General features: G+C 41.8%; 1 protein-coding gene across 2 annotated transcripts; it reads left to right on the top strand.

The window, feature by feature from the left end:
• Positions 1–45,890: 45,890 nt before the first annotated feature.
• SLC8A3 (solute carrier family 8 member A3) lies at positions 45,891–282,889 on the top strand. Of its 2 annotated transcripts, XM_075844314.1 has the most exons (8): positions 45,891–46,261; positions 143,704–145,536; positions 236,017–236,120; positions 258,840–258,857; positions 268,468–268,598; positions 268,784–268,883; positions 274,888–275,163; positions 279,470–282,889. In XM_075844314.1, the coding sequence occupies exons 2-8, from the start codon at positions 143,765–143,767 to the stop codon at positions 279,844–279,846; spliced, it is 2,778 nt and encodes a 925-aa protein (XP_075700429.1). In that variant the 5' UTR covers positions 45,891–46,261; positions 143,704–143,764; the 3' UTR covers positions 279,847–282,889. The 2 variants fall into 2 exon arrangements, with proteins under 2 accessions (XP_075700429.1, XP_075700430.1); XM_075844315.1 differs by lacking the exon at positions 258,840–258,857.
• Positions 282,890–288,358: the final 5,469 nt, after the last annotated feature.

Below are 288,358 nucleotides of genomic sequence, written 5' to 3'. Positions count from 1 at the left end.
AACAACGGTAATGTCGGGACTTTTACGAAAACCTTTCCGGACACCCGAGTACCTATGTGGCAAATTTGGTTTGAAATGGTTCATTGGTTGGGATGCCTATAGAGGACAGACAAACAGACATTCGCTTTTGCTTTTATTGTATTCGATCGTCACCCTGTGATAATGGCTGATAACAGAGAATAACGGCAAGGTTGGTTCCCTATATGAAAACCTTCCCATGTGCCAAATCTGGGGTCAATTGGTTCAGGCGTTTGGATGCCTATAAAGGACAATCAGACAGACCGTCACTTTTATTGGATAGATAATTTGCCACATGGGGCTATTGATTCTCATTATTTTTTTACATGGGGTCGTGATAGAGAAAAATTAAGATAGTTGTGATATCCCAAGTGAATCCCATCCATGGGAACATATTATTTACAGGCTACAAATCGACTAATTTCATGAAATCAATCCCAAGGGCGATAATAAGAGTTTATGGGTTTGAAATGCCGACCATAGTCACAGGCACACAGGAACATTTAACTGACAATTCCTGATACCAGACAACAAATCCACCTCGGAGTAATCCTGCGTTTATCAGATTTCTTCATTCCTCACAATTGTCACGTATCATTGGACAATGTGTTAATGTTGGCTTAGCAACCTCTACTGGGCCAAAAAAGTCAACTGACGACCGTCAGGTGATTAATTGAACTAAAATTATCGACGGCCAGTCTGTAAAATTGTGTGTGGTCCGCAGATGATACATTTATACATAGAAATGGAATTAATGTCTGACCGTTCTGTAGAAGATCAATGTACATAAACAAGACACTCTTTTATTTGTGCTGACAGTATATGGCTCGTATTCGTTTCCACACGTCCTCTACCTCTAATCTTCTCTTGGCCTGCCAGGCTTACATTTAATTCAAAGAATCACAACCAACAAATGGTACTTAACCTTGAATTAAATGCCAGGCCCCTTTATTACAAAAAGGTTAAAAGTATTAGGCTATGCATACATAATTCGAGAACTCTAACAACTAAGAACACTTAAAGGGTTTGTCCAGTTTCAGAAAATGAATGGTATTTTTTGTATAATTAAAAGTTATTACAATTTTGCAATATACTTTCTGTATTAATTCCTCACAGTTTTCAAGATCTCTGCTTGTTGTTATTTAGTAGGAACATTCATTGTTTACTTCCAGTGGAGACAATTCTGACTATGGTCATGTATTATATGAAGCTGTGTCTATGTGGCTCTACTGTACCTGAATGCCTCCGATTATACTGTATGTGGTATCAATTAGAACTGATTAAAAAAATTAGTTCGAATTTTTTTATGTTGTCTGGTTTCAGCAAATGTAAAATTATTTTAGATTATCCAATATAATTTCTGTATTAATTTCTCAAATTTTTCAAGACCACTCCTTGTTGATATTCAGTAGGAACATTCATGGTTTACTTCCGATGGATAAAATTCTGTCCATGGTCATGTGATGGACACAGAGTTGCACTGGTCGTTACTGTTGTGCCGCGACCGCAGGACACTTTCTTCATGCCGGCGTCTCTCTCCAAGAGATGCCGGCACACACAGCTGCAGCTCCCCTCTGTGTCCTGTATGGTGCGTTCACACTCACTCCCGGCCTTAAAGTGCAAGCGCGCACACCTGTGCAAAGCTCCCCAGCCAATCCCTTTACACCCTGGACTTTAAAAATACTTGCATTTGTTCCAGTGCGTTATCTGGTGTCGGAGTAGAGAGTGTCATCTGTGCCGAGTGCCATCTGTGCCACGTGTTGCTACGCCTTGTGTCTGCTACGCCTTGTGTCTGCTGCGCCTAGTGTCTGTCACGCTGAGTGTTTGCCAAATCATCTATCCAGGTACTCTTGTCCTAGAGACTGTTATTGACTTTTGTTTGGCCAGCAGAGCGGCCTAGTGGGTCCACATACCCAACAGCCGTGACCGTTACAGTCACAGTATCTGTATTAGAACTATGTCTTCTCATGATCCCAGTACCTGTGTGTCCATCACATGACCATGGACAGAATTATATCCACTGGAAGTAAACAATGAATGTTCCTACTGAATAACAAGACGAGATCCTGAAAACCGTGGGGAAATAATAAAGTATTTTGGAAAATGTTATAACTTTTAAATTAATAAAAATTAAACATACATTTGCTGAAACCGGACAACCCTTTTAACCCTTTTCCGACCACCCCAGGTAGATTAACGGGCTATAGCACTGGTCCTCGTCCCTGCAGCCCGTTAATCTACGTGTGCTCCTAAGAGAGCACACAGGCGGTCCCCGCAGCCTGGCATCTCCCAGTACAGGCTTCTACTAGCAGCCCTAGTACTGGGGGAAAACATCGGGTCGGATCACAGCGGTGATCCGAAACTATTAACCCATTAAATACGGCAGTCAATAGCGACCACCGCATTTAAGTTGTTACAACAATATCGGCAACCTGCTACGCGATTGCGGGGGCTGATTTGTTGCTATGGCAACAGGAAGCCTAACAAAGGCTTCCGGTCTGCCATCTATTGAAGGCGATTAGATCCTGCCAGAGCCAGGACCTAATATGCCCCCTGTCAGTGTGAAACTGGCAGGTATAATACCCTGCAATACTTAAGTATTGCAGGGTATTACAACAACGATCCAACAATTGGATCTTCAAGTCCCTAGTGGAACTAAAACGAAAAAAAAAAAAAAGTAAAAAAAAGGTCCAAAAATTTTTATAAAAGTAATTTTGAAAATAATAATATAAAAAAAAATCGCCCTTTTTCCCATATAAAGTCCTTTATTATTCGAAAAAAATGAAAAAAATAAACTATGCATAATTGGTATCGCCGCATTCGTAACGGCCTGAACTATAGAAATATAATGTAATTTAAATCACGCACGGTGACCGCCATAGAAAAAAAAAATTTATGGCAGAATCGCTATTTTTAGTCACTTCAGCTCCCAAAAAATTTAATAAATAGGGATCAAAAGTAGCATGTACTCTAAACCCTCACACAACATTCTTGAAAAATAAAAATGTTGTGGTTCTTCGAATATGGCGACACAAAAACTAAATATTTTTTTTAAAACCGTGATTTTATCATGCAAACACCTATATACATATGGTATCGCCGTAATCGCATCGACCCACAGAATAAATCAAATATGTCATTTATAATGCACGGTTAACGTCGTAAAAAAAAAGAATAAAAAACAATAGAAGTTTTCACGGCCTAATTACACTAAATTCAGCAAAAAACCTATGGGATCAAAATGCTCACTATACCCCTAGATCAATTCTTTTTAGGGCTGTAGTTTCCCAAATGGGGTCACTTCTGGGGGATGTCCACTGATTTGGTCCAGCAGGGGCTTTGCAAATGCGACATGACACCCAAAAACCAATCCAGCAAACGTGAGCTCCAAAAGCCAAATAGCGCTCCTTCCCTTCTGAGCCCTGCCGTGTCTCCAAGTAGCCGTTTATTACCACATATGTGGTATTGTCGTAATCAGGAGAAATTGTTTTACAAATCTTGGGGTGCTTTTCTTCTTTCCCTGTAAAAATTAATAATTTCTAAGTTTTATTGGAAAAAATTTAGATTTTCATTTTTACGGACGAATTCCACTAAATTCAGCAAAAAAATCTGTGTGGTTAAAATGCTCTATAGACCTTGATAAATTCCTTGAGGGGTGTCGTTTGCCAAATGGAGTCTTTTTGTGGGTGTTTCCACTATTTTGGCCCCACAAGACCTCTTCAAACCTGACATGGTGCTTAAAATATATTCTAATAAAAAGGAGGCCACAAAATCCTCTAGGTGCTCCTTTGCTTCTGAGGCCTGTGTTTCAGTCCATTAGCGCACTAGAGCGACATGTGGGATATTTCTAAAAACTGCAGAATCTTGGCAATAAATATTGAGTTGCGTTTCTCAGGTAAAACCTTTTGTGTTACAGAAAAAAATGGATTAAAATGGATTTTCTGACAAAAAATAAATAAATTTGTAAATTTCCCCTCTGCTTTGCTTTAATTCATGTGAAACACCTAAAGGGTTAAGAAACTTTCTAAATGCTGTTTTGAAAACTTTGAGGGGTGCAGTTTTTAAAATTGTGTAACTTATGGGGATTTCTAATATATAAGGCCCTCACAGCCACTTCAGAAGTGAACTGGTCTCTATAAAAATAGATTTTGGAAATTTTCTTGAAAATTTGAGAAATTGCTGCTAAAGTTCTAAGCCTTGTAACGTCCTAGAGAAAAAAAAAAAAGGATGTTCAAAAAGCGATGCCAACATAAAGTAGACATATGGGAAATGTTAATTAGTAACTATTTTGTGTGGTATTGCTATCTGTTTTACAAGCAGATACATTTAAATTTAGAAAAATGCAAATTTTTGCTAATTTTCTCTAAAGTTTGGTGTTTTTCACAAACAAATACTGAACTTATTGATCAATTTTTTCCACTAACATAAAGTACAATATGTCACGACAAAATAATCTCAGAATCTCTTGGATAAGTAAAAGCATTCCCAAGTTATTACCACATAAAGTGACACGTCAGATTTGAAAAAAATCAGCTGCGTCCACAAGGCCAAAACAGGCTCAGTCCTGAAGGGGTTAATTATATTTTGTGTAACCTAATTTTATTATGGGTGTTTTTCTAAAAGTTTTCTACCATTAAAACATTTACTCATGCAAACATTACATACACACATTTTTATAACTGTTAGATAATACAGAATATTTCATAATTCAGCATCAATAAAATTAGATGAATATCATTTTACTATCATAGCTGCCAACATTTGAATTTTTATTCCAGGGACACTTAGTGTGTGACTTCTTTGGTGGGTGTGTCTTTCAGAATTTCTGCATGCAAAAAATCTAACAAAAATGGCTGCAGTAGTTTGGCTGACAACTACTATAGTGTCCAGTATCTTCCTCTGGTTATCCGGTTGTTTACAGGTTACAAGCAGGTGATGTCTCATTTTATCACTAGGGCAGATGACATATGCTGACCACTACTGGTAGAATAAAAACCAGCATAATTATTGCCACACTCAGTCCCCCTCGTGGACGGTTCTCCACACTGCCCCCAGTAGATAGTGCCACACACTGCTCTGTGTATATATTGCAACAGTGCTCCCTGTAGAGAGTGCCAGACACACCCTCTTGTAGATAGTGCCACACACACCCCCTTGTAGATAGTGCCACACACTCCATTATAGATAGTTCCACACACCACCTTGTAAATATTGCCACACACACCACCTTGCAGATAGTGCCACACACACCTCCTTGCCGATAGTGGCACACACACCTCCTTGCCGATAGTGGCACACACTCCCTTGTAGATAGTGCCACACACACCCCCTTGTAGATAGCGCTACACCCCCCCCTCTCAGCCAGAGAATTGCTGATTGCCGATGCTCTGGCCGGGGATTCCTCTCCTGGAGGAGCCCCTGACGTCACTGTCCATATTTTGATAGTGACCCCAGGGGCTCCTCTAGGAGCGGAATACCTGGCCAGAGGGTCGGCAATGCTCTGGCCAGGGATTCCTCTCTAGGAGGAGCCCCTGATGTCACTGTCCATATATGGACGTCAGGGGCTCCCTCTATGAATGGAATCCATGGCCAGAGTATCGCCAACGCACTGGGCCTGGGATTCTGCTCCAGGAGGAGTGAATGGCAGAGCAGGGAGTGGATAATTCCCTTCTCTGCCATAGTATTCCATTATATCTGCAGATTCACTATGCTAGTTGCTGGGACAGTAATTTGCTGGGGCTGTCTCTGTAAATTCGGGACAGTCCTGGCAAATTTGGGACTGTTGGCAACTATGTACTATACATTCTTATTAGTACAATTCCTTCAGTTATGCTAGCAGTATAATCGGTTACATAGATATGTTTAAACTTGTTTCCATGTCACCTAGTTAGTGGTTTGGTAGGTCAAAATTGTTGACAAACTCCCTTTTAACATTGTAAGGTATCTGTCTAGGTTAAATAATACTTTATCAATCCATTCCATGATGCATTATACATAGTTAACAGTTACAAGTCTTAGAGCCCGTTTAAGCAGAATCAGGCGGTCTCCGAGTCCTATTGTAAGAATATTTCTATCACTCATATCAAATGAATCATTACATTTGTCCAGAGATGCAATGGCTACAAATCCTGCTACAGTTCTGTACTGTGCATTCATTTCTTGCTACTGCTGGGGTTTACATGCTGGTAAAAGAGAAATGTTTTAGATACAGTCTAATCCTCAGGGTGTATTTATTATATCCCCACAGCCACTCTCTCACAGTATACCTAAAATGTTCAAAGACAGATCTTTGTTAAAAAATAAAATTAAAAAAAAAGACACCAAGAAAGCTCAAGGATCAGTGTAAATTAAAAATGTACTTTTTTGACCAAAATGTGGGACATAACAAAAACAAAATGTTCAAAATATAGGTACAGTTAAAAGGGGGTTCCTATGACATACATTTCTGACTTATCATTTGGATATGGCATAAATTACTGACTGGTTGGGATCCAACCAATAAGACTCCCACTGATCACTGTCACGGCGCGGGGTGTGGATCCACTGGGCCGTACCGCGTAGCGGGATAGCAGCTGGCCAACTAGGTACAAAACAATGTCTATAGTCCAGAAAGGACTGGCCCTTTAAGGGCGTGCACGCCCTGCGGGAAACCGTCCCAGAACCCGGAAGTGAGTGTCGGCGTTTCCCTGGAGGGAGATGCCGCCGAGAATACAGATGTCCATGGCCGGGGCCGTCAGAGGGTAAGTCTGAACGACGGCCCTCAGCCATAGACGTTACAATCACTGCTGCTAAAACAAGGAGTCACCAAGTTGACACATTGGCACCTGACACGCCAGAACTGTATTCATAGAAAACGCCCTTTAAAATAGTGGACCCGTAATCACAATCCGATTAAATGGTTTGTATAAGATTAAAAAACATGACTGCTTTTTCCGAGAAACAGCGCTACTCTAAGGGCAGATTCACACGAACGTTGCGTTTTTGCGCGCGCAAACAACGCAGCGTTTTGCGAGCGCAAAAACCATTTGACAGCTGCGTGTGTCATGCGTGTCTGATGCGCGGCTGCGTGATTTTCGCGCAGCCGGCATCATAGAGATGAGGCTTGTCAACGCCCGTCACTGTCCAAGGTGCTGAAAGAGCTAAATCTTTCAGCACCCTCGACAGTGAATGCCGAACACAACAGCGAAAAACCTGTAAAAAAAAAAGATAAAGTTCCTACTTACCGAGAACTTCCCGGCCGTTGCCTTGGTGACGCGTCCTTGGTGACGCGCCTCTCTTGACATCGGGCCCCACCTCCCTGGATGACGCAGCAGTCCAAGTGACCGCTGCAGCCTGTGATTGGCTGCAGCCTGTGCTTGGCCTGTGATTGGCTGGAGCTGTCACTTGAACTGAAGTGTCATCCCGGGAGGTCGGACTGCAGGAAGGAGACAGGAGTAATCGGTAAGTTAGAACTTCGGGTTTTTTTTACAGGTTAATGTATTTTGGGATCGCAAGTCACTGTCCATGGTGCTGAAACAGTTTAACTCTTTCAGCACCATGGACAGTGACTATCTCCTGACGTCGCGTACCGATAATTTTTTTGCCGGGATCGGCCAAAACGAGTTTGGCCGAACCCGGTGAAGTTCGGTTCGCTTGTCCGGCTTCGCTCATCGCAAAGACACTCCGTTTGGATGTTCGGAAACAGAAAAGCACGTGGTGCTTTTCGGTTTTCATTCATCCTTTTCACTGCTGTTGCGCGAATCACGCTCGTCCCACGGAAGTGCTTCCGTGTGGTGCGCGTGATTTTCACGCACCCATTGACTTCAATGGGTGCGTGATGCGCGAAATACGCAGAGTTATTGAACCTGTCGCGCTTTTTGCGCAGCAGACAAACGCTGCGCAAAAAGCACGGACTGTCTGTACTGCCCCATAGACTTGTATTGGTCCATGCGTGCCGCGTGAAAACCACGCGGCCCGCACGGACCGAATACACGCTCGTGTGAATCCGCCCTTATCCACAGGCTGTGTCTATTATTGCAGCTCAGCCACATTATTTAGTTTCAGTGGAGACAGCAAACTCACATGGCATTCATGATCAGGTAACAGGTGACAACCTCTGTGTGAAGATAAAAGAGGGGCCACATCTAAATCCTGCTTCTCATACAAGTCATTTTATTGTTGGTCTGTGGAATGTATTCCTCAAAATGTTACATAGAATGAAATATGGTGGAGTGTCTCTTATGTATGCCGTGACTGTGACATCCCTTTCCTGCACGTGCATTTTTTATTGGCATGAAGTGTTATTAAATTTAACCTGTTAACCCACATCTTATTCAGAAAAAAAGAAAACTACCAGGGCTGTTTGTAGGTTTTCCAGAAAATTCCCGTAATTTCTTCACTAACATGACATCAGTTACGTAGTCAATTTCCTTAGTGTTGGATCAAGGCATTTAGAGGCTCCTAACTAAAACGTGTTCTTGGACTTCAATTTTTTAGGAGGAAATGGATAATAGCTAAGAAAAAGACTAACAGTGTCATACAGTTCTCAAAAACAGTGCTATACAATGCTCTTCAGGGAATGGTCAGGCGGCTTATTTCCAGGCATATTTTGAAGCGTAAAACACTTGTATTTCTTTTTGAAATACGCCTGTAAACATATTCCCATATTCCCATTGAGTTCAATGGGAAATACACTGTATAGTTCGAAAATTATAACGTCTTGTAAAAATACAATTCGTTAAAAAGAAGTGACTTTACTTCTCGAAACATTTTACTCGCCAATTTTCGACTACAAAAAACGCCTAAAAAATATGCCTCAAAATACGCTTTAAAATACGCTTCAAAAACACTTAAAAATATGCTTAACCCGTTAGTGACTATTGATATGCTTTTTCACGGCGGTCACTAACGAGCCTTAGGCATGGCCGACGCATTTTCACGGAGGCCTAGTCTAAATCCTGCATGGGTGTCCCGTGCAGGCTGGAGCAGGTCTTATGTCCTACTCTAACATTAAAAGTTTCCTTTGATGCCGCGGTTAATAGCGACCGCGCCATCTGAATGGTTTACAGAGGAAAGGTGCTCTCTCTGTCACCCATCGGCGCCTTGCAAATGCCATCGCAGGCCACTAATGGGTTGCATTAACAAAGACCCCGGGCCTGCCCTGGCTATATGCCCATTGGGGTATGTGCACACGTAGTGACCAAAAACGTCTGAAAATACAGAGCTGTTTTCAAGGGAAAACAGCCCCTGATTTTCAGACGTTCTTTGAGCAACTCGCATTTTCCGCGGCGTTTCTCGCGCCGTTTTCGCGGCGTTTTTTACGTCCGTTTTTGGAGCTGTTTTCATTGGAGTCTATGAGAAAACAGCTCCAAAAACGTCCAAAGAAGTGTCCTGCACTTCTTTTTACGAGGCGTAATTTTACGCGTCGTAATTGCCGTACGACGCGTAAAATTACGCGTCGTGGGAACAATACAGCGTTATACCCATAGAAAGTAATGGGCAGATGTTTGACAACGTATTTGAGACGTATTTTCAGACGTAAAACGAGGCAAAAAACGCCTCGTATACGTCTGAAAATAGGTCGTGTGAACCCAGCCTTAGGCCATGCCTACTAAGTATACCAAAGCATTATATAAGCGATCAGAAGATCGCATTGTGAAGTCCTTTAGTAGGACTGAAAAAATAAGTAATTAATGTGAAATAAAAATTATTAATAAATGTGCACAGAAAAAATAAATAAAACCATGTTTTCCATAAATAGCGGTTTTATTTAGTAAAAGTGTGAAAAAAATATTAATACACACATATGGTATCACCGCGATCATAATGGTCCAAAAAATAAAGTTAACATGTTATTTAAACCGCGGAGTGAACGACGTAAAAAAAAACACAAAAAACTTTGGCAGAATTGCTATATTTCCATTGCCCCCAAAAAATAATAATAAAAGTTAATCAATAAGTCCCATGTAGCCCAAAATAGTACTAATCAAATCTACCTCTCCCCCCGCAAAAAAACAAGCCCTCATTGGCTATGTCGACGGAAAAATAAAATAATTAAGGCTCTTGGAAAGCAGCGATTCAAGATTAAAAAACAAATAATTTTAGTTTAAAAGTGTTTTTATTGTGCAAAAGTAGTAAAACATAAAAAATCTATACATATGTGATATCGCCGTAATCGTACCGACTCATAGAATAAAGGTAACATGTTAGTTACGCCGCATGGTGAACAACAAAAATTTAAAACATAAAGAACAATGGCAGAATTGCTTTTTTTCTATTTTCCCCAAAAAAGTTAAAAAGTTAATCAAAATATGGTGCCTTTGGAAAATACAATTTACCCTACAAAAAACGTCCTCATACAGCTATGTCTACAGAAAAAAAAAGTTATAGCTCTTTGAATGCGACAATGGGAAAATGAAGAAAATCGCTTGGTCATTAACCTGTTAGCGACCGCTCATTAGTGTTTTTACGGCAGCCACTAACGAGCTCTATTCCGATGCAGTAGCCTTTTTACGGCGCTGCATTGGAAAATAAGTAAACAAAGCAGGGAGCAGTTAAATCTCCCTGCTCTCAGCTACCAGAGGTAGCAGCTGAGATCAGGGAGCAGCCCTGCTCGAATGGGTGAGATCGATATCAGTATCGATCCCGCTCGTTTAACCTCTCAGATGCAGCGCTCAATAGCGAGAGCCGCATCTGAGTGGTTTTGGAGGGAGGGAAGGGGCTCCCTCTCTCACCCCACCGACACCCTGCTATGCGAACGCAGGGTGCTGGTGTTTTCTATGGCAGCTGGGGGCCTAATAAAGGCTCCCAGGTGTGCCTCTAGTTAATGCCTGCTAGGCCATGCCAGAGGCATGGCCTAGCAGATGCCTGTCAGTTTTACACGGACAGGCAGTAATGCACTGCAATACAGAAGTATTGCAGTGTATTATAATAGCGATCAGGTGATCGCAGAGTAAAGCCCCCTAGTGGGACTAATAAAAAAGTAAAAAAAAGGTTTAATAAAATTTTATAATAAATAAATAAAAATCCAAAGTAAAAAAAAAAGGGAAAAACCCACTTTTTCCCCTTACAAAATGTTTTATTATGAAAAAAAAGTAAAAAGTTACACATATTTGGTATTACCGCGTCCGTAACAACCCCAACTATAAAGCTATTACATTATTTAACCCACTTGGCGAACGGCGTAAAAAATTAAATAAAAAAACAATGCAAGAATTGCTGTTTTCTGTTCATCCTGCCTTAAAAAAAATTTGATAAAAAGTGATAAAAAAGTCGCATGTATTCCAAAATGGTACCAATAAAAATTACAAGTCATCCCGCAAAAACAAAAGCCCTCATACAGCTGCATCGGCAGAAAAATAAAATGGCTCTTCAAATATGGAAACACAAAAACTAATAATTTTGAAAAAAGTGTTTTTACTGTGTAAAAGTAGTAAAACATAAGAAAACTATATAAATTTGGTAAAGTTGCAATCGTAATGACCCACTGAATAAAGTTATTGTGTTATTTATACCACACGGTAAATGTCGTAAATTTAGGATGCAAAAAAGAGTGGCGAAATCGCTGTTTCCCCCCCAAAAAAGTTAATAAAAGTTAATCAATAAATTATATGAGTCCCAAAATTGTGCTATTAAAAAATAAAACTTGTCCCGCAAAAAACAAGACCTTATATAGCTATGTCGACGCAAAAAGAAAAAAATTATAGCTCTTTGAATGAGACGATGGAAAAACTTTAAAAATAGCTTGGTCATTAAGGCCTAAAATAGGCTGCTCACTAAAGGGTTAAGGCCCAGAATGCATGCAAGGGGTTAAAAAGGGCTTGCAAAAATAAAAAACACTTTAATAATCAGTTAAAAAAACGCTATGATTTAGAGGCAGTTTTCTCTTAAAATCAGCCTCGTATTTTTTTTCTGCCTTACACATATGTCATGTGAACGTAAACATATTATCTCTATACAGTGCTTAAAAATACTATCATGTAGTGGCCAAAATAGCTGTGTTATACAGTGAATGCTAAGATCATACCACCATACAGTGCCTGAAACACAGATTTACCCAGATACAGGATGCGCCTTCTCCCTGCCTGGGCAAGTTGTGGTCGTGAAGGTCCAATTGTCCATTTGGTTCTGACCCTGCAATTTATGAAGTGCAACATATTGACACATGGGCCCTTCACTGTGTACCTAAAAAAACCTACAGGGGATCTGACCACTGTGTAAGGCCCCATGTACCCTGACCATAGATTTTATCCGTAATTACGGTCCGTAATTACGAACTGTAATTATGGACCCATTCATTTCTATGGCCGACGAACACCTTCCCGTATATTTATGGGAAGGTATCCGGGTCGTAGAAACCTTCCGTAAAAAATAGAACATGTACTATTTTTTTATTTTATGGACCGTGCTCCCACAATTTATAATGGCAGCCCAGCCCGCAAAGGCGGGTAACGGACCATGATTACGGGCACGGTCGTGTGCATGGGGCCTAACATGTCTTTGCGCCATGCTGGACACGTAACTCATCTGAGACCAAAACAATATAATACGATGAAAACTATATTTCCTTAGCTCTCAGCAAACTAGTAGATTTCTTGCCAGACATCAAATTAAAAGAGATTGCAGATACTCAAATAATATAAAGACAAGAAGCCGTGAACAGCAGTGGAAATACACAAGATAATTGCTTTTAATCTTACGTGTTTTATGGTCTCCTGCTGAATGGCCACGTTGATGTATTTCTTAGATTTTTATGTGTGTTTCACATTATTATATTGTATTGGGAAACATGACACAATGAATATTTATAAACCACAGAATTTTAGACTTTAAAGTAATCTTACATAGTTGGACTGATGATTGACAGTACGTTTTGTGTATTTTTTTTTATTCACGAATACATAATGAAAAATAATCCTCTATGGCGTTTCTTAATAGAAAGAAAAATTGGAGTGAAGTGTGATACATTTATTAAGTGGCGAATTGTCGCACATAAAATAAAAAAAATACATACTCACCTCACCGATCCTCTTCTCCTCCAACTCCCTTCATCATTCCAGCATGGCTTATTCAGGGTCCTGACACCAAGCAGTGTCAGGGCCTTATATGCATCGCAGCACTTTAACATCATCAGTACACCGCATGCAACGTTCTGATGCTACCCGGCATCATTAAGTTGTATGTGCCACGCTGAAGTGATGAGGGGAAAAAAGGAGCGGTAAGGTGAGTATAATTTTATTTTTTTTATTTTTCATTTAACTGTCCAATGGGTGACTTAACTGGTTGTGGGGGGGGGGGGGCTAGGTAGGGGCCCAGCATGGGCTTTTGCGACTTTTGTGCCCTTTTGCGCATTTTCTACGTGAGAAAACAGGCGTAGAAAGGTTGATAAGTTATCCCTTTATTGCTAAAAAAACAAGTCTGGATTTCTGAAATTTCCACAAAGGCTTATATTAATAGTAGCATCATTGCTTTGGAGTTAGACCCGGGGGCACATGTATTAATAATCAGTAATCTAGAGAAAAGCTAGAGAGGCAGAGCGCCACATTACGTTTCCATAAAGTGTAGGCATAGGTAAAAACAACAGGAGATACTCTCACCTATAGTGGTTGTGTGGGACGCAACAAAGACAGTTAAGGAATGATTAATCTTCAGGGGTGCAGCCACCCACAAATGTTGCCGATACATTCAGAGGACCAGAAAAACTTCAGGGTATTCAGAATAATGTAGATAAAAATGTAGAGAGTTGGTGCTACCCGTGGTGAGGTCACAGAGTAAAATAAAATAAGAGCCTGAGGACTAAATTCTCCTAAATAGGATTTATTTATTATTGATCTTAAAATATGACATATAAGAGGCATGTACAAACATTAGGGATAAACAGGTGCAGAAAAAACGCCAAGGACAATAATGGACGGGGCTTAGAAAACAAAAACATTTACAATGACCACAGATTCAAAATTTACTAGGTCCTCGTCACTGACCACTCTCAACATCTCCGATCACGCATGCGCTCCGAAAGAACACTGTTTTCGTCAGCACTGTTTTTCTTCACCTATGTGTTTTTCTCCTCATGGTCGTCTCCACACTGAATCTCACTGCGTGGCAGGTATAGATGAAGTCCAAATTCGTGGTGTTATTTCAGCCAGGTATGTGTACATTTCAACCTATAGTCTATAAAGGGACCGATGGCAATAGCCGAGTGTCGTACTCGGCTGTTTCAGTCAACCCCATAGATATTGAATAGAGAGGTAGGGCTCATACGTGACGTTCCGTTCAAACTTCTGATAGCACGACAGCAGGACCCCCTTTAAAATGATAAGTGGGGAGTTCCAGTAGTGGGGGCCTCTCAATTCAGTCTTTGAGAGACATGGCAGAATGTTTAGAATTTTTATACTCTAATCTGAACGACTATCAATCTAGAAGTAAGCAGTTGTATGGGGTTTAGCTACTTTGTCAGAAATAGGACTGTATAGAAATAGAGGCCTAACATATGCAACCTCCTATTGCCCATGCATTGTGCAGTGAGATAAAGTAGTTGTCTGTTTTGGACTCTTGTCAATAAGTTGATCACAAAGTGTCCCCGTTCTAGGACCTCCAGCTATCACCTCTAATGTGTGGGAAAACTTGGCAGCGCCACCATAGGGGTAATTAAGCATTACACAGTTCCCATTCAAATCAATAGGTTGTCTGTGTAATGCAGGACAGGTCCTCCAGAACGAGAAACACTCATTGTAACCCTTCTCCACTTTGGGCAAGAGATGAGTATCCTGATCAGAGGACCCTCCCTATTAACTCATAGTTCCCTAACAGGTTATACATGGAAATGGGTTTTCTAAACCAGACAATCCCTTTAAATGTATTGCATATTTTGTACAATAGAATTATGATGACCACTGTGTCTGGAAGAGTTGTCCCACTTAAACAACCCCTTTCCATATGCCTATATGCCTAGGGTATATAGACGTCATAGAGAGGGTGACCCCTGCTAGGGCCCCCCCTACCCTCTTTGAGCTAGAGTGGCTATTCTGGTGGATCTGGCCTGTCCACGTAGTATACTCGCAACCACAATCCAAGTTAGTAAGAGCTTTCGGAGTGCGGGGACCAAAGCAAAGTCCACATAAACATAACTTGTGTTTTTAGTTGAAATTTCTGCATTCTAAAATGTCCTTATTATTGGCCATGTTGATCCAAGTTTTGTGCATAGTGTAGATATGTTATGCTGGTACTGATGCAACAGTATAACTGGTGTAATAGGATCTCAAGTCTACACTGCAAACCAAAATCATAAAGTATGCCTCGCTTTATGTACTCCTGCAGGAAAAAAAGATCAGGAGAATTACAAGTCTATCTTCTAGGTTGTTATTCCTGGGGCAAATGTCTTCTATAATAACTATCATAGACTTGTCTATTAAACATATTCCTGCTGTCCTACATTGCTGTGAAATGACCATTTGAGGGTCAGCAGTTTCCAGTCATGCTTCACGATATCTCATAATTTACAAATCTTCATTGTTCCAGGAGTCATTTCACACATCCTCGGTGATGGAGCTGGAGAGAAGAATTATTGACATAATTTGTGATGTAATAAAGCGGAGGGAAGCTCTGTTATGGGAGTTATTGACCCATATGATACAAAACTGGTCGTTTCACTTAGAAGGAAGACTTGTACATATTATCTTATTACCTTTTTAGTACTTTTTTCTTTTATTATCTTCCAATTTTCAACTTTTATAGGGTTTGCTTTTTTAAAATATTACAGCAATCCCTAAACTATATCCATCAAAAAGTATTCTACTTGGGGCAAAGAACTACTTAATGCACAGGTGCGATTCCCCAATAGAATTCATGGTATAAAATTGGTTAAATGACGAAAATGCTTCTTATCCTAGAAGTTACCCAATAAGTAACTGCATAAACACAACTAAATAATTATCATTATATTAAAAAAAACACAAACATGAAACTAGTAGAAAACAAAAGGGAAAGGGTGTTGCCTAAAGTGTTCTGGGGTGGAAATACCACATGGGAAGCATGTCTTGTGCTGCTGCATAGGGGTCCTGTAGGTAAGGGGCGCCACTGCCATATTAATGGGAAAATAACAGAGCTTCCTATTGCCTGCTACATTACATGTAATGCACTCTACTATCTATTCCCATGGCTCACAATTATTTCCAGATTCAGATATCTTTTGCCAAAAAAATAGGATTTGATCTCTATAGGAAAGTTTAGAAAAAGTCTTCTCATTTTTTCTTCTGGGATCCTTTTGATACGTTGATGAGACTGCAAAATCCATTAAAAAAAAATGTCAACAGGTCCGTTTTCTTTTGCATTACTCTTACTAAGAGGCGTAACCAGTGGCATAGCTATAGGAGTCGCAATTGTGAACAGGCCCCGAAGCCAGGGATCTCACGACCCCCTGTACCACTTCTATCCACTGTTACTGTAGTAATAGGGGCCTATGTGGTAAACTAAATGGGCCCCTGTTACTACAGTAACATTATACTTACACACTTCGCTCCTAAGTTAGGTTTGGGCGCAGCGTGGGTCCTGAGGCTTTTCAGTATCATGACATCAGGAAATTATGTGCACCGTGCACAAGGTCATGACACTGAATGTCGTCAGGACCTGCGCTGCGCCAGGAGCTGAAGTGGGCACTGCTCAGGAGCGAGGAGGGTAAGTATAAGATTACTGTCTGCTGGGCACTGTATCTAAGCCTATCTTGTGGTAGACTTAGATACAGGCGGTTTAAATACATACACATGTGTGATACGGTCGGCTGGGCCATGTATCTAACCTACCATGTGTGATACTGTCTGCTGGCCCTGTATGTAAGCCTACCATGTGTGATACGGTCTGCTGGGCCCTGTATCTAAGCCTACCATGTGTGATACTGTCTGCTGGCCCCTGTATCTAAGCATATCTTGTGTGATATTGTCTGCTGTGCCCTTTATCCAAGCCTTTAATGTGTGTTACCGTCTGCTGAGCCGCTATATCTAATTGTATCCAGTGGCATAGCTATAAGGGTCGTAGTCCTATAGATATGCAGTCTACGATATAGATATATATATCTATAGGCTAGTGCTACATTGATGAGAAACCCAGCGATGCATCTGAAAGCTGCGGGCTGTCAGCCATGAAGAAAAGTTGGGGGGAAGCCAAGAAGAACTTTTGCACAGGGGCCCATGAGCCTTTAGCTATGCCCCTGGGGGTAACTATAGGAATTGCAGTGCTAGCAGTCGTGCCTATAGGCCTGTCTGCCACATAAGAAGACACCAGTATTATAAATGGCACAATGGCTCTAATGACTGAACGTTTATCAGCTTACCAGAAAAGATAATGTTTATATTTACAGTAGCTCTTTGATTTTAGTCAAATTATAGTCAGAATATATATTTTAGGTAGATTATGTACACTAATCCACAACCTATAGTGTCAGATCGGTGGTTTTGACGTTCCCAAGGTTTTTCACCATTGATTGTCGCCATTATAAAGAAAAATTGCTAAGTGTTTGTATTTTGTTTTGCTATTTCTCATTCAGGAGCCAAATCTAATTCCTTTTATTCCTAAAATTGCATTCTGCTGTTTCCTTTATTTGAATGCTTGGTTGACTCTGCAATCACAGAACCACAACACAAAGAGCGATCATTTTAATTTATACACAGAGTACAATCAGCCTCCTGCCCTTTATAATTTGCTCTGTCGTTGTCACAAGGTTTAATTACGATACATATACTTTAGGTCTATCATTAGCTTTGTCTGATCTCACAGAAACCCAGCTATGGCAGGGATCTAAGGCTGGTGGTAAAGTCTGAAATCTCACACATAAATGGGGCTGTGTACATCTGAATTGCAGATTCTATTTTGAACTAAGACAAATTACACACATTCAGTTTTGTGTTTTCAGTGACCTTCACAATCCGGGCATCACCCATTAAAAGATAGCTCCCAGGATTATAAATCATGCTCATATTAAAAACACATTTCCAAGGACAAAAACAACATGAATCAAGACAACATCCACAAATCATGACGATCTATGACTTTGCTTTTATAATGTGCACAGATATCGTATCTTAATATTGCCGTGCCTGTTGCAAGTTCTGTAGGACAATTTTTTTATTGAGAGATTATATAATATCCAAGTAAGGGCTTGTAATTTAGAATTGTGAAATCATGGTATACGTCAACACAGGTATTTTGTAAAGCTAGCGGCGGGTGCCGCTCCTGTCGGCGGTCCCCACCACAAGATTCCTCACCCTGGCTGCCGACGCTTCTGTCCTGCCTCCTGTGGCTGCACTACTCCTCGTCTCTCTGTACACGCATATCTCTTAGGGTGCACGCGCACTCCCTGGCCATCTCTTAAAGGGCCAGATCGCGCATTCACAATGCTCCCCAAGCAATCCATGATGCTCTGTGAATATTTAAGGCAGCCCCTCTGGTCTCCTGGTGCCTGAGCAACTTTGGTGCAACTTAGTTTGTTCCTGCAAAGTTTCCTGTCTGCATTCTGCTAACGGCTACCAGTCTATATCCTGCTACCTGATGCCAGTCTGTAACATGCTACCAGCTGCCAGTCTGTATCCTGCTACATGGTACGAACTGTTATCAGATCTCAACCTGCCTGCCACGAGATCATCTGCTAGTGCCCGTACTCACGGTGGACTTCATTGTTGTCTACTGGTCCGCTGGGCCAGCTGCTACTCACACCGGTACCACCTCAAGAGGTAGCCCTTAGAGGTGGCCCAAAGTCAAACCGGTTGAGTAGCACAGTGGGTTCACATGCAAAACACATTGAACGAGCAATGTGCAACCGGTTTGCTATCTATAAAATAACTTGCTCCACTGATTGTAGGTAATATACTGTACTTTAAAGGGTATGTACATCTTTGAAATCTTTTTTTTATTTTTTATAAAATAGTGTGTTTGGTGCAACTTTCTAAATACTTTTTATTAAAAATAATTGTTACTTTTTGAGATACAGCTGCTTTGTGTCCTCTATACAGGAGCAGCTGTATCTAGCAATGAAACCTGTATCCGTCAGGTCAGCGAGACTGACGGGTTTAGTGTCAGCGGATCTTCCGTTACCGATCACATCTAAGTTTATCATCTAAGTTCATATTTTTAAACCTCCATGTAAACAGTAAAATGTTGTGCAATAATGAGCCTATGCTCTACAGTACACATGAATTAAAATGTAAAACAGAGGTAAAATAAATACAAATCTATAGAAATTGTGTAGTAAGCAGTTTTACCGTATGTTCCTGAATAATAGAAACAATTTGTTCTTGCTAGCAATGTAGGAAGCATACTTAACATGAGAAAAGGTGGGCGAGCATGGAAGAGAGAAAATAGGTAAAACTTCAGAGTCCACAAGAGTGTATTAAAACGAAGCCTTCATAAAATATTTTGTTGAAATGGTAATGTCTCTCGTCTTGTCCCTCATTTTTATTCATGGGATTCAGAATTGGGTATGCTGAATGGGGACGACAAAGCTTTAATAAATTGTTTAGTGTTCTTAAGTTTTTTTCTTTTTGGATAATGTGACAATTGAGACTTCATATTCATTCTCGGGAGATGGCGTCTATCTCACCGCTATGACTAAATAAAAAAAAAAATTACAGCACTTTCTTCCAGTATATGGAAATGTTTAAATGTAAAATTTTTACCAGCGTTTTTACCGCAATCAATATACTTGTTTCCTACCACAAGATTTGCTGCTTTTACAAGATTCTCAAACATGAAAAATGAATAAAACATTGTTATTACTCGGTCATGCCATAAAAGTTGACTTTCTTGTAAAGTTATTTTCTGCCTTTTCAATCAATGTTGCAGAGAAATCTTCCCCTTACGCTTTAAAAAGAGATTCTGCGATATAACAGCTAGAACCATATAGAATTTCGCTAGGTAGATGGCATTTATCTGTAACTAAAACAGAGGTTCTAGATGGTAGAGATATGTCAATAACTATATAAGTTGTTATGCAGCCATTGTGAAGTGTACAGAGCAATAACCTTCGATTCCGTTCTGTCTTTCAGACAGCACAATCAAGCCCTTACCACCTCTTGCAATATCTACCTCAAAAACATTTTTGAATCTGCTCTTTCCTCCCCTTCCATGACATACAAGGTTGTCCACAACCTGTCTCCACCAAACATCTCTGGCCTGGTCTCCCTATACATCCACACGCGTAATCTTCAGCCCTCACAGGACCTTCTGCTTTTGCTCTCCTTTTATCTGCCCCTCACATTTATCGTCTCTAAGATTTCTTCCGTGCATTCCCCATACTCTGGAACTTGACCCCAATACATCAGACTCTCTCACACCCTCCAAACCTGAAAGCCTGAGTGTATGTTCACACGCATGGTTTTCAAACGTAATTCGGGCGTTTTACGCCTCGAATTACGCCTGAAAAAACGGCTCCATTACGCCTACAAACATCTGCCCATTGCTTTCAATGGGTTTTACGATGTTCTGTACCCACGAGGTGTAATTTTACGCGTCGCTGTCAAAAGACGGTGCGTAAAAAGACGCCCGCGTCAAAGAAGTGCATGTCACTTCTTGGGACGTTTTTGGAGCGGTTTTTCATTGACTCCATTGAAAAACAGCTTCAATAACGTCCGTAAAATACGCAGCGAAAAACGCGAGTTGTTAAAAAACGTCTGAAAATTAGGAGCTGTTTTCAGGTGAAAACAGCTCCGTATTTTCAGACGTATTTTGCTACTGCGTGTGAACATACCCTGACTCTTCAGAAAAGCTTAGAACCTGCAAGTTAGTTCTTCAAGGCAGTATACAGTGTATTATCGACTTTCTATATCCAGGGAAAGATGGACAGCGATATTGGGGATTTCCATGTGGAAGAAATTAGTAGTCCAGCGGCAGGCAGAAGGAATCTGAAGGTCCTTGTGTTGTTGGGACAGGCAATAAATTTAGCAAAAAGACTTCTGTATGTAAAGTGATGTTGCAGATCCGTGTTGGATCGTGTCACATATTTCCATCCAGAAACCTCATATTACTCCCCATGACCATAACATGCGAAGGTACAGTAGGTACCTGCCTTACCTTTGTCTTTCCAGTTGATATAATGCTTAGGTTGCAGTTGAATTTGTGAAATTCCTCAGGTGTAAGATGCCACCTAGAAATAAGTTGCTATATATATATATATATATATATATATACAGTGAAGGAAATAAGTATTTGATCCCTTGCTGATTTTGTAAGTTTGCCCACTGTCAAAGTCATGAACAGTCTAGAATTTTTAGGCTAGGTTAATTATACCAGTGAGAGATAGATTATATAAAAAAAAAAAAAAATGAAAATCACAGTCAAAATTATATATATTTATTTGCATTGTGCACAGAGAAATAAGTATTTGATCCCCTACCAAGCATTAAGAGTTCAGCCTCCTCCAGACCAGTTACATGCTCCAAATCAACTTGGTGCCTGCATTAAAGACAGCTGTCTTAAATGGTCACCTGTATAAAAGACTCCTGTCCACAGACTCAATTAATCAGTCTGACTCTAATCTCTACAACATGGGCAAGACCAAAGAGCTTTCTAAGGATGTCAGGGACAAGATCATAGACCTGCACAAGGCTGGAATGGGCTACAAAACCATAAGTAAGACGCTGGGTGAGAAGGAGACAACTGTTGGTGCAATAGCAAGAAAATGGAAGACATACAAAATGACATCAATCGACATCAATCTGGGGCTCCATGCAAAATCTCACCTCGTGGGGTATCCGTGATCCTGAGGAAGATGAGAGCTCAGCCGAAAACTACACGGGGGGAACTTGTTAATGATCTCAAGGCAGCTTGGACCACAGTCACCAAGAAAACCATTGGTAACACATTACGCCGTAATGGATTAAAATCCTGCAGTGCCCGCAAGGTCCCCCTGCTAAAGAAGGCACATGTACAGGCCCGTCTGAAGTTTGCAAATGAACATCTGGATGATTCTGAGAGTGATTGGGAGAAGGTGCTGTGGTCAGATGAGACTAAAATTGAGCTCTTTGGCATTAACTCAACTCGCCGTGTTTGGAGGAAGAGAAATGCTGCCTATGACCCAAAAAACACCGTCTCCACTGTCAAGCATGGGAGGTGGAAACATTATGTTTTGGGGGTGTTTCTCTGCTAAGGGCACAGGACTACTTCACCACATCAATGGAAGAATGGATGGAGCCATGTACCGTCAAATCCTGAGTGACAACCTCCTTCCCTCCACCAGGACATTAAAAATCGCTCGTGGCTGGGTCTTCCAGCACGACAATGACCCGAAACATACAGCCAAGGCAACAAAGGAGTGGCTCAAAAAGAAGCACATTAAGGTCATGGAGTGGCCTAGCCAGTCTCCAGACCTTAATCCCATCGAAAACTTATGGAGGGAACTGAAGATCTGAGTTGCCAAGCGACAGCCTCGAAATCTTAATGATTTACAGATGATCTGCAAAGAGGAGTGGGCCAAAATTCCATCTAACATGTGTGCAAACCTCATCATCAACTACAAAAAACGTCTGACTGCTGTGCTTGCCAACAAGGGTTTTGCCACCAAGTATTAAGTCTTGTTTGCCAAAGGGATCAAATACTTATTTCTCTGTGCACAATGCAAATAAATATATATAATTTTGACAATGTGATTTTCAGTTTGTTTTTTTAAATATAATCTATCTCTCACTGGTAAAAGTAACCTAGCCTAAAAATTCTAGACTGTTAATGTCTTTGACAGTGGGCAAACTTACAAAATCAGCAAGGAATCAAATACTTATTTCCTTCACTGTATATATATATATATATATATATATATATATATATACACACACACACACATACACACACATACATATACACATATATATATATACACATACATATATGTATATATATATACACACACACACATACACATATACACTACCATTCAAACGTTTAGGGTCACTTAGAAATTTCCTTATTTTGAAAGAAAAGCACAGTTTTTTTCAATGAAGATAACATTAAATTAATCAGAAATACACTCTATACATTGTTAATGTGCTAAATGACTATTCTAGCTGCAAACGTCAGGTTTTTAATGCAATATCTACATAGGTGTATAGAGGCCCATTTCCAGCAACCATCACTCCAGTGTTCTAATGGTACATTGTGTTTGCTAACTGTATTAGAAGGCTAATGGATGATTAGAAAACACTTGAAAATCCTTGTGCAATTATGTTAGCACCGCTGTAAACAGTTTTGCTGTTTAGACGAGCTATAAAACTGACCTTCCTTTGAGCTAGTTGAGAATCTGGAGCATTACATTTGTGGGGTCGATTAAACTCTCAAAATGGCTAGAAAAAGAGAGCTTTCATGTGAAACTCGACAGTCTATTCTTGTTCTTAGAAATGAAGGCTATTCAAATTCGAGAAATTGCCAAGAAACTGAAGATTTCCTACAACGGTGTGTACTACTCCCTTCAGAGGACAGCACACACAGGCTCTAACCAGAGTAGAAAGAGAAGTGGGAGGCGCCGCTGCACAACTGAGCAACAAGACAAGTACATTAGAGTCTCTAGTTTGAGAAATAGACGCCTCACAGGTCTTCAACTGGCAGCTTCATTAAATAGTACCCGCAAAATGCCAGTGTCAACGTCTACAGTGAAGAGGCGACTCCGGGATGCTGGCCTTCAGGGCAGAGTGGCAAAGAAAGAGCCATATCTGAGACTGGCTAATAAAAGGAAAAGATTAATATGGGCAAAAGCACACAGACATTGGACAGAGGAAAATTGGAAAAAAGTGTTATGGACAGACGAATCGAAGTTTCAGGTGTTTGGATCACACAGAAGAACATTTGTGAGATGCAGAACAACTGAAAAGATGCTGGAAGAGTGCCTGACGCCATCTGTCAAGCATGTTGGAGGTAATGTGATGGTCTGGGGTTGCTTTGGTGCTGGTAAAGTGGGAGATTTGTACAAGGTAAAAGGGATTTTGAATAAGGAAGGCTATCACTCCATTTTTCAACGCCATGCCATACCCTGTGGACAGCGCTTGATTGGAGCCAATTTCATCCTTCAACAGGACAATGACCCAAAGCACACCTCCAAATTATGCAAGAACTATTTAGGGAAGAAGCAGGCAGCTGGTATTCTATCTGTAATGGAGTGGCCAGCGCAGTCACCAGATCTCAACCCCATAGAGCTGTTGTGGGAGCAGCTTGACCGTATGGTACGCAAGAAGTGCCCATCAAGCCAATCCAACTTGTGGGAGGGGCTTCTGGAAGCATGGGGTGAAATTTCCTCCGATTACCTCAGCAAATTAACAGCTAGAATGCCAAAAGGTCTGCAATGCTGTAATTGCTTCAAATGGAGCATTCTTTGACAAAAGCAAAGTTTGAAGGAAAAAATTATTATTTCAAATAAAAATCATTATTTCTAACCTTGTCAATGTCTTGACTATATTTTCTAGTCATTTTGCAACTCATTTGATAAATATAAGTGTGAGTTTTCATGGAAAACACAAAATTGTCTGGGTGACCCCAAACTTTTGAACGGTAGTATATATACAGTGAAGGAAATAAGTATTTGATCCCTTGCTGATTTTGTAAGTTTGCCCACTGTCAAAGTCATGAACAGTCTAGAATTTTTAGGCTAGGTTAATTTTACCAGTGAGAGATAGATTATATAAAAAACAAAACTGAAAATCACAGTCAAAATTATATATATTTATTTGCATTGTGCACAGAGAAATAAGTATTTGATCCCCTACCAACCATTAAGAGTTCAGCCTCCTCCAGACCAGTTACACACTCCAAATCAACTTGGTGCCTGCATTAAAGACAGCTGTCTTAAATGGTCACCTGTATAAAAGACTCCTGTCCACAGACTCAATTAATCAGTCTGACTCTAACCTCTACAACATGGGCAAGACCAAAGAGCTTTCTAAGGATGTCAGGGACAAGATCATAGACCTGCACAAGGCTGGAATGGGCTACAAAACCATAAGTAAGACGCTGGGTGAGAAGGAGACAACTGTTGGTGCAATAGTAAGAAAATGGAAGACATACAAAATGACTGTCAATCGACATCGATCTGGGGCTCCATGCAAAATCTCACCTCGTGGGGTATCCTTGATCCTGAGGAAGATGAGAGCTCAGCCGAAAACTACACGGGGGTAACTTGTTAATGATCTCAAGGCAGCTGGGACCACAGTCACCAAGAAAACCATTGGTAACACATTACGCCGTAATGGATTAAAATCCTGCAGTGCCCGCAAGGTCCCCCTGCTCAAGAAGGCACATGTACAGGCCCGTCTGAAGTTTGCAAATGAACATCTGGATTATTCTGAGAGTGATTGGGAGAAGGTGCTGTGGTCAGATGAAACTAAAATTGAGCTCTTTGACATTAACTCAACTCGCCGTGTTTGGAGGAAGGGAAATGCTGCCTATGACCCAAAGAACACCGTCCCCACTGTCAAGCATGGAGGTGGAAACATTATGTTTTGGGGGTGTTTCTCTGCTAAGGGCACAGGACTACTTCACCGCATCAATGGGAGAATGGATGGAGCCATGTACCGTCAAATCCTGAGTGACAACCTCCTTCCCTCCACCAGGACATTAAAAATGGCTCGTGGCTGGGTCTTCCAGCACGACAATGACCCGAAACATATAGCCAAGGCAACAAAGGAGTGGCTCAAAAAGAAGCATATTAAGGTCATGGAGTGGCCTAGCCAGTCTCCAGACCTTAATCCCATCGAAAACTTATGGACGGAACTGAAGATCCGAGTTGCCAAGCGACAGCCTCGAAATCTTAATGATTTACAGATGATCTGCAAAGAGGAGTGGGCCAAAATTCCATCTAACATGTGTGCAAACCTCATCATCAGCTACAAAAAACGTCTGACTGCTGTGCTTGCCAACAAGGGTTTTGCCACCAAGTATTAAGTCTTGTTTGCCAAAGGGATCAAATACTTATTTCTCTGTGCACAATGCAAATAAATATATATAATTTTGACTATGTGATTTTCAGTTTTTTAAAAAAAAATATAATCTATCTCTCACTGGTAAAATTAACCTAGCCTAAAAATTCTAGACTGTTCATGTCTTTGACAGTGGGCAAATTTACAAAATCAGCAAGGAATCAAATACTTATTTCCTTCACTGTATATATATATATATATATATATATATATATATATATATATATATGGTAGGGATTACCCTTTTGGGTGGTTTAGATGTAGAATAATGGTCTCAATCCAAGATGGTTTCCTGTTCAATAAGGTATTTTCGCATGGATCTGTTAAAAACGCCTACAAACATCTACCCATTGATTTCAATGGGAAATACGGCGTCCTGTTCCGACGTGGAGTTGCTAAAAAAAAAAAGTCTGAAAATCAGGAGCAGTGGGCCGTGAGGGGGGGGGGGGTCACGAGAGGGGGGCTGTAAGAGAGAGAGAGGGACAGACAGAGACACACACAACTTACCTGCAGTGCGGCCGGTCTTGAAAACGGCGCCGGCTTCCCCCCTGCAAACCAGCTTCTATGCTGGGTCACTCTGAACTGCGCTTGCGCAGTACAGAGCCAGATGGCAGATGCAATGAACGGGAGCCGTTCATTGTGTCCTATGCACTGTGCTGCCGTATTCCATCTGTGTATGTGTCGTTAAGAGACACATACACATATGAAATAAAACATGGCAGCCCCAGTACAGTACGAATAGATAAGGAATGAATGGGAAGCAGCACTAGTACGAGCTCTACGGCCCCTTCAAAACAGCTGAGTGCCGGGAGTTGGACCCCCACGCATCACAAATTGATGGCCTATCATGAGGATAGGTCATCAATTTCTTAGGACTGGAAAACCGCTTTAATAGGAGCTAGCAACTCATAACTAATATTTTAAAAAAAAATCTTTATTTCAATATAATATTTCCAAACTGGAAAAAAAAGCTTCCACTGGTCTGATAGGTCCAATAATCCAGAGCGCTGCTGGATTATCATTTGTTTTAATTATTCATTTTCGTTCGATTTTGCTGCAACGTTAGACTGTAATAGTAATTTTTGTAATACTGAAAAAGCTTGCTAAAAACAACAGCTCCTTTTTGCTAAAAAATTAAAGACATTTAGTGATAAAAGCCACTTTGACACTAGAATGTGACCTAATTTCGCTGCGCTATATTTATATTTTATCATGAATTAATCAGATGAGGAGCAGAAAATCCTCTTAAAAACGTATAGTAAGTGGCAAGTGTGATTGGTTAAATGTTACTAAAAAGTCTTTCAACCATTGTGTAACAAGTGGAAGCTTTGGGGAGTTGTACAATCAGAATGTAATGTGAGGCGCTGATAAGACTATTTGATGGTTCTTGAAACACCAGGTAATTTGTTAGGCCGGCTCATTTCTTTGTTTGCAGTGTACATATGGTACTGTCATTAGTCAAACAGATAAACAGAAGTTCCTCTGCTCTTCAAATCTTATGTTGTGACTCAAAGAAGTTATTATTAATTATGCATAAAATTCATACCTGCAGTATTTTGTTTAATCTCTCCATTGCTGGGTGATATGTCATGCTGATAAGTTACATAGGTTGAAAAAGGACACAGATCCATCAAGTTCAACCTTTCCCCATCAATTACACGTCATTCATTGATAGATTAATTATAAGCCTCAGTGCATTTGTCAGTAAATAAATAAATAAGCATCTAGCCTTTTTTGAATGGTGACATAGTATCTGCCATCACTACCTCTTGGGGTAGGACATTCCACAGCTTGACTACTCTAACTGTAAAGAACCCTTTCCTATATTGATGTCTGAATGGTCTTTCTTCCACATGCAATCAATGTCCCCTGGTCCTTAGTAGAGTCCTTGGAAAGAACAGATTATGTGCTTTGTATTGATCACACATATATTTATACATGTTAGTAAGAAACTCACTGCATGTCCTGTATTGGTGCATTTTCATGCACCTACGCGCCTATTAAAGTCAATGGGTGCGTGAAAACCACGCACCGCACACAGATGCATATCCGTGTGCCGTGCATGATTTGCGCATCAATTCAATTGAAAAAAAGATGTGCTTTGCAAGTGTGTGAAAAACGCATTCCACTCGCAAAGCACACTGATGCATAACGCAACACACGGACCAGATTCACGCGTGTGTATCTGATGCGCTCGTGTGAATATAGCCTAAGGAGTCTTTTTTCCAAGCTGAACAATTCCAATTTCTAGTCTTTCATTCTAAGAGACACCTCCCATCCCATTTAATAATTGAGTTGCCCAATTTTGAAACCATTTCTGTTCTCCTATATCCTTTTTACAATGTGGAGCCCAAAACTGAATTCAATATTCAGGATGTGACCTTACAAGGGATTTATAGTGGGGCAATATTACATTTGAATCACAGGTTTTTATCTCTCTTTTTTTTTTTTTTTTTTTTTTTTTAAACATTTTTATTGAAGAAAAATCAAAGGTTCATACAAAGAACTAGTACAAAATACAGTTATACATAAAGAAAGAAAAAAAAACATGGTCAAAAACATTAAAGCACATATTGTCTGCCTAATACATTTTGACAGTTCCTTAGAAAGATCATGAATGAAATCACATAGATAATCACGACACTTCAGTAAAGCATGCCTGGGAAGTCCGGAATGAGCTATCCCTCCGAATAACAACAAACATCATCAATCAGTTTGCTTCAAGATTCCCAATGAGCCCTTCAAATCCTCTGTGTGATACCACCTGGAGAATCGAATTCTTGACATAGTTTCTCTGATCTCATCTGAAGTAAGGTGAGTAATAATAAATGGTTTCCATTTTGCAAAAAATTTTGTTACTTTTGTACTGCTATGTCTCTCAGTGTCAAGCCTATCCGAATATAAGTAGAGTTTCAGCTGATCTGACACATCGGTTATCGAGGGTACGTGACTGGTAATCCATGTATTCAATAGACATCGTTTCGCCACCAAGAGAATGACATGTATCAAAGAGGGCAATTTATGTTCCTTTTTAGATTGAGGTATTATAGGAGTTATATAGTGAAATAGTATCATCAGAGGTGTCATCTGAATGGGGATTCTCCACATGGTATTTATATAGCTAAGTATGCTCTTCCAGTAATCTTGGATCTGTGAGCATGTCCACATACCATGATAAAGGTCCGTACAGGGCTTGTGACATTTCGGACAGCTTGTCAATCTGTCAGGATTATGAGATGTAACAGGTAAATTAAAGGCATATATAGCTGCGTGTATTAGTTTAAAATGTGTTTGCCTCCAGGTTTCATTTATAATATGCTTTCTTAATAACAACCAACCCTCCAGAATGCATGCAGAAACTTCAGTATTACGTAATACCTTCTCCCAATAGGGAAATCTGAGTGGTAATTTATAAGTCCCACATTTATCTCTTATCGTCTGATATATGGCAGAAATCGAGTTTGCAGTTAATCTCTGATCTAATAATTTGTCAAAATCATTAACAGATATTTCCCTAGAAATGTCACCAAAGCTCTTGACACAGAATGATTTAAGTTGCATATACTGGAAGGTCTGATCACCCTGTAAGTCAAATCCTTGCATCAGCTCTGTAATAGTCTTTATACGTGGTATAGAATCATGCAATATATGTGCTATAGTAGTGATGCCGCTCTGTTTCCAACTTCTGAAGAATTTATTAAGCCTTCCAGCCAGAAAATCTTTGTGACTCCAGAGGGGCAAATGTTTAGAAAACTGGAAAGAAAGACCAAATCGCTTTCTCAATTCTTTCCAGGTTGCTATTGTGTCACGTATCGTGATTGAGTGTTTTGCAATCAGCGGGAGAGAAGCATAACTGGAATGCACTAATGACATCAGATCAGCTGGTTCCACCAATGCAGACTCCAAAGCAAAATTAGAATATGAATTAGAGGAATGAGCCCAATCCACAATGTGCCTGCTCAAACATGCCAAATTATAGGTTCTGACATTAGGGACATTTAACCCTCCCTGTGTTCTACTCAGACACATCTTAGCTAAAGATATCCGGGACCTCTGCCCTTTCCATATAAATCTGGTAAATGCCCTATTCAAATTAGTGACATCTGTATGCTTCAGGAGAAGTGGTATGGTCTGTAAGTGATACAAAATCTTAGAAAAGCTCATCATTTTAATGACATGTGCCCGTCCCATTAAGTTTATTGGAAGTGTTTCCCACCGTCTCAGTTCAGACTGTATTTTATGTATTATGGGGGGATAATTAAGACCATATATGGAAGCCGAGGTTTTACCTATTTTGATCCCCAAGTAACTTATGTGTGTATGAGCAATTTTCAATCCCACCAAGTCAATAGCCTGTCGATCTAAATGAGTAATGGGGAATAAATTAAGAAACTCACATTTTTCGGGGTTAATTTTGAATCCCGACACTAACCCAAAGTCACCAATATGTTGAAATACTGGCTGTAAATGAGTAGCAGGATCTGACATAAATAATAAGATATCATCAGCGAAGAGGGCAGTACGTACCATTTGAGATCCTATTTGAACGCCCTGAAATAAGGAAGTCCTCTCCAAATTATATGCTAACGGTTCCAAAGCCAAATTAAATAATAAAGGGGACAAGGGGCATCCCTGTCTGGTACCCTTTTGTAAAGGAAATAATGACGATCTACAACCTGGTGAATATACAGCCGCTCGTGGTTCCTTATAGAGTGCCGAAAGGAACGTTCGGAAACTACCTATTAGACCAAATTTGTCTAGTACCAAATCCAGCCATTTCCATCTAACGTTATCAAATGCCTTTTCGGCATCTAAGGCTACCAATGCATATTGCTTGGTAGATCGAGTTTGAGCATGTGTGGCATCTAGGACAGTCAGAACCCTTCTGATGTTAGTTACTGCTGCCCTGCCACGCACGAAACCCACTTGAGTCGGATATATTAGATTAGGGAGTATATAGGAAAGTCGCTCGGCAAATATTTTTGCAATGAGTTTCAGATCTTGATTAATTAAAGATATTGGGCGATAGGATGAGGGCAGTAAAAGATCCTTACCCGGTTTAGGGAGCACTCTTATATACGCCAAGTTAGCTGCTGGGGGTATATCTGCACCATGCAATATGGAATTAAAGTAGGCTACCAACGCAGGTGTAATTTGCTGCCTGAGAACCTTGTAGAACTCAGCCGAGTATCCATCAGGCCCCGGTGACTTGTTATTCTTAAGGGCTTGGATTGTCCGCAAAACCTCTTCCTCCGTTACCTCTGCATTTAGTGCATCCAACTGTGCGGAAGTCGGAGCTGGTAGATCTAATGATTGAAGGTATTGGCAACCAAGATCTTTATGAAATGGAGTGCCATCTGCATATAATTGCCTGTAAAACTGCTCAAAAGTGTGCATTATTTGTGATGGCTCAGTGTGAACGGTGCCATTGCTATCTTTAATTTTGGATATATGGGAGGAGGGTCTATGCCCCCTAGCCAGATTAGCTAATAACCTGCCAGATTTGTTACCGAATTTAAACAACTCCGCCTCCATCATTGAACGATGAATACGCTCTCTGCGGTCAAGCCATAACTCAAATTTCGTTCTGGTGAGTTTCCATTCCTGCAACGTGGTCGAGGAAGGTTGTAGAATATATTTATTGTAAGCCACCCTAAGGGCATCACTACTATCTTGATAATGTTTCTGGGTGATTTTTTTGAGTTTAGAAACGTGCGCTATCAATCTACCTCGAAGTACAGCTTTCGCTGTCTCCCAGTATAAGGAGGGATTGTCGCTATGTCCCTTATTAAAAGAGTCATATTCCAACCACCAACCACTCAAAAGCTCTGTGAAGGATTCATCTTTTATCAAAAAAGAAGGAAAACGCCAAATAAAATCGTTTCCACGTATGTGCATGTCTGCTACCTCCAAGCAGACTGGTGCATGATCCGAGATTAATAGTTGTTCTATAGTTGGATTAGTCATGCGAGGTAAAAGCGAAGTCCCTGCCAAGATGTAATCAATCCTTGACCAAGACCCATGAGCATTAGAGTAGTGTGTGTATTCCCTCCCATCTGGATTAAAAGATCGCCATACATCCACCAGTTGCAGATCTGAGAGGAAAGATTGTAAGATTTTATCAGATGCTCTCACTGTCACTGGAGATGTTCTCATGCCCTTCCTATCTTCCATGTGCGACAATACAGTATTCAAATCTCCTGCAACAATTTTGTTGCGGGCATTATCAAGTGAAATTTGGATCTGTAAGTCCGCGTAGAATTGCTTGTTATCCCCGTTCGGTCCATAAATGTTATAAATGCTAAGTTCCCCCGCTGGAGTATCTAAAAGGGTATGGAGAAGCCTGCCTTCCAAGTCTGCATGTTGGAACTTTACCTGAAAAGCTAATGATTTACTCAAAAGCGTAAGAACTCCACCTTTTCTATCAGCAGAGGCTGATCCTATTACTTCTCCCACCCAGAATTTTTTCATCCGAAAAAAATCCCTTTCACGTAAATGAGTCTCCTGGAGGAGGGCTATGTCAGCTCCCAGACGCTTCAGGTGCCGGAGTACCATAGAGCGTTTATGAGGGGACAGTAGTCCCTTGACATTCCATGTCACAATCTTCATGGGGGGAATAGAGTAATACACGATTTAATGTCTAGGAGTTCTGTCCACACCCAGCATAACATAAGATATAGGCAATAATATAAGAATTTGCAGTCCTGACCAATTTGTCTATGCACATATATAACCAATTGAACAACAAAATAACAAACATTAACCATAGCAGTAAATCTGCAAATCTCCTGTGGGAGAATAATCATCATAAATGGACTTCGCTTTTTTCCGACATGCGGAGTGCCCGTGCGGCCATTTGTAAAGATAAGGAGGTCGTACCAACCATTGGTGAACTTAACCCGACATATCGACTACATCAATTACCCTTTACACATTGAATATCGCAGAACTAAAACATAGCAATATGCATTTTGTATATCAACCATACTCACGTATCCCCATATCCTGTCATACCACAGAGTAGGAGGATGGTCATCTATTGCAAATATGAGCATAATGCATGAAAGCAATCAAATCAGTCCTTCAGATATTAAAGGAAAAAATAGTGGTTAAGACAGTGGAAGAGATCCTATAGTCCCGATGTCAGCGGTGTTTCAGAGGCGTCTTCGCCGCCCCAATGGCGGCTGTTGAGGACCGCGTTCTGCTTGCTGCAGCCGTTGCATATGTTCCAGATGATGAGGCGGCCAAAAGATCAGACAGTACTGTCTCCGCTTCTTCAGGATCCGTGTAGATCTCATTGGTGCCATCTGGCCTGGTAAGGCGTAGTGTCGCTGGATATTGAAGCTGAAATCGCCATTTATTGTGATGAAGCGCTGTACAAATCTTGCTGAACGCTCTGCGCCTGCGGGTGAGCTCAACAGAATAGTCTCCAAACAATAGCACATTTACCCCTTCAATGCGTAAGGGCTGGGCCTTTCTTTTATAAGCTCTCAAAATGGCCTCTTTTTCTGAGTAGTCGAGATACTTGGCTATAACTTGTCGAGGTCGATCAGGCTGACTCCTAGTCTGTGGCATGGTAGTGCGCTGCATATTGTCAGGGCCCAGACGGTGTGCTCGCTCAACTTTAAACGGTCCCTCCAAATCGAGAAGGAGAGGTATTTGCACCGCACATATGTGAAACAGTGCACTGGCAGGCACAGATTCCGGGAGACCCACCAACCTTAAATTACTGCGTCTGGACCGATTTTCTAGGTCATCAATTTTTTCCAAAATGCGGCCTTTTTCCCTCAGCAGATCTCTAATATGCGTGTGTGCTTTCGCCATATCATCCTCAGCAGCTGAAATGCGATGCTCCGCTTCATCTAGTCTGGCGGTATGCGCAGCAACTTCCGATTGTAGAATCTGAAGAGAGTCAGTGATAGTTTTAGCCAACGTAGATTGTAAATCCGGTGAAATCCGTTTAGCTACTTTAATAGCCAGTTTTTTATAATCAATGTGAAGAGGCTGTGCATTAGATTTGGAGTCCTCAGACTCTGCCTCAGATGAAAGATCTTCCACTTCCTCTTTGCTAGCAGACGAGCGGCTCGCCGCCATCTTATCTGTGCGAGACGTCGGAGACATGTCTCCCTCAAGATGTATAGATGCAATCACTCCTCCGGTAAGTAAAAGTGTCTTCCTCTGTAGGGTTAAGAAAACAACCCTGAAGGTTTTCTCTGCGTTGTAAATCACAGGAGCTTATGATTTAGGGAGGCCACTACGGAGCACTCGTCTCCTGCTTCTTCACATGTCGGCGCCGGAACCGGAAGTCTTTATCTCTCTTTTAATACACCCTAAAATCAAATAGGATTTTAGGGTGTATAAAAAGAGAGCTTTTGCAGCTGCTGCTTGACATAGAGTACTGTTGCTTAGCTTATTTGTAACCAGCAGTACGCATGTCCTTCTCTTGTTCCATTATCTCCAACTAAACTTTCACAAAACTTTTGATATGTCATGTCAGAGACACATATCAGAAGTTTGGTGCGAGTCAGAGTTTTAATACCACCACTATTGCTGAAACAAAGATGCGGAAGTACTCAGCTGAGTGCTCTGCACCTTCAGCTGTGACCAGCGCTCCTTGTCAAGCTGAACATAGGCTCATTGACGTTCTTTACTTCAGCCTAACAAGAAGGGCCAATCACAGCCAAAGGTGAAAAGCGCTCAGCTGAGCTCTTCTGCACTTACGTTTCAAGTGACGGTGGGGGTCTCCGTACGCGGACCACCACCAATCAAAACGTCTGATATGTCTCATTGTGATAGCAGAGTTTCTCTTTAACTGGCCAATTCACAGATTCACTAGTCCATAGAATATATTGGGTGAATAAATCTGCCTATTCTCCTAAAGGCTTTGGCAACTTGGGAAAATCTATTTTTGTTAGAAGGGTCCCCCGATGATAAATGGATCACTGGGTGTCCCACTACTAAAACCTCCAGTAATAACACCCTGTGCTACTCTGCATCCCTGCTCCTGAGCCTTCACCCAAGTTCTGGCCAATGATAGGCAGGGACTGGCATCCAGGTGCTCTCTTGGGTTTATTGTCAGTATAGAGTTTTACACTTGGTTCCAGGTCTGGACATTGCGATTTTTGTCCTACTGACTGTTACTCTGGTACGTCTGCTGTCTGGTTCCCAATCTTGAGGCCCTTTTACATGGGCCAATGATCAGGTGAACAACTGTTGGTACAATCGCTCATTCCCGGTCATTGCCCTGAAGAGCCAATCACATCTTATATGAGGCCAAAAAAATGGTGGCTAGTCAGCGGTACATCTCCCTGTATAAACGGAGATGTGCTGCCGACGTAATGCAAATGCATGGGTACACAAGATCATAGTAATGATCATTTGTCCCCATACTTAACAATTGTTGCTGCTTGTGAATAGACCAAATGAGCGCCGATCGACAGGCTGTATTGCCATATCTGCCCATGTAAAACCACTTTAAGCTGTCCTGGTTGTCCTTCCACTTTTTTTGAAGTTTCTAAGGTTTAGAACTCCTGTGGCGTTCCTCAACCACTGATTCACTGGCTTCATCAGTTTGGGCTCCATCAGTTTTGGTCTGCTTCCTTCTCACCTCAAGCTATGGTTGCATGTATTCTGGCATCTGCCACAAACTCTCTAACAACCATAATTGGAGGTTATTCTTCAGAAAATTCCTAACTTACTTAAGAGGGTTAAAGGCTAAGGCCTCGTTCACATCTGCGTGAGGGCTCCGTTCATGGGATCGTCGTACCTTTCCGTCAGGGGAACCCATGAACGGAAACCAAACTGAAACCATAGGTTTCCGTTTGCATCACCATTGATTTCAATCATGACGGATCCGGTGCAAATGGTTTCCGTTTGTCACCGTTATGTAAGGGTTCCGTTGTTTTGATGGAATCAATAGCGCAGTCGACTACGCTATTGATTTACTCAAAACAACGGAACCCTTACACAACGGTGACAAGTGGAAAACATTTGCAATGGATATGAAATCAATGGTGATGCAAACGGAAAACTTTGATTCCTTTGGTTTCAGTTTGGATTCCATTCATGGGTTCCCCTGACGGAAAGGTACGACGAACCCATGAACGGAGCCCCGACGCAGATGTGAACGAAGCCTTAGCTGTATGCATCTAACAACTGGCTTCTGTGTATGGTGAGGTAAAAAGCATACAACTGGCACAACTCCTGGCCTGACAACGTGTCAGGGAAATAGCAGCCACTTGTTGCTACAACATAAAAACATGATGTAACAGTAAATAAGTGGGAGCACAAATAATTTACAATATAAAGATAAAGAATACATATAAAACCATTTTTCGTTTTGACTGGAATGTTCCTTTAATAAACAGACAAACATTGTGGTGATAGGTCAACTGTATTAAAAGCCGATTGTCTATACATAAACTCTATAGTACAGGTCAGCTTCTTCTGACTATTACTAATATCAAACTACAATAACAGTACAGTGTTTATTACTATTATTAGTATATATTTTAGAATATCTCCATATTAATCACCAGGTCACAGAGAAAAAAGTAACAACCTCCAATTCATCACGGAGAAATATTTAAATGGAAAGTGATTGGATTTTCTCATTTGATAAAATGGTTTCTGAAGATTGGTTTCTGAAGCTCTGAATCTAGAGACCCAGATAAATTATTCCCTGAGGGGCCTTGACTATTTATTACTGTTTTCAACATTTGCACTGGGTATCTTTATGTGCCTTAGGATGCGAGCAGCGCTGTAGGCCAGGAAGCTTTAACACATTATATTTCAGTGATAATATAAACTTAGGTCGTATATGGTATAATGATATAATGACCGTGGGGGTCAGTAGGAGGTAGAATTATTATCCTGGGAATTCAAAAATCTCAACAATATCTGTATGCAGTTCCCTATGTGACAGCCAGATTTGCAATCATTACAGACTAAGGGCTCATGCACACACCTGTATTACTGCTCAATTTCATACAGAGCTGTAATAGGGCTTCCATAGAGATACATACTGTTTCTTCTTATGCCTCCAAATTCATACAGAGTTTGAACTGCAACATACTCCATCGGATGCCGCTTGTATGGGGTATTCCCTATTAGGAGCTTTGCTTCCATAAAGATCATGTAAAGTGTCCTTTAAGAGGACCTGTCACTAGGTCATATAAGTTTAACTAGTTTACTGACCTAATTAGTACTGTCTCCCTGATTCCAGCGTGGTTTTTTTTTTTTCGTCCTGGACCCCTCTGTTCCAGAGATATGGTCCACTGTTGTGTTGGCTCCCTCTATGCTAATTTGCTGTAGTTAGCCAACAGGGCGTAAAAAACCCTCAAGCTGCCTCGTGCTGATTGGTCAGCATCGGAGGCACGGAAGCTAGATCCACCCCGTTGACTAACTACAGCAAATTAGCATATGGGGAGCCAACACAACAGTGGGCCATATCTCAGGAACAGAGGGGTCCAGGACGAAAAAGAAAAACAGATCTGGAATCAGGGAGGCATCACTATTCAGGTCAGTAAACCAGTTCAACTTACATGACCTAGTGACCGGTCCACTTTAACCATTACATAATTTTTTTTTTTTTTTTGAAGCAACCAATATCATTTATATAAGAGCACCCAGAGGATAGTGACTCGGATTCACGATCTGGAAGGAAAATATGACTAGTTATTCATCCCCTATGCCCTTATCATTGCATAGCTAGACAGCTTTACCTTTCAGGAGTCTAGAAAAGTTGAGTAGCAGCCCCTTTGGAAGATGTAGTGGCAGCCATAGTGGTTGTCGACCAGATTCTTCAGACATAAATAAAGAGCTGCTGGACAAAAATGTTAAGAACCTGATAGAAGAGACAATTGAAGGACTTATATTGTTTTTTTAGGGATTTTCTATACTAATACTCACTTCTGACCTGGCTGCACAACTCATTTAAGAAGCTGTGAACTCCTATTTTATATTTTGCACTAGGAACGGCAAATTGAGCAGTAGGAATATTAATCTCCACTTTCACAGATCATTGGTGCAAAGAAGTGGAAACAGACTTGTACTGAATGAATCCATTAGTCTGTATGGGGAGATTTACCCTTTTAGCTTGGCAGTAGACACAAAAATGAGCATCTTTCTCTTAAGAATATGATGAATAGCTAAGTCTAAGCTGGTCCGGAGTCCAGCAGCAACCCCACATCATCCAGTCAGGATTCTAGAATAGAAATGAATCCGACATTAGGCATAATTTAATAGTATACAGTATTTCATGATAATACTAATTGTATAGTTGTATTACATCTCACTGCGTGTTCCCCGGCATTAGCAGATTTAGGGTCCTCATAATATTTCTGTCTTTCAAATTTGGATACATAAGTTCAGCCAAAACACACCATGACATATGCAGAGAATGTATCTTTCCTTATCTTTTTTTATACTTCACCTCCCTAATTTTTTAACCACAAAGACCCAGAACCTAAGGGACATTGTAATGGTCAGACTACTGTAGGGATACTTTAAATGGTTATAGTGTACCTAAACGTTCGACAAACTACTGACATGTCATAGAGACATGTCAGAAGTTTGGATTGGTGGGGGTCCGAGCACTGAGACCCCCACCAATCGCTAGAACGAAGCAGCTGAAGTGCTCGTGTGAGCGCTCAGCTGCTTAGTTTCTCTTTGGCTTTTTCCGGAAAGCAAATGTATTGGTGTACGGGCTCAGACTTTCTATACTCCCCTCCATCTTGGAGTTTTGTGTCTCAGCATTTAAATGCTCAGACTGTCCGTCCAGAGACACTTTTTCACCGCAGTGACCAGATATCTCTGGGTTACTTCTATCAGACCCGGTAGTGGTCGTCTCTGCAGCAGTGTTAGGACCCTCATCCTGATTAGTGGTATAGCACCGCTTGTTGCCCTTCGCAAACTGTCTTGTGTTACATGCAGCTTCCATGGCTAAAGCACACGCGGTATCAGTAACCATTGAACAAGCCTGGAAGACCATCTCTATGGCTCCCCTCATCTCCTGGGAAAGTGTGGGCGCTACATGGGTCTCAACGTCTACATGAGAAAGACCTACAGGGGGCAGAACTTCTAAGGGTGAAGCAGTAACCCTTCTCACACTATACATGGCAGTAGTGTCCTCATTGGTACCATTGACAGCCCCAACCACTAGGGAAATGTTTTCATGTACATCTGGTTCACTACCGGGCAGTTCATTAGTGACCGAGGCCACAGCCACCAGCGCACACACCTCACTGACTCCACTGTTCAGGAACTCATGTGCGTCACTTGGGGCTACATTCACACTGGTGTGGTCGCTCAAATAACAAGGTGGATCATTGCTGCTGGATTCAGCGGACTCTGAGGTGACCCCAACCACATTCTCAGACCTGTAGAGTTTATCACCACTCCACTCACACATAGCAGCAGTAAACCCATTGTCATCCATCGCAGCAGCATACAGCTGGTTGCCATTAGAAACAATGCACACATCACATGCAACAGTCTTGTTATTGTGAACCATGACCTCTAGGGGCACACTTGAGCTAATCCCCTCTTCTGCCTTGACGTTTCTTCACCCGCCCGTTCACACACTGCATTCCCCTGCTCAGGCTGTGTGACATACTCATGGATTAAAGACATGTTAGGCACAATTTTGGACATTTCACTAGTGTCATCACATAAACGCTGTGCATCAAATACATTATGTGCAGTATTTTTAGCAGGCATTTCATGAATCACATTTTCATCATTTGACATGCTTACTACTGGTGCATTTTCCCTTTTTGGCAGTGGAGCAGCACACCCTGCAGAGGACTTTTCCCTAGAATAGCTACAATGCTTATCGGAGATATTGCCTCTCTTCCACAACTGCCAAAAATAAGGGAAGTCCCTTCCCAGCACAAACTCCTCATCAAGTTCCTGACATTTTATAAGTCTGTGCTGCACAGTCCCAAGATCAGTTTCAAAGTCAATCAGAACGGTCTCACCCAACTCAGGATCCTTCTTCACTTACAGCAAAATGTCCGGATGCACCCTCGAGACCTCTTGGCGAAGATCCAGACTGACCAGTAGTGGAATCCCACCAACCAACACTACACGTTTTCTCATGCGATTTCTCTGGCCTCCTGACCAGAGAACAATCAGGTGCACATCCATCTGCTTGATGGCATCTCCAACAGCGCTCCTTCTGCTCAACAACAGCCGCCACATGCTGTCGAGGTTGGTTGCTCCTAGCAACCACATCTGGGCTATTCAGCACACTTGGGAAGAGAGAGAAAAAACACACGGCGCCACCTTGTGCAAATCAGTGGGTAAAGGATGAGACGAGAGGGCACGTATCATGCTCACCTAGGTAGGATGTAAGAAGGCATGTATGACCACAGTGCTACTGCCAGATCCGAGTCGGTATCCCGAGGGGACCGCTTTGTTGAAGGGAAAAGGGGGAGAAAAATGGATCTTTCTGAGGGCGCTGCTGCGTGGTGGAATTGATACGAACAAAGTCCAGGGTATGATAGACGAGAAGTTTTATTTCAATGAGTGGCTACGCGTTTCAACGCTGAACAAGCGTCTTCCTCAGGCCATGTGCATACTAAGTTAACAGCATTTATATAACATGTGGGTTCAAATTAGCTTGAGTGAAAAGTGGCGGTTTTTTCACTCAAGCTAATTTGAACCCACATGTTATATAAATGCTGTTAACTTAGTATGCACATGGCCTGAGGAAGACGCTTGTTCAGCGTTGAAACGCGTAGCCACTCATTGAAATAAAACTTCTCGTCTATCATACCCTGGACTTTGTTCGTATCAATTCCACCACGCAGCAGCGCCCTCAGAAAGATCCATTTTTCTCCCCCTTTTCCATTCAGCACACTTGGCTTTTTAACCGCTGCCCAACATTGCTTGGGAACACCTTTTCCATCCACACAAAAGTCCGCTTGCAAACATTCCTACCATGAGTCCGGGTGGTTGCCCTTAGCAACGGTACTCACAGTTTGTATCATAGGTATGCATGCTCCGTGCTCTTCTCTGTAAACTGTCTGCAACACCTCAGGAGTACCCGGCATCAATGCAGCTGGCATTGAAAAGCATTTACTTGGCTTGGAAGGCTGCGTATCCATGGACAGCACTTGTGCCCTTAGAGCCTCTCGATTTGCTTCCAACTGTGCTAGCAACCTTTTGGGTATGTGCACACGCTAGCTGGCTTTTACGTCTGAAATTACAGACTGTTTTCAGGAGAAGACAGCTGCGTCGTTTCAGACGTAAAAGCTCCTCCTCGCATTATGCGAGGCGTCTTTGACGGCCGAACATTTGAGCTGTTCTTCATTGAATTCAATGAAGAACGGCTCAAATTACGTTTCAAAGAATTGTCCTGCACTTCTTTGACGAGGCAGTCATTTTACGCGTCGTCGTTTGGCAGCTGTCAAACGACGACGCGTAAATGACAGGTTGTCGGCAGAGTACGTCGGCAAACCCATTCAAATGAATGGGCAGATGTTTGCCGACGTATTGTAGCCGTATTTTCAGGCGTAAATCGAGGCATAATACGCCTCGTTTATGCCTGAAAATAGGTCGTGTGAACCCAGCTTTAGTTATCCTCCCTCTGTTTGGCATATGTTTCCTGCAGCTCTGCATTTATCTGCATCATTTGTTTGAGGAGTTCCTCCATAAGACTCATTGCAACGGAAAAACAGTCTCTTTCAAATCTCAGAGAGAAGTCTCTTTAATTGGGCTTCTGACCCTTTATATTTCACTGCAGACTTCTTGTGCCATTTTATTGCCCAAAGCAATTCTCCACCATAAGTGACAACTTGGGGTAAATTAGCTCAAAGGATCGCCATCTTCAGGGTAAGATGGTTGGCACACAAGAATTTCCACTCCAACACAGGGGATTTGGTTTAAAACTGGCCACAACCAGCTTTATTATCTTCACACATGAAAGATGGTTTTACACAGCAGTTCAAAACAAACCCTAGGCCGTACAGCCTCTAACTAACACATTCAGTGTCCCTCACTACGTAACACTGAGCCTTGTGCCCAGCACCTCAAAACACAGGCAGCTTTACCTTATACGTTGGCGCTCTCACAGGCTAGCATGCCTGTCCTGCCCAGACTGAGAGCCCTGTGTGAACTGCTCACACCTGAATTAAAGAGCCGCCTCAGGTGAAGCCTAACTAGGCTCATCAGACAGCCCAAGACACGGACTGTCTGTATGGAGTGGAAGCCGGCCTTCCCCTTCACACTCCAGCAAACCAGGCCCTATTCTGGGTTTTACACCCAAGCAACAGCAGAGAAAACCCTCTCTGCTGTACATGCTCCCTGGTTGCTTAAAACCTGACAGTTTCTGCACTGTCCAGTAGCTGCACTGCTACAATTTATTATCTTAAATTGTGATGCCCATAGGAGGTCCTCTTGGTGTCAAATATCTCGCCTTCTACAATTTAGTGTTCGGATATAACTACTAAGGTAGCAGCCAAAGCAACTTTTATGGGACCAAACAACCTCAGAGGGCCCACCTTCCCTTCGACATAGCCTAAAGTATCTTATCTCTAGGATAGGCTATATAAAGTCATCTCTAGGATACGTGTGGACCAAAGATGTAACTAGCCGAGTAGCTCTAAAGGGGCTTATTGTCTTGGCGTCAAATAGCGATTTCTGTGATACGGTTGCTAGAAAAGGGGAGGTATCTGGATGATGGAGGGAGTAAAATTGAGTAAGCAGGAGAAGAAGGAGAGCCAATTATAATGTAATGCATGGCACTAAAAAGTCAAGGAAGAGAGGAAAAGAACCAAGGATGGATTTCTGATCAGTACAAAAGTCTCAACTCTACGCAGCCCTGGATGCTGTATCCCAGACTGTATTCTATCCGAGATGTTTTCACTGCTTCTAGGGGAGAATATGGTTTGAGATATTTCACCCAATATTGAATCGTTTTCAGCGCAGTTACGAATTGCATACTGCATTGTGGCCGTGCAAGCGTTAAGCTTTACATGGCCATAAGGCCTCCTTCATACACACTATTTTCCTGCCGTTTTAAACTGCATCAAAAAACGCTTCTAAAAAAGCTATTAAAAAGCGTTATTAAAATAAAACATGTATTTTTTTAAGGCGTTTTTGGTGGTGGTTTTTGTGGCATTATTCATTTGATGTTATTTTGTACATGCTTTTTTTTCTGGTGTTTCTGAAGTCCTGTAGTGAAGCCTATGGGAAAAACATCTGAATAAAAGCCATACCTAGAGCATGATGCGTTTGGAGAAAATGCCACTGACCACAAAATTGCCGCTAACTTTTGGATGAGTTCCATATAGTGTTCCGTACGAATACTGTATGAGTTCCGATGTATTCCGCTTCAAAACCATTGCCTGCAGTTTATTGGACAAAATTGTTACTCAAATGGTATCCATATGAAGGTTTTTACATGGCTAGATATGTACAGATGTGCCTTTTCAATGTCCATTGACTTCTTAAGGGAAAATGTACAACTATATCACATTAATTTTTAATATACAGTATTATATAGACTATATACAAAAAGTCCTCTGTTCAAACATACAGTGTTGCATGGAGATACGGAAACCTTCAAAACACAACTGCTGTATTACGGCTCCTTTGAATTAGTATAGAGCTGTACTACAGTCGTGTGCATGATGCCTAAGTAAACTGTGTGCATGGAGCCTGTATGGCTGCCTACTAAGGGTATATTCAGACGGTGCGGTTTATTACCCCAACGGCAAATAGAAAAGTTTTTGGTGTGACTGCAGTAATAAACCACGATTTGACCTCATCATGTGAATATATCCGTAGGAGCCTTTATTCACTGCTGTACATGTTCCGTTGAAGCAAAATACCACCACACATATGGCATTCGATGGCGCATGACACGGAAATACTTCTGTATGCCTTAATATGAAATTTAATTCATACAGAGGTAAAGTTGAAGCCTAATGCACCTCTTTGTAAGCCCTTTTACAAAACGGTGCCATAATCCGACCGTGTGCAGGAGCCCTAAAGCTAGGTTTACACTTCAGGTTTGTTGCGGAATTTCAGTTGCGAAATTGGCACCAAACTTACGCAAAAAAGTACAGTACAATGTGAGTGAATGCCTTTTTTATTTCACTTAGGCCCCCTGCACATGGCCATAGCCGTAATCCTGGTCCGTGATTGTCCGCGGCTGGCAGTAGCCGTAGTCACCCGCATTTGCGGGCTGTGCTCCCATTATAACGTATGGGAGCACGGTCCGTAGAAACAAAATATAGGACGTGTCCAATTTTTGCGGAGCCTTACTACGGGCCGGACACCTACCCGTAAATATAAGGGAAGGTGTCCATGGGCAATAGAAATGAATGGGTTCGTACTTTGATCCACAATTGCGGATCAAAATTTTGGCCGTGTGTATGGGACCTTTGGGTTTGTTCAGACATTGCAGTTGAGTTGCTGTTCTTGCAGAGAACCACAGCCAAGAACCGCACAGCAAAAACCGCACATGCTTTTACCACGAGTTTCCATGGCTTGCGAAGGTGAAGCTCTTTAAAATTGCAGCAATTAGCGTTAAAACCCGTGTGCGATATCTGCTATGCGGTTCTTAGCCGCGGGGCAAGAACTGCACCTCAACTACAACATCTGAATACACCCTTAGGCCCCCTGCATACATAGCGGATTTGTTGCGGATTTTCCAACTGGATTTGCAGGTGAAGAAAATCTGCAGCAGTAGACCGTTGCAGGCAAGTGGATGAGATCTCATCCGCACGCTGCTGAACATTTTCTGAATGGAGATCGGCGCATGCCCCAACTATTGCGCAAATTCAAGATTTTCTATATCCACAAAACGCACAACAAAACCTGCCTGTAGCACATTCGGATTTTGTTGCAGATTTGTAGGCCAGTTCAGCAGTGTAGTGACAACGACATTGTCACAGAAGACTTGTTACGGTGTGCCAATGTTTTGTTTTTGTTACGATCTTGCGCAAATCGTTGAAAAAAAAAATGCTATAAAACCAGCACATGTAAATACACCCTTTGTTTACTGACATTACTTAAATAAAATGTAATAAAGTTACAACCAAGTGCTGACAACGATCAAATGACTCAACAACAAAGTCTACCTTTTGCCTAAAAATAATAATTAGGGTATGTTCACACGTGCACGTCCGTTACGGCTGAAATTACGGAGCTGTTTCTGAATTTCAGACGTAATGGCATGTGTAGGCGTTTTTCGCAGCGTCCATTACGGACGTAATTGGAGCTGTTTTTCTATGGAATCAATGGAAAACAGCTCCAATTATGTCCCAAGAAGTGACATGCACTTCTTTGACGCGGGCATCTTTTTTACGCACCGTCTTTCGACAGCGGCGCGTAAAAAAAATGACCGTCTGCACATAACATCGTAAAACCCATTCAAATGAATGGGCAGATGTCTGCCGACGCTTTCAAGCAGTATTTTCGGCCGTAATTCGAGGCGTAAAACGCCTGAATTACGTCCGTAAATAGTGCGTGTGAACATACCCTAATAATCACGTGGAAGTAATATTGTCCTGGTGCAAAATCCACATCTACAGAGCATGTTTTATGATCCTCTTCCCAAGTGCAGGCGATTTTGATTTGACTCTGGCGCAGTTTTCACATTGCCACTAAACCCCAGATTTACAACAGTATCTGCAATTACAGCATCTAGGGAACCACCTGCAGGGACCAGAACCAAGAGGCTCCCAGCTTCACTAAAGTCCACTCTACCACCCCTCAGTGTAGCACTGCTGTTCATGTTTTTGCTACAAATGTAACAGCTTTATTTATATTATACTCTATGAATCCATAACAAATCCAAACAATGTAGCCAGTGTACAACAGATGTCCTGGAGATTTTTGGTTGCAATGGGAAAGTTGCATTGGTTCTTTAGACACAGTCCCTCAGCAATCTCTGTTATACAGAGCATGTAAAAATTGTTAGATGCTCCCCCAGTGGAAGTCTGCATAACATGGCTGCTGATATTTTGCAACAGTGATATGTCCATGTAGTTTGGAATGAAAGGATGAGAAGAGACATGCAGATCAGTGCCCCCCTACCCACCACACAGAGTGCATGGCATTGGATTGACATCAGCAGCTCCTCTTCTTCCTCCTCTTGTGTTGTATCTTCACATGCACTTCCCTGCCTGCCCTGACAGCTGCAAAAGAGAGAAGAGAGAATTTTTAGCAAGTAAGGCAATTTGGAGTGACATGCAAACGATCCCTCCCCCTACCCAGGCACAGATTAACCAGGAGATGCAATGCAAGAACCCTGAGGAGCTGGATTGGGGAGCAACACCAAAAAGAAGACCAGCCTAGCAAGGATTGCAATAGGGGTAAGTGCCAGGCTATAGCCACATCTACCCAAACACAGACCTATATAGTGCATGCATCCACTGAGCAGGGTAGGATCCCCCAGTACTGTGTCTCTATAGCCTCCCACTATATGTCATGTATACATTGCTACATCTCTATACACACTATCCTGTCTCTCAATGCTGCACATTATTCCTATCATCACCCAGCTGCTGGTTGTGAAGCAGCTGAATGACTGACAATAGGGGTTCAGTCCTGAAATGTTTTCCTATTTATTGACAGTATGGAGAGCTAGAAGCCTATGGATGTATGGGCCAGCTGCAAAGGGTTAATGAGGTCTTTCCTCTTCATATCTAGCGTTAGTTATTTAATTAGTGTGTGTGGGGGGGGGGGGGGGGGGGGTGCACAGATCTGGATTAACTCTTTATAGCTAGAGCCATCCCAGGAGAGGAGGCTTTATTGCCCAAGGGGGTGACTTAACCCTGTACATTCCTTGGAGCCTATTGCATCAAGTATTGGAGCAAGTGGTGTACATTCTGGATTGCTGTAGCTAGGCAAAATACAAGGGGAGGGTGAAGCCAATGAACTCCTGAAATAAAAACTGTTCTAAGCTGTGGAGTGATGGGGGCATTAACCCTTCATTGGGGGGAGTTATTGCTATTCAGAAATACTGCATGAACTCCTGAGTATCTGGAAATCTGTGGATATATGTATATAATACTGAGATTGGCATGTACTGTATACAGCTGATGAAGTGCAGTGTTGTGTATACATTAATCCTTTTCTATACACCTCCTACAGTTTGTGTCTGATTTTCATTTAGCGCAAGTTGTGAATAGTTTATTTATCAACAGCCCCAAACTGTTATGTCCATGAAAAATATATCTCTCTCTCTATACAAATATATATATGTGTGTGTGTGTGTGTGTGTGTGTGTGTGTGTGTGTATATATATATATATATATATATATATATATGTGTGTGTGTGTATATGTATATATATATATATATATATATATATATCATATTGCATGCAGTAGTCCTGTGTGTGCCAGTGGGATAATTAACCCTTTGTTGCTGCTGCTTTGAACTTGTACAATTGTTTTTTTGGTTTCTATATTGCCATATCAAAGTAATGTAATGAGGTCTATGTTGCAGGCCGGTGGACTGTTAACCCTTTCGACCTCATTTTTCACTATGCACCACATGGTACGGTCAGATTTTGCAATGAATCACATACTGGACTTTCTGTTTGGAATTTCCGGTGCTGTAATCCAAATAATTTACAGTCTATTCTGAAATGTATAAAAAGGACTATTCTTTATTTATACTCACAGATGATATATTTGAGTCCCCCCTCGGGTCGTATTTTGGCTAATAGGTGTGCCCCAGTTTATTTTGCAAAAAGCGGATGATCCCATTCATGCAATGGTACATCCCAGGGACCAGCAGAATAATGTTCTGAGGCCCAATAAATCTAAGGATCTGGGACGTTCCTGTAGCGTCTGGATCACCTGGCCGGACAGCACGATGGATGTTTGCCATTCTAAGTGCAGATTTAAATGAACTGGAATAAATATGTTGAATCGCATATTTCCTTTGAACACACATTAATTTTATCATACTATTTAGAAGGTGTGCTCGGCCTGCGTGCTGTTTTACCGCGTATTGGCGCCTGGTTCTCAGGTATGCGGGAACGACCGTCTGAATGTACCTTAGGCCGGGTTCCCACATAGCATAAACGTTGCAGAATATCCACAACGGAATTCTGTTTGGAAATTCCGCAGCATTCACAGAAGCAGCAAAGTGAATGAGATTTAGAAAATCTCATGCCCACGCAGTGGAAAAAAGACCTGCTGAAAAGCCATGTGGAAAGTGTTCTGCGGTGCAATTCTCAAGTCTGCAGCATGTTTATTTATGCTGCGGGTTCTTTGTGGAGATATTGCGTGTGTGGCCCATAGACTTCAATGGGGAGCATAAATTCTGCAACAGATTTGTAGAAACTCAGCAAAAAACGCTGGAAATCCGCAGGTGCACATATACTTTGCTATAATCAATATTTAAAACTAAATCCGACCTGGAACCTGCAGCACTTTTGGTCCGAAAAACCGTACCACATCATGGTGCGTTTTTTCGAACGCTCATACTTACCCCCTGGCCCTCTTCTCTGCGCGTAGTCCGGCCTCCTGGGATGACACTGCAGGCCATGTGATGCTGCAGCCTGTGATTGGCTGCAGCGGAAGGAGGACAGACTTATGGGTGTTTTCTTTTTTTTTTTCGATTTTAGTTGAGTTGCGATTTTTGCGGCATATGCGTCGCGAATCCACCCCAAAATTCGCAACACATTGCTGTTTTGCATCCCCATTAAATTCAATTGGGAAAACCCGCAGCCGAAAATTAACGTAAATGCAGCATAAATTGACATGCTGCGGATTTATATTCCGCACCGCAGGTCAATTTATTAACGTTTACGCTGCGTTTTTTTCCCGCAGCGTGGGCATGAGATTTTCTAAAGCTCATCTACTTTGCTGCTACTGAAAATGCTGCAGAATTTTCACACATAATTCCGTTGCAGAGTTTCCACAGCATCTATGCTACGTGGGATCCTGGCCTTAGGCTGGGTTTCCACAGTGCAGATTTTGCATGTATTTTTTTTAAGCCAAAACCAGGAATGGAACCTAAACAGAAGAAATATATAAAGGAAGGCCTAGTTCTGCTCCCCTGGATCCAATTCTGGGTTTGGCTTGCAAAATGCAGGCAAAATCTGCAGCAAATCTGCGCTGTGGGAACCCAGTCTTAGGCTTTCTTCATACAAAAAAACGCAATTAAAAAGTTTTTTGTAAAATAATACATACGATATTGAAGGCACTTTCTGCTAATATTGTGTTTTACTACCATAGTTTTTTTTTTTGCTTTAGGCGGCGTTTTTCACATTGCATATAATGTGATTCAAAGATGATGTGATACAAAGATTCCTCTTTGCAGCACATACTTTATTCTAAAAAAAAAAAACGCCACCGAAAATGCCATAATAAAAACATAGCACACATTGTCACTTGCATTTAAAAAAAAAAAATGTTAAATCATGTTGTGTTTTTAACCTGCCAAATCCAGGGTTAATTCGATTTTGGAAAAATGCCTCTGATCTAAAAAATGCAAGTGAAAAGAAAACCATCTAAAAAAATGCATTTCCACATTGACTTCAAGCTAATATCTGGCCGCAGAACGTGGCGGTTTTCCTAAAAACACTATATGGAAATCCACCCTTCTAGGCCCTGTTCACACAGTGGAAAATTTTGCCTCCCATTCATTTCAATGAGAGTCGTATGCTTTTTTTTTTTTACAGCTAGCTGATTCTTTTTTTTTCAGCTAGGGGGAAAAAGAAGCATCCTGCTCGATCCTTGGGCAGATTTCACCGAACCTCCCATTGAAGACAATGGGAGGATGAATCTTCCTGCGGCAGATTTTGCAGGGGGACACGCCACACAAAATCCACCCTGTGAACTGACCCTTACATGGTTGTTGTTTTTTTTGCTACGGAATACCTACAGTGTCTTACTACTAGGAAAGCGGGAATAAGGAGTGCTAATCTTATATATATTTCAAAAGTTTGTTTGAAGCCCGATTTTTCATTGGTTTAAAATGGATCATACTAACAGGATGTGCCAAGGGGGAAGTTGTCTTTATTCCTACATAATATTGATGGTTATGGATTCTTTTTATGATCTCCAACCTCTAATAACACACACTTCTTATGTACCATTTATTATTATTATAAGTGGGGCAAACATTGCGGTTATCGCACACACCACTACACACATTCACGTACCCTGGAGCTGCATCGTTTCTCTGTTATTGGACTTGAGGCGTCCGCCGTCCGTCGTAATGCGCATGCGCTGGGAGCCGCGCCGTGTTTCTCCTGGTGTCAGCCACGGCACATGCGCACTGTGTATGGGAGGTGTGGTGCTTTGTCTTGCCCCCGGCCGTCGCATTGGGCATGTGCGGAGGGCCGCGATGTGGGGCGGCCCAGGCGCGTGCGCGTTGTGCATGTGCGGGGGGTGTTCTTGTGCTGCACTGGGCGTGCGCGGAGTCCCGCGTCATGCAACATGGCGTCGGTGTCTGACGCATGCGCATGGCGCTCTGAAGGATGCCATTTAGTCAACCTCCCGAGCAACGCCGGGTATAAAAGCTAGTAATATGTATGGATCTATACCGCGTTCCAAATTATTATGCAAATGTTATTTTTCGCTGATTTTAAATAAATAGTCGATGCAAATGACAGTCAGTATAATCTTCAAGCCATCAACAGTTGGAGTATAATGCGAATTTTATTGAACAAATCTCCTAATGATAACAGATTTTTTTTTAGAAGTAAAAACTCAAAATTCACTGTTTCAAATTATTATGCACAACAGAGATCAAAACATTTTAAAGGTTGTAAAGAGAACTAAAATGGTCATTTGTTGAATTTGCAGCATCAGGAGGTCATATTTACAGAAATCAAAAGCTCTTTTAATAAAAAAAAAGTTAGCAGGCCAAGTTACATGTTAACATAGGACCCCTTCTTTGATATCACCTTTACAATTCTTGCATCCATTGAATTTGTGAGTATTTGGACAGTTTCTGCTTGAATATCTTGGCAGGATGTCAGAATAGCCTCCCAGAGCGTCTGTTTTGATGTGAACTGCCTCCCACCCTCATAGATATTTTTCTTGAGGATGCTCCAAAGGTTCTCAATAGGGTTGAGGTCAGGGGAACATGGGGGCCACACCATGAGTTTCTCTCCTTTTATGCCCATAGCAGCCAATGACACAGAGGTATTCTTTGCAGCATGAGATGGTGCATTGTCATGCATGAAGATAATTTTGCTACGGAAGGCACGGTTCTTCTTTTTGTACCACGGAAGAAAGTGGTCAGTCATAAATGCTATGTACTTTACAGAGGTCATTTTCACATCGTCAGGGACCCTAAAGGGGCCTACCAACTCTCTCCCCATGATTCCAGCCCAAAACATGACTCCGCCACCCCCTTGCTGACGTCACAGCCTTGTTGGGACATGGTGGCCATTCACCAACCATCCACTACTCCATCCATCTGGACCATCCATGGTTGCACGGCACTCATCAGTAAAAAACACGGTTTGAAAATTAGTCTTCATGTATTTCTGAGCATTGTTTAGGCGTGGCCGAATAATAGCTTTATGCACACTTGCAAACCTCTGGAGGATCCTACACCCTGAGGTTCACGGGACTCCAGAGGCACCAGCGGCTTCAAATATCTGTTTGCTGCTTTGCAATGGCATTTTAGCAGCTGCTCTCCTAATCCTATTAATTTGTCTGGCAGAAACCTTCCTCATTATGCCTTTATCTGAACGAACCCGTCTGTGCTCTGAATCAGCCACAAATCTTTTCACAGTACGATGATCATGCTTAAGTTTTCTTGAAATATCCATTGTTTTCATACCTTGTCCAAGGTATTGCACTATTTCACGCTTTTCGGCAGCAGAGAGATCCTTTTTCTTTCCCATATTGCTTGAAACTTGTGGCCTGCTTAATAATGTGGAACGTCCTTCTTAAGTAGTTTTCCTTTGATTGGGCACACCTGGCAAACTAATTATCACAGGTGTCTGAGATTGATTACAATGATCCAAAGAGCCCTAAGACACAATACCATCCATGAGTTTAATTGAAAAACGAATAATTAAATGTTTATGACGCTTAAATCCAATGTGCATAATAATTTGGAACACGGTGTAAGTTTCCTATTAGGGAATTCCATCCTGAGCAAGTTTATAATATAATGTTACCATAAGTTTACTGCTGTGATACCATTAAGCACATCACAACAGCCCCATAACCCTTTCATTGACAGAAAATAAGCTACTGTAGACAGCACCTGTATTCTGCTGACGGCATGTACAATGAAGTGGATGGTAGATTGCTTTCCCCCTTTCCTACCCTGTTCTATTTTTAGAATCGCATTGGCTCATTGCTCACATGTAATTCCCTAATTAAATAGCAAAGTTCACGTCATAGAATCATGTCAGAAGATGCCATTGTGGGGGTCCGGGTCTGAAACCCTCATTGGGGCAACAACATGACTGCTGTAGTGATCTAAATGCGGTTAATGAAGCTCATGGGTCCTGGTGTTTGCAGCCGTAATACCAACACGAATATGCGTAGGTATTATGTTTGTTTTTTTAAATAGGCCTTCCTGTGTTCAGCGTAATATTGGATGTATATTCCCTGAAAAAAATTAGGGTCTGCGTTACTCTGAAGAAATTCAGTTCTATAAATTTGCAGTAATAGAAATATCTGGCACATGGGAGTCCCATCATCCCCCCCCCCCCCACCAATGTAATTTCTGACTAGATTGTAAGCTATAGTTATCAAGTGCTTCACTAACATCAGAACCAATGTATTGAACTTCTGTGATTTAGTAAAGCGCCATAGAATATTGCCCAGGTGGGGGATTACTTAACCCTCTAAATGCCCAGGGGGCATTTAACAAGAGTAGTCAAAGGAAAAAATGGATAAAGATCTTTTAAGAGAACGCAATTGTAAATTCCAAAGAGCTGTCAGGAGGAACAAAGACCAATACTACAACATCTATAGAGATCTTTAAGATTGAAACAAGCAAGGATTGTTTTCCAGAAGATCCATGAGATTAATAAGAAAACTCAGCCTCAAATGCGTATGCTGAAAGATGAAGTACACGCTAAGGCTGGGTTCCCATGGGTCGGTTACGCTGCATAAAAACTGTGCAGTGTATCCGACCTGGAACCCACAGTACATTCCGTCTGAAAAACGTTTCTTCGGCTGTAATTTCCGCTACGGAAAGTTGTGATGGGGGAAAAAAACAAAACGTTCATACTTACCCCTCCCTTTCTTATGCGCGTAGTCCGGCTTTCTAAGATGACGTTGCAGCCCATGTGACGCTGCAGCCTGTGATTGGCTGCAGCGGTCACATGGGATATAACGTCATCCCAGGAGGCCGGACTACAGGAAGAAGGAGAGAGTTCGGGTAAGTATGTTTTTTTTTTTTTCACGAGTTGCAATTTTTGCGGCAGAACCTCTGCTATTCTGCTGCAAAAGTTGCAACACATGGCTTTCTGTTGCGGGTTTTGCATCTCCATTGATTTCAACCCGCAACAGAAAAGCAACGAAAACGCAGCATAAATTGATATGCTGCGGATTGATATTCCGCACCACAGGTAAATTTATTAACATTTACGCTGCGGTTTTTTCCGCAGCGTGGGCATGAGATTTTCTAAATCTCATCCACTTTGCTGCTACTGTAAATGCTGTGGAATTTTATCACAGAATTCTGTTGCGGAAATGCTGCAGCGTTTATGCTACGTGGGAACCTGGCCTAAGTGTGTCCATAGGCTTTTATTGACAGAAGGAAGTCCAAAAAGTGTCCTTTTGTCCTGCGTCTGGTCGGTATACTGCAGTATACCGCCAGAAAAAAAGTATGGAATAGCGTAGTTTATAGTATCCTGTAAAAAGAAGTATACGTTTAAAATGTCACAGTCCTCCAGTGACGTCACTGTTCATGTATGGACCTTTATCACTGGAACTTCCACAGGCGACCCTATGCTGCGAGAGGCAGCCGATGACTGTATCGGAAAGGAGAGGATTGACGAAATAGGGATTGGTGGGAAGAGCAGTGACATCAACAGCAGCGGGATGATGGGGAAACAGTGCCCACCTATTCTTTATCCCCCGCGCATAGCAAGCCTCCCATCGCCAGAGGGCATTCTTCTGTTGATTGTACAGCGAAAGACAGAAGGGAAAGTACCATTAGGACTGGAGTGAGTGTGTCCCTGAGCCGTGCTGCTTCTTCTGGCGCCAGTTCCAAGGAGGTGGGGCAGCTTTCAATACTGCTCCCACCGCAGTGACCCTGCCCCCTCCTTCCATGTCTCCAGACTGAGCTTTGAGATTCAGAGGGGACTCCGTCCAGTTAGGCAACAGTGAGCTGCTGGGGAAGCATATATAGTAACTGTCCATATATGGACAGTTCCATATATGCTTTCCCAGCACTTCCAGAGCCGTAACTGGCCATATATGGTAACTTTACATATACAGACGGTTATGAATGGCGTTTCCCTGAGAAGATTCCAGAGTAGAGAACTGTTTAGAAGGAGCGATTGCTGTTTCACATAATGGATGGAGTGGAGAATGGCTGGCTGTGTGGGTGATGTTTCCAAGTGTATGCTATACAGTAGGATATGTTGCAGCTTTCTGTCGGGGCTATTAGTTGGGAGTCCTCCCGACATATACTTAAGACAGAAGTTTGAAAACTAAAGAACCTTTAGTGTTGGAAGATGGATTCTGAATGACTTTGAATTCATTTCCAAAAAGAAAAGCCACTGAAAATGATGGCATTGCAGCAAAAGAACTACAAGCAACTGAAAAAGAGCCAAAGTGCTGACAAAACTATGCCAACAAATCTGGAAAACCACCCAATGGCCAACAGATTGGTAGAGGTCTTTTTATATCCCAAATCCCAAAAAGGAGACTTGAAAAGATGTGCAAACTACCGTCCAATTTACTAGAACCATACATCTAAATGGAAATACTTGATGTAAAAGCAGGATGTAGAAAAGCAGAGGAAGAGGACATCTCATTGCAGATACATGCTGGATAATCGAAACAGCCATGGAATGCAAGAAGCTAGTCAACATGTGCTTCATTGACCTCAGCAAAGTCTTTGACTGTGTTGAATATGTCAAATTATGGAATGTCTTTGGAAAATGGGACTACCTGAACATCTAATAGTTCTTATGAGCAACCTCTACACAGGTCAGAAAGCCACAGTCATGAACCTAGATTGGCAAATTAGTTAGACAAGGCTACGTACTGTCCCCATAGGTCTTAAACCTCAATGTCGAAGACATAATGAAAGAGGCAGGACTAGAGGAAGATTGGTTCAACATTCAAGATTGGTGGAAGAATCAACAACTTTCGATATGCCGATGGCACCAGACTTCTAGCTAAAAATGAGCTTTTGAAAGAGCTTAAGATCCTTATAAGGAAAGTTAAAGATAAGACTAAAAAGATGGGCCATTTGTCAAATATGAAGAAAACATAGGTTATGTCAACAGGCAGCACAGCTAACTCTATAGTTAATGGAGAAGACATAGAAGTAGTACACCGCTTTTGCTTACTTGGATAGATAATTAACAAGGGATCTAACAGCCAAGAAATAATATACAAACTGGCTAGAACGAGGTTGAAAGATCCTCAAACGTAATGATGTGTCTCTAAATACAAAGCTTAGAATGGTCGAGGCCATGGTATTCTCCGTAGCTCTCCATGGAGGTGAAATCTGGACAATGAAGAAGAGGGACAGGAAATGTTATGATGCCTTTGAAATCTTGCGTTGGTGAAGACTTCTAAGAGTGCCGAGGACAGAAAAGAAAACAGGCAGATGGATAAACCAAATCAGACCCTACCTTTCACTTGAAGAGTAATTGTCCGGCCTGAAGCTGTCTTATTTTGGACATACTATGATGAGACTAACTTAGGCTATGTTCACACCTGTGTCGGGCCTTTCCTTTGGTCTGCTATGTCAGAGGAGTAGAAGAAGGGCGTAATCGAAGTGCCGTTTTCTTTGCACCACGGACACCTCCGGCGGCCAACGGAACCCGTTGACTTTAATGGGTTCTGGCGACTTTCCGTCGGTGTGTCCGTGGTTTTACCGGAAACCGTAGTGTAGCCTCCATGCAGTTGTGAACCGGTCATTAACTCGAAATGGCATTCATGCTTGAAAAAGGGGAAGAGGAAGACCAGGTAGGAAACAATCACAGGAATTCTAAACATGCCCCTTAACAGACTGAAGACTCAAACAGTAGAAAGGACATTATGGAGAAACACTATCCACGTGGTCTCCAGGAAACGACTAGGCATTTTTTATTCTTTAATAAATAGTTCAGTCAGTGTGTTTGTTGCAACTTTATAATTAGTCTTTATTAAAAATTCATTTTACTTTTTGAGATACAGCTTCTTTGTATTCTCTATATAGAACAGCTGTATCTTTCGTTTTCACCTGAATCCATCAGTCCTGCGGACCTCACGGGAGCAGGATTTAGCGCTACATACAGGTGCTCTGTATGCAGAATACAGAGCAGCTGTATCTAAAAAAGTAAAATACATTTTTAATAAAGACTCATTATAAAGTTACACCAAACACACCCTGTTGTTTATTTTTTTTTAAAAATTGCTTGTCAAAGTTTTACACAGCGTTTAATGCAACTGAGTGATGGCTGTTAAAAAACGTCCGTCACACAGCCAATTATCCCATTCGTGTGAATAAGGCTTTACTCAGGGGATAAGGAACGGAGAACAAAAAAATTGATACTTTTGAGTATTTCATAATATTTGTTTGGCAAGTGGGCTCTTAAAGGTACGGTATGGCTGGTTTCATCCACGGTAGTTTTCTGTATTTTTTTTTGTGCCATTCTAAATAATGTTTTTGAGGTGTTTTTTTTTGCAGTCAGATGTTGCATTAAAGTCTATAGTAAATTATAAAAAGCACTACACCTACTGCGTTTTTGATTGTGGCATTTTTGTCGCATCTTTGTGGTCAGTGGCGTTTTTTCCAAACTTGCCCTGGGGGGCTTAAAACACGTTGTAATATTTTAAAACATACTGGCGTTATGAAATGCATACTGGCGTTATGAATACCCAGAAAAACCACTGTGTGAAGGAAACCCAACCTATTCTCAAATAAATTTCAGAAAGGATCCTGGTACATTTTTAGGAGGGTTTACAAAAAGCAGGACCAAGGACTGGCAGCAGAAAACTGCTGGTTTCTTAGTGCTGGGCAGGTTTGGGGAGGGGGGGTGACAAACTTGTCCATTGCACAGGACCCCACAGTCCTTTTTTAGAACATGCGAGTACTGACAATGAATTTTTTTACAGTTGCTATATGCAGACGTTGATATTATGCATAGACGTGCAACATCTCATAGAAAGTGTGGAGAATTAGGACTGCTGTGGAGACTGTTAGGGCTCATTCACACGACCAGTGTTTTATTTAGTGTCCTACTCATTTTTTTGCGAATGGCATACAGAACCATTTATTTCTATGGGGATCCGTGTGTCCGTTCTTCAAAATTATAGAACATGTCCTATTCTTGTCCATGTTTGTAATCCGACTCAACCATTCTAGTGTATGAGTCTGCACACAAAAACAAAAACGGAAAGCATGCGGAAGCCACTAGGATCCGTGTTTTGTGGTCCGCAAACAAACAGTCCTGTAAATGATGCCGAAGTGTAAGGCATGTGCAGTTAACATAACAGCGGGACGCTTTCCAGTCTCTAGGTTCGATGGCTGGACATGTGCAACAGAGAGTGTGATCACGCATGAGTGAGATTATGTATTTTGAGGGTTTTTTATGCTGTATTAATTGATTATTGCTGTAACATGGAAATGATTAGATCATATTCACTATATATATATATATATATATATTTATTTATTTTTTTTCCTGTTGCACTGATAACTTGCTTTAGAAAGGATCAGTTGTGGGCCGAAAACTCGCGTGGACATGTGCAGAATTAACCAGCTTTGCTTTTCGTAATTGAAGACTGCGTGCCGTTACCTTTTTCTATTTGCTGCCCGACAAAAGAAAGAACTGTGTGGCGGTTATTTTACAGCCGTCTTCTCTTGCTCTGTGGTTAAGCGTAGTGGTTAAGCGGGCCGCAAAACCACAGAATCGTTGCGGTCCATTTGTCCACAAAAAAAGTTTGTTGTGCATCCATCTGCCATCAGGATTCACGGATCCGACAAAAAAACAAAAACCGGATGTCACCAGTTTGTGCAGCCGGACCGTAAAATGACTTTTCCTGATATTTTTGCGGCCCCCACACCGATCCGTGTACATCTTGGTCGTGTGCATGGAGCCATAGAAATGAATGGGTCCGTGTGCTATTCATAAAATTGCGGATAGCACACAGACAAAAAACTACGGTCGTGTTCATGATGCCTTAATGGAGTGTTGTAGCAATTACTGAAGGATCCTCCTGCCCGCAGGAACAACTGAGTGATTGCTGATGCTGAGGGAAGGATTTTTGGCTGATGCCCTGCACCTGCAAATAATTCTGCATCACCACAGTGAGCTATAGCACTGGTGATAGCAAAAATATTAGTTTGTAGTTTTTCTATTTCTCAACCGTATAAGGTTGTGTACACATACAGTACTATACTTCCCTGTTTAAGATTCGTCTGTGGTTTTCATCTCTTTCTGGAATGCTGGGTGACCACCTGTATGATTCCAACACAACTCCCAGAAGGGTTATCCCAACTTTCAACCTAATGCTACATCAATACCTGCCAACTGTCCAGTTTTTTGTGGGACTGTCCCATAAACGGGCTTATGGGGAATATTAATGAAATGGATGACTGATACTTCTCCTTTGTTTTGCATCAAAAATTTCCACAAAAACGGCATGTGTGATTCAGCCTCATAGAGTATTTGAAAATGGATTTTTCTAAACCAGGCAACCCCTTTACTTCAGTGATATTTCCATGGATTTTTCCCTGACCACATCTGTTTTTTCTTTTTTCCAATATTGATTAACTACCGAGTAGAATTCAGTTAATTAAACATATAATTATCGATGTGCATGAAAGCCTACCGCTCTGTATGCACCAGGCCAGCTCAGGTGTATTCATATATGATGTTTGCTGCAACGTGATCATAACATGTCAATACACCCTAAGGCCTCATTTACACGAGCGTGTGCGTTTTGCGTGCGCAAAAAACGCTGCGTTTTGCGTGTGCGCAAAAGGCACTTGACAGCTCCGTGTGTCATCCGTGTATGATGCGCGGCTGCGTGATTTTCGCGCAGCCGCCATCATAGAGATGAGGCTAGTCGACGTCAGTCACTGTCCATGGTGCTGAAAGAGTTAACTGATCGGCAGTAACTCTTTCAGCACCCTCGACAGTGCATTCCGATCACCATATCGAGTAACCTGTTGAAAAAAAAAGAGGTTCGTACTTACCGAGAACTTCCCGGCCGTTGCCTTGGTGACGCGTCCTTGGTGACGCGCCTCTCTTGACATCTGGCCCCACCTCTCTGGATGACGCGGCAGTCCATGTGACCGCTGCAGCCTGTGCTTGGCTTGTGATTGGCTGCAGCTGTCACTTGGACTGAATTGTCATCCCGGGAGGTCAGACTGGAGGAAAAAGCCGGGAGTTATCGGTAAGTCAGAACTTTTTTTTTTTTTTTACACGTTCACGTATATTGTGATCGGAAGTCACTGTCCAGGGTGCTGAAACAGTTTAACTCTTTCAGCACCCTGCACAGTGACTGTCTCCTGCCGGGTTCGGTCAAAACTAGTTCGGCCGAACCCGGTAAAGGTCGGTTCGCTCATGTGTAAGACACTCCGTTCGGATGTTTGTAAACAGAAAAGCACGTGGTGCTTTTCTGTTTACATTCAGTTTGACAGCTCTTGCGCGAATCACGCAGTTTGCGCGGAAGTGCTTCCGTGCGACCTTCGTGGTTTTCACGCACCCATTGACTTCAATGGGTGCGTGATGCGCGAAAAACTCAGAATTTTAGAACATGTCATGAGTTTTACGCAACGCACTCGCGCTGCGCAAAATTCACGCATCGTCTGCACTGCCCCATAGAGTAATATAGGTGCGTACGACACGCGTGAAAAGCACGCGCGTCGCACACGCGTATATTACGCTCGTGTAAATGAGGCCTAAGGGTCAGTTCACACTTAGAGTAAATAATGCGGAATATCCGCAACGGGATTTGTTGCAGCAAATACAGTAGCAGCAAAGCAAAACAAATCTTATCCACATGCTGTGTAAATACTGAGCGGAAAAAATTTCCGCTCAGAAATTGACCAGTAGTGCAGAATTTTATTCCACAGCATGTCTCTTGTATTTACGTGGATGCTGCTTTATTTGTTGCATATTTTCCCTATTGAATTCAATGGGGAGGTAAAACCCACAACAAATTGCAGTTGTTTGCGTTTTGACGGAATGAATACCGTAGTCGACAGCTTCCTTCAAAACAACGGTACCCTTGCAATGGGGAGCTGTGTGGCACTATATACAAGGGGGGTTTGTGGCACTATCTACTAAGGGGGGGGGGTTGTGGGGCACTCTACTAAGGGGGGCTGTATGAAACAATCTACAGGAGGGAACTATCTGCAAGGGGGTGCTGTGTGTGGCACCGAGTGGAGGGGGGGCCCAGTCAAAAGTTTGCTATGGGGCCCAGTGTTTCCTAGTTACTCCCCTGAGAAGCGTATATGACACTAACCTGTTTCTAATGTTTATTTTCAATTTCTGCTTACTGCCTCCTTTGCAGAGAAATCTGTTTTATTATTACACTGTTACTAGTTCAATACGAACATTCTGGTATCAGACTCCCATTAAGGCCTCGTTCACATCTGCGTTGGAGACTCTGTTAGGGGCCTCTGTCACAGATCTGGCCAAGATTACGGTAGACAATAGCGCAGCATGCTTAAAGTCAATGGGTTCCGTCGGCCGGCGGCGGTGTCCGTTGTGCAATGGAACCGTTGCTTCCGTTATTCCCTTGTTCTGCTCCTCTGACAGAGCAGAACAACGGAACACACCAGTGTAAACGCAGCCTAATTCTGTAGGTTGAAGAGGACCTGTCACCTCTCCAGACATGTCTGTTTTAATGTTGTAAATACTTGTATTCCCCATGAAATAACAATTCTTGAACATATTATCTTAGAACTCTGCATTGTGCCGTTCCTTTGTTATTCCTCCTAGAAATTTATGAATAAATTGACAACTGGTTTTGACTATTCACCTTGTCAAAGGGGCGTGTCCCTACACAGTCTGAGACTGTGAGCACTGATTGGACATTGTCAGTCTGTGTGGGGACACACCCCCAACTGGTAACACCCAGTTGTCAATTTATTAAAAAATTTCTAGGAAGAATAACAGAGGAACGTTACAATGCATAATTCTAAGAAAAGATGCTCTAGAATTGTTGTTTCATGGGGCATACCAGTATTTACTAAAACAGACATGTCACAAGAGGTGACGTGTCCTCTTTAACCCCGTGTAGCCCAAAAAAAAAAACCCAGGCAGTCTAAAAGAACCTAAATAGAACGAAAGTTCTATTAGGCCTCATTCACACATGTCGGATTTCGCCGTGGATCCGCATCGAAATCTGCATCAAATCCGACAACAATCTGCATTCCATGGATGTAAATGATGTTCCCACAAACCTATTCACTTTCTGCAAAGAAAATCAGACTGCACATCCGCAGAAGTAATGCGAGATAAGCCGCAGATTTCTGCCACGGATTCTGTAATAAATATGTGTTGACCTGTGTGAACATGGCCTTGCACTGTAAAGTTGGCATTGGACTCTCTACTTACTAAGAACCTGATCAGCTGTACAAGTTGCACGTATGGTACAGTATGTCCAACCCCGTAATTCTTTCCTTTTATCAGTCTTTTCTTAGGCTGGCAAAGAATGCTAAACTCTAATGGCTTCTTAACGCCTGGGTTTTTTAGCGCTAATTTTGATGCCGAAACCACATCAAAATAAGTGTAAAAAAAAAACTGCCGAAATTGCCTCCCATTGATTTCAATGGGAGGCATAGCCTTTGTTCTTTTTTTGTGAGCGAATATATTAGCCGCTCGCGGGACAATAAAGAGGCATGTCCTTTCTTGCCGCGGTTCCGCCTCTGACCTGCTATTGAAATCAATGGGAGGCAGAAAAAGCGTTTTTGCCTGCAAAATACTCTGTGTGAACTAGGCCTAAGTCTTTCATTTGTCCATAGGTTGATAAAAATAATTTTCCACTGCTTCTTAGAAGCATCTGGGTGACAACCAGTATGATGCCAACACCACTCCCAGAAGAGTTATCCCAGCTTTCAACTTAATTTAACATCCATACCTGCCAACAGTCCAGTGTTTCGCGGGACTGTCCCATAAACGGGCTAATGGAAATTTGCATAAAATGGGCATTATGTTTTGGGGGCGTTCCTGGCAAAGAGTGGGGTGAGGCTTAAATGTCTCACGATTTGGAATTTTAAAAAAATGGAGGTGTTCTACATCCCCACTCACTTGTCATTCAGGATCTTGGTAAAGGTGAGTGATAACCTCTGTGGGGGTTTTAACAGCGGCCATACTGTTTGCCACCCTGCTATATTAACTGACTACAATAGCCAGTGATGTTTCTAATGTAAGGGGAAATTCCATATAATGTAGCAAAAATAAATAAAATACTCTGTATAGGCAAATTCATCATTTCTTACTCTACGTAAAACTTGATGAAATGACATGTTTTGTGTTTAAATCCATTCATGATTCATGTCAAACAGCTGCCATGTCCATCTACTTGTGCTCAAGTCTTGTTTACTTCGGGTTTCAAATATAGCCTCTACGCCATGCTCCCTCCTAAATAAGGCAAGACAAGTGGCTATGGAGTACGGGCAGGGTGTGAGGTTACCACGCCGAGGAAGGGTGGGGGTACTCCGCTGCCCTATACGTCTTTGCTTTCTTCTTATGTTCTGTTATTATGACAGATGTAATTGAAGGAATATTTTCTTGTCAGCTGGAAGCGTGAAGAGTTTAAATCCACGGTCAAATATTAAGTGCTGGGGCTTTTAAAGATGGCAAGTTATCACTATGCTAAGTATGCCAAGCAATTATGTAATCTAATAGCCAGTAGCCGGACTGTGCTGCTAGTAACTGGTGTTCATTGCTTCTACTTTTAAACCTTTTAGAGGCCATCTTTTGCATGCGGGTCATTGTTTTTCATGAATAGCAGCCTCGACCTGCCACCGAACCGTAAGGTATCACTCTCACATTTGTGAGTGTCAATAGTTCTATACTCCATACCAGCTCTTTATTATAGAGCGGGACTGGTGACTCAGTGTTTTCATGTACTATGTTTTTATAGCAAGTTTACATGTTCTTATTGGTGACTTCATTTAAAGTAAATCGTTGCCGTATAAGACCGGTTTTACACATCGCGTATTTGATATGGAATTTCAATTGCGGAATCCACACCGAAATTCCTCAAGAAAGTCAGTACACTGTAAGTGAATGGGGCTTTAACACATCCCGTTCACTTACAGTGAAAAATAACTAGACAAACCGCACCATGCCCTGTCTGTATCGGAAATCCCATGGATTTCAATAATTGCAATATAATGGGTAAAGTCTACAGCTATATCCGCAACAAAATATGCATGCAGTGCCACCATGAGGAATTTCTTGGCCCCATACAGCCAAGGAGTCTGGCAACCCCCCCCCCCCATTACCGAGGGTTGGGCAACGAAAAGTGGTGCACTCACATTTGTATGTTAACTGATTTTTGTACTGAAGTCAATTACAGTGAACGAAACCATCAATTATCGTATCATTTATGCAGCAATAAATATTATATTTGTCGACAGCATATCTCCCTGTGTAAACATAGAAATGATGGAAATGTATCGGGGCAAACGATCGTAGTAATGATCACTCGTTCCCATATATAACCCTTGTTAAGGGAGCAAACGAGCGCCGATCAACGAGCTGTGTCGTTAAGCGGCGCTTGTTTTCATGGCCCATATTGACCGGTGGGAAAGGACCTTAGTGCTACTTCAGCTTTAAATTAAATTTTACATATAATGTTATCTGCCTTTTACAGTCTTGCGCCAGTTTGTGGATGGCAATCACAAAACGGTGTTAAGATAACATATTGATGTGGTTAATTTTGCTATTATATTATCTCATAGAAGGAAGCATACTGTAAATTATTAAAAAGTCAATAAATGAAGATGTTTATATGGAGGGGCCAAAACCTATTCATTATATGTCACTGGATACCAGTTTAATGTGTGTGGGGCCTCCTGTCCCCTGATGGCCGGTGTCAGGGAAAATGAGGATCAAATGTTTAGGATTCCACTGTGCCCAATTATTTGCACTTGTCCCCTTTGTCCTGTTGAATAAACATGCATGCTTGAGTCAAATGTGCATGTTTATGAGAAAATCGAGGCGAAAGTGTCTGACTGACAGCTACCTTATGTGTATATATTGTAGTTTATCAGTACTTAGAATATATTAAAGTGTTTTTTCATGACCTTAATAGCCTATTCTTAGGATAGGCCCTAAATGTTTGATCGTGGGGGTTCAACAACCAGGAACGCTGCAGTTTAGCACAATGAAGGGTCCCCTTCATTGTTTACACAACGCAGTGGTTCAACCGTATGGGCGGCTGTGCCTGGTACTGCAGCTCATGCCAATCAATCATTGATGGCCCATCCTAAGTCTATCTATTCATCAATAGGCCCTACTACAAGATGTCGTCCCTTTTCTTAAGGATAGTGTTTGAGAATTGGATTGTTCTCATCTTGGGTATAAATAGAAGAGCATCTGTTTAAGAAAAAGGGTTCCTGAAAGTGGGCAACCTTATTTCATATACTCGCGTTGAGGTTCCACTTAATTTATTAAGTAAAATTGCTTCTTTTTTTAAGAACAAAATTAAAACCCAAGTGCAGGTATAGAGTACGCCGCACACCGGTGTCGGGCCTTACATAGCCTTAAATTCTGGCAACCTATTCAATATCTGCATTGTGCAGGCCTACTGTGTTATAATCTACTGGAGCAGATGGTTTATGTAAAGGCCTATGCCAGTTATTCCCAGCCTTATTACCATGGGGATACTCTGCACAATTGTTCCACTCCTGGGGGATCTCCTACTCGAAGGGGTGTATAAAGTATTTTATAATTCTTGCCTAGCATTATATTCTGGTTTAGATGTGCTGACTATTTTGCCTAGGATCTATGAGCAGGTCGAAGTCCATTTGCCGTCCCTGGTATAAAAGTGACAGGTTTTACTGCCGCTGCTACCTCAGGAGCTGGTCACAGCAGGAACAGTAAATTGCTTAAAAAAACAAATTCAAGGAAAACAAAATAATATCAGCGCCTCTGTCAATGTATAGAATTATTTTATGTGGATTCTGATCGCCACTTGGGATCAAGAGTGAAATGTTTCCTTTTTAGAGAAGATTGATGAATGTCTTATGTTGTTTTGTTTTTGTTTGTTTTTTTACCTTCCCTTGGATCAATCGTTTACTCATATCACTTCCCTTTCCCCCATCCCTTGGTTGAACTTGATGGACATAGGACTTTTTTTCCAACGGTACGAACTATGTAACTGTGTTCCAGAAGAGGCTGGACGCAGCCGCAGGGTTAAGGGAAGCCGGCATGACCGTCCTGGTAGGGAAAGGGTTAATGAGGTGAGGGAAAGTTGGGTTGGAAGGAGCTGAAGGAGGGACGGGGAGGAGTTAAGGGGGACGGGGGGGGCTGTTACTGCGCTTCCCGCTGTTTCTCGGCATTGAGCCGGAAGCAGCGGGAGGAGTAACACAGAGTAAGCAAGCTCCCCGTTGCCCGGTTTTTTAGAAATGGCAGAAGCCATTATGTTAGAGCGGCTGCGGGCCGCTGCTGTGCACCACGGTCCCGGATGGCTAGAGGAGACCGTGGCTGCAATAACGAGGATCCCGGACGCCGTTTCGCCACGTCGGGCACGGCGTTCGGGGTCTGTTGAAAGGGACAGGCTCCCCTCCCCCGGCCCCCTTACGAGCATGGCTATGGCGGCGGGGGGGGAGTCGGCAACAACCGCTCCTGCGCTGGGCAGGCAGAGAGCGGTGCCAGGGGTGACGGCGATGCAGGCTGGGTCGACCCGTCCCTCTCGGCGGTCCCGACCTCCAGAGCGCCTCAGTCCGGAGGTAGTCCCGCGGACACGGCGTCGCAGAGGGAGCCCGATCCCGGACGCTGCAGGCCAGGCAGCTGGGAGGACCGCCCCTTCCCAGGCCCTGCGTCCTGGCAGGAATCCCAGGCCGCGACGGGGTCCGGCGGTAAGCAGGGAGTCGCAGGCTGGGCTCCCTGTCACCCCTCCCCCATCAGATGGAAGACGTGGAGAACAAGGTACGGCCGCCCCGCATGGTGATGTTCCGGCCAGGGGGCAGGCTTCGTCAGGATCGTCTAGACGGACGCCTAGAGCTGCAGCGACGTCGAGGCAACAGGTCCGGTCGGAAGTCTGGGTCCCGGCGGTCGGGCGGCAGGTTGCCGGCCCATTGGTCAGCGCGTCCTCATCCCCGTTCCGAAGAGGTCGTTGGGAGGGACAGTCGTCGGCGAGAGAAGAACTGGAGGAAGGTGAACTGGACGTGTATCGTCGAGGTCAGGATGGTCCGGCTGACGGGAACACAGCGCCTGTGCAGCCCGGTGAGTGTATAACTCCATCATTGTCTTATCCAGCGATTTTTATGTCGGGTGTCGGCGGGGGGGCTGCTAGCATTGCATCGGGGGCTGGTAGTGGCGCGGGCGGACGCGACGGAGCGGGTTTGGCAGATTTAGTGGGTTGCTTACGGGAGCTGGTGGGGCGCCTGGATAGGGCCGCGGCGCCGGTAGTAACGGAAGTGTCTCCTGCGATAGTTTGGGAAGGCCCCAGGGACGTGGGATCGTTACAGGCGCGTCCTGCGGTGGCGGTTAGAGAGGCGGTCGCGGTGTCGGTACAGACCGAGGCACAGAAGGACGGCGATCGAGTGCGTATGGACGATCGTGCTCGGGGGGAGGTGTATGTTTGTTTTGAGGGTCCGTTGGGTGCGCATTTAAAGCAGGAGGTGCGCGATCGGATCTGGAAAGACGAATATGTTGAAATTTTTTCTCTCTTGCCGCTGGCTAAATTTAATTTGGATAAGAGCAAGCGGGATGAGAGTAAAAAGGACGAGGAGGAACGGCGGCGGTATAGGCTGATCCCGCAGACGTTCGTTAATTGGTCGCAGGCGTTCGCCATATTGGCTAGTGTGATAGGGGAAAAGGCGCCGGAAAATTGTTCGGCGCTGTTTTGTTATTTTGATGCCATTGGGGAGGCTCATAGGGCGTATGGGGGTCAGGCGTGGCTGCGATATGATGAGCAATTCCGTCAGCGGAAGGCGGTTCGGCCGGCGATTCGGTGGGACCAGAAGGATATTGCTCTCTGGTTACGGGTTACGGCTCCGGTTAGGCAGCCCTTTCCCGGGAGCGGTGGCCAGGGAGGCCAGTCTAGTCAGAGTGGACAAAGCGGCGGGGGAAAGGCGGGGTTTTGCTGGCAATTTAATGAAGGTCAGTGCAAGTTCGGGGCCACGTGCAAGTGCAAGCACGTGTGCTCCGAGTGTAATGGTGCATCACACGGGGCGGCAAAATGCTTGCGAAAAAAGAGGTCAGGGAACCAGCACGGGACTGGTCAAGGGGGTGTCGCCGGTGAGGGTGGAAAGGATGGCCCCTTATCTAAATGAGTATCCGGATAGGGCGGCAGCTAAGTTGCTTTATGAAGGGTTTCGTGTTGGGTTTGTTATTCCTCCACCTCCTTATGAGGTTCCGGTTACGCGGAGGAATTTAAAATCGGCTTACTTGCATGCGGAAGTCGTGTCGGAAAAGTTGTTAAAAGAAGTTTCGTTGGGTCGCATGTCGGGGCCATTTGTTGAGTCGCCGGTAAAAGATTTAGTTGTGTCCCCTTTGGGTATTGTCCCTAAACGCGAGCCCGGAATGTTTCGTTTGATTCAACATTTATCGTATCCCAAAGGTTCGTCGGTAAATGACGGGTTTGATCACGAGTTGTGTTCCGTAGTTTATACCTCATTCGATAAGGCGGTGGGGTTAGTGCGGGCTGCGGGTCCTGGGGCGCTGCTAGCAAAAACTGACATCGAGGCGGCGTTCAGGTTGTTGCCGGTTCATCCAGAAAGCCAACGGCTGTTGGGTTGTTTTTGGAATGGGGCTTTTTACGTGGATCGGTGCCTTCCGATGGGGTGTTCCCTTTCTTGTGCATACTTCGAGGCGTTTAGTAGCTTCGTGGAGTGGGTAACGAGGGGGGCATCCGGGGTCGACTCGTTGATACATTACTTGGATGATTTTTTGTGCGTTGGCCCGGGGGGTTCGCCGGTTTGCGGTAATCTGCTTCATGCTCTACAGAAGGTGGCGAGGGATTTTGGGATTCCTTTGGCGCCGGAAAAAACGGAGGGCCCGGTAGCGACGATTTGTTTTTTGGGAATCGAAATAGACTCGGTGGCAATGGAGTGTCGTCTCCCGGCGGATAAGTTGGGTGCTTTGAGGCTGGAGGTTCGACGGGCTTGTAGAAGGAAGAAAATGTCGCTGAGGGAGCTTCAGTCGCTGCTGGGGAAGTTGAATTTCGCTTGCCGGATTATGCCGATGGGAAGGGTGTTTGGTAGAAGGTTGGCGGCGGCAACGGCGGGAGTGCGTGCGCCGCATCATTTTGTGCGGCTCAAGGAGGAGCACCGAGCTGATCTTCAGGTTTGGGATGACTTCTTGGGCCAGTACAATGGTCGCTCGCTATGGATGGCCCCAGCGCAGGATACGAGTGATTTGAATATTTTCACGGATGCGGCTGGGGCGGGTGGCTTTGGAGCTTACGGGGGAGGTCCGTGGTGTGCAGGTCAATGGCCGGCTAGCTGGGTGTCCAGTGGACTCACGCGGAATCTGGCCCTGCTCGAGCTGTTTCCCATCGTGGTGGCGGCTACCATTTGGGGGGACAGGCTCAGGGATAAGAAGGTCCGTTTTTACTGCGACAACATGGGGGTGGTGCTTGCCATTAACAACATCACGGCGTCTTCTCCTCCGGTAGTTCAATTGTTGCGACATTTAGTGTTGGTGTGTTTGTCGTTGAACGCGTGGGTGGTGGCGGTGCATGTCCCGGGTGTACGGAATTGTATTGCTGATGCTCTTTCTCGCTCGCAGTGGGACCGGTTTCGGCAATTGGCCCCGGGAGCGGAACGTCTCGGTTTGGCTTGTCCGGAGCATCTTTGGGATCTGGTATCGGTCCCGTAGAGCAGCTGTTACAAAGGTCTTTGGCGCGCACGACGTGGAGTTCTTATGCTGCTTGTTGGAGGCAGTGGGAGGAGTGGGTAAGAGAGTTGGGTGACGTCAATACGGATAGAGACAGGTTGGTGGCACTTTTGTATTGGTTAGGGGATGCCTGGGAGGCGGCGTTTTCAGTAGCGAAGGTGAACCGGTTCATATCTGCTGTGGCGTTTGGGCTTAAGTTGCGGGGCTTGCGGGATGTATCGAAGGAATTTCTGGTATCGCAGGCTTTGAAGGGGTTGCGCAGAGGTAGGGTGGAGGCGGATAGTAGAAGGCCGGTGTCGTTTGCTTTGCTTGGCTCGTTGGGGGGTTCATTAGCATCGGTATGTCGTTCTTCAGATGAAATGGATCTGTTCCGGTTGGCTTTTTCGTTAGCGTTCTTCGGAGCATTTAGAATAGGTGAGTTGGTGTCGCCAAGTACTAAACAGGCAGGGGGGCTGAGATCTGGGGAGGTGAGCCTTTTTGCAGATCGGCTGGAGGTATGGTTGCGTAGATCTAAAACTGACCAAGTAGGGAAGGGTAAACTGATAGTTTTGTTCGCTCTCCCGGGGTCGGTCATGTGTCCAGTGGAGTGCATGCGGGGTTTTACGAGAAACAGGGGGTCTCCAGATTTGCCTTTGTTACGTCATGAGGACGGGTCGTTTTTGTCCAGGTTTCAGTTTGGAGCTGTATTTAAAAAATGTTTGACGGCAGTGGGGGTTGCGGCAGGCTCATATTCATCTCATTCCTTCCGGATTGGCGCAGCAACGGAAGCGGGGCGCTGGGGGTTGGATGACGAGGGGGTGAGGCGTATTGGTCGTTGGGAGTCTAAAAGGTTTAAGTCCTATGTCCGCCCCCATATGTTGTAATTTTGTTGTTTATGTTTGAAAATGTTATATGGTGGTGCCTAACTGTGTTTTCCGTTTCAGATTCGCCTCCTTGTCTGGTGTGGTTGATGGGTCATTCGTACGTGCACTGGGGGGCTTTGAGGGCGGACGTCCGCCCTGATGGTCGCCAGTTGCGCATTCCGCGACAGGATGCGGTTGTGCATTGGCTGGGTTTTAGAGGTATGTCTTGGAACAGGGTGTTGGCGGAATTCCAGACATATGTGCGGCTTGATAGGGTTCCGGAGGTCTTAGTATTGCACGTGGGTGGGAATGACTTAGGAGTCCGCCCCTTTCGTGAGTTGGTGCGGGATATCAAACATGATATGTTGTGTTTGTGGGTATCTTATCCCAAGTTGGTGGTAGTGTGGTCGGACATAGTCCCAAGAAAGCATTGGCGGTTAGCTAGATCGGTGGAGAGAGTCAATAAGGCTCGCATAAAAGTTAACCGGGCGGTGTCTCGTTTTGTGGCAAAGAACGGGGGCATTTGCGTGAGGCATAGGGATTTGGAGTCAGGAGTGGGGAATTTCTGGAGAAGTGACGGGGTTCATCTGACCGAGGTTGGCATTGATCTTTGGAGCTTGGCGATAGCAGAAGGCATAGAAAGGGCGGTGGTGGTGTGGAGGAACTCACAGGCTTAAGGTGGTCAAGGCCTGTTTCGCGGTGGCGGGGGGAGTCCTTGAGGCCAGTCAGTACAAAATGGTGGGGGGGTCGCATCGGGGGTATGCGTCCCCCAAAAAAGGTACATGGTTGAAGACTTCATCGGGTGTTATCCCTTTGAAGTGGTCTTCTGGTAGAAGGTATATCACTTGAAGGCTTCATCGGGTGTTATCCCTTTGAAGTGGACTTCTAGTGGTCGGTATATCACTTGAGGGCTTCATCGGGTGTTATCCCCTTGAAGTGGACTTCTAGTGGTTGGAGCCATCTGCAGAGGTGAACGGTGCTTCCGAGCTGGTTTACGGCTGGAGGTAATTGGTGGTTTGCAGATGGCTAATTCGGTGTGTTCTTGAAAGGAACATCTGAAGGGGCTTCAAGGACTTCCTCTGCTCGGGTTAATGTTAACGTTTAATTGTTATTTATGATTCTGACCCATGTTGGGTCATGTGAATTATTAGGAGGAATTCTCTGGTGGATTCCTAACTAGTTATCCGAATGTTTCGGATTTAAATTGTTTTTATAAAACTGTGAAATTAATAAACGGCTGCTGTGGCCATTTCACATCCAACCTCGGTGTCATGTGTCTTTACTAAATGGGGGTGGGGGGATAGTATGGTCTAAGGTTAACACACGACTCTACCTAGGCAGGTCATGGGAACCCCTGACCATGTACCTTGAGAAACACTTTCTTGCTATACTACACCGAAAGAGCAAGATTGGTTTATGCTATAGTAACTTTTTGTCGACTTTTTTTATTTTTTATTACTATTCTCCCATAATTCAATATATCAAAGGGACAATAGCTAGCCATGCACGTGATAAATGTCATCTGAAGCCACGATCGTGGTCGGATCAGCCAACTATTTAATGTGTATGGGTGCTAAGGGAGTGGGTTGGATACGTTTGATTTCAACATGCCCGGTCCTTTGTTCCTTCAGAAGGTAAGCTGCGACCAGAGGTTATTTCTATTAAAATCAACATGCCTGCTAAGCCAAACCGTGTGTATTTATGATGGAGTCGGGGGAAATAATTGTGGGCCATCAGCTATTTTGTATGTATGGCCAGCTATAGGGTACAAGAACCTTTAACCTGTAAACCCCACAGCTGTAATTCTCTGCCACCAAGAGTCTCTTGTACTTCTAGTTGCATATTGTGTGTTGCTCCATGAATGGGTCCATGGTGAATGAATCATCTTCTCAGGTTCAAGTCTGCTCCTAAGGACCATGTTTTTATGTTTCTTTTCTATGCCTTTTCTTCAACAAACTGAAGGATTCACACAGTTCAAATATTCTGCAGATTAATATTAAAGAGGCTCTGTCACCAGATTTTGCAACCCCTATCTGCTATTACAGCAGATAGGCGCTGCAATGTAGATTACAGTAACGTTTTTATTTTTAAAAAACGAGCATTTTTGGCCAAGTTATGACCAGTTTCGTATTTATGCAAATGAGGCTTGCAAAAGTACAACTGGGCGTGTTGAAAAGTAAAAGTACAACTGGGCGTGTATTATGTGCGTACATCGGGGCGTTTTTACTACTTTTACTAGCTGGGCTTTCTGATGAGAAGTATCATCCACTTCTCTTCAGAACGCCCAGCTTCTGGCAGTGCAGATCTGTGACGTCACTCACAGGTCCTGCATCGTGTCGGCACCAGAGGCTACAGTTGATTCTGCAGCAGCATCAGTATTTGCAGGTAAGTAGCTACATCGACTTACCTGCAAACGCCGATGCTGCTGCAGAACCATCTGTAGCCTCTGGTGCCGATGTGTCCTCGCTCGTCTGACACGATGCAGGACCTGTGAGTGACGACACAGCGTGATCTCTGGAGAACACGGCTGTGTCTGCACTGCCAGAAGCTGGGCGTTGTGATGAGAAGTGGATGATACTTCTATACACAACGCCCAGCTAGTAAAAGTAGTAAACACGCCCCGATGTACGCACATAATACACGCCCAGTTGTACTTTTACTTTTCAACACGCCCAGTTGTACTTTTGCAAGCCTCATTTGCATAAATACAAAAATGGTCAAACTTGGCCAAAAATGCTCGTTTTTTAAAAATAAAAACGTTACTGTAATCTACATTGCAGCGCCGATCTGCTGCAATAGCAGATAGGGGTTGCAAAATCTGGTGACAGCCTCTTTAATAGCTAGGAGTATATTTTATTTTTTCCTGGTGTATAGTGGTTTTGGTTTGTTGTGGTTTCTATGTACACTATGTGGCTTGTACTTGATTTCCTGATGTTGTCAATTGGTGGCTTTAGTCACCTTAGACTTCTGGCAGTGACATATTAGTTTTTACCGTTAATAGGACCTCTCCTGTGTCCCCACCGCTAACAGTAAATATTCTTGCGAACAATGTCATTATGTAGGTTGTTTGTTTGCCCTGTGTGTCTGTATTTGCTTTTAGATCATGTTATAGAATATCTCTTGAGTCATCTATTTTTTATCATTTCTTTTTTTTTACAAACCGTTCAAGAGCCCTTGTATGGAGCCAGGAATGAGAATGTAGTAAAGGGAAAATGTAGGTAAAATACAAGAAACTTTACATGTGTAAATGTCAGGACAAAGAGGGCAATTATGAAAACGGCACATAAGTAATTCTACAGAGAAGATGATATAACCCTCTGCAACCAATCAGGTATGTCCTTTCATTTTTGTCATATTCTCTGGAAAAAATACATTGAGAAAGTGATTGATTAGCGTAGATTTAAGTTCTATTTCCTACTGAGTTATCTGGTTTGTCTAGTAACCCATTTTCAAATATCCTGAGTTATTAGAGGGGGGTCCCTGTTCAGGGCCCTCATCTATTAGAAAGAGTGGCTTCTAAGGCTGTGTTCACATCACCGTTTGTTTCCACTGAGGGGTTCCGTCTGAGGTTTCCATCGGGTTAACCCCTAAACGGAAAGGCAAATGGAAACCTTAGCTTCCGTTTCCCTCACCATTGAACTCAACGGTGACGGAAACCTAGCTAATGGTTTCTATTTGTCACCACTGTGACAGGGTTCCGTTGTTCTTGACTATGGAATGCCAAACCCCAAGGGGTAGTAATGGCAGATACTATGTCCGCATTTAAAAAAGGGTTAGATGTATTTACTGACGAATGGCATTGAGGGTTATAACTAATCTAGCAATGAATGACGCGTAATTCATGGAGAATGGTTGAAATTGATAGACCAGTTTTTTTTTCTTCAATCTATGTAACTTGCTTATTTGGGAAACCCTGCTGGTAGTGTATCAGGCAAAATTTGGGTGCCACTATTTATGAAAGGGAATTCTGTTTATTTGGGGCACTTTGGGGTCATTTATTCCCGAGACATTTTCTTCCACACCAGGAACATGGAAAATCTAGATTAATATTTTACCTAAATAATTTGTTTGTGGGACAATCAGAGATTCTGGACCGTTAGATGTCTGACAAAAGCATTGTTAGGCTGGATTCCCATTACGTTTTGCCCGTTTGTCAGACTTGTATGTTTGTATACTTAATAAACGTGTACTGTACGTAGATTTCTATTGGGCAAACATACGACATAGTGGCATATGTATGAGCGGTTTCTGTCTGGATCTTGTTTTTTGTAGCTTACTGTGCTATTCTGTCCTGTTAAAAATAAAAAAATAAAAATAAAAACTGAATCTTGATGTGTTTTTCTATTGTAGAATGGAAGTCAATGATAGATGGAAACAAGCGTATAACAAATGGACAAGCTTTTGGCTAGGGATATACAGCCACTTTGTTCGGGACACAGGACAAACCCTTAAAGGGGTTGTCCACTACCGGGCAACTGATGACCTATCCACCAGATAGGTCATCAGTATATGATTGGTGGGGGTCCGACACCCGGACCTCGCACCGATCAGCTCCCTCCAGGCGCCGGATGTTTTTAACGGTATGCAGTAGTTGGAGCCGGAAGCAGATGGCTCCGGTCATGGAATAGCAGCCAAGCAGCAGCACTCCAGCTCTGCTCCTATTCGAGTGAATAGGAGCAAAGCTGCAGTTCTGCAGAACGGCCGCTATGTAATGGTCGGAGCCATCTGCTTCCGGCTCCAACTTCAAACCGTTCAAATCATCCGGCACCCGGAGGAATCCAGAACAGCTGTTCGGTGCAGGGTCCGGGTGTCGGACCCGCACCGAGTTAGGTCATCAGTTGGATAAACAACCCCTTTAAAGTATTTGGCATAGCCACAGCCTGATGTGGGTCTATGCTCTGGGACCTGCAAGCATGGTCATCTTTTCAATAAACTCAACGGAGCATATGGTGCCCAGGAATTGGTGAACAGGGGGGTGTCACCGGACCCATGTTCTCCCTATAGGTGATGGTCCCAGAGGTGGGACCCTTCACCTTTTGTAGATCTTTAGGACTAATCCTGTAGATATGCCATAAATTCTTAAAATGGGAATACGCAATGGGAATAAATAATTTTGTATCTGCACCTCCCTGTCATTGTAGTATTCTTTTGGGTGCTGGATTCCAAGAGTTTTGGTGTGTACTGTACAGAATAAACAGGAGATTTGACACAAACGATTTGTGCTATTTCTTATGGGATTCTTGTGCCTTGTCCTATAAACAAATACCTCTGTGAATAGTTAAATTGAAGTGTAAGAGCTGTTCAGTTGTAAATGTGACGTGTGATAGATCAACTGTTTCATGTATCACTATCTTTTTATTTTTATTTTATCCTGTTCCTCTGCGTGCACTACTTTGTATAGCGTTCAACATGTGACATGCTGTAAAAAAGTTGCTGTGAGATTGAAAACCAGATTACAATGAAGGCCGTAGACTTCAATTCTTAGGGTATGTTCACACGCACTGTTTTCAGACGTAATTCGGGCGTTTTACGCCTCAAATTACGCCTGAAAAAACGGCTCCACTACGCCTACAAACATCTGCCCATTGCTTGCAATTGGTTTTATGATGTTCTGTTCCCACGAGGCTTAATTTTACGCGTCACTGTCAAAATACGGTGCGTAAAAAGACGCTCGCGAAAAAGAAGTGCATGTCACTTCTTGGGATGTTTTTGGAGCTGTTTTTCATTGACTCCATTGAATAACAGCTCCAATAACGGCCGTAAAACACGCAGCGAAAAGCGCGAGTTGCTACAAAAACGTCTGAAAATCAGGAGCCGTTTTCACCTGAAAACAGCTCCGTATTTTCAGACTTTTAGGCCACTGCGTGTGAACATACCCTTACAGTTAGGTCCAGAATTATTTGGGCAGTGACACAATCTTCATGATTTGGGCTCTGCAGCCACCACATTGGATTTGAAATGAAACAATTGAGATGCAATTGAAGTGTAGATTTTCAGGTTTAATTCAAGGGGTTGAACAAAGATACCCTGTGAAACGTTTAGGAATTGCAACAATTTTTCTATACAGCCTCCGCATTTCAGGGGCTCAAAAGTAATTGGACAAATTAACAAAAAAATAAATAGTGTTTTTTTTTATACTTTGTAGAGAATCCTTTGCAGGCAATGACTGCCTGATGTCTGGAACCCATGGACATCACCAAATGCTGGGCTTCCCTCTTTGTGATTCTTTGCCCGGCCTTTACTCCTCAGTTGTTTCTTGTTTGTGGGTCTTTCTGCCTTAAGTTTTGTCTTAAGCAAGTGAAATGCAGCTCGATCGGGTTGAGATCTGGTGATTGACTTGGTCATTGCAGAATATTCCACTTCTTTGTCTTATAAACTCCCGGGATACTTTCGCAGTATGTTTTGGGTCATTGTCCATCTGTCCTGTGAAGCGACGTCCAATCAACCTTGCTGCATTTGGTTGAATCTGAGCAGAAAGTAAATCCCTGAACACTTCAGAATTCATCCGGCTTCATGCCATCACACCGCCTCCACCATGCCATCACACTGCCTCCACTATGCCATCACACTGCCTCCACTATGGCATCACACTGCCCCCACCATGCCATCACACTGCCTCCACCATGCTTTACAGAGGATGTGTTCTGCTTTGGATCATGAGCTGTTCCAAGCATTCTCCATCCTTTCTGCCTCCCATCATGCTGGTGGTACAGATTAATCTTAGTTTCATGCTGTGCCAGAACTGGGCGACTTCTTTAGATGTTGTTTGGCAAAGTCTAATCTGGCTTTTATATTTTTGAGGCGGATTAATGGTTTGCACCTTGTGGTGAACCCTCTGTATTTGCTCCCATGAGGTCTTCTCTTTATGGTAGACTTAGATATTGATAAACCTACTTCCAGGAGAGTGTTCTTCACTTAGGTGGATGTTGTGAAGGGGTTTTTCTTCACCATGGAAAGGATTCTTCGATCATCCACCACCGTTGTCTTCCATGGACGTCCAGGCCTTTTGGAGTTCACGAGATCACCAGTAACAGCTTCCAAATGCAAATGCCACACCTGGAATCAACTCCAGACCTTTTACCTGCTTAATTGATGATGGATTATCGAGGGAATAGCCGATGCAGCCAATTAAATAGCTTTTGAGATAATTGTCTAATTACCTTTGGTCCATTGAAAAAGAGGCAGCTACATATTAAAGAGATGTAATTCCTAAACCCTTCCTCAAATTAGGTTGTGAATACCCTCACATTAAGGCCCCATGCATACGAACGTGCTTTTGCGGCCGCAATTCCCCCGAAAATCCACGGGAGAATTGCGGCCCCATTCATTTCTATGGGGCCATGCACACGACTGTAGTTTTTACGGTCTGTGCATGGCCCGGTAGCCCGCACCGCAGAAAGAACGGACATGTCTTATTACGGCCGTCTTCTTCGGTCCGTGCTCATTCAAAATGATGTGCGTTGCCCGCGATTTGCGGGCGGCTTGTGGCTGACAGTCCGCTGCCGGCCAACCCGAAAATCACTGGCGTGCACATGGCTACTTTAAGCCCATATTGATTATATAACTGTATATTCAATATGTTTTGGTAAACAGCTAAAATGACAAAACTTGTCACAGTCCAAATAATTCTGGACCTAACTGTATATGCAATGGGAAATATTCTCTTACCATTTATATATACAGTGCCTTGCAAAAGTGTTCACCCCTCACTTTGTTTTACTATTTTGTTGCATTACAACCTTGGATTTAAAATGGATTTTACTTTGATTTTATGTAATGGATATTACAAAGTGGTCCAAATTGTTAGTGGAATGAAAAAAAAAATAGCTTGTTTAAAGAAAAAAGAAAAGTTGTGAGTGCATATGTAATCACTCTCTTTAGTATTAACCCCCTAAATAAGCTCTGGTCAAATTAATCAACTTAAGATGTCATATGACTAGTTGTATAAGGTCCCCCTGTGTGTAATCAAAGTGTCACATGATCTGTCACATGATGTCAATATAAATACACTTGTTCTAAAAGATCTCTGAGTCTGCAACACCAGTAAGCAAACCACATGAACACCAAGGAGCTCTCCAAACAGATCAGAGACAAAGTTGTGGAGAAATATAGATCAGAGTTGGGTTATTTAAAAAAAATTAAATTAAATTTATCCCAAACTTTGTACATCCCATAGAGCACCATTAAATTCATTATAATGGAATGGAAAAATTATAGCACAATTTCAAACCTGACAAGAGAAGGCCGACCACCAAAACTCACAGGTCGGGTAAGGAGAGCATTAATCAGATATTCAACAAAGATAACACTGAAGGAGATCGAAAGATCCACAGCGGAGATGGAAGTATCCGTCCATAGGACCATTATAAGCCGTACACTCCACAGATAAAACATATTTTGAGTTTGCCAAACAGCATGTGGTAGACTCCCAAAACACATGGATGAAGGTTCTCTGGTCAGATGAGACTAAAATGTAAGTTTTTGCCCATCATTGGAAACGCTATGTGTGGCACAAACCCAACACTTCTCATCACCCCAAGAACACCAGTCGCACAGTAAAGCATGGTGGCGGCAGCATCATGCTGTGGGGATGTTTTTTTTTCCGCAGGGAATGGCAAACTAGTCAGGTTTGATGGAAAGATGGATTGCAGTAAACACAAGGCAATTCTTAAGGGAAACCTGTCTCAGTCTCCCAGAAATTTGAGGCTGGGACGGAGTTTCACCTTCCAGAAGGACAAAGACCCTAAACATACTGCTATAGCAACACTGGAGGAGTTTAGGGAGAAACATTTAATTGTCTTGAAATGGCCTAGTCAAAGCCCAGACCTCAATCTAATTGAGAATTCGTGGCATGACTTGAAGACTGCTGTACACCAACGCAACATATCTAACTTGAAGGAGTTGGAGCAGTGTTGCCTGGAAGAAGTGTCTATATGTGCTAAGCTAATAGGCAGGGGGTGAATACTTATGCACATTAAAGTTCTAAGTTTTTGGTCTTAATTATTGTTTGTGTCACAGTAAAAAAATGATGTTATGCAAGTCAAATGGTACAAACCCTAGAAAAATCTGTTTGAATTCAAGAGTGTGTATATGTTTCTCTATGCCCCAGTGCACAAAAAAATGTCCATAAAGACACGGTTGGGCGAGTTGGGTGTGGAAGAACTTTTCAGAGCCACACAGAGCCCTGACCTCAACCCCATCAAACACCTTTGGATTTAACTAAAACTAAGATTTCGAGTCGTGCCCTCTTGTCCAACATCGGTGCCTGACCTCATAAATGCTGTTCTGGATGAATGGGCAAAAATTCGCACAGACACACTCCAAAATCTTGTAGAAAGTGTTCCCAGAAGAGTGGAAGCTGTTTTAGCTGCAATGGGGGGGAACCAACTCCATATTAATGCATACAGACTTGGAATGGGATGATAATTTTTTCATACAGTGTATGTATGTGTATGTATGTATGTATGTATGTATGTATGTATGTATGTGTGTATATATATATGGGACTTAGGCAGCAGGCAGACGTCAGGCATGGTGTAGCAGGACAGGTGTGGAATACAGCACAGCATGACTACAGCTCCGCTCGGCACTTGACCAGGTAGCACGGGATACAGGTACAGGAACAGTGGGAACTGGAAAACACTAGGAGACCATTTGCTAGACAAACTTAGGGTATGACAACAACGCTCAGGCATGGGAGGAAGGGGCTGGGCCGTTCTTATAGTCCAGGGTACTTATAGGCCAATTTTGACACCCTACGGCACCCGGCTAAGATAAGCGGAAGGGAGCCTGAGGAGCAGACTGGGGCCAGCGGTCGCAAACCCATGGCTGCGGCCGTCAGGAGGTGAGTGAGCCTGACGGCCCGCGGTCATGGACATGACACGGACACAGGAGCTGTGCTCGCTTCATATTCCGTGGATGTCGGCTGTATTATACAGCCAACATCCTACTGCAATGGCGGCGATCACAGTTTTCTCCAATCGCCGCCGTTTAACCCCTTTAATGCCGCTGTCAATAGCGACCGCGGCATTTTTGTGATTGACACAGAGGGAGAGGGCTTCCTCTGTACCCCATCGCCCCCCCCCCACGAGAAATCGCAGGGTGCTGATGGTTGCTATGGCAATCGGGAAGCCTAGCATCAGCTTCCTGGTCGGACATGTACGGAAGCTTATTAGGTCCTGCCGAAGGCAGGACCTAATAGACTGACTGTTGTAAAATTACAATTATAATACACTGCACTACACACGTAGTTCAGTGTATTGTACAGGAAATCAGAAGATCAGATCTTCAAGTCCCCTAGTAAGTGTAGAAAAAAATGTTTTAGAAAAATAAATATAAAAAAGTTTTATGCAATAAAAACAATAAGCGCCCTGTTTCCCTGTTCAAGTCTTTTATAATTAGAAAAAATTAAGAAAATTAGAAAAAACTATACATAAAGCCTCATGCACACTTCTATCACCATTTTATCGGCTCGTTTATGACGGATCTGTGTGCCCGTTTTGTTATCCGTGTGCACTCCGTGTTTCCGAGCGCCGAGCCTGGTACTGTCAAGGGTGCTGAAAGAGCATGGTTGTTCAGCGCTAGTCACTGTACAGGGTGCTGAAAGAGTTAATAGGCTGCACTGATCAGCGGTACCTCTTTCAGCACCCTGGACAGTGACTAGCACTGAAGAATGACAATGCTCGGCGCTCACAAAGTACAATTCTAATGAAGTAAAAAATAAAAAAATCAGTTCATACTTACCCAGAAGTCCCTGCTTTTTCCTCCTGTCCGGCCTCCTGGAATGACGTTTCATACCATGTCACCGCTTCAGCCAATCACAGGCTGTAGTGGCGGTCACATGAGATGTCATAACAGAAGGCCGGACTTGATGACATCAGAAGGCCGGCCTCCTGGAATGACGTTTCATCCCATATGACCGCCTCTGCAACCAATCACAGGCTGCAGCGGCCACATGTACTGCCGTGTCATACAGGAAGGTCGGACTGGAGGAAGAAGAGGGACTCGTCACCAAGACAACGAACGGGGGAAAGTATGAACTGCTTTTTATTTTATTTTTTATCAGCAGCCTCTTCTCTCCATCAGTGCTGGATAGAGCGAAGTGGCTCCCAATTTAGTGTAATATCTCTAATGTACTTCTGCCCGTCTGGCCGTTGCTAAGCAACGGCTCCGTCACACACGGACGGCACACGGATGTGTTTTTTTGACGGCCCCATTGACTTGCATGGGCCTCACGGTCACGGAATCTCGAACCAAAGTAGGACATGCTCTACTTTTGTCGGAACGGAGCAACGGGACCGTCAAAAAAACTGAAGTGTGCATGGCCCCATGGAAATGAATGGGTCAGGGTGCTAGCTGTCAGAAAAACGGCTAGCACCCTGAAGGAAAAGACTGAAGTGGGCATGAAGCCTAATAGGTATTGCTGCGTTTGTATCGGCTTGAACTATAAAAATATCATATTATTTATCCCGCACAGTGAACACCGTAAAAAAATTAAATATAAAACAATGGCAGAATTTTCTTTTTTTTGTCACGTTATTTCCCCCCAAAAAAATGGAATAAAAAGTGATCAAAAAGTCACAAGTACCCCAAAATGGTACCAATAAAAACGACAGTTTGTCATGCAAAAAACAAGCCCTCGCACAGCTACGTCATGGCTTTCAGAATATGGTGACACATTTAATTTGGTATTGCCGTAATCCTATAGAACCGCAGAATAAAGTAAACATGTTGTTTATACTGCACAGTGAACGCCATTAAAAATTAATAAAATAGAGTGAGAATTTCTGTTTTTGAATCTCCTCACCTCCCAAAAAATTGGATAAAAACCTGAGCAAAAAAATTGCATGTACCCCAAAATAATACTAATAAAAACTACCGCTCGTTCCATGAAAATCAAGCCCTCACATAGCTCCGTCCACTGAAGAGTAAAAAGTTACGACTCTCAGAATACAATAATGCAAAACGACGGCCCAGACTAAACTATATGTCTAGCAGTTCTTCCCCCTAAAACTCCACGATCATTTGCTAGGCCCCACTGGTAGAACCTGTAAATACAGCGGAAAATGACATTTTTGGGTCGTGTGCTACATATGGGAATAGTGAAGAAGATTAGGCAATGCTGAAGTGCGGATATTTTGTACAATACCACAGACACCCATTATAAGTGTGACTCCTGCCCCCAAAAAACTAGCCTGTGCATAAAGGATTGGTTCAAAGCATATGTCACTATCCATGGATAATTAATTTTATTATTCATTTACCCCATTATTACATCATCCTATTATGACCTGATGTACTCCGCCCAGCTTACATATACCCTGATGTACTCCGCCCAGCTTACATATACCCTGATGTACTCCGCCCAGCTTACATATACCCTGATGCACTCCGCCAAGCTTACGTATACCTTGATGCACGCCACCCAGCTTACATATACCCTGATGTGCTCCACACAGCTTACATATACCCTGATGTACTCCGCCCAGCTTACATATACCCTGATGCACTCCGCCAAGCTTACGTATACCTTGATGCACGCCACCCAGCTTACATATACCCTGATGTGCTCCACACAGCTTACATATACCCTGATGTACTCCGCACAGCTTTCATATACCCTGATGCACTCCGCCCAGCTTACTTATACCCTGATGCACTCCGCACAGCTTACATATACCTTGACGTACTCCGCACAGCTTACATATACCCTGATGTACTCCGCACAGCTTGCATATACCCTGATGTACTCCGCCCAGCTTAAATATACCCTGATGCACTCCGCACAGCTTGCATATACCTTGATGTACTCCGCCCAGCTTACATATACCCTGATGTACTCCGCACAGCTTGCATATACCCTGATGTACTCCGCCCAGCTTAAATATACCCTGATGCACTCCGCACAGCTTGCATATACCCTGATGCACTCCGCCCAGCTTACATATACCCTGATGTACTCCGCACAGCTTACATATACTCTGATGTAGTCCACACAGCTTACATATACCCTGATGTACTCCGCACAGCTTACATATACCCTGATGCACTCCGCACAGCTTACATAAAACCTGAAGCACTCCGCACAGCTTACAAATGCCCCCACATTATAAATTGAGACACCAGTAAAACACTAAACAAAACTGCCAAGCAAATCTGCTCTCCAAAAGCCAAATGGCGCTCCTTCTGAGCCTGACAGTATGACCAAACAGCAGTTTATGACCACATATGGGGTATTACTGTACTCTGGAGAACCAGCTTAACAATTTATGGGGTGTGTGTCTCTACTGGCACAAGCTGAGCACAACATATTTAGCACTGAAATAGCATATCTGTGGAAAAATGACAATTTTCAATCTGCAACATCTATTGTGTACTAAATTCTGCAAAACGTGTGGGGTCAAAATGCTCTTTACACCTCATGATTAATTCCTTAAAGGGGTGTAGTTTCCCAAATGGGGTCACTTCTCGGGGGTTTTTACTGTTCTGGTACCGCAGTGCAATGCAACATGGCGTGAAATCAATTTTGTAAAACCTTCACTCTAAAAATGAAAATTGCGCTTTTTCCCTTTAGACCCCTGCCATGTGTCCAAATAGCAGTTTACAACCACATATGGGGTGTTTCCTTGCTTCATTACTCAGGAGAAATTGTGGGGTCTCTTTTCTCCTGTATTCCTTGTGGAAATGAAAAATTATGAACTAAAACGACATATTATTGGAAAAAAAATGTTTTTCTTTTCACGGCCCAATTCCAATAAAATCTATAAAACACCTGAGGGATCAAAATGTTCACTACACCTCTAATTTAATTATTTTTTGGGGTATAGTCTCTAAAATGGGATCACACCTGGGGAATTTCTACTGTACTGGTACTTTAGGGGATCTGCAAATGCAACATGGCCCTGAGAAACCAATTCTGCAAAAGCTGTGCTACAAAAGCTAAATGGCGCTCCTTCCCTTCTGAGCCCGGCCATGTGCCCAAACAGAAGTTTATGACCACATATGGGTAATTGATGTACTCAGGAGAAAATGCACACCAAACATTGGGTCCTTTTTCTCCTATAGTTTTTGTGAAAATGAAAAATTTTAGCTAAAATTACGTATTATTGGCAAAAAAAATAATTTTTAATTTTTACAGTCCAATCCTAATAAATTAGCTGGAACCCCTGAGGGCCAAAGGCCAAAATGCTCACTACACCCCAGATGAATTCCTTAAGGAGTATAGTTTTCTAAATGGGGGTCACTTTTTGGGGGCTTCCACTGAACTGGTACCTCAGGCGCTTTGCAAATGCGACATGGCATCAGAAAACCATTCCAGCAAAATCTGTGCTCCAAAAGCTGAAAGGCGTTCCTTCTCTACTGAGCACTGCAGTGTGTCCGAACATTAGTTTATGACCACATATGGGGTATTGCCAGGCTCTTGAGAAATTATCTAACAATGTTTGGGGTGCTTTTTCTCTTGAATTCCTTATGGAAATTAAAAATTTTGAGTTAAAACTACATATCGTTGGGGAAAAATTATTTGTAGCCATTTTCACAGCCTTATTCGACTAAATTCTTTGAAAAACCTGTGGGTTCAGAATGCTCACTACAACCCTAGATACATTCCTTGATGGGTGTAGTTTCCAAAATGGGGTGTCTTTTGGGGTGTATCTAATGTTTTGGCACCTCCAGGCCTTTTCAAACATAACATGGTGCCTGGAAAACATCCTAATAAAAAGGAGGCCCCAAAAACCACAAGGTGCTCCTTCATTTGTGGGGCCGGTGTTTGAGTCCAGTAGCAACCTAGATCCACATGTGATATATTTTTTAAAACTGCAGAATCTGTGTAATGAACATTGAGTTGTGTTTTTCTGTTAGGGCATGTGCACATGAGAACTGTCTTTTACGTCTGAAAAGACAGACTGTTTTCAGGAGAAAACAGCTGCGTCGTTTCAGACGTAAAAGCTCCTCCTCGCATTATGCGAGGCGTCTTTGACGCCCATAATCTTGAGCTGCTCTTCATTGACTTCAATGAAGAACGGCTCAAATTACGTTGCAAAGAAGTGTCCTGCACTTCTTTGACGACGCAGTCATTTTACGCATCGTCGTTTGACAGCTGTCAAACGACGACGCGTAAATGACAGGTCGTCTGCACAGTACGTCGGCAAACCCATTCAAATGAATGGGCAGATGTTTGCCGACGTATTGTAGCCCTATTTTCAGGCGTAAATCGAGGCATAATACGCCTGAAAATAGGTAGTGTGAACCCAGCCTTAGGGTATGTTCACACGCACTATTTACGGACGTAGTTCAGGTGTTTTACGCCTGGAATTACGGCCGAAAATACCGCTTGAAAGCGTCGGCAAACATCTGCCCATGCAGTTGAATGGGTTTTACGATGTACTGCGCCGCTGTCAAAAGACGGCTCGTAAAAAAAATGCCCGCGTCATAGAAGTGCATGTCACTTCTTGGGATGTAATTGGAGCCGTTTTCCATCGACTCCATAGAAAAACAGCTCCAGTTACGTCCGTAATGGACGCTGCGAAAAACGCCTGCACATGCCATTACGTCTGAAATTCAGGAGCTATTTTCGCCTGAAAACAGCTCCGTAGTTTCAGCCATAACGGACGTGCACGTGTGAACATACCCTTAACACTTGCTGTGTTACTGAAATAAATTAATTAAATTGAAAATCTGCCATAAAAAATGAAATGTGAAAATGTTATCTCTAATTTGTTTTAATTCCTGTGAAACACCTAAAGGGTTCGCAAACGTCCTAAATGCTGTTTCAAATACGTTGAGGGGTGCAGTTTTTAAATTGTGTGACTTATGAGGGGTTTCTAATATATAGACCCCTCAAAGCCACTTCAAATCTGAAGTGGTGCCTAAAAATATATGTTTAGCAAGTTTTGTTGAATATTTGAAAAACTGCTAGTAAAAATACAAACCTTATAACGTCCTTAAAAAAATTTAATAAAATTAAGTAAAAATGATGCCTACATAAAGAAGACATATAGTAAACCTTATTTGTTTACTAATTTGTGTGGTATCATTATACATTTTAGAAGTAGAGTATTTCAAATGTAGGAAAATGCTAATTTTTCTAAATTTTCTTTACTCTTTTTTTTTTTTATATAAAAAATAAAAAATGTAAACATATCATCCGAAATGTACCACTAACATAAAGTACAATGTGTCACGAAAAAACAGTCTCAGAATCACTTTGATAATTAAACCATTCCAGAGTTATTACAACATAAAGTGACACATGTTAGATTTAAAAAATGGGGATTGGTTCCTAAAGGCAAAATGAGCTTGGTCCTGAAGAGGTTGTTTTTGTTTTATATTTTCAATTATATATCTCATGAGTGGCTCTGTGGCATAGTTTTTAGTGTAGTACTGGGGTCCTTGAGTTTAAATCTGACTAGGGACAACAGCCGCTATAGATTTTGTATATTCCCTCCCACTCCTGTATTTTATTTGGTTGCTCCAGTTTCCTTACACCCTACAAAAATTTACTGGTAGATACAATGGGGCATATTAATTAATATTGACATATTGCTAAGTGCAACTTTTTAAGGCATTTGCAACTCTCATGGCGCATTAAAGTGGATGGGGCTTACTGGAAGGGCACAGCCTTCCACGGCCTAGAAACTTTACTAGAATTTACACCAAAAACGAGCATAAATTATAGAGCAAATCTACTCCAGCTCGTAGCTGGTGCAGATTTGACTTTCTGGTGCATGAACGGCCAGAGATTCTCTTACTTTCTTAAGAAGCGTGGACGTGTTAATAAATTAGGGGCATGTTACTCCAGCACTCTTATAATTAAGACTGGCGACTGAAAATGCCATTCTTAATAAATTTCCTCAAATGTGTTTTAGTTCCTTACCATTTTAAAGCTATTTGTTTGCTGTCAGTGAATGAGAACAGCATCCCTCCCAACTGTCCCGGATTCAACAGAACAGTCCCGAATACTGGGCGGTGTCCCGCTGTCCCGGGCGGCCGGTGCTATGTCCTGCTGTCAACTATATCTGCATCCTCAGGATGCAGATACAGTTGAACTCAATGCTTAAGCAGGGAACCGTCCTCTCCCTGCTTCAGCATTAGTTCAGAGCGAGGGAGCTCCTCCGCTCACCGAGGACTCCCCGGGCACAGCACTACTTTAAGCGATGTGCCTGGGGAAGCCCCTGACGTCACTGTCTATATATGTCCATAAAAGATTTAATCTTTTTGATCTTGAAATTAATTCCATGCTGCCATATCTTAAAAATTAAACCTTGCCAAAAATCAACCACTTTTGCAGTGTGAGACTTAAAGACACATAGATGGGGTCGGTCTGATCAGGTATCTCACAACCCTGTCCCTCTGCAGATGAGTGGAATAGCAAGCTGAAGCTGAGGGAGGAGAGACCCCATTGTGATCACAACAATCACAGCATTCAGGTGACTAAAACTTTCACAGGTGAGCGATCAATCCAAAACCCCCTCGAAAGCTGACCTTTTAATGTTCCCATAAATCCAGAGCAGTCATCCTTCCCCTCTCCCCTCAACACTCTCCCCAGCAGAATGAATGTTATTGGCGAGGAGTTCAGTGATGAATCTACGTTCTTAACTTTCATTGCCACATTACCATATTCAGAAATGAGTAATGCCAAGCCAAGGGACTGGCTGCTTCAGTTCATATAGACAGATTGGCAAATGTAAGATGTGTTTCTTGCCTTTGGCAAACCATACATGAGAAGAAAAATTGTGTCCTGGAAGCAGATGGCTATAAAATAAATCTAGATAGTAAAATAGCTTTAAGGCTTCCTATCAGCAAGTGATTTTATTCCCCAAGGACTATGGCCGTCAGTCAGAAGAATTTATGGCTGAGGAAAAAAAAAAATTCTAAGAACTTTACTAGGCTAAAATACTGACTGTGAAGCCTTCAGAAAAAACTATTCTTCATATTGTCTCGGTGTAGATTCTTTCAAGGAGTCCTATATTTTCTCTTTTGTACTTTATCTAAAAAGCTACATGAAAATAGACCAATAAATGCACAATAGGAATTATCGGAGAGTCTCGGTTGAAAATATAAAGCAACATACAATGTCAAATAAGCATCCAAAGGACAATATGTTTTTCTGTTCTTTTGACAAATCGGAAGCTGCTATTATGTTCCAATTTGATAGTCTCATGTCGTCAGTACACAGGCCCCTATTGTAGAAATTGGACCATCATAGCTTCTAATGTCTGACTTTTCGGCTTTCTTGTCAGAGCTGTTTTGTCAGGACATGAAATTGCACAGTAAGACGGTATTATCAGGCTGAAGGCGGACAGTGACGCCACGTCATACACTGCACTAAAATGACTTCCCAAAAGTATCCTATATATTCAACTCCGGAAACTGCAGGGAAAAGACAAAACGGAAGAAATGAGCAGCTGAACAAAGACGTTCTGCGGCATTTGTAAATCATTATTTCAGAAGGGACTTTCAATGTACAACTTTAAGGAAAGCTCCAGGGGCGATATTTTGTTAAGCGGGATATATCACCAGATTTTATGTTGAACAGGGTCAACATCTTCATCGGTGACCGCTCCACGCTGGCCACAGCAGCGCCTGCCGCTCTCCATAAATCCCCCTCTAGGGGTTACAAAAGAATAGCTGATAATATCATTGCCAAATCTATTCTTCAGAGTGGCTTCAAAATGGAGGTTGTTCAGTGATATCTTTGTATATTTTACTGGGGTTTCTCATCACCTGAGACCCCTGATAAACACCTGATTTGCCAGTGGATATTGCGTCTGCCTGCTTATTTATCCCGGCAGTGGCTGCAGCAGGGCTATAAGTTATAATATGGAGGCCATTCAGAGTCCATGTAATAAATGGATGGCTTGAGTCTGCCAGCTTGTCAGTGGGTCTTTCTGTTATGATGTCCATTTTCCCTAATGGGTGATATTGATAGGGGTTGTCCTGCTGGAACACCCCCAATGATACATAGGTATTTTCTGGCTAATGTCATATAGTATGTTATTTTATTTAGTTTTTTTGTAACCATGGCTTACAACAAGGTTATTTCTTCTAGCCATGTGCTAACTATATAGGCATAAATATGGCATTGTTCATGTGGCTCTCCTGAAGTCGTCATATGACTACAGGCATTCAGTTTGCAGCAAGGTGAAATGACATAGCACATGTACTGGGTCACCGGATAGATGCAGGTCACGTGACTGGCGCCACTTTAATTCTGTTCAGTTAGCTCCTAGATGCGTCTGACGAATAGACCCGGCACATGCCCTATGTCATATAAGCCTGTTGCTAACTGAATGCTGTTGGGGACACATGATGGGTTGGGGTTACGTGACAAAACCACTGTTAAGTTCTATTTAACTAGCCCATGTAAGAACTACATGGGACATATCCATGGACTACAAGTTTCTCCTCTACACAGGCTGCGATCTACTGTCCTGGTATAAGACAGTATGTTATTTTTTTTTTATTCGAAAATTGTATGGTTCCATATTTTATAAATACTTAAAAAACCGGAACCTCCTTTATATGTCTTTCAGAGGCTTTTTACCCTCTCCCCATTGACATAAACACACACGCTCATTGATGTTCATAGGGGAGTCGGGAGAAATAACTGTCTGCTAGATGAAAGTTCGGCCGAAAGGTATTTAATGTGTATGGCCAGCTATAGGCGATTCCTGATTATCATGATCAACCAAATAGCTGGACAATTACAATCATAGATATCGGATCAAAGTATTTTTCACTGTATTTCCTTTTGCAGCATAAGGCCGAATTCACACGAACGGGTGTCAAACCAGCTGGGGAAGACCTGCCATTTTTCATGGCAAATTTGCACTAGTGCGGGACCCGTTTTCACGGATCCCTCATAGACTTAAGTCTATTAATGGATCCGGGAAAACGGGGAAAAATAGGACATGTCCTATTTTTTCATTGGTCATTCACTCGGTCTGTTACAACAAACGGTTGTGTGAAGAGCCCCTTAGACATGCATTGATTTTAATGCAGCCGTGTGACGGTCGTTAAAAAAAAGCCGTCACACAGGCGATTATCCCTGTCGTGTGGATAAGCCTAAAATAGACACACATAACATTATAAATGTATGAGTTAGGAGTTAAGATTCACTAAGTTTTTAGAAGACAGTTACACTATGTAACGTCCACAGCCACGGACCGTCGTTCTAACTTACCCCTCGTCCGCGGCCATGGACGAGTGAGTGCTGGGCGGCATCTCCCTCCTGAGAGACGCCGACACTTCCTTCCGCATCTCTGCACTGGTTCCCATAGGGTGCCCGTGTCCGGCCTTAAAGGGCCAGTACAAACTCATGTAAAATCTGTAATTAGCGGTGCGGCCTAGTGGGTCCACATATCCACGGATCGTGACACTACTCCTGGAGTGACTTTTTACTGGCTTGAAATAAGAACAATTCTAGATTCCAATAGTAATATCAAAGTAAAAAATGGTAGGCCCAGGTAGTAATTTTTAAGGTGTCCTGGCTACCTGATGCCTGGACTTGCCCAGCCCCTGGTGTATTGGGTTTACTACGTTTTGTCATAGACATTTTATGGATTCTCGGCAACAGAAGGAAAATTGAGATCAATAGGTTTGACTTTATTTTCTCTGCAACTCCAGTTTTTGTGTCATCTGTGTTGACCTCTACATATTCTGCCGTGTGTTTCTTCCTCCGAATCCAGTGCTGAGAGAATTCAGCTTACCGAGTGCTATCTTTCTTATTTTTACCATCTCCCATGGGAAGCATAGTTGCCTTTTCTTCTTGTGCTTTCACTTGCTGAATGTAGATAACTGTTGCTTTCAGTAAAACGTCTTCTGGCCCTTTACCAAATAAACATTTAGATATGTCCTTTCAAGGTTAACTTGTATGAAAACTTAAGAAAATAGCTTTACTTTTATTTTTACCCTCTGGATCTCCTTAAGTGTCCTGATGAGTTTTTAACTTCTTAATTTCTTGGTGATGTTTGGTGAATATTAGGAGCAAAAATATCCATTGGGTTCATTTTAGATCCAGACATGCTTCAATATTGATCATCTTTCTGATTAAAGTGTGTGGCCCCCGCTGTACATTATTCACCTTCCTTTCCCGTACGCTGTATATTCTGTACTTGAAAGGCCTCCCGTTTTCTTTACAAGCAGGAGTCAACTGAATGGAAAAGGAGAATATCTCCAGAGTTTGACATGTATGTTCCACAGATATCCATAATTTCCCATCACCCATTGTACTTTCCTTTTAATGCTTCCCTAATTTACTGTAATTTAATCTCATATATGAATTCTCCTAAGAGTGTACCTTCATCTTTATTTGACATTGATTTTTGATACAGCCGTCTAACAAATTGTGTAATCTTTAGTAGAGAGACAATAAAACCCGGGAGATTGTTGAATCTTTGGCCCCACTAGATTTAGATTCAGAGTGCCAAAGGCAAAGCTGCAGGCATCTATTACTCATTGAGGTAGACATGGTCAAGAGACGGTCAAAAAGATATTCTAAATTCTACAAATAAATTTTTACTTTTATGTCTAAGGGAAAAATATCGCACATGTCAAATCTGAAAATAAAAAAGAATAATGTGATCGAAAAATGTCATATTTTGCAAAGTTCTCATTTACCAGAGTTTTGCATGTGATTTCTAGGCACACAGAAGTCTATGTGATTGCCCTTGCTATAGATTTGGCTTGACTATAGGAAAAAGTATATATAATACATAAAGGACATCAAAAATAAAGGTGTACAAATCAAACACTGACGACTGAGAAAAAATTATAATTGGTTGGTATGGACAAAACCGCTATTCTTCTGTGTTGTAATTTTTAGTCCCTGAGTTGAGCTCTGAAAATGTTTTCTGTTTACTAGGAAGAACTATAGATGTTGAAAAATCTTTTTATACTATTTTTTTTATTTTATTTACCACAAATGTGTTTGTTTTTTTTTTGTTGCCGTGGAAGTATGGCTACACTTGCCCTGCTTTGCATGTGAAAAATAGATGGGAAGGATAAAGGGGTTTTCCGGTTTAAAAACATTATTGACATATCATCACTGCCCGACCGGAATATACGTACGCCTAATAGCGCGTCGACACAGACACTTTTTATGATCCAACTCCTCCCCTCTCTTCTGTGTCGACCTGTCACAACGAACACCACTGTAATGGGCTTGGCTAGCACTCGATTCAAGGACATTTTACAATGTATGAACAGCTGGAGCCTTCCCGGGCGATTTAATCGCTGAATTCCAGTGTCCGCAGAAGATGGAGCTGTGACAATCAACTGATCACCGTGGTGGCTGTCTTTAGAAAAGACGCTATCTTCTAATTGAAATGTATTTTTGTTTTTCTTTTTGGAGTCCCACCCTTCCTTTTGAATGTTTCTAGCCATTTTACTATGCACATAATGTAGCTGCTGTTGTGCAGCCGCTCACATGTCTTCCAATTTCAGATAAAAAATAGAACATTAAACATAACCTTTCAGCACCATATGGGGAATAACGGCAGTGGTACAAGCCATTGGTTTCATTAGTTTATTTCTAACCGAAACTAAAAACAGTTCTCAAGCTGTTTTAATTAAAAAAAGTACATGAACCTGAGTAACAACCCAATCTCTCATTTATCATTCTGTAGGCTCCAATTTCAAGGTCAGTCTTTATACAAAAGCAGTTTGTAAGCCTATATTCAAAAATGTGTTTTTTTTCTATAAGTACGGCACAGGTGCAAGTATTCTTTTTCATGTCTCTGTTTCCTGCGGAGTTGTCATGTTGAAGTTTGAGCCCTGCACTGGCGGTGACAGACAAAAGTATGTGACAGCGTATTTCTTTGTAAATTAGTAGGACATGTAATGTCGAACAAAGCATTTGGAGGAAGTTTAGAATATCAGCAACCATGCTCGTCCTGTAATAAGGCTGGATTCCACGTAGGTCATATAATTATACTTGTGCCCTTCTTGCAGTTATGGGAAATGTAAACATGCACACACTGAATGAAAAAAGTATCATCCCTTTCTAAATCCGTAGGCGTTAATATGGAGTTGGTCCCCTTATTTGCAGCTAAAACAGCTTCCACTTTTCTGGGAAGGCTTTCTACAAGATTTTGGATTGTGTCTGTGGGAATTTGTGCCCATTTATCCAGAAGAGCATTTGTGAGGTCAGACAATGATGTTGAACAAGAGGGCCCGACTCGCAATCTTCGTTTTAGTTCTATCCAAAGGTGTTTGATGGGGTTGAGGTCAGGGCTCTGTGTGGCCCAGTAAAAGTTCTTCCACACCAAACTCGCCCAACCGTGTCTTTATGGACATTGTTTTGTGCACTGGGGCACAGTCATGCTGGAACAGAAAAGGGCCGAACCCCAAACTTTTCCCACAAAGTTGGAAATATACAATTGTACAAAATTTCTTGGTTGCTGAAGTATTAAGATTTCCCTTCACAAAGACCTAGGCCAACCCCTGAAAAACAACCCTATACCTCCTCCACCAAACAGTTGGCACAATGCAGTCAGGCAGGTAACGTTCTCCTGGAATTCGCCAAACCCTGTCTCATCCATCGGACTGCCAGATAGAGAAGTGTGATTTGTTTATTCCACAGAACATGAATCCAGTGGCGGCGTGCTTTACACCACTCCGACGTTTGGCATTGCACTTGGTGATGTAAGGCTTGCATGCAGCTACTCGACCATAGAAACCCATGCCATGAAGCTCTTGACACACCATTCTTGTACTAGTGTTCGTTCTAGAGGCAGTTTGGAACTCTGTAGTGTGTGATGCAATAGAGGATAGGCAACAGATTTCCCCACACCATGTGCTTTTTTTTTTGGGCGGCCCCATCTGTAGGTTTCCCTGGTCTACAGCTTTGAGGCTGAGCAGATTTTACTCTTAGACATTTCCTCTTCACAATAATAGCACTTCGAGTTGGCCAGAACAAATCTAGCAGTTCTAAAATTCTGCGAATTGATTTGTGGCAAAGGTGGCAAGCTATGGCAATGCCTTGTTTAAAGTTAAGGGCATGTTCACACGGCGTGCTTTCAGGCTTATTTCGGGGCGTTTACGCCTCGAAAGACATCTGAAAAAATCGAAGCAGAATGCCTCCAAACATCTGCCCATTGATTTCAATAGGAAATACGGTGTTCTCTTCCGAAGGGGCGTTTTTTTACGCCTCATTTAAAAAAAACGGCATGTAAAAAGACGCCCGCGAAAAAGAAGTGCATTTCCCTTCTTGGGACGTTTTTGGAGCTGTTTTTCATTGACTCTATAGAAAAACGGCTCCAAAAACGACCGTAAAAAAATGCTGCGAAAATTGCGAGTGGCTTAAAAAACGTCTGAAAATCAGGAGCTGTTTTCCCTTGAAAACCGCTCCGTATTTTCAGACGTTTTTCATTTTGTGTGTGCACATACCCTAACAGCTATTCAGTATGACCCAGACTACCACTTTTGTTTGTCTATGGAGATTGCATGGCTTTGTGCTTGATTTTATGCACCTGTTTGCAATGGGTCCCAATGCTTTTAACTTCTTTAACTAAAAATGAAGTATATGTTAGCTTTTTAAAAGAAAGTAATTTGAAACAAGCATATAGCAGCATGTTTATGCTTTGTAATATAATGGAGCTTCATACTGCAAGACCAACCTTGTGTGTTTACATCCACGTACAAGGGATGTAATCTATTTCATGTGTAATAAAACTTGAGAGAATCTTTAATTCCATGAGAATAGACCGTGTCTTCGTTGGCCCCTCCTGGAAATCAAGATTTGCGGCGTACACTGCTTTGTGAATTAATATGTGCACGGTGTAAGCAGCTGCCGTCCGTCATCTGAACAGTCTCGTCTCCAGCATCTCATCTCGCTCGTATTCAGGCCTTGTGTTCCCTGCTAATAGGTACAATTTTCTGCTTAGAGCTGAACTTGTTGGGCAACTGTTTACAGATCGAGCAGTAAATACACGCTGACAAACACGAACATGTCGACTAAAATGAGATTTTAATCCCTCACTGTTTACTCCCTTCTTACTTGGCATACTCATTTGGCGAAGAAAATCACTGTCCCTATGTTTATATGACAAATGTCCATGATCCGGAGAGCAGTGCGCCATCCTATCACTTTTCTTAAATTTAGTTTTATATATATATATATATATATAATATATGTGTGTGTTTGTGTATATATATGTATTCTTTTTTTTTTTTGTATTACATTTTTCTTATTGCGCGATCTAGCTGCTAAGACTTCTACTTGACAGACGTCCACATAACACAATATGACAATGCACTGTGGGTAATGTGTGTAAATGCGTTATTATATGTCACGTCTTGTCATGTACACACAATTTTGTTTATTTCCTTATGATATCCATGAAGGAAGTCTTCTTATGTTTAGCAGGAACATGCGTTTCCGGAAAGCTTTCTCCAGGAAAAGATCACTTACACCAAAATATGTCAAAATAGATAAGGTCATCCTTTTTTTTGCTCTTGTATTTCTCTAACAAGAGTATTCTTGACATACATGCTGCAAATGTAATAGACAAATATTTCATGAATGAGCCTGTGAACTTTTCAATTCATATCCCCAAAGGAAAAAAACAAAAATGTTATCCCTTGTGTTTCATGGAATAGTCCTGAGCCCCATTTATAAAAAAGTGTCATTGGCGACCAATCAGATCTTTGCTTTTATTTTTTGACTCATGCAAGCAAATTGTTGGCTTGTTCATACTAACGCCCCTCGTCTATTTCCGTTTTTTTTTAAAGTTTGTGATTTTAAAAGGGTAATCTAGCATTAAAATAATCTTCTGACTTGTCCATTGGTGTGTCATCATTGGGGGATCAATGAGCATGGTATCCCTATTCTCAATTGAAGTAGTCATGGACGCACTTCTTGTAGTGCTGTACCATTGATTTCCATTATGCAGCCCAAGGATTGTATTGGATCCCCTCTGCAGGCCAGAACAGTAATCCTCTAAAAAAAAAAAGAGTGGCTCCAATTTTGCAGATAATTTATTTTAATTGGTGCCACATAATTCTAAATTTTCCCTTGGTTTTTAGTCGGCCGGCAACAGCTTCATAAAGTAGGATCAGCTGATAGGGGGCATAATAATGAAGAGTGCAGAGAATGCAGTCGCACCTGGGCCTGAGGGGCCCACACCAACTCTGCCACATAAGGGATTATCAATGTTTAATCTCTGTGCTCGAACATCACTGTTTATAATCCCTGTACTGTGATGTGTGCATTTTTAGCTTTCTTACCAATGTGCTGTGACATCACTGCATTAATTATCTAATTATCCTTGCGTTACGATAATATGGTTATTATCTATGTGCTGTGACATCACTGTGTTCCTTAGCTGTTAGCAGTGACATCACTATGTTTATTATCCCTGTTATGTTACTATGTGCAATAACCATTTCCTATGACTTCAGAGTTTATTATCCAAGTACTGTGACATCTCTGTTTTTGTGACATATCTTTGTGCATCATCCCTGCACTATGATATCTTTGCAGGTATTATTCCTCTGCTGTGATCATTGCAGTTTTTTTTCATTATCCCTGTGCAGAAACATAACTGTTTATTATCTCTGCAATATGACTTCACTGTATATTTTTATTCCCCAGTACTGTGACGTCAATGTGTTTTTTATTATCCATGTGATGGTTATACCATCGTGTGTATTATTCAGGTTCTGGCACAGAACTGTAAGATGTATTCCTATGAAGTGACCTTACTTTGTATATTTCAGGGGTGTAAGTATTTGAGTGACAGATCATACCAGTACTATTACTTCATTAAAGAAATTGCATTGGAGCCCAGTAACTTGCATTAAAGAAATTGCAATGGAGACCAGGAACTTCAAGTTATGTCTTTTGCAGGTGGAGTGGCGGTCACGCATGTACGCTGCCACTCCAATCAAGGTTTATAGGCCCGACCGAGACAGCCGAGTACAGCGCTCGGCTGTTTCCGTCATTCTTATAGACTTTCGAAAGAGTGCTTCTCCATTCAAAATCCTCCTCACTTCGATCATGCAGTAAAGAGAAGTGGGGGTTGGTGTGGTTCCTAGTGATGGGGCCCCCAGTGATCATACATTTATTACCTATCCTTGTGGATAGGTGATAATTGTTAATTGTGGGAAAACTCCTTTAAGACAACCCTTGAAAACATGAACTCAAACTTGTCTCATAGCCCATTGTGTTACTAATGAGTGGAACATTAAATCCATGGCCATCACCATTAGGCCTAATTTACATGAACGTGTTATACGTCTGTGTGACGGCCGTTAAAACAACGGCTGTCACACTGACCTATGTAATTCAATGGGGCCGTTGACAAGGCCGTTGTTTCAACGTACAGAAGGGTCCATGAGAAAATAGGACATGTCCTATTTTTTTCATGCTTCACAGATCCCCCCATAGACTCTAGTCCATGGGGGATGTGTGATAACGCGTCCCGCAGCGCTGAGCACGGATGCACCTCGGACGTGAAAAATTGCAGTCTTCCACGTCCGAGATGTGCAACGCTAGTGTGAATCTGGCCTTATTGTAAAAGTCAATCTTTGTAATAATGCATCACTTGTGAAATCCCGTATCGCTAACAAGGGTGTACACTAAATCTGGAAAATGCACCATTGAGAGAGCAGACAAAAAAACAAAACTGAATATCCATAATGAGTCGCAATTGAGGTATGTAAACGGAAGATGTTCTTAGCACTTCAGTCTCCGTGAACCCCAGGTCACAGATGGTTGTATTAATAACTACCATCCCCATAAACTCAAGTGGACTCTCTTAACTTAGTGTTTGTGCTCTCAGTTGCCTTTTAATGGATTTGGTTGCAAGGTATTAAGTTACAGAAGTCTGATCAGATGTCATTTATATCTTATGCCTCACAGCAAGGAAAGTATATGACCAGCATAGACCCAAGCCCATATATAATCCCATTTATTGCATGTAATTATTAAGACCCGTCGCTACAATTTGAGTATTTTTTTGTGTGCCTAGATTAATGTTGAGGATTGTTATATGGTATTTATAAGCAACAAGTCATTTTTAATCTGTTTGTCTATCTTTCGCCTAGTAGGTGCTGTTCGAAATAAACTAGTGGGTGCATTTACCTTCATGTATAGGGTCCTAATCTAAGGGTAGACATAAGTAAACTGATTTGTCAGATTTTTTTTATTTATTCTTTTATCTTTTGCCTACCACTATCATACATTGATTGTCATCTTTCCGCAGGTTGGTGTCCGATCTGGTATTTTTTTTTGACCATTGTATTCTATTGGCTATATAATAGGAGAACTGGTTAAATTTGGGTAGCTGGATACATTTCTTTGTCTCTATTAGAACGGCCAAATCTGATGACGAGTTGTCAGGGCTTTGTACCTATAATGATTGGTTTATTCCTAGAATGAAGAACAAAGGGTGTTAGGGTGGAGCGCTGCCGCCCCTTTGGCTTCTCCATGACACTGCGCCAACTTCACCTGTCTAGTCTATTTGGTATTGTATCTCAGACACATCGCACAAAGTAAAGTCCTCTTTAAATAAACCTATTGTACACTGAATCAGTGGTTTTCCACTGCAGGTGGGGGTCACCTATTGCCCCCTTTCCTCTTCATCTAATCTTGGCATATGTTCTGTTGAGCATGGATGAAAAGTAGATTCTCATTAAATGCACTGAAGAAGTTTGTCAAATATCAATTCTGTTCTGCTGTCAGAAAGATACTTTCACCAAATTTCTTAGTATTTTAGTGCCGTCATAACATTTTTCCTGGACTAGAATTTTTAATGTTGTCAGTTATTTATTTAGGAGCCATTTATGCTTACTACATCTATTAACTGAATTAATGGATATGGCCCCTGATGTGTCATCTGTCTGTATTAGTATAAAAAATGATTTGTGGTAGAAAGAAATTCCCCAATGCAGTTAGTGGATTCCCCCGAGACTGCTGATCTTCATTGATTAACGTTCAGTGATCATACATCCTGTAGTGAAGAGAACTATTTAAAGGGGTTGTCCATGATAAGAAAAAATGTCCTGCTTTTCGCGGTACTGCGCCACACCTGTCCATGCTCTGTGTCTGTTATAACAGGTTTGCCATATTCAAGTAAATGGAACTGAGCAGTAATACCAGACACATACGTTGGTTAGGTGTGGCGCTGTTTCTGAAAAAAAGGCAGGCCCTTTTTTCTTATCACGGACAACGCCCTAAAGTGAAGATCTTTTTTTTGAATTGGAGACTAGAATTAGCAATATCTTTGTATAATGTTATTATAGAAAGCTGTTCTATTTAGCCATAGGATTGTTCTGATAAATTGCAGGGCTATGAAGAATTTCCTATTCCTTGCAGATTTGTTAACAGAAAATTGTCTCCATAGTGCAGCCTGTGTCCTATGACAGCTCTGCGAGGCAGCCATTCGGAATACCGCAGGGAAATTGAACAATTGGTGTCGGATTACCCCACAAATTACAGGGGACCCTTCTAATGAAAAATGATTTATTATTAATGAAGTAACAAGAACCAGTGACCACAACATAAAATAATATATAGTGTGGTTAAAAAAAAGCTCAACCGGGGTACAAAAGTGGGCGTGGGGGGCACTGCGCAAGCCTAAAACAAACAGTACATTCACATGCCATTTTGGCCACTTACCGCATAAGCCAGATGTGCTGCTTAGTGAATGACTTCAATGGGGTTAAGCTGCAGCATTGAAAGCGGGGAATACAGCACTTGCTATACTATTACCGGGGTACCGCCATTGACTGTTACTCTACATAGCTTGGTTTCATCTGCATAGAAACTGTGCTAGTACTCCCATGTTCTGTATCGTTTATATAGTTGAACAGTTGCGGTGCCAGCATTGAACATTGGGGTATACTAGTCATAATATTGGCCTAGTAGTCGAATAGTAATAGAAATCGCATTGTGTTATTATTACGCAGTTTCTCGCTCCTCATCTTGGGAAATTGTGCAGTACTAGCCCGGCGCCGGGCCTCTGACAAGCGCTTTATGTCAGTTGTGTTGTGGTATCACGGCATCTTATATTGTGATTAGGACGCTTTAATCAGTTTCCTGTTTTGTTCCTTTTAAATGAATCCACTACCCTCCGTTAAGCTTTAAATGTGATCTCCCCCTAGAGAAACGTACTTGACATTTCCTGAACCTCATAAGAACACCCTACGGATTAATGTGACACTGCTTAGAAACAAGACAATTGTACAACAGCTGAATAGACTTAACGTCCGTGAATATGCAGGATCATCTTCAATGTGTTTGAATACAACAGTGTAGAAAATAATCAGATTTCTGTAGACCGCACGCAACTCGTGCCATCTCCGCTTGTAGGCAAGTTAGAAGAACTGATTTTTAATACATTTTCTGGTCTTGTAACTCCGTCCTCTTTGGTTTTAAATCACATTATGAATTACATCACTAACCATTATCTTGATGACTCTATTTTAATCTCCATAACGTCTCTATTTGGGCTGTTGAATAAAGCAATGCAATGAGTATTTTCAATACTGGCATTTTCACAATGAGCTGTCTCATTCCGGAGAGCGATCTTTTGAGCATGTGACTGCTGAGTTGGTCTCCTTTATTACAATGGCTTAATGGTAAGGAATGGAGATGAACAGATCTTTATAAATCCTCTTCTACATTGATTTTTCCAAAAAGTCTGATTTCTGTGAGTCTCGAACCTGACCGGAAATATGAAGTTCCTCTGCATAAACCTTGTGTTGCTTGGGCTTAGAGTAAAAGCTGTATGCCCATCACATTTGCAGATGATCTCTACCTTTTTTAACCATTGTCAATAAAAATATTTCAGTATTAAAGAGGGTGTCCATCAGTACAACCCCTGTCTATGTACCCTATTAGGGGGCAAGTTTAAAGTGGCAGTAAAATGGGAGTAATTCTGATAATACAACTATATTAAAGAATTGCTAACTGTAAATTCCGCTTCGGTTCACTTTAAACTACACTATATACTTACAGTACATATATATTGAGTTTAATGCATTGCACTCGCTACTCTGGAAACAGGAGTCCTGAGAGTGTTCTTCATAAAAAAAAAAAAATCACATTTGATATCGCCTACCTTTAAGTAATTACCTCTGTCTCATGGGCATAACCTTTCCTCAAAATAAAGCCTTCTCGGCCCTCCATAGAAACCCCAGGTGATCAGTGGTTATTGCTGGTGGGCTGCAGGAGGTCACACATTGCTGCAAGGTAAAATTTTATATTACTTGGTGCCCATTCAAATGAAAATATATGGTCGTGCCAAGTCCTCCAGAGCGGGAGCCACTTTCTGCAGCGGTTCTTCACTCTGGCTAATAGGACCCCGCTATGATTTTCATATACCCTAGTAGGATAAATGTGAAGGAGTTATCCCATCAGGACCTCACCTACCTATTGTTACATTAAAAGGGGAATAGTGTGCACTACGGAATATAAGATAGTATTAGTAGGAGTATAAAATGGGTGGTAATGAGTATACAAGGGATCATATAGTTTTGTACCCCATAGTATTTGTAATACTTTTTGTGATCGGGAACTTATGACGTTGTCTCAAGGCTGCCAGGCTCAATACTCAGCTTGAGGAAACCTTCTTTGTCGAATTAGTTAAACAATGCAAACTGTCCGTGCGTACCTAGCCGTAACAAGCACTTCATGATTTGGTTCTCCACACACAAATGACCTTGTAGAAACCACACAGCTTTTTAGACGTTGATGAATGAGGTCGGTAAAGTTGAACTGACAGATAGGTACACCAAGAGTACAACGATCTAGTCGGTGTTTCGTAACTGTAATCTGTCTGTAGATTTTTATCTTGACTTTATTTCTCACCATGTGTAAATCATATCAGTGACTACTTTTTCTATGGAGGTTGGAGCATTAATAACAATTCCCCATATATAACGCAGAGGCGTAGCTAGGTTCTCCAGCACCCGGGGCAAAGATTCAGTTTGGCGCCCCCCCAACCTCTTTCCCGACATCTCCTTCCCCCTCACCGTGTTTGTTTTCTCTACCAATCAATGACGTGTCATTTCTTTTCCACATTTGTTTTTATGTAACTCGAGCATAAAAACATTTGTATATTTTACAAGCAATATAGTTCTATACACAACACCAGAATAGTGCTCAGTACATAAATACAGCCCCAGAACAAAGCTCGGTACATATATACAGCACCAGCACAAATACAGCTCAATTTAGTGCAACCCCTGCTGTATAGGTTTGTACGGCATAAAATGACAGCTCCCAGCATGGCCCGAACAATAGTAAGTATATGCTGGGAGATGCTGTTTCACAAAAAATAAATCCTATCATAATCACACCACCCATCATCTCGCTGCAGATCATACAGTGACTACATTACTGATTAGAGGCAGAATAAACATTTACATTAAGTGACTCACCGGTGACGTCTCAGATTCTAGTTCTTTTTCTCCATCCGGTCCAGACCTGTAGACAAAGTCCCCCCTCCGTAGATAAAGGCCTCCCCCGTGTAGACAAAGTTCCTAGTTCTTTTTCTCCATCCGGTCCAGACCTGTAGACAAAGTCCCCCCCCCGTAGATAAAGCCCCCCCCCCCCCCGTAGATACAGCCACACACTTTTATTACAATTAAAAAAAATAACAAATATTCAAACTCACCTTAATCCCGTTCCCACGCCGGCCGGCAGCCATGGAGACCTGCTCTGTTTTGCGCAGGTCTCCTGGGGGTTGAACGAAGCGTCTATGAAAGGCGCTGATTGGCTGGGCAGGATGACTTTTCCTGTCAGTCAGCGCCTTTCATTGACGGAAGCTTCACAGGTACAATTATAGTGCAGGAGGAGGTGGCGCTGGCGCCCCCCTCTAAGTTGCAACCGGGGCACATGCCCCGCCTGCCCCCCCCTAGCTACGCCCCTGTATAACGTTATCAGTTCTGCTCCCTTTAGCCACTATAGTGCTCCAAAGCTTCCCTATTAGGGCTGTGGTCCGTTTCAAAGTCCATACTGACCTGCAGTCCCATTAGCAATGCTGCAGGGTATTCTCAAAGTATTCTTGCAGCAACTCCAGTAGTGACCTTCATATTAGGGAATTACTGTACATGTACAGATGTAGCCATCTGTATCTGGACTCTTAACGCATTAAACACACAGTGGCAAGAGACTTTAACTTGACTTTTTCAATGACTTTTGTTGTGTGATATCACGCAGCAGCAATGTTAGGGATCTGCCAGGTACTTCATCTAGCTATACTCCTGGGATTAATCAATCCACACCTGAGGCCAGACCTGTTCGACTGACACCATCTCCCACCAACCAGGGTGGCAGGCTCAGGAGTGGGAGAGCCTATCGCGGCCTGGTCTCTCGGAGTTAGCTCCGCCCCCTGCCCTTTATTACCTGCCCTGTGCTCTCCCTCAGTGCTTGTAATTCTTTTGGATTCCTGGCCCCACTGCTGCTTGCTCCAGCCTGCTTCTGCCGTGCTTCTGCCTTGCTGCAGTTCTGCTTGACCTGCTTTGCTTGCCCTGGCTTGCTTCTGTCTCCGTGCCCGCTCGGGTGTACTCCTTCGTCCTGGTCCTGACTGTTCGTTCGCCGCCCCGTTTCCTCGTGGCGTTCCGTGGCTACTGCCCCTTCCCTTGCGTGTTCCCTGTTTGTCTTCCTGTGCACTTAGCCAGCGTAGGGACCGCCGCCCAGTTGTACCTCGTCGCCTAGGGCGGGTCGTTGCAAGTAGGCAGGGACAGGGTGGTGGGTAGATTAGGGCTCACTTTCCCTTCACCTCCTTCCTGCCATTACATAATTACAAGCCCTTACCTAGTATACCATTTCTCCTACGCTGACGCTATCATGGACCCCCTTGAGACCCTGACCCAGCAGATGCAGGGCCTCTCCCTACAGGTCCAGGCCCTGGCCCAAAGGGTCAATCAGGGTGACGCTGCTTTAGTAGTACCCCTCACCTCACCTCTAGAACCCGACCTCAAGTTACCTGACCGGTTTTCAGGGGACCGTAAGACGTTTCTCTCCTTCCGGGAGAGTTGCAGACTGTATTTCCGCCTAAAGCCCCACTCCTCAGGTTCCGAGAACCAGCGGGTGGGTATCATCATATCCCGACTCCAGGAAGGGCCCCAAGAGTGGGCCTTCTCCTTGGCTCCTGACGCCCCTGAACTTTCCTCTGTTGATCGTTTTTTCTCTGCCCTCGGACTCATTTACGACGAGACTGACAGGACTGCTTTAGCCGAGAGTCAGCTGGTGACCTTACGTCAGGGTAGGAGACCGGTTGAGGAATACTGTTCTGATTTTAGGAAGTGGTGCGTAGCTTCTCAGTGGAACGATCCGGCCCTAAGGTGCCAGTTTAGGTTAGGATTATCTGACGCCCTGAAGGATCTGCTGGTTAGCTACCCCTCGCCTGACTCCCTTGACCAGGTTATGGCCCTAGCAGTACGACTTGACCGACGTCTCAGGGAACGTCAGCTAGAACACTTCAGTGTGCTCCCCTCTGACTTTTCTGCGATTCCCCCCGAGGTCCCGTCTCCTCGCCCCTCCACGGAGGACTCGGAGGTACCTATGCAACTCGGGGCCTCCATGTCCCCTCGACAACGTAGAGAGTTTCGCAGAATGAATGGTCTCTGCTTCTACTGTGGGGACGACAAGCATCTACTGAACACCTGTCCCAGGCGCAAGAATAAGAAGCCGGAAAACTTCCGCGCCTAAGTGATCATCGGGGAGGTCACTTGGGCGCACAGGTATTTCCCGTTAATGTGAAACGCAATAAAATTTTGCTTCCCTTTCAGGTCTCGTTTGCTGGCCGGTCTGCCACGGGCAGTGCTTTCGTGGATTCTGGCTCATCTGCTAATATCATGTCTGTGGAATTTGCTATGTCTCTAAAGATGCCTTGTATTGATTTACCTTATCCTATCCCTGTAGTAGGAATCGACTCAACCCCCCTTGCTAATGGTTATTTTACTCAGCATACTCCTGTTTTTGAACTCCTGGTTGGCTCCATGCATTTGGAGCAGTGCTCTGTACTGGTGATGCAGGGATTATCGTCTGATCTGGTTTTAGGCCTTCCCTGGTTGCAGTTGCATAATCCCACATTTGATTGGAATACTGGGGATCTCACCAAATGGGGTAATGAATGTCTTATGTCATGTCTTTCTGTTAACTCTATTTCTCCCCGGGAGGAGGTAAACACGCTTCCTGAGTTTGTTCAGGACTTCGCCGATGTGTTTTCCAAGGAGGCCTCCGAGGTGTTGCCCCCCCATAGAGATTACGATTGCGCTATCGATTTGGTGCCTGGTGCCAAGCTTCCTAAGGGTAGGATATTTAATCTTTCATGTCCTGAACGTGAAGCTATGAGGGTGTATATCCAAGAATGCCTGGCCAAGGGTTTCATTCGCCCCTCGACTTCTCCTGTAGGTGCTGGCTTCTTCTTCGTGGGGAAGAAGGATGGTGGTCTTAGGCCGTGCATTGATTATCGTAACCTGAATAAGGTCACCGTAAGGAACCAGTACCCACTTCCTTTGATTCCGGATCTTTTTAATCAGGTTCAGGGAGCCCAATGGTTTTCTAAGTTCGATCTACGGGGGGCATATAACCTTATCCGCATCAAAGAGGGGGATGAGTGGAAAACTGCGTTCAACACACCCGAGGGTCATTTCGAATACCTGGTCATGCCCTTTGGGTTGTGTAATGCCCCTGCTGTCTTCCAGAATTTTATTAATGAAATCCTGAGAGAGTACCTGGGTAATTTTCTTGTTGTGTACCTTGATGACATACTGGTGTTTTCCAAGGACTGGTCCTCCCACGTGGAGCATGTCAGGAAGGTGCTCCAGGTCCTTCGGGAGAATAATCTGTTTGCTAAGACTGAAAAATGTGTCTTTGGGGTACAGGAGATACCATTTTTAGGGCAAATCCTCACTCCTCATGAATTCCGCATGGACCCTGCCAAGGTTCAAGCTGTTGCGGAATGGGTCCAACCTGCCTCCCTTAAGGCGTTACAGTGTTTTTTAGGGTTCGCCAACTATTACAGGAGATTTATTGCCAACTTCTCGGTCGTCGCTAAGCCTCTTACGGACCTCACCCGCAAGGGTGCCGATGTCCTCCATTGGCCCCCTGAGGCCGTCCAGGCCTTTGAGACTCTCAAGAAGTGCTTTATCTCGGCCCCCGTGCTGATTCAGCCCAACCAAGAGGAGCCATTTATTGTGGAGGTTGACGCTTCCGAGGTGGGAGTGGGGGCCGTCTTGTCCCAGGGTACCAGCTCCCTCACCCATCTCCGCCCCTGTGCTTACTTCTCTAGGAAGTTTTCGCCCACGGAGAGTAACTATGATATTGGCAACCGCGAACTTCTAGCCATTAAATGGGCTTTTGAGGAGTGGCGGCACTTCCTGGAGGGGGCCAGACACCAGGTAACGGTCCTTACGGATCACAAGAATCTGGTTTTCCTAGAATCGGCCCGGAGGCTTAATCCTAGACAAGCTCGGTGGGCACTATTCTTTACCAGATTTAATTTCTTGGTTACCTATAGGGCTGGGTCCAAGAATATTAAGGCTGACGCTCTGTCACGTAGTTTCATGGCCAATCCTCCTTCCGAGAAGGATCCCGCTTGTATTTTACCCCCTGGTATAATCGTCTCTGCCACGGATTCTGATTTAGCTTCTGATATCGCGGCTGATCAGGGTGCAGCTCCCGGGAACGTCCCTGGGGACAAACTGTTTGTTCCCCTGCAATACCGGCTGAGGGTACTCAGGGAAAACCATGACTCCGCTCTATCTGGTCATCCTGGCATCTTGGGCACCAAACACCTCATTACCAGAAACTATTGGTGGCCTGGGTTGCCTAAAGATGTTAGGGCTTACGTCGCCGCTTGTGAGGTTTGCGCTAGGTCCAAAACCCCTAGGTCCCGACCTGCGGGCCTACTACGTTCCTTGCCCATTCCCCAGAGACCTTGGACCCATATCTCCATGGATTTTATCACCGATTTGCCTCCATCTCAGGGCAAGGCGGTGGTGTGGGTGGTAGTCGACCGCTTCAGCAAGATGTGCCACTTTGTGCCCCTTAAGAAGCTACCTAACGCCAAGACGTTAGCTTCTTTGTTTGTGAAACACATCCTGCGTCTCCATGGGGCCCCAGTCAATATCGTTTCTGACAGAGGGGTACAATTTGTTTCCTTATTTTGGAGAGCTTTTTGTAAAAAGTTGGAGATTGATCTGTCCTTCTCCTCCGCCTTCCATCCCGAAACTAATGGCCAAACGGAAAGGACCAACCAATCCCTGGAACAATATTTAAGGTGTTTCATCTCTGACTGTCAATTCGATTGGGTCTCATTCCTTCCCCTTGCTGAATTTTCCCTGAATAACCGGGTCAGTAACTCGTCAGGGGTCTCCCCGTTTTTCTGTAATTTCGGGTTTAACCCAAGGTTCTCCTCCGTCTCCCCTGGTTGTTCCAATAATCCTGAGGTAGAGGAGGTTCATCGGGAACTGTGCACTGTCTGGGCCCAGGTTCAGAAGAACCTAGAGGCGTCCCAGAGCGCACAAAAGATTCAGGCGGATAGTAGACGTTCTGCTAACCCCCGGTTTGTCGTCGGGGATTTGGTCTGGTTGTCGTCCAGGAACTTGCGCCTTAAGGTCCCGTCCAGGAAGTTTGCTCCCCGATTTATTGGACCTTATAAGATCATTGAAGTCCTCAACCCTGTATCCTTCCGTCTGGAGCTCCCCCCATCCTTTCGCATACATGACGTCTTCCATGCCTCCCTCCTTAAACGCTGCTCCCCGTCCTGGTCCCCCTCGAGGATACCTCCTGTTCCCGTTCTCACCCCTGAGGGGGTGGAATTCGAGGTGGCCAAGATTATGGACAGTAGGATGGTCCAGGGCTCCCTCCAGTACCTGGTCCATTGGAGAGGATACGGGCCGGAGGAGAGGACTTGGGTACCTGCCCGTGATGTTCACGCTGGGGTATTGATCAGGAGGTTCCACCTCCTCTTCCCCACTAAACCGGGTCCCCTTAGTAAGGGTCCGGTGGCCCCTCATAAAAGGGGGAGTACTGTTAGGGATCTGCCAGGTACTTCATCTAGCTATACTCCTGGGATTAATCAATCCACACCTGAGGCCAGACCTGTTCGACTGACACCATCTCCCACCAACCAGGGTGGCAGGCTCAGGAGTGGGAGAGCCTATCGCGGCCTGGTCTCTCGGAGTTAGCTCCGCCCCCTGCCCTTTATTACCTGCCCTGTGCTCTCCCTCAGTGCTTGTAATTCTTTTGAATTCCTGGCCCCACTGCTGCTTGCTCCAGCCTGCTTCTGCCGTGCTTCTGCCTTGCTGCAGTTCTGCTTGACCTGCTTTGCTTGCCCTGGCTTGCTTCTGTCTCCGTGCCCGCTCGGGTGTACTCCTTCGTCCTGGTCCTGACTGTTCGTTCGCCGCCCCGTTTCCTCGTGGCGTTCCGTGGCTACTGCCCCTTCCCTTGCGTGTTCCCTGTTTGTCTTCCTGTGCACTTAGCCAGCGTAGGGACCGCCGCCCAGTTGTACCTCGTCGCCTAGGGCGGGTCGTTGCAAGTAGGCAGGGACAGGGCGGTGGGTAGATTAGGGCTCACTTTCCCTTCACCTCCTTCCTGCCATTACAAGCAAGTTATCAGAGTCAAGATAAACTTGGCTACATCTGTAATTCCTAAACATGAAACGCCACATTAAAGTACACATGTAGCCATCTTTATCTTGACCTTTTAGCGCATTAAATACAGTGGCAAGAAACTTTATCTTGATTTTTTGGGGATATTTTATTTGTAGTATTACTTGGGGGCCAATCAGATGACTGGGAGTCCATGTAACACATGGATGGCTGGGGTCTGCTAGAGCAAGAACCTCTGCTCGAAAGTGTCTCTTTGCCCTGGTTCATGTGGGGGACCCTTCTCTATGATGTCCATATGAAGTATCTCACACTTGTTATATGTGAGCACCAGGTTTAAATGATTAGTTATCACCACCTTAATCCTCATTGCTTTACAGTCATGAAAGCAGTGGTTTCTGCTTTGGTTAATCCCTTAAAGAGACCCTAAAATATTAGTGAATCACACCACTGCTAGGACCCCTAGTAATCAGTTCTAATAATTTTTGGAAAATTGCCAACAAGTGTTAAATATCCCTGCAGTGCCACTGCAGGGGAAAATAAGTATTACACAGTTTCCATAATAATTAATGGGCTCTCCTAATGTCTGGCTATATATGGGGGTCCTGGGTGGTGGTCTCCATATATTTACTCAGAATTATGTGTATTTGAAATTTGTTGTCTATACCAGATTTTGAGAGGTTGTCTATTAACCAGAAACCTGTACACAAGGGATGAACTGATCTCCATTTAAGATAAGAAGCAATCCACAGGGCAGTAAAATTTTGGTACGAGTAGAGGTCTTGAGGTCTGTGAGTTTTGAGTCTGTTAGGTCTTCAGACGCATTGGTTGTTTCTTTTGTGTTGAATAGTGACATATTTTTACTTGTATGATTATAGGTGTGTACGTGGACATGTGTCTACTTTTCCCTCTTTAAATTGAACATAAGGGGAGTTTAAATGTCTCCTTTCCATTAATGGGGGTTACCTCTTTATATTTTATGAATTACTGTTAGGAGGATACTGAAGTCATAAAATCGATTCTGCAGCAACGTAAATTATGCTGGAGTCCCAAACCGTTCCACTGAGCCAATGACCTGATGAATAAGCAAGCATACTCCTAATATAAGTGGCTAAAAGGCTGCACATGACCAGGTGCCTGGGACTTCTGCAACATTATTTACACTGATAGGATGAAAGATTGTGGATCTCCGATCTTTAATCATAAAATAAAAATAGGTTTAACTTATTCATATTATGAGGACATGTACATGTCACTATGTTTATATCATAAGGAGAACGTCATTATAGATCCGCCTTTAACCCCTTTCCCCGCATCAGCCAGTTTTCGTTTTTTTCCCCTCCGACTTTCGAGAGCCAAGACTTTAATTTTCTGTTGATAAAGCTGTATGACGGCTTGTTTTTTGTGAGACAAGTTGTAGTTTTCAATGGCACCATATAATGTACTGAGAATTTGAGGCCACATGTACACGATGTGTATTACATGCAGATTTCTGTTCGGATTTTCCCTCTAGCAAATCTGCAGGGTATTACAGTACCACCAAAGTAAATGAAATTGCAAGTAATCTCATCTACTGTACACATTACATCATTTTTTCACACATAAATTGACCTGTGATAAAGATTTTGAAATCCGCAGCATGTCAAATTATCTTGCGTTTCCATCTGAAATGCTTATAAAAAAAGAACCCAAATCTGCAGAATAAAACTTTCCGCAAAAAAATGCATAAAAAACCTGCAATAGTTTATCTGCGGTTTTGATGCATCAAATTCTGCAACGTGTGCATGTAGCTTTAAAAATTATTTTGTCGAGTGGAATGAAAAAATTATGACCATTCTTACACAGTCATTTGTTGTTGTGTTTTTTGTTGTTTTTTTTACGGCGTTCACCTTGCTGTAAAAATTACACGCTAACTTTATTCTGCGGGTCATATAAATACGGTGATACAAAATTTATATCGTTTTTTTAATGTTTTACTACTTCTAGAAAATAAAAACAATTTATTTAAAAAAAAAGTTTTTCTCACCATATGCTGAGACCCATGACTTACTGCCTCCTTAACTAGCTCTAAAATATCAGCACAGCTTCATTCCTGTACTGCTTTCTCTCTACACTAATAGCCTGTGTGATTTCTCCTTCTGCCTTCCTCCCTATCTGCACTCTGATCTGCCATTTACAACCTGAGCTAACATGGCCAGGGACAGTGCTCTGTTGGATCTCGATAACCAGCTAGGTGAAGGAGTTGCACAGACTACATACAGCAGCAAAATTGTAGGAAATTTTTGATGAAGGTTGTTCCTTAATTTTACGTTTAGAATATAAATAATCAATAAAAATAATTTCATTGCAAAGGCGCCTAGCCTTTAGCTTGGGAGTGAAAATATTTTTTTTACAAGGATTACCCCCAAAGTTTGAGGAACATCGTATTTTTATTTTAAAACTGGACATTTATGGAAACCTAGTTAATTCAATGTGTTGATAAATTGTTGCAAAAGCAGCTTTTATAGGCATTATATGAGCATATATTAAAGTGCTGCTCCTGGCAAAACTGATACACTGTGATATGTCTAGTGCAGGCCCTGACGGGGTGGTGCATGACACGGGGATTAAAATAAAACCAAAGAAATGAGAAAATGAAGCCGATATTTAGTATTAATGTCTCTCCATGTAATACTTGGATGGGCTGGGTCCTATAGAACGGGAGCTGATGATACTCCTTTTCTTTGTACTCTGGCTGCTAGAGGGGTTTCCGAGCAGGAGACCCATCCTCTATGACTCACATATGCTCTAATAGGGCATACGGAGTAGAAGGGCATACGGACTACTCTATTGAGTAGTAAAAGTTATTTTAATTCCAAAATTACTCTCAAATTATGTCAATTGTACACAAATAACGGATAATTTGACTAGTGTGGCTTAGTAAGATAAAAAAATAATGCAAATTTGAACTCTTAGTTTGTTGCCAAAATATGTCAATTCAAGTGAAAAATATGGATTTATCAAATGTTTATTTTTGAAAATAGAATATCCCAGTAAATATTATTCATGCATTAGAAGACTTCACAAAGTACAGGTTGCGGCCTGTTATTGCAGAATTTTTTACTACAAAGTCCTAGAAAGATTGTTCTTAAGGACGCGGTGAGTATTCTACGTCTTATTTACCTTCTCTAGGTGTCCTGCAAAGAGCAGAAGACGCATACAATAGTAGGAGGCTGAATAATAACCACTCCTTGATCAGCTCTGATAAACACAAAGCAGCAGGTTTTTGTAAGCCACAAAATAGATTTCTGTGCTGAACCAGTTATGATGTCTGTCCATGGTGCTGAATACAATAAAAGACAATACCACTTCTGAAATGCAGCCTGTAGCGGTTTTTAGTTTTGTTTTGCAGATTTTACAAATATTCTATATTGGTAAATGTTACCTTTATTATATTTATGATGGTGGATGCCGTTTTCTCTCAGAAGAGAAAAAATTATTTTATGCAAGTTTCACTTCTCGATTTATAACCTTCGCTTTGCCTTGAACCTGAGTGATTTTGTAATGTGTACAAAAAAATATCCTGTGAAAGACAAATTAAGGTGTTCTCTTACTGGTATAGATTAATCCAAATCATTCTCGATGTCCTGTCTATTGTCTTATTTGTATGATATTTTTTTTTTTGTAGGTGCCATGTCCCACAATGCAATATTGTATTCTGTGACGTTGGCTTTCGTGGACTTTAGTGTAGGCTCATTATTCTATCATATTAATAACATGGGATGTCACTTCCATGTGATAATTATTAGCTGGATTCCTGTCTGTCAGAGACATGCAGGACCAGCTTCCAGCCGAGCTGTCAGTCCAGCTGACCTGACAGAATTACAGGATACATATAAGCTGTATCTTAAAAAGTAAAAAAATGTTTTCATAAAATTTAAAAGTTGTTGCTAATCACTTAAAGAGGCTCTGTCACCACATTATAAGTGGCCTATATTGTACACGATGTGATCGGCGCTGTAATGTAGATTACAGCAGTGTTTTTTATTTAGAAAAACGATCTTTTTTGTCATTTTTGACGGAGTTATGACCTATTTTAGCTTTATGCTAATGAGTTTCTTAATGAACAACTGGGCGTGTTTTACTTTTTGACCAAGTGGGCATTGTGGAGAGAAGTGTATGACGCTGACCAATCAGTGACCAATCCGCGTCATACAGTTCTCCCCATTCATTTACACAGCACATAGCGATATAGTCATATCGCTATATGCAGCCACATACACACACACACTATAACGTTACTGCAGTGTCCTGACAATGAATATACATTACCTCCAGCCGGGACGTGATGTCTATTCAGAATCCTAACACTTCGCTAACACGATCCCGACACTACAGCACAGCAAGCATAATCTCGCGAGATTACGCTGTAACCTGTCATTTCAAATGAGATTACGCTTGCTGTGCTGTAGTGTCGGGATTGCATTAGTGTAGTGTCAGGATTCTGAATAGACATCACATCCTGGCTGGAGGTAATGTCTATTCATTGTCATGACACTGCAGTAACGTTATAGTGTGTTTATGTGGCTGCACATAGCGATATAGCTATATCGCTATGTGCTGTGTAAATGAATGGGGAGAAGTGTATGACGCTGATTGGTCACTGATTGGTCAGCGTCATACACTCCTCTGTACAACGCCCACTTGGCAAAAAAGTAAAACACGCCCAGTTGTCCATTAAGAAAGTCATTAGCATAAAGCTAAAATAAGTCATATCTCAGTCAAAAATGATCGTTTTTCTAAATAAAAAACGCTGCTGTAATCTACATTACAGCGCCGATCGCATCATGTACAATCAGGGCACTTATAATGTGGTGACAGAGCCTCTTTAAAACATTCAACTAGTAAAAAAAATTTGCTTCAAAGGTTTACATAGACTTACTAATGGAAACACAGCATAACTACAAATACCACAAACCTGTCTTTCCTCTGGTTCCTACATCCCATGTATTCATTCCTCCTGGTCTTCTTTAGTAAGAGAGTTCTGCTGTACAGATATGTCCTCCAATTCAACACAATCTCGCACCATCCAGTAAAATAATAAATATACTTTAAACATGTACTTTCTTTAACATGGGAGTCTATGGGTGATGGATGCCTCTAATGGATGCTACCCGTCTCCCATGTTAAGAAAAATCTATATTTTTAATGTATACTTATTTTACTGGATGGCTGTGACGTATACATTTTGTTTTAGCATGCAAGTCTATGGATGACGTATGACTGAGTGATGACTTCTGTTGGTGGCATCCGTTAGAGGAATATATATATTTTTTTGTACTTGTTTGTTTATACAGATCTCGTGCCATACATCTGCAGTTATCTCGGATTTAGGCTAGATTCACACGAGCGTTTCCGTTTTGCGTCCACAAAAAATGGACAATTTTTTCATACGTTGCAGTTCTGTGTGGCATCAGTTGTTGATGTCAGTGTTGGTGCACATTTATTTTTTTTCTCCTCTGCATTTCAAGGAACTAGTGCGTAAATCACGAACAGCACATGGATGTGCGTCCGTGTGCTGTCCGTGATTTTCACGCACCGATTGACTTCAATGTGTGCGTGATCCGCAGAAAACACACAAGAATAGGACATGCAGTGAGTCTCACGCAAGGGAAACACGCTGCGTGAAAAACACTGCATGCTTGAATGTCCCCATTGAAGTGCATAGGTCCGTGTGACGTGCGTTATTTTAACGGCAGTCCCATGGACGTATTCAACATTCGTGTGAATAAGGCCTAAGATGGATAATATGGATTCCTTGGCGTACGGCCACATAAAACGGATGATGCTATTGTGCTGAAAAAAGAAAAAGAAATAACTTAATCTTAATTCTTTAAACACCCCTTAACGACGTGTCACGTACGTGGCAGCCATTAAGCGGAAGTATGGAGCAGGCTCACGGGCTGAGCTCACTCCATACACAGCGGGTGACGGCTGTGTTACATAGCCGAGACCTCACTGCAACGGGCGGAATCAAAATCACTTTGATTCCGCCCGTTTAACACCTTAAATTCAGTGGTCAATCGCGACCGCTGCATTTAAATTATTAGACTCGGGCACGCCCTATCAAACACGCCATCGCGCCCCCCCATGGAACGATTGGCCGTTTACAGTGGTTGTTATGGCAGCCTGGGGGCCTAATAAAGGCCCCCAGGTCTTCCATCTTTGTACTCCTTTGAAGCCCTGCAGTATATCATACAAGCGATCCAATGATCGCTGCTTCAAGTCCCCTACGGGGACTAACAAAAAAAAGTAAAAAAACGTTAAATAAAGATTTTATAATGTTAAAAAAAATGTAAATATTAAAAGTTTCAAAAAAAAAAAACGTTTTTCACATTTTTATCCCTAAAGCAATGTTAAAAAAAAAAAGTTAACATAACCGGTATCGCCACGTCCGTAAAAGTCCGAACTATCACAATATAGCTTAAAAGAAATTGTATTCGGCACACATTCGTAGTATTTAACGTAGATTTATTTCTTTTTTCAGTATATGCCAGAGGCTACATGTGCAACGTTTCGGTCGTAAGACCTTCGTCGGATACTGAGCCGTACTGGGGACTGGTTTGGCGATTATCCTATCAACCTGTAGAATATGGTGAACATGTAGTTTTTACCGCCTGATGGACGCCGTAAAAACAAAACCCCCCAAAAAATGGTGTAATCGCGGTTTTTTTGCCCATTTCACCCCACAAATATTTTTTTTCCAGATTCCCTGTACATTATGCGGTACAATAATTGATTCCAATGTAAATTTACAACTTGTCCCATACAAAACAAGCCCTTATACGGCTATGTCGACGAAGAAATAGAAAAGTTATGGCTTTTGGAAGGTGGGGAGGAAAAAGCGAAAATGAAAAACTCAAATTGGCCTGGTCTTTAAGGGTTTAAAAATGTTCTCCCCAACTGAGGCCCTGAAGGTGACATGGTCTTTGATGATGTCACATCTAGCAGTCATGCGACATAATTATAGCAGTGTATGCTTGAGGACAAGTGGTCACGGGTTGGAGTATGATGAGGGCAGAATTTTTAATGCAGCTCTATTGGTAAAGCATACTAAATAAATCTGAAATATATTGAGGGGTTCCCTATTTCATTGACTAACAGAATACCATAGCAACCATGACCCTCAGACCAGCAATTGCCATTGTTTACCTTACCATTCTTCTCTGTAAATACATGAAGGAATATAATCCGTACCGTAATCTTTCATATCTCGTGAGATAAACACCACGCCACCTAACTTACCATAGATCAGATCCTTTAAGAAAGCAGAAATGACTGGACTGTTGGCAGGTATGCAGACACTTAGGAATAAGTGTTTTACAGAAAGTCGGGACATCGATTCTATTTGTTTAATTATTTTTGAAAAAGCAAAATTACAACAGTCCAGGCTTCCCGCCAACTGCTGGACTACTGAAATGGAAATGTAATCCTTCTGGACTAATTCAGTAGACATTGGCTGAAATGTACAGTATGGAAGTAAATCGGGATTCAAAATGACATTAACCTACCTTTTACTGTATTTTACATCCGAATCCTACAGAACAATTATTCGTTTGCATATCCTTTTTTATTTTTACGTTGAAATATATGAATAAAGTGTGATATATTTTTTTTCATCCCCTTTTTACTTCTATTGAGACTGGAAATAACCAAAGGTCCATTATGTGAAACCTGTTGCTTATGAATCTTTTTTTTTTCTTTTAATAAACCTACTCATGGGCCCCATTAGAGTACCTTTTACTTCTAGGGAAGGTTTACCCTTTGAGACTCTCCCTGATATGTTAAAACCATATTCAATGTATGTCTAGAGAGAGCTCTAAAGGGCTACAGGGAGCTCAATATAAACCATGAATACCAGAGAAGCTAATAATGCTCATGCTTTGTTCTTTTTGCATTGAACTGGATGTGCAGGGAAAACATGCATTACCTTTTCCTCTAGTTGAGTGTGGGGTCTCCCAACAGCAAGATCTCCTGCGATCAACATGTCAAAATGGTTTAACTTGAAGCTCTTGAGTCCTGGTGTAAATCTTTACCTAGGCTCATTACACGTTATAACTTCTTATTCTCATTTCGCTGTTTCTTATCACGTTCTGTTGTATAGGATCTAAATATATAGTGGCAGCGGTATTTCATGATAACATCATTATGCAATTACCATGAAATATCACTCTGTTACCCCAAAAAATTGTGAATTATGTTGATCTACTGGAACTATATCCCTAATAAGCTAAACCTCAAAAATGAAATAATAAAGGAGTTCCCTAGTCATGGGGCGTTTTTTTAATTTTATTAATATACTGATAACGTATCCACAGGATAGGTCATTAGTATGTGATCGGTGGGGGTCCGACATCAACTGTTCTGGCTGCCTCTGGCATCGGGAGTCATACAATGTTCGGGGCCGTAAGCAGATAGCTGTGTCCACTGCATAGCGGCCGTGCTGGGTTACTGCAGCTCTGCTCCTATTTACTTGAATACTGTGGTCAGTGCCTTCTACTTCCGTTGCTGAACACTGTGGAACTTCCGGTGCCGGAACAGCTGATTGATGCGAGTCCGGGTGTTGGACCCCTACCGATCATATACTGATGACCTATCCACAACCCCTTTTAGGCTACATTCACACGAGCATATCGGATTCACGTGTGTCAAAAACATGCATGAATCTGGTCCGTGTGTGTTGCGTTATGCATCAGTGTGTTTGCGAGGTTCATGCGTTACTCATACACTCGCAAAGCACATCATTTTTTTTTCTTATTATTTTTTTCAACCGAATTGATGCGTGAATCACGCACCACACACGGATGTGCATCATAGTTATGTACGACGCTAGGAGTCCCTGCCTCGCCGTGGAACTACTGTCCCGTACTGAAAACATGATTACAGTACGGGACAGTTGCCCCGCAGCGAGGCAGGGACTCCTAGCGTCGTACATAACTATGATGTTAGGAGCCCGGCTCCCTACAGTGTGTTCGGTCCGGGACTTGCAGCCGAAATACATTCCGTCTTTTACGGACCGAACATGCTCGTGTGAATCCAGCCTAATGAACCCATTAGATTATACGAAGGTGAGTCAAAAATGATCTGCACTCTGGCTGTAGGATTTATTTTAATCAACTTTCAGAGAAGACAAATACATATTTTTTTCCATAATCTCTCTGCTTTTCAATACACTTTCTCTATCTGTCAACAAGCTTTTATATTTCCACATTTAAAATATTTTAGGCTGAGCCAGAGCCACGAATGCACCACTGTCTTCACCTCTTCATCAGACGTGAATTTTCCTCCTCGTAGGGCTTCTTTAAGGGGACCAAATAAGTGATAGTCCGATGGCGCAAGATCAGGCCTATAGCGAGCATGCACACTCAATGTTGCAGCCGTCGAAGATGTGGACGGGCGTCTGGCTCCTCCTATATGGCTGACACTTGTGCAACCATCCTTGAACGTCTCTATCCTTTCATACACACTTCTTCGTGACAAAATACTACTTCCATGCTGTGCACAAATTCTTCGATTAATTTCGGCACCAGACACACCCTAAGACCACCAAAAACGAATCTCCGCACGCTGCTCTTTCGTGCATACCACAAGTGGGGAAGCCATTGTTTCTCGCACCGCAGTCACAAATGAACAGACGTATCATGTTTAAACCTGCACAGCAGTGACGGGGGAGACAGTGACCTCGTACGGAAAGCGCTGATAAGACAGTGCGGCCAACAAAAGTTTTAATATAACCGGAGTGCGGATAATTTTTTACTCACCCTCGTATTATAAGGGACTTTTGTCTCACACTTGATAAACCACACAGTGGAATAAGCAGTGTTCTACTGCATTTATATAGAACCTCATCTTGTGTTGTAGCTCATCTCGTTTCAGTCAAAGCAAAATCAATATTGGCATTTGCATAGTGTTAAAGTCGTGCCCTTCCACCAGAAAAGCTTAATGAGTTCCAAGTTTATTATGACTTGGACAAGGAAGCTACATTAATGTCACCGGGGAGGTCACACGATTGCTTGTGGAGATTGCAAGCATGGCTCACGCAAAGGACATGCATTAAGCCAGCTGGCGGGTAAGCAAACATGGTTGGCACATGACAAAACCCCCCTCTATTTATAGTTCAGATGACTGTTAAATGCCAGACTAGCCCCTAGTGCCACAACACTGAACCATTCATGTGACCGGCTGCTCTCTAAACTGGTGGCATTTAGAGTATTTTCAATTCTTCCGTGTTTATACTTAGAATATAATAGAAAATAAGCCATAACTTGTTTCTTTTGTTGCATCCGATATCTTCATTGTCTATATAAAAGCCTTTTTTTTGCACATACTGGACATTTGTTAGTAGCATGTCGTGATAAATGTAACACATTTTTTTCTTTGGTGAACTACGTGCCAATAATTTATATATTGAGGTGTTTGCACGGTTATATTGTTGCTTAGAAACGGGAAGTTAATAGTATTTGGTTGTAACAATACCTTTTTATATATATATATGTGTGTGTGTGTATATATAAACATATATATATATATGTATGTATGTATGTATGTATATATTTATATATATATATATATATATATATATATGCTACATAATGGAAGCATGTTTTAGAGCTATGTGATGGTAAATGGAGGAGGCTTTTGTATTGTAATTTGGCATTTATACATTTAACCTGTTAAAGACGTCTTTTGATATTCTAAAATTTTTATATTAAAAGAGAAAAAAAGGCTCCAATGGGCTGTGTCTGGCAGCTCAACCACATTCACTTGAATGGAGCTGAGTTGCAATACCAAACACAGCCCATAGACAAGGGAGGCGCTGTTTCTGGAGAAGAAAAAAATCTCACTTTTGTTTTTTTTGTCCTGTACAACTCTTTTAAAAAGAAAAATGTTCTTCTCTTTCAATAAGTTGCCCCTGCCGTCCAAACTTTGCTGTGACTTCTCTTAGTAATTTATTTTTAATAAATTTGCACGTTTGTATGAAGGAATTACATAAGTAACAGTAAATGGCCTTGCTTTGTCATAAGCAGGGACATAACTTGAAATTGCTGGGGGCTCCATGGCAAACTTAAATGCCCACCCAGAGCGTTTCCCAGCTCCACGTGAAAGTTAGGGCGGATTTACACTAACGTGTAATACGTCCGTGCAACGAGCGCGTTTTTCACGCGCGTCGCACGGACCTATGTTAGTCTATGGGGCAGTGCAGACTGTCAGTGATTTTTGCGCAGCGTGAGTCCGCTGCGTAAAACTCACGACAGGTCCTATATTTCTGCGTTTTTCACGCATCACGCACCCATTGAAGCCAATGGGTGCGTGAAAATCACGCGCACCACACGGAAACACTTCCGTGGGACGCGCAAGATTCGCGCAACAGCAGTCAAAAGTAGGTTTGCAAACAGAAAAGCACCACGTGCTTTTCTGTTTGCAAACATCCAAACAGAGTGTCATAATGATGGCGGCTGCGCGAAAATCATGCAGCCGCACATCCTATGTGATGACACACAGAGCTGTTAAGTACCTTTTGCGCATGCAAAACGCTGTTTTTTTGCGTGCGCAAAACGCACACGCTCGTGTAAATCCGCCCTTACGGTGAGGGCACACTTGCCGACCTAGTCGAGTTTTGGAAGATAAAAAACAACAACTCCCAGCATGGTCTGACAATTGCTCATCATCAAACAACTGTGTCCTACTGTGCCACACATGTGCCCCCCAGAGCTGTACCGTGTTACCATATGTGCCGGATATACTGTGCAGACAAGACCCCAGAACTAAATTATATTCAGACCTCAGACCAGGTTTTCTTAATTTTCGGCCGCACATACAGATATATAATTCTGTAATGGAGTCAACATTGGTACCAGTGTTTGAACGCATGTCCCAGCATACCTTTAATTACCTTGTTTGCCGAGATATTCATCTTTATTGTATTCTACAAATTAGGTTGGAAGTGCCACTCGGTCGGTCTGATTCCCCGCAAGTGCTCCTGTTTTCAGCATCTAAGACAGCCCAACTCAACGGTCTTGCTCATCATTGACCTCGTCACACTATTCAAACGTCACACTGGTCTTCAATGAAGTGTCGCACATGTGATGCTCGTATTATGCCCAGCGCATGGGCAGTATGCTCCTCATTCCTTGTAATCTCTCCATGCAAGGCATAATGCGAGCGGTCCATTCATGACTTCAATTAAGAGCACAGTGACGTCTGCATAGCGTGAGGAGGTCAATGAGGTCAATGAGGAGCCATGGGGAGGAATTGGGCTGGCTTAGATGCAGAGAACAGGAGCACTTGCGGGGAATAGGACCACCCGAGTGGCACTTCCAACCTAATTTGCCTTTTGAAATGAATATGAATATCTCCGCAAACAGGGTAACAGGAGGGAAACAAAAGGTATGTCGGGACATGCTTTCAAAAGAGCTACCAAACGCTGGTGCCAGTTTGGTAGGCCAAAATGGTCTGACAGATTCCCATTACCTTATCTTAAAACCCGACATACACAAGATGTGTGCCGCGAGATGTTAAACAAACATGTAAAATAAAAGTATACCTCCAACGGATGACTGTGACGTATACCATCTGTCATCCATACATACATCGCCTATAGATTCCTATGTTAAAAAAAGTATACATTTAACATTTACCTTTTTTTTACTGGGTGGCTGTGACTGATGCTATACGTCGCCCATAGACTCTAAATTATGCTTTTCTTGTACTGCATGACGCAAGATTGTATTGAGTTGGTATCATGACAAATGGTATAACTTAATAAAATTCAAGAAAACTTAGGGGTGGGTGGACATATCCGTAGGGTCCTAATGCCACCATCTAATGTGCATGGGGCCAGCTTAAATCCAGGTTGTGCCAATGCCGGTATTCTGGTAACCAATGCGCTTACAAACTTGCTGCTGGCACCTAACATTTTGGATTTCTGTTGATGTCTAAGGAAGTTTGGTCCAACTGGTTCCTTGCATCTACAGAATTTGCCCACCCCCTGTATAAATAACAAGAAAGGTCTTTAATGCCAGTGTTGAATACTTTATAAATAAAGGTGTATCCTGTCTGATGCCTAGCATATATAATCCTGATATATAAACTTTTGTCCTAACTGATTTTGGTGGCCATCGACTACAACCCTTCACATGCTCGGTTTTTTAGCTGCCCTTTCAGAACAGAATTGCTAGAAAATAAAAAGAGAATTGTGGATAGACGTTTTTGGGAAATAAATGAGTCTTTTTTCCTCTGGAGATGCTTGTTCAGCAGGTAGAAGAAAACAATTAGTGAAGTTAACTCCTAGCTGGTATTCAGTATTTGGTGCCATGAACAAATATAGCCTATTGATTTATAAATCACACGCACTGTCTCGCCCATCAAGGGATCGTTGTAAATGGCAAATCAATACATCTTAATCTTTTTTTTCACTTTCAACAATTTCAAACTACCCTCTATCCAGCGCATTTCGTGTAATTCCACCCAGGAGTGTTTCCTAGTACTGTAGCCGATGGGGAGGATACAATTTGTTCAGGTTACACCTTTAATATATTCCATTATTTTCTAATATTTTGTTTTCGTATTTTTTGTTGTTGAATTCTGCACTAAATTTTTCCTCTACTAATTATTGTTTATTCAGATATTGTATGTACTATATATATTGTGCTTGCTGCTCCCCGCCATCGTGATTGACAACCCAACCTCCCAAACCTTACCCTATGTCTTGCTCACTTTCATATATCAGTTGAAGGGTCTGGTTTTGGTCCCTAGAGGTGGGACAGTATTCCGGTAGTATTAGGCAGGGCTGCAGAGGGACTATTTTGCTATCCAAGGGCTCCATGGCTCATATCGACTACCAGTAATGGAGAACCATGTTAAAGGAGACTTGAACAAGATGGTTATTGGGAAGCCCCAAGTTTTTTTATGAATATTAAACGTGTTGATGACAATTTTGTGCTCACAAAAGTATATGAAATGTGCCTCTGTGATATCCGAATATTTAGGGAGACCATTACCTTGTAAGGGCCATGTGTAGAGATGAACAAATATGTCAAACTTCGCCCCATTGATGTTTTGTTGATGGGATTCTATTGCGAAGCTGTATCCGCCACTTATAAGACACTGGACGCTGACATACAGACCCACATTGCAGCTTTTCAGCCACTTTGGAACCAAATGTATTCTTTAATTTGGTATCGGTCTTTGAAGAACTGCCCACGGGTTATAGTGGGAAATGTCCTTTTAGCGTTTATTCACACAGTACGGTCAAATAACGATTTATTGCCACTACTTTGCCAAATATTGCTCAATAACAGGAAATTTGCCTAATTCTGTCTTCGCTATTCATGTGAACACCTGGCAGAACATAGCTTTATTAATGAATACTAGTGCATAGAGAAAGTGGGCACTGCCCACCAGAACCAACATTCATGGACATTGTATAAAAAGTTAGGCGATAAAAACATAAGACATGGTGGAAACCTTGGCATATTATCAGACTTAAGTGAATGGACTTCTTTCGCACATGCAAATCTTGGACAGACTGATGAAATATGATGAAAAAAAATCTTTTGGAAGATCTCTCCTTTTTATAGGCAATCATTGAAACTGACATCTAAAATAACAAACCATGACAATTAGTGCTCACCTCGGCTATGCTTCATTTGCTTACACTGTCTGCATATGCCGTCTTTTTGCCCTTTTTAATAATGCAGTAAGGACTGTCCGTGCAGCGTCTACTTTGTTTCTTTAATGTGATTTGGCAGTTTAGAGCAAAAATGGTCAATACACTCCATCAGATTTCACAATGAGCTTTTGTGGACAGAGCCAATGAAAGCTGACTTGCTGGAATGAATGTCAATAGCTTTTCATGAAGGTGCAGACCACTTAGCTGTCGCTGGCTGCCAATTTAGCTTTCTCTTGGTGGAGAGGACCTCTGGGGATAAGTAGCAGATCATGATCAAAATAATTGTGTCAATGCGTCAGATAAAAAGGAGCACATTTACCATATCTGCGAGTCATTGTCAAATTATCGTACACATGTTCCCTTTTCTTTTCACTGCAAACTTTGTCGAATTTCAATTTATATTAATTTTATGGATAACACTGGAAAAACATCTCCTTTGATGTTGAGTACCATGCACATGTCCACCCAATAATATAAAATAATAATTATAATAAAGTTGCATGTGCTCATGAATATTGATGTACTGTATCACTTGATGGAGCAGCAGCTTTTTCTCCAGAGCTGCTCTTTATATTGTTACTTGGGACAGCAAGATGCAACCATAGTCAACTTTTTGGGTGGGTATGGAGAACTCTTTGGTCACTCAGTCTCTCAACCTATAGCCAAGTGTAGACAAACTCTTCTCTGCTTCCTCCCCCTCTCCATGTTGACGACCAGATTTGCAGGTGTCCTTCATTATACAGTAATGGGGCAGACACTGTAGACAAGGCTAACACTTACCTTGAATGGGTTGTCCCACAAACGCATGTATCCCTATCCACAGCTGCCAGAGACAGCAGTCCCGGAAGTCCCACAGAAATGAATGGCACGCTGGCCGAGCATGCGCATTAGTGCTCTATTCTCATGGAGCACTTCGGAGGACTTTCGGTACCCCGTACTCCTCATCACAGGGGTCCCAGTGGTTGGACCCCCGGCGATCACACATGTATCCCCTAACCTGTGGATAGGGGATGCATGTGTTTTGTGGGAAAACCCCTTTAAGTCATGGTAACTATACTCTTTAATGACTGTACGTCCTCCTACCCATTATGACTTAGACTGTTAAATGCTGTACTGAACCCTTGGTTTTGTCGCTTGCTTTGTATCTGGCTTATGTTATGATATATTATATTATGCAATATTATTATGATTTTTTTTTTAAAGATTACTACATTTAAAGGAAATCTGTCTTCAGTTTTGTCGTTGTCGTCCCCCAAACTGCTGACTCCGCTAGTTTGGTATGTGGGAAAGCAATGGCAGCGTACCTGTTACATAAATTATTTCTTGCATAAGTATAAATTATTATCCCTCCCATGGCATGCAAATTAGGTGGCTAGTGTCCACCTTGTCCGGCATCCTGAACTGTAACCCCTCCCATCCTGTCACCTCTGCAGTTGAGTAATGGCAGTGGATCGAACGGGGTATGATGCTGAAGACCAGTAGAGCCATCAGTTAACTTCAGAGGGGACGGGCTACAGATCGGGATGGACATGGGGGATACTTGTCACCTAATTTGCATTTGACGCATGGTACAGTAAAAGCACTTTTTTACACTTATGCAAGAACTAAGTTATGTAACAGAGGTATTTTGTCACCCCTTTCACCACATAACCCCCCCCCCCAAAAAAACAACTCTTTTAAACATACATAAGTGTTTCAGTATGCACCACTGTTAGCAGCGAGAATTGGAACCGAATGCATTCTATAATTTGCTATCAGTCTTTTACTTTTGAAGAATTGCCCACAGGTTATGGTAGGAAATATCCTTTTAGGGTCTATTAACACGGTATGGTCAAGTAACGATTTCTTGACACGATTCCCATGAAATTGTGGCTTAGATGTGATTTCGTGGTCCTTCGGGCAATAAACTGCAATTTTACCGCACTGTGTGAATAGACCATTACGTTTTTCTATATGCATGTCATTGCTTTGTAACAACAGATCCATGTTCACAAATATTGCAACAGAGGTTTCCTGTGCCCTTCTAACTGAAATCTCCCAGAACCTTAGTTAGTAAGCGGAGTCTTTAAAAGAAAACCTAAAATCAATATAATGGATCCAAATAATCTTTATTGGAAACCACAGGAACATGTGTCTTACCGAATACTTTACACACATAAAAAAGCTGTTTTTCTTGAAAACAAAATTCCCCCGTACCACAGATCAATTAGTCTTATTAAATGTAATTGATTTTGTTTTCTTTCGGCTTTCTGATGAGCATTGTGTTATCTGTGGTGGAAAAAAACACAAAGGATAAAAACACTCTGTGATTTAAATACACTATACAAAGGGAAAGGCCAACACTTTTGCAGCTGTCACAAAAGACAGAGTATTATCGTATGCATATCCCAAAATGCAATATTTTGCTGGCTAAGAAACATAAATAACCAATATGAAGTCTTTCTACAACTGTGTTTTCTTTTCTGGCAATGGGAAAGGGGTTAGGGCCATTCTGGGTCAGCAGCTATAATATCCGACCAGTCATGATAATGAATGTGTCTGCACTCCATTCAATCAGGGAAAGCTTGAGGCTGCTTGGAAGTGTTTATTCATACTGCTGTATGTTGTACTATGGTCATTTTTCAGCCAGGCAGGTAATGCACTTTTGATTTAGAGTACCATTAATATTTTTTCACTCCCCAAGGTTGGCTTATAAACATCTTATACAGTAATTCACTATTACTTAAGGTTGCTTGCACACACTGTTTATACTCTGCCCATGTAAAATGATGCCATCGGAGTGTTGGCTCAGGCAAACTCCTATTTGATATAGCCCTTTGGCATATTGTGAGCATTTACATACAGTCAACTTTTGCCCAAAATGCAGATGCGTGAAAAAACGCATTATGTGCTTGCTGATGGATTCCCCAGACTTCTTGCTGACTGTATCACCAGGGAGCAAAAGTGCAAGCATTGCTTGTTTCCTTTTATCCATTGTGTGCGCCTCCAGACCAGACATGCGCAATGGGCATAGTAGTGTAAGGTGGGGCCCTAGGATGGTGCATGGCGCCTGGAGGTGTGTGGTGGGAGAAATGCAACAGATACCAGGAGCTTGTGGCAGAAAATCCTTCACTAAGGCCCCATGTACATGGCTGTGCCCGTAATCACGACCGGCGATTACAGGCATGGACGGCCACGGACAGCCACTCGCATTTTGTGGGTCGCGCTCCCGAAAAGCAAAAGATAGGACAGGTCCTATCTTTTGCGATGGCTTTCTACAGCCCGGAGACCTTCCCGTAAATAAACGGGAAGGTGTCCGTGGATATTAGAAGTAAATGGGTCCATAATTGCGGACCATAATTACGGTCTGCAATTACGGACAATTTTTTACGGTTGTGTGCATGGGGCCTAAGCTGGTGATAAAACCCATCCACAGCAGGCAAATTAACAATTCTTGCTATTTGTGAGGCATAGTTCTTACAAGTGGCGGTTCAGGCTGGTGATTAATGGCTGTCTGGCTCACACTTTTGTCGAACGGAGTCAAGGGCACTCCTTCTTGATGCAGATGAAGTCTGGTAAATTCAGGCCTACTAGGCCGTCTCACATGGGGAGGTTCCTGCCCCTCACCCGCATTCAGCTCTAGGACCAACAGTCAGCTTGTGTTGGCACACACTCGCAGATTCAGCAGCTCTCTCAGCGGTTCCACTCCAGAGCCCCTGCCACACTTTACACACTGTTGGCGAGAACAGCAGCAGCTTTATACAATAGACGCTGCGACGCCCTTTAGCTGTTCTGGTGCGGCACTACATTAACTAAGTGGCATATGGGAAGTTTTTGCCAGTAATTTCGACAATCATAAATCCAACCATTATCCATCGCACCTGCTATAAATAAAAGTAATGTTACAGTGCAATAAACACAACCAAAACAGCGTCTCCTGAAGAGAGAAAAAACGTTAAACACAGATATGTCAGGACAGATAGGCCGCACTTCTTGTAGAACACCACCTAGGGGATAAAACCCGTACAAAATCACAGAACTTAAAGGCACAGTGCATAAATAAATGAACCATAACAAAATATATACAAAAAGGCACCAAAGTCTCCTTTAGTAATTGGAAATTGTCCCCCATACAGTAGAACCAATGGATTCACAGCACTATTATCCTCCAGGAGCGGAAGGGGGCATCTCACCGGGGAAGTGCTATATCGCCCTCTGCCATTGTTTTACCTGACAGTTATTCTGTACATAGACTGTAGGCAGGGGTGTAATGATGAGTGCAATCATGGGGACGCAGTAACACCGAAGCCCTTGGGCCTAAGAAACCCCAACAGTCTCTCACATAAGGAAATACAAATGTTTATTCTCTGGCCCGTTACATCTCTGTTTATTATGCCTGATTTCAGGCGGAGGCCCTTTTGCAGATTTTAGATCGGGGCCTCTGACTCTAGAAGCAATGTACAGTATAAGGTCGCTTTCAGATAGGCATAATATGGCTCAAGTGAAAGATGTACATTTTGTGTGAAAGCAGAATATTCTATTGTCCGAACAAGCGGGCAAACTTTCCCCCAAAGATACATATTGTAGGGGTTTCTTTGTTTTGTTCTTTCAGGATCTGATTCTGTTCCTTGCCCAATATATATGTCCCCTACTCTGAGCCACATTACGGCCGTCTGAAGAAGGTTTTTTTTCTCCCAGTAACACCTGCGGACATTAATAGATAAAGCTGTGGATAGATTAGTTTGCATTTGGTCAGATATCCTGTTGGATCATTTCTGGATATATAGTATAAGGTATTTGGATAGGTAAGGTTAAAGGGGTTTTCCAAGTTATTTAAAAAATTGGCTACGGTAGGAGGGATGCTATAAAAAAAACAACTCATTGCTCAACTCCTGGATCCCCGTAGTTCCAGCGCCTCCGCTTCCGTTCCTTCCCGCCGCTGTGTATTGACATAGCTGCAGCGATGACATGCCTGTATACCCACGTGATCGCTGCAGCCAATCCCTGGTCTCTGGGTATATGGCACAGGATCGCTGACCGGTGCTTGGCTGCAGCGATAACATGGATATATGGGCACGTCAATACTGCAGCTACATACCGGTGGGGCGGAACAACGAGGATCTGTCAGATAAGTAATGATTATTTTTTTTTTGCATCCCTCCTGCATTGACTAATTTTTTAAATCACTCCGGAAAACACTTTTAAAGGATTTTTTTTTTAACGTTTCATAGTTAAATCTGCATAAAAAGCAACTTTTTAAATACCTTCCTTTACATTGACAGATTTCCGGCTGTCTGGATTTCTTTGCCATGTACAGCTTGTGAAAGTCAAAGAAAAAAAAAAATTCTACTGGTTCCTGATACTATAGTGCTGTGAAAAATTATTTGCTGAGTATTTTCCAAATTTCTTCTATTTTTGCATATTTGTCACACTTGAAGGTTTCAGATCATAAAAAACTACTTTTAATATTAAACTAAGATAACCCAAATAAACAGAAAATGCTGTTTTTAAATTGTGATTTCATTTATTGAAGGAAAAATGATGTTCAGTGCTACTTGGCCCTATGTGAAATAGTATTTGCCCCCTTAGCTACTAAATCAACCAGTTAACCAAATCAAATTTGTAATTGGGTTCAATTTCATTAGCCACAACCAGACATGATTACTGCCAGACCTGTTGAATCTAAATATCACTTAAATATAACTGGTCTGGCAATATGAAGCAGACTAAGGGTATGTGCACACACACTAATTACGTCCGTAATTGACGGACGTATTTCGGCCGCAAGTACCGGACCGAACACAATGCAGGGAGCCGGGCTCCTAGCATCATACTTATGTACGATGCTAGGAGTCCCTGCCTCGCTGCAGGACAACTCTCCCGTACTGAAAACATGATTACAGTACGGGACAGTTGTCCTGCAGCGAGGCAGGGACTCCTAGCATCGTACATAACTATGATGCTAGGAGCCCGGCTCCCTGCACTGTGTTCGGTCCGGTACTTGCGGCCGAAATACGTCCGTCAATTACGGACGTAATTAGTGTGTGTGCACATACCCTAAAAGGTCTCGAAAAGCAGCACACGATTCCAGTTTCTAAAGAGATTCAAATACAGATGCCAAGCAAAGTTATTTTACTCTACCAGACTGGAAAGGGTTAGAAATCCATTGCTAAGGCTCTGGGATCCACAGTGAATGCAATTATTCGCAAATAGAGAAAACTTGGAACAGTGGTGAACCTTCCCAGGCGTGGCCGACCAACACAGTCGACTCACATTATTATGACCACCTCCTACTTTTGACGTCGGCAGCGCGTAGCCCATGAAGGAAGTGATGTGTCGTGGGCTGGCTTGGTGAGTACATAAGGTGTGCGATAGGCTGTCTGAACGCATATCACTCATTGTTGCAATGGGTAAAAGGGGCGATTTATCAGAGTTGCAAAAAGGGATGATTATTGGTTTTCAGGCCAAGGGTGGCAGTGTTTCTCAAACAGCGCAGTTTGTGAACTGTTCACGTGCTGCTGTGGTGAAAGTGTATCGTGAGTGGACAAATGGTACCATTGGGAATAATCAATGTGGAAACTGCGGTGCGCCACGTGCCATTGCTGTGAGAGGTGAATGTTAGCAACGACACTCTGCACTGGAGCAGCTCACCGTGAATATAAACCAGGGGGCTACCAGACGTGTGTCTAAAACAACAGTTCGGCGAACCCTACTGTAGATTTAATCTGTGGAATATTGTAGATAGTTTGTACAAAAGTTTAATTTTCCATTAAATTGTTACATTTGCTATTTAATGTCTTGCTTAAGTACAGACTCACACATAGTAATTGGTGCTGAATATGATTTTTTTTGTTTTTTCCCCAAAGCCAGGAATGGATCATAACAAGAAAAACAAAAACTGCACCAATCGGCCCTGTTTAAACCTGGTGCCAAACATGTCAATATAGTCTTTGACCACCTTCCCAGCGCCCATAAACACAGCTGCGGTTGCGTTTAATGTTCAGAACAAGCTTCACACGGGATTGCAAGCATGCCTGCTGTTTTTGTAGACAGTCCATGAAAAATTAGACCATTCTGGACTTGTTTGTGATGACAATGTCGATTTATAGCACAGACATCATGGTCAGGGCTTTAAAGAGGCTCTGTCACCAGATTTTCAAATCCCTATCTCCTATTGCATGTGATCGGCGCTGCAATGTAGATAACAGTAAAGTTTTTGTTTTTTTTTAAACGTTAATTTTTGCCCAAGTTATGAGCTATTTTATATATATGCAAATGAGCTTTGAAATGGACAACTGGGCGTTTTTATTTCGTTCTGTCCAACTGGGCGTGTATTGTGTTTTTAACTGGGCGTGTTTATGTGTATGATGCTGACCAATCAGTGACCAGTCAGCGTCATACACTCATCTCCATTCATTTACAAGCAGCACAGCGTTCTTACTAGAACGATGGGCAGCCACATACACAAGTGTCCTGATAATGAATACACATGAAATCCAGCCTGGACGTCATGTGTACTCAGAATCCTGACACTTCTGAATCTTTTCTCTGAGATTGCAGCAAGAGAAACGAAATCTCGCGAGATTACGGAGCTAAACGAGATTTTGTTTCTCTTGCGAGTCAGAAGTGTCAGGATTCTCAATACACATGACGTCCAGGCTTGATGGTCATGTGTATTGAGAATCATGACACTTCTGACTCTTTTCTCTGAGATTTCCAGCAAGAGATTACGAGTGGCTTGCTGGAAATCTTAGAGAAAAGATTCAGAAGTGTCAGGATTCTGAGTACACATGACGTCCAGGCTGGATTTCATGTGTATTCATTATCAGGACACTTGTGTATGTGGCTGCACATCGCTGCTTGTAAATGAATGGAGATGAGTGTATGACACTGACTGGTCACTGATTGGTCAGCGTCATACACGTAAACACGCCCAGTTAAAAACACAATACACGCCCAGTTGTACATAACGAAATAAAAACGCCCAGTTGTCCATTTCAAAGCTCATTTGCATATATATAAAATAGCTCATAACTTGGGCAAAAATTAACGTTTAAAAAAAACCAAAACGTTACTGTTATCTACATTGCAGCGCCGATCACATGCAATAGGAGATAGGGATTTGAGAATCTGGTGTCAGAGCCTCTTTAATGACATGATTTTTTATGGACTGCCCGTGAAAAAAACAGCTGCAATGATGGCAACCATGACTCCACCATAAATATATAGGGTGAGCTGAGAGGAAAGCACTGGATTATTTGTCAAAATTGCTAAAATATTTTGCGCAGAGATTCATGCTGTCCCCTTGGTGTCGAACATCTCTCAGTTGCCTCTACTGATCGTTCACTGGCTGTTACACGGGCAGATCCATCTTCAAGGGCAGATCCATCTCCGGTAATGAGCGCCGATCGACGATAATAACATGTGGTTATCTTCTATGCAATCTGAAGTTTTCCTGGATTAAAGAGGACCTGTCTCCACGTCCTAACATTTACTGTACATATATTACCTTTACCCCGCTTCCTCCTTGTTTCCAGAACACTTTTTTTTTTTATTCTGCCCCCCCCCCCAGTTCCTGAGTAATGATGTGCCATACTTTAGGCGCCTGATATGGTAGTTCACTGTGGTTAGCCAACATGGCTACTGGGGGGACCATCGAGACCATGCTGGGAGTAGACCTCTATCAAACACATTTCTCCTAGGCTGCCTTGCACTGAATTGACAGCATCAAAGGCAGTGCCGATGGCTCCACCTGAGGAGATTCACTGTAGTTCATGCACCGTTGGCTAATAAAAGTGAATTACCATATCGGTCACCTAAAGTACGGAGCATCATTACTCAGGAACGAGGGGAGCAGAACAAAAATAAAACGGCAATGGAAACAGGGAGGGAGTGGGGCAAATGTAAAGTAAGTACATTAGATGTTAGGACCTGGTGACCGGTTCCTCCCTAAATTAGTGCACTCTGAGGATCATGTATTAATAGCATCAGTTGCATTTTCATTGCTACGCCAACGAAAATGGTCGTATCTGTGAAATATTGTTTTAAGATGTCACACAAAACCCGCCATTTTTTGCAACTTGAGGGAAATCTTTGTGATCAGTCTAGGCTGCTGTAACTGGTGCCATTTCTGAACACCACCGCAATGTAATTTTTGTCAGAGCTCGAAAATCACACAACACATAATTAACCATGGCGCATAAGCCGCGCCATTGTTCTGATCCACAAGAACGCTTTAATGGAAGGCAGAGGCTTTTTTTCCGGCAACTTTTGGCCGCTCGCAGAAAAAAAAAGCGGCATGCTCTTTCTTTGAGTAGCTTCCTCCTCTGACCTGCCATTGAAATCAATTGGAGGCACAAAAACCTGTAGCGCTCATTTTGATTCTGCAGTTTTTTTGCATTCGATTTAACGGCTGTGGGTAAAAAACTTGAAAAAAACTTGAAAAAAAAGCGCCAAAACAATGATGGCAATTAATAATCCTTCAGAAATTTTGTGCCAATTTTTTTTCTGCCTGCAAAGAACTCAGTGTGAACTAGTCCTTAGGGTATGTTCACATGGAGGAACTTTGCACTGCAAAATTCCGCCTCCCATTTCAATGGGTGTCGGACGCTTATTTTCCCACTAGCTGAGTATTTCAGCTAGCGGGAAAAAGAAGCGTCCTGCTCGATCTTTGGGCGGATTCCGTCTGAACCCCCTTTTGATGTCAAAGGGAGGGAGAAATCTTCCTGCCGTCGGCAAGAATAGTTCCGCTGCGAATTTTGCAGCGGGACCCACAACGCAAAATCTGCCGTGTGAGCTAGCCCTTAGAAGATGGTTATAAATTTCCATCACACAATCCCTTTTTTTCTCAATTTCTGATTACCAACATTTCCAGACATACAAAACAGGTATAAATACTCTAACCGAAAAAGGAATTATGTTGTCCGCTCTGTTCACGCTGTCTTCCATCTAAGATTTTTGTGCAAATGCTTGAAGTACCCCGCACCCTCCATATTCACTACCACTTAGGCTCCATGAAGAAGATGGTGTAGGTGATGGGCTTTGGTAGCTGCTTCAAAGAGAGCAAGGTTTATTGAGATGATTTGCCAAATGGGGTAGTTGGTTAAAAGCAGCGTTTCTGTGGGGGAATGGTCGTGAATGATGGTGGTGGATGTGGACTAGCAAGAGAACTTCTTAATGTTGGTCATTGTGATGCTGAAACTGTGGATGGGGGAGTCATGCTGAGATGTGAGGTAAATCTGGTGAAAAAAGCGACCTATGAAGCCAGAGCTCACATGGTGAGGGACATTTTGGAACAGCAAAGCAGCATTATTTGCTGAAGCAGCAGTGACACTCTCCCTGGTGAAAGATGCTTGCATCTGCGGTAATGATAGTTTTAGAAGAAGAAGTAATAGCAGCTGACCAGTTGCTGAAGCAGAGGAGAGAAGCAAAGGAGTTTAGGGTCTGGTTTAAAGGCCCCAACCTAATGCCTCTTGGAAATCAAACCCTGTCAACACTGGTGATTCTTCTTATTTTTTCAAAGAGCTGTTTCCTCCAATTTCATTTTCTCATGGATCTGGTAGGATTACCGATTCCTGGCTTGCCGTTCCTGTTGAGATTTCAATTTGTCTGGCCCCAGTATGTCATCCTGAATGTTATGGGCAGCCGGAGCAGGGAAAAAACCTAGCTGAGCCAGCACTACTGCCATTGGCAGCTATATTATTTATGAAAGCAGCAGGACTTCGGGTGGCAATTTGATTGTGAGGAGGCTGCAGATGTGGATGAAACCTGACTGGAAAAGTTGATTTATTCCCAGTGTTATTTTGCACCAGCACTCCAAACCCGTAAACCCACATTTATTGCAAATTTTAATAACACAAATAGGAGTTTTTGTGTTTTTTTTTCTAATTGAGGCCAAATTGTTCTTATTCCTAATAATTAAATAATTACAATATTCCAAATACACAATATTTTAATGTGGACCCTACATATATATTTTTGTGTGTACTGTATCAGTAATATTCTAAAAACTTTCTAAGCTTGTGTAGCTCCCTGTCCAGAATGTTTAACTGGATTGCCACACTATGTATTTTTTTTTAAATCAAATACTTTTTATTATACAATTTCAACAAGTACATTAACATGCACAAAAAGGTTTCAACAAGTACATTAACATGCACAAAAAGGTTTCAACAAGTACATTAACATGCACGAAAAACGTCCGAAAAATCGGAAGCAGAACACCTCCAAACATCTGCCCATTGATTTCAATGGGAAAAACTGCGTTCTGTTCCGATGAGCCATTTTTTTACGCGGCTGTTTTGAAAAACGGCCGCATAAAAAAACGGCCGTGAAAAAGAAGTGCAGGACACTTCTTGGGACGTTTTTGGAGCTGTTTTTCATTGACTCTATAGAAAACAGCCCCAAAAACGTCTGTGAAAAACGCAGCGAAAATCGCGAGTGGCATAAAAAAAGGTCTGAAAATCAGGAGCTGTTTCCCCGTATTTTCAGACTTTTTTGAGTTTGCGTGTGAACATACCCTAAGTCTGCAGAATTATTATGTAACTAAATGAAAAAAGGAAAATTTTCCCATCTCACTTGTTTGTTTTCATCTGTTAAAGTGAGAATAATAAACAAACAACTCAAAATGTACAAATAAACATTTCTGACATTTCCAAAAAAAAAAAAATGAAATAGGGGCCTATATAGCCATAAGCCTTCCATCCACGGAGTCTGTCAGTTTCTTAATTTGTTGACGATCAACTTTTTGTGCAGCAGCAACGACCGCCTCCCAGACACCGTAAATCTGCCGTTTAAGATGGCCCACATGTTCTCAATATGGTTTAGGTCAGGTGAGGAAGGGGCCATGTCATTATTCTTTCATCTCTAAGGCCCTTACTGGCTAGCCATGCAGTGGAGTACTTCGATGGAGCATTGTCCTGCATAAAAATCATGGATTTCTTGAAAGATGCAGACTTTTTCCTGTACCACTGCTTGATGAGAGTGTCTTCTAAAAACTGGCAGTAGGTTTGGGTGTTGATTTTTAGTCCCTCTTCAACATAAAATGGTCCAACTAGCTCATCTTTAATAATACCAGCCCATATCAGTACCCCGCCTCCACCTTGTTGGCGTCTGAGTCGAAGTAGAGCTCTGTGCCAGTTACTGATCCAGCAACGGGCCCATCCATCTGAAAAACCTGTCTTCAGATATTTCTTGGCCCAGTCTTGACGTTTCAACTTGTGTCTTGTTCAGTGGTGGTCGGGTTTCAGGCTTTCTTACCTTGGCCATGTCTCTGAGCACTGACCACCTTGTATTTCTGGGCACTCCAGGGAGGTTGCAGTTCTGGAATATGACAGCACTGGAGGATAATGGGTTTCTGGTCGCTTCACGTTTGATTCTTCTCAAATCTTTGGCAGTTAATTTGCAATTTTTTTCTCAACACGTTTCTTGACGGTTGACGGTTCTGTGATCACGCCCCAATATCTTAGCAATTTCAAGAGTGCTGCATCCCTCTGAAATACTTTTTTGGCCCATTTTGCCATGTTCAGACGATTAACAAAATACGTCTGAAAATACGGAGCTATTTTCAAAGGAAAACAGCTCCTGATTTTCAGACATTTTTTGAGCAACTCGCGTTTTTCGCGGTGTTTTTCACGGCCGTTTTTGGAGTGGTTTTCAATAGAGTCTATGAGAAAACTGCTCCAAAAACGTCCCAAGAAGTGTCCTGCACTTCTTTTGATGAGCCGTCATTTTACGCGCCGTATTTTGACAGCGACGCGTATAATGACAGCTCGTCTGCACAGAACATCGTAAGACCCATTGCAAGCAATAGGCAGATGTTTGTCGACGTATTGGAGCCGTCTTTTCAGACGTAATTCGAGGCGTAAAACGCATCCATTACGTCTGAAAAGAGGTTGTGTGCACATACCCTAATACTTATGCACACCTTGATACAGGGTCTTGATCTCCTTAGGCCACACTCTCCCTCATTACACAAATACACGTCATCTCATATGCTTCAATCCAATAAGCAGTCAAGTTTATACAGCTTGGAGTTGGAAAATATGCATAAAAATGATGATCTGGTCAAAATACTTACTTGCCTAATAATTGTGCACACAGTGTATGTGCACATTCAGTACCCCAAGTGTGCTCAGCCTATTTAGTTAGGCTGTGCGCTGTGAGAAGGGTAAAGAACATTAAACAGCAAATCCACCGGCTATTTGACACAATTCCCAAATACAAAAGTTTAGTGTCCAGATACAGTATCTGATTCAAACTTAATGCATAGATAGTGTGCCCTAACCAAGCTGAATACATAAATACAGCACCAGAACAAAGCTCACTATGTAACTACGCCACTTGAACCAAGCTCAGTACATAAATACAGCACCAGAACAATGTCAAGTATATAAATACAGTACCAGTAGCAAGCACAGTACATAAACTCGCAAGGGGAGAAAAGAAAAGCTGGACCGCACATCCACTTCGCTATAATTGATCTATTGTGGCTCAGCAAAATTTTAAAATGTACGAACAGGAGTTTCTCATTTTACATTTTGATTAAATTGTATAAGCCAACTTGACACTTCACGGCGATCTTTTAGGTCGCCGTGAAATGGCAAGAGGGCTTATACAATTTAATCAAAATGTAAACGAAGAACCTCATGTTCATATGTTCATACTTTTTTAAATTTTGCTAAGCCGCAATAGATTAAGTATCGCAAAGTGGATGTGCAGTTCAGGATTTCTTCTATCCCCTTGTGAATATATATGTATAGTCTTTCTTTTTTTCTTGTGCCAGCACTCCACTCACTTGGCCCAGGTGTTTTTAAATAGCAGGAGACTGCATAAGATTTTCTACCTATTTGTTCTCAATTTGGCCACTGCAACTAAAAGGAAAGCTCAGCTTTTTCTGTCCACTTTTTTTGTGGTCTTGTGTTGTGGTCTTTGTTGCTGTAGTGCTGTATCTGTGGGAGGACGTGGCCCAGAGCCAAGGTGGCTTAGGCTGGCAGCATAGGTGCTGCTAGTTTCCTGGGTTGCTGTCTCTGGGGTTACTGTGTTGGAGCGGCACCGATTGCCTTGCAATACTGCACTTGATAGCGTAGGGACCCACTTAAAAGAGGCCGTCCTGAAGTGGCAAGTGGGCTTATACAGTTTGATCAAAATGTAAACTAAGGACCTCATGTTCATACATTTTTATATTTATCTGAGCCGCAATAGATAAATTATAGCAAAGTGGATTTGCGGTCCAGGTATTCTTCTATCCCCTTGTCTGTACATGAATACAGTGTCAAAACTAAGCTCAAAACACACAGCACAAGATCCAAGCTCAGTACATATAAAATAGTAGCTCAAATAAAGCTCAGTACAGAGATCATTTGCAGATTCAATTTAACTCCTGCCATATAAGTTTGTACCATGAGAAACTAAATCTCCCAGTATGGCCGGAACAATGGTAAAGTTATGTTCGGAGTTGCTGTGTCACAAAAAAGAATGGTACCACCTACTATCATGCTGTAGCACACACAAGTGACTACAGTACTGATCAAAGTCAGAGGAAGAATTAACATCTATTTTTAGTGACTCATAGGTGACTTCTTCTCTGACTGGAGTCGTTCACTTTCTCTTTCCTTCTACTTCTGATTCAGACTTACCTGAAGACTAGAAATTTCTGTAGAGATGTCTTTTGGCTGCTAACTTTTTCAACATATCCGCACCTATATAAGAAGTCAATATCCTCATGGTGCTACACACTGCCCCCTTAAGTATAAAAGCGCCTTACACTGTGGCCCAAAATACAATATTGTCATGCATTGTTGCTCCCATGAATACAATATTGTAACACACTGTGCTCCCTGAAAATTAAGCCACACACAGTGCCCCATAAAAATAGTGCCACACTTTATGCCCCCTGAAAATAGTGCCATTGGCTGTGACCTATGAAAGTAAAGCGCCAATCACACAGGGCCTGCTAAAGAGTGTTACACGCTGTGCCCCCTGAAAGAAGTGCCACAAGCTGCGCCCGATGCAAATAAAGCACCCCACACACACTTGCCCCTGTAGTGTGATGCTGTGCCCCCTATAGATAGAAGCCATAAGCTGTGCCCCCTGTAGATCTTAGCCACATGCTGTGCCTCTCTGTAGATAGTAGCCACACGCTGTGCCTTCTGCAGATAGTAGCCACACGCTGTGCCCCCTGTAGATAGTAGCCGCAAACATACTCACCGGTCCCTGTTCCTACGCGGTCCTCTAATGATGCAGGCGGCGCAATGTCACATGACCGTGGTGTTAATGTGACGTATCACCAACCAGCGTGCAGTCATGTGAGCGCCGGGAAATCTCCAAGAAGCTTCCCTGTCGGTGCCTGTTGCCCTCCATAGGCCACAGGTGACAACAGAGCAGGTTTTTTTTTTTATTATTAAATAAAACTCCATGGTGCGTGGAGCCTCTTTTCAGAGCCTGGGCAGTGCCCTGGCTCCACTACACTCCTGCACATGGGTCCATACTATGGACCCACAATGCCTTCCGTTAACCTAATGCCTCTGTGCATCGTGTACATGAGGCCATATTCACAACATCACAACTTCATTGGTAACATAGAGTCATGGTTTTTGGTATGGTTCCTATGCAGCATCTAAGTTACTTTGTTACAATTCATATAACTACCAATAACAATCCGCATTGCATATTTGAAAACTTTTTCAGCAATATTCTAAAAGCCAAATGTTTTTTGCCATTTTCTACCCTAAAATCTTGGCATATCTGCTTTATTTCTACTAGAAAGCAAACAAATTTCAGATTACTACCTGATATTTTCTTTCCCTCAAAATTTGGATTGAACTAATAGATGTTGAAGGCAGCAGCTAATTATCTTCACGAGTCATTCTCTGTAGTGTTTAGGAATTCGGAGCAGTTATTTTAAACATCAGTGATTCATAATATGACTCATATCATCATTGTGTTGTCTGATATGATGGCTTCTTGTTGCTTATATAACAGTAGTGTGTGTAATGATCCTTTCATTGTGGATCCCTAGACCCTTTCATGAACGCTGACATTGTGACAGTTCTCTTCTTCTTTTCACAACACATTTACATCCTTGGCTGGTCAGCTACATAGGTAGGAAGCAGGAACCAGCTATATTTTTAAAGGGGCTGTTCTGTCTTCGACAATATCTCTAAACATTGTTCACCTCTGCACTATACTGATAACAGGAGACTGCAGTCCTAAACATGGGATGCAGACATTAAATGCAGCTACTCTACAAGAACTGATCTCGTGGCCCCAGGCCAATGTATCCAGTTTTCCCTTTATATTTTTACATATAGTCCTGTAATGTTCTCTTTAAGCAAATAAAAGCTGTGAGTTTTATAACCACTGTCTTCTTGATAGCCATCCCAAAAGTGGTTTGGTTCTTACTATGTCATGAGGGTACAATGTGAAGATCCATCTCCTCTCCATACAGTTTTTGCTGTAATTCCAGAGATGTCAACCTGGAGGGGCCCTTCACATGCGGCAAAAACGGGAGTGGATTTTGAGGTTGTGTGTCTTATATAAATATATGTCTAAATATATTCAGACCCCATATGTTTATATTAGACCCGAGACTACACCCCCTAAATATATTTAGACACCCCTTATATTAATATCAAACCTGACGCCTATAATAATTTCCAATCCCAGACCACACCCGCTAAATATATTCAGACCCCAGACCAGACCACCTAAATATATATTTAGACCGCAGATCAGATCCTCTTATTATGTTTAGACCCTAGACCAGATTCTCTAAATATATTCATACCCCATACCAGACTGCCTAAATATATTCGGATACCAGACCCCTACATTTATTCCGACCCTTGACCAGACCCCTAAACCTATTCAGACCCCAGACCAGAACCTCTTAATATATTCAGACCCCAGACAAGATGCTCTAAATATATTTATACCCCGTATCAGACTGCCAAAATATATTCTGACCCTAGACCAGACCCCTAAATATATTCAGACCCTAGATCAGTTTCCTAAATATATTCCGACCCTAGACCAGAACCTTAAATATATTCAGACCCCAGATCAGACAAAAAATAAGAATATTCAGACCCTAGACCAGACTATATACTTAGCCTCCTCGCACCCAGGTCTTGATTAGCTCCGGGCGCTGCTGCACTAGGAGGTCCTGACGTCGCCTGGGGGAATGATATGTCGTAACTAAGTCAATAGTACAGTCAAATATGTGTCCGAGATATCCAGTCTTTGTCCAATGGAGCTTGGGTGCCCTATAGAGTGCATCAGCACCTTTTTATTAGGAAATCAGCGGAAGTCCGAGCTACCCCACTGTTAATCTCATATCAGATGATTTTTTAAGGTGGCCTCCGCTTCTTAAATAAGGTGGAAGTCTACATACTTACAGAGATTGAAAAACTCTTCTCTTACCATAGAAGAATAAAACAAAATCAGCCAGGCAATTGTAGACATAGGGAAACCTAAATTTATTTCTGACCAACAAGGCAGTCAGTCAATTCTGCAAGTCAGATTAAAAGCTGTGTAAATCTTTGAAATAATTTTTTGAATTGCTTCAATATATCTAAAATTAAAAGCAACTTTTCAAACAGTTTTGATTAAAAATCTCCTACTATTATGCATCTCTATGCAGACCTACCATTCTCCATGATTACAGACTAGAAACAAACCCTATATAGTCTGATCCTGTAGGCGTATTCTCTTCCACCTGTCCCCTACTTCTTGCTAATGTACATTTGGCACATGCAGTGAAGCGAGATGTACTGTATAATGCGCATGCGTTCCATGCTGCTAGACTCCCCTCTCGGACTCTACTTGGTAACCTGTAAGTTCTTTCAAAAACGAATGCCGAAACATTTAGTTTTGACGTGGGCATGTTTGGAACGCTAAATCCTAGCTGCATAATGACATGCTGCCGGTTTAGCGTCTCCAAACCTAGTGAAAGGTTCTCTTTAAGGCTATTTGTAAAGTTCCTTTTGCATTGAAACAATACAAAATAATTATCTGTAAGGGTGAACATAGTTTTTAACCATACTGTCATTATGTTAATTGTAATTGTTAAAATTATGATGTTGGATTGTTTTTTTTGTTTTTGTTTTGTTTTATCCAAAATTTTTTGCCTTTATTTTTAGAATTGCAGGAAAGCCTGTATTCCTACCTTGTCATATTTTTGTTTGTAGGAGTCTTCACTTCAAAGCTTCTTTAGTTGATTTCTTTGTAGCCTTTCTCATAACAATACTCGCTATGATACCTGTCATATATTTCTTTCACTGTTTTACGTATATGGCAATTACTTGTTACTTGTAAGTTTTCTGCTCGCTGTAGGCAGCTCGGCTTCTTTCATGTAGGCAATTACACTATTATCCTCTGTCTGCTTATTCTGTCTTGCAGTATGTCAATGTTACTGTAAGAACACTTGAATTATATATTTGCCACCACAGAATCTTAAGTGTCATCTGTCGGATGTTCTGAGCTGTGGAGATGATCTAGATAATAATCTTTGTAGATTTTGTAGTTCAATTCATCTGGGAATAGTCACTTTAAAGAACTGGTAAACCCAAATACAACTTGGGTTATGTAAGAGACGTACTCAGACTGACAACCTGTGCCATACGGAAGGGAATAAAAACATCTGTTTTCAATATAACTTGCTCAACCTGTACGGGTTAGCAAGAGGAGAAGGAAAATAAATATAAAACATAGAGAATATAGGAAAGGGAAACGGGGAACAGAGGGGAACCTCATCTGTATTTTCCGTGGCTTTTACAGCACCTACATATTCTGCTGTGCTGTACAGATCACTTACAACAGTCACTGTACCCAATTGGGCTCATAATCTAATTTCCCTAACGCACTCACACCATTGGGCCATTTTCATAGTAAGCCAAATGACCTAAGTGCAAACAGAAATTTGACTCGGGGGTCCCTAAGTTGCGTACATGTCTGCTGCTGCCCTCCTCTTTTAATTCCTGGTTGTTTCCCAGTCGCTGTCTATCCAACTTGGCTGCCAGCACCAAACAGGCACGATCTATACTCTCCCTATTGTCTAATAAGATGTGGAGGCAGAGAAAAGACAGGAGCATGGTGCTAAAGCCAGCCGTACTCACTAGGTCAGGCCATCTTTCTCTTTGTACCACTGTATGCACTAGCGTACTATTCTCCGCCACCGGGTCTGCTGTGATGTGCGACTTCCAGGAATGGATTTAGAATTGAAATCTAGGGGTGGGCAGGGAGTCAAAAACAATGGTACCATTAATCAGCCACAAGTAAAAAATGCAGGATGAGGCAGGGAAAGCATCAAAACGCAGAAACGACTCCAAAATAAATTCAGACCTCAGACCAGACCCCTAATTAAATTAAGACCTCAGACTAGACCCCCAAATAATTTCAGACCCCCAAACAGAACCCAGAATTCAGTACAAAATAATTTCAAACCCCCAACCAGACCCCAGAATTAATTCAGACCAGTGCACCCACCGTCAGTGCGCCACTGTTCCAGTATGTATTTGGAGGTTTGTCTGAAGCGCTATTAGTCACAATTTCACATACTGTACCAAATTGGAAAAGACTGATAAACATCCATTACCATATATCATTTCCCTATACAGTCACCTGTGATAGGAATAAGTAAATAAGTGCTAGTTAACAATGCACTCCGCTGCCCTTCTAGATTACAAACCAGTTGTATACATAAAATGGCTGACCTGAAAATGGATGAAGCTGCTTGAGATACTTTATTCAATTAGTTTGTTAACTAATCAATACTATTGTCCATTACTACAATAATTGACTGTCAAAGCCTCTGGGTGCAGAGAAAAAGATGCCGCTCATTGAAGCTGAATTAGATAGTTTAGTAGCATTATTTGCTTGTCATTGACCCCAAGAGCAGAGGCTTTCATCAGAAACCAAGAGAATGTATGTTAAACAGATTATTGGGGTAATTTTGCTAAATAAATGGTCACATAGAGTGAAAAGATAGAGAAAAAATAACATTCAAGATATGATTTATAAAAATAGTGGCACATAAGCTAGGACTTACATAATAGCATTTTTCATGGTGGCGCTGACACTGTATCGCCATGTTGAGAGCAGTAACTTTAGACAACTTTTTAGGGAGTGAGTCACATAGACTTGAAGATGGTGATCTGGTATGGTGGCAAATGGAGTCCTCGCGGCCTCTTGTGGCACCATAATATATAATTATTCTATACTGGAAGCAATGGTTCTAGTGGAGCATGCCTCTGTAATACCGCATTCAACTGAGCATGCCACATTTTGTTTTCTGTAGGATTGATATGGAATCTAACAGGAAAGAAATCAGTTTGTCTTCATATGAAAGCGGAGGCATACAGAAGTATAGTATGGCCCCATAGATTGTTATGGCTTTGTACTTGGAACTTGTACGACTATATGCACTAACCGTAACTGTAGCTGCCGTTTACCCCTAATCTATTTGTAAACTATAACATTGCATTCGGTGTACATCAACTAATGTGATTTTTGCTTCTTCTCTTGTAGAGTCCTGAACGATCTCTAAGGAGGATTACTTGGAATTTTAGCTCCCAAATCAAATTTATGTATGGCTTGGTTAAAGTTGCAGCCTCTTGCGTCGGCTTTTCTTTACTTTGGACTTGTCACTTTCATCTTGCTTCTTCAAAGTCTTCAAGTTCATGCTGTTTCTACAGGACACCCCCCAAGCACTTCACAAAAACAAAACAATTCCTGCACTGGTACCTTTGACTGTAAAGCAGGTGTTATTTTGCCAATATGGTACCCAGAGAACCCTTCCCTTGGAGATAAGATTGCCAGAGTTATCGTGTACTTTGTGGCAATGATCTACATGTTTCTTGGCGTGTCCATCATTGCAGATCGTTTCATGGCATCTATAGAAGTCATAACATCACAAGAACGGGAAATCATTATTAAAAAACCCAATGGTGAGACCTCCACGACGACTATTCGAGTATGGAATGAAACCGTTTCCAATTTAACCCTCATGTCACTTGGCTCTTCTGCCCCTGAAATTCTTTTGTCATTGATTGAGGTATGCGGTCATGATTTTGTTGCTGGAGATCTTGGTCCATCAACCATTGTTGGGAGTGCAGCATTTAACATGTTTATCATTATTGCTATTTGTGTCTATGTCATACCTGATGGTGAAGTTAGAAAGATCAAGCATCTCCGAGTATTTTTTGTGACTGCGGCATGGAGCATCTTTGCATACATATGGTTATATATGATCCTTGCTGTGTTCTCTCCTGGAGTGGTGCAAGTGTGGGAAGGTTTGCTCACGTTGTTCTTTTTTCCTGTGTGTGTTGTCCTTGCCTGGGTGGCAGACCGACGTCTTCTCTTCTACAAATATATGCACAAAAAGTACCGGACTGACAAACACAGAGGAATTATGATTGAGACTGAGGCAGAGCACCCAAAAGGGATTGAAATGGATGGCAAAGTCATGAATTCTCATTTTCTAGATGGAAACCTGTTAAACATGGATGGAAAAGAAGTAGATGAATCTCGCAGAGACATGATAAGAATCCTGAAGGATTTAAAACAAAAACACCCAGAGAAGGATTTAGATCAGTTAGTAGAAATGGCAAACTATTATGCTTTGTCACATCAACAGAAGAGCAGAGCATTTTACAGAATACAAGCCACCAGAATGATGACTGGAGCAGGTAACATCCTAAAGAAACATGCGGCTGAGCAGTCAAAAAGATGCACCAGCTTGCAGGACATATGCTTGGATGAATCGGAAGAGTTTGTGTCTAAGATCTATTTTGATCCATGCTCCTATCAATGCCTTGAAAATTGTGGTGCTGTCTTGTTGACCGTTGTAAGAAAAGGTGGTGATATCTCCAAGACTATTATGGTGGACTATAAAACTGAAGATGGTTCTGCAAATGCAGGAGCGGACTATGAGTTCACAGAAGGAACCGTAGTTTTTAAATCTGGAGAAACCCAAAAGGAGTTCTCAGTTGGGATTATCGACGATGACATCTTTGAGGAAGATGAACATTTCTTTGTGCGACTCGGTAGCATACGAATAGCTGATTCTCTAGAGCCAGTGGAACCCAATACTTTTAGCTACCCAAAAGCAGTTTTGGTCTCTCCCTATGTGGCCTCAGTTACTATATTGGATGATGACCATGCTGGGATTTTTACATTTGAATGTGACATCATACGTGTTAGTGAAAGTATTGGTGTAATGGAAGTTAAAGTTCTTAGAACATCTGGAGCTCGGGGCACTGTCTTTGTCCCTTTTAGGACAATTGAAGGCACTGCAAAAGGTGGTGGAGAAGATTTTGAAGAAGTGTATGGTGAACTGGAATTTAAGAATGATGAAACCGTGTAAGTAATATTTTTCATTCCTAAATTGTTTAGTAAATTTCTATATTATCTGTATAACTATAATAACACATGTTTCCTTAGGGATAGCAGTCAAAACCTAATTCTTTGTTGCAGTTTTTTTGTACAAATTTTTTTTACGCAAATTTAAAAAAACAACCTGTAAACATGAAATATTATATTATATTTTATATCACATTTTATGCTGGTTTAAAAATCTATTGTAAAAACATGTTCACATGTATATTTTAGATAGATCCGTCAGGTGTTTGTTGCCTTTGCAATAATATTATTATCATAGACCATTTCCAAACTCCTGTTGCATTTGGCATTCATTAGGTGCTTGTTTGGTTGTTCACGGTAAACTTGTGTTGGTCAATTCACCTTTCTGGCAGTTACTATATGAAGAACCCGTTTGATTCTGAGATCATTGCACTAATAAGGAGTATGGATTTATTCTATAGCTTTCTTTAGTATATTTAACACACCGACCGGTCTTCAATTGGCCGCGTGCAGTCAATCCAGGTAAATGTTTGATTTGCTGCTATGGGTCACTACACATATACCTAGGGAAATTATCCCTATATTAGAGCCTAATGGGCAGAATTAGGTTGTTTTCTGATGGCCGTAATACAGCTTTATTTTAATGTCCGTATTATAGCTGAAAGACCTGGACCCCAATGATTCTACTGAGATTAGATTACCATAGAGTTCCTTTGGTAGAATTGCGGTGGATCCAGGTCTTGCATCCGTAATAGAGACATTAAAACTAGGCTGTGTTACTGCCACGTGAAACCGTCCTTATATTGAATGTGAAGATGCACTAACACAACACATTTGATTTGGATATTTCTGATATGCCATGATGTTACATTGTACAATACTCTATTTTGGTAGTATGTTATATAATGTTTTGAACACTTTAAATGTATATGAATTTTTTATTTGAGTATATGGGGCATATTTTATTTATTTTAGGTATCATCATTTGCAGTTTGGTGGCATCACAGAACGGTGTCATAGTTATGGACTGAGAGCATCGTAGTGACTGTTAAAGGGATTTTCTGCCTTTTAGACACCGGATCAGACTAATCCAAGAGAGTATTACTGGATCCTCCGGCGGGCCTAAGTTCTGACCCTTCTAGTGGAAGAAAACTCCATTTAAAGTGAATCACTTGTTGTTAGCGACGATTCTTATAAAGTTGACTCACAAATAATCTGTTACATATTCCCCGCTGTTATTTTTGCTCACATACAGTATATCATTGATAAATTGTAAGCAGAAACTATCAGGCAGGAAACCCCCTTACATCAGCTACATGAGGGGTCCCAGTGGTGGGCGGTGGGAAACCCCCTTTTAATGTGTATTTTTATTGTATGAGGCATAGAATATTTAATTTCACTATATTTTAGCATAATTATGTAAATCACCAGATCATTTTTTTGTCCTTTTTATTTTGGTGTAACTTGGACCAGCACAGTTGTCACAGCAGTGGTGATGTAAGGGTTTATACCCCATGTAATTTGGGGGCAGGAATAGCTTTGTTACACTAGTAATGAGAGGACGACTTGGCCGGGGGTTAGTTTGTTGTGTATTTTTTTTTTTCATTTGCTAGTCTGTCTAATATGTTGGTGGCTTTTAGGTTGGCTGATGTGTGCCCATCTTGAGTGTTGTTGGCTGCTTTGTGCCCATCTTGAGTGTTGTTCTTTCTGTTCTCTAACATACATTAGTGATTGCCTTGTTTCAAGACAAACTAAACATTGAACACAGAGCATTGCCAAAAAAGACTGTGATGCCTTCCAGGAGAAGCTAAATGATGTCTGGAGTGAATGCTTTGATTAGGATTCATCGGAGCAGTGCTTGTATAATCTATCATTTGGATCAGTCGCAGCTTTTGGAAAAGAAAAGTTCAGATCTTAATGAAACTTGTCATCCCTATAACCCCTTTGGTTACATTCTATTTGTGCATTATGTGTCTGGCTGGAGAACTGCCTTGGCTTTTGTTAACATTGTATATATAATTTTCATGCAAACACATATTGCTATTTTATATTGCTGGATGCTAGATGCCAAGTGCTTTGTCAGATCCATTTGAATCTAACATTCTAGAATGTTCTACCATTGTAAAAACCCTTATCTAGTTCTATATTCTACATATACAGTAGTTTATTTAAAATAAGATGAGTCCTATCATGTGGAAAAGGACCTTCATAGTGGCTTTTATGGTGCTAGAGTAGGCAATTTTCTGGATAATTAGATTTTTTTTCCAATATTGGGTATGTTCTAGCTTGTAGATAACTTACCACAAAGTTCACAGCAACAGATATTAAATGGGGTTTTCCAGTAATATACATTAACAGCCTATTCTTGGGATAGGACACCTATTTATGATTGGTGGGGGGTCTATGCTCATCTATTCATGTGGCTGTGTCTGGTATTGCAGCTTAACCTCAGTGAGGTGGGCTGAACTGCAGTACCAGGTACAGCCACATGTAGAGATGAGCCACTGTGCCTGGATATACATTGAAGGGGCCATGACAATTAAATGTGCACCGTTGCTCCTATATTCTGCTTATCAGTGGGGGGTACCTGGGGCTAGTCCCCCACTGATCAAGAATTGATGGCCTATCCCAAGGAAAGACCATCAGTGCGTATTCCAGTAAATCCCTTTAAGGGTAATTGTAATATAAGATCAAATTTTGGTTTTGTGGTGCATGTAATAAACTCTGAAATATGCCACTATATATATTGTCACACACTTATTGGTATAATATCCGGTATTTTGATAATCCTTCTGTTATATTGATCGCAGAGCAGTAGACACCAGAGACATACTAGGATTTTTAAGATTAACCCTTTCCGCCGCAGCCATTTTTCGGATTTTCACTTTTGTTTTTTCCTCCCCACTTTCCAAAAGCCATAACTATTTTATTTTTCCATCAATATTGCAGTATGAGGGCTTGTTTTTTGCGGGACGAGTTGTAGATTTTCACAGCACTGTTTTTTGTACCATATAATGTAGTGGGAAACGAGAAAAAATATATATGTGGGGTGGAATAGGAAAAAAACAGCGATTCCTCAACCTTTTGGGTGGCTTTGTTTTTACGGCGTTCGCCGTACAGTAAAAACGGCATGTTAACATTATTCTGCGGGTCAATACGATTACAGTGATACAAAATTTATATAGTTTTCTTTATGTTTTACTACTTTTACAAGGAAAAAACTGATTGTTAAAAATAAAATTCGAGTTTTGTCGCCACATTCCGAGAGCCATAACGTTTTTATTTTTCTATCGATTTAGCCGTGTGAGGGCTTATTTTTTGTGGGGCTAGCTGCAGTTTATGGTACCATTTTGGGGTACGTGTGACTTTTTGATCACTTTTTATTTCATTTTTTGTGGGAGAAGAAGGGACCAAAAAACAGCAATTCTGATGTTTTGAATTTTTTATTTTCTACGGCGTTCACCGTGCGGACAAAATAATTTTATATATATATATATATATATATATATATATATATATATATATTGTAATGTTCAGACTTTTACGGACGCGTCGATACCAGTTATGTTAGCTTTTTATTTTTTTTACATTGTGCTTGAGGGAAAATGGGAAAAGGGGGGTTTTTTAAGCTTTTAATTTTTTTTATTTTTTTTTATTTGTTAAAAAAATACTTTATTTTACTGTTTTTTTTACTTGTCCCCCTAGGGGACTTTAACCAGCGATCGTTAGATCGCTTGCACGATATACTGCAATACTAATGTATTGCAGTATATCGTGATTCTGACGGGCACCTACTCACACATCATTTATTACTCAGGCAATTAAAAGCATTAAACATATAAATTTTTCTTAAAAAATGTCTTGCCAATGCCTCTATTGCGGCTTTCGATATAGCACCGCTAAATTTATAATTTTACCCTATGTTGGTAGTGTCCTTTGTAAAACTGCATAGATGTACTATGAGTTGTGCTATATGACAAACTCTGCTCTGCTACATCTAGCGCCAGTGTCAACAAAAGCAGCAGCTGGAGCTTTTATGTCCATGTAGATCTGTTGACCAATGCCGAGCTTGTCATTGGCATACATTTTCATATAGATAATGACTGGTGCCTGCGTTGTTTACTCAATCAATGAATTGCCTCATCTCATGCAGACCTCGCAATTTTTTAACTCTTTTTAAAACCTTACGTTACTAATCCATCCACGAGCTGAACATCCACTTTACTGACATGACATAAGTTGCTCCATTACTTGTATTATCAATCACAAGTATCTTGATTTGGTTCAATAACCAGAATCACCCTGCAATATCATCTTCATTTATAAAGCGGAATGATGAATGTGGATGTCTGCTCCTGCTTACAAATGAATAACCCTTTCCTGAGATATGTCCTCTGGATGGATAAGGCGAGGCTGAAATGTAATACACATGCAGGAACTGCTCTGAAGATGGAATGTTAATCCCATCCTCACATGACGGGACTGGGCAGTACAGCAGACAGGCATGTGGTGGACTGTAGTGTTCCCTCCGGAACGAGCAGAATCCAGGATGGAACGACAGCCTGTCTACTGTCAACAGCGGCCACCAGCCTGACGTCCTCCGCATCACTGCCTTATTCCCTCATGAACATTTTGTGGGACCGTCTATTGGTGGTTGAATATATTTCAGTCAATAATACCACTGCAGTGTGTACTTCTGTAAAAAAAATCTCCCAAATCAAGGTTTGCAGACCTGATCTACATACCCTAAATAATATAGAGAAATCACCACCCAGTTAGTATCCCCTTACCTTAAGGCCTGTTCACATCTACGTTAGAGGCTCCATTCCGTTAGGGGCCTCTCCGTCGCCGATCCTGATAATATCAGAAACAATAGCGCAGCGTGCATCGCTATTGTTTCCGGTAAAACCACAGACACCCCGACGGAACCCATTAAAGTCAATGGCATTTGTTGGGCGCCGGTTGTCTCCATCGTTTAACGGAATCGGCACTTCCAGTACTTTTGTTGTTCTGCTCATCTGACGGAGCAGAATAACGGAAAGCCGAACGCAGATGTGTTCTGTCCTTTTACATTAAGCTCAAGCGCTACTTACTTGATGAAAGGGTATGATTACCGTTGAACACTATTTTATAAGTTTGACATAGCAATTTTACGGACCGAACATGCTCGTGTGAATCCAGCCGTAAACTGCAAAATTATGTTCAAAGTTGAACTTGTGTTTCAAAAGTTATCCAGTTTCGAAAGCCTTTTGGGCTCATCGAGGGAAACTTGTAATGAAAAGCGGCAGTCTGAATAGATAACCCCTTTTAAATAAGTAAGAAGTATATTAATATGACAACCATTCATACATAAAATAATCTGGAGAACTCATTAAACTATTTGCCATTTTAGGGGTGCAAATTTTGCCACACACCATATTTGTGCTAAAATACAGATGTAACCATCTTTATCTTGACTCTTAACGCATTAAGTACACAGTGGCAAGAAACGTTAACTTGACGTTTGGCTTTTTGTCAGATATCACGCTGTAGCAAGTTATCAGAGTCCAAATAAATCTGTATATGACTTTTACAAAAGTGCCAAGAAAAGTGGGTAGGGTTAGGCAGAAGGGACGGGGCCACCATTGGCCGACACATTTACTATACTTCACCAGAAATTAGCGTCAATTATAGCGCAAATCTACGCCTACTCATATTAGGCATAGATTTAAATTTCTGCCACACAAACAACTAAGGCACACGAATGTGCTTTTGCGGCCGCAATTCCCCCGAAAATCCACGGGAGAATTGCGGCCCCATTCATTTCTATGGGGCCATGCACACGACCGTAGTCGCAGAAAGAACGGACATGTCTTATTACGGCCGTCTTCTGCGGTCCGGGCTCATTGAAAATAATGGCCGTGGCCATGTGCATTGCCCGCGATTTGCGGGCGGCTTGCGGCTGACAGTCCGCTGCCGGCCAACCTGAAAATCACAGGCGTTCACATGGCTACGGTCGTGTGCATGAGGTCTAAAGATTCACAAAATTTATTAAGCGGCCACACCTTGTAATCAATTTAAGGTTTCGTTTTCCATCACATTTCAGTTGAAATATGCCCGAATAAATGACTGTCCTGGCGCTTAGTTACCACAAGGAACGTGACCAAGGTGGAAATGGTCTTTATCGCACTAAGTGGGCATGATGGGACCAGATTGATCTTGCTATAAATATTTATAGATTGTTGGATTGTAGCATTTCCAAAAATTAAACAAATTTCAAATAAATAATAAATAGGAGGATGGAGTTCTCCAAATACTCTGTGTGGGAAAAAAAAATAAAAAATATTGCAGCTAATTTATATATATATTTTATGTATTTTTTAAATGCAGCCCTGATTAGTGAGTTAAAGTTATAGGTTTCCATAGGTTATGGATGTTTTTTTTTTCTCATGAATGCCCCTCAGTGGCCAAGAACTGTAAGATACCATTTTGGGGAGACAGTCAATTTACTTGCCCGTTACCACGCTCCTCTTCACTCGCGCTTTCTGCTGCCATGATCAATAAACAATTAATTTGATCTATTTACAGGACTGTGGCGTGCCACTTAGACTTTCCTTTTGAGTCAAAATTTACTAGATACATCTGTTTGAGTTGACAACAAATAAATCCCTTGTATTCACAGTTGCGACATTGTAAACACCGTAGCTCCATAATTTACTATTCTCCATGTTAGAAATGTTATTGTACAACAGAAAATATGACAGTTTTACCAATCTACATCTCAAAAGAAATCTCTTCCATAATAAAACCAATTGGACACGCAGATTGCAATTCTCTCTACGACTGACCTAGTATAGCAAAGATCCTCCTGCAGCGTACGTCCTCCTCTGTACACCGCACCACACTTTGCTGTGAAAACGGAGAAAATGGACAAAGACACTCAAGGTCAATAGTTTAAAGTGACAGTTTTGAAAGAGCACAATCCCGGTAGAGTGGTTAAAAAGTGGCTCATGTTATTTTTCTTGGTGAAGCAGACAATTGTTGGTTTCTCCTATAAGCTAATGTGCAGTAGATGGGTTTTCAGCCTTTGGATCTAAACAAGAATGTTTTCATCCACTGACAACAAGCGGATATTTTGAAAATGGCGAGGAACTGAATCCTGAATCCTATCCTACTGACACATATTAGAAAGCTGCAGAACTTAGAAGTATACATTGATTAACATAGAACTCCTTTTATTGGGGTTGAATAGACATTAATCCCCTATTTCAGGGGGTCATAAAAACTAGTGCAAGGTAAATTGGAAGGGTTGTCATTGCACCCAAACAGATATACTCTTTTTTTACCCAGAAGCTTTAGAAAATGAAAATAGAAACCTTATTGGCTTCTATGGGCAATTTCTCCACTTTTTACTTGCGCTAGGTTGGTGAATCTCCCCCAGAATCTATAACGGCCGCTGTTCTAGCACCTGAAAAAGATAAATCTGAATACATAGAAGTCACTACAGTGTTAGACTCCTCCTTCGTCCTTATATCTACTTGCAGATACCGTTGAATCCAATAGTAGAGCAGGGGACTGTATGGTCCCTGCTCTACCATTCACGAAGTATGGCTGGACGTGAGGCAGTGTCGTCATAGCGCCTGTTTGCGTCGTGGCGCACAGACCAGAGGAGCAGAGGGATTTCCTCCACTCGCCATTGGAACGGGGTTAGGCGAGTATTTATGTTATTTTTATCAGGCACTATTGGGGACAGCTGAGGGGGCATTATGCAGCGTGGAAGTCTGTTATAGGGGCATTATACTATGTAGAGGCAGTTATGGGGCATAATACTGTGTGGAGGATAGTTATGGGGGCATTATACTGTGTGGTGGCAGCTATGAGAGGCATTATACTCTGTGATCGCAGCTATGAGAGGCATTATACTCTTGCGGCAGCTATGTGGGGCTTTATACTCTGTGGGGGCAACTATGTGAGGCATTATACTGTGTGGAGGGCAAATATAGGGGCATTATACTGTGTGGGAGTACTATGGGGTAATATACTGTGTGGGGCAGTGTCAGGGGGTATATTATATACAGTAGTATACAGCAGGCTCGGGATAAATATGAATTCAATGATGTAGCATGCAAATAGGGGGCATGGCATGTAAAAGGGGTGTGGCCTAAACAATCGTTCAATAATCGTAATCGAGGTTACATGTTCAATTAATCGTGATTTTGATTTAGGTCATAATTGCCCAGTCCTACACCAGACTATTGGATTGGATTAGGCTGCAATATTTATTATGGGTTACAAATGATGATTTACTTAAACCGTAACTTATGAATAGGACCAATCAAATAATAAAAACCACAAAACCGGCTTTAAATGAAAGAAACTCCTCACGCATCACACAACTGAAAATATTCTTCCAGTCGATATAAGAGCGGGCTTCAGGATATGCCTGCTGGATATTGTTTCTGCCAGAGGGAGCAATACCAGGTTTTCGAGTCAAGGGTGTGTACGGTACCTACTTACTACTTCATGATAAGAATGTTTTTTTCAATGGACAACCAATCTGCCTCAAAATTCCTGACAGAATTTTGAGGCACATTTTGACCTGCCTGCACTCTATTTGCCGCATTTGCGGCATTTTTCGCAATTGTGCGATGCGGGCAAAAAAACAAGCGAAAACCTCTTTCTCTGCTTTCTATTGATGTCAATGGGAGGTCAGAGATGGAAACACCGGAAGAAAGGGCATGACGCTTCTTTTTCCTGGGAGTGTTTTTTTCCACTCGCGGGAAAAACCGCCTCCCATTGAAATGAATGGGAGGTGTTTTATGGCGCGGTGTCTAGCACATTTTCCACGTCAAATACAGCGCCAAAGATCTCAGTGTGAACAGGGCCTTACTGTGCTGCCTGAGAGGTGTTTGTGTTTGTAGTACTCCATTTATCTGTTCCTCAGAGGCAAATGTCCTTCTTGATGTGAGTGTTCTGGTTCAGTCCATAAATAAAATTGGATGGCACAAAGGTAACAATCTGAACTGCACAATAAACACAAGTTGACATACACTACCATGGTCTGCAACCTAAATATCAAAATACACCCAAGATTAGGGCTGGGGGATACTCATATTAGGTCTGCCACACGTAATAGAAAGACAACTCCATCAAATATCAGTATCCAGAGCACAAGAAAGTCAAATGCTATCATTGTCCAACAATATCAAACTTTAATCAATTAATTTTCCTTATATATACACTACCGTTCAAAAGTTTGGGGTCACCCAGACAATTTTGTGTTTTCCATGAAAACTCACACAATTATATTTATCAAATGAGTTGCAAAATGACTAGAAAATATAATCAAGACATTGACAAGGTTAGAAATAATGTTTTTTATTTGAAATAATAATTTTCTCCTTCAAACTTTTGCTTTCGTCAAAGAATGCTCCATTTGCAGCAATTACAGCATTGCAGACCTTTGGCATTCTAGCTGTTAATTTGATGAGGTAATCGGGAGAAATTTCACCCCATGCTTCCAGAAGCCCCTCCCACAAGATGGATTGGCTTGATGGGCACTTCTTGCGTACCATACGGTCAAGCTGCTCCCACAACAGCTCTATGGGGTTGAGATCTGGTGACTGCGCTGGCCACTCCATTACAGATAGAATACCAGCTGCCTCCTTCTTCCCTAAATAGTTCTTGCATAATTTGGAGATGTGCTTTGGGTCATTGTCCTGTTGTAGGATGAAATTGGCTCCAATCAAATCTCCCACTTTACCAGCACCAAAGCAACCCCAGACCATCACATTACCTTCACCATGCTTGACAGATGACGTCAGGCACTCTTCCAGCATCTTTTCAGTTGTTCTGCGTCTCACAAATGTTCTTCTGTGTGATCCAAACACCTCAAACTTCGATTCGTCTGTCCATAACACTTTTTTCCAATCTTCCTCTGTCCAATGTCTGTGTGCTTTTGCCAATATTAATCTTTTCCTTTTATTAGCCAGTCTCAGATATGGCTTTTTCTTTGCCACTCTGCCCTGAAGGCCAGCATCCCGGAGTCGCCTCTTCACTGTAGACGTTGACACTGGCGATTTGCGGGTACTATTTAATGAAGCTGCCAGTTGAGGACCTGTGAGGCGTCTATTTCTGAAACTAGAGACTCTAATGTACTTCTCTTGTTGCTCAGTTGTGCAGCGGGACCTACCACTTCTCTTTCTACTCTGGTTAGAGCCTGTTTGTGCTGTCCTCTGAAGGGAGTAGTACACACCGTTGTAGGAAATCTTCAGTTTCTTGCCAATTTCTCGCATGGAATAGCCTTCATTTCTAAGAACAAGAATAGACTGTCGAGTTTCACATAAAAGCTCTCTTTTTCTAGCCATTTTGAGAGTTTAATCGAACCCACAAATGTAATGCTCCAGATTCTCAACTAGCTCAAAGGAAGGTCAGTTTTATAGCTCCTCTAAACAGCAAAACTGTTTACAGCGGTGCTAACATAATTGCACAAGGGTTTTCAAGTGTTTTCTAATCATCCATTAGCCTTCTAACACAGTTAGCAAACACAATGTACCATTAGAACACTGGAGTGGTTGCTGGAAATGGGCCTCTATACACCTATGTAGATATTGCATTAAAAAACAGACGATTGCAGCTAGAATAGACATTTAGCACATTAACAATGTATAGAGTGTATTTCTGATTAATTTTATGTTATCTTCATTGAAAAAAAACTGTGCTTTTCTTGCAAAAATAAGGAAATTTCTAAGTGACCCTAAACTTTTGAACGGTAGTGTATATCTATGTTGACTGCATGTATTTCTCTTGGCTGACGAAGACACCAGTCCGGTGTTGAAACGCATAGCATCCATTCCATTTTATCACTTACTATTAAACATGAACCTGAGTCGCACAAGTAGGTAGGGACAGAGGTTTAGGAAGAACAGGGACCTCACTGTTTACTGTGTATTTGTTCATGACAGACTGATTAACAATGGCCCCTAATGGTCATATCCATATTGTACACATACATATCATATAAAACTTAGTGTTTTGTATAGTGATTAATGGGGTGACTAGTTGGGAAGGGCATAAAAATAAGATTTTGGCATCAGTAAACCATCAGCATGAACTTTATTACCTCTCCACAACAAAAGATACTGTGTGCCAAAGACGTTAAGCAGTTCAGAGATAAGTTATTAGTAAAAGTGTGCCGTACCCATGGATTATAGGTAGTCAGCCAGTCAATCCAGTGACCGTGTGCTCCACAATGCGCGTTTCGCGTGTATGGCTTCTTCAGGGGTGTATTTTGTCCTAACTAGACTCTCCTTTTATATGCAGAACAGGTTTGTGGAATTGGAGATGGCACCGATTGTCCTCTGACGCGTGCGCCCAGTATTATCAAGAGAGAGACATGCCCTACTTCAGTGGTCTGCAACCTGTAGCTCTCCAGCCATTTTGATACTACAACCCCCCCCCCCCCCTAAATATGCCCTTACAGTACAGCCACAATCTGCCAGACCATGCTAGGAGTTGTAATTCAACAACAACTGGAAAGCCACAAGTTTGCAGACCACTGCCGTAGTGTGTTCTGTGTTCATGGCTACTAAGACTACCATATTATTAGCATATTAATTTAATATAGGGATCATTCTAGCAAAGTATTAAGATGGAGAAACATGTTATGGTATAATGTGCTTTTGATTAAATCCAGAACATCAATTTGTAAAGTTTCAGATTTGCCAGTACAAGATCTCTGCAAATCTGAGGTATAATTGAAAGCTATTGTGAAAGTGACAAGCGCAGAGGAAGAAGATAACAGTATATCAATGAATTAATATCCATCACTACAAACATCCCCTACAAAATTTCGTAAGAGGTGGAGAACAATGCCTCCTCCAATGCACAAATATTAGCAAAAAAAATAACAATAACTTCTCAATGAAAATTATCATAAAAATCTTTTGTATTTTTTATTTATTTACTCAACTCTAAAATGAAAAAAATAATAGAAAAATAGGTATATGAGAATTACAATCTGTATGGTTATATATTTTAGCTGCAATTTCAACTTAAACCAATTTAAATGGTATGTCAAATTTTTTTAACAATTTTTTTGTTCCATTGCATCTAAAAAAAAATGATAAAAAGGAAGCAGCTTTGCAAATAAACTTGATTAAAAACCTTAAATCCTTTAACTCATTAGTTCAGAGCACCTGCTGCCATTTTTCTGCACCCCAGTTACTATGTTTTCGTGAATAGTTGGGTCGCTTGTCATTGTTTTCACAGCGAAGGTATTGCTTTTTGGCTGCAATTCTTCCATAAAGACCACTTTAGGCCAGACTTCCCTGGACAGTAGATGGGTGTACCTGGGTCCCACTGGTTTCTGCCAGTTCTGAGCTGATGACACTGCTGGACATCTTCCGATTTAGAAGGGAAGTAAGCTTGATGTGTCTTTGATCTGCTGCACTGTTTCCTTAGCCGACCATTGCGTCTACAGTCCTTAAAGAGGCTCTGTCACCACATTATAAGTGCCCTATTTCCCACATAAGGAGATCGGCGCTGTAATGTAGGTGACAGTAATGATTTTTATTTCAAAAAACGATCTATTTTCACCACTTTATTAGCGATTTTGGTTTATGCTAATGAGTTTCTTAATGCCCAAGAGGGCATGTTTTTACTTTCGACCAAGTGGGCGTCGTACAGAGGAGTGTATGACGCTGACCAATCAGCGCATTCAATTACACAGCAGCATCACGTTCTTACTAGAACGCGATGTGCAGCCACATACACAGACATTAACGTTAATCAAGTGTCCTGATAATGAATATACATGACCTCCAGCCAGGACATCATGTGTATTCAGAATCCTGACACTTCTGAATCTTTTCTGTGAGATTTCCAGCAAGGGAAACGAAATCTCGTTTACCTCGTAATCTCGCGATATTATGCATGGCTTGCTGGAATCTCACAGAAAAGATTCCGAAGTGTCAGGATTCTGAATACACATGACGTCCAGGCTGGAGGTCATGTATATTCATTATCAGGACACTTGATTAACGTTATGTCTGTGTATGTGGCTGCACATCGTGTTCTAGTAAGAATGCGATGCTGCTGTGTAAATGAATGGAGAGGAGTGTATGACGCTGACTGGTCACTGATTGGTCAGCGTCATACACTCTGTACAACGCCCACTTGGTCGAAAGTAAAAACACGCCCACTTGGGCATTAAGAAACTCATTAGCATAAAGCTAAAAATCGCTAATAAAGTGGTTTAAAATAGATCGTTTTTCTAAATAAAAAGCATTACTGTCACCTACATTATAGCGCCGATCTCCTTATGTAGGAGATAGGGCACTTATAATGTGGTGGCAGAGCCTCTTTAATGTTGCCCGTTTCTTTGTGCTTCAAAAGAGCTTGCACAGCACATCTTGAAACCCCAGTCTGCTTTGAAATCTTTGCCTGGGAGAGACCTTGCTGATGCAGTATAACTACCTTGTGTCTTGTTGCTGTGCTCAGTCTTGCCATTGTGGACCTGTGACATGAAACTATCTTCCACAACCTCACCTTTGTAGCAGAGTTTGGCTGCTCCTCACCCAGTTTTAAGCCTCCTACATAGCTGTTTCTGTTACAGTCAATGGCTGTGTTTCAACCTACAATTATGATCATTCAGGTGATAATGATCATAATTTACATATGTAGGTTGAAGCACAGCCATTAACTGTAACAGAAACAGCTGTGGAGTTTGGTATAATTGGTTAATCATACACCTGACTATAATCCTACAAAATCCATGACTTTCTGCAAGTGCACTTAGAAGTATTGATGCTGTTTTGAATGTGAAGGGTGGTCACACCAAATATTGGTTTGATTTAGATTTCTCTTCTGTTCATTCACTTTGTATTTTGTTAATTGATAAAAAAAACCTGTTAATACTTTTTGAAAGCATTCTTACTTTGCAGCATTTTTCTACAACTCGCTAAAACTTGTGCATAGTACTGTATGTTAAACGTGGCTATTATAGCATCCGTTTAAAGTATAATTCTTGAGCTTTGAATAATGTATATGTTAAATGGATGCCATAATAGTCTACGGGTCACGGATTCCACTATTAGGCATCCATTACAGGCATCTGTCATCTATAGGCTTTTATGGTATCTGAATAACTTTAAAAGTTCATGATGTATATATGTTAAATGGATGCCGTCACCCATAGGCTCCCATGTTTAAAAAAAGACAAACAAATCCCATACCGCACAGTAAACGTTTATTACAGGGTTCCGCTGAATGGAATAGAGTAATCTACTCCACTAATCCATGTGGGTTAGGGTCAATTAACATGTTGCGTAAACACCGCAGATTTTCTACAGCGGAATACAGTATCAGCAAAGTGGATGAGATAAAACAAATCTCATCCACGCTCTGCATAAATAGTGAGCAGAGAAAACGCTTAGAAATTGACATGCGGTGCAGAGTTTTATTCCGCAGCATATCAATTGTGTTTGCGTAAACGCTGCTTATTTGTTGTGGGTTTTCCCCATTGAATTCAATGGGGATGTGAATTCCCAAATAGCAGTTGTTGCTTTTATTGTAGCGGAATCGCAGCGACTCCGCCGCAAAAACGCAACTCAAATTTTTTTATATATATATATATATATATATATATATATATACTATAGCCAGATGTTTGTGTTCTTCCTCCAGGCTGGCCTCCTGGGATGACGTTTCACCCCATGTGACTGCTGCAGCGGTGGTCACCATACCTCCAAACTTTCAAGTATCACAAAGAAGGACAACTGATGCAGCACGTGTATTGGCAATTTAAAAAAACAACTAATAAGCCACGCCTCTAATCCCACCCAATACCCGCCCATACACACACAATTCAGCCCACACAGTATCATGCTCCCATAGTGTCTCCCACACAGTATAATGCCAAATAGCTGCCCCCACACAGTATAATGCCCTCTAGCTGCCACCATAGAGTATAATGCCCCCATAGATGCACCCATTCGGTATATAGCCAACACAGATGCCCCCATACAGTGTAATGCCCACACAGATGCCCCCATGCAGTATAATCCCCACTCAGATACCCCCATGCAGTATAATGCCCAAACAAATTGCCACATACAGCATAATGCCCCATAGCTGCCCCCATGCAGCATAATGCCCCCATAGCTGCTCCATACAGTATAATGCCCCCATACAGTATAATGCCCCCATAGCTGCCCCATACAGTATAATGCCCCATAGCTGCCCCATACAGCTTAATTCCCTGATACAGCATAATGCCCCCATACCTGCCCCTATAAAATGTAATGCCCCCTAGCTTCCCTTATACAGTATAATGCCCCTAAAGCTGACCCTAGTGTCAGTGCCCACATATAAAGTGCCAGTGACCATGTGGATATTGCCCCTATATAGTGCCACAGTGTCCATGTTGATAGTGCCACACCCCCCTTGAAGACAGTGCCACCCCCCCCCTTTAGATAGACTCCCTGTAGGATCGGAATCCCCAGCCAGAGCATAGGCCGGGTATTCCGCTCCAAGAGGGAAGCCCTGATGTCACTGTCTATATATGGACAGTGACGTCAGTGTCTACTCTTTGAGCGGAGTCCCCGTTGCCGACTCTGGCCGGGGATTCCGCTCCAGGTGGAGCTCCTAACGTCAATGTCCATATATGGACAGCGTCCTTAGGGCTTTCCTCTATGAGCAGACTCCCCGGCCAGATCATCCCCGGCCAGATCATCGGCAACGGGGATTCCGCTCAATCAGTAGCCACTGATGTCACTGTCTATATGGACAGTGATGTCAAGGGCTCCCCCGAGCACAGTGCTTATAGTAGGGCTGTGCCCGGGGAGTCCTCGGCAAGCGGAGGAGCTCCCTCTGCTCCTCCGCTCTGAGCTAATTCTAAAGCAGGGATCTGATGGTTCTCTGCTTCAGCGTTAGGTTCAACTGTATCTGCGTCCTGAGGACGCAGATACAGTTGACAACGGGACATAAACCCGGCTGCCCTTGACAGCGCGACACTGCCCGGAATCCGGGACTGTCCTGCTGAGTCCAGGACTGTTGGGAGGAATGGCGGTCACATGGGATGAAACATCATCCCACTAGGCCGGCCTGGATAATGTCAGAGGGCCGGCCTCCTGGGATAACGTTTCATACCATGTGACCGCTGCTGCAGCCAATCACAGGCTGCAGCGGTCTCCTGGGATGACATGTCATCGCAGGAGGCCGGCCTGCTAGCAGGCTGGCTAAATGCTCAGCAGTTTTCCGTAGCGGACATTCCAGGGCGAAAAAATGCACCACAGTTTGGTTCGGTTTTTCGCCCAGAATTCCCTGCAGCCACCGGGGCACATACCAGATACCGTGGCCCGGTACCAATGATCCGCGGTCCGGTATTGGTCTGTGGCCCGGTGGTTGGGGATTACTGCTCTATGATATCCATATTCCCTAATGGGATTTATGGACGGGGTTGTCTTCATGAGATGACCCTTTTTAAGCAAACTAGTAGGACCACAGCCATAATAAATTTGTGTATTTGAATATACTGGACTGTAGCTAGATGGATTAGAACATGTTTTGGGAAAAGGGTTAAGTTTGTCTCAATTTTGATTGCACATATTGCGATTTTAACAGGGGGTGTATTACATGATAGATTTTCTGTTCTTCGGCAGAAAAAGGCTCTATTCACATTACCATCATTCCATTTATGATGGAGCCATGACAGCTATGCCAGATCTGTTTTCAAGAGACTTTTTATAGTCGCTTAATTGTTTATTATACTTAGGCAGGTAGTCTGCCATCAGTATAAAAATATTTCCTCTATGTTGAATATTACAGGATCCTGCAAAGTGTTTCCCTAAACAAGGGCAGTAGATGATCATGATCTTACATGCTGGGATAATTTTTTTTTCCTGGAATTTTACTTTTACATCATTCATTTTCATGTCCAGTCATATATTGTGATGTGTATGAATATATGAATATATTCTTTGTCCTTAGAATGCGATGAACAATAATTGGATTTTCCATTTATCTCTGTGCTTGAATGGGGAATCTGCTATTTTGCCTTTGTTTTCAAACCAAGTATTTTCTAATTGCTGTAAAAAAAATAACGCTTTTACAACGATCCAAAAAACAATGTTTGACACTTCAGTTTCTCCGTTTTTTAAAGTTATTTTTGCGGATTGTATCGTGGATCTGCACCAGAAAAGAGACATAATATTAACCGCTTCCATAGTGGCCATCATATCTCCAAAAACTTCCTGGCCATATGTACAAATTCAAGAGCCCTGAAAGCAGTCTGGGTCTTGTGCAGCACATCAACCCGTTGCATGATGAGTAATGTTGCTTGAAGAATACAACTTTTTTTTTGTTCTGTTTCTTTTATTTTAGCCCTTTAGACATTTTACACAGCTACACTGCACTTTATTACATTGTGGAAAACGTATATTCAGCTCCGTTCACTTTTGGGGTTTGCTGAGAGTGTATGTGGTTTTGTAGTTTTTAGAGGAAGTGAAAGATTTTCTTTTAATTATGTATGAATTATATGTTGTTTCCTTGTTGTCTGACTCCATGTAGACACTAACATATCTTAAGAAGATTGTATTACATAAAGAAAACTAGAATTATGTTGATTTCAGAGGGATAGTACAGTTACTCACGCAGATAAACTATTGCTTAGAGTGAAGCTCCCTAATACGTACCGTACTGTGCCAAAGCCGGAGATCAACTTTTTGTTTGTAGGATTTACAATCAAAATGTCCAATAGTTATAAGTATTAAATTTTTCAGAAAAAAAATCTGAATGACCGAAAAACAAAATCATGGTGTATATATTTCAAATAAAATCTGATAAAGGACTCCATAGTTTCCAAAGAAGATACTAGAATTAAACGTCGTAGAGAAAATAGAACTCCTGCCAACTGTACAAGACCTGGTAGACCGCCAAAACTGTCACCATTAGGTAAATAATACTTAATAACAGTACTTAGAACTTTGAAGATATGTGGAAATCGGGCTCCACTTTTACTCCAGATCTGACAAAATCCACAAGTGTCTATGTCCAACCCACTGTCAGAAGACAAGTCAATGGTATTGATCTGTAAGGATGTAAAACTGTTGTTGAGACAATGAGACAAAAAAGAACATCTGTACTAGAACACCGAAACAAAAGAAGGATTTATGGACTGATGAAGTCAAATTTAAGATCTTTGGAAATACTCATTGCTTCATCAAGTAATTCATTTAGGAGCATACTGCATACAGATTATACATTGAACCCAGTAGTAAAACAGTATGAAGTAAGCTCCCCCTAGTGGTGACTTCAGGCAGCCTGAATATTATAATTTAATTCTGTCTATGCGGGGGTTTAGGGACTCCGTATCAGAAAAACTGAGCTCTAAGTTTAGAAATGAGTCAGTACTGAATGTTGGACCTAAAAATGACATTGTATTAAAAAATAAACAGAGCTTCTCTGGGGGAAATATGAACAGTATTTAAAAAATGGACTACGTTCACTCTCTAGTATACCTTCTATTTGAATTTAGTCCACAAGTGATGATTTTAAGTGACATTGCTGCAACTTATCCATTAATGATAAAAAAAAAAAGTAACACCCCATATTGCACCAATGGTTCACAATAAAAGCTGTACCCCATATTTTTAAAAGACGTGAAATTTAATCAGACATCCATACTTGGATCACAAATAAGTAAAATCTAGCAGGATAAAGGGCTAATGCATCATTCAGACCCCTTAGCCTATTCAGAACAGTACACCCTTGTGCACTCATAGTACTAAATAAAGGCATAAGCCAAAGTTGTGAAATATAAGCAGATCTATTATCAAAAACTAGTCTCAAAGGAGACATTTACCTTATCATGACCTGTAATACTATTTGTAGGATGGAGAATAACTCCGCTCATAAATTTTCTATTGTACTAAATTTGTAAGATTCTTTGACAAGGAATCCATGATTACGGAGAATTGGGCAATGGGATTCTTATATGGTTTTCAAACTTAATCCAGATGCCGTCTTTGGTTTGGGGTGGAGATGTCCTCTGTATGTTCTTGGTCATTTAAGGTCCTTTTACACGGCCTGATATGGGCTATGAAAATGAGAGCAGATCATTGAGACAGCTCTTTTATCGGCACTCGTTTTCTCCTTTCACAAGGAGCAATGATTGGTTATGTATAGTGATCATGACTCCGATCGCTCGTCCCCATACATTTCCATTATGTCGGCAGCACGTCTCTATGTTTACACAGGGAAATGCGCTGCCGACAATGATAATATTTATTGCTTCATAAACAATACGATGAGCCAATGAACGAGTGTATGCTCGTTCATCGGCTGATCGTTGCCTTGTTTGTACAAGTCAATGACCGGGAACGGGTGTTCATATGAACGTTCCTTTGCCCGATCATTGGCCCGTGAAAAAGGGCCTCTAGAATGGGAAATGATAAATCCATATATGACTATTGACAAACTATTTTTATTGTTGAATCATTTTAGATGTATGAATACTGAAACATGGTTCTGGCTTGTGGCAAATGTTGGTTATTCACACTTTGTAATAATCTTTTGTCATTTGGTGTCCTTATGATCAAATATTCTTATAATTTTATTCTTGTTCACTATTCGGTTCCGTTGACACTTTTAGGTTGTGGTGCATGTTCGGCATATATGCTTGAAAATCTCCCGATGTATACGTCTAACATGCCCATAGTCTTCAGTAGCCAAGAATGTTCTTTTGGCATACATTGGCTGGTATACATTGGGATATAGTTGCCTCTGCTGTATTGAACTGAATCTGGAGAAAACATTTGGTGGACCATTTCAAAGGTTCCTGATGAACATAATCCACAGACAAGGTGTAAACCCAGTTTTTATGGATAATTTTCCTTAATTCAGAATTACTTTATTATTAAAATTTGTTGTTTATGACCCCAAAAAATCTTCTCTTATTTCTCTAGAAAGACAGAGGTTGTTTACATCAGGGAGCCATTCTTTCTCTGTGGAGCATGTAGTATTAATATCCTCTCCCGGTTGTACTCTTTACAAGTTAGGTTGGCAGCCGAAAACATAATCTGTATGCACACAAATGCTTTGTAATACCAAAATTGGCTCATACACCGTGTAGTAAACAATTATTGGAAACTGAAAAATAAATTGTAAAGTGATCATTTCAAGTTGGCTGCAACACTGGACCCATTTTTTGAAATTATTTTTTACTATAATGGCAATAAATTTTAATGCCTAAAAGGAAGATGATGAGAAAACTCCTTACAACACATTAGGTCTGTATTAGTTCTCAGCATGCCCGCCTCACTCTCCGAAATTTGTCTGCATGGAAGAACAGTAATGTATTTAAAGAGGCTCTGTCACCAGATTTTGCAACCCTTATCTGCTATTGCAGCAGATCGGCGCTGCAATGTAGATTACAGTAACGTTTTTATTTTTAAAAAACGAGCATTTTTGGCCAAGTTATGACCATTTTTGTATTTATGCAAATGAGGCTTGCAAAAGTACTACTGGGCGTGTTGAAAAGTAAAAGTACAAGTGGGCGTGTATTATGTGCGTACATCGGGGCGTGTTTACTACTTTTACTAGCTGGGCTTTCTGACGAGAAGTATCATCCACTTCTCTTCAGAACACCCAGCTTCTATCAGTGCAGACACAGCGTGTTCTCGAGAGATCACGCTGTGACGTCACTCACAGGTCCTGCATCGTGTCAGACGAGCCGGCACCAGAGGCTACAGATGATTCTGCAGCAGCATCGGCGTTTGCAGGTAAATCGATGTAGCTACTTACCTGCAAACGCCGATGCTGCTGCAGAATCATCTGTAGCCTCTGGTGCCGACACGATGCAGGACCTGTGAGTGACGTCACAGATCTGCACTGCCAGAAGCTGGGCGTTGTGAAGAGAAGTGGATGATACTTCTCATCAGAACGCCCAGCTAGTAAAAGTAGTAAACACGCCCCGATGTAACACACATAATACACGCCCAGTTGGACTTTTACTGTAAACACGCCCAGTTGTACTTTTGCAAGCCTCATTTGCATAAATACAAAAATGGCCATAACTTGGCCAAAAATGCTCGTTTTTTAAAAATAAAAACGTTACTGTAATCTACATTGCAGCGCCGATCTGCTGCAATAGGAGATAGGGGTTGCAAAATCTGGTGACAGAGCCTCTTTACGTGAACCTATTAATAGTCCTGTGAGTCCATTATACAAAGGATCCCCATAAATCGCATACTTCCCAGCGTTAGGTTGTGTTCACATGAGCAGGCTTTGTGGGGTGTTGTTTTTTATTTTACTGTGATTATCGTAAAAACTGAAAACTTTTATTTGAATAGAAACTGTACCATCCTATCTCTTTAACCTTAGGCCATATGAACACGATAACGTGCGGGTTTGCTGGACGCATTTTCTACCAGCAAATCCGCAGCATAATACAGTACCAGCAAATTAAAGGAGAGTTAAAGTAATCTCATCTACACCTTACAGTATTTTTCCGCAAGTAAATTGACCTGCGGTGTTGATTTTGAAAATTGTATCTGACAAGTTTATAAAAAAACAAAACACCAAAATCCGCAAAAAAAAAACTCCACATATTTCCGCATTACAATGTTTCCAATATTAAGTGCGGATTTTACCTGTGGAATTAGCTGCATTTATCTGCAGTTTTAATGCAGATTGGATGCATCAAATTCTGCAATGTGTTCATGCACGTCATCATTCCCAGCCAGCTTCTTTCACTGCAGACACAGAGTGACGTCACCCACTGGTCCTTCAACCTTGTCGTCGGAGTACAGTTGAATTTGCAGCAGCATCACCGTGCCAGGTAAGCATAGTGAACTCCCTAGAGACGAGCATATTAACCTTTTGGACGCCTGGAGCCGATTTATCTTCTTTGTCTGACGACAAGCTTGAAGGACCTGTGGGTGACGTCACGCTGTGTGTCTTTAGTGAAAGAAGCTGGATGGGAACGATGAGAAGTGTATGATGCTGATTTGTCAGCGTCATACACTTCTATTCACAACGCCCAGTTGGTAAAAACACAATACACGCCCAGTTGGTAAAAATACAATACACGCCCAGTTGGTAATACGAGAAAACACGCCCAGTTGTCCATTGAAAAGCTCATTTGCATAAATATAAAATTGCTCATAACTTGGGCAAAAATGATCGTTTTAAAAAAAACTAAAAGACTTTACTGTTATCTACATTGCAGCGCCCATCACATTCAATAAGAGATAGGGATTTGATAATCTGGTGACAGAGCCTCTTTAATACTAGATTTGGCTACCAAGATTGAGGGGGACAGGGGAGTTGCTAAGGGTGCCCTCATGGGTCATGTTCAGCTAGGTGCCATGGGGGTACACCAACAAGCCACTTCACCTTGTCTGATGTGTGAGTGTGTATATGTATATAATATATACACACACACACACATCGTCATTAGCCCCGATACCCCTGAAAAAGCTGCGTGTGCAGCGAAACATGTCGGAGGGGGGGGGGGGGGTTTGAATTTTTTGTTCGATGCAGTCTTAGACAGACAGGGTATACAGACAGCTATTTACATTAGTTAGTTATTCTATACACCGTGCCACCGTATAGTGGACAGTTTTCTGTCTTTGCTCCCTCCATCTCTAGAAGTGCACTGCTACCTAGACGCAGCGATGACGACCTTTGCTGTCTGACTACATTGTAATTTTAGCCTATGTGTGGTTCGTCATTTTTGGTTTAATTAATAAAGATAACTATTATTTCCTATATTTAGACTAGTGTTATTTGTTAGTTGGGGAAAAAAATGGGCTTTATTTGCCTCTGCCATTTTTTTTAAATTAAAATTGAATGTTTGCCCGCCAACTAATAGAGTCCTTCAGTGTGTTTGTAATGTTTTCCAATTGTCTCAGTTGTGCAAGGCTTTCATAGTTTTGACAGAAACAATACCATAGTCGACTGCGCTATTCATTCCGTCAAAACGATGGAACCCTTAACCCATTAGTGACGGCCAATAAGTCTTTTCACGGCGGCCACTAATGGGCTTTATTTCGATGCATACACCTTTCCACGGCGCTGCATCAGAATAAATAAACAGAGCAGGGAGCCGTTAAATCTCCGTGCTCTCAGCTACCTCGGATAGCTGAGGGCTGGGAGCAGCCCTGATGAAATGGGCGAGATCGATATCCGTATCGATCTCGCCAGTTTAACCCCAACAATAGAGAGCGGCGCATCTGTGTGGTTTTGGAGAGGAGGAGGGAGCTCCCTCTCTCACCCCAGCTGCACCTTGAGTAAGATTGCAGGGTGTCGGTGGTTTCCATGGCAGTATATGGGTAGGGGGGTATAATATGATTTTGTTTAGTATTCAAAAAGTGTAAAAATTGTCTTGGCAGAGAAAGCGTCCTGTGATTTTACTCTGTATTAGCCTGTCTATCCACAAAGTTGTTGCTTTATTCTTGCTATGGTGCATGTGGTACAAAAATAAGTGAGTGAGACCCCCCTCCCCTCCTCCTATCCAGACAACCCTTGGAATGTCTCTTAATTCCTTGCCGTCCTATCAGTCCTGTCCTGCTTGCTGAAGTGACAGAGCACCTGGCGGGACTGATCTCATTTCTGCTGAGAGGAAAGGATTCCCAGCGCATCAGCAAGTGTCTTGGAATAGATAAAGCTGGGCTGATCCTTCATGTTCTTGGAGCAGTAGTTTTGTAGAAGTCCTTTAACCCTTTCCCTTTTAACCGTCCTGTGCAGATGTTTGGGGAACAGCATTTCCCATTCCACTCAAAAATCTTGGCTAGAATGACAAGATACAAATTAAAAGCAAAAATAACAAGTCTGTTGTTGTGGGAATTGCATAATGTAATGGGGAATCGCATGTACAAACTGCATAGAAAATTCACCCCTCGGACTTGCCTACAAAGATCCATCATATAGTTTGTAAATGACAATAACACATAGGATTTTTTCACACATTACCTTTATTCTATGGGTATGTGCACACGACCTCTTTTCAGACGTAATGGAGGCTTTTTACGCCACGAATAACGCCTGAAAAGACGGCTCCAATACGTCGGCAAACATCTGCCCATTGCTTGCAATGGGTCTTACGATGTTCTGTGCAGATGAGCTGTCATTTTACGCGTCGCTGTCAAAATACGGCGCGTAAAATTACGGCCGCGTCAATGAAGTGCAGGACACTTCTTGGGACGTAATTGGAGCCGTTTTTCATTGACTCCAATGAAAACCAGATCCAATTACGTCCGTAAAAGACGCCGTGAAAAATGCGTGCACTTGTAAAACGTCTGAAATTCAGGAGCTGTTTTCTCCTGAAAACAGCTCCGTAATTTCAGACGTGTTTGACATCATCGTGTGTTCATACCCTATGAGTCGGTACAATTATCCCGATACCAAATATGTCTACTCTCCTTTGTTTTACTACTTCTGTACAATAAAAGCACTTTTCATGGGAAGAAAATAGTTTTTAACGTCGCTGCATTCCCAAGAGCCGTAATTTTTTTTTTTAGTCGATGTATCTGTATGAGGGCCTCTTTTTGCAGGATGAGTCATACTTTTTTTAATGGCACTATTTTGGGGTATATACGGTAGGTCTTATTGATTTATCTTTTATTATTCTTTACTGGGAGGGAAACAATTTCGCCATCATTTTTTTTGTGCGTTTTTTTTTTTACGTCGTTGACCCTGCGGTATAAATAACATGTTTATTATACGAGTTATTATGTTTGCGGCAGTACAAAAAATGTATAAGGCTTTTTTAGTCTCTGGCATATGCTAATAAGCAAATAGCCATGTCAAGCTTGGGGCCTTTGCTAGGCCCCCGGCTGCCATGACAACCCATCAGCCCCCTGCGATCGCATCACGGGGCACAGATGGAGTGACAGAGGGAGCCCCATTCCTCTGTAGCCACTTAGATGTCGCAATCGCTATAGACTGTGGCACCCTGCTGCTTTCCTCTGATTCTGGCCATGCAGCGGGGTCTTTGCTGTATTTTACAGCCAACACCCGTTGCTGATATCAAGGGCGCAGCTCCTGTGCCCATGCCATTACATCCTATTGCAGCCAAAAGATTGTAATTATGACATAATGGTATGTCCATATGCTGGGGAAGGCGTTATTGCTGGCCAAGCTTGTTACAATAAATATTAGAAAGGTGTTGTCTGAGCCATGCTTCTTGTAAAGTGTATGCTTTAGACATATTGGTAAACCACATTTTTACAGATAACTATGTAGCTGCTCTCCGCAGCAAATTTCAACAAAGTAAGTGGCATGCGAGCACCGCTCGCTCAGAAATGATGAAAATTCTCATGCTTGGTTGCATAGCAGTTTGCCAGATAAAATCTGAATCTTGTAAATATTCTCTGTAAAGATCGCACTACATTCAAATAGGAAAAGAGGTTTTACTGATTATTTTTACTTTGTAGCTATTGGAATTATATGATGTGTTAGACGTTCTTTGACCATATTTATGCTTCTAGTCTGCAGTGTAGCAGAATAGCACAAGTCATTTGGCGCTCTTAATGATGTGTTATCGATATGTAAACTTATAGTGATCAGTGGCGGATTAAGTAGACCATGGGCCCTGGGCTGCTACCCAAACTTGGGCCCCCCTTCCGCACCGCCGCCCTGCCGTGCCATAACTATTTTTAAAACTACCCTTTTGGGCAAGCATTAACAAATGGTTGTTACGATTTTTGCGACGTTTTTAACGTAGACAATGCAGGTTTCTTTTTTTATTGTTTTTATACACACCTTTTTTTCTATTTTAGAATTTTTATTCATAAAATGTGAAAATAATAGTAGAAAAATAAGCTTTTTTACGTTTCAGCTATTTTTTTTTTGGTAATAACATAGTTTTACCCTAAAATAGACCTTTTATTTGTAATCATCATTGTTTACCGTAAATTTTAATATATTACATGTCTATATTAAGGTAATTGGGTCGGCGCTAGCGTTACAACAATGATTGGCGGGGGGAATGTTTTTTTTTGGGGTGGGTATTTTATGTGTATTTATTTATTTATTTTTTTTTTGCACTTTACTTTACTATTTTTTTATTACTATGGTCTGTCCCTCAAAGGTCCAAAAAGACCTTTGGGGAACTTTATATATATTTTTTTTCTTTCTTTTACACCATGTTTTTCCACTGTAACTGGGGCTGCTGTGCACAGGGGAAATCAGCCCTCTCATAGTGACGATTGTCACTAATAGGGCTGTGCTGGGTCTAGTTAGACCCAGCAGCAGTCTGTCACTAACGGCACCCGGCGATCATGTGACCAGTCACATGATCACCGGGAGGAATAGAGACAGCGCCGCTGCTGCTGTCTCTATTCCTATACACAGCGTTCATTGAGCGCTGTGTGAAAAGACATCGGAGAAGACAGAAGCTGCTCCTATCTTCTCCTCAGGGTCCCCGGCAGTCACTGACAGCCGGAGACCCGACATTCAGCTGCCCGATCGCGCGGGCAGTAAGTTAAAACCCGAGCCGTAAAAAGTCTATGGCTCGGGTTTTAAGGACCCTGACCGCTGGCCGTAAAAATACAGCCAACGGTCGGGAACCAGTTAATGTTAGTTGGGCAGGAGGATAAACCGGCAGCCAGTACTAACCTCAGCGACGGTGACCGCCTGCGCGGCTCTTCTCTTCCAGCTTCTCTTCCAACAGACGTTCGTCGCTGTTCTGTTACTCAATGGAGGCGCCCGCAGTGTTAGAGAGGCGTGTCCTAAGCACTAGCAGACGTGCTTAACACCTGCTACTTACCCCTATCCCGGTCAATTCCCTGCTCCTTCTTCCCATCACCATAGCGGCATTAAGCAGCGCCAGCGCGCTGAATAGTTTTATAAGACTACGGTTCGGGCTGCCATGGGCCCCCTGGGAGCCTCGGGCCCCGGGCGGCCGCCCGAACCGCCCATATTATAATCCGCCACTGATAGTGATATTATGATGTACAAATAATGCATGACCAAAGCATTGAAGAGCTTGACTCATGAAGACAACTCTGTCCGTTAGAGAACATGTAGTGGCCCTGGGATCCCTCATTTGGAACTTCTTCTATGAGCCAGAACAAAGACGTCGGGTATCGTGGTGATGTTCAGCAGATTGTCGTTTGAAGCATTTAATGACCGTGATCTTTACTATATACTATATCTGTGTATATTAGCTGTCCCGCTTAATTGTAGGATTGGGAATTAGCTGTTTGTGTATTTTGGACTTTCTTGTCGCAGCTTTCTAGGTTTTATGAACTAGGGCTTAATTTGTTTTTAGGTTATCAGTGGACTTTACAAATTTTTTTAGGCCTCTCTAAAGCCCTTGAAGATGTTGGATATTTCCTTCAAAAATAATTCTACTAGCTGCTTAGAATGTAAATGTTACACTTATTACATCATTGAGATTAATAGTCATTTAGCCTGTATTCTGAAAAGAATATACCATAGTAATGGATGCCAGTGTATGATATAACCATGTCAAATGGCTTACTGGCTGTGTCATCCGTGTTTACCATTCTACCTCCCACCAGCCTTATTTTAGCTCATGTAATCACCATGTTAAATGATTCTGAAAGCTTGATGCTAGTGGGAATTTCATGTATTTATGTGAACATCTTTGGTGGACATAAGTGGGAGTAAGGATCAGCTCATAGACTCATTATTATAGGATTGATCATGGCAGGTAAAGCTTTAACGTGTGAACTCAAACAGTAATATGTTAAAAGAAAACTAAACATAGAAAATACATAAAAATCCCAGAAATTATTCACTTAATATTTTACTTTCCTTTCATCTCATCCTGACTCATATTTAAATCAAAATTATAAAGAATTCTTCTATTTGTCTCTTAGATCAGACAATTTTCTCAGTATCCTTCTCATTTACCTGTGTCTGGCTGTAAGGCAACTGGCTGCAGTAGGAGCCCACCCCCACTTCTCTCTCTGCTATAGGAGACCAGGAACACTGAGTCCACCCTAGACAGCTGTCTGCCTGTCTAAGGCCTATTCCAAACGTGTCAGATTTGCTGCAGATAATCCCACAGTGATTCCGACTAAGAATCCACAGGAGATCCACAGTGGCAAATCTTCCCCAAATTGTACGGATTTTCTTGCGGGCTTGCTTGCAGATTTGATTTTTTTTGGGGAAAAAAAATATATATTTACCTTACCAATGCCCTGAATAACCTGTGGTGACGCTTCCCTGGTCCCCTGCCAGACTCACCGGCTCCGATGATGTGTCCACACATGTGATCGCTGCAGTCAATTAAGACGACACGTCATCGCTGGAGCCGGGTCAACAGGATCTTGTGGGGGACCAGGGAAACATCTCCACAGGAGAACAAGGGAATTAGTAAAGTGAGTTTATTTTTTTTAATTATTTTTTTGCAGATTTTGTCGTTAATCCACAGCAAAATCTGAAACTCTAGGGTTTCATTGCAAATTTTAACTTCCCCGTTGAATTAATTGGGGAAAATCCACAATGATTCTGTGCTTAAACTGTAACAGGAATTGAAATGCTAGGAATTTAAAAATCCAATCCACAGGTCAATTTTCTGCACAGAAAATATCTGCAGCATGTGAATGAGATTGGTCAAAATCTCATCCACTTTCTTGTAACTGCATTCCACTGTTCATTTTCCATCCGCAAATCTGGACAAAAAAAACTGCAGCATTTTCGTTCCGTGTGGGCTTAGCCTATAGTGGAAGCGTTCAAGCAGAGATAAACATCTGTGTTCTCTGAGGGATCTTTACAAAAACTGTAAAATTCTGCAGACTGACAAACGCACTGGACAATATTTTCTTTATTTGTTCCTATAGGGTTTGGTTCCCTCATAGTAGTTGTCCTGTCATATTTAGTTTTTGCCAAAACTCATATCCATAAGGGATGGAGGTAGAAAGGAAAATCCATATTCCTCTCTTCCACTGCTTCTCTTCTCTTTAGATCCATTCCCAGGTTTATAACAAAAAAAAGTAAGCAGACTGCAAACATGCCCCAACTGCTATGTGTAAACTCATCCTAATAGTTGTAAGGGTCCATTTAAACATTGCGTTGCAGGTGCAGTTAAAACCACATTGAAAAACGCCTCCGAAATCGACGTGCTATTTGCTGCGTTTCTTGATGTGGTTGTGGTTAAAATCCTCGACCGCATCAGAAAAAGCACGAAATCATGGTAAAAATGCATGTGGTTTTCAGATCGCGGTTTTTCGATGTGGTCAGAACTATGTAGTATGTTTGGAATATGAAGGAAAATGAAACAAAAGAATACTGATCATTCATCCATCCCGCCACCCCTGCATCATTCTGTATTTGTAGTTTTCTATATAATGCGAAAACTTAGAAACTATTTTAAAATATAAGAAAAAGTGGTAGAAATGGTGCAATGTAAAGGGATTTTGCCAAAGTAGAGTTTAAAGTCACATCTATTCTGATCCGATAGGGTGGAGCCCAGTCAATCGTGAGAACAAAGGATGTTGGCGATGTTTGCAGGAAAGCAGTGTTTCTAATGTACACCTGTTGCCCTCCAAAGCTGAGGACCGAAATGCCCCATTCTAATAGTACTGCATGATAGGGCATATAAAAATTAGTTCTATAAACCAAAAAAAACGTTCACATTAACCAAAAATACGGTTATAAAGTAATGAGCACATGAAGTCCTCACATGGTAATATTGTGTGGCTTCAGCACTGGCACCATTGACAAACGTGCCCAACTCTATTTCGGAACTGTACACTATTTAAGCAGCAAACACAAACAAACATTGGAACCAATTAGATCTAATGAGTGACCGTATGTTCACATACATCTAATTTATATTCAGTAAGGAACACCCTGATCTCCTCTCAGCTGCCACCATTTTTTTTTTCACATTTTATTGATTCTCTTTATATCTTACAATAGACAGACGAGATAAAGTTTACAGCTTGTTTCTGGAAAGATGATCTCATTCATGGTAAAACCAAAGAGTAGCTTTCGTATGAAGAAATGAGGACTTCCCATAATGATTGGTCGAAAAGAGGAAACCTCTTCACCATTTTATATGTATCCCATGAAAATGTGTTCTTTTGAGCAGTTAATGCCGCTAATTGAAGAGTGTATATTACGTATATACTATATACAGAACAGTCCTACTAGATAGTTGTAACACATGCAGGTCATTGGCTAATAAAATCCCATCATGCTTGATTTGTTCTTCTGTATAAAGACATCACAGTCTTGAGTTAATGGTGCCTCTGACGCACTTACATGGGGGGACCATAGCAACATCATATTAAAAGCCGCTATTTATGAAGGAAAAAAACCTAATTTGAGCTGTGCAGATCGCTTAAAGAATTAATATACTCAAAAATATTTTTTAAAGTCCTACTCGCAGAGTCCTACCCCGGTTAATCTCACCCCTGCCAGTCCTGATCTACTGTTATATGTACCAGAATTACAGCTGACGAGTCCCCAATGATGATTCATAAAAAACTTAGTAGAAAAAACAGAGAAGATCAAGCGATATGTGGTATGAATCGGAAAAACTCAATTTCCACTTTATTCAGATGCAAGCAAACACAGCTTAGAAAAAATACCAGGAGAAATGACAAGGTGGTGAGTTATGGCAGTAAAAAAGCCTACGCGTTTCAAGCACTGGCTGTGCTCTTAATCATGGCTAGAAATTGGAAAGTGGAAATTGAGTTTTTCCGATTCATACCACATATCGCTGGATCTTCTCTGTTTTTTCTACTATTACCTGCCGTGTGCCGTCGCGGATGATCCGGGCGATTATCAACACAGGAGTATCAGACTGGTGAGCTGGAGGTTTCCTCCCATTCCCTTTTCCCTTCATTACCATCATAAAAAACTTACTTAGGTGGGGAGAATATTGGGTAAGTAGTAATTTTATAACCCTCAATATTCTTACGTTACGTTGTATATCCGGTCCACCATAGGAATAAAATGGAACGTTCTATTTTCAGGTTGTTTGTGGGTTGTCAGCTAAAATTTGTGGTGTAGACTCCATTCCAGATATTAACCATCACAGGAGAAACCTAACGTTACAAACCTGTAAGGCAAATATTCACGGCCGGGATTTTTGCCATATGTCTGTTTGAATATTTGCCCTTTGACTGAGCGTCGACAAGAAATTCACTACTTTATTAATAACTCATCAAAGTAAATATAAAAGGCCCAGAGAATACCACCGTAGATGAAAGGATTACATGTAAAGAAATAATAAATATAAATGATATTTCAAGATGAATGGTGGATGTGCATTAATAATAAATTTTGCTTTTTAAGAACACGTTCTCTGTTAAAGTGATAATGTTTTACTTTATGTGCTACCAACTACATGTGTATTCATCGCTCTTAGGCCTTATTCACACGAACATTGAATACGTCCATGTTACGCGTGTTAAAACAACGGCCGTCACGCGGACCTATTCAATTCAATGGGGCCATTTAGACATTGTGTTTTTCACGCAGTGTGTTTCCGTTGCGTGAAACTCACTGCATGTCCTATTCGTGTGCGTTTTTTGCAGATCACGCACCCATTGAAGTCAATGGGTTCGTGAAAATCACGGACAGCACACGGACACACGTCTGTGTGCTGTCCGTGATTCACGCACCAGTTCCTTGAAATGCAGAGAAGTAAAAATAAAGAAATGTGCACCAACACTGACATCAACAACTGATGCCGCACGGAACAAACTATTATGGCACACGGAACTGCATTGCATGAAAAACCTGTATGTTTTTTGCAGATGCAAAACGGAAATGCACGTGTGAATCTAGTATTAATTAATATAACAAAATATTCACACTTATACAGATGTAGCCATCTTTATCTTGACTGATAACTTGCTGCAGCGTGACATTACACAACAAAAGCCATTAAAAAGTCAAGATAAAGGATCTTGCCTCTCTGTATTTAATGTGTTAAAAGTCAAGATAAAGATGGCTACATCTGTATGGTGTAATGACTGTGTAGATTTAATTTATCTACTTATTGCTTGGTTCAGTAGTGGTTTATGAGTCTTACGATTTGTCGGTCTTGAACCCTTGATTTTCTCGCCTGGTCAGGCAAATATAGTGGCATGGCAAGATAGAGGTTGCAGTCACCGAAGCCCCTTGCTGTATAAAAGTGGAGCGGGCAGGGGACAACGTCGTCAGATAGGCCTTCATGAAAATCAATAATGTTTACTAGACACATTCAGTGGTAAAGTGGTGAGCCCGATTTTTATTTAAAAAGGGAGGACACTAGAAACCCCAACAAATGCTTTGTTAATCAAAGAAAATCAATTCTCTGGACCATTAGATGCATTATTGGATTTGCGCAAAAACTTTTTTTTAAACAATTGACCAAAACCACTCTTGATTTGAACTCTATAGGCTGTAACAATTTTACATCTCGAAGGCCTAGAGCATCTTAGGTTCCTCTCGTTAATAAAGCCACAACCGAACCCTGGGGTACATATACATACGACGTTACCCTAAATTTTAATTTTTGAAAAAGCACCATACAGAGTACAATACTCACAGGCGCGTGTGACGGAGTACGGGTTAAGAAAGTATTTTGGATGCAGAGCACAGCACCAACTCCCACTGCATGAACTATATTTCAGTCCTGACCCTGAGGAGCAAGTTCCCTTGCCTGCAGGGCTGCTCATGGTGATGGACCTTTTGTGCCTAATGTAAAACCATCCCTGACCACGTATATCCACTAATATATGTAAAATGTTTTCCGTTCTCTGTACCTTTTTATAGTTTGAGCACTGTATAAAACCTGTAGGAGCAGAATTTGGGATTGAAGGCAATAAAGCGTAAGTAATATGGAGTTCCTTGTTGACTACTGATAATATGTATGTGAAATTTATCTTTTCTTGTCCGAGCAGCCAGGGGCAAAGCTCTTTGGGACCCACTTCTTCAGTACCAATACATTTCTAAACACTATTGAATAATGAATGTTGCCACTACATTCATGTCAGGCATTTATAACATGTATATATCCCAAGTGTCAAGGATTGCCTCTAAGTGCTTTTGACTTTTAATTCTTTTATCTGTTAAGTGAGTTTCTGCTGCAGTTTTTTTTTCCAAGGAACACATTGACGGCTATTTTACCTACAGTTACTAAAAGCTTTTCCTTCAACTTGTACATAACACCTCGAAAATTGCCATAAATTTGATATTATTCCGTCTACAGATCGCACAAGAGTTCATATATTGGATATTGGCATGTGTAATATTGCTTCAATTTACACCTTCAAAGTGTATATCAAGATTTTGAAAACACTATTGGGGTCTATGAGCTTGTACTCCTACCAATTGATTTCATGGAGGGGAGATAAAGCACTTAGGATTACCATGCCCACTTGGCTTTTGTCTCTGACATTGATGTATGTCTATAATAGGACTGTGTCTTGCATGCCCCTTCAGTCTAAGGCTACATTCACACGACAGTGAAAAACGGCTGTCACACTGACGTTTTCAGAACAATGATGTTCTATGGGTCTATTCACACGGACGTTTTTTTTTTTAACGGCCCCTGAACATTGGCCGTCAAAAAATAGGACATGTCCTGGAAGATTACTACAGGAAGGGTGGGGGGTGCTTTCTCCGGAGAGGTGTGTGTGCCATCATCTATAGGGGCGCTGTGTGCCATCCTCTACAGGGGGGCTGTGTGCCATCATCTACATGGGGGCTGTAAAGGATTTGCCTGACACAGCTTCTGTGTCGACGCCCGTGGTTAATCAGCCTGCATCTGTTCCTAGGTCTGCTAGTGTGACTCGATCTGCTACCACTCAGGCTGGTAGGCTGAGGAGTGGGAGAGCCTATCGCAGCCTGGCCAGACAGTTCTAGCTCCCGCCCTTGGTCTACTTATACCTTAATTTGCTGCTTGTCCTTTGCCTGTGGTTCTCTTGTTTCCTGGCTCTGCTGTTCCTGCTGTTACCATTGACCTCTGCTTCATATTGACCCTGGCTTGACTGACTAATCTCCTGCTCTGCTTTTGTTACCACGTACACTCCTGGTTTGACTCGGCTCGTCCAGTACTCTGTTGCTCACGGTGTTGCCGTGGGCAATTTCCCCATTTCCCTTTGCCTTTGTGTACCCTTGTCTTGTTTGTCTGTCGTGCACATATTGAGCGTAGGGACCGTCGCCCAGTTGTACGCCGTCGCCTAGGACGGGCTGTGCAAGTAGGCAGGGACTGCTTTTCTGTTTACAAACATCCAAACGGAGTGTCATAATGATGGCGGCTGCGCGAAAAGCACGCAGCCGCGCATCATATGCTGCTGACACACGGAGCTGTTAAGTGCCTTTTGCGCACGCAAAACGCAGCGTTTTTTGCGTGCGCAAAACGCACACGCTCGTGTGAATCCGGCTTAATGGTTAGATCGTTCGTACGAATGAACCAACGTATCATTGATGGTGGCCGATTCTAGTCTTAAGTGTATGACCAGCATTAAGAAAAAAAAGGGCAAGGAAGACTGCAAAAGGTACAAGGTTAAAAAACTAAGCTACTGGGGTATTGTTCAAAGACCCTTCCTACAGGTTATCAATTTTGATGACATGTGATCATGGCGCCAGTAATCCCTCAGCAATACTACAATTAGTCTGTCCCCAGTATGTAATGTAAACCCGGATCCGTAGCATTTAAAAGGGTTCAATATTTTAGTAAAAAGGTGACCGCAATAGGCAGAGGCGTGACTTGAAACTACTTGACCTGAATGAAAAAATCTGTAACCGGGCCCCCCAAATATCACATGCCATTTATAATACTGCTGTCCTATGCAGCACAGGAGTTATTGCGCTCACTCAGGCACCAGGGCCCAGGTTTAACTGTAGCCCCTGCACCGCCTATAGTCATTCCCTTGCCCATAGGTGGCAGTCAGTATGGGGTGCACATCACAAGGTTGTACCCGGTACCCACAGGGCTGCTTTTTATGGATGAAGTACTTAATCGGCTCATTTCTTCATATTGTATGAACATGTGTCAGTTCAAGGACCTACATCCAGGTGAAATGTCTTTATGTATTAGGACTGGCTTCACGTATCTATAAGAATTTCAAGCACATCCGCACTGTAAGTATGCTTCAGTTCTGTCGCACATTGCTCGCTAAATTTTTTTTCTTCTGCTTGAATTGCTGGCCGGCTGTAATAAACTCTTTCAGGCGTACTGGAAAGTTATATGTCATAAGAGTGAAGAAGAAAACAACATCTTTGATCACGACTCGTGGGTGTCTACTGACTTCAGGAGGCTGCAAACCAGCAACAGTGCGGGAGATGTGTCAGTGTCACTAGCAAACTCAATTCTGGAGAATTTCCTTTATAGCCGCGTCCTGCACTTCTATTTCTAACATTAATATAGAATTACTATTCCATCTGCTTATTAATGATCCAATAAAATGGTACATCAAGAGGGTCCTCTCCAAAATTGTCCTTTCTACAAAAATTTGCATGACCAACATTGTCACTGACAAACATGTCTGACATGGGACCAGGTACAATAGTTATTTGCTATGCCTGATGGTCAGATATTCTGGATTATCAGACGGTCATGAAGTATATAAATTTCCCTTGTAACGTTAGGGAGCCAGGAAGAAATACCAACAAAAAATCTTCACACAAAAAATCTATAATTATCACCTTGTTATTTAATAAGAAGAATTTCCTCCTCATTTGTTTCTTCGGCTCCTGTGAAATTATACATTATATTGCAGTTATGTGCCGGATTACCACATTTTCTGGATTATTGGATGCTAGATTTAAATTATTTGTGTATAAACACTATTTTTACGACATTTCCCAAAAACCGACATTATTGTTTAGGAACTGAATGCTATTGAACATAAAACCTCCAGCTGTTTTGGATGCATTTAGAGACAAATTTGTACAAAGCAAAATCCTATTCAAATTAATAAGATCTATTCTGACATCCACTTTCTGAAGTCTTTAGAACGCAAATGCCAGAAAAACAGCAAAAAAACAAAACCAAAAAAGCTCTGATGGGTACAAACAGTCTAAGATACTTGTCAATTGAGTTATTTTATTATCTAGTTATTTTTTGGTTATTTTTATGTAGGGATCGATAATCCCTACATTGAAATCTTCTGTGGAATAAGTCCGCCTGAGATATCTAATTTAAGTAGAAACGGAGGTGGCTCTAGATGCTCCCGGGCCCAATGTTATATCTGTAACAGAGCCTCTTAGGCCTCGTGCACACAACTGTAATGGTTTTTAATGTCTGTAAGTACGGATCCTACGGATACACATCCGTAGCCGTCCACAATAGACTTCTATGGGTGAGTCCATGCCACAATTGCGGACAAGAAAAGGACATGTTTAATATCTTGCGGATCATTTCTACTGTCCGGACACACATGCATAAATATATGGAAAGGAGTCCGTGACAAATAGAAATGAATGGATCCGCAATTTTCTGCGTAATTACGGATGAAAATTACGGTCGTGTTACGAGGCCTTACTTACCATGTGCCCTTTATAAGACTGGTATCTTCTTGTGTGCGAGAGGGGCTTTTGGGGCCTTGAAGGCACCAGGACCTGGCTCTGACTGCCACCTCTGCACCCCGATAGCTACGCCCCTGAGTAGAAACAAGCACCATTTTTTATACTTGTCCGCTCTGTACCCATAGTTTATTATTGTAGAGCTGGCATGTTTTGCCCTTTGCTCCATCTGAGCGTCTCCTTGTGTGTATTTACTAATAATTATATTGTGAGATCAGGCACTGGAATGAATAAATCGCCTGTACAGCACTGCTAAGTATGTTACCGCAGTATGAATAATGAAATGGTGTAATAATAGAATATGAATAATACAGTATAGTAATAATATAAAAGATTCAACCAAAACGTCACATATGAATAAAATACAAACCTTTTAGTCTTGATGTCCCCAGGTACCAAGCGTTCTAAATGTTTCATGTAATTTGCACAATTTTTTAGCATTAAAGCAATGGTTGCATGACATCCTTAAAGGCATTAGATTCTTTTCTACGTATCTGAAATCACAAATAATTGCAGAATGAGCAGCCACATTATATATTTTTTGGGGGGGGGGGAAATGGTACACATTTAGCTTGATGCTCTTAAGCTTTACAGAAAAGATGATACTTGGGCCCAACGCAGCTGTACCAGTGATGTCATGTGCCACTGTGTGCCATATTGTATGGGATTTATAAATATTAGTTGTTTTTTTTACGTCATGAACTCTGCGAAGTATTATTACATCATTGTACAATTATTATATGTCATTGTTCAACCTCTATTGGTATGTGACTGTAGTACAGGGATTATAGCTTCATGGGTAATGTCTTAAGGAAAGCAGACTTAAAGTGTAGCTAAACGTTTGACAAACTTCTGACATGTCATAGTGACATGTCAGAAGTTTGGATTGGTGGGGGTCCGAGCACTGAGACCCCCACCAATCGCTAGAATGGAGCAGCTGAAGTGCTCCTGTGAGTGCTCAGCCGCTTAGTGTCTGTTGAGCTTTTTCTGGAAAGCCGATGTATCGGAGTACGGGCTCATAGACTTTGTATTGAGTCCGTGCACTGATACATTTATTTCCGGAAACAGCCGAACAGACACGAAGCGGCTGAGCGCTCACACGAACACTTTAGCTGCTTCGTTCTAGAGATTGGTGGGGGTCTCAGTGCTCGGACCCCCACCAATCCAAACTTGTGACATGTCTCTATGACATGTCAGAAGTTTGTCAAACGTTTAGCTACACTTTAAAGCGGTTGTCTACGATTAGAAAAAAGGGTCTGGTTTTCTTTTTCTAGGAACCATGCCACCCTTCTCCATATCTTGTATTGCTGGTCAGCCGTCGATCAGTACCCTCTTGTATTTTTCTGAGCTGTATCTATTGGCTTTATTTTCGAGGGGCATCTGATTCATTTTCAGTTGGTCATACTGCAGAAAAAAAATTAGCATTTACCTTGCGGTTCCCCTGCTCAGGAGGTGACCATAGTAGCTGAACCCTTGGGTTTCTATGATTCAAACCGTTTTTGTTTTCTGAACCATGCAGTGTGTACCCTGTGTTTTTCAAGTTAGGCACTGTTCACAACTGCGTTGTGGCTTCTGTTTATAATGGAAACCACATCGCTGTCATGGATCCATCTCACGACAGATGCCAATGGCACCAACAGACAAGGTGTCCGTCATTTTGACAAGGAAAATAGCGTTGCATGCGACTCTATTTTTCCTGTCAAAAATAACAGAGTAGGCGACAGAGACTCGAGCCTCCGGCGCAGATGGGAAAAGTCTTATTCGTCATACAATGCACTGTACCATCATCATCAATATACTGTACACGTCATCGTGGTTGTAGGCTCAAAGAAAGAACTTTTAATATAAACTATGACATTTGGGAGATTTTTGTTATATTATGCACTAAGAATCCCTGTTACTCTTATCACCGAACAAAGAATATAATTTATTATTTTCCCTTGGGCTTTTTGGGAGTCTAGCTTTTCCAGAATGTTCTATTTCTTTCACGAAGGCAAATGATATCTATACTATTAGAGTAATTCCCTATACATTTGTATAACATAGCGGGCATAAACCATATACTCTCTCTACAGAGTGTTCCTTCATTGTTCATAAGGGATACCACATTACAATTGTAGGATTTGCGCTCTAATCCTAGATTAATGTGTGAAGTGTGTCCCTTAGATATCTAATAAGCTAACCATCTGTTCACTGATCTTTTCTTGATGGTAATATTCACCTTCGGGAAACATTATTGTATCAGACTTGCTGAATTACCAGCAGTTTCAGATCTTGACTACTATTTGAAGCCAAGCTACTGGAATAAGCAGGGCATTGTCGAAAATTTGTAAATTGTAATACTTTGAATCTTCGTCAAACCCATTCTAACTGACATTGTGTCCTGAACGAAGTGCTGAAATCCCTAACACTACAGTCCGCTAAGAATAAGGAAAATGATTTGAAGCAATGGTGTACAGTACATGCGGCTGCAATGAGCCCATGAAGTGGGAGGGACCAAAGCTCAGGTTGGCACCATGCCCATGGATTGTATTACCTTGGCGTTTATGAAATGTGGAGTTACCCCCTCAGTAATACTGCCGTAATACTCCTAGTTAATACTAGAAAGAAGTATTCGGCACATAGGTTGGAGCCTGAAAAAAATCTTATTAACTCACCCCTAATGTGATGTTTGGAACTGCTTCTCTTTAGTGAGTCGTGTGATGTTAGCAGGTATTGATAATGATGTGTCGGTCAGTCTGGAGCGCAGTCGACTCTTTGGTAAGTTTTGAAAATAACTCGCAGCGGTAAGTTGTTCCGACTAACTTAAATGAGTTTTCTCCATCAGGGACATTTATGAAATATCTACAGGATCTCTCATAAATGTCAGATAGATGTGGATCCCACCTATCTCTAAAATGGGGCCCCCTAAACCCCGTTCTACCTCTGTGTTCCTGATTTCTGACCATGAAGAAGAAAACAGTGTAGCTTGCTGAGCTGCTCTGTTTCCGTAACTCCCATAGTAGTGAATGGTAGTTACAGAAGCAGCGTAGCATGCGAGATACGCTGTTTCCGTAACCACTATTCAGATCTATGGGACTTACGAAAACATCGTAGCTCAGCGATCTACGCGGGTTCCTTCTTTATCGTTGGAAATCACAAGCTTCAGCACAACACAAAGAGGTAGAACAGTGTTTAGGATCCCCGTTCTAGAGATGGATTTGGGACCCAGAGGTGGGACCGGCATCTATCGGACATTTATGACATATCCTGTGGGTATATCATAATTGTTCTTGATGAAAAAAAAATCTTTAAGTCACTTGGACCTCACTTTAACTAGGGGACGCGGACACAGCCAAGGAGGGAATGACACGGCGGCAGCGGCGGTCATATTGAGGTCGGGGCGTGCTGTGACGGGAGTGGACCAGTCTAGTCACCTGACCTCGCGTTACTGACGTTGGGTCAGGTGACTGGACTGTGCCGGCCCGGGAGTGGACCAGTCCGGTCACATGACCTCACGTCACTGACTCAGGTCAGGCGACCGGACTGATCCACCCTTGGGCCGGCACACATCAACCTTACTCAAACTGCCGCTGGCTGAGTGAGGCCGGGCCGGACCAAATGATCCCGCGGGCCATAGCCAGACGTTCCCCACCCCTGGTCTACCGAAAGCACTCTGGCAGATTTCTTCTATTTCATCTTGAAGTGGACTTCCCACTTGTAAATATTAAGGATGCAGATCTGACATTAGTAGATAATACCTATAGAGAACGGTAATAACATTTAAAAATAAGGCTCATTTAGAGTCCATAATCCCAAAATATACTAGCTACCAGATATTCCATTAAATGTTAGGCCATTTGTGTTATTTCGGCAGGTGAGCCTGCTTCCTCGTATTCAACAATAAATTGGTAGATTTATGAATGAAAAGGTTAACAGAGCACATAAACATGCAGATCTACTGCCGCTACCAAACCTAATTTAGAAATTACAGAATAAACCCTAAAATATATCTAGCATTATAAAAAAAAACTCAGTCACTCTTTAGGCAGCAGTCCTGTGTGCTTTGAGCCAATCGGATGTCCACAACTCTCTCTACCCTTTTCCACCATACTTCTCCACTGAAACACTTAGTGAGAGACTGCAGCTGCATCCCCCTCTTCCCGGCCTTCTTTTACAATTTTAGGCTAGGCTCACACCATGTTTGTTGTTTTCAGTCAGCATATACTCAAGGAAATGTATAAAAACCAATAAAAAAGAAATTTGATGGCTTGATCTTGGGAATTGACTCAGGGATTTATTTTGTCAAGGCAAATTTTTTCCCATCAACATGAGGACAAATTGGTCCCTACTTTAGAAAGGTTTTGTATTTTGCTGCCTTCTGGATCCACACAGAAATGAAAATAATACGTTGAACTTGTGTCCTTTTGTGACCTTACGTACAATTTAGCTATGTAGCACTTGTAAGCCAACAGAGACTTTGGAACCACAACACAAGTTTAAAACAGGAATAATAATACAAGATCAGAATTTTAAAACCTCTTCTGCTTCTTATAGTCTACTATTACCGGTATATTTTGGGGACCATGGCTAAAGCAGGGAAGTAGCTAGGTTTGCCTTCACTCTGGGCAAATATTCAGTTTGCCTTGTCCACATGTGTTAATGGGTCACAAATCTGCCCTGGCATAAATATTTATTCCAAATTACAAAAAATCAGACAAAAACTGTTTCAGAATAAAAACATTAAAATGTCAAATAAAGCCAGACTGAGGTGGTGGTCGACTCTCCAGCAGAAGTACATGCAAAAAGCACACATAGAACAAAAAATTCTAAGGTCAAACCCAGTACAGACAAATACCATACTAATCAGATCCAAGAATAGAAAAAATAATGAGATATGGACACAGAATTATAATGCAATATAGTACAGACAGGTATGCTATCGAAGTATCAAGTATGCATCAAATAGATGGCACCCGATACTAACCCATCACAAGGACAAGTGTCCAAAAAATACAACACTGAAAGGACACACCATCACAGGACCCCCAGCATGTATGTGTTTCTGAGGAAATTAGATTGTAGGTTTTATTGGCTAAAGGGACTGATGTAAGTGATTGCAATCTGTGCCCAGCACTGTGGAATATGCTGGTGCTATATAATGTTTACTTAGGCAGAAAAACCTCCCTTTAAAATTCCTTAAGAAATTTTGGGGCAAATTTTGACCTGCCTGCACTCTCTTTGCTGCGTTTTTATCGGCAGTGGGCAAAAAACACTACGAAAACAACTTTCTCTGCCTCCCATTGATGTCTATGGGAGGTCAGAATCGGAAACGCCTGAAGAAAGGGCATGAAGCTTCTTTTTCCCGCAAAATCAATGGGATGCTGTTTTTTGGTGCGGTTTCCGCGTCCTAAAACGTGCCAAAAAAACCTCAGTGTAAATAGGTCCTTCGAGTTCTTCATGTGCTCACCTTGTTCAAAGACCCGCTGGCTGCACACCAACAGCCATGTCCCTTTAGCCCTTGGGGGCCACTGCTGAAGAACATACAGTATATTACATACAATGTGTGAGCATATTCTGTGCTTAGGTCCATTTGTTTTATTTCTGCTGGCCAACTTGTCTTCGTCCCCCCCAATAACTACTCTTCGCAGAGTTCTTTGTGCTTCCAAGTCATGTGTCCGGTGAGATATCTGAGGAGGTTTCATGTCCTTTACGGTACAGATGCTCTTCACCTTCATGAGCTCCATGTTATCGTGGTTAGATGTGTTTTACGAGGAGACCTCTCTTTCCTGCCATCTCTCACACCATCGCAAAGAGGACACAAGGTGGTAATGAACAGGATGTCAAATTGTGTTATAATAGCGGCTTGTGACGTGTGCACGGGAGCGCAAAGCAAGGCTGCTGAACTGATACTGACGGTGGCTTTCTATTTTTACCACCTGCAGACACCGGCACGTTGAAAGGTTTTTTTCTTTTATTATTTTGGGGAAGAGGAGTCATGTTTTATGATGCATAACATATTGTAGGAGAACAGCAGGTTATCTTTAGCTCCAGTTAAAGTAACAAAAAGATTCTGCATTAGCAATAAAAGAACGCTGCCACTTTATTCCGTGTAACTCTTTGGAAAGCGGCTTAATGCACGTAATGCATTAATGGTAACATAAAAGTCTGAATGTGCACAGTGCCATATGCGCACTATAGCAGAGGCAATGAGTCATTTGCTGCCAATTGCTGATAAAATGAATTTCGTTTGCCTGACGCACATTGGGAAAGTTGCAGAATTAAAATGTCAATGAACTGGTAATGAGGTTAGACAATTAGAGCAGCGTATTATGTTATTTTTACTTAACCTGATATAAAAGACTGAAGTACAACTCCTATGTGTAAGTCTTGGGAACGATGGCATTTGGAGACTAAGGCCTGATCACACCGCTATAGAGCCATAGGCATTCTGTGTGCCACCTTTATGGTCCTGCCGTGTGGCACCTTTTTACAGAGTCCGTTTTCCACTGAAGCAATGCTACCAGGGGAGAATACTCTGTTATATGGCGTCCGATGGAGCATGCCATGTGTTCGTTTTCTTTTCTATTGGATTCATGCAAACTTAAATAAGAGGCATATGAAGGAACAGTGGAGTCCAATAGACTTTTAGGGTGCCGTATTATGGCTTTGAACAACTCGATGGTTGTATGGAGAAGAATTACAGCAGCTGCTCTAAATAAGGGTAAAATGGGTGGGATATGGCCACCAGAGGAAATTATGTTTTGGGCATAGTAAACTCTGCTGTAATAGTACGCTCAGAACAATGGACTCATAGGGTATTAGTAAAATTAACCAAAAAACTGACATCCTCAGCAACTGCACAGTCAACTTTAGACAGGGTTGTCTACTTTTCAACATCATGGTCTCCGTTCAAGCTGTGCCCTTTTAGACCTTGTTCACACAGTGCAGATTTGATGCACATTTTGTATGCAACTTTTAAGCCAAAATCAGGCACAGGACCTAAACAGAATATACATAAAGGAAGGCCTTAACATATCTTCTCTGCTAGATCCCATGATGTTGAGAAGTGGACAACCCGATCTGAAGTTAACTGTGCAGTTGCTAGGGGTGTCACTTTTTTGGTTTATTTTACTAATAACCTATTAGTCCATTGGTCTGAGTGTACTGTTACAGCAGAGTTTACTATGCCCAAAACATAATTTCCTCTGGAGGGCCCAAGTTACCCTAGTGTAATACCATCAATTGCCATATCCTACCCATTTTACCTTTATTTAGAGCAGCTGCCGTAATACTGCTCCATACAACCTGCAATATTCTGTTTAGTTTACGTTCCTCGTTTTAGCTTTAAAAGTACATATTAAATCTGCACTGTGTGAACAAGGCCTTATTGTGCCAGGGCTGAGGACCCTCTAGTCTTCTATTGGGCCAGTCTGACCCAACTAATTAATTATGTGTCATTATTTACATATCTTGTATAATAAACTCGACGGACCTGTATATCCACATAATTAATTTTACCAAGGATGCGAAACGCATGACCTCATCCATACTTTGTACTTTGTAGCCATGATGAGATGTAAAAGATTTAATGACCACACATAAAGAAAAGTGATTATATAACAATAGTAAATGACACTTTACATAGATTCTGGTAGGGCAAGCCATTATGGAGATTTCACATGCACTGTGACTCATTAAGCATTAAAGCTTAATAAAACAGATGATTGCAGAATTGTAATAATGTAGCACTAAATTATGTCAAAATTATACCAGCACATGCTATCCTGACGGCCTGTGTACAATATACAGTATATATATATATATATATATATATATATATATATATATATGTGTGTATATATATAATATGTGGGTATATATGCATGTCCAGGGGTGTAACTAGGGATGACGGGTCCCCATGACAAATATACCAAATACCCTAGAGGAACGCTCTGTTCCAAGGTCCCGAAACAATTACCGGCGCTGCAATTATGTTCCCGAGTTCCCAAGTAGACGTTGGTAAATAAACTGTATACACATCCATTTTTTTTCTTTTGAGGTCTCTTTATACGTCAGCCTTTTAAGAGGTCGATGTGCATAGTATTTGTCTTTTTTGGACAGAAGAGAATAATCTATATTGAGAATACAACTCCCGTTCTCACCGGATACTAGCAAAGGATGTGTATACAACAGCTGCTATGCTATAATGTTGTGGTTTTACTTATTTTTTTACTTTTTGTATAATCTGTCAGGTTACATGGACCTCTGCTTCTTGCTAGATCTTGGGGGAGCTACCTCCATACTGTCCTATTCCTTCAGAAGACATGGCTGTTTCACGTTCGGTAGCCAGGGCCAAATTTAGGTCGCTGGAGGCCCTGAGCGAAGCATTTTGGTGCGGGCCCATTCCCCGAACACTGTGTTATATAATAAAGCTGATATTAGATCATTGCGGGCAGATGCCACCGAAATCAACAAGATCCATCAACAGTCTAATACGGGGAGGCCTGGCTGTTCCCAGATGGGGTGAAACAAGGATTGGTCATGCTGGATTTTAGCATGCTCAATCCGGAGGCATAACTTGAAGCTCCTGGGCCCCAGTGCAAAGTCTATGACAGAGCCCCCACCCACAATACATAATTTACAATACTGGTGTCTTTTTATGTGGCTATGGAGCTTTTGTGTCACATTAGGCTCCAGGGCCCGGGTGCGACTGCTACCTCTGCACCCCCTATAGCTATGCCCCTGGGCTTAATCCTTTGTTCAAAAATGAGATTAGCAGAGCCAGATGTGTCCGTGGAAGACATTTGTCCCTATATCCATATTGAAATAAACAAGGACGCACATTCACTGTATTTCGGCACCTGAGATCCGAACAAAGAGAGAGGAATGATATATATTAGTAAAAAATATCACAATCCTCCATCTGCCATGTATTAAAACGTTATATTTGGGGGAGATACACTTAAAAACACTTTTGAATTATTATTTTTTATCATGTTATGCTGCTGGGAGTTTCTGGAAAGTCCCGGGGGGAATTGGGTCCTATGTGTTGGAATCCCCTGGGCAATTGCCCCTTTTACATTCCCTTGTTTTGGGGCAGCAATTTTTGTGGATCTAGTGATCACTCTGATTTAAGATGATGCAGTCGGTTTGCCCACTGTCCTAGTCAAAACCACATAGTGGTGACCTCTGCCAAATTGGACTCTGCTACACCTAACAAACTCCACACTGCTATATATAACAAGCTCAGGTATAGACAGAAATAGAAATGTACAAACCCAATGTTATTTTTGCACATCATAAATTAAACTTTACCTAAATGCTTTCACATCCGTTTTAAATACATATTATTGGTAAAGCTTTACTGCTACCCTACGGTCCAAGGTCAATACATGACATAGGCACACGTGTGAATAGAATACCGCCATTCATTTAGTAACCGTTTTGTGCCCACAGTTACATATTTGGTTCTGGTGCCGCGTGGTTACCAGACTACAAAATAAAAGTAGGATTCCTTGTGTCCCTGTGTTCAGAGCGGGATGTGCCGTGTCGTTCATGGGAGATTGTGTGGCATCTAGTTAGAGAAATGCAGGTGCCCAGTCGTTTGCTTTTCCCAAGCCCAGAGACGGTTTTGCCTGGTGAAGAGAGTCGGCCCTGTTACGTGGCGCTGTCTCTTTCCATCTCCGTGTGGAAGCATTGCCATGGCTCCTGGCTACAATCCTGTCTGCACCATTTCTCCCTTCTGTATTAGACCTTCACATTTATGTTTCTCATTCTTTCCTTTCACCTTCTTGCTGCTTGGGAGGCGCTTGTAAAATAATTGCACTCAGTCTGATGTGCTGCGACCACAGACGAACAAAAACACGTGACGAGTCGTCTGATCTATTCAGTTCTTCACAATGTAGAATCACAATTAAATTAAGAAGGAAATAAATACAACATACTCCGCTTTTTCTATATACAGCGCCACACTTGTCCATGGGCTGTGTCTGGTATTATAGCTCAGTCCTATTCAGTCAAACGGAGATGAGCTGCAATACCGTATACAGCCCTTGGACAAGGGTGGCGCTGTTTTGAGGAGAAAAAAACAAAACAAAACTATTTTTTAAATACAACTACTTATAGAGATATTGTTGGAAAGTTGAATCCCTCTAAGGCTAACCTATTAGATATAGTGTAAGAAAAGAATGCATTATATAATTCCTATAGGACGTCTGTATTCATTAGGCCTCCGTGACATTGCATCCATAGTGAAATCACAGCCATGGGACATTTGGTGTGCAGTCTAGTGGAGGGGCGGACATATATGTGCAGCTGGAAGGGTAGGGGGGCACTACCACCTAAAAAAAATCACTTCTTAGGCCTAATTCACACGAACGTGTCCGTTTTGCGCGCGTAAAAAATACAGAGTTTTGCGCGCATTGCAGTTCCGTGTGTCATCAGTGTTTGGTGCGTGCCTGCGTTATTTTCGCGCATATGCCATCCTTATGTCACGCGGTTTTGACGTTTACAAAATGAAATGAAGGAGGTGGTTTTCTTTTTCTCTTCATTTCTTGAGCAACTGTTGCACGAATCACACACAGCACACGAATGTGCGTCCGTGTGCTGTCCGTGATTTTCACGCACCCATTGACTTCAATGGGTGCGTGATGCGCAAAAAATTCTCAAGTATAGGACATGCTGTGAGTTTCACGCAGCGGACACGCGCTGCGTGAAAAACAAGGAATGTCTGATTGGCCCCATTGACTTGCATAGGTCCGTGCGACGTGCGTGATTTTCACGAGCGTATCACGGACGTGAAATACGCTCGTGTAAATAAGGCCTTACTGTATATTAGATTGCATGTAAGGGACTAATAATCGGTGGATTGTGAGAGAGACATAATGGGGATGCTCTATGAGATGCTATTGGAAAGCAAAGGGCCAATATAGCATTCTTGTACAGGAGGACCTCTGTCTGTGTCCGCCCCTGGTCCAGTATACACAGCCCTGACAGGGACTGGTGGGAAATGGCAGTGTGGGATTGGAAAATAATTTTTATGGCTGCTATGATAGCCATATTTTATTTTACTATCTCTTTATGTTTAGTGCCATTACAGGGATGTTCCTGTATGTTATACATTGCGTCAATATCCCCTCTTCAATGGAGCTTAGAATATAATTTCTTCTTACTTCATTCAGCAAACCACCCCCCAACCACGCTGCCTTGCCATTTTTTTATTTGGTGATCCGACTATAACCAGCCCATTATCGTCTTTTTACAGACTAGTGACAAAATATGAGCACAGTCTGAATGTAAAATTGACTTGTATGACCGGTCAATTGGAGTGTTATGCTCACGGTAGCTGGTCGCCGGCACATCCCACTTACTGGCAGCCAACGAGCGCAGGACTGTATCTTCATGTTGGCGTCTCCGTCCTCAGAGACGTCGACACACACGGCTGCAGAGCTCTCCTTTGACCTGTAGGGTGCGCGCGCTCACTCCCAGCCTTAAAGGGCCAGCTCAAGCACCTTTCTAAAGTTTCCCAATCAACCCAGTAACACCCTGAACTTCAAAAAGGGCCCTGCCCTTTCTCTCCTTGCCTGAGCATTGTTAGTCTTCCTGTGTTCGTCTATGCAAATTGCCCCTTAGTTGTATCCTGCTCCCAGTATTCCCGTTTCCTGCTTCGCATATCCTGTATCCTGTTTCTGTGTTTAGTTCCTGATCCTAAACCTATTGTTGGAGTCGTGTTTGCCTCATATGCCAAGTCTGGTGTCATCTGCCAAGTCTGGTGCCATCTGCCATGTCCTGTGTCATCTGCCACGCCAAGCATCGCCCGTGCCAGGTGTCTGCTACTCCGAGCATCTGCCTGTACATCCTCCCAGGTACTATTGTCCGAGAGACTGTTATTGATTATTGTTTGGCCAGCTGCTTCTCCGCTACGGTGCAGCGGTCTAGTGGGTCCACATACCCCACAGCTGTAACATGGAGTTTCATAATTGTCAAATCTGTCTAGAATCCAAACTGATCCCAAGAATGATGGGGTGCTGGTCCCAGTTTTGACAGGACATTTCACATACAGATTGCTGTCCAATCAGACCAATATTACTCTAAATTAAAGGGCCACTTTATCAGACTGAAATCAGTCTCATCTGCCAGAAAACTGATCTGACCGGCTTAAAAATCTGTAAATCTCCACGATTGTAGCAGGTAAACTGCATCTGTAAGAGATCTGAAAGATGAGAATAAGTTATATCATAACAAAATATTTGGGGTCATGGGTTTGGGAGATTCGGTGTCCTAGCAGTTGGACCCCCACCAGTGGATAGGTGATAAATGTTTATGGCTGGAATATCCCTATGTCTTCTAATATCGGTGGGATTTTATGACTAATGTTTATAGGGGTCTTTTGAATCCCTCGCGAGTCAGGTAAAGAAGGATCGACATTGTAGGTTTCATCATGCCCAATCCTTTGTTCCTACAGATTATTTCCTTCTGCAGCTGTAAAAAACAATACACAGGCCGAGGTGAGCGTGTGTGTTTTTGGGGAGTTGAGCAGAACAGCTGTCGGCGGACAAGTGTTTGACCGACCGCTATGCCAAGTGTATGGCCATTTTAAGATTGGTCTGAGTGCTCTGTAATGAGATTATATCCTTCTATTACCACCCGTGTTAGATCAAACAGCAGTGAAGGATTCATATACTGTTAATGTCGCTACACAGGTCACTTGATGGCTCTGGAGAGAAAAAAAAGGAAAGCAAATGCCGGAGCATCTATTTGTTGACTTCAAACAGTAATACCAGGATCCCTTGTGTATTAGGGGGAATTTGCTTGATTTTATATTGGCATTTCCATCACAGTCATCACAATAAAAATGGTTATAGCAATTATCCTGTGTATTTTTACTGTGTGATTTACGGCTGCAATATTGGATTTAATTGTCTCCATTATTTTTCTTTTTTTTTGTAATGACATCTTCATTGTTTCCAGCCAAAATACTTTTTCCCATTTTGGGTTGTAAATAAAATCTATTGAAACAACATATTTTACAGCTACTATGTAGATATGATCTATGTAGGAAGTGGAGTTACTTCGGAAACACATTGTATTACTTATCCTGGTATAACTTGTTTTTAGCCATTCTTATTCACAGATAAATTTACAATTCTACTTGATGCGGAGCTGAAATCGTATAGCAATCTTGTAATCCCTGCTTGTTCAGCCAGTCTTCCAGACAAAGAAATGGCAGGTATAATATGGCTTTGTTCATTGTAGTGTGCTCCATATTCCCCAGTAGCACCATTGTTGGATACGCTGAATGCCACCCTGTTAATTCTGACTGGCGTGCCAGATTTCAGGTTTGCCAGTAGTAGTAAATGTGCCTCACTTCCCTATGTACCCAGAGGGTAAAATGGTGCCCCCAACACCTTCCAATTAGAAATGAGAAGTCAGACCAGTGTATATTGTAAGTGCAGTGTGCAACACTGGGCCCCAAAACTGTAACTGGGCCCCTAACCTACTGTGTACCATTTATAATACTAGTGGCAGAGTGGCTTATGGGCCTCCTCAGGCAGCAGTACTTGGGTGCAGCTTCTATCTCTGCCCATTTACACAAACCAATGATCGGGCGCACAAGCGTTTGTGCAAATGCTTGCTCCAATCATTGCCCTGTGTTAACAGGGCATCGATCAACCCAACATATGAACAAACAATCGTTTGTCGGCTGGTTGGATCATTTATGTGGCCAGAAAAATGGTGGCTTGTCGGCAGCACATCTCCCTATCTCCCCGCAAGATGCAAATGTGTGGGTATGAACAAACGTATTAACCATTGTTCATCCAAATTTATTCTGATCATTGCTCCATTCGAATGGAGCAAACTAGCGCCTATCGACATGCTGTATTGTCGATTGGCGCTCGTTAATTGGCACAATACCTACCCGTGTAAAATAACCCTTTGTGTAGCGATGAACCTCATATGTGCTAAAATGCCAGTCAGGAAGGGCGCTACCCGGGGTGAAGTTTTCACCACAAGCTCTGTTCAGGAGCCATACATTTAGTATCGAGGATGGGATTGGAGTGACGTGAGGAAAGAGTTTCTCAATGTATACGAAGTATATGGCTCCTGAGCAGAACCATAATACAGTCATGTACATATGCCCTAAGCTTGTCTAAAGAAAATGGGAGTATGCACAGAATGAAATAGTCAGATGGCCGCGTTTGGCCGGACATATCTTTAGTCGAAACACTTGGAATATTGTGTACGATTTTGGGCACCTGTGTTTAAGAAGGACATGGCAGAACTGGAGCGAGTGCGGAGGAGTGCGAACAAGGTAATTAAGGGAAAGGGCGAATTGCAATACCAGAAAAGGTTATTAACCCCTTCCCGAGGTTATTAACCCCTTCCCGACATTTGACTTATGGTTACGTCATAGCCGGGTAGGTGAAGTATGGAACGCGCTCACAGAGTGAACCCACGCCATACGATGCGGGTGTCGGCTGTATGTCAATAGCGACCGCAGCATTTAAATCGTTAGAAAGAGGGGGCGACCCCCTATAGCAGCTCATGGCGACCCCCGCAATGCAATCGCGGTGTGGCGATGGTTGCTATGGCAGCCTGCGGGCCTAATGAAGGCCCCCAGGTCCGCCATCTTTGTGCTCCTATTAAGCGCTGCCTCTGGCAGGGCTTAATAGAAGCCTGTCACAAAGACGATATACTGCAATACCTTAGTATTGCAGTATATAGTGCAAGCGATGCAACGATTGCTGGTTGTAGTCCCCTTGGGGGACTAATAAAAAAAAAAAAAAATTAGTAAAATAAAGTTGTTTTTTTATGTAAAAAAAATGAAAAATAATAAAAGTTACAAAAAAAAATCATTTTTGCTATATAAGTTTTGCATTGTTTTAAATAAAGTTGTTGTGCTCCTATCTCATCGAGAGAGGATATTCTACCTGAGCCATGCTTCTGGTGTAATTCTTCCCGCGCTACTCGGTGAAAACCAGGCTGACTAACTGGGAACGAGGATCTAAAACTTCACATATGTGCATATGTGTGTATATGTGTGAAGGGTGCCGTTGTTCTGCAATACACGGTGTGTTCGTCTCAACCAGGCTTACCATGCCTGGTTTAGACGAACATTCTCCCGGTGCTGCTAGAACTACGTTAGCTAGCAATGTCAGGAGCGCGCACACTGCAGAGCGGCTCGATTGACATCAAGCCGCTCACGCCCCTTTTTATAAAAGATAACCAGCACTAGCTGAGTTATCAAGTTTAAGGAAAGGTAGTTAGGGAATTAATTTTTTTAATTTTTTAACAACAAATTATTTTTTATTTCATTTCAGCTTAGAATGCCTAAAAAAAATAATTTCACTCAACTTGGGAATAACCCTACCGGCGCAATCCCTGCCATTTTATGTGCTCTTTGATGGTACTGCCCGCTCCTGCGCATGTTGCCATCAACTGATTTGGGCTGTCCTCTTTACAGCCCAACCCTGCACTCCGAGGGTATGTTCACAAGCAGTGTTTTCAGGCGTATTTCGGTGCGTATACGCCTCGAAAAACTCCTGAAAAAACGGAAGCTGAACGCCTACAAACATCTGACCATTGAAATCAATGGGAAAAACATCATTTAGTTCATACGGGGCGTCTTTTTATGGAAAAAACGGAGCGTAAAAAGATGCTCCGTAAAAAGAAGTAGGGTATGTGCACACACACTAATTACGTCCGTAAACTGTAATCATGTTTTCAGTACGGGACAGTAGTTCCACGTAGAGGCAGGGACTCCTAGAATCGTACATAAGTATGATACTAGGAGCCCGGCTCCCTGCACTGTGTTCGGTCCGGGACTTGCGGCCGAAATACGTCCGTCAATTACGGACGTAATTAGTGTGTGTGCACATACCCGTAGCGTGTCACTTCTTGAGGTGTTTTTTGGAGCTGATTTTACATTGAACACTATGATAAATGCCTCAAAAAACGCCTGAAAAGAAGCTCCAAATTCAGCTTCAAAAACGCCTGAAAATCAGAGGCTGTTTTCTCTGCAGTCAGCTCCGTATTTTCAGAAGTTTTTTGTTAAGCGTGTGAACATACCCTGATAGTGAACTGAAATATAATTTTCTTGTCTGTAAGGGTATGTGCACACACACTAATTACGTCCGTAATTGACGGACGTATTTCGGCCGCAAGTCCCGGACCGAACTCAGTGCAGGGAGCCGGGCTCCTAGCATCATACATATGTACGATGCTAGGAGCCCCTGCCTCTCCGTGGAACTACTGTCCCGTACTGAAAACATGATTACAGTACGGGACAGTTGTCCTGCAGAGAGGCAGGGACTCCTAGCATCGTATATAACTATGATGCTAGGAGCCCGGCTCCCTGCACTATGTTCGGTCCGGTACTTGCGGCCGAAATACGTCCGTAAATTACGGACGTAATTAGTGTGTGTGCACATACCCTAAAGCTCCTGGAGAAAGAGCTCATCTAAGGCTGGGTTCACACGACCTATATTCAGACGTAAACGAGGCGTATTATGCCTCGTTTTACGTCTGAAAATAGGGCTACAATACGTCGGCAAACATCTGCCCATTCATTTGAATGGGTTTGCCGACATACTGTGCAGATGACCTGTCATTTACGCGTCGTCGTTTGACAGCTGTCAAACGACGACGCGTAAAAATACAGCCTCGTCAAAAGAAGTGCAGGACACATATATATTATATGCAGGTCACTTCTTTCAGACGTAATTTGAGCCGTTCTTCATTGAACTCAAGGAAGAGCAGCTCAAAATTTACGGCTGTCAGAGAAGCCTCGCAAAATGCGAGGAGGAGGAATTACGGCTGAAACGAGGCAGCTGTTTTCTCCTGAAAACAATCTGTCTTTTCAGACGTAAAAGCCTGCTACCGTGTGCACATACCCTAATACTGAATTGAGGGCTTTACTCCAGTATTACTATAGCGTCTTCAACCGTTGGACAATGTGCGTATATTTGGCATCATCTTCACAGGAGAATTGGGGGACACAATTTTCTGGTATATATTGTTGATTGTCTTATTATTTTCATATTCTGCTGTAAGGTTGTTCACTTTTTTTCCTGTTTCTGCCCATTCTTTCCTATATAATACCTAAAAAAGAAATAGATACCGGCTCCAATTTGTAAAAATTGCAAAGTCCTATATGTCCCGCAAAAAAAAAAAATAGAGACGATGAAATAAAAATAAAATTCCCCTTTTTAGAATGCAGCTTTCCAAAATGTGACATTTTGCTCTGGGAATGAAGGCCAAAACTGGTGGTCATGAAAAGATTAAATTGTTTTTGGAGCATTGTAGAAAACTGTGCTCCGTGCAGAACTTGTAACAATGTAATAATGCGCTTACACATATAAAAGAAATGGAAATGAAATGACCTGAGCTCATCTAAGTAAGACTGTGTATTATAGGCCCGCAACACACATGAACGCCATTTCAATATAGGGTTTCCTATCAGATTTAGGTCACGTTTTGACTCCCTGCTGCCACCTGCTGCCAACCTTTGGCATTTTTGTGGGGAAGTTTTTCAAAACAAGTCAGAGAACAACAAAAAAGAACAAATCAAGTCCTAGCCTTCTTTATCATTTATATTAATTTATAGTAAATAGTAACAATAATATTGAAAAATATCTATATATGTATCCATGTATATGTATAAATATCTATATCTATATATATATATATATATATATATATATATATATATATATATATTTACTAAATAAAATTAACATATCAAACTGGTTATGAAGACCTTAGAGTCTAAATAAAAAAGAACATACCTTAACCCACGGCCAAACTGGAATTCACAAGTAAAAGATGGGGTCCTATTACTTGGCCCGATATGGATAGCTGGTTGATCGTCACTCGTTTGCTCCCTTCAAAAGGAGCAAAGATCAGTTATGTACGGGGACGAGCAATCGTTACTACCATCGTTCATGCCCAGACATTTCCATCATATCGGAAGCACATTGTAAACAGGGAGATACGCCGCCGATAACTAGAACATTTAATGCCGCATAACGAGCAGATTAGCCGATGAACGAGCGTTTGCGCGTTTATCGGCTGATCATTGATTGCTCTGTTTACTTAGGGCAATGATCGGGAATGAGTGTTCGTATCATTCACCCGTGCTAAAGGGCATTTAGTAATGTCACGGACCCTCTGTAAATAATAGACTGGCTCTCACTAGATCCTGCAAAAATTCAGCTGTCACGGTTGCAGGTGGCAGATTTTCCAGAAATACACGTTGATGGCCTATTAAAGCGCTCAGGGTTTGATTGGTGGGGCCTTGAGCCACATGTCCTCACTAATTGGCAAAAATATGGCACGTAAAGGGATTGTAGAGTCTTAGAGAAACGTGGCTGCTTTCTTCCAAAAACAGCTGCACACCCGTCCGCAGGTTGTCTGTGCAGCTCAGCCCCATACACTTCTATGAAGCAAAGCTGCAGTACCAGTCACAACCCATGGACAGGTGTGGCGCTGTTTCTGGAAGAAAGCAGCCATGTTTTTTTCTAATCCTGTACATCCCCTTTAAATGAGGATGAGCTATGATACATAATATGATCTATAATGTACCAGATACAGCCATATGTACTGATCTACCACGGTGTCTGGAAAATCATTGAAGTGGCTGTGGCACTCCAGCACAGTCCTGTTGTTTGATGGGGCCCTGGGGTATTCCTGAAAATCCTCTTTAACTGCATAGTAGGAAAGATATATCATTTGTATGGGGGACTGCAGGGTACATTTACCAGTGATTCCCAACCTTGGGGATTTTTCCCTTTCTAGGGAACCCCTAATCCCATTCCTACCGCAAAAAACCTTTGTGTAAGAGCAGATAAAGCATTGTGTGATTATTTTATTTTTTTGGGCTGAGAGTTGTTGACTGTTTTGCCTGCCCCAGTCCCAAGTATTTTTTAGCAGGCAGCAATAATAAGTGACAGCTCTAGATATTGCGGTCTTATGGGAAACATTGATCAAGGAACACCAAAGGAAACCATGACAGGGACAATGGTGAGCTTCCTATAATGATTTCAATACATTCTGCCCTGCCATGGTCTCTACACAGAGGGTACCATAGTGACCCGTGTGGCTAGTAGAAATGCCATTCACCTGCAATGTTTCGGTGTCCTGGTTTGGTGTCCATCACTCAAACTACTAAATTCTTAACTTTATCTGAAAAAATTGGCCACAAAATTCCTTCTGGATTTTGGGGACAGATTTTGAAATGCAAGCGATTTTTGATTTATTTATTTCAATTTTTTCTTTTTAGGTGTTTTCTTAATGCGTTTTCTTTTAAATTAAGCAAATGCAAAAACAGGTAAAAAAATGCTCTTTACAAACTACACTTTTTTTCCCGCCTCACATTGATTTCAATGGAGGTTCAGAGGCAGAAACCGCTACAAAATAGGACATGACGCTTTTTTTTCTGCTAACGGACGAAAAACGCCCATGGAAAAAAAACGCCTTAACTTCCCATTGACGGAGATTTGGGGCTTTACTTCGTGCTGACTCTGACGTGTTTTCCGCGTCAAAATCAGCGCCAAAAAACGCTGTGTGAACTGGGCCTAAGATATTGCAGGATCCAATGGAGTATTTATGTATACAGATGAGGGTGTAAAACATAAAACCAGGTTTTGACACTTTTGATCGGTGGAAAACTGAGCATTTATTTATATAGCGCCAAGGCATTCCGCAGCCCCCTACAGAAATTGTCAATCTGTATGTTTTTGAAGCATAACCCAGAAAATTTTTTTTGCCTGGGGTTCCACTTTAACCAACCTTTTTAAGGTGTAAATACATAACGGGGTAGAGATTACATCAAGGAAACTGGCAGCATATTGGCAAGGGACGTAACAGATTTGTAAAGGTAATTAAGCTCAACTTATTTCCATGGGTATTGTTTCCTTTTAGGTTTAACCTTGCTCTGTTAATTAAAATGGATTGCTAATTACTACTAGGACTGCCAGATGGTTAGACTTCCTCCCATGGGCGTAGAAGTTTCTTTGTCTTTCTTAACACCTTACAGTATATTCTGCCGATATCTATTTAATTCCAGGTTTGCCTATGATTTCGACCTGATTTAAGTAAATACTTCATGTGCATTTAGCCAGGATCCATCACTGGCACGGTGGCACCCATGCAAGCGACTGGCCTCATGCTGCCCTACCATTTAGGATTCTACATTTTGAGGACCCCCATTGTGTATTTGTTTGTTCACAGGTAATTTTCTATTGTAGATTTGTTCTGTTCCACTGTAGAGGAGGAAATCCGTGAAAATTCCTATTGTCATCTGCCATTTGTCAAACATGATTACGAAGTTAAACTAATATGGTACCAACAGTTTTGAAGTATTGGATTCCCACCCTTTTTTGCTTATTTATTTTTACACTGTCCCTTCATAGCTCTTCAATAAGGACATTCAATATTAGCAGGGGTAAGGAATTAGGCATTTTGTTCTGTCCCTTGGCATCTTGCCTTCATATGATCATGAACCGGCTGTCAAATGACAGCTGCTCCCTCCGATCTCAGGTTATGCTGTAGATATGAGGTTTTCCCTACTTAGTAATGCTCGAGTAGACATGTAATTTACTATTGTATGTCAGAAACTGGACCCCTAAATCACTACACACAAGGGTCTGCAGCACTAAATCCCTAGATATAGTTGTAGACGTGGGTAATAGGAACATTTGTGGTGATCAGGGAGATGTTCAACCATCTCTTTTGGTCCCAAGACAAAACTGGCAAAAAAATGTACCACGAACGATTGCTGGAACACTTCTCTATATCACTTAATAATTGGGAAAATATCTTGTTTAGATCTATAAAGTATACCTGTGTCCTTTGGGTGCTTGTGTCTTATACTCTAATCATATTTCTAGCCTGTAGACTGTTAAGGATTTACCAACCACAATTTTTGTCTAATATGTAACACTAATTTTATCTACATAAATTAGCAACATTAAAACTAAATGTTACAATTATGATCCTTACAATCCTGATAATGGGGTCAAGTCAACTGCATTTTTACTTAAAGAAGTGATCTCATGACGACAACTTCTGTCCAAATTCCCTAATAGATCCTTACCAGAGGATTCATCACCATAAAGGTATGTGCACACACAAAATCAAAAACGTCTGAAAATACGAAGCTGTTTTCAAAGTGAAAACAGCTCCCAACGTTACGTTTTTTAAGCCACTCGCGTTTTTCTTGGCGTTTTTTACGGCCGTATTTGGAGCTGTTTTTCTGTAGTCAATAAAAAACTGCTCCTAAAACGTCTCAAGAAGTGACATGTACTTCTTTTTCGCGTGCGTTTTCACGCGTCCGTTTTGAAAAAGCTGCTGCATAAAAAATAGCCTGTTGGGGCCAAAAGCCGTTTTCCCATTGAAATCAATGGGCAGATGTTTGGAGGCAATCTGCTTCCGATTTTTTTGCCGTTTTTCGGCCGCTTACCCAAAGTCAGAACTGAGATCTGCTCTGTAAGAGCGGACCCTGCTCTGGGGGACCCAGCACGTCCATACATTACGTGGCCAACCATTCATTTGAATTAGCAGCCTTTAATACTACATTTTGGCTGCACAGATGCGGCTTCCCGTGGTGACAGCTGTTTTTTTTTTTTTTTTAAGGGGGTTCTCTTCCTTAGACAATCCCTTTAACTTGGATATTACGATCAATTGTGCCCATAAAATCTAGTACCAGACAGAATATCGACCGTAGTTCCAATACAATTATACCATATCGGCTATACAATAGCACTAAAGCCAGCCAGTGCGTGTGCATCTGCAGAAGCCCCCAGCTTCTAAAACTCTGCAAGCTGCCTATGCAAATACGGATGACAAAACATTGCTGCTAATTCTATTAAAGAATACTTCAACTACGTTTTCAATCTGGTTGTAATCAACAATTCTGTAAAATAAAGTCCTCGTTCACGTGATTGTATTTGCTGGATATTTTTAGTATTTGCTAACTATGGAGTCCGTGTCATTTGATAATACAATAGACACAGTATTTACACAGTATTTATGCATTTGATGATTTAAGTATGATAATGTGTTATCACTACTTGTTCTTCCATATTTTTTGAGATAACATGGAGCTTTAAATACGGTAGGTCATTCTCATCTAAAGCATTTATGGCATATCTTTAAATGTGTTTGCTGATGCAAAGCGGCCATTTGTTGAATTGGTTTCAATGGGGATGTGGCTCTCTTCATTGAAGTCTATGGGAGTAATGGACAGCGCGAAGCATGACCTGCTCTCCATTGATTTAAATGATAAAAGCAGCTGCTGAAGGCCACATTGTTTTGAACAGAAGTCAGAGGACCCTCATTTAGGCCCATATAGGATTGTGCCATTGAGGCCTCATTGGGCATTAGACTTTGTCATCGGACTAAATGATGCCTGGTTGAGTGCTTCTTTGGGCTGTAATGTGGAAGACATCATCAGGTTCTGCCCTACACCATCCATGATAACAACTGAAGAGTAGTAGACTACGCTTTTCCATTCTGAGGGATCCCACAAAAAAAAAATTATACCGAGCAGTATACTTTTTTTTCAATTTGGGAGCCTGTGGGTGATAGATGCCACTGTATGACATGTGTCACGGGTATAAGCTAAATGTATACTTTAGGAAGCTCCTGAAATCACTGTCCATGTTTGGAAAGTAATGTCAGAAGCTTCCCAAATTCCCGAGTCTTTAGGCAGAGCATTGTATACTTTCAACGGAAGGCTGCGATGTATCCCATTGTATATGCATACAGTGGGATACGTCAACCGAACAGCCTCGACCACTTTGGAGAGCGCCTGGGGAAGCTCCTGACATCGCTGTCCATATATGGACATTGATGTCAGGAGCTTCCCCAGGTCCGGAGTTCCCAGCCAGTGCGATTCTGATTCTCATGCTGGGGACTTCGTCAGTGTAAAGCTCTTGACGTCACTATCCATGTATGGACCGTGATGTCAGATGCTTCTCCATAGTCAGAGTCCCTGACCAGAGCATCGCAAACTCCTGCACTGTAGCTCCTGACATCACTGTCCATATATAGACCGTCAGGAGCTTCCCCAGGCACAGCGTTTTAGGTAGCGTTTTGGCAACGTATCTCACTGTATCTAAATACAGTGGGAAACGTTGCAGCTTTCCGTCTTAGGTATACGTAGGTAGTCCTCCCGACATATACATCAAATGGAAGGCAAAAACACTATGTGAACTAGGCCAGCTCTGCACTCCTCCAAGCCTTGACTCAAGACAAGAAGTCCAGTGTCTTGGGAGGAAATTGACCAATGAAAGTGAAAACCACTACATATACAGTTCTATCTCTAAGAAGAATAGTTTCCTAGAACTCCTTTTTTATATATTTTTTGCCATCTATTTAGGGTAAATGGAGTATAAGACAGGTACCCTTAAGAAGGAAGGTGAAGTCCTATCTCCATGTTATACACAGCCGGTTTTATGAGGTTCTGCTGTGTCGCGCTAATGTAGAATAATACATTGAGAAGAGCACAAACATGAACCCGTTTGGTTTTGCAGTGTACCAAGTTGGATGCAGACCCACAAGGAAAGAGCTGTCAGAATGAGCTCCGAGTGCAAGTTCTGGATCTGCGGATCTGGTTTCTGTTCTGAAAGCCCTGAAGAAATCCCCATGGGTTTAACAGATGGCCTTGAGTTTGCTTCTACATTTAATATAATGATTGTAGCTGTGAATCACACACAAGAGAGCAGCCTCCTGCTTACCAATATAATGGTCTAGGATTGACTCTGTGAAGACATTTGGTCAAATCACTGTGTATGCATAATTGATATCTTGGAGAACTTAATCTACTTCTGTTAAAGAGGACCTGTCCCCTTTCCTGACATGTATGTTTTAGTAAATACTTGAATTCCTAATGAAAAAACAATTCCGGAGCATATTTTCTTAGAGCATTGCACCATTCCTTTGTTACGCCTTCTAGGAATGTATAAATAAATTGACAACTGGGTGTTACCATTCCCCTTGTAAAAAGGGTGTGTCCCTACAGTCTCTGTCAGCACTGATTGGACAGTGTCAGAGTGTATAGGGACACACCCCCAACTGGTAACACCCAGTTGTCAATTTATTCATAAATCTCTAGGAAGGATAACTAACTCAATGTTGTGCCGTTCCTGTTCCAGAATTGTTTTATAGGGGATACAATTATTTGCTAAAATAGACGTGTCAGGAGAGGTATAGGTCCTCTTAAATGGAAATCTGCTATTAAAAAGAAAATACTAAATCCATTGGAGTCTACTGATGTGATACGTTGGCTATAGCTGTGCAGATGAGGGTTATTGTATGAACGTATAGCACTACCAATCCATGTGATAAAAATTAAAAACCTTCTGTTATGATTAAATTATGAGGGGTAACCGACCAGAACTGGGGGAATTACAAACACAGGCGTACTAATAGGTGGCACAGACGTTGCAAACACATCTGGGCACCTGCATGGTGTAGACTTTACATCAGGCACTCTACAGTATCCTGATGTAGGAAAAGCTAACTGTCCCCCTGCATTATAGGAGCTCAGTTAAAGTGTCACGGATGTATCTGTAGTGTTGTTGTTGACTGTTTCCAATAACAAATGTCAGAATAGTGAATAGACTATAATTCGCACTGTAATTTACAAAGTGACAAAGGCTATGGTCATCTGTCCCCTTAGCAAGAAGTAGGAAATAGGAGTATGACTGCAGGGTCAGACTACAGAGTGTTTATTTGTGGTCTGTAACCATGGAGATACATAGGTCAATATGGAAGCTGTAGACATAAAACAGTTGGAGATTTTTAGCGAGTACATTTTTATTTGTATTTTTTTGTTTTGTTTTTTTTAAAGATGCATTGGCTCAATTAAAAATTTGGTTGCAAAGATGTATGTGTCATTTAAAGAGGGTTGTTTAATCAAAACATCCCCTATCCATATGCCTTGTTGGAGCATTTGGATAGCATAGAGAGAAGTCCCCTGCTCAGGACCCCTCTTTTTTTTTTTTTTAAAGCAAGAATGGAGAGCCGATCTGGCGGACTTGGCTGTCTATGCAATAGCTGGTGGCTATTAATTTCAATGGCCATCATGCAATCACTGGGGGTAAGACGTGTGTGACCAGACATTTCGCCTGCAGCGTGACAGCTGATTGTTGGGGGTTAGAGAAACTAAACCTGCATTGTTCAGCCGCTTCCATTTGAAAAGGGGTTATCTTAATGAGAAAGCCCCTTTAACTTTACAACTAGAATAAGGGGCTTTCCAAGGTATAAAAAAAGGGTTAAAAAGGCCAAAAAATAATAACTTAGACTAGGAGTCTGCGCGGCCTCCCAATCGAGGCCACTGTGGTGACGTGTTATTGACAATGAGATCACTTTCAGCCTTGATTGGTTGTACCCCTTTAATTGTATATGAAAGTTGGTGTTTAAAGGTTGACATACCCTTTAAGCAATAAACCAAGGAAAAAGAGTGACCACATCCGGGTGTAAGAATGTCCAAATAGATTTTAGTCCAGCATGACAAAAATAAATGCAACGGCTATCTTCAAAATATTCCATCCTTTAACTTACTATAACTCTCACTTCCTTTGTATTATGACAATTGTTCCCTAAAGCTGTTTTTGGCATTGCATACAGCAGCAATGTTTCTTACAATTGGCCACGGAGGGATTGTGTCGGGGTTTAGCTGAGGTGGACACCTTGATGTCTGCAAATGGTGCTGATTTCATAGCCAGTGTTGTCAAATGAGTGAATCTAGTATACTGTAATAACTGGCCCTGTGGTCTTTGTGGTCCAAAGGGTATTTACTGTCAGCACTTAAAGTTCATCTTCTCTGCCCAGTCAGCACATTGCCGTGTATTGTATCAGTCCGTAGTGCCTTATTGTTTCTAGAAAGCTCAGATTGCCAAATCCTAGGATTTTGTTCCAGAACATCTGAGCCCTGACATTGCAATATGAAGTCATAGCTCGAGGCTCATGGGCCCTGATTCAAAGTGTATTGCGGAATTTTTTTTTGTGCCTCATGCCTATTTCTGCTGCCAGCACTAAACCACCAATGCTGTAATGACTTCCCCAGGTAAGAGAAGGGGCGGCGGGTAAGGCACTTTTCTGGGGGCATTGTGGCTGGAATCCCCTTAAAATCATTTTTCAAATGTAGGCCAGTATACAGTCGCTATAGATATATTACAGTGTCATTTTTTCAAGTGTAACTAAACTTTTAATAAACTTGTGACATGACGTGTCAGAAGTTTTTGATCAGTGGGTGTCCGAGCACTAAAAACCCACATCGATTGCTTAAAAGAAGCGGCAGAGAAGCTTGGACGCCGCTTAGTTTTTGAGCCCGTACACCGCTCCGAGGAAAGCCGATCAGAAACTAAGTGGCACAGCGCCCACTTAGCGATTCTGCCACTTTGTTTTAGCGATCGGTGGGTGACTCAGTGCTCGGACCCCCACCGATGAAAAGTTTTCAGTTACACTTTAACATGTCATAACCAGAGAGAAAAATTGTCACAGTGATATATTTTATTTTAATCTTTTATTCTGGCCATTTTTACCTATATCTCTGTCCTATAAAATTTAAGATACTTAGAGCTCATGCAAACGACCGTTGTTTCCGTCAATGTCCTATCCGAGTTATTTGCGGATAGCATACTGAATCATTCATTTCTATGGGACCATGCACACCGTTCTGCGTGTCCGTTCTGCAAATTATATAACAGGTCCTATTCTTGTACCTGTGTGCGATCCGTCTGACCCATTCTAGTGAATAGGTCCGCAAAAAAAAATGCCCACTTGGATCCGTTTTGCACTTCGCAAAATGGAAACGGTCGAGTGCCTTCGATAATTTTCTATGACTGTCAGATAATCCAGAACATTTGATAAGCCAGCAGCAATTAGGTTCTATTAATGAGCGGTTACTTTATATACACACACACACACACACACACACACACACACACACACACACACACACACACACACACACACACAATAACTATAGTCCATGCTTTCTGGCTTCTTAGTAGACATCAAACTGACTGTCAAGGTTTGATTATCAATTATTTTGTGGCCAATTAGTCCAATTTCTCATCCTGGTCCTGGTTACCTAGGAGACAAACAAACAATTCACTAATTAGTAATAATGCAGCTACCTGTTCTGCGCCATTCATAGTCACACAGCTCTGTTTACTAATCAGACTGAGGAAGGATATTTACAAGAATAGTAACAACCAAGGAAATATTTCTCCATCGCTCGAATGACATCTTTATGAAATTTGAATTCACATAAATTCTGATAACATTGGCATTTTTCTTAAAGCTACACTCACAAATACATTTAAATGCTGATGTCGTCCCTTTAAACATAAAGTGATGTTGCCATGGGGAGATCATGAAATTAGCATTTTCTCAGCATGGGAGTTATCTGTTATTTTTAGAAAATGATTGTAATTTCAAGAAACATGTCACTAAGAGGGGGCGACCTCCCACTTACATGAACACAGAGGATCAGCATACATAGGACAAGTTATTGTAGCTGCGCACTGCCTGCAGTCCTGTCATTTCTCGCTGCCTTTCACATACAAAATTGCAGCTTTTGCTGACTGAAGACTTGTCTTTTGTGCCTCTCAGTTTTATGTTTATTTGAAGAATAAGTCGACCTTATGTGAACTTTTATACATTTTAATTTAGCAGATTCCAAGCATCGTATGGGTTCGAATTTAAAGAGATTGTACGCTTCCCCCCCCCTCTAGAAATAGCGCCACTCTTGTCCGTGAACTGTGTCCGGTATTACAGCTGCAATACCGGATGCAGCCCATGGACAACAGTGGTGCTACTTTTTGAGGATCTTTTTTCAGAATCTTACGAAATGCCTCATAACTCAGGGAATGGCTTAATTAGCCATTTTTTTTCTACGGTATAATACATCTTATAAGGTCATGTTCAAATGTGGTGGATTTGTTGCGGCTCTTTAGTGTAATTTACCAAACACAATTCATACACAAATTTTAGAATCCACATGTGGATTTTGCTGCAGATCTGTGTCAAAATCTGCTACTAAAAAATTCTGCTACACTTCGATGTAGCCTATCTATTCAAGATATAGTTTGCAATCTATTAGGCTGGGTTCACACGACCATGTTACGTCCGTAATCTACGGAACGTATTTCGGCCGGAAGAACCGGACCGAACACACTGCAGGGAGCCGGGCTCCTAGCATCATAGTTATGTACGATGCTAGGAGTCCCTGCCTCTGTGTGGAACTACTGTCCCGTACTGTAATCATGTTTTATGGACGTAACATGGTCGTGTGAACCCAGCCTTAAGAGAATACGGCTATCATAGACCAGCAAAAGGGACTGAGATTCCTTACAAACGTCTTTCAAAATAACCAGTCAAGTTCAAGGAATTGGGTAGAGACCATAGAAGATGCCCAGATTTCAACATAACTGCTCTTTGTATATGGTGACTTGTTATTTTTCATATATATTTGGGTATATGGTATTGGCATGTGTTGGAGTTTATTGATATATCTATCGAAAATTAGGAGCCAGATATCCTGAATCTTTATACTAGATCATTTGGCCATGAAAAGATCCAATCCCGTTTCTTTTTCTTCCTGGCAAGAATCTTGAATGTGCTAATTTACTGATATGTTAATCGGGCATCTTAGCATGCCAGTAAACTGGCTAAAGGGCTTTTTACATGGGCCAATGATTGCACAAACGAGCGTTCATATGAACACTCGTTATCGATCATTGACCCTGTGTAATCAGGGCAACGATCAGCCGATGGACGAGCAAATGCTTGTTCATTGGCTGATCAGATCTTTTATGTGGCAAATAAAATGGTCACTAGTCGGCAGCACATCTCCCTGTGCACGAACGATCATAGTAACGATTGTTTGTCCTTATGTATGCCGATCATTGCTCCATTTGAATGGAAAAAAAGAGCGCCGATCGATGTGCTGTATCGGTCGGCGCTCGCATTTACTACCAATATTGAGCTGTCTAAAATAACTTTTACATGCTAACCCACACATGTAAAATGTACAGCACAGAGGTCCAGTGCCGCCCACAATGCCATTATGGCTCGCCTAGGGGAGAAGGGACAGTCACAACATGTATTATGTTTGCTATGTTGGGAAAGGACATAGGAGCTTGATATAGTAGTGCCAGTGCAATTTAGGCTAGATAGTGATATCTACCATCTGCAGCCCACTTGCAGCATGGTGGGGCAGCCTCCTCGTTGCTTCCACTCCTCAGGAGAGAAATTGTTGGCATATCATAGGATACGTGATTAACGGCAGATCAATGAGGGTCTGACCTCTGGGCACTCCTCCATCTCCAGAGGCTGCATGGTTGCCCATTAACTATAATGGGCCAACTATGCAGAGAAAACCAAGGAGAACTGACAGGAGACAAAGTGGTGCAGTGCTTTCCTGTTGATGCTGCTACTTTATTCTAGAAATTGGCTGGGGTCTTCGCAATTAGAGATATGCCATCAATATCTCGCCTAAGACAACCTTTTTAACCCTACGAAATCATGGCATTTGAAGAAAGGCAGCAGTGTGCCCTTTGGTTGGCAACCAGATTGCATCGTGACTATTAGCGGATGGTTTTGATGTAATGGTGTGGGTACCACAAGATGTTATATGATGACATTCCTTCCTATGTCACCATGTTTTATCCCTGCACAGAATTTTAAAAATGGTTGGGTGCCCCAATTCTAAATAGTCTGGCCGGTATAGTTGATGTTAGGGTTTCCTTTCATTCAGATATGGAACTGGTGGAACAAGAACAAAGATCTGCAGAGGAATTGACTCGTTTCGCATTTTAATCAGATTTTTTTTTAGCTGGACATGGGACACAGACCAGGGAGAAGGATGGATATTGTTTTCCATGTACGCTGTTTAAGTAGATGAGAAAAATAACATTATCCATCAGTCCAAGACGTCCTCTACACGAAATATAAGTCATCAGCAGGGTAGAGTCTTTGTGTTCTCCTCAAATTCTAGTCTGATCTTACATTTTGCGAAATAGAATGTAAAATGCCATGTACATTTTCCCAACATTCACACACCATATCTGCCTGCTTGAGTTTGATTTATTTTCGGAGACATGAACTTTAAATATTCAAATGTCACCAAGAATTGGACATTTAGTGCAGCTGTTACGCGTGGTATTGGTAATAGGCATCAGTGCATAGCCCACAATCAAATAAGCTAAAGATTGTCACCTCTTAATGTCATACAGCGTACACATGCCGGTGGGCCAATAGCCGTCTTTTTTTGTTGTTTGTTTTTTTGCTATGGTTAGTGTTTTATGATGTTTTTGGCCATGTTCACATATATACGTTCTAGTGCAGAAGAAAATCTGCTTCCGTTCCACTGCGAGCTACACAAACATTTGTTTGAAAGCTGTGCTGTCAAGATGTGCTACAATTCCCCTGTCTGAACAAGGTCCTACGGAGTTTTAATTATTGATCTCGTCCTGTTGCCTGTAATTACGGTTTAGTTAAGGCCAATATTTCGTTTTTGTCGTGTACTGTGGAATCCGTATTTAACCTCCTGAAAACTGCTCTGTACTGAATAATATTATTGGATATTATATTGTATGAAATTGGGCTGATGTAAAAAACTGACCTTCTCGCTCACAGGCCAACAGTGTGTCTGTTCCCATAGTGCTAGTCCGATCTTAGATGCAAAGGATTTCCGTATGATAATCTTAATGGGAAACTTTTGTAGGGAGTTATGAATATTGTACATTTTCTCACGAGTCTTAAAGAAGCACTCCACTTTTTGGGAGGATTTCCCCCTCGATTTGTACATTGGTGTTTCAGTGGCGTGCTGTGTAAAGAAATACTACCGATCCGTGCATCACGTCGTTTATGAAAAAACCTGTACTCAGGCTCTCAATGCATTCCTATAGGAGCCAGAACGAGACTCCATAGGAATGCATTGAGAGCCTGAGTTCCGGTTTTCTCAAAAGCACAGTGATTCCAGACCAGGTCAGAATGTGATTACGCGGGCGGCGCTGTACCCAAAAATGGCGTAATGCACGGGTTGGTAAGTATTTCCGCACACAGCACCCCACTGAAACACCAATGTATAAATGGAGGAGGAAATTAAAAAAAAGAAAAAAAAGTGGAGTGCTTCTTTAAGCATGGCTCATTTTTACCAAAATCTGTATCATTTTTTTTTCTCTAAATATCTCTACATGGGGACTGTTTAAAAGATGTGTTCTAATACATGTATCATATTGTTATAAAAACCTGGCTAACTGCACATTACCACCCACCTATTATTTCATGATGTAGTGTTTTTTGGTTCTTGTAAATGTGTTCACTGAGCTTGTTTAATTTCGTTACCGAAATCTCTCCTGTTATTGTCCATGTATTATAATAGAGTATATAGATACCAGACATTCGGCTCCTCACTGCATTGGGCTTTGATTGGCCACAAATGTCACAGCGGGATGGCCTGATATATAGAGAAAGTTACGTTCTTAACTTATGGTACGTGTACCCAAGGGGAAACACACCGTTTTTCTAGGACTTGCACTGTACTCATGCTGTATTTTTATAAGGTGCAGCACAGTGTATGATTTAGGTAAGATTTTTTTGGCCTAGGAGGTACTTGATACAGGAGATCTGGGTAGGGTATGGTCTAGCAAAAAGGAGAGCTAGGTATGGAATAGTCTTTGCAAATAGTAGAGCTGAAAACGTGTGATTTGGCACAAAAGATTTGGTGGAGTCTTCCGGCATCTACTCAGGAGATGAATAGTACCGAACTGACTCATTTCAAACATTTCATATATTGACCCTCCATACCTGTTCGTACAATAGGGTATCAATTCATCACACTAAAAAAAATAGTCCGCATGGCAGACAAAACAATTGGGAGGATTAGTGCACCAGGAATTCGGCGCCGTGTTGAGAGGCTGTACTTTACAAGAAGACAACCCAACCCAAAAGGTCAAAACTTAGTGAGGTAGGAGACACAGCGGGTTTTGATGAAGTGGTACCCCCGGATATCTCAATACACTATCACCCTTACAATTATTACTTCTCTGAGATTGTGAAAAGAACTTGTGCCTGGGTTTGTCTTCAGTGGAGAAGGTGTTGTCCAGAAAATATCTTCTAGAAGAGTTCTTGGTTCTTGTGATGAACTCTTTTACGTTGGATCCCTCCGTTTCTTCTAGGTGTCGGAGTCGTGCTTGATATGACTTTCTACCCCTGTAGGACTTGTGTTGCTCTCTTGTAATGTTACTTTTGCACACATTTCTGCACAAACACTGTCCCATTCTTCAGCCTGAGATCAAAGCCCCTCCGCCAGGAATAGCCTGCTACGTATTATCACAACTTGCCTAGTACGCTTGTTTTTTTTTTTCGTTGTTCGCTGTCTCCTTAGTATCACCATAGTAACACAGGATTTCCTCAGAAAATAACTCTAAATATAGATTTCAAATCCCCATGCTTTCGGCTAAAAGCCTAGAGCCCCGGTAGATGGCTGGAAGGATTAGGCTGCAAATGCAGAAAATTGTAGACAGAGTGGATTGAAGTGGAAAGGAAAATGGCAGATTGTTATCTTGGAAGCTTCGGGTCATTTCCAATTGAATGGATTTGCATGCAGGCTTGCTGCTTCCCCATGCTCTCTCCCAGTGCAGCTCAGCCTAGATCATAACCTCACAATCTCTTAAATTTCAGATCTGTGCTGTGGACGTGAATACAGTTATTATTCCAAATCTACATACGCTGTCGGCTATCTTACCTCCAAGGGAGTTTTTCACGGATCGAGCTGTCCGTTGCCTTTTGAAACCTTACAAAGCTAGATTTTCTTTTGCGGACTTTAGAATCGCATTATGAGGCAGTAAAATCTCATACAATGGCTGTCTGCATCTCTTAAAGACACCAGTGCCGTCTTTCATGTTCTGCATTGTCTCCTTTTCTCTATTGGTGAAGTCATTACGTTTTTGCTCAAAGAAAATAGACCACTTTATGATAAAAGCTTTATATTTTATTGTAATAATTGTACCAGGCAAAGGTCTGTATGGCAACCGCATCGTAGCAGGGTTACATTATTTAAAAACATTTTTTCTTCCATTTACTTTGTCTAGAGATCTCTGGTGAGAATACTGTGTACACTTAGTCAGTGCAGAACGCTCGTCTCTGCAGTCCAGCCAGTGCTACTTCTGCCTTAATCTGCCCATCGGTGGGGGTCCAGGGGATTACACATTTATAGTCTTCCCTTAGGTAGGATAGGCCGTCATTGTAAAATCCCAGAAAACCCCTTGAAGGTGTTTTCCAGATCGATGTAATTAAAGCAAATTCAACCGGATTCCCTGTAGTTCTAGCGAACCAAACTTAGATTACCATTATGACTGTGTGAAACTGGCCTAAACCAAACCTCTCATGAGCCGGTCAGGTCTGTCCAGCTTGGCCATTATTATATCCGGGCCCCGTGTAGACTGTCATAGAACATGTTTTACAAAGCTTATACCCAGGCCTGCATCTTAGTGGTTATATATGCACATAGCTAAATAGTCATTTATAAATCCCAGTTGATCCAGAAGAAGCAAAAATGCCAAAAACAGTCACAGTTTAGTTTGTTTTAGAACTGGTTCACATAGATGCATATTAATATCCTTGGTATGTCTGCAAGACCTTCTTCCTATGCAGCTGTACTGAACCAAACGTAGATCACTATAGAACCCAGTGGTGATCTATGTTTGGTTTAGAAGAACTGCAGGGGTCTGGGTTTTACGTCCATATTACAGCCACCTGAAACCAACCTTAAAAGGGGATTCCCATTGTTGACGCAATCTTGGCCAAACATGTTTAAAATCACATAAATGAAATGCTTTATCTTATATCAAATATAACATACTGTATTATTTTCATTATATAAGGTCTGTATTTCTTACAATATGACATAACAATCCGAAAAAGCATTGTGTTGTTCCTCTGTTATTCTTCCTGGAAATGTTTGAATACATTGACAAATTGGTGTTACCATTCTTCTTGTCAGTAGGATGTGCTCCTACACACTGACAGCACTGATTAGACAGTGTCGGACTGTGTAGAGACAGGTCCCATTGATTGACATGTAATGTGAAGTTCTTTTATAGTAGTGTCTGTATACAGGTTTGTATCCCAACTGCTGCAGAACAACACACCTCACATATGGCAGATCTTCTTAATGAAAAGGATGAGGGAAATTTATATGAATTATTCAATCAGTAAATAGGAATCCCCTCTTACGTCAGTATTGGGAAGCCAAAACTAGAAGTGGGTCCAAAACCTGGAAGAAGTGCAAAACTATCCAATATACTTTTTCTTGGTTTAGGTTCAACTCCTGGATTTGGCTTACAAATACTAAAGCAAACTGTTGACCAAAATACTGACGTGGGAAAGTGACCTTACTCTCCAAAATAGAGTTCTGCAGCAGCTGAGGTGTGTATTATAAAAATATTGTTCTTCCTACTAGAAATGATTGGATGACAGGAATACTAGACAACACCTGGCTTGGTACATTGTCCCGTATATTCATATACTACTCATCACCACCATCACAGTGAGGTTTGCTTCATAACCCCTTGCAGTCAGACATTTTTTTGTTTTTTCGTTTTTCACTCCCCGTTTTCCATAAGCAATACCTTTTTTCGTTTTCCAACAATGGAGTGGTATGAGGGCTTTTTTTTTTTTGCGGAAGGAGTTGTAGTTTCTATTGCCACTGTTTAAAGTAGCATATAATGTACTGGGAAACGAAAAAAAATTCTATGTCGAGTGGAATTGGAAAAAAAACTGTGACTCCTAAATTGTTTTGGGGGAGTTTCGTTTTTACGTCTTTCGGAGGCAGGGCTTAATGGAGGCAGAAAGAAAGCAGACCTGAGGGCCTTTATTAGGCCCCCGAAGTGCCATGACAAACATCGTCACCCTATGATCACGTTGCGGGGGGGACGACAGATGGGGGCCACCCTCCTCTTTCTAACGGCTTAGATGCCACGGTCTGTCAGGAACAGTGCGATCGCTGTTCCTGGCTGTTAGTGCAGGGTGTCCGCTGTAATGCACAAATGACACCCGCAGCGTTTGGAGCGGGCTCTAGCTCATGAGCCCGCTCCATACTTCTCCCCCTGCACCATGACGTACCAGCACGTCATGGTGCGTTAAGGAGTTAAATTGATTGTCTGAGATTAGAAACAAGGGATTGTTTTGTTTCTAAAAAAAACAGCGTCGCGCTTGTCCATGGGCTGTGTCTGGTATTGTGAGTATTGATCAGACTCTTGCTTTCTAATCTAAGACAACCCCTTTAATTGTGTAAGAAAAAGCAAGATCAAACTAAAATCCAATTGTGTAGAGCCTATGCCCTTCACACATTATACACCAATATTCCACATATCATGGGCTTCTGATTCAGGCAGACTTGAAAATTTGCTTTTTGAGTTAAAGGGGTTTTCCAGCCACTAAAAATTGATGGCCTATTCTCAGTATGAACCATCAATAGCTGATTGGTTGGGGTCTGACTCCCGGGACCCCCACCGATCAGCTGTTTTGAAGGGGCCGCAGCACTCGTACGAGCGCTGCTTCCTCTTCGTTTCTTGACACCCCAACCCATCAGCTATTGATGGCCCATACTGAGGATAGGCCATCAATTTCTAGTGTCTGAAAACCCCCTTTAAAGAGACTCTGTCACCACATTATAAGTGCCCTATCTTCTACATAAGGAGATGGGCGCTATAATGTAGGTGACAGTAATGCTTTTTATTTAAAAAAACGATCTATTTTTACCACTTTATTAGCGATTTTAGATTTATGCTAATGAGTTGCTTAATGCCCAAGTGGGCGTATTTTTACTTTAGACCAAGTGGGCGTTGTACAGGGGAGTGTATGACGCTGACCAATCAGTGATCAATCCTCGTCCTGCACTCCTCTCCATTCATTTAGACAGCACATACCGATCCTGTTAGATCACTATGTGCTGTCTTATACTTACACATTAACAATATTAAAGTGTTAAGACAGTGAATAGACATTCCACGGGATGTCTATTCACAATCTCTGCACTTCGTTACTGTTTCTGTGGTAGTTACAGCAGAGGAAGCGTGATCTCGATGTAACCTGTCATTTACAGCGTGATCTCGCGAGATTACGTGTCCTCTGCTGTAACTACCACAGACAGAGTAACGAAGTGCAGAGATTGTGAATAGACATTCCGTGGAATGTCTATTCTCTGTCTAAACACTTCAGTATTGTTAATGTGTTAGTATAAGACAGCACATAAGGATCTAACAGGATTCCTATGCGCTGAGTAAATGAATGTAGAGGAGTGAATGACGCTGATTGGTCAGCATCATACACTCCCCTGTAAAACGCCCACTTGGTCTAAAGTAAAAATACGCCCACTTGGGCATTAAGCAACTCATTAGCATAAATCTAAAATCGCTAATAAATTGGTAAAAATAGATCGTTTTTTTAAATAAAAAGCATTACTGTCATCTACATTATAGCGCCCATCTCCTTATGTAGGGCACTTATAATGTGGTGACAGAGTCTCTTTAATTAATAGTTGTGATGTTATTCTCCTTCCCTTGAAATATGTCGATCTAAGAAACATTGTACTTTTTTATTATTATTATTATTTTTTAAATATCTGAGCATCACTTATAGTATATTTTTACAAGGGTGCAGATGAGCACCCGAGATCGACAGCATGGGGGAGATGTACACTATCACTTTCTGCAGTGGCGTTATCTACAGGGGGGCTGTATGGCGTTATCTACAGGGGGGGCTGTAAAAAAGGCACTATCTACAAGGGGGGGTTGTGTGACACCCAGGGGAGGGGGGGGGGCCCAGTCAAAAGTTTGCTATGGGGCCCAGTCTTTCCTAGTTACGCCCCTGACTTTCTGTATACATTATCTTGTACCACGTTATGCTGGTAGTCCATAATACATCTACCTACTTAATAAGATGACTACCAGTATGGTAGCGTTTTCTTCAGAAGTCTTTTGACCACTAGCTGTGCACAGTCAGAGCACTTTCCAGTCTGTTTTATAAGGAGCAGCGTTTAGCGGATCACATCTCTCTGGAGGATTGAGCTATTTGCTCCCGATCATTATTTTTACACTTCTGCTGGAGTTTGTAATGATTGATGATTTCTATCACCCGATCTGTATGACAGAATTTTGAATTGCAAAGAAGGAAATACCTTAGGGCCCTTGGCTTATGCCCATGCCCAACATTACCCTATAGTGGCCGCAGACCAATGTGAACCAGAGAAAATTCGGTAAATTCAGCACATTGCATTACTTTTTTTCTGCCTTTCCTTGTATTCATGCATGTCTGAAATCTTAAAGGCATATTCTCATTACAGATATTTATGGCATATCCACAAGATATGCCATAAATGTATGATAGGTGGACATTGGACCCTCACCTATCTTCAGACTATAGGACCCACGGCACACCTAGTGAGGCGGCGATAGAAAGATGAAGTGGCATATGCGCAACTCTATTTATTCTGTTCCACGGGAGTTATGGAAAATGCTGAGCAAGCAAGATATTAACCGTTTGTAAGACATTTATACGTTTCCAAACCAGGAAAGTATGTCTCGATACAAAATGCTCATAATACATGAACAGTTCAGGATAATACAAGTACATTGAGTAACAAAACTCCAGTTATCCGTCAATGTTGTACTTTTATCAATAGCAGTGGTCGCTTCCTAAATGATATTCGACGTTTACCTTTGAAGACATCGTGCTCCCATTAGTAGATATCAATCCAGTGTAACATTTTCATTAAATAGGAAACTCTCATCCATTTGTTGTAAAAAGCTACAATTGTAATGGAATTATCACGCCACCTTCTTGTTAATAATTGGTGCATCGGAGGCCAGACGTACTAATATGGAGGACAGGATTGGCTGATAAACTAAAGGGGTTGTCTGCTTAGGGCAATCTTTTTGTTAAAAGGGTCTCCAGATGATGATATGCTCGTACCCGCAGCGATCTGATGTAATATGTGGGAAAACCTGACTACATGTGATCATAACACCGGTGGTGTCACTCCAGGGTAAGTGAAGTATTAAACAGCACCCATTGAAATCAATGGGCTGTCTGTGTAATGCACGGGCGTATAAGGTACTCCAGAGTGATAGATGGCATAGGGTGCCCTGTTATGCATGAGGGCCCTTCTCATAAGAAAATTGGCTCCAGTCTGGTCTAGTGGGTATAAGATGATCATACGTATACTTTATACTATGGCTGTGATGGTCATAATTTTGGAATTTTGTATACATCCAGTGTGTATTTAGCCCATTCAATATTTACTGTGATGCACTTCTAGTTATTCACCTAATCGTATGCGTCTTATTCTACTAATATACAATGAGAAGAAACCGTTGTCTTCATAACTTTCAAAAGGGATGACCTATCTGGGCCTGCACGAAACGGACCTCTGAAACTAAGCATGAGGCTAAAAGCGGGATCCAAAAACACAGTAGTTAAGTGCGTTATCTTTCTCTTTGGTGGGAAGTGAAATAGCTCACACCGGGCTCTCAGCGCTACCCGCTGCGTTATTTAGTGTCTTGAATGGATTTGATTTCAGTGTTTTTATTTGTTCTGTTCTTGAATTACCGGTCCGGCAGACGTGCTGCAAAATAAATAGCATAGAGGCAGAACAGTCCGGGTTGGTTCCATCCCCCTTTGCTATTAGTTGGCGAAAACCTGTGTAGGACTCCCCTCTCCAGAGGAACTACATTGTTGGCATATAAGGGTGTAGAGAACTGGTTCAATGGTTATGAAATCGGGAAACTAACACCAGACCGTGCTGTCCAGGGTGGCAAAACAGAGCATCATAATTGTTTACAGTTTTAAACAATGTGACTCTGGCATCAGGTCTGGGGCAGACTAACCGGGCTCATTCAGAAATCAGGGCCTAAATGTGGCCTTCAATAGCTGTTGGTCAAACCCTCATCCCTCCCAACCTGCCCCATTCAATTGCATGCTCGTTTCAACCAGTCGTCCAAGTGATCTCAATGGGAAGGGACGCTTGTTGGCAACTTATTTCCCTTGAGAACAAAGGGTTGGGCATGTTGGAATACAACATGCCGGATCCTTTTTCACCCCGCATCTGCTGAACAAACAAACATCGGTTAACCATCTAATACACATGAAATGGATGACCAAAATCGGCGAGTTCTTCCAGCTATAATGTCCGTAGAATAGATTATGATTTGTTCCACTAATGATCAGCTTGTCAATTGTCAAAGTCACTATGCGTGGTGTGGTGATGCCAATCGTATTTTACAGAGAATCGGGGTAGTCTCAGTCTGCCACAGCCTCATATATTGATGCATTTCTTCCAATAATTTATTCTAAAGATGACATAGAAAAGATTTTAGAACAATGAAGGTCTACAAATCAAAAAGTACTTTGATCGATAAACAATAGAAGAATTAGAGAATGTGATTGCTTGTTGTGGCGGATTGTCAATAAGTCAGTGTTGTCAACAAGCGTTTCAAATATCGAGACATCAGAAGAGCTTCTTCTAGAACTCGGAAAGTTTTGCCATTTAAAGTCTGAATTAATTACAAGAAGAAGTTACAAATGTTGCATAAACTGTCTCTTGATTCCTCCATTAGAAGAATAATGAAATATGAAGGACTCTTATCTCCAGGAGAAACTGTGAGATTGGAACAGTGATGTCAAGAGACTCACGCCTTGAAATACAATATTAGTATTCTAGTGGGTAGACAGGCTTATGTAACACTTGAGTCTCATATAGAATATACCGGCAAGAAGCCTCATTATTTACATTAATCAAAAATATTGATTACGTACCCGCTCTCAATCTATTTTAAATACATGGTGATACAAGTGGAATTTGGATGTAATTCAGTGAAGTGGATCAGCTCATTTCTCTGATCCTCAAGCTTCATGCACATGGCAAGCTGAACGGAGGCACATGGTATCACATGGCTACAGAGCCATGGGCACTTCATGTTCCGTTGTCTCTTGCATTAACCCTTAGGGTTATACGCAATTTCTTCCTAAATCAGCACAGTAGACACTGAATGCAAGATTATCCCAAAGTGTGGATCTGGAAATATATATGTGATTTTGTGAAATATTGAACGCCAGTTCTAGAATATATAATAATATGCTGTCCTATGTCTGGCATTAGGTGGTGTGAGCTATAAAAATTTGGGGCACAGCTGGTGCCATGAAACGGACTGTGCTGAACCGCATCTGGTGCAAACAGTGCTATACATTAAGGCCTTAGGCCCCATGCACACGAACGTGCTTTTGCGGCCGCAATTCCCCCGAAAATCCACGGGAGAATTGCGGCCTTATTCCTTCCTATGGGCCCATGCACACGACTGTGGTTTTCACGGTCCGTGCATGGCCCCAGAGCTCGGACCGCAGAAAGAACGGGCAAGCCTTATTACGGCCTTATCCAGGCTCATTAAAAATAATGGCCGCGGCCATGTGCCCAGCCCGCGATTTGCGGGCGGCTCGCGGCAGTCACTCCGTGGTCGGCCGACCCGGAAATCACGGCAGTGCACATAGCTACGGTCATGTGCATGAGGCCTTAGGATACATTCACACGAGCGTATCCGATTCACACGCGTGAAAAACGCGCATGAATCTGGTCCGTGTGTGTTGTGTTATGCATCAGTGTGCTTTGCGAGTTGCATGCGTTCTTCATGCACTCGCAAAGCACGTCTTTTTTTTTTTAAATTATTCTTTTTAATTGAATTGATGCGCAAATCACGCACCGCACACAGATGTGTATCCGTGTGCGGTGCGTGGTTTTCACGCACCCATTGATTTCAATGGGCGCGTAGGTGCGTGAAAACACACCAATATAGGACATGCAGTGAGTTTAACGCAGCGGACTCTCGCTGCGTGAAAACTCTTGCATGTGTGAACGGTCCCATTGAAATCAATGGGTCCATGTGCTGCGCGTTTCCATGCGCAGCACACGGACATTATTATGGGCCCTTATTCACACGAGCATATTTCACATCCTTGTCACATCCGATTTGGTCCATGAAACAACGGACTGCACACTGAAGACAATCGTGTGCGGTCAGAGTTTCACAGAACCGTCATTAGCGGCCATACAACGGCCAAAGGAAGTGTGCATGAGGCCTAAAGGTTCTCTCCACCCATTAAAAGGGGATGAGGTCAGTCTGAAATGGGTCCCCTCTTATGTATGTGCTTGGGTGCAAACTTATGAAAATTCAGTAATTTCTTTAAAGTGCATGTACAAGCTGTGCCATTCTGTGACAAATCTTTACCGTGCTGAGTTACAGCCTTCTTCTATGGACTGATCATTCACAGAACTGGAATATAACTGAACACCATTAGCTAATAAAAGGTTCATTTTTTTCCTCCGTGCCATAAATAATGATTTTTGCACATCATGGAGTCAACTTTTGTCTATTGGCTAAAACGCGGATTCTTTTCCCTATGAGAGTGGAGTAAGAGATGAAGCTTGCCGTCTGTTTTGGCTTGTGGGTTCAGTTGTGGCTTGCCAGTACACCAGTATTTCCACTGTCTGTTGTGGAAGCCAGGAAAAACATATGGCTGAAACTTAAGGAAGCCATGTTAATCATAAACCCTATGCTGGTAATAATGAAATCTATTAGTAATAGCTTAAAAAAAATTAGAAAGGTGTAATTTTATTACGTTTTATTGCCAGAAACAGCACCACTTTTGTCCGTGGACTATGCCTGGTATTGCAGCTCATGCCCATTCTCTTGAAAAAGGCTGAGCTGCGATACCAGCCACAGCCCAAAAATGTTATGATAAGATAGGGATAGTATACTTATATAAATATAGATAGTATTCCATGGGTTAAAGAGGGCTTAAATGGGGTGTTCACTCTGATTCGAAGACTATACTACAGTTTATATATAGATATTATCTATATAAAAAGTTGAATAAACTTGTTAATACATTGAATACTGGTGTGTAGACTACTCTTTCCGGAAAGCAAATCACCACAGCAACTTCTGTGCAGATGGGAATGCTGGAATATTTTTGCGCTGAAGCCTGCAGAACTGTTAGGGTATGTTCACACGCAGAGTCAAAAATGTCTCAAAATAAGGAGCTGTTTTCAAGGGAAAACAGCCCCTGATTTTCATACGTTTTTTGAGCAACTCGCATATTTCGCTGCATTTTCGCTGCGTTTTTTACGGCCGTTTTTAGAGCTTTTTTCATTGGAGTCTATGAGAAAATGGCTCCAAAAACGTCCCAAGAAGTGTCCTGCACTTTTCATGAGCCGTCATTTTACGCGCCGTATTTTGACAGCGACGTGTAAAATGAAAGGTCGTCTGCACAGAACATCGTAAGACCCATTGCAAGCAATGGGCAGATGTTTGCTGACGTATTGGAGCCGTCTTTTCAGGCGTAATTTGAGGCGTAAAACACCTCCATTACGCCTGAAAATTGGTCGTGTGCACATACCCTTAATACAACTATAATAGAGGCTATAACTAAGAATCCGTGCAAGATAAGTAATCTAGTAATTTACACAATACTCAACTTTTTATATAGATTATATATAAACTGGAAATGGTGTTCACATACAATGTTTACTAAAGCTTTGTTTTCTTGAATAGTCTCCAGTTTGAAAGCACCAGAAACTCTTTCACACTGATCTGTGCAGATTGGTAAAGGAAACGCAGAGGATACTCAAACCCTCGGTGTAAAGGAGCATGACTTTTCTATAGTGCCCGGAAACACAATGCACATGCGCTAGTTCCTGGACATGATTAGTATAAGATTATTCTCAGGATGTCCAGGAAACGAGCGCAACGTTACTTATTGATGTGTTGGGTCACATACCCCATGCACAATGCAGACCCGTGTGTGCAGAGCCTGTACGATGGCATACAGATTCACTACTGCTGTTGGCACTCCGTGTGCCGCTGTATGGCACCGTGTTATGGAAATATTCTCCGCTAGAAGCAATGCTTTCACACAATACATTACAAGTACAGGACAAGGTATAACATGGCCGCTCTACTCAACTAAGTCATAAGGAAAATACCATGCTTGCAAAATTAAAACCTTCAATCTTTCCATCTGAAGTAACCACAATCTCTGCTTCCCATTTAATCTCTTTATTGCTTTGTTAAAGACAATGAGCTAATGGAGCAAACACTTTCTATTCTCTTTCTTTTTTTTTTTTTTTTCCTTCTGCTTTTTCTTTTGACATCTATTATTTTTCCATCCACAGCAAAACAATTCAGATCAAAGTAATTGATGACGAGGAGTATGAAAAAAACAAGACTTTCTACATTGAACTGAGGGCGCCTAAAGTTGTGGACATGAGTGTGCAGAAAGGTGTAGTAGCAGCTTTGTCAAACTAACAGCCTCTGCTCCTGAGTTCTGCTACCCTCGGGGGCGGGTAACTGTTGGCACTACAATTATTGGTGAACCTCTTGCCCTATAAAACTCATCCAAGTACCCGCAGAGCATTAGGGCAGATGTAATTCATCAAAGAGTTGTGTGCCAAAAGTTCCTCACCCCTATATTAATCTCTCTGCTATCCTCACCTATTCCTTTGTGCTCTACCTAACAATTAACATCCTTAAATACTCACCTTGGTTAACACTCTGACTACTAACAATGCTTTGCCTATAGATATGACAACAATGCAGACCCTGAAATCCAGCGAGCATGTCAACCTCTATGCACTCCAGGAATATCTTATCCGTGTGACCACAAATCAAAGCCATTGCTATTCCTCAGTGTCATGTTTTCCAGAAAGGCAAACAAACTGAACATGGGCGGTGATATTGACCAATTACAGAAGTGACAAATTCTTTATTTGCAGTTTTGTATAGGACGTCATCTTCAAGGTTCACTGAATGTAGAAAATACACAAGCAAAAAAATGTATTTCTACAAGACTGACTGAGTCTGCAGGATTTACGGGATCTACATGCTCCTGGAGCAAACACTGGGGACACATTTTCCTTCTCTTTATTATAATTATATAGATTTAGTGTTCCTTTAATTCAGAGATGAATCATAGTGTGCAGTAGAAACAGGTAAATGATCAATTCAGCTCTGCTACATCTCTAAATGTATATTGCAACTTGTGTCACTTAGGGGTGGACACAGACTACTCAGTTTCATACATGCAACCAAATAGACAGTAGGAAGATGTTCTTAAATGGGTTCTTCAGGCATTTTATATTGATGACCTATCCTTACGATAGTTCATCAATATCAGATTGGTGGGGGTCCGACTCCCGGCACCCTCGCCGATCAGTTGATTGACAGTGCCGCTGCGTTCGTGGCCTTTTCACAGTTTACAGGCACAGCGCCGTGCACCTGCCTGGGATTGCAGCCCAGTTCTATTGAAGTGAATGGGACTAAGCTGCAATTCCAGGCACAGCCACCATGGTTATGTACATCGCTGTGCCTGCTGTACACCAAAGAGGCAGCAGCGTTCATCGCCACGGTCCCTCCAGTCACCTGATTGGCGGGGGTGCCGAGAGTGGGACCCCCACTGACCTAATATTGTGACTTGTCCTTAAGGATAGACCATCAATATAAAATGACCGGTGAACCTCTTTAAGGTGGCATTGGGCCCCATTATCTACTGGGCCTCTGGATAACTACACATGTCCCACCCCTTGGCAGAGTCTCAAAATGTCATGTATAACTAATATTAGTCTAATAGTAGCCGATTTGATCATTATCACAGCATAGATAACATTCGGTGTCCTTAGTTGGACTTGCTGTGTCCACTATAATAATAGCACTTGGTAATGTCGGATAGACTACTAGAAGCTAGTGCCAGATCTCGGCTAGTGTGGCCACTTAGATGTCCATACTAATTGAGCTTTACCTGACATGTGGGCGCAACAATACCTATGTAGAGCAGCAGAGATACATCTCATTTTAGATATCAAAGCAATGAATCATAAGGGTCATAAATCTACTACACAGTCGCAGCTAGGCTTTCCTTCATGTGTGGCAAAGATTCAGTTTGCTGCCCTAGCTCTGTATCTCAATACAATGGTTGAGGTAGAGTGGCTTGTTGGCGCTTACCCTGGCACATGACCCTCCAGCCCCCAGCTATGCCTATGATTTACATTGGTTGGTTATATTATATGGACTACTATTATTTTGCGCTTAGAAAAAAAACATTTTTAGGAAAAGGTATAAATAACTTCACATGGATAAAATTTCTTATTTCATTCATCCTGATTATTTTCCGACTCCTAAAGTAAGGGTTTATGAAAGATCTAGAAAGGCACATACTGCTCTATGAGAGAACCCCCCCCCCCCCACCCCAATCAGTTGATTTACTTGCAGGAAGCAGACTAGGGTCCTTTTACACAGGCAGAGGCGGTAAGAGCGCCGGGCAATGATATACCAAGTTCATCTGCGCTCCTTTACACGTTACAACAGTTGTTTTAGTTTTTCCCAGAATTTCGATAGTTTGTATGATTGTAATGTAACTGCATGAAAGGGGGGAAATTAACAAGCGACCGGCAGATGCCTGTTTACACGTGTGGATTTACTGCCAATCACCGATTATGTTTTGGTCCTCATAAAAGATGCGAACAAAGACAAACGAGCAGGTTATCATTTGGCGTTTGATCGCTAAAGGTGTTTATACTGGGCAATGATTGTGACTGATCGTTTGGGCGATTATCACCCCATATAAAAAGCACTTAATGCCCCCTGACATGTTTTTTTTTTCAGTTTTGTGGATACTTCAGTATAATCGGATTGGTTGCTATGGACACCATTTTTCTTTATATTAGTTTCTGAAACTATTCTCCATGCTCCATGCTTTCATTATTTCCAAAGAGATCTCAGACGCTGTTGGTGATAACTCGGGTATGTCGGTAAACAAAAACTGAAAACCCCCTAGGGTAGATTTTCAAGCAATCTAAACTCCCTCCTTCATTCTTTCTTACATGGAGACCCTGTCAGAAACGGTTGGGGTTTCTTGTCCCCCACCTAGCTGTGTAAGTAGCATTATTTTAGACAAATGGATGTGAAAGTTCTCAGCCCTTTACCCGGTTATGGTCTGTTAACTATAGACAATAATGTATAAAAATGTAATCATCATTGCTTAGAATTTGGGTAGAGGTGATGACATTCACAGCATAACAATACCAAACATTGCCTGGAAGTGTGAGTGTCCAAATAACCATACCATGGGTTATTCGCCAAATATTACTTACAGTTGTATAAATAATGCTCTACAGTGCAACCAAAAATCACTGAACAGGCCATACTTACTCAAAAGGGTAGGTACACACACCACTTCCCAACAGGATGCAGATAAACCAAAATGCTACATAGAGGGATGGTGCATTACATGTAACCATGTGACACACTTTTAAAAGCGATATCTGTGTGCAATGTTAATACTAAGGAGCCACCCCCATCATGAATAGTAGGCGTGAGAGTGCCTGTTTCATCAGTATATTCCAGCGGTGTAATCTCCCGCTATGTAGCGTTGTGGTCTATCTGCGTCCTGCTGGGAGGTGGTGTGTGTACCTGCCCTTATGAGTAAGTATGGCCTGTTCACTGATTTTAAATTAATATAGTTCTTTTTCAGTGATTTATGTAGTGCAACCAGTAAACATTGCCAAATAATTTACTATATGAAATAATTTATTATATAAAACACGACAAATAAATAGGATGTTATATACATGACCTAGTGTCACTGTGCGTCCCGTGTTTGCTACCAGTACGTATTCTGTATTCGTATTCTGAATACTGACTACGGACACTTCTACTTTTCGCCACATATAACATCACTGGTTTATGGTGTAGGGAGCATTCTCGGCCGTTAGACAATGAAAGACTGATCCCTACATTTGATGGGTTCTATAAGCTGCTGATCCAAGTGATGACGCTGTATTTTTATTTATCCATATGTGAGCAGTTTGTAGATTCATCCTTATAGCCAGTTGTTTCTGCTATTGAATCAGTGTGATAGCAATTCAGCTCATGTGAAAGGGGTTTTTAAATAAAGTTTTAAGGCCAGGTTCACACATCGTGTATTTTCTGTTGAATCTCAGTTGCGAAATCCACATCAAAATTCCACAACAAAGTATAGTACAATTTGAGCGAATGGGATTTTAACAAACCCGCTCACTTACAGCGTAAAAAATGTGCAGTGGATTAAAGACATGTGGCGGATTTTCAAATCAAGAGCATGCGTTCTCTCCAAAGGGGAATGTCCTGATGACAGTCCATTTCTTATCATTAGTTCTAGTGAAAACCAGTGGTAATATGCCAGCGATGCTCCGTTCCTCTTCAGCTACAATCATACTGGTATTGTTCAGGGCCAGATTTAGGTCTGTGAAAGCGCGGGGCCCCGCATCCATGTGCGGTGCGTGGTTTTCACGCATCCATTGACTTCAATGGGTGCGTTGGTGCGTGAAAACGCACCAATATAGGACATGCAGTGAGTTTCACGCAAGTTTCTCTCACTGCGTGAAAACTCCTGCATCTGTGGACGGCCCCATTGAAATCAATCGGTCTGTGTGCTGCGCGTGATTTCCATGCGCAGCACGCGGATGCTATTCACGTTCGTCTGGATGAGCCCTTACTGCAGTACATAGCAGCTTGTAATGGGCGTTCTTTTATATCCAGGTCACAATGTTATTGACTACATTGTGAGAAGTTCCATCGCAGACTGTATCGCCAGCATGTGCACTTGTCATGAAATACTCTACTGTAGCTTGACCTATATTTTGGAGTAAGTGTGAAGCTCTGCAGACTCTTTTATGGTTATCTTCCTTCACTCGTTGATCACAATCACAAACATAAAACTGCCATACTGTGAGTCAGCCTGCGTGAGTCAGAATGCAGAGCACCCCCCGCCTGGCTCTGCGCTGCTGCACTTCATTTCCTTCTACCGCTGAACAGAGCTGCAGATACTCTGCATGCCGGCAGTGACTGAAGGAACAATCTACTTAGGAAAGGACTTTTTTCTAGCTAAAAATAAAAAAGGACAACTGAAAAAGCGAATACATGTAGTGATGTCATAAACTGGTAAAACAATTGAAAAGTAAGTTGACTGTTTTAATAAGTGAATAACAAGTTAAAAGGGTTGTCTGATATTAGAAAAAAAACCTGTTTTGTTTCCTAAAACAGTGCCACTTTTGTACAGGGTCTATGTTTGGTATTGCAGCTTAGCCATATTCAAGTGAATGAGACTGGGCTGCAATACCAGAATAAACCCTTGTGGCATAGAACAAGTTATTGTAGCTGCGCACTTCCTGCAGTCCTGTTATTCCTCGCTGCCTTTCACATAGAAACTTGCAGCTTTTGCTGACTGAAGTCCTCTGTCTTTTGTGCCTTTTTGTTTTATGCTTATTTGAAGAATAAGTCTACCTTAAGTGAACCTTTATATATAATATAGCAGACAAGCAGCGTATGGGTTTGAATTTAAAGAAATTGTATGCTTGTTTCCACCAGAAACAGCGCCACTCCGGGCCAATGAGTGTATCTGGTATTACAGCTCAGCCATATTTACAGTCCATGGACAGAATTCGTGGTGTATCTGAAAGAAAAAAAAAACACAAAACAGCCCCTTATTATTGCAAACTTCAAACAAGGATAATTTGTCCAACAGGATTGCGTATTACATTGAAAGGATTTAAAAACATATTTTTCTTCTTTTTTTTTTTTTAAAAGCAAATTGGAAACTCCACATAATGTATTTCCCTAGCTTGACAAACCAAGACATGGCAGTGTATACAGACTCCTGATTGGCTGCATGTAACTCAGCTGCTGATCGGCGTTTCTGACAGTGCTGAGATTTCCTGCTGTGGGTGAGAGCTGTCACATGACTGCTGTAGAGAACCTGTTTAAGGGCAGCATGTCATGGGGATAAGTCCACTCTTCTATTCGTTCAAATGGCACAAAAATAGTTATAACGAATGCAGCGGACTTGTCATTGATTGCTTCTGTATATAAAAGCATGGTGTGATGACCTATCCACTTTAACTCCTGAAAGTCGACAGGTGGATGTTTTTTTTTCTAGGGTATGGGCAGTTTTTCTGTGTACAATTCTTTAACCCCTCCGTACAGTTACGGCAGTGTCCGTTGCATAATATAAAAATTATATTATCAAAACATATGTATATTATATTGCCAAACAATACATGTTATTCAGTCCCAATGTATTACAATAGTGGATGGTATTGCAGTGTTAAGAGGTTCTATCAGTAGATAATATTGAGCCATGTTTAGAAATTGTACGGGCATGGCCAGCCGCGGATAGTAACCCGCATTTGCGGGCCGTGCTCACATTATAAAGTATGGGAGCATGGTCCGTAAAATAAGACGTCCTATTTTTTGCGAGTAATTTCTCTGGCCCGCACACCTTCCCGTAAATATACAGAAAGGTGTCCATGGGCAATAGAAATTAATAGAACCGTATTTTGATTCGCAATTACAGTGCGTAATTGTGGACCAAAATTACGGTCGTGTGTATAGGGTCTGAGGGGGTATCTACATGGGGGCACGGAGCCAAAAACCACACAAAAAAAATGCATGTACATACACCCTAACCCATAGCTAACCAGAAACAGATCCTATAGGCAGTATATTAGGCTTCACTTCCATGCTAGCCCTAAGCCATTCTTCCATGGTCTTCATTAAATCTCCATATTTTTTTTAAATCTTTTGTAGAACTATTCAGATCACTGCCCATAGCAGTATACATAGATTTATCGTAAAATGGTAATTAGAGATGGTAGAATCACTTCTCCAGGTTTGAGATATGCAGCAACTCCTTGCACCTTCAAGAATTAATAGAGAAGACAATTTTTTTTATTGTTTATCTCTATAGGAAGGGACAATCAATTCACAGCAAATCAGGCCAATTCGAAATATAAAGAATGAATGAAGAGAATTAGGGTATGCCATGGAGCAAATTTCCAGCAAAGTGAATTTTCCTGAGTTTATCATCCAGGAATATTGTATTACTGTCTGGCTTCTGGGGTTGCAACCACGCAGAATGACAAATACTTGTTATTTCCAGCCCATTTCAACCAAAGAATTTTTTGACATTTTCCTTTACTGACCATCTGGTTCTATCGCTGTGCTAACATTTCTGTAATGGAAGTCCCACATTTCAACTAAGGCCATTCCAATTCGTAACCCAATAGGACTACTCAGACCATCGAATGTGTGCTATAGCTTCTCACACAAAAAACCCTAAATTTTGCCGTTAATTTACAGAGGATAGCAAGTGGCACATGGCATATACCACAAAATAGATACCCCTCTGCCTCTGCTTTTGGCCTGCACCCTTACATCCATAGCACTTAAGGCCAGTTGCACACGACCGAGTGCCACTCGGGACGTTTTTCACGGCATCCGAGTGGCACCCAATAGTTTTCATGGACCCATTCACTTTAGCGGGTGAATAGTGTCCGTGAAAATGACCTGACACTCCAACCCGTGGAAAGATAGGACATGTCCTCTCTTTCCACGGATCACGGACGGGACTTGGGCGGCACACACGGTCGTGTATGTGTCTAAAGCTCAAACCTTAATAAACCAGAAAGCTAAACATATTAATGTTCTGTAATCTAAATCTATTAATCCTAAATGTGTTTGTACCCCACGGAACAATACATTCTGTGTACAGTAGATTATAATGATTTTGGATAATCCACACTGCATATTTTACATACAACAAGGACAGGAACTTTTGTGGCCTGATCCTTGATTATGGGAGTGCAGCCTATAAAGATTGCTGTCAAGAAGGAAAGGTATTGACAGAGAATGACATTATTTAAATTAGGTATTTTATATACACAAATTTTTTTTAAATGGTGCGGTTCTTTTTTTATTTTTCGTGGCTTTGCACATAAAGAACTCTTAAAACATTGCAGTTTTCACACTGGCCACTAGAGCAGTCACAATAAACTGATGTTTCCTGTTCTCTGGAGCTCACTCATCAGTTTTGCTGTATATACAGGCACAGGATGATGAAAATCAACTCATCATTGGAGGGAGGTGGGCAAGTTAAATGGGTTCTCTGGGACTTATATTGATGACCTATCCTTAGAATAGGTCATCAATATTAGATCAGTGGGGGTCTGATCCCGGGACCCCCATCGATCAGCAAACTGAAGGGGCCATGATGGTGAGAGCTGCGCTCTCTTGAATGTTTACCAAGCACAACGCCGTACACTTACTTAAATGGAACTGCAATACCAAGCACAGCTGCTACAGAAGTGAACGGCGCTGCGCCTTTAAACTGTGAAAGACTACGGCATACCTCGCCGCGGCCCTTCATTGGCGGTGTTGCCAGGAGTCTAATTTTTGTATCACTAAAAGCGTAAAGTAGGGTAGGATAGCAATACCACGTGTCTGTAAACAGCGTTACTCCAGCTTTTGTGAAACTACAACTCCCAGCATGCCCTGACAGGTGCAGACCCCTGCTATACACACAGATAATATTCTGTATGCATCTCCCCCAGTTTCTGCCGGAGGGAGCGGAACATCCGTTCCCAGAGACTGTAAAAACCGGAGATTTCGCTGTCTATTGACTCCCACTTATTGCACCTGCCATAAAGCGCGCACACTCTGCTGTACTGTCTATACAGGAAGTACAGGAAGGTTTTACAAATAAGAAATAGCTACAACATAAAAAACTAAAATAAGATAAAGATCAAACACATAATCTATCTAATTAATTAAACTAAAACTAGTTCCATTAAACCCCTTTAACTAGTCTAACATAATAGTAAGTAAAGTTTTTTGGTTTTTTTTAAAGGCCTATAAGAAACATTTAAGTTTGGCAGAAATTAGCTTCAATTTATTTTTTTAAAAACTAATATATTTTATGTTGAAAATTTATCTTGGGCAGATATTTAAGATAGAGTATATTGTATATTTTTTTGGCTTTTATTAATTTTTTTTTATTTTAAGATAATATCTACCAAAAATACTATAGTCCCAGAAAAAGGTCTATAAAAAAGAATGGAAAAAATTAAAATCAAATAACGCTACTTTAGGTTTGTACTCTATTCTTTATATGCATTACTACTGAAAGTTTGACAAAGCACAGATGTCAGGTTACTAGGGTGCGGATATATTTCTGTCTCATGGCAGGCAGGGGTGCTGCTGTGAGTCATTGCCTCCTAAACAAACACAAAAAACAATAATATTGCTAGTGCCCGCTATGCTGTGATTGACTGCTGTACCACCCAGGGGATCTTTTTCCATTAACCACACTAAAAATAGGTTTCCGGGCCATGGCAACAGGTACAGGAGAATTATGTGCAGGAGAGATCTCCTGAATGGCTTCATCAAGCTGTTTATGGTCCTTAACTTGATAGATGTTGTCCTTAACTTGATAGATGTTGTCAATCATAGGCGTAAGAGGGTTCAAAATTTTAAAGTGTGCCAGATAAGAGATTCTGTCAATTACTATAGGATTTAATAGGTGACATCTGTACTGATGGCTTACACTACTTTTTATTTGTATACTGTATTTTCTCAAAAATCTTAAAGAGAACATGTCTGCAGTTTTGAGATTTCAAAACTGTTGATTGAGCAATAAAGGGGAGGGCATTTTAAACATTACCTTTTCTCTCAGGTATGCAATTTGCATGACTGAGAGACAGACGTTTAATTCCCCCGATTGCGGCGTTCACAATCAGGAGACCGCTAGAGCCATCACGGGATCGGGGCTTGCAGCCTGTAGTGCAGGAGCACATCATGTTCCTCCTTTTTGGCACTTGTGTAGAAAGGGCAACGATCAGCCGACGAACGAGCAAACGCTCTTTCATCGGTTGGTTGCTTGTATCCTTTATGCAACATGAAATATTATCGTTGTCGGCAGCACATCACCCTGTGTAAACAGGGACTGTGCTGCCGACATGATAGAAATGTTTGGGGACGAGCGATCGTAGTAACGATCATCATTCGCCCCCATGCATTATCCCTTGTGAAACAAGCCCCGATCAATGAGCTGTCTCGTTGATTGGCGCTCGTTTACATGGCCCATGTCGGGCTGTGTAAGAGGACCCAAAGTTTGTTGGAACATACACAGGAAACCCTCTCCCTTTATCTCCGTTGTCTAAACAAGTAAGCTTGTAGACGAGAGATGGCTTTGAGGAAATTGTTTTGAAGGTCTCCAGCTATAAGGACTACTGTATGGGCAATATAATATTTACTGTTATCATTGCACATATAGGACATATCATTAAAGGGGTTTTCCCACCAGTGGCTTGTGCGGCATATCACTAGTCAATGTGCCATAAGTCTATAGGGCAAAACAGTTTTGTGAAACAAACTGAAGCAGCAAATGGCATTGTCCTCTGGTCAAATTCAAGGTCTCGTATATAGGTGTGTCTTGCTGTTGTCCCAAAATGTGGACCCACCAGTATGTAAATAGTGTGTTGGGATATATAGTATGAATATTAGAATCTTATATATTGCTCTTTGTTCCGATCAAGGAACTTATAAACTCCTACTGAATACAACGGTACTGTAACAAATAGTAACAATGTTGCCCACAACAATCAGTCAAGACCGGCTAGACCCGTTTTTTTTTAATGAGGCCCATAATTGTCGCTGATCCACATAATCTAATTGTAATAGAGAATGATTTAATTGTTACAGCAGAAAGAAATATCATTATGATTTTCCGATGTTTTTTATACCTTATTGATCCTTTGCCATTTCTGTCGTTTTAGTTTTTGGATGGAAGTGTTTAACTACACTAGTATAGGAAGGTTCTTGACCAACTATGTCAAGTAGAAGATGAATCATGCCATACAAAAATGAATCTCTAAATATGTGGAAACGTCAAAACTTTTGTTTTTTATGTCATCAGCAATTGCAGAGTTTGGGAAACTGTGGCTCTTAGCCGCTATTGTGTAGCCACCCTACCCGCCACAGGTTGTCGAGCAATTTACTAGCAGCTTAGGAGGGTGACAACTAGGGAGAAAGCTCTAATACTGTTCCTCTATATACCATTCTTTCTCTTATGTCCCAACAGGAAAACGATAAGGGTAAAAATAATAGATGAGGAGGAATACGAAAGGCAAGAAAGTTTCTTCATTGCACTTGGTGAACCGAAATGGATGAAACGCGGAATATCAGGTGTGAGCCAGTTACTACCACCCCCACCTAAAAATAAACCAATAACCAATTTCATTTTATTTTCTCTTTCCCTTTTCACCTTCTTTTTATTTTATCTCAATCAAGCAATCCCATCTTCCTCTCCTGTGTATTTCCGCTCTCACCATTTTTCGGTCATCTACACCTTAGCTCATTTCGTTCCTTCTCGCTTTCTTTGACATCATCCTCTTTTAATCCAATTAATTTATGCAGATTCTTTCCTATTTATTTCTGCTGTTACCGTTTTACTGCTCAACAAATCACATCAATGAGATCATGTAGTGCATGGCTTTTAAATACTGTGTAGTTGCTTTATATGCTCTCTGGTTTACCTTGCCATGAAAGAAGTCTGTTTCCGTTGTGTTATAATCTATACAAGAATGTGTAACGTATGGAACTAATATAATGCTCGTTTATTGCATGTTAATGGTTACTCTTCCTGTAGTTCCATATATCATAAAATCCAGACATACATATAGGAACAGTTGAAAGCTTATATATGATAGAAAGGAACATATTCCTGGGTCTTTCACCCCTTGTGCACGCTTGATGTATGTGTAACCGTGTGCCCGCTCCATACCTATGAGTTGTCAGCTGTATGTTATAGCCAACATATCACTGTAACAGCAGGGATCGGAGAGAACTCCGACCCCGTCTGTTTCACCACCTAGATGCCCCGCTGCATCTGAGTCGTTAGAAAGAGGTTGCTCCTCAGTCATCCCATGGTGGTCATGGCAGTCTGGGGGCTTAGTGAAATTTCTGATCGCAAGCATTTAAGCCTTCAGATGCCGGTGGTCACATCTGACACCAGCATCTGAGGGGTTAAATGCTTGCGATCAGAAATTTAATTCTGAGGGGTTTTTACTGCCCCTTTCACTTTGTGGCCGGTCACCGGCTCCCGTGCAGCGAGATTGTGGGAGCCAGTGTGCTTCTATAGCAGCTGGGATCCTTGTGATTGCTATTGAGACCTGCCTAGCAATGCACTATTGTGATATTGCGGTCTATGGCACAAGCGACCTAACGATCGCAGGTTCAAGCCCACTAGGGGGGCTAAATAAAAGTAAAAAAGAAATCAAGAATAGTTGTTTTTTAAAAATATACAAATTAAAATCACCCCCCTTTCCCTAGATCACATATAAAAATAAATAAACATAAACACATTAGGTATCCCTGCATCCAAAAATGGCCTATAAAATATTTATCCAATATGGAGAACGTCTTAGAACAATGAATACACATGAAATCCAGCCTGGACGTCATGTGTATTCAGAATCCTGACACTTCTGAATCTTTTCTGTGAGATTCCAGCAAGCCACGCGGAATCTCGCGAGATTACGGAGGTAAACGAGAGTCAGAAGTGTCAGGATTCTGAATACACATGACGTCCAGGCTGGATTTCATGTGTATTCATTATCAGGACACTTGATTAACGCTAATGTCTGTGTATGTGGCTGCAGATCGCTGCTGTGTAAATGAATGGAGAGGAGTGTATGACGCTGACTGGTCACGGATTGGTCAGCGTCATACACGTAAACACGCCCAGTTAAAAACACAATACACGCCCAATTGGACATAACGAAAAAAAAACGCCCAGTTGTCCATTTCAAAGCTCATTTGCATATATATAAAATAGCTCATAACTTGGCCAAAAATGAACGTTTAAAAAAAAACAAAACGTTACTCTTATCTACATTGCAGCGCCGATCACATGCTATAGGAGATAGGGATTTGAGAATCTGGTGACAGAGCCTCTTTAAGTCCCCTAAGGGGACTGAAAAAATGTAAAAGCAATAGTCAAATAAGGTTTTCAGTAATGTATAAAAAAATATTAAAAGTAATAAAAAAGAAAAATCCTTTTCCCATTTTTCCCTACTATAAGTCCAAACTATTCTAATATAAGTTTATTTAACCCGCAGGATAAACACTGTAAATATAAATAATTGTCCAGCTTTTTGGTCAAAAACAGGAATAAATATAATCAAAAAGTCATGGCTCTCAGAATGTTTTTTTCTTTGTAAAAGTAGTACATCATAATAATAAAAAAAAAAGTGTGTGTGTGTATATATATATATATATACATACATGTACACACATTTGGCATCTCTGTGATTGTATTGACCAGCAGAATAAAGTTAAAATTTCGTTTTTACTGAAAGATGAACGCGGTAAGAACTAAACCCAAAAAACAATGGAGGAATCCCAATTTTTTTTTCCCCATTCCGCCCCACAATTTGTTTTTCAGTTTTTTGGCACATATGGTACCATTAAAAACTACAACAGGCCCTCATACGGTTACAGAAAAATAAAAAAATTATGGCTTTTGGCAAGTGGGGAGAAAAAAACCGAAATGATCAAAACGAAAAATGTCTGCAGTCACAAGAGGTTAAAGTTAGTCGTTTCCACTCACGTCAATATGAAATAATAAGGTTCCCCACACATGAAAGCTCATGAGGTACCCAAACCTCATATCGGGCCGTGTAAGGCCCTGTTCACACAGAGTTTTTTTGTCGAGTTTTTTGGCGCGGAAACCGCTCCACAAAACTCGTCAAAAACCGCCCGAAATTGCCTCCCATTGATTTCAATGGGAGGCGGACGAGTTTTTTTACCGCGAGCGTAAAAACCTTGTCGCGGTAAAAAGAAGCGACATGACCTATCTTGAGGCGGTTTCCGCCTCCAAAACCCCATTTCAATCAGTCAGAAACGGGAAAAGAAATGCCTCGACGAGTGTTTTGACGAGTTTTTGTCAAACCACTGTGCAAAAAACGTCTGGAGCAGTTTTTGTAGGAGGAATTTTCCTCCTGCAAAAAACTCCATGTGAACACAGCCTAATAGGACCTTTAGGCTCCACTATAGACTTTATACGTGATGACAAGAGTTACTGCTAACCAAACCTCTTCATAAAAAACCCCACAAATTGTTTTTACTTTGTACAATGTTCAAAGTACACTGGAAAAAAAGGTACTTTTTCTTTTTAACTGATACATGTTGGGATTTCTGAGAGATTAAAAAAAATTGATAGCGACTCTCTTGACTGATGATCTTACAGAGACTTTCAACATTTTCAATGCATTTCTATGGACAGCGATTTCAGAGTGATTTTTTTTGTAGTGAGCGATAAAGGCTGGGGCTACACCTAGACTGCGTCTCATCGTTTTTTCAGCACAGTGCCAGGGCTGTCACGTTTTATTGAAATGGGGCCTAGTTGTACACAAAGCCTGGACGAGAGGGGTGATGTAGAAAAGAAAATGCAGAAGGGGCCTTCATTACTTGCTACAGCTGGAATACCCCTTTTAATACGACAGCAATCCTCATTTACACATAAAAACCCAATGTAAGCATTCATGTGTTATGGTGGTTCTACATGGTCAGATATCGCCCGTGCTAACCACTTTTAAAACTAGCGCCAAAACGGAGCAATAATAGTTTACTACGGGAACTAACGATTGTTACTCCGATCGCTCTTCCCCCATGCATTTGCATCACACAGGGAAATGTGCTGCCGACTAGCGATAATATTTTAAGCTGCATAAAACATGCGATCAACGATGAACGTGCGTATCCCCGTTCAACGGCTGATGGTTGCCCTGTTTACACAGGCAATGATCGGGAACGAGCATTCATATAAACACTAGTTTGCCCAATCATTGGTCTGTGTAATATGGCCTTTACACTATATGGCTGTTCATATGTCAATGTACAGAGTTGCTCTGATATTCACATAAGCCATGTGTTAGAATAAGGTCAGCTTTTTGCCAGTTTCCAGGTATAATTTGCTCTACCATTACTGACTGGATCACTGACTCCCTAAGGCTTTGTTCACATCTGCGTTGGGGTCCCCTTCTGATTTTCGGTCTGAGGTTTCCATCAGAACGGGACCCCAAGCAGACACAAACTGACACCGACGGAAACCAGAGGTTTCCGTTTCCGTCACCATTGAAATCAATGGTGACTGAGCCGGTGCCCGTGGTTTCCGTTTGTGTCTGTTGTGCACCGGATCCGTCGTTTTTCCGGTAGCAATAGCGTAGTCGACTAGGCTATCGCTTCTCTATTGCTTCCGGTAAAACGACGGGTCCGGTGCACAAAAGAGACAAACAGAAACCACAGGTACCGGCTCCGTCACCATTGAAATCAATGGTGATGGAAACGGAAACCTCTGCTTTCCGTCGGTGTCAGTTTCTGTCTGCTCAGGGTCCCGTTCTGACGGAAACCTCCGACGGAACGTCAGAACTGGACCCCAACGCAGATGTGAACGAAGCCTAATAAAGTAAAAATAAAAAAATATTTTTTATTTCTACACTGCACAAAGTAAATACAAAATAAAAGAAAGTAAATTAAAAAAAAAAATCACCCAAATTAGGCAAAGCTGCAATTCAATACAGCCCAAAAACAAGAGTGGCGCTATTTCTGGGGGGGGGGGCGTAAAACAGAACTTGCGCTTTTTTATAATCTCATAGAACTCCTTCAGACCAAAACTGACGATGTATTCGCGTTACTACCATCATCTTGGGACTATATAAGATGATTAGGTGTCGGTCAAGATTGTAAAGATTTTTCATAAATTACCGTTCTGCCCTGTCAAATCAGTCAGCAGCTTTCAGTTCCAGGAAATTATCGACACAAAATCTGTTTTTCATGGTCCATTAAATTAATTAATTATTGCAAGTTTTCCAAGAAATGCCCTGCAGGTCTATTCAAATGACTGGAGCACGGCCTCCGTGATGTCTTATAAAAAGGTTTAGTCGTGCTTACATTGTAACATGCGCCTTAATTGTGTTTTACACTTGAAAGCTTAGATTTAATGGGAAGGGATGAAGGGATGGGAAAGCGCAGAATAAACCATTGCAAATGTTATCTCTGCAAGTAGTACATCTACAGCGGCCCAGCTGCCTACACACCAAGAAGACGTCCATTATTATAATGCCATAGTACCGTCGTGGTATCACAATGAACAGGATAGGCAATGGGTTCTATGTCATAACCATGTAAACATAAGGTAACAAAAAAACCAAGAAGCTTTTGACGAATAATGGAAATTTCCTACGAAAATGGAGATCATGGTCAGATTGTGTTTGCAGAAAGTAACACATGACTGGAGGTCCTGAATACGGTAACATTGACTATAGTCATTGAATAAAAAAAATGTACAACCTCGTGTGAATAAGCCCTAAGGCTTATAGAAAGAACGGGATAATCGTGATGGATGTTTTTGTTTTTTTATGGCCGTCACACGGCTTCATTAAAATCAATGCACTTCTATGGGGCTATTCACACGGCCGTTGAAAAAATAGGACGTGTACTATTTTTGGCCGTTATCACGGATCCCTCAATAGACTCAAGTTTATGAGCATCTGTGAACTTTGTTCTTGCATGGGTGCTATCGGACGTGAAGAACAGCCATTTTTCATGGCCGATTTAACACCTATTCGTGGGAATAAGACCTTATTAGGCCCTGTTCACACTTTTTTGGCGCTTATTTTGACACGGAAACCACATCTGATTTCAATAGAAGGCGGCGGCGTTTCTTTCCTGCTCGCGGCAAAAAACAGCAACATTCTCTCTCTTCCCGCGGTTCTGTCTCTGACCTCCCGTTGAAATCAATGGGAGACAGAAAACGTGTTTTTCGCTCCATTTTTTACCCGCAGCGCTAAATGTCCACGGCCAAAAAACGCTGCAAGAAAGTGCAGGCAGGTCAAAATCTGCCTCATAATTCTTGAAGGAATTTTGAGGCAGATTTTTTTTCTGCCTGCAAAATACTCACTCCGTGTGAGCAGGGCCTTGGTGCTTATGGACATCATAGTCCCTGCCCTAAGGATTCCCCCTCTTTTAGCCAGAGTAGAGGGTTACTCACAAAGAGTGGCTTTGTTGTACCCAGCCTGTCCATTTATTACATGGTTGGATATTAATTTGAATGATCGCCTGTAATACTGCATTGTGGCCACTGCAGTGTCTTTTGACAGCTGATCGCCAGGGGTTTCTGAAGCCGGACCAGCGTCGATCAGCTTTATATATATATATTTTTTTTTTACTGTTTTCTTATATTCTAGATTTTACTACTCTCAACAAGGAGACGGGCTGCTATTGATAATCATTGTAGTCTTATTATTGTTCTAACAATGTCTTATGTACTTAATCTAGGGCATATGAAGTGTTAATGAGCTGGACTGCACGGGTATTCAGGTGCAGCCGCATGCTATACTTTGTATTTTTGCAGTATAAATATACGCAGCAGTAAACTTTACAATGCATGGGAATAATATTCTGCAATACAAGAACTGGAGAAATGAGTTGGAATATTTTCCCATGGGCTTACATTGTTGTTTTCCGCAGAGTAAACATACAAAGCTTGTACGTCACGTGTGAGTGCACCCTTAGGCCAAATGCACACGTTGCAGAATTTGGTGCAGAAAATCAGCAGCAAAACCACAGGTAAAGTATATGCAGGTAGATCTGCAGGTAAAATCTGCACCTAACAGTGTGTTTTTTTAATGCGTTTTTAGGTGCGGTTTTTACATTTTGACGCGGAAAGAGGTTCAGTTTTATGCCGTGTATTTTTATTTTTTTTAAACTAGTCAGATACAATTCGCAAGCGGAAACGCAAGATATATTTACATGCTGTAGATTTTAAAATATGCGCCGCAGGTCAATTTACAGAAAAAATCTGCAAGGTGTAGATGAGATTTTTTGAAACAAGATTTTTTGCTGATACTGTATGACACTGCAGATTTGCCGCACGTAAAACGCATTGTGCATTTGGCCTTAGGGTGCGGTGAAACGCGGCAGGTTTTGGTGCTGTTTTTTTCTGCGACTGAAAATAATTTCCATGAGGGCTTATTCAGACGAACGTTGCGTTTTTGCGCGCGCAAAAAACGTGGCATTTTGCGCACGCAAAAACCACTTGACAGCTGCGTGTGTCATCCGTGTATGATGCGCGGCTGCGTGATTTTCGCGCAGCCGCCATCATAGAGATGAGTCTAGTCGACGTCAGTCACTGTCCAGGGTGCTGAAAGAGTTAACTGATCGGCAGTAACTCTTTCAGCACCCTCGACAGTGAATGCCGATCACAATATCGAGAAACCTGTTTAAAAAAAAGAAAAAGTTCGTACTTACCGAGAACTTCCCTCCCGGCCGTTGCCTTGGTGACGCGTCCTTGGTGACGCGCCTCTCTTGACATCGGGCCCCACCTCCCTGGATGACGCCGCAGTCCATGTGACCGCTGCAGCCTGTGCTTGGCCTGTGATTGGCTGGAGCTGTCACTTGGACTGAATTGTCATCCCGGGAGGTCAGACTGGAGGAAGAAGCCGGGAGTTATCGGTAAGTCAGAACTTCTTTTTTTTTTTTACACGTTCATGTATATTGGAATCGGAAGTCACTGTCCAGGGTGCTGAACCAGTTTAACTCTTTCAGCACCCTGGACAGTGACTATCTCCTAACGTCGCGTACCGGAATTTTTTTTGCCGGGTTCGGCCAAAACGAGTTCGGCCGAACCCGGTGAAGTTCGGTTCGGTTGTCCGGGTTCGCTCATCTCAAAGACACTCCGTTTGGATGTTTGGAAACAGAAAAGCACGTGGTGCTTTTCTGTTTACATTCATCCTTTTGACAGCTGGTGCGCTGTTTCAGTCGGTTCGCACGGAAGTGCTTCCGTGCGACCTGCGTGGTTTTCACGCACCCATTGACTTCAATGGGTGCGTGATGCGCGAAATACGCGGAGATATTGAGCATGTCACGCTTTTTGCGCAGCGGACAAACGCTGCGCAAAAAGCACAGACTGTCTGTACTGCCCCATAGACTTGTATTGGTCTGTGCGTGGCGCGTGAAAACCACGCGGCCCGCACGGACCGAATACACGTTCGTGTGAATCCCCCCTTAATCTGAACTTGCAGAAATCCATTCACCTGCTGCAGAAACAACGCCATTCACATGAAAATTTAAGTAGCAAAATCTGTCGCATGAAACGACACCCTTAGGCCGGGTTCCCACATAGCGTAAACGCTGCGGAATTTCCGCAACGGAATTCTGTGCTTTAATTCCGCAGCATTTACAGTAACAGCAAAGTGGATGAGATATTCCGCAGCGTAAACGTTAATAAATTGACCTGCGGTGCAGGACTTAATTCCGCAGCCTGTCAGTTTATGCTGCGTTATTGTTGATGTTCTGTTGCGGGTTTTCCCTATTGAATTCAATGGAGATGCAAAACCCGCAACAGAAAGCCAAGTGTCTGCGACTTTTGGGCGTAATCGCAGCGATCATGCCTCAAAAATTGCAACTCTGGGAAATAAATAAAATCATACTTACCCAGAACGCCCTCCTTCTTCCTGCAGTCCGGCCTCCTAGGATGACGTTGCAGGCCATGTGATCGCTGCAGCGTCACATGGCCTTCAACGTCATCGTAAGAGGCCGGGCTACGCGCAAAGAAGAGGAAGGGGGTAAGTATTGACGTTTTTTTTTTTTTTTTCAAGCGTTGCTTTCCGCAGCTGAAATTGCGTCCGAAAAAACGCACCACAAAGGTGCGATTTTTCGGACCGAAGGTGCTGCGGGTTTCAGGTCGGATACACTGCACAGATTTTACATAGCGTATCCGACCTATGGGATATATATATTTATATTTATTTATTTGCGTTTTTCAAATATGCTAGTTATTACAATAGCAATTTACTAACCAATGTTCGTCAAAAGGGGAGTTTCACTCTATAAAGGGCTAATGTTGCTGGTTGATTTCTGCTAAACTGTCATGTACCTTAGGTCTAAAATTAGTTTTTTCGTTTGTCATCACCAAAACGTCACAAGGAATTAAACTTTTAATTTGATGTACAACATACACTATACGGTCAAAATAATATGGACACCCTTAATTATTGAGTTCAGGTGATTCAGCCACACGCATTGCAAACAGGTGCATAAAATCAAGCACACAGCCATGCAAACTACATAGACAATCATTGCTAGTGCAAAGCAACGAGTCTCCAGCTGCTGGAGAACAACGACCAGCATGTGGTTGACTGGATCTGCTGTTCGTTGTGTGCAGCTGGAGAGCCACAGGTTGCAGAACATGGTCCAAAGCAACAACGTCTGCACTCAGCGTTCCAAAATGATACAGAAAACGCGCTGTGAGTGGATGCAAAGCGAACCAGAATTGAAAATTCAATAAAGAAAGAAGCCACGGCACCGAAAATTGATGTTATTTTCATACACCAAAGTGTGCAGATAGGCAGGTCCAACTTTGCAACCAATTTATTGTTTTAATGCATCTAAAATGAAGCAACTTTGTCTTACTTAAAAATATCCTATTGCTTGTGTCTATAGCTCCTATGTGCGGACCTATGGGTCTCCATGGAAACAGACTACAAACACATCTTGTGTGATATATTCCTGCAGTTATGCTCCCTTTTATCTTGCATACATTTGGTAGAATAGCAAGAAGTAGGGGACAGATGCATGCCAATATGACTGCAGGATCAGACTACATAGTGTGTGTTTGTAGTCTGTTACCATGGAGACACACAGGTCTGCATAGGAGCTGTAGACCTAAAACCATGGGAGATTTTTAATTATGACTTGCTATATTTTTCTTTTTTTAGATACAAACAAAGTTTCTTCTATCTAATTATCGAATTTAGTTTACGGTTTATTATTCTACACTCCGGTTATAATCAGAGTATTCCAATATTCTATCACTCAAGTGTTTAGCCAAATTTCCCTACATAATGTATTAGATTGACTGTGTACTCAGGATCTGATACAGCACAGTGATCTTCATTTGTGCTGCTAGGCTAATATTTATTTCTAGTTTTAAATCATTTCTTACATTTTCATCGTTTACACAATAAAATTTCAACGGTTTTATTTTGTAATCTTAATGAAACTTACATTCCTAAATGTCATGGCAACGTCCCGAACAACGTAATTCATAAATACTTTTTCTGGTTTTACGTAAACAGCGCTTAATAGTTTTATAATGAAATTGGCCACATTACATTTACACTACCATTTTCAAGCTTCCAGTTATTTGCTTGCTGTTAGTGAATAGAAACATTTTTATTTACATTCGGAATTTGAAAAGTTATCATGATTATACCGTACACAGCTGCCTGGTGGTGTTTCGGAGCACTGTCTTGTAACAAGCAGTGCACCTGTGTGTGCAGGAGAGAAGTGTTCAGCCTCTGAAGGTTATCAACAATGTTCCATTCAGTGGCAGCATGCAGAGATCATGGAGTGAACGATGATAAGATGACATACAACGTATAGTAGAAAGTGCCAGAACTTTCTATTGTACGATTACGTTTTACTGACATAAGACTGGACAACCTATGACAGTAGAAATCAGACAGAAATGTTGTGTTTGAACTAGCGTATGTCCATGCTTAAATATATAATGATGGCACCCATACCACGCACACTCCACCTGACTGGACCACGGGTAAGGTCAGATAACACCCTGCACAGGTTCTTAGCTTTGTGATCAGTAGGTTGGTGTGACACAAGTGTAATATTGGCTCATAAATCTCTATGATGCTGTTAGTTCTGGTCATTAGATTGGGTAGGGATTTGGGGCCGTAAGATGGGCGCAAAAATGCGCCTGGATTATGCTTATGTGAAACCGGCGTTAGGCCTCATGTCCATTTCAGTCATTTTCTTCAGTGTGCTATACGTTTTTTCAACGGACAGCACACTGACGCATTCATTTCTATGGGGCCATGACACTTCCGTTGTTTTAACGGACCCGTTTGCTGTTCTGACAAAAATAGGACATGTTCTACTCCTGTCCGTTTTTTATGGAGCAGTCTTGGCTATTTCATTTATTTGGTCTGTTGAAACAACGGACTGCGCACGGAAGCGGTCAGTGTTTCACGGATTAGTCATTAGCAGCCGTGCGACGGGCAACGGAAGTGTGAATGAGGCCTTACTGAAATGCAAAGTAAAAATAAAGGGGCATCACAACACAAATCTGGAAAATAAAAATCAAAACTATGAAATGCAACGTCTACAAAGCAGCAAAATGTGCGCCACTTCTAGGACACCTACGGCTCTGGCTGGAGTCACACCTGCGTTGTGTCATTCCGAGCAGAACAAGGGTAAACCGGACGCCCCGGTTCCATTACACCACGGACACAACCGACGTCACGTCCGTGGCTATACCGGAAACAATAGCACAGCATGTTGCGCTATTGTCTCTGGTAATCTCTGCCGCATCTGCAACTAAGGCCCTTCCTGGAGCCTCCAACGCAGATGTGAATGAGGCCTAAAGAAAACCTTTTTCTGCAATCAGGAGTCCAAGAACTAGAATGGGTGGGGTGCATTTTGATATTTTTTATTAATAATGTGTATGGGATGGGTTAATCTACGTTTTAGGAGGTGTTATTAATTCTATTTGATGGTTGCAGAGTGGAAGTTCATCTTTCCTGGGGAGATCCCATAGTTACTGCTATGTCTGCGCTCTACAAATGGTACCGAAGGAACTTTATACAACTAGCGAAATAGCCGATGAAAATTCACTGTACTTGTCTTTGGAAGCCATGGTGCACGGCAGGGAACATCTTTCCTGAAAGATCCCTCATGCTGACTGCTTATTTAGAACGACGTGATTTCATGACATCTAGAAAATGCATCTTTTTGTATTCCCTGAAATCCCCGGTGCTTCTAAGCTGTAAATATCCTACCGGAAAGAGGGAGACCCAGCACGTTGAGAGATTTTTTCAGCTCTTTCTTATTTTCTCTTCCGAACCTGCAGCATCTGGTTTATTCAATAAATACAAGACCAGTGTTTTACACATGCAAGGTCATCACTACTAAAGTGACCAGCGCCCCCTAGTGTCTATTGTGTGTAAAGCAGACAAAAGGCAACCTCCCTGTTAGGGCTTGTCCACATGTAACGGAATTGTTGCAGAAAATTTCTGCAACAATTCCGCAGAAACTAGCAGGATTTCCACTGCAGAAAATGGTGCGGAAATGGAGGAATTGACGTGCTGCAGTATGAAAAATACACTCCGCAGGTCAATGTCTGCTCGGAAATTTTACGCAGCGTGTGGATGAGATTTGTTAAATCTCACCCACTTTGCTGCTTCTGTATTCTTCTGCGTATTTTCCATCCGCAATTCCGGACAGAAAATACGCAGCAGTTACGCTACGTGTCGACAAGCCCTTATGGAACCATATACAGTTTGCTAGTATGTTTAGGTGTAATGGGTAATATGAGAAATACAGGTAGATATATTTAGCACAATTGCATAGACAAATCACTTAATCTAAAAATTTGTGTGGGTTGCCAAGTCAACCTGGCAGATGACGTACCATTATTACCATGCCTACACAAAATAAATGCATTGCTATTCTGGAGAATACAACCTCACTCTACACTGGTAGTTTCTACGTAACAATGAACATGTCGGAAAACTAGGCAATACAATTTATAGCCAGGCACAAAATGCAGAAAGGAAAAACTCCCAGAACCCGATGTCACCTCCAAAATTAAGGCCTCATGCACACGACAGTAGCCATGCACATGGCCGCCGCCATTGTTTTCAATGAGCCCGGACCGCAGAACCGGGCCGTAATAAGACATGCCCGTTCTTTCTGCGGTCCGGGCTCCCGGGCCGTGCAAGGACCACAAAAACTACGGTCGTGTGCATGGCCCCATAGAAAAGAATGGGGCCGCAATTCTCCCGTGGATTTTCGGGGGAATTGCGGCCGCAAAAACACGGTCGTGTGCATGGGGCCTTAGGATGAGATTTAAAAAAATAAAAAAGTAGTGGGTTTCTTTTACTTTTTACATTTTGGAATATTACATTATATTAGAGGCAGTAGCTGTAAAGCGACCCTTCCACTAGGAGATAAAAAAAACACTAGTGGTGGCATTTGCATCCATGAAACCGCCCCGGAGACCCATTGGACACTGTAGAGAAGTGTAAGACATAAGGTAACAAGCTGACTTAGTGACTTTCCTCTCCTTTTTTTTTTTTTTTTATGTAGATTTTTTTTTATTCTTTTCAAGTAACAAGCACAGAACATTTACACACAAAGTGACAGTAACCTACTGACATACAAACATAATAAACATAGTAAACATAACATGTCAGCCATCACATACATCTGTAATAACATATTAAACAGCAGATATTGATAATTGTTCAAGTAATAACCCTACTTGAGCCATCCTGTTTTCCAATAGGAAGCCCCCATGTTATTATCATATGCTATTATATTCTTTGGGGAGAAGAGCCAGCGAACTTTTTAGCCAAGCGCGCCAATGACGTTTAAGTGCAACCAATTGTGATGGATAAGAGGCTAATGCAAACTCGTGATGCATATGGGAGTTAACCTTAGCACATAAGTCCGTAATTGTTGGGGGTAGTAGAAGATTTCCAATGTGAAGCCACACACTTTCGCGCTGAGGTTAAAATATGCACCGCAGGCCAGCGGTGGTCTGGAGACATCGCTGCAACCCTGATATTCAATAAGGCCATATCTGAGGCTGGAGGAACATCATAACCAGCCACCAAGGAAATAATCTGAAAAGTAGCCTCCCAGAACACTTTGACTATTGGGCAGGACCACCACATATGTTCCAATGTTCCTACTTGCCCACATTGTCTCCAACAGAGACTTGAGTATCCCGGATTTGACATGAACCAATCGAGAAGGGTAAAGATACCAACGCAAATGTATTTTTTTGACTTGTTCCAAGTGATTCACACAACGAGAGGAACACATCAGCCAGTCGCAAGCTCTTTTCCGATCCCATTTTTGCCTATATGGCAATTTCTCTTCCACATTCCCCAACCTCAACAATGCTTTATATGCAGTGGACATCGCCCTCATATGGTTTTTATAGCCCAATATAAACCTTTGAATTGGAGACCATGTGCATGACGAATTTGTAAGTATTGATAGAATGCCAGCTTTGGTAGAGTGGCTTCACAGTCTAGGTCCTCAAATGACCTAAAAATAGAATTTATCTATAGTATCTATCCCTGACCTGCTCCACAACTGGAAATTCGAGTGGGGTATATGATATGCTAGACTTTTTAAAGAGAGATATTTAAATGGAATCTGTATATATGATTTATGTTTTAACAAATATCTCCAAACACCCAAAGTGGCCTGCATAGATGCCAAAGGGGTATTCGTAACAGACTGCTGTAAACATTCCGCCTCCAAAAGAAGTCTAGTAGATTGAAACTTAGTAAAGGTTTTTTCTATCTGAATCCATTTATGGTCAGCAACAGGCTTCCACCACTCCCGCAATGTATCAATTAAAGGGGCTCTGTAGTACAAAGCGAGATTAGGAGCACCCATGCCTCCTAGTTTAATAGGTAGGTATAGTACCTTATGTGATACCCTGGAATACTCATTATCATGCGTGACATGCTGCATTGTGGACTCAATGGGCACTTCAGGCCCCTTAGAGGGCCTACTTACAGATTTCTTATTTTAAAGGTGTCCTGTTCTGGTGACAAGTCCCCTTTAAGAAGACGAAGAGGTTTTTTTTTCCATTCCGAGTCTCCAGCTAACAAACCCTCTAGGGCTTATGTGAACTTTTCTTAACCTCGGTCTCTAAAATAAAGCAACTTCCTCAAGTTCAAGGCTGATCATTAACGGCATGTCAGTGTTCTGGTAGTGACAATGCTTTTGTTATATCTTTCCCTGCAGCTTGTTGTATTTATGACACACATCCCCCACACTCCTTGCCGCTTCTCTGTGAAATTCTCATGTTCTCCGATCACCCACAAACCCCTCAAAAAGCCTTTTAGGAAAATGGGGCATGCTCGAGTAAGGTATTTCGTGAAGAGTTGCACCTACAGTATTGATCCTTTGCAGAATAACCGTATTTTCAGAGTGTGTTATTATATGAGATATTATCACTATACCATGAATAATCGTTCTCCGCATCACTAGCGTTTTTTTTTTACTATGCTGTCTAAAAAAAAAAGACGACATCTGCCTCCCACAGTCTGAGCCATTGTCTTCTATATTAAGATCTTCTGTACCTGCAATTATAGGATAAATAGAAATATGGTGTTTTTGCCCGTCCAATTTTTAGTGCGATGGAACTTGTGAAATATGAGATTTGTTTTACACGCTGCTCGGCTAAGCAGATACTCCTCTTAGACCTTCATACTAATAGACACTGACATAAAGCTGGCCTTCATCTAGGCCGCACAGTGCAGCCATCTTGCCTTGCAGCCGGTTTCTACATCGTGTTGCACTCTTGTTACAGGTGCTCTTACATTGCATTAGGATTTCAATGTGTCTTTGTGACATTTTGTCGTTCCCTGCCGAGGTCGTGATTTAGGTGTCACTTCTACTTAATGTCTATTCCACCCATGCTCTTAGAGACGTTATTTCGCACCAAATGTTGTTGCTCTGCAGCTTATATCTAAAAGTAAAATAAAATACTTGCATTTTCTATATGGCCATGCAATGTGTACAGCACATCGTAATAGTAGTAACTATGCGGAGGGAAAATAATTGTAATTTAAGATAGTTGCAAAAAATCCAACACTGTTGTGAAATCGCATATGTATGCCGTCGTATGTACACATGCAAAATAATGCTCCTTAATAGACTAAAGGCCAAATTACACAGGCCAATGATCGGGCAAATGAGTGTTGATGTGTAATCAGGGCAACGATCAGCCGACGAACGAGCAAACACTCGTTCATCGGCTGATCTGCGCTTTTATGCAGAATTAAAAAGCTTTGTCGGCAGCGCATCTCCCGGTGTAAACCGAGAGATGCACTGCAGACATGATGAAAATGTATAGGGACGAGCGATCGTAGTAACGAGCGCTCGTCCCTATATATATATCCAAACATTGCTCCGTGTTGTCTTGTTGATCGGCGCTCGTTTACACGGCCCATGTCGACCCGTGTAAGGGTATGGTCACACAACTTATTTTCAACCGTTTTTCGGGCTGTAAACGGCCGAAAAACTGCCTAAATATCAGAAGCAGAACGCCTCCAAACATCTGCCTATTGATTTCAATGGGAAAAACGGCGTTCTGTTCTGACGGGCCGTTTTTTCACTCGCTAGTTTAAAAAAAATGGACGTGTAAAAAAATGCCCGCGAAAAAGAAGTACATGTCACGTCTTGAGCCGTTTTTGGAGCCGTTTTGCATTGACTCCATAGATAAACAGTTCCAAAAATGCGAGTTTACCTTGAAAACAGCTTGGTATTTTCAGACTTTTTTTATTAAGCGTGTCAACATACCCTAATAGTGCCCTTACTTTAGTGATGATATCACTCTGTGTTATTGTGCAAGCTATATGTTACCTAAAGTCTACCATGTTAGCTAAAATGACCAAAATTCTCGTCAGTATTGGTCACCAAAGTCTGCCAGCCCAAGGGAAGTTCCAGTTTGGAAACCGTTGTAATATGAACAATTCACTGTTATAATTTTATTATTGGAATTGCTTCTTTTACAATCGAATTTCAATGGTAACTAAATTTTAAAAAAAATCACATTGCCTGAAACGGTCAAAATCCACCATTAATGATAGTTTTCTGTGAATAGACAACCCTACTACCATATTTAAAGTGGCTCCAAACTGAAGCTTTGTTTTTTAATTTTTGATAGTTCTCGAATCCGCTTCCTCTACTGTATAACCCATGTTCACTTTTATACAGCTCTCTGATGCTTATGCCAGTGTTTCTTAACCAGGTGCCAGTAGAGCCCTGTCATCCTATAAAACATGCTCAGGGGCTCTATGGAACATAGCAGGAGTTACCCTCCACATTTTGTATCTTTGACTAGGCTGTGATCAGTCAACAGATCTTCGGCATAATAAGATTGACCAAGAATTATGGCATGCTTTGACCACCACATTGAATGTCTTCGACGTAGGGGGCTCTTCAAGTTTAGAAAAATGTCCCCACAATTAAAAGGTTGGAAATTACAGTTTATCATCTCACCACAGATGGTAATACTCACATCACTATTATATATAAATGGCCCACCACAGAATATATGGGTCAGCCACCACGAGAGCCGCTCTTTGTTAGCGTCTCTCCACTATTAGTGGATGTCCATTATGATGATGTCCATATCTTAGAAGTTTTATTTTATTTACATCTATCCTACATCTCAAGAACTTGTTGACTTTGACCTGACTATTGGAATATTTATGTTTGTTAGAGCAAAATCCCACGTGCTTTATATTTGTACATTGTGCGGTACATATTGTAGGAATAGAGCCAACGTGGCGCTCAACCATGGTGTCATTTATTAAATCGGCTAGCGGTAAGATAAAGCTGCAGGAGCGCGTGACTCTCTTTGACGATGTTTTCCAGTAACACTTTTTAATGGCGGGACTGCTAAAGAAAAGGGCGATTTTTGCAAGTGTTAAAAAGCTGTGAAATTGAAAATGTTACCTCACTTCTAGCACATTGCACAGAGATTCATATTATCACTACAGACTGAGCTGTGAATTAGAAATCGGTTGCAGAAATCCATTAATATGTATCTGCATAGTTATTTGCCTAGTTACAGATTTATTAAAAGCGACATTCATAAGTCTATGTGAACCTCCTGCCATTCTTGTATATATTCTAGATACACATTGGCATCAACAGCACTATTAAAGGGGTGCTCCCACTGTACACGTTTATGGCCTATCAGTAGAATCTGCTATAAATATTTCATCCATGAGTGTACAACTTTTTGGATCCCAAGAACAGGGGTCCCGTCTCCCCTGTTTGCAGCAGAGAAGCGGCTGTAAATGTGCAGTCACCAACCATTCTATTGAATGAGGAAAAAGGTTGAGCACGCTCACTCGGCTGTTTCCGTCTCAAAAATTCTATAATGGAGAATGATCACCTAGGTGCGGGCACCTCACCACTCCAGAGGACATTAAATGCAACGTCTGGCCCTTGGATGGAGCCAAGTCTAGGTCCCCCATAGATTGACCACCACTACTCTAGACTGTCCTCTGCAGATTCTCTTAGTTAATGCAGAGGAACACTCACTGAATGTCCTCCCAATCTGTGATTTAAGGAGCTGCAACCTTCATGTCTCGGAGGCAAAATGCAATGTTTTCTTAACAAATCAAAAGTTCTGAGAGATTAAAAAAGTCCAGGGTCAAGTACTGATTTCTGTGTAATGTCTCTAATAAAACTTTGGGCAATTTAGAACATGTTCCATCAACAATCGCCCTCCTGCCTCGATCCCTCAGACAACAGCTAGCAGGCATTTCTTCAATATGTGACTTCTCCTCTGTGGAGAACTGATTTGTTTCTTTGACTTAAAAAAAAATTGCATTCAAGAATGAACATTTACTTGATCAAAATTAATTCAAAATTCTGTGCTGATTAATTTCTTAATAAATCTTTATAGCAGTCAGAGCTTTGGTTTTCTAATACAAATACAGATTTAAAAGAGAACATACTGGCTGCCTGCAGCCACCACTAGAGGGAGCTTACTGCATACTGTAATACATGGAACCAAATTACACAATATGCAGTAAGCTCCCTCTAGTGGTGGCTGCAGGTAGCTGGCATGTAATTTTTTAAAGGGATTTTGCCAGAGTGGACATTTTATCATCTATCCACAGAATAGGTGATAAATGTTTGTTTGCTAGGGGCTCCACTGCTGGGACTGCCACTGATCACCAAAACCGGTTCTTCCTCACTGCATGACCGCAGAGAGGAGGCGTTTGAATGGAGCGTGGTCATGCATGCGTCCTGCCGCTCCAATGTTTTTGGGGTTGGCAGAAACAGCTGAGTACAGTACTTCACTGTTTTAGTCAGCCTCGTAGACATTGAATGCAGCGGCAGGACGCATGCGTGACCACCGCTCCATTCAAACTCTTCTTTATTGTGGTACTGCAGTGAGAAAGATTGGGAGGCTTGGCACCCCAGTTTTAGTGATCATGGGGGTCCCAGCGGTTGGGCCCCTTAGTGATTAGACATTTATAACCTATCCTGTGAATAGGTGTTAAATGTATATTGTAGCACCAACTTTTTAACCCTGTATGCAGGGGATTTGGAGTGCTGTGTCAGAAAAAAAAAAGCTCAGATTTCTATAAGATTTTATAAGAAATTAAATAGTCACAGAATTTTGAACCTAAAACAGACACGCTGATAAAAGGCGGAGTTCTATTGTGTGATGAACATGTAGAATTTGTAATGATGCCACGTGTCATTTTCCTAGTGGTTTCATCTTATACACTAACTTTAATGTCAGATTTTTTTTAAATAATAAAAAATCTCCCCAAAAAAATATCAAGTGACTTTCTAAAATCCAGTTAAGAATTACGATATTCCTAAAAAGATCTGATTAGGTTAATCCGTTTTAATCTTGACTGGATTATCTTGGTTTACTGGTCTTGTTTACTAGTGTGCATGGCTTAGTACAAGAAAGCAAATTCCTTGACAGTGTTCACAGAAAAAAAATCCTCTAAGGCGTCATTCACACGGCAGGGTTTCCCGGCCGGGTGCCGGCCGTTCATAAATCGGCCGGCACCTGGCTGCATTAGGAATAATAGACCCCTAATGGGGCTATTCACACGACCGATTTTTTGACGGCCGGGAAAACCGGCCGTCAAAAAATAGGACATGCTCTATTTTCGCCCGGGTACCCGGCCGCCCGGCTCCCATAGAAGTCTATGGGGCCGGGTAATACACGGCCATCACCGGGATGTGTCCCGAGTGATGGCCGGGTTTTCCGGCGCTTGCGCTCTATCTCCTCCTCCTCACAGCGCAGAGTGCATGTGAGGAGGAGGAGTTGATGCCATTCTGACGAATGGCATCGCTGTACACTGTGTGACAGGGCCGGGGTGTACAGCAGGTGGAAGGGAGCGCTGCGCTAGCTCCCTTCCCCTGCTTGTTTTAAAAGCACCCTGGCCCGGCGACACCTTCGATGGCGCCACTAGCAGCTGCAGCTGCTGCTGCTGTGGCTGCTACTACTGTAGCGACGCCACTATAGCAGAGCGGGGAGGTATCTCCCCACTCTGCTATGTGCTAGCCGCACTTTAGCTCCTTGAAGGAGCGGAATCCCCGTGTGTTCGGGGATTCCGCTCCTGGACAGAGCGCTTGATGTCTCTGTCCATATCTGGGCAGTGACATCAGGGGAAACTCCTGAAGCAGAATCCCCGAACACATGGGGATTCCCCTTCAGGAGTTGCCGCTGATGTCACTGTCCGGATCTGCCCGGCTGAATTTTTTGTTGCAGAACACGAATTGTGACTTATTTGTGACATGTCAGCAATTTATTATTTTTATTTTTTTATCAATAATTTTTTTTATTCGCAACTAAATCACACCCTAAAATAGTTATGCAATAGGAAGTCACAGACAAATCGCAGACTTTTTTTGGCATGCGACCAAGTCACTGTGTAGCCCTGGCCTAATTGTAAAAATATTCCAGGTCTCTGTTGCCCATTCTTCAGCTTTTATCCTTGCAATTCTGATATCCCTTTTATCTACATTCATGTTTCCCCTACCTTTAACGAGTATAATGCTCCATTATATTGTGTTATGAAATTTAATATAAACTCGGAATTATGTGTAACAGTAAAGGAGCTGTAACTTGGGACATTAGCTTTACATCTGCCGGCAATAAACTGCAAGGGAATGACGCCGATCTGCTGTTTTGAGGGGGTGCAGCGCTCACACAAGCACTGCTTCCCCTTCATTTCTATTTGCTCACTGTGAATATTCGACATGCATTTAGCGGCGATTCACACGTATTGCAGCCTTTTCTCCAATTGAAGATGCAATACCTGTGTTTAAATCGCCGCTAAATGTGTGTCAAAGATTCACAGTGAGCAAGTAGAAATCATACGAGCGCTGCGGTCCCTTCATTACAGCAGATTGGCGGGGGTCCCAGAAGTCGGACCCGACCCATTAGCTATTGATGGCCTATTCGGAAGATAGGCCATCAATATTTACTGGCTGGAAAACCCCTGTTTCAGCAGCATGGAATAACAATGTGGATTACTGTATAATGAGAGCGGGGGTAGCAGGACATTATGAGTTGCAACATATAAAGGGATATGGATAAGTCTTGTTAGTGAATATCCTGCAACCACAATCTATAATTTTGACAGCTGATCTGAAAGACAATATGAGTTCATTGTACACCGCACATGTTGCCTAGACACAGTGAAGATCGATATTCTGCGATCTAATGATGACCAAAACCATTAGGAACCAGTGACTCATGGATATTGGTCATACCTCATAAGTAGTGTTTAATTGTAGAACTATTGTAACCACACCTAAGTCTATGTTCACATTGCGATTCTACACTATGTTGCCTTCTGCGCTTATAAAACATATATAATGGGAGCCTAGAAGCAATATATGCCACTGGATACCTATACACTGGCAAAACATTGGAGGCTTCTGGCTAAGGTATACATTGAGAAATACTAAAAGTAAGGCCCCATGCACACGACCGTAATTTTCATCCGTAATTATGTAATCTGTAATTACGGATGAAATTGCTGACCCGTTCATTTCTATTGGCCGTGGACACCGTTCCGTATATTTACTGATGTGTGTCCAGACTGTAGAAATGGTCTGCAAAATATAGCACAAGTCCTATTCTTGTCCGCAATTGCGGCACAGATTCACCCACAGATTCACCCATTGCGGCACAGATTCGGATGTGTATCTGTAGCCGTCGGATCCGTATTTGCGGACAGTAAAAACCCTTACGCTCATGTGCACAAGGTCTTACTGGTAATTTCCTAAAGACAGCTTTTTATTTTAGGCTATCTATAAGTTGACCTGCTAAATAAAACATAGTGGGTGCATTTGCAAGAACTAAACAGTTGTAAACAGAATGAGTATGAGCAGTTGAAAGAAGCGATCATGTGCCTCCCCCCTTTGGTAAGTATAAAGTGCTCACAAGGGCTCATTTGCTCTCATTGTAATTTTTTGTTCCAGATTTGGAAATTTATTGGAGGCATCTATGCCCTTTTCAGCTGCTTAGACTCTTTGAAAACTGAATGAGTCTGAGTAAATGAAAGGAGTCCTCTTGGACAGTACGAAGCGCTGAGACAGCTAAGTTAATCTTTTGGCCCTTCGATTGAAAAGCCATTTAGCGAGTGAATGTGCGCCCACTATCTTCTGGTACCGTGCAAAAGGCAAAGTTGTTCAGCACCTCCTAACAAAGTAAAATAAATGGGCAGGTACAAAATCTAGTGTGGCTGCAGTGCAAAAACAAAAATGCAGCAGCACCCCATACCCTTTGACATTACCACTATTGGTGCGGTGGAAGACATTTATCAAAATTGGTGCAAAGAAAAAATTGAGCAGTTGCCCATAGCAAGCAATCAGATTCCAGCTCTAATTTTTTCAGAGACCCTTTTGAAAATGTCAGATGCAATCGGATTGGTTGCTATGGGAAACTCCTTCACTTCTCCCCCAGTCTGTGGTAAGAAGGAAGCATCAAAGTCCTTTGGAGCATGTAAAGCATGGGGGCATCATCTTACAATCACTGATCGCTATCCCATTTCCACCTCATTTTCTTAGATGGGGCAACTGGTCCTAAAAAAAAATATTTGTGTGAGGATGGAACTCACCAAAGACCAACTATTAACATTACAAATCAAGGTCTATTCTTGTAGCTGCCGGCATTTTACTCATTAACACTTTGCTCGTCCTCACTTTACCTCACCATTCTTTCATTTTATGTTTGTTCTTTTGCATTGATATCATTTTAATTTTTTGTTTCTCTCTCATTTTTATTCTTTGTCTATAAAGCTTTACTGTTGAATCAAGGTAAGCTCATTTATTTCTGCATTTCCATTTCTTGTATCTATTTACTTTTATTGCATTTACGAATGATGGATTACAGCATTAGTGTATTCCTATACCTATATTTCATAATGTACAGTTTGATTTGTAAGGATTTCTAGAAATCAGTGTGTTTTGTGCAACTTTCTAATTACTTATTAAAAATTATTTTTACTTTTTGAGATACAGCTGCTTTGTATCCTGTATACAGAGCAGCTGTAACTAGAACTGAAACCTGTATCCGTTAGGTCAGCGGGACTGACGGGTTCAGTGTCAGCGGGTCCTTCATGTCTCTGACACGCAGGATTGAGCCGTTACCGATCACATCTAAGTTGTCAACTTAGATGTGATCGGTAACCGCTCGACACGCAGGACCCACTGACACTGAACCCCTCGTTTTTAGGTGTAGTCAGATACAAATTGCAAGTGAAAATGCAAGATAAATAGCCATGCTGCAGATTTTAGAATACGCACCACAGGTCAATTTACGTGCAGAAAAGAAGCGCAAAGTGTAGATGAGATTCCATGAAATCTCTTTTACTTTGCTGGTACTGTATTACGCTGCGGATTTTCCGCACTAAAATACGTACGGCAAATCCGCACATCATACGCATCGTGTGCATTTGGCCTTAGGCTTCCTTTACGCACACTTTTTTTGTGTGGCCTTTATTTGCCCCCCCCCCCCCCCCAAAAGAAAGCATTTTAACAAGAAAACAACAACTTTTTTTCGTGAAATGCTGCATGTATTTTTATGGCGTTTTTTTTTCCTTCAAAATAGTGTCTTTACTACCCCTGCTTTTTGTGTTTCAAATTGCAAATCATGTGATTAAAGATCATGTGATGCAAAGATTCCAACCACAGCCCGTGAAGCCACCCTTGAGGGGTTGTCCAAGTCCTAAAAGTTAAACTGTATGTGCTTTAAAATATTAAACTTTGGCCACCCACCAAACTCCCAGACAACCCCTTTAATATGAGATTCATGGGGAAATGTAGTAGTACTTGTGGCCATTCTAAATGAATGACTGTTCATTTATTATACAGATCGACCTGGTCTGCGACAGCTGCTCCTTATTTGGGGCACAAGGAAAGAGGTTGTCTAGATAAGGCAACCTATTTAAGTGTATTAATGCCATTTTACACAGGCCAATGATCGGGTGAACGAGCGTTCATAAGAACGCTCGTTCACGTTCATTGCCCTGTGTAATCATGGCAAAGATCAAAGATGAACGCGCAAATGCTCGTTCATTGACTGATCGTATCGTTTCTACAGCAGAAAATATAATTGTCGGCAGCACTGTGAAAACAGGGAGATGTGCTGCCGACGTGATGGAAATGTATAGAGACGTGCGATCATAGTAATGATTATACGTCCTCATACGTAACGATCTTTGCTCCGTTTGAAGGGAGTAGAGTCAGTAGCCAATAGACTAGCTGTATTGTCGATCAGCGCTTGTTTTAAAGGTGGTAAACATGGGCGAATATCTCCCCGTATAAAACCACCTTAACACTAATGGAATGTTTTGGATCCAAAAAATAAATTTGGTCAAGGTATTTCTTTTGAAACAAATACGCAGTAACAAGTTCCGGCTGATGGATTTCAGCTAGGGTTAATTATTTTAGCATTTCACTCAACTGCCAAATTAAAATCTAAATCCTGAAAGCAAGGCGTATGTACAATTTCAGATCACATTTCCTTGGCCAGAGTTGTTGCCAATTAATTCCTTGTTTTCTCCTAGGACATGTGCGCAGTATTTACTTGTGACATGTGGGTCCTGTTTAGATCAGTAACCGGGTGCATCAAGCATGAACAAGAAGAGACATTTATCTGACTCCTATAATTAATTGAAATTGTTAAACTGCAGTTTTATGCCGATGATGCAGTTAGAAATGAGACTTCTACAGACCGTTAAATGGTGACAAATGTCGACATGTAGAATGAGCGAGCCTGACAGCTGCAGCTCTAGGGGGTGTCCTTAGAAAATAATCAATGTTTAGAAGATCTTGATTTACCAAATTATCGCTTGTCTTCTCTACGGTTCTTGTTTGCGGAGTCACAGTTCAGTTTTATAGCTAAACCTAAGTTCAGTGTGAACTAATTCTTGTAGTATATAAGGTAGTTCTAGCCAGCATTACCTTTTAAATTACAGTACTACACAGTGTAGGACTGGAGGACCTTGGGCCCACTAGAGGAAATAATTATTGGGGCCCACGCGTCGGCTATATAGAAATAATGCACCCACTCCTAATTGTGTAGTAAAATGTGTGTAGTAAACCAAAGACCAGTATTACAACTACATAGTGACCATATAGTGGTAGACACCAGTCCTACACAATCGCTCTGCAGACCATATAACTTAAAGGGGTTTTCCATCCTTAGATATTTATGGCGCATCCACAGGAAATGCCAAAAATGTCTGATAGATGCGGATCCCAGCTCTGGGACCCGCACCTACATCTAGACCTGGCCGCAGAATCCAGAAAAAATTGTACTTCCCTAGCCCCGTTCCCACTACGGACAGACCACTCCACCGTCTCAGATGGGACCCTTGCGTAGGCCAGTGTGATGCAATAACGTCACAGCATCTTATAGGCTGCCAGCCTAATGTGGCCTGCAGCCTATACTATTCAATTGTATCGGCATCCTGAGAATGCAGATACAATTGAATGTGGCAGTCGCTATGGGCCCCCTCCGGTGCTAACGACGCCACGGGGCATAAATGTTATGTGCCGGGCGGCTTGGGCCCCATCATGTCGTGGGCACCATAGCAGCCGCTATGGCTGCTATAGTCGGCAGGGGGACCCCGAGAGGATGTGGGCCCTGGGCTATTGCCCAGTTTGTCCCCCTAACACTGTCCCTGACTACAAGAGTAAGCAGCGGGGCAGGGAGACCATGATGCTGGTACTACAGGTTTAGAGCCACTTCATGGTTTATAGTATGTAAACAGCAATTTTCAAAAAATTTATTGCCAGAGGTGCAATCGGGGGGCAGAGGAGCAGGAAAATCCCCATTTCCGTCCATTGCCCCCCCCCCCCCAGGAGTGGTCAGCAGAACATGGGCTTCTTTAAGGCCTTCCTTTCACTATTATCAGGATTCTAAAAAACATTGACAATTTTTTTTACTACTGGACAGATGGCAGGGTCCCCCTTCTCTTTTTGCACATGTGTTAGTCACTAGTAATATTCAAGTATTGGTGCCCTTATGTGTTTGTGTAGCCCTTTCTTCCCCTCCACCTGACTCCCTATACCTAGCCTTTGAACTCTGGGTTATTCTTGAGCGGCTGCCTAGGCATAGGTCATAAAGATGTAAGAGGGGTTCCCGAGTGTGGTACCCCCTTCTGTGACGTCCATATGCCCTAATAGGTAAAGGTCCTTTTACAAGGGTCAATGATAAGTCAACCTCTACGTTAAACGTAGAATGAGAATGATGCCTAATAGTGTCATCCGTCACCCATAGGCTATTATGGCTCAGTTTAACGTATGCGTCATGAAAAGCTTGGGAAAAGCTCAGGACGTATACATTTAACAGATGCTTGTGATGTATGCCATACAGTGGCATACATCACCCTTAGGTTCCCATGTTGAAAAAAAAAAAAACAATGACCTGGCCGCATACATTTTCTTTTTTATGGGATCCTGTTTTATGTAATAGCGTAGTCTACTACTATAGCATAAATGTTTTTGATTTTTGTTAAATGTATAGAATGAAGTATACCAGCCCAGTGGAGGCCAAAAAGACACGCTAATGGAGCACAATGGACACATTTAGCGTGTATATCAAGAGTTTTCTTGGCGTACACGGTAAACATAGTCCAAAAATGTGATGTGAAAAGGGTTTTGGCTTTAATAAATTTGCCCCATAGAGATTTAAAATATATGCTGTGAACTACAACCAAATTCTGCCTAGAATTGTACATTTTGAATTCTACACAAGGTGCACAAATATAAAACATGGGGAAAATGTATTTTAATACCTGTATATTTACGGGAAGGTGTCCATGCCGTAGAAAGGCTCCGCAAAAGATAGGACATGTCCTATTTTTTGCTATTTATGGGCCGTGCTCCCATACTTTTATATGGTAGCATGGCCTGAAAAATGCGGGTGGTTGTCCGCGCCCGTCACCGTAATCACGGACTGTGATTACGGGCACGGTCGTGTGCATGGGGCCTTACAAAGTCATAAAAGCAAGCATAGATCCTTGCAATCTCCATGAACAAGCATTAGCAGTAAAATGGATCTTGTGATGTGCAAACATTTAGGTGCAACAACACAGCTGTAAGGTTGGAATCACACATGCAGTTTTTGATGCAGTTTCCTGAGTCGTAAATCCAAATGGAAGAAAAAGTATAGAGGAAAGACTGATCTGTCTCCTCCCTTTTGGATCCACTCCTGTGTTTGGCTCTAAAAACCACAACAAGAACTACATGTGTGATTCAAACTTAACTTAAAGCCTATGTACATCCTTGAGGCCCCTTTTTTTTTATTTTATAAATAGTCATTAATTTTTTAATACATAGTTATGAACTAAGATGTGATCGATTACAGGTGTATCCTGCGTGTCAGAGACACGCAGGATCCGCCGACACAGCCTGTCAGGTCCGCGGAACTGACTGATTCAGTGTAAAACGAACTATACAGCTGTACAGAACAGCTGTATCTCCAAAAGTAAAACCATTTTTTAATAAAAATTATTTACAAAGTTAAACTAATAACACTGACCTGATTATTAAAAATAAATAAATAAATAAATAAAGAAAGCCCTCAAATGTATATATAGCCTTTTAAAGCTGGCCATATACTTGAGATATAACTGTTCGGCTATTCCTAACGTTTCCTCCATACACACGCACGCTTGACTGAGAGTGCGTGTGATTTCAATATGGAGAAGGGAGAATGCCGCTGGCGGCAGCTTATCCCAAAATGAACAAAAGTATCGGGCATATTGAGATTCAACATACCCGACCCTTCTCTTGCCCAACATCTGCCGTCGGGGAAAGTGTCAGACATGGCCACACACACTAGATGGTCGGCTGGTCCCGCCGACATACATCTCATGTGTATGGCCAGCTTTAAGAGATAGGGCATACAATATCACAGGATTGGGACAAGCCCTATTGGTGTCCAAGGCGGTTGTTTCAGATTCCTCAGTCGCTGATCGGATAGTTGTCAGATGGACAGTCATTCTTTTACTTGTCGCTACTTTCCCCACCAACTCCTAGCATTCCTATTTATACATGTAAAACATTGATGGTAAAAATTTAAAGGAGAACATTGCTAGGTTCTTTAAATCTATAAATTGCACACGGTCATTGGACTTTAGAGCAGTGAACATCCACACTGAAATTCTGCAGTGTCTGAACATGCCCTAAATTGTATCTTTATATTGAAGTATTTTTGACTTACTATTGCATACATATCTATTCTTTGGGGCTATTCACATCTGCATTGGAGGGTCAGTCATTGGCCTCTATCACAGATCCGGCAGAAATTACCAGAAACAATAGCGCTGCATTCTACACAGATGTGAACAGGGCCTAAGTGGTGTAAATGAGAACACACTATGTAAATTACACAGCTATTTAAAAATCTGAGACATAAATTCCAACAATTTATATGACAAATGAAAAATATGCCGCATACATACCATGTTCATTTAGAGAGGAGGTCTAGTTTAAACCTGGACAGGGCCGGCCTTAGGGGTGTGCGACCTGCGTGAGTGTACAGGGCGCTGCACCGTACCAGCATGTAGGGGGCACTATTGGGCTCTTCCTTTGCTCTGTTCTCTGCCCTTGGTTACACACACACTGAGGAAATGAGCAGAGGCAGCCACCCAGAGCCCGCCCCTGCAAGAAGCCTGTCAGCAAGGAGAGATGGAAAGTGTCTATGTGTGTGTATATGTGTCTTTTGTATGTATGTCTCTGTGTTTGTGTATATGTGTGTGCGTGTGTGTTTATATGCACCTGTGTGGGTATACAGTGAAGGAAATAAGTATTTGATCCCTTGCTGATTTTGTAAGTTTGCCCACTGTCAAAGACATGAACAGTCTAGAATTTTTAGGCTAGGTTAATTTTACCAGTGAGAGATAGATTATATAAAAAAAGAAACAGAAAATCACATAGTCAAAATTATATATATTTATTTGCATTGTGCACAGAGAAATAAGTATTTGATCCCCTACCAACCATTAAGAGTTCAGCCTCGTCCAGACCAGTTACACGCTCCAAATCAACTTGGTGCCTGCATTAAAGACAGCGGTCTTACATGGTCACCTGTATAAAAGACTCCTGTCCACAGACTCAATTAATCACTGACTCTAACCTCTACAACATGGGCAAGACCAAAGAGCTTTCTAAGGATGTCAGGGACAAGATCATAGACCTGCACAAGGCTGGAATGGGCTACAAAACCATAAGTAAGACGCTGGGTGAGAAGGAGACAACTGTTGGTGCAATAGTAAGAAAATGGAAGACATACAAAATGACTGTCAATCGACATCGATCTGGGGCTCCATGCAAAATCTCACCTCGTGGGTTATCCTTGATCCTGAGGAAGGTGAGAGCTCAGCCGAAAACTACACGGGGGGAACTTGTTAATGATCTCAAGGCAGCTGGGACCACAGTCACCAAGAAAACCATTGGTAACACATTACGCCGTAATGGATTAAAATCCTGCAGTGCCCGCAAGGTCCTCCTGCTCAAGAAGGCACATGTACAGGCCCGTCTGAAGTTTGCAAATGATCATCTGGATGATTCTGAGAGTGATTGGGAGAAGATGCTGTGGTCAGATGAGACTAAAATGGAGCTCTTTGGCATTAACTCAACTCGCCGTGTTTGGAGGAAGAGAAATGCTGCCTATGACCCAAAGAACACCGTCCCCACTGTCAAGCATGGAGGTGGAAACATTATGTTTTGGGGGTGTTTCTCTGCTAAGGGCACAGGACTACTTCACCGCATCAATGGGAGAATGGATGGAGCCATGTACCGTCAAATCCTGAGTGACAACCTCCTTCCCTCCACCAGGACATTAAAAATGGCTCGTGACTGGGTCTTCCAGCACGACAATGACCCGAAACATACAGCCAAGGCAACAAAGGAGTGGCTCAAAAAGAAGCACATTAAGGTCATGGAATGGCCTAGCCAGTCTCCAGACCTTAATCCCATCGAAAACTTATGGAGGGAGCTGAAGATCCGAGTTGCCAAGCGACAGCCTCGAAATCTTAATGATTTATAGATGATCTGCAAAGAGGAGTGGGCCAAAATTCCATCTAACATGTGTGCAAACCTCATCATCAACTACAAAAAACGTCTGACTGCTGTGCTTGCCAACAAGGGTTTTGCCACCAAGTATTAAGTCCTGTTTGCGAAAGGGATCAAATACTTATTTCTCTGTGCACAATGCAAATACATATATAGAATTTTGACAATGTGATTTTCTGTTTTGTTTTTTTTTTTATATAATCTATCTCTCACTGGTAAAATTAACCTAGACTAAAAATTCTAGACTGTTCATGTCTTTGACAGTGGGCAAACTTACAAAATCAGCAAGGGATCAAATACTTATTTCCTTCACTGTAGTTATCAGTGTCATATATGTGGTGTAGGACTGCAGGTAACATCCACTTATGTGCACTCAGAGAGTTATCACTGTTAACTGTTGTGTTACATAATGATAACTCTCTGAGTACAGATAATGTAGTAGAGGTTACCTGCAGTCCTGTGTGTTATCTGTGTTGTTACATAGGACTGCAGGTAACATATACTGCATTATCTGCACTGTGTATACATGTTCCTGTGTGGGTATGTATGGGTCTGTATGGGAATGTGTCTTTGTGCTTATATATGTGCTTTTTATGTATTTGTATATTTTCCTGTCTGTGTATTTATGCGGCTGTCTGTATATATGTGTCTGTATATCTACATTTATGTATATATTTGCAGAATGTGTGTATATATATTTTCCTGTTTTGTCCAAATATTTTCCTATATGTATGTAGTGTGTGTGTGTGTGTGTGCGTGCGTGCGTGCGTGCGTGCGTGCGCGCGCGCCATCCAACCTAAGGCCAGCCCTGACCCTGGATACATATGAGGCAGACAATTTGCAGATGTGTCCACATGACAACACAAAATGATGGCTTATGACACTATTACTATTCCCACTGACAACAGTTTTCCATTCTAGTCAAATTCATAAATCACATGATTATCAGATATCATATAGCTGTGATGAGAGGGTTTATTTTCAATCATCAACTGTAACGATCCCTGCACCTGTGTGTCCCTCACATGACCACGGACAGAATTATATCCACTGGACGTAAACCATAAAGGTTCCTACTGATTTACAACAAGCAGAGATCTTGAAAACCGTGAGGAATTAATACAGAAAGTATATTAGAAAATTGTATAACTTTTAATTATACAAAAAAATATATAATACATTCAATTGCTGAAACCAGACAACCGCTTTAAAGTAAGTGTTCAGTTTCCTTACAGCACTACCTCAAGGCAAATTAAATTGGTTTACAATGCCCATTCAAATAAATGTGCTTTCCATGTAATCCACGGACTCAGACTCCCTAGAGTGAGTGACGCTCTGTAACCACTGTCCGCATATGAACAGGGATAGTCTAAAACAGACAATCTCTTAAAGGCTATGTAAATCTTTGTTTTATTTATAAAATAAAAAAAATTATTATATTATTTTAAACAACTTTGTAATCGTTTTTTTATTATTTTTTTTTTACTTTTTGAGATACAGCTTCTATGTATCCTGGATACATAGAAGCTGTACAGTCTCTTGTGCTCAAACCTGAATCCGTCAGATTTGCAGGACTGGGTGCTTTGTTGTCAGCGGGTCAGATCCACATGTTATCGATCACATCTAAGTTATGAACTTAGATGTGATCGATAGCAGCTTGATACTGCATATCAGGGACACCCAGGACCTGCTGTCTCCGTGTTTACTACTTTTACTAGCTGGGCTTTCTGACGAGAAGTATCATCCACTTCTCTTCAGAACGCCCAGCTTCTGGCAGTGCAGACACAGCCGTGTTCTCGAGAGATCACGCTGTGACGTCACTTCCCCAGGTCCTGCATCGTGTCAGACGAGCCGGCACCAGAGGCTACAGATGATTCTGCAGCAGCATCGGCGTTTGCAGGTAAATCGATGTAGCTACTTACCTGCAAACGCTGATGCTGCTGCAGAATCAACTGTAGCCTCTGGTGCCGACACGATGCAGGACCTGTGAGTGACGTCACAGATCTGCACTGCCAGAAGCTGGGCGTTCTGAAGAGAAGTGGATGATACTTCTCATCAGAACGCCCAGCTAGTAAAAGTAGTAAAAACGCCCCGATGTACGCACATAATACACGCCCAGTTGTACTTTTACTTTTCAACACGCCCAGTTGTACTTTTGCAAGCCTCATTTGCATAAATACAAAAATGGCCATAACTTGGCCAAAAATGCTCGTTTTTTTAAAATAAAAACGTTACTGTAATCTACATTGCAGCGCCTATCTGCTGCAATAGCAGATAGGGGTTGCAAAATCTGGTGACAGAGCCTCTTTAAGTCTAAGCAAAATTAATTCTTGTTTTCTAGCTGTTGAACTGGCGGACAGGAAACTGTCAATGGATGAAGAAGAAGCCAGACGAATCGCTGAGATGGGAAAACCGGTTCTGGGGGAGCACCCAAAACTTGAAGTGGTCATTGAAGAGTCTTATGAGTTCAAAGTGAGTGAATTTATACTATTGTAAAGTGATAATCAGCTGAGGTACACAAAAAATGTAAAAATATACTAAAGGTCAACACATTGTTAGGACATGCATGCAAATCTGTCCTTTATATGGAACCACAGGGTAAAAATTTTGTCTGTACTTTTGTTAACCCATTGCTTTCTGTATCGCTTTGCTGGTAGAGTACAGTGGACAAGCTTATTAAGAAGACAAACCTCGCCTTGGTGGTAGGAACTAATTCCTGGAGGGATCAATTCATGGAAGCAATTACTGTTAGTGCAGGTAAGAGGGATTATCCGAACAGCAAAATCTTAAAGGGTAACTAAACTTTCAAAAAACTTCTAACATGTCATAGTGACATGTCAGAAGTTTTGATCGGTGGGGGTATGAGCACTGAGACCCCCACTGATCGGGCGGCAGAAGCGCTTGGGTGAGCGCTGAGCCGCTTAGTTTCTGATTAGCTTTTCTCGAAAAACCGAGCAATTGGTGTATGGGCTCAGTAGAAAGTCTATGAGCCCGTACACCAATTGCTCGGCTGTCTGAGAAAAGCTTATCAAAAACGAAGCGGCTCAGCGCTCACGCCAGATCGGTGGGGTCTCAGTGCTCATATCCCCATTGATCAAAACTTCTGACATGTCACAAGTTTTTTGAAAGTTTAGTTACCCTTTAATCTCATTTGAAATATTTCATATTCACTTTATAAAACATCTAAATATATATATATTTTCAATTGTGGGTCTATTTTAATGTTGGTTCCAGTTCATAGACTTATACATGGAACCATTTATTGAAACGTCTATGCAGCGTTTTTTTAGCCCTCATCATTACGAGATATGGAAACCATGTCTCTATAGTGTAAAATTTGGGGAGTACCATCACAGGTTAATCTGTAAGGTTACGGTTCGTATAACAAAAGGAACCAAAAGCTTTTTAACCCTATATCTAAGAGTATTTGCATAGTTCAATTCCATCATGCATCCAAAAGTCTGCAGTTCGCATTAAAATTTAGCAAATTAATATGGTGGCGCTTAGGACACCAGTGAGTGCAATGGCTGGATTAAGATTGGTGGAGGACCCTGGGCAAAAAAATTGGCAGTTGCTCTCATTCCATTTTTGGATCCCGGACCCCTCTAGAGCAGCCACATATAGTAGAAATGGTGGCGAATGCGCATGGCCCAGTCCACTGAGCTCTATGGGAATTATGGCAACAAACCTCAAAAGAAAGAGCCATACAAATGCTTCTCCACCTCTTCTTGGACACATAGGATAGGATTGCTGAACAGCCATCAAGGGTTCCCCATTTTCCTGAGAGGTGAGGGGGGGGGGGTACAAGAGGCCTTTTCTCAGTGTAGGTTCTTAGGTCAAAAGGTTCTACTTAAAGGGTCGTTTAATAGATATATAGATAAATATCAGAGAGAGATAGGTAGATAGAACCAACTCTAGTGGAGTCGCTCTAGGTCCCCAAGGTGGTGGAGGACCATTGTGCCCTCTCTATAGTCCGAACCTGAAGCACCCATTCCATTACTGTAGATCCTCAACCTAATAGTAAATGAGCAATTATATGGAATCACTAACATAAGTCTTTACCTCCAATCTGATTTATATATACACATAATTGAGAAACAATTTGTCACTATGGAAGAAAGTATGCCTGATCTCAAGGTGAACATACATAATCCATGCAAACGTTACCCTGTCAGATTTAAACCCAAGACCCTAGTGGTACAAGACAGCAGTGCTAATTGTATATGCAGTTGTAATCATGGCAGCTCTTAGGGAACCATTCTACCCAGTCTCCAGTCGGGTTAATAATCTAATTGTAGCACATACCATGTGCAAAACATGTCTTTAGAGTCCAATGTCATGTACATGGACCCTCAGACACTAGACCGAAGTGTGCATGGACCCTGTATGTAATACTATGTGCCGCCACATGGTGCCTCAGTGAGTAACCATATTCTCCCCTGAAAGCATTTCAGCATGCCACGTTTTTTTATTCGTGAAATCATACCAAAAATCTAAAATCTCTAGTGCTAACCAATGAGCACTATGTCATCCATACATTATACAGTATATGAAGCATAGCCTTCAGTAATTTACCCTGACTGATCCCATTTGAACCTTTTGGGATTGACATCCTTTGCAAATTGAAAAAAAAAAAAAAGTTTAAAATAGTAATTTCAATTAAATAAAAGACACAAAGAATTGATCCCATTATAAGGCGTAATTGTACATCGCAATACTGAAAATGTGAATACCCAAGAGCTGCATATAAGAGGCTGGCAACTGCAGAGTGGCCGCGCTCAGTCGCATACAAGGTAAATTGCCATTGTACTAATATAGTCTGGAAGCCGAGGGCAGCCGCAGGACTTCCCTATTTCACAAAGAACAAGTATAGCAAGAAAATATTTTAATTAGCGCGCGCACTTAGCAATCAGAACTGCAAAATTAGGATTACCTGGCATCTAGTTCTTCGTGTCTATATGCAAAGCTATTGTAAGTAGAAAGTTCATTGTAATTCAAGGGGGAACATGCCATTTTAACTAATCTGTACTTTTAATGTATTTGAACTTTAAAAAATCTGCCTTCTTTGCTATTCATGAAAAACTTTTACCCACGGATTTGTTTGAAGCGATCTTTTTAATAAAATAAAAAGGAACCTACTTTTCAGTAAAGAGCGCGTTCGGAACGTGAGCAATGTTTGTCTACACTGTATATGTAGACATGACAGAATTATGGAGAAACATCCGCTGTATATTAAATCCCCTTAGTGTTATGTATCTTCTGTAGGAAGAGCTTTTAAGACTACGTCCCAATGACAAAACTCCCTGTCCCTGGGTAATGGCAGTTCAGTGTTAGTAGAGGGGCACTAAAACATTGCTTGATCTCTTCATTCATTTCTGACCTGTGCTAGAAAAATTAAAGCTGGATTACACATACTTGCTGGTAGGTCCATCGTCCCTGTGATAACGTTGAGCTGCTAGAGCTAGAATCTGCCAGGAAGTGTTGTCACGTGGACAGAAAAGCTTATAGGAAACTTAATACTTCAACCACTGATGACTAATTTGGCACAAGAATATAAAAGACTCTAAAGGGATTCTAAAATTCTGCTCTGTTTACGGGCACATTAGCTTGGGAACGGGTCCGCTTTACAATTCACCAAAGTGGCCCCAAAAAATATATTGTTAGGAGTCTGCCTTATTCATGTGGGGAGAACTTTCCTCATCCCTGTCAGCAGTGATTGCCAGGCTGCACGTATACAGCCAGATACACATCAGTCCGTCAAACGCTGTTGAGATCACTGCTAGGAGTCCGCTGTTTTCTCAGATAGCTCCTTTTAGCCAAGTGGCCTGTCCCCATATTACTCTGCCCTTAAAAACATGGCAGCATAGTATGCTGACAGATCCGCTGTGATATAATCTTCTGGTAGTTCTCCTGTGATTAATGGCAGCACGACCCCTGGCCATATACATTATTAGGGCACATGAACGCCATAGATGCTTTTCCTTGCTGATTAATAGCGGATTTCCAAAAGTTTCCAGTATTGCTCATTTTAGCTGTTGGACTGTTCTGACAAAATGTGAGGTATCAAATTCCGCACCATTGCCCAGTAAATCTGTATGGCACAGATAACAGACTGCTGTAAAGCCGTAGTTAGGGTATAAAAAATTGGAACTCAGCACTCCAAGGTATTAGGCAATAAGGGATATTTTATTTCACATATAGCTAAAAGTAGTAATCCAAAAATAGGTTTTTAACGTTTCGGTCTATACATTCGACCTTCTTCAGACACGGATTATGACCGTGGAGAAGGATATGCAGTGCGTTCGACCTCGGTCGCTGTTAGGTAATGGCACCATTGGAGTGCTGGGTTCCCATTTTTTATACGTTGGCGTGGAAGCCTACTCACGCACCCTTGAAACACGGAGTGCTGCGGGATCAAGAATGTAGCTAGGGTATGTACACAAGTCAAGGCATGGATTTGTCAGAAAATCCATGGAAGAAATCCACATGCACTCAGATCTCTGCCATGAATTGGCAAGTGGATCTGCACGCAGGTTAGCCCTATTGTAATTCAATTAATTTAATGGCGCTATTTTGCAGATTTTAAAATCCATAGCACGTTCATTATTCCATGCTGATCTTTACCTGAATGTGTGAATGGGGTATAAAATACGGCTCGTGAAAAGATGTGGAGGACACTTCTTGGGACGTTTTTGGAGGCGTTTTTCATTGACTCCATTGAAAAACAGCTCCAAAAACGGCGTAAAAAACGCAGCGAAAAACGCGAGTTGTTAAAAAACCTCTGAAAATCAGGAGCTGTTTTCGCCTGAAAACAGCTCTGTATTTTCAGACGTTTTTGCTCACTGCGTGTGAACAGCGTATTTTTAGGCGTTTTTCATAGTGTACAATGGAAAATCGGCTCCAAAAAACGCCTCAAGAAGTGACATACTACTTCTTTTTACGGAGCGTCTTTTTACGCTCTGTTTTTTAAAATATATGCGTAAAAAGACGCCCCATATGAACTAAATGCTGTTTTTCCAATTGATTTAAATGGGCAGATGTTTGTAGGCGTTCAGCTTCCGTTTTTGCAAATAGTTTTGAAAATAGATTTAAAAAAAATCTATTGTTTTAGGTCTACAACTCCTATGTAGACCTATGCATCTCCATGGTAACAGACGACAAACAAACAAACCTTGTGTAGAATACCTATCAAGATATATACGGTTAACAAATCAAAAGTATAAGTCACAAAGAGTTATCGATATATAGATATTTAATCACTGGATACAGAGAACAAATGAAAAGGTCAGAGAGTTATCCAATGTAAGGAAAAAAAATCGGGGAAATCCAAGGGCGCAGCCGTATCCAGATAAAATGGTTTTTATTTTGTACATAGAACAACAAAAAGGATTGTGTTTCGAAGCCGGTACGGCTTCGAAACACAATCCTTTTTGTTGTTCTATGTACAAAATAAAAACCATTTTATCTGGATACGGCTGCGCCCTTGGATTTCCCCGATTTTTTTTCCTTACACTGGATTTATTCAGCGGATATTGAACCTCAAATCTCCGGACTGGGAACTGTGGCTGCAACCGACTCTGACAGAGCTACCTCTGAATGCACGTGTGGGATGTTGTGCTCCTAGCATAACATCACCAGGTCAGTACCCTTGACCATATACATTTTTTCGTTATACATACAAATTCAGGCACGATGTGCGCTTTGTTTTTATCTTTATTTCCATAGCGTGATACGAGAGTTATCCAAGATATAGAGACCAAGATCATATAGGATACCACCCCATGTTTTGCATGTCTGCCCCTTAATAGATCAACCACAGACCACAACAAGACACCCCGACGTACGTTTTTCCGCCAGCTTTTTCAAGGGGTGGTATCCTATATGATCTTGGTCTCTATATCTTGGATAACTCTCTGACCTTTTCATTTTTACTCTGTATCCAGTGATTACAGATCTATACATCGATAACGCTTTGTAATATTTTTGTACAGTATTTTCAATACCTTGATAATACATTGACTGATCACATGTATGTGTAATATGATACATTTACCGCTCCCTTACACCACTACCACATTTTTATTATGTGTTGTTTTATAGTGTATGTGATGGTCTATGTATGTTTTTAAATATTTTCTGAATAAAGATATTTTTTGATATATTGGTTAGTGCTTTACTTGTACTATTGGTGACTTATACTTTTGATTTGTTATCCATATATATCTTGATAGGTTTCTATTTCCATTGGTGATATATATGGATGTTATTGCTTAAAACAGGTTTTCTGTTGGCCTGGAATTTATAGGTATTGAAACAAACCTTGTGTAGTCTGATTTTGCAGTCATACTTACTATCCCTTTCTTCTTGCCAATATACATTTGGTAGGTTTGCAAGAAGTAGGGGACAGATGGAAGGAGTATGACTGCAGGATAAGACTACACAGGATGTTTGTGGTCTATTACCATTGAGACACATAGGTCTGCTTAGCTGTAGATACAAAATGGTAAAAGATTTTTAGTAAGACTATAAGCAAAGTTGGTTCATATTTTTATTTTAGGTGCATTGGGACAATAAAAAAAAAAACAAAAAACTTGCTTGCAGAGGTGGGCATAGTAAATGTCCACCTTTTATTACCATATCATTTTTAGCTCCAAAGTTCTGTGCTGATTAATTTCATAATATCTCAGAATGTGTTAGGAAAACTAATCTTACTTTGTATTCAAGTTGATAAAGCTGCCAATTTTCTTGTCATTAAATGTAGCTGGAGATGAAGATGAAGATGAGTCCGGAGAGGAGCGGCTGCCATCTTGTTTTGACTACGTTATGCACTTTCTGACCGTCTTCTGGAAAGTACTTTTTGCGTGTGTCCCCCCTACGGAATATATGAATGGATGGGCGTGCTTTGTTGTATCAATAGGCATCATTGGAATCCTCACTGCCATCATCGGGGACCTTGCTTCTCATTTTGGCTGCACCATAGGTTTGAAAGATTCTGTAACTGCTGTGGTATTTGTGGCCTTTGGCACATCGGTGCCTGGTAAGTGAAACCCTATTTGGAGAAAATCTTACTATTGCATAAATGAATGCCTGTGCCATGCACCGGTCCCCTCTAGACTTGTTAAAAAAGTGTAAATCTGTTTTTATGCCTTAAGCTTTGTTTACATCTGCTTTTGGTGTTTCCGTTGCTCTGCTCCATCATAGGAGCAGAACAACGATTATAATGGAAGTGCCGGATCCGTTGCATGACTGACACCATCGGCGCTGGACAGAACCCAATGACTTTAATAGGATCCGTTGGGTTTCCGCCTTGGAGTCCATAGTTTTACCAGCAAAATAGTGCTGCATGCTGCGCTATTTTGTCCGACATTTTTTGACTGGATCTGTGATGGAAGCCTCTAACAGAGCTTCCAATGCTGATGTGAATGAAGCCTTACAGGGAAACTGAATATAATCACCTAAATATTGTCTATTATACTGACTGATCAAGATTTCCAGCTTTCACAAAGACAAAAGCAGTTATAAAGACTGACACAGGGAGGGTGGGAGCAGAACTATGAGGGAAGGGTTGATGATGTTGCTGGTCATCTCCAGTCACAAACTCTGTAGTCCTATCACACCGGCCCTTATACATAACCACACATTTACATCCTGGTGCGCTTTAAAGGCGATCAGAAGTTTTAAGGATGCGGCCAATTATGCCTAAATAACAGCCTGAGTAGTGACGTGGTGTAATTCCCATAAAACATGCTGTCACAAATGCAAAAACAGTCACATAAAAGCATAAAAGCTTTGTTCACTTCTGCGTTGAATGCTCAGTCAGTAGCCTCCGTCGCAGATTGCATCATATTTGACTGGAAGAATAGTGCAATATGCGGTGCTGTTCTTCTTGTCAAAGCAACGGAATCTGTTATACGTCATTGGGGACCGCCGGGCATGGTTAGTGTCCGATCCGATGTCAGCGCAACAGATCCGATACTTCCTCAATTTAGTTTTTCTGCTCCTGTGACGGAGCAGAAAAACTAAACTGCACATGCGTCATCCATTTTCTTTACAAAGGACCTTCGCTAAATAACATTGTTAATATTGAATTAAAATGGTAAAACTTTTTTGCTAGTGTCTTCAGTGAAAATGGAACAAGAGGTTGAGCGTGGTGTTCGCAGCTAAGCTAAAGCTATATTTCAAGCAAGTGGTCACAAAAAATGATACTCATTGCACAAAAAACAATATGTCATACAGCTACATTGACTTAAAAAAATAAGTTATGACCCTCAGAAGGACAAGAGGGAAAAATGAAAAAAAACAAAAACAACACCTAAGGCCAAAATTGGATGCAGGTTGAAGGGTTGTAAAAATGAAAAGGGCCAATTTTCTTTCCCGCTGAAACTGCAATACCAGAAATTTCCCATAGACTAGAGTGAATTTGTTTTTGGAGAAAAAACAGACTTTTTGTTTAATTTCGTAAAACCCCTTTAAGGATGGATTCACACACTGCAGGATTGTTTCTTCAGCAAGTACATCTGCATGTAAATCCACCCTAAGGCCTTATTCAGACGAACGTGCTTTTCTGTTTACAAACATCCAAATGGAGTGTCATAATGATGGCGGCTGCGCGAAAAGCACGCAGCCACGCATCATATGATGCTGCCACACGCAGCTGTCAAGTGCATTTTGCGCAGGACTGGAGACAGAAGTAGCCACAGTCTAGGATAAACTTATGATGACAGGACCTGCTAACAGATAGGAGAGCTATAATAGTTTCTTACAACTTCAAATACAGAATATATAATCCTGCTATACTGTGCACAAATAATAACGCCAATAGGTGGGACCTGCACCTATTAGGGATTTGTGGCCTATTCTGTGAATATACCATTAAAGGGCCACTAAAAATTGATGGCCTATCAGGATAGGCCATCAATAGCTGATGGGTTGGGGTCCGACTTTTGGGATCGCCGATCAGCTGTTTTGAAGGGCCAGCAGCGCTCATACGACACGTCGTCGACACGGATTGAGCGGCGATTCACAGGTATTGCAGCCTTCTCCTATTCACTTCAATGGGAGAAAAGGCTGCAATACCTGTGATTCACCGCTAAATGTGCGTCGACGATTCACAGTGAGCAAGAAGAAATGAAGGGGAAGCAGCGCTCGTACGAGCTGATCGATGGGGGTCCCGAAATTCGGACCCTGACCCATCAGCTATTGATGGGCTATCCTTCGGGTAGGCCATACATTTTTAGTGGCTGGAAAAGAGCTTTAATGTTTAAGATAGGAATACCCCTTTAATTAGCAAACTTTGACTACTGCTTTAACGTCTGATGTTGCAATTTTTAAGACGCACTCCATTTTTTTCTGCCTCTTCCCCCGTTTGCAAATGTAATGTAGTGTAATGTGGACAGTTTTATTGACAACATTTACTGTAGAAACCAGATGTCTGTCTCTTAATGCAAGTCTTTGAAACTCATTGACTTGCATTAAGTGCCAAATTTCCGGTTTCTACAGCAGAATGAAGATCACGTGACCCCAGTACCAGCTAAGTCATAACACATGCCCACATTACACTAAATTACATTTGCAAATGAAGGGGGGGGGGGGTGGAAAAAACCTGGAGTGCTTCCTTAAAGGGGTTTCCCCCATGAGAAACATTTATCATATATCCACAGGATATGTCACAAATGTCAGATAGATACAAGTCCCACCTCTGGGACCCGCACCTACCTCTAGAATGGGGTCTCCTAAACCCCGTTCTGCCACTCTGTGCTCTCGTTGCCTCCCGGCCACTTCCTGGTTGTATGGTCGGTAACTCTTATAGTAGTGAATGGCAGTTACGGATGCAGTGTAGCATGCGAGCTACGCTGTTTTCTTAACTCCCGACCATATAACCTTTTTCATGGTCAGAATTCACCTGGTTCAGCCGCAGTAGAGAGTGGCAGAACGGGGTTTAGGGGGCCACGTTCTGGAGATAGACAGATGCGGGTCCCTCACCTGACATTTATGACATGTCCTGTGGATATGTCATAAATGTCTCTCGTGGGAAAACCTCTCTAAGTTTTGTGCATCTGTTAATAAAACAAAGGGTCCATGGTGTCCTTCTGAGCACCTTGCGTCTTTGGTTCCCAAACGCTTGACCTAGTATCTCCTGAGTGAGCTGAGCACGGCTGAGGGAAGCTGAATAGGAATGCCTTCGGAAGTGAACTGCGCCCGCTTTGTTTCCGATATGGCATGAATAAATGTCAAGAGAAAACCACTGTAAATGTAAATGATGTTATACATATAACTAAGCCTAGGGAACGTGTCATGGTTATTTCTTCCCTTGTTTGCAGTCTAACACTATACACAATGGTATTTTTAACCTACTTTCCCCCCTGCTTGTTCTGCATTCAATGAACAGAATGAAGTTCTGGAACTAGAAGTTCAAAAATAATCATAAGGACTATTCACGTAAGGGTATGTGCGCACGATAACTGCAATTATGTCTGAAATTATGGAGCTGTTTTCAGGAGAAAACAGCTCCTGAATTTCAGACGTAATTGCATGTACTCGCGTTTTGCGGGGCGTCTTTTACGGACGTAATTTGGAGCTGTTCTTCATTGGAGTCAATGAAAAACGGCTCCAATTACATCCCAAGAAGTGTCCTGCACTTCTTTTGACAAGGCTGTAATTTTACGCGCCGTCTTTTGACAGCGACACGTAAAATGACAGGTCGTCACCACAGTACAATCGAAAAGCCCATTGAAAGCAATGGGCAGATGTTTGCCGACGTATTGGAGCCGTTTTTTCAGACGTAATTCGAGGCGTAAAACTCCTCCATTACGTCTGAAAATAGGTTGTGTGAACCCAGCCTTATACTCTATAATGCATTTGCTGTGAACTCCCCATATGAAAGAACGTTAGTCTAGTGAACGTCTGATGCAATCCTCCAAGAGGTTAATGAGTGAAATATCCATTGCAAAACTACAATTTTCTTTATAAGGATCAAAGGGTATGCTGGGAGTTGTAGTTCTACAACAGTTGAAGATCTTCAGGTTGGAGACCACGATCCTATCCTAGATAGAAACTATAGATTTAGGTAGCAGAATATTTCCTCAGTTGCAAATCCGACTGAAATTGGCAGAAATCGCAGCATGCTTCGCTATTGTTTTCGGTAAAACCACGGACATCCCGTGTCCGTGGTGCAACCGGTATTTTTGTTGCTCTTCTCCTATGACAGAGCAGAGCAACGGAAATCCCAAACGCAGATGTGAACATAGTCGAACGATTGATTGATGTTATTTTGTATATGACTTATGCAGAAGTGGAGAATCAAGCAAAATATTTATTTATTAATCTAATATTTTCCTTTCTAGATACGTTTGCAAGCAAAGTGGCTGCTACACAGGATGTGTATGCAGATGCTTCAATCGGCAACGTGACCGGGAGCAATGCTGTTAATGTATTCCTCGGTATTGGCATAGCATGGTCTGTGGCTGCCATCTACTGGGCTTACCAGGGACAAGAATTCCATGTGCAAGCTGGTACCTTAGCTTTCTCCGTAACCCTCTTTACCATCTTTGCATTTGTCTGCATCAGCGTCTTGCTGTATAGGAGGCGGCCTAGTATAGGTGGGGAACTGGGTGGCCCAAGGGGCTGCAGACTTGCGACAACTTTGCTCTTTGTAACCTTATGGCTACTTTACATCTTATTTGCTACTCTGGAAGCCTACTGTTATATCAAAGGGTTCTAATCGAAGCCAAGTGAAGCCAGCAACAAAGCCGCCGTCTTCATCTGTCGGCAGTCTCCTTGAGGAGACTCTCCACTGCAGAAGGGATACCAGCCAATCAAATTGCATCTCTACATCTGCTGGAGATTAATGATATCGAAATCCAAAGGACCTTCAGACTTGTATCAATGGTTGACGTGCATTAAGACAAATAGCGGTACTCTGAATTTCTGAGAACCCTATCAAGAAAGAGGGAGCGCTTTCTAGCCAATAATTTCTGGAACAGGACAGTGGATACACTCTAAATACTGGTCACTTTTTAATTAAAAAAGCAAATTGAAGCTATTTGTGCCACCCAGGGTACCAAGCAACATCATACTTTGACGAATGGCATAATAACTGAATGGTTACAACCAGCAAGAATTTCCTTATTTCTGGTTTATTTAAATCTTTATTTTGTTGGGTTTTTGTTGTCGCATTTAACAAACATTTTTATTTATGTCATATTTATACTCAGCCATTGAAATAATAAGAAACATCTCTCAATAATCTCAATTTTAAAACTGATAACACGTTGATAGCTAAATATCTGTCCTATGTTTTTTTTATTTAATTTCACTGCAAACTGGGAAAATGCAATTGGAGAAGCCAAGGAACCGTGAAGAACCCTTCAGTGTAACTCTACCACCGCTATACTACACAATGGGAATTCCAAGTTTACATGAGTGTCAACAACCCTCAAGAAGCGAGGAGAAGAGAGAATAGTAGTCACCTTATAATAGCTTGTGAACCTTTGTATATACTTCGCTGTAATCACTTGTTGCTGGGTACCAGTGCTGTTTGATATTGGCAGTGAGTTGTAAACCATTACCTCTCGGGTGACACCTCCGCTTCCCATTTCCCTCCATACTCGCGTCCGACTTGGTCATCCAGCAACAGCTAGAGAGAACAGGCCACATTTCCTAGTCCCGGGACATAAGATTTAGCCGTGGTTTGTCTGTTACACTTCGTGAGAAGACACCGACCTGTTCTTTTCCTTGTATATTAGGAGGGTTTATCCCAATATGCTGTATTACTTTTCCTTTAGAAGACTAAATTCTATTTATTTTTGTATACAGGACCTTTAGATTTTGCTGAATCAAGATGAAGATGCTAGTTTCTCATCCATCATTTTTAAGAACACCTTCAACTTCATTACTTGCAAAGGAATTTTACAGGGAAATATATTTTTATCTCATTTATGTGGATACGTTTTCCTTCTATACAAAGCTTTATTAGGGTTTCTTTGGCAGGAGGCAGTTTTGTGCTTTCACACCGGTCCTCACTTGAGGTTGTAATGCTTATATGAATTAAACCGCAAGTTGTGTCAACTATTTGGAACTACTAGAGGACGTCATTATAAAAAAAGACAAAGGCCAGGAGGGCCAGGATGGTTATAAATTAAGAATAAAAAAAAAATTATATATAAAATAAATCAGCCCAACCATGAGACATCCACAAACCAAGACAAATGCAGTGTCAAAGTACAGCACTCCACACATACTTTATACCTTTTTTGTTACTTTTATGTCCAAATTATCTTAGATGATAAATATTAAACATCAGTATCTGCATACTATAATAACATAAAACAATTGCAAGACTAAAATTGTGATAGACGAGTTACGAACACACACAGCGTAAACACTACGGATTTTCCGCAACAGATTTTGTGGAAAATCCGCAGCGTATTACAGTAGCGGCAGTGTGGGTGAGATTTCAACAAATCTCGTCCCCACCCTACGGAAAAATGCAGCCGAAAAAATACGTCATTTAATGCATAATCGCAGCTTTTTTGTTGCAGGTTTTTTCATTGAATTCAATGGGGTGCTTAAACCCACAACAAAGTGGTGTGTGTTGCGACATTTGCGGCGGAATCACAGCGATTCCCCTACAACAATCTCAAGTAGGAATAAAATAAATAAAGTTATACTTACCCAGAGTTCACCGCTTCTTTTCCAGTCCGGCCTCCTGGGATAAAATTTCATCTCATGTGACCGCTGCAATCACAGGCTGCAGCGGTCACATGACCTGCGACATTATCCCAGGAGTCAGGACTCCGCGCAGAGAAGAGGGAGGGGGTAAGTATGAACTTTTTTTATTTTTCCCGAGCTGCTTTACGCAGTGGAAATTCCGCCGGAAAAACGCACCACGTCGTGGTGCGATTTTTCAGAATGCATTTCCTGCGGTGTTCAGGGAGGATATGCTGCACATCTTGACTGTGTGTGTTCGTACCTTTAGGGTACAGTCACATGCGGCAGATTGTGTTGCAGTAATTTCTGCGACTGAAAATCATTTACATTCATATGAATAGGGATTGCAAAAATCCATGCACCTGCTGCAGAAACAACCGCATACAGATGAACGGAACAGATTTTGAGTCACAGAAATTTCTGCAACAGTCTGCCGAGTGTGACTACACCCTGATGGAGATCCCTGAGTAATAAGTGGTGACCATGATGGCTTATATCCCCCAAAATCGTAGTGCTTATGATGGATATACACAACATTACTGTGAAGGCAGATTTCCTAAACCTCCACTGAATAAATAATGGTCACTTCAGGAAAAACACCACTTACGTATTCCATAACTCTCTTCATCTGCTGGACATACTGTAAATTAGGCCCGAGACGGACATAGAAAGGGAAGCAGACAGTGACAAGTCTCCGCTAAATTAGAGCAGATATGTTTGGTGAGCGCCACATATGGGGCAGATGTATAATTAAGGACACAGGAACAAGTTCTGGCCTGATCTTAAAACGATCACAAAATTTGAGAAGAATAGCACTAGAAGTTGAATAATATGGCTGCTTACTTCCAGAAACAGCACCACTTTTGTCCACAGGCTGTGCCTGGTATTGCAGCTCAGTCCAATGTACTTGAATGGGACTAAACTGCAATTCCATACACAGCCCATGGACAAGAGTGGTGCTGTTTTTGGTAGTAGTAATGCTTTTTTTAATTCCCACACACCCTGTTAACAGGTTACATGGTTCATGAGAAATGCCTTAAATATTAAAGGCAGTACTAACATATAAAAGTGGAGAATACTGTAGCTAAGAGCTGGCACAGACAAGACAAGATTCTGTATAAACACCTTGAGAAATATGTCTTACAGTTGAGTGCACAATGAGTTGAATGGATATTGGAAGAAGAGAAAGGATTTTCGTAAATTTTAAAAGTACAATTGTGACTTTAATGATCTGGTGATCCTCCGAACCTGAAGCTCTCACAGAAGAGTTCCTGCACTATCCTCAACTCATAGCAGCCATATCTAAGGCAATAGGGAACGCCAAGGCACTGGACTCAGATGATAGTTAGCAAATTAACATTTATTCTTTAATCTATGTCACACACAAGCAATACAGGACATGTCCGGTGCCTTGGCGTTCTCTATTGGACTTGCCGGGAGTTTGGTGGAGCCAAAGTTGCACGGAGGATCCACTGGTGGTGCTAAAGGATATACGTGATCTGAATCCATATCTAAGCCTATACAATGTGACACAATAGGAGTGATTATCTCTACATATACTCTACTGTGCTTTGTATGCTACAAATAAATTGTCACAAAATATCACTTTTCTTACTTTGTTCACAATCATACCTCCTCTAGATTTCGGTATTATTAAAATAACAAATGTACTTGAGTTTAATACCTACTAGAGCATGAAGATGGTATTTTTTGTTTGTTTTTTTGTGCAAATTCTGAGGTTTTAGAAGTACAACCCTTTCTTCCTAAAACAGAAGGTATTTGCCGGTCATCACTTTCAACATAAATCCCCATTTTGGAATAGTGGGCAGAACCATGCAACTTACATTTCCTCTTTTGTGGTTAACTATATATCCAACACAGCAGGTGTAGAACACATACAGCCAAAAACTATAGAGCTATTTATTTCAACTTGAATACAGCGGTTCCAACCTTGTTGGTCCTCATCAGTGCCAGATATGGAAACAATGGCTTTCTGGAGATGGTCTTGTGAAGTAACCAGCCAGGATATCAATAGGCCATGTTAACCACACCATAACCCTACTGGTTATCTTGTTAGCAAAATGTTTAAAGTACATTCACCATCATAGGGACATACCAAAATATAGAGTCCGTGTAGGTTTAGGATTTTGTCTCACAGTCAAATATAGGAAGAGCTTGCTATTTAGTGGATCAGTGGTGGTCTCCAGACCACTGATGATAACTTCTGATCTGTTTCAATGAAGATGTATTAGAACATGATTCCCCTGGGGTACAATTTTTCACAAGAACGATGATTGTGTTAAAATATGTCATATGTAAGCATTTTTGGTTCCTAAAGGTGAATGGTGGCAGGTAGACGGCGAAAGGTAACCAACAACATGGTGCCAATGTAAGCAATTGAGTAATTAATTATTTCATTAGCCATTTTAATATAGTTTTTTGATTGGAAATGTCAGTTTAGCAATATGCTCTGATAACCTGCAGGGTTAAGGGAAGTCTTAAAAGGGTGTTAGAAAACAGGGTCTGTCTTTTTTAGCAGAAGCAGAACCACTCTTGTCTTATCCATGGGCTGTGTCTGGTTGGATGGGGCCGAGTTGTAATACCACACACAGGCCATAGAAAGAGTGGCAGTGTTTCTGGAAATAAAAAAGCCGATCCTGTTTACTACTTCTGTGCAACCTCTTTAAATCCCTATGGCTGTGCTGCAAACCTATAATCAAACTGACATTTATAACTGTAATCTGTCAATGGCAGTAAGAGGGGCCTGCAGGACCGTCTTCATAAATTTCCCCAGAATGCTTCTACCCAGAGTCATTATTTAAAGCTCCTAGGCCCAATGCAAAATCTGGTACAGGGCCCCCAACTATCATTTAGAGTACTGGTCTTTTATATGGGGCAGAGGGACCTTTTGGGCCTCATCAGGGTGCAGATGCGATCGAATCCTCTGCACTCCGGCTTCTATGACTAAAGGGGCAAGACTGATTATGACTTTATATTAGAGATTTTTTTACTTACAGGAATACCTAACGTGTCCTTTCAAGTGGCATTAGAAGTAGAGTGTAGCTTTAAAGGGGTCGTCCAAAGATTAATCGTTATCCATAACCACAAGATAGGTGATAACATGCTGATCGGTGGAGGTCTGACCGCTGGGACACCCACCGATCATGAGAACGGGGGTACCGTTCCTCCGAATGAATCGGCAGGTCGCGCATATGACTTGCTGCTCCATTTATTCTTTATGGCACTGCCAGAGATAGCCGAGCGCTGTACTCGGCTATCTCTGGCAGTCCCATAGACAGTGAATGTAGCTGCAGTGCACATGCCGCTCCATTCGGAGAAACAGGACCCCCAATCTCGCAATCAGTGGGAGTCCCAGTGGTTGGAACCCCACAGATCAACATGTTATCACCTATCCTGTGGTTAGGGGATACAATTTTAACTTGGGACAACCCCTTTAAGGTCTTAAAAGAAGCCCTATCAACATTGGTACCCTATAGGGGTTTCATAAACAATTTTGGAATGTGTGAAGATTTTTCTTTAATTGCCAAATTCGAAACAATTTAATATGCACATACATCTCATACACACTCGTCCACTTACTCACACAGTTGGTTTTACCCGTGTGACCTAAATTCACACTCTGTTTTGCCGTCCAACTTTCTCCAATATCATGTAAGCTATTTTCTACGGTGTGTAGATGTCAGTTAATGCCACTTGTACTTGTTTCTTGGCTTATTCACTTTCTGTAGTTACAGTGTGGCACATGTACAACTGTAAAATGCAATATGTGTTTACATTGTTTTTAATTTTTTCATTATTTTTGAGCTGGGGCTGAGGTTGACCCATGCTCTATACATTAGACGGCCTACAAATGGCTGGTCACTTTCTGTTATAAAAGGATTTACAAGCTGATGTATACACAGATGTGTAATTAAGTCTTTGGTTGGTTCCAAGAACAATAAGGTTAAAAAAATACAAAAACAAAAAAAAATGAAATAAAAAAAATCTATGTTCCTTATATAGCAATTATATTCAAGTTATATGGAAAAGGTTTATTTTGATACATAAATATAAGCTATTGTTTTTGTTTCAAGAATTGAGTGATCTGATATTGTCTAATATGGGATTTTCGTCTATATAAAGTGCTCTTATTCTGCATCAAACTCACTTGCCTGCTTTGTTGCTTGTATTAAAAGCCGCAATGCACCCGACCCCCATCTTTTCATCCGCACATATGCATCGGATCATATCTGTCTTCTTCTAGTAGACCTTGTTTCTACATCACCATCTAAGATTCTGTACATGCTTTATTTCTAGCTAAAGCATTGTATAGTGTATGTATTTACCTGCTTGACTTCTGCCATGCTTTCATGCTTCTTTGTTTTGGTAAATGATTCACCGTTTCAGAAGGCGCCTGTCCCAATCACACAACGCAGGCAGCTATTTTGTGGGCTGCGGCTATATTTATAGAATGCAGTCTAGTGGGTAATACCCGACATGAGCCCTTTAGACCTTCACACACACACACACAATATTTCTGGCAATCCAAACTGCATTAAAAAACTGCTTCTTAAAACGCTAGCGTTATTAAAATCTAACATGCCGCTTTTATTGCATTTTTAGTGGCGCTTTTGGTGGCCTTTTTCTATTTATTGTCAATTTTTACAGGCTTTATTTTTGGGCGTTTTTGAAGTCCTATAGAGAAGCCTATGGGAAAAGCGTCTGCAAAAACTGCATACCCAGAGCATGTTGCGTTTGAAAATAAAACACTACTGACCACAAAATTTCCTCCAAAACACCACAAACCAAACACAGTGGCATGTAGTGCTTTTTATATTTTACTTTAGATTATGTAAAATCTGTTCGCACTTAAACGCCTCAAAAGCCACCGGTAAAAATGCCATTAAAAACGGCAACAAAAAACGGTGTAAATCCAGCCTTACCACACCATCGGCGGAGACATTACACTTCGTAATTACTAACGGCCTGCACCCGGGGCTTCACTCATTACTCCTAGTTACAGGGTCAAAACTTTACCTGAGCCCCTTTAGCCAACCATCCCAAAAGCAGTGATGGCCATCACACAGTAGAAGAACTATACACAGTATACACATCAATTCCTAAACCTGAAGTAGGATAGGTAATCTGAGGAGTATTATAGACATATGACACATACTTATCTAGCTAAAATATTAGCTGGGACCGATGACATCACCATTATTGAAAGTGCTTCTAAGGGTATGTGCACACACACTAATTACGTCCGTAATTGACGGACGTATTTCGGCCGCAAGTCCTGGACCGAACACAGTGCAGGGAGCCGGGCTAATAGCATCATAGTTATATACGATGCTAGGAGCCCTTGCCTCTCTGCAGGACAACTGTCCCGTACTGTAATCATGTTTTCAGTACGGGACAGTAGTTCCACGGAGAGGCAGGGACTCCTAGCATCGTACATGAGTATGATGCTAGGAGCCCGGCTCCCTGCACTGTGTTCGGTCCACTACTTGCGGCCGAAATACGTCCGTCAATTACGGACGTAATTAGTGTGTGTGCACATACCCTAACAGTCTTCAGAATATAAAGCATTGGACAGAGCTGCTCCACATTAATCTCCAACACATGCACTTAAAGGAGTTGTCCAGGGTTACAAAACATGGCTGATTTGTTCCAGAAATAGCGCCACACCTGTCCAGAGGTTGTGCCCATTTACTTCAATGGAGCGGAGCTGAAATTTCAGACACAACCCATGGACAGGTGTGGTTCTCTTTTGGAAGAAAACGGCCATGTTTTTTTTAAATCCTTCGCAATGTCTTTAGGGGTTGTCCCATATGGATCCACTCTTCTCTAAGTCAGGTGGTCACTGTGGTTCCAGCAGCTGAAACCCATGGAGATCAGCGGTTATTGTCATGGAAAGCTGTAGTTGGCTGCACATTTCTGCTGCAGAGACTGCCTGTCCTACAGAGCATAAGGCGCTTTTTCCTAAAGTGACAACCCTTTAAAATGGTTAAAGACCGAGTTAAGAGAAATGTGATAGCACTCCAGTATAGGTGATGCTTCAAGTGATTATTTTTTAGTAATCCACATCACACAAAACACCGCTGGTGTGTATCAATACAGGTGTATCAATTAGGGCAACGTTTCGAGTACTAAACCCTTCATCAAGCTGGAACAAGACAGATTTTATTTCAGAGAAGAAACATGTGAGAGCCCCATGATACGCAACCTAAATCTAGACACTGAAAGGTGGGGCATAATAGGCATATGTAACCAACCTGGAACCAATCAAACAAGGCAATATCACAGATGTGGTAGGTAGCAAGGGCCTTGTTATACAGAAATATATTATGGGCATCATGAGTAATGAGTATAAATACTTTAACAAGTATAACATTAGGTATAGTACACCTATCGATAAACCTGCCTGCAATATTGCAATACTCCGGCAATGTCTCTGTAAGCAAGAAAATAAGTAATTTGCAATATGTATAATATTGACCATATATATATTTTTTTTTTTTTTA

The sequence above is a fragment of the Rhinoderma darwinii genome, chromosome 12 (assembly GCF_050947455.1).
Source record: "Rhinoderma darwinii isolate aRhiDar2 chromosome 12, aRhiDar2.hap1, whole genome shotgun sequence".
Lineage (NCBI taxonomy): Eukaryota > Metazoa > Chordata > Amphibia > Anura > Rhinodermatidae > Rhinoderma > Rhinoderma darwinii.
This window is presented reverse-complemented; position numbering and strand designations above follow the sequence as displayed.

Coding starts and splice junctions, on each gene's coding strand:
- SLC8A3 (XM_075844314.1), top strand. CDS start 143,765: ATGGCTTGGTTAAAGTTGCAGCCTCTTGCGTCGGCTTTTCTTTACTTT. Junction 145,537..236,016: donor TTTAAGAATGATGAAACCGT/GTAAGTAATATT, acceptor ATGTCCCAACAG/GAAAACGATAAGGGTAAAAA. Junction 275,164..279,469: donor CTTTGGCACATCGGTGCCTG/GTAAGTGAAACC, acceptor TTTCCTTTCTAG/ATACGTTTGCAAGCAAAGTG.